At 37.2% G+C, this 282,500-nt stretch overlaps 4 protein-coding genes and 1 long non-coding RNA gene across 29 annotated transcripts in view; 3 read left to right on the forward strand and 2 right to left on the reverse strand.

Annotated features, from left to right (window-relative positions):
* Positions 1-13,472: 13,472 nt before the first annotated feature.
* Positions 13,473-41,022, forward strand: Coprox (oxygen-dependent coproporphyrinogen-III oxidase). The gene is made up of 9 exons (XM_067094900.1): positions 13,473-13,787; positions 19,943-20,088; positions 20,266-20,464; positions 23,620-23,822; positions 26,088-26,235; positions 30,210-30,372; positions 31,846-31,965; positions 35,981-36,150; positions 38,004-41,022. The coding sequence occupies exons 2-9, from the start codon at positions 19,994-19,996 to the stop codon at positions 38,088-38,090; spliced, it is 1,185 nt and encodes a 394-aa protein (XP_066951001.1). The 5' UTR covers positions 13,473-13,787; positions 19,943-19,993; the 3' UTR covers positions 38,091-41,022.
* A 7,434-nt stretch (positions 41,023-48,456) lies between these two features.
* On the reverse strand, positions 48,457-155,216 carry mus101 (mutagen-sensitive 101). Of its 6 annotated transcripts, none has more exons than XM_067094902.1 (21): positions 154,954-155,088; positions 150,988-151,107; positions 148,976-149,121; positions 146,379-146,619; positions 145,957-146,167; positions 140,727-140,948; positions 136,869-136,904; positions 127,295-127,438; positions 126,106-126,300; positions 108,662-109,015; positions 106,658-106,875; positions 102,291-102,442; positions 95,838-96,085; positions 95,535-95,705; positions 86,518-87,486; positions 71,063-71,193; positions 68,267-68,626; positions 66,192-66,427; positions 52,443-52,649; positions 50,346-50,399; positions 48,457-48,934 (listed from the first exon to the last, which is right to left on the reverse strand). In XM_067094902.1, exons 2-20 carry the CDS (start codon positions 151,090-151,092, stop codon positions 50,357-50,359), a joined length of 4,389 nt encoding a protein of 1,462 aa, XP_066951003.1. In that variant the 5' UTR covers positions 151,093-151,107; positions 154,954-155,088; the 3' UTR covers positions 48,457-48,934; positions 50,346-50,356. The 6 variants fall into 6 exon arrangements, 4 of the variants coding, with proteins under 4 accessions (XP_066951003.1, XP_066951002.1, XP_066951005.1 ...); XR_010851374.1 differs by lacking the exon at positions 48,457-48,934 and adding an exon at positions 50,769-50,968 and having other exon boundaries at positions 49,391-50,399; XM_067094901.1 differs by lacking the exon at positions 48,457-48,934 and adding an exon at positions 49,391-49,520.
* A 64,234-nt stretch (positions 155,217-219,450) lies between these two features.
* Positions 219,451-241,452, forward strand: LOC136833176 (uncharacterized). The gene is made up of 3 exons (XR_010851376.1): positions 219,451-219,843; positions 226,819-226,929; positions 241,112-241,452. It is a non-coding gene; the product is annotated as an uncharacterized lncRNA (long non-coding RNA).
* Positions 241,453-257,602: 16,150 nt separating this feature from the next.
* On the forward strand, positions 257,603-272,468 carry LOC136833175 (DDB1- and CUL4-associated factor 10 homolog). Its single transcript, XM_067094931.1, has 2 exons — positions 257,603-257,860; positions 269,355-272,468. The coding sequence occupies exons 1-2, from the start codon at positions 257,618-257,620 to the stop codon at positions 270,573-270,575; spliced, it is 1,464 nt and encodes a 487-aa protein (XP_066951032.1). The 5' UTR covers positions 257,603-257,617; the 3' UTR covers positions 270,576-272,468.
* A 4,907-nt stretch (positions 272,469-277,375) lies between these two features.
* ci (cubitus interruptus) overlaps positions 277,376-282,500 on the reverse strand; it is a 585,789-nt gene continuing 580,664 nt past the window's right edge. For all 20 annotated transcript variants that reach the window (XM_067094922.1, XM_067094920.1, XM_067094918.1 and 17 more), the window contains 4 exons: positions 281,712-281,951; positions 280,770-281,564; positions 280,177-280,554; positions 277,376-279,747 (listed from right to left, as the gene is read on the reverse strand). In XM_067094922.1, the coding sequence (XP_066951023.1) occupies positions 278,224-279,747; positions 280,177-280,554; positions 280,770-281,564; positions 281,712-281,951 (2,937 nt within the window). In that variant the 3' untranslated portion in view covers positions 277,376-278,223. The remainder of the gene's footprint in view (positions 279,748-280,176; positions 280,555-280,769; positions 281,565-281,711; positions 281,952-282,500) is intronic.

Consider the following 282,500-nt stretch of genomic DNA (forward strand, 5'->3'; position numbering starts at 1 on the left):
ATAATCTTGGGTGCTGGTTGTGTTTCCTTCGTAAGGCTTCCTTATCGGTATTGGCTTTACAGAGCATCTTTCACCTCCTCTACTTTCCAATGGTGGCATTTTTAGTAGAATTTACGACTCGTGGGATACTCTGACTTACGGCAGCTTACTTTACATAGTACGAAATCAACTGAGGCGTTCAATCCAATAATATCTCTACTTTAAATTTCTTTTTCAATCCGCGCTGTTATAATCAGAAGTAAAAGAGGCGCGCAATATGTGCAAGGCCTTAACTTGCTCAGGTCCAGTGGAAGTTAGTTATAGAGATAAGTAAATCATAAGCAGGAATTTCTGCGCATGACTTTAACTCCTCCTAAATAATTATCAAGCATCGTTTTCTATTTCACCCAAAATTATGCTTTGCTATAAATTTCCCCTTTTACCTAACGAGCTTTTCTAGTGACTAGGAAAATTTTATTTTTATTCACTTTACTTTCAAAGTTATTCTATTTTCATTGTTAGATTCTTAAAAATGCCTAAAAAGTCTGATACCTGTTACACGAAAACTCGTAACAGGGATCTTCAGTTACATGGGGATTACGTAACGTGAATAACAAGTAACGATCTTTTTTAACCGTACGAAGTTTTCTCGCAGTCTTCATCCCACCTTTAAAGCCGTTTCATATAGCCGCACAGTGCACTTCCCAGTAGCTCGTCGACCCTTTAACGTTTACAGCACCAGTCGCATCTATCTTGCACTCACTCTTTCACTCCTCATTACGGAGGCACATCCTGATAAAGCGTAACAGATATTACAGCACTGTAAACAAATAACATGGACTGCCATTAACACGGATAACACACGCACCATTGACTAAACATAACAAAGGCCACTGTACAAAGCAACATACTAATTCTTGAAGACTATGAGGGAAGCTATAGCTAGGACCAACGATAATACACGGTTTTATTATAGTGTCATGGTAGCCTACTGATCAACAGAGAGACCGACTTCTTAACGGTAGGTTGCTAATCCGCGATAATGAAACCTTCAGATTCGTTGGCGGCGGATATAGTTATTCTCTGCCTTTAGTTGGTCCGCTGGTATAGTGGTTAGCGTCGTGGAATGCGACTCAGATGTCGTGGGTTCGCGTCTCCTCCAGGACGATGAAAAATCACTGGCTCTGTATCATGATCTGTTACTGCTGCAGTGTGGGGTCTGCAGTGGGAGGTTGAAACCAACATTCTTTGGAAGCTTGAATTTCAGGTCATTGGCCCCTGTGTGCTTGTTCCATGTGAACAGGTTTCATCTACTGAAATAATAATAATAATAATAAAGTATTTCCAAAAGCTACCAACACTGATTCATTCATCGACCAGCTTGCTCCATGCAAAGCCTTAACAATCAGATAATAATCATTTGCCATACAAAGGTGATTCTTAAATAGGGTGTTGAATTTCCACAAAAATACAGTGTTGTTTCACGAGGCATTAAGTCGCCAAAAGCCCTTCGACAATGTACCATTGAGGCTTGCAGCTGCACTCCTTTCTGGCGTTTGCTTTGAATCCTTACTGATCAGTCTTCTTGCCTAGCTATCGAAACTGGTTTTACCTTCGTACAAACTTACACGAGTCTGGAATGACATTTGTTTTTGGAGAATATAAAAAAAAATACTATTTTTTGTTTTCTGTAAAAGAAAACTATTGCGCCGGTTTTGTGTGTCCGTCCACATTTTATTCTGTCCGCCCTCGGACCTTAAAAACTACTGAGGCTAGAGGGCTGTAAATTGGTATGTTGATCATCTACCCTCCAGTCATCAAACGTACCAAATCGCAGCCCTCTAGCCTCAGTAGTTTTTATTTTATTTAAGGTCAAAGTTATCATACTCGTGCTTCTGGCAACTATATAGGATATGCCACCACCGGGTAGTGGTTAAAGTCTCACGGGCCGCGGCTCATACCGCATTATACGGAGGCCATCAAAAGATAGATCTATTCTCGGTGGCCTTAATTATACGCTGTAGCGGCTGCACAGAAAACTGATTGCACCAAAGAAACTTCGGCCTATTTTTTACTTGTTTGTTTTTTTGTTTTCGTTCGTTCATCATTACGATAACTCACGATGATGAAGCACTGAACGAATCTTCATGAAGTTCAGAGCATCAATGTCTTGCATTATCTTTAAACTTTCATATCCTGACATATTTTAAAAAAAAAAATAACGACTGGTATTTTCTATCCTACAAGTTTCTTAGTAGGTTTCGATTCAGTGTTTTTTCTTTCCTTCCAAAATACCCACTGATGAGACAAATTGCAACGACAGATGTATCGATAAATCAAACAAGCAATTCGTACGGTAATCGGCAGGAACGAAAGGTATTAAATGGTACGAAGGGAATAAGTTTTTAACCATTCCTATGATAATCAAGATCGGCAAACGCTGGACCGACCAATATGGAAAGTACACCGAGATTAATAGAATCGTATAAATTTTTCCGTAATTACAATCCGTTTAAATTTTTTGTAATGGCTCTTCCGCCCTTATTTATTTGCTAACTAATTTCCCTCGTTTATTTATTCGTTCTCATTTGTACTTATTTATTTGTCTGCCCGACCTTGACCAAGACTCGGTCTAGTATCTAAGCATTCTCTTGTTACCACCACAGAATATTACAAAAAAAAGTATGTACAAGCTACTTTATGTAATCACTACTATATTAATTATCATTCATCATCGTTCCGGTCATTACAACGTTAACACTGCTACTATTACGACTTTCATGTTCGGATTACGTCCAGAAAAAGCAACGCTTTCGCCCTAGTACTAAAAAAAAAAGCTGTACCCAGAAACTTACGGAAACGCGGTTTTGCAGAGAGCGCCATCCGAAAGCCTTGATGATGGATGTTGGTGCCCCTGCAGGTGGCGGTCGAGAGGGCCTCGCCTCTACTCTCAAGGTAAACGACATGAATGTTTTAGTGCGTAGCTGCTGCTGCAGCTGACATACCCTTAACCTGTACTGCAGTTAAAGATTATGCTTTAGCAGTCCCTGAGTCTAGTGGCATTTTCGATGGCTGGTACTTTGAGTATAGGGTTGAAAGGTGGCGTTGCTTTACGATTGATTGTTTCGACTACTTCTTTGTCAGAGTACCATGGACGTCTCTTTACTTAGCAGTTATCCAGTGCCAGGTCAACAGATCAAACTGTTATAAATCAAACCAATGAATCTTTCTTTTTTTTGACAGAGGACATGTTAACGTGTTGCACTGACAGACACATGTATATATATATATATATATATATATATATATATATATATATATATATATATATATATATATATATATATATATATATATATTATATCGCTTATTGCTCAGCCTCCTAGCGAAAAAAAGACAGTGACCAGATTCTTACTGGAATATTACAGACCTCTCTTAGAAAGGGGAGAAATGTTCATGTTGTCACTGGGGTAAGAAATTGACCAACCAAGTGCCATTCCTTTCGATACTTTAACCAGGACGATCTGCACATTCTACGAGTGTTGAAATTACACCAATAGAAATCACTTAAAAATAATACCAGGACAGCTGTTTAATCAAGCGCATAATGCCAAAATATATTTTGAGGTTATCAGTAGGTGTCAATGGGCAAAGACATTATAGTATCATGATCCTTATAGGATGTAAGTACTTTAGATTCAGTAACCTTTACGACCAGCATGGTCTATGAATGCTTAATGCTTTTCAGCAATGTAGTTGATTTACATTCTTTAAAAATTACCCAAGGCAGTCTTTTATCCGATGCAACGGTGACTAAACCTTTATCAGCAGTTAATATCTGCGACCTCATCTTAATAAACCGACGTCTCTTTCTCGGTATTTGCAATGGTGACACAGAATGAGACATCATGAAAATGGAAATAAGAAAAGATAAAAAAGCCAATTCGTTTTCACAACGAACACGAAAATAACAAGAAAATTTAATCTTACAATTTTTGTTTAGATGAAATATAGTTGAATCAACTCTATGATTCTGTCGTTAAAAATAATGTTTTAACTCTGCCCCTTCAGGCACTGATGAAATTCTTGCATTACAACTAAGGAAGACAGTTAACTTGCACCGGGCGGTGGTCCAAGTTTCGGCAAGTAACTAGAGAGAGAGAGAGAGAGAGAGAGAGAGAGAGAGAGAGAGAGAGAGAGAGAGGCCAGTTAAAAAAATCCTAATGGCTCTACCCACCCACCCTTAGGCACTCCATCTCGAAACGACCTGACTACCCGACCGTGACCATGAAAAGCAGCTTACCGACACTTTACTGTTTCGCTTGCTGGTCACCTTAGGTGGTCTTTTTCTTTTTTCCGTAGTCCTAAACCTGATTTTCTCTCCTACTGTTCCGTTCGTATTTCAGTCATGTGCTTCTTTTTCATAGATGTTCTTCGGCTTCAATTGGTTTTATTATCTTCTACGATATTTCATTCTTGATTTTTTCGGCTAATGCGTTGTTTGTGTTTATACATTTTAACTGATGTATCGTAAATAAACAAGATGAGTCATGTACTGTAAAACCTAAAAGATTTTGGTCAATCAACCCACCAACTCTGAACGAGCAAGATGTGCAACTATGTTATGATCAATTTTTGTTGCTGAAAAGCTTCATGGCAGAGATGAAACAATATTTCACTATGACTAGAATGTTTTCAAGGTCTCATTATAATGGTCATAAACATCCAAATATCAAGATCACGATGAATTCAAGTATCACATTTCGTGTTGATGTATCATGCACGGGTCATTTTATTACACTTTGCAGCCTGTGTGATGACAGTGGAGAGGTCTGTAGCCTTTCTCTCTCTCTCTCTCTCTCTCTCTCTCTCTCTCTCTCTCTCTCTCTCTCTCTCTCTCTCTATATATATATATATATATATATATATATATATATATATAGAAAATATAAATACAGAGAAAACCTTAGATCCTCATTTGAGTAGTATTCGCAAGAGTAAACGTAAGTCTATTTATATATCTAAATTAACAAGGGGTTTGAACATTCAAAATTAAGCGTACATATATATATATATATATATATATATATGGTATGGTATATATATATATATATATATATAGAGAGAGAGAGAGAGAGAGAGAGAGAGAGAGAGAGAGAGAGAGAGAAAATTTTGTTCACTGAGAGCATATATCTGCAAATACAACACCGAATTTGGATAGTTAGAAAGGCATATATTAGGTATATGTTATACTAGAATAGTATTAGATGTTAGAGGAAACAAATTTTATAGGCAACACAAGTGGGTCCTTTAAAAACCTTGGAAGGGAGAATTATATTTACCAAAAATTTTAAGCACAAAAAACTGAAATAAGATTTTACAGTGAAAGGCTCAAACAATACATTCAAGAATAATAATAATAATAATAATAATAATAATAATAATAATAATAATAATAATAATAATAATAATAATAATAATAATAATAAACTTACACTAATATTTTTACCGTAAATATTTAGAGGTGTGTGTGTGTGTATGAGTTTAAGAGAACATTTATTATAACAAATAGAAAACTTATGCAATAATCTCAAAACATAGACATACTATTTTCTTTAGCCAGCCCAATCTCAACAAACTACCAACATTCTCAGCTTGATCATCTCTAATAAATTAGACGAAATCTATGTGGATTATTCTTGCATTTAAAAACGATAGTCTACTGGTAGTAAACTTCAAATTTAGACCTGCCTTCGTCTAACACAGGGTAGAACTCTCTCACCACTGGCCCCTAGACAAGTATATAGAATGATATTACAGGGAGGTACGTAAAGTTTCTAGATCCAAGACTAATAACCATTACCAACGAGTTTAATAGGACAACCATGTACAATTTTAAGCCCCTAGGATCTTGGCGAGGGCTGAACTTCTAAACTTCAAGCAACACGAAGTTAAAGAAGTTGGACGCCTGGGTGGGAAGAGACCAAAGGGAAATGCTTGATTTCAAGAGGAAAAAAAAAGTAAAAAATGCGTCGAAGTTTCTTCGGCGCAATTGAGGTTTCTGTACAGCCTCTATAGCGTATAATGAAGGCCACCGAAAATAAATCTATCTTTCGGTGGTCTCGGTATAATGCTGTATGAGTCGCGGCCCATGAAACTTTAACCACGGCCAGGTGGTGGCATATCCTATGTCGTTGCCAGAAGCACGATTATGGATAACTTTAACCCAAAATAAAATAAAATAAAATAAATCTACTAAAGCTAGAGGGCTGAATTTGCTAAGTTTGATGATTGGAGGGCGGATGATCAACATACCGATTTGCAGCCCTCTAGCCACAGTAGTTTCTAAGATCTAAGGGCAGGCAGAAAAAGTGGGGACGGACAGACAAAGCCAACACAATAGTTTTCCTTTTACAGAAAACTAAAAAAACACTAAGACAATTAAGGTTTTAGTCTTTCAGTCAGTCTTCACAAACTTACCTTTTGACAAAAAAAGAGGTCAATATCATCACTTTATTTTCACTGTCCCACTCTCTGTTAGGTCACTGGAATGTCACTGACGCTACCTCCTATTTATAGGGTTTTGGTTTCCATAATCCTTCCGTCTTTTAATCTGATTCTCTGTAAGTTAATTTTTCGTTTCTTATCCTTAGTTTGGACTTTCTCCCTTTCATTTTCATAAATCTTCCAAATTACTATTTTTCTTCATTTCCAGTTATCTCTGTGAACTTAATTTCTTCTGAATAAATCTCCCGATGTGATTTTCACTTTCATTTTTCGTAATGTCACCACACTGAGTTTGGTTCACAGATATGTATTTAGATACTGCTCTCAAAAGTTCCCCGATATCATACTTCTGCTCTCGCAAGGTCTCTGTTCACATACGGTTAGGCAATCTCGAAGTCCTGAACTCTAGAGTAAACTAGTTTTTAAGCTTCCTTTCTATTCATTTACTGAGTAGTATTAACCAATATTTTGACAGCTTTCTTGCTATTCATTTCCTGAGTGGAATCCTCTCGATGCCTCTACGTTTCCGAACCCTTTAATTCGTTTAGACTTAAAAGGAGGATTGCCGGTTTCATTCTCTTTACTACAAATCGTAATACACACTCACTTCTCTGTTCATTCCGAATTCTCAAAAATAATTCGTTAGCTAAGTTAGAATACCAGTTGCCTTGAGACGCTCGTAACTCGAAAGTATACGCTTGAAAATCCCCTCGTACTACAGTGCCATTTGAAGACCTTCTCTTCCCTGGAGAAATGTGAGTCAGATTTATGTGGGAACCATCTCAGAAACGCTGATCTCATCTCTATCTCAGTTCGCATTCGTATCACTTCCACTCTCACTGCATGCGGTTGAATGTAATGAAGACTGAGATTCCCATGCAAGCTCATGCATCAAAGATGACCGGTGGTTTATTATTCCCCCTGAGTGTATCAGAGGTCAGCCTTTCGTCTGGCGCAAGGATGTTTACTTTTTGACGCTTATATTAAGGATTGCTTTTTTTCCCCTTCCTGGGATCTTTGAGCCAATGATACAGGCGTTATTTTCATTTTACCAAAATACTGTCAATGCGCACGTAACTAATATAAATATATATATATATATATATATATATATATATATATATATATATATATATATATATATATATATATATACATATATACATATATAATATATATATATATAATATATATATATACATATATATATATGTGTGCATGTGTATGTATATGTATATATATATATATATATATATATATATATATATATATATATATATATATATATATATATATATATATATATATATTATATATTTATATATACATATATGTATATATATATGTATATATATATATATATATATATATATATAAGAAATTATCTCTGTATTTCTATTTTAATCTTTACGTGTCTAAAACTGAAAGCGCTTTTAAGTAATGAGTGGAGTTTTATACTATAAAAACCTATAAATTTACGATTTCTCGATTGCATTTTAATGTATATTTCTCACGGGAGGTACATATAACCAAACTGGGTATTGAACCTGAGTGGTGCAGCACTACACTCTCGTTTTTAGCTTTCTGCAAAAGAAAACTATTGTGCCGGCTTTGTCCGTCCGTCAGCACTATATTCTGTCCGCCCTCAGATCTTAAAAACTACTGAGGCTAGAGGGCTGCAAATTTGGTATGTTGATCATCCACCCTCCAATCATCAAACATACCAAATTGCAGCCCTCTAGTCTCAGTAGTTTTTTTTATTTTATTTCAGGTTAAAGATAGCTACAATCATGCTTCTGGCAACGATATAGGATAGGCCACCACCGGGCAGTTGTTAAAGTTTCATGGAACGCGGTTCATACATTATTATGCCGAGGCCGCCGAAAGATAGATCTATTTTCGGTGGCCTTGATTATACGCTAGAGCGGCTGTACAGAAAACTCGATTGAGCCGAAGATATTTCGGCGCAATTTTTACTTGAGTCCTCAGATCGCTCCCGCATAGCACCAGCCACTAGATGAAACTCACTACACGACATAATGGCACAGAGCTAAAACGAAACCAATGATGCGAAATTTTCTCGAATCAGCAGTACAAAGAAACATAAGCAAATTGGCAAACAGTAACCGGTTTGGTTCGTGGGGTGGATGTTGACAGAAAGCCGACCTTCACGAAACCGTCGGTGATGGCGCTCATGAAGGAGCTGGAAAGGTCAAATCGGCTATAATGAGGACCCTCCATTTAGGTCACGGGCAGTGGGGTTCATATTTGCCAACTGAAGAGCTTAAATCTTATTAGACCCACATCCCAATTATTTATACGGTTGTATATGAAATACATACGAAAGGTATTTTACAAATGACATGAACCGTATACAAATCAATGGCAAGACAGTAATAACGAGAATTTCATTTTGAAACTATACTAGCAATTTATGATGTCACAGCAATGCTGCACAAGTTTTACAGAAAAAAAAACGATTTAAAAGAACGTATGAAAGAACTCCAATTGTAAAGTAAACACAGAATCATTAAATCAATAATAAGATCGGGTCTGCTGATTGTTTGTGACAATGAATGCCTAAAAGTTTTAATACTTCATTATAAATTTGTGAATTAGTCTAGAATTAACGCCACTATAAGAACTTTTTATTGCCTAAAAAGCAGTATATATATCTACACAAATAAATGCAGAAATGCATAAAACATTGCAATTTACAAAAATATTCCTCGAGTTGAAGGAATTACATGGTCCTGATCTTGCCGAGAGCTTGTTATGACATTGGGCCAACTTGGTCTAACAACGATCTTGGCGTTCTCAAAAAACAATGATTAAGTCTAAATTACTTATAGTTCCTTTAATAAACTGTCTGCATCTTCACACCTTAAAAATCCGTCTTAACCAATAACAAAGTAAAAGATGTACCAAAGTTTCTTCGGGGAAATCGAGTTTTCTGTACAGCCGCTACAGTGTATAATCAAAGCCATCGAAAATAAATCTATCTTTCGGTGGTCTCGGTATAATGCTGAATGGGCCGTGGCCCATGAAACTTTAACCACGACCCGGTGGTGGTATATCCTATATCGTTGCCGGAAGCACGAGTATGGATAACTTTGACCTTAAATAAAATAAAAACTACTGAGGCTAGAGGGCTGCGATTTGGTATGTTTGATGACTGGAGGATGGATGATCAACATACCAATTTGCAGTCCTCTAGCCTGAGTGGTTTTTAAGATCTAAGGGCGGACAGAAAAAGTGCGGACAGAATAAATTGCGGACGGACATCCAAAGCCGTCACAGTAGTTTTCTTTTACAGAAAACTAAAAACGACACTAACTAGACCCAAACTAGATATGCTGCACAAGATGAGCATGCGACGTGTTTTGTATTTAATGGTCTTTCCTTGAATTATTAAGCTTCTATTTCTCGCGGATTTTGTCAAGAGAAAAAATCGCCGGGTATGCAGCTTCCGTGCACACTATATAATGAACCGCGTTCAGTTTTAGCAATGAGTACATGCCGATTCGAAAACAAAATGCTAGTGGGGTAAATAACTAGTAGTGCAATAAGACTTGTTTGCAAAGATTTTATGACATTTGTACTTTAAATTTTAAACGTGATAGATTCACCGGACCCAGTGTGAATCGTATGCTTTTCCACTTTGTCAACCAAACTGATTCCTTTAAAAAAACAAGTAAAAAAGGCGCCGAAGTTTCTGTACAGCCGCTACAACGTATAATCAAGGCCACCGAAAATAGATCTATCTTTCAGTGGTCTCGGTGTATTAGCCGCGGCCCATGAAACTTTAACCACGAGCCGGTGGTGACCTATCCCATATCGTTGCCAGAAGGACGATTATGTCTAACTTTAACCTTAAATGAAATAAAAACTATTAAGACTAGAGGGCTGCAATTTGATATGTTTGATGACTGGAGGGTGGGTGACCAACATACCAATTTGCAGCCGTCTAGCCAAAGTAGTTTTTAAGATCTGAGGGCGGACAGAAAAGTGCGGACAGAATAAAATGCATCCTGAGATAAGGACAGACAAAGCCTGCAGGCGGGTGGCACCTGAACACGTGCCCCCGTGAAAAAATAATGACAAAATAATAATATTTTTTTACAGAGAAATATAAAAATGGGGAAAAAAGTAATCTATAATAATTTAATAAAATTTTTGAGATAAAAAAGTAATAAATAATGAAATACACCCCATCCTGAGATAACGGACAGCTTTGTAGAATTAATATTTTGTTATTTAGTATATATATATATATATAGGACATAAACTATATATATATATATATAATATGTAGCCAGTTTTAGATGTCTGGTTCACGAGAAAACGCTCTATATGACACAATGACGCAAATACGTAATGTTATTCTTCAATAAAACAAAAAAATACTCCAGTTGGTGCTCTTTAGTTCTCCAAAGAGAATCAAATTAATTCATACTTAGGAGAAAAAGTCACTCTCAATTATGAATAAATAGTTTACGTCAGCCATTAATTTAAGTTTTCTATGTTAGTCAAACGGAGTACCAAAGAAAACGGAAAAGTCACTAAACTAAGTACTCACTGTTTCATTAAAACTCATTCCCCAATCGCTTAATTAGTACAAAATGAGTTAAAATGACTATATAACAAATTTCGAGCTTTTTTTTAGTGAAGAATACACTTTTAGGTACAATACAATGGTCTAACATGCATAAACATTTCGACACGAATGTTAATATGGTTTCAGACTCACAGCTGAATGCTTCTTGAACTGGGTACACAGAATTAAACTCTACATTAAACTCATCCAAATGCATTTATGCAAGTTTTCTCAAGTCGCTGTAGGGCTTTTCCATTCCAGTCTTTAATGGGCAACTGATCTTACTAGTTTCTTACTAAATTCTTCTGTCCCCTCTGATGGTTGGAAACTGGTATTTCACTGTCAGCACTGGAAACATTGTCTTTTTTTTATCTGATAGTGCAGGTAACGCAGAATAGCACTTGTGCAATTTATTTTTTTACCATTAAATAACACAGTACTCACATATCACTGCAACCCAATAAAAGCCTTATACTGTACATTTTCATGACTGTACCAAAAAAGTTTTCAGATCACTCCAAGTTTTCACCTCTTGATATTCAGTTTCAGCAATGGATACCGTTTGTGGCCCGTTCCCATGACACGCGAAAATCATTTGCAAATCTGACGACCAAAATCCAGAAGCAACACAATTTTTGTCACACTATCGTGGAATAATAATTCAAGCTGTACAGTGACTGCCCTCCAAAATGCAATGCTTTCAGAGCTCAAGCATATTTCCCAACAAGGGGAAATTCTAGCAAATCACGCATGAGGGATCCGTTCTGGAAAATGCATTAATTCGGCCTGCAAGCCACCAAACTCAACCCGCACTCATAGCTACTATTCTGTTACAAACATAGTAATAGCTATGTTAAGCGCATGCAGTTTAAAGATGGACCCAACTACCCAAGGAAAGCCACCGTCTGCTAGTCAGGATCTGGCAGTCTTGGATTAGGCAGGTCAGGTCAGTAAGCATTATTGTATTTATCTCTACTATTTACAGAACTTGTTCAGACTAAGTTGGGCACACTCTAGCGAGGGCAAAGCTCCCGCTAATGTAGAACATGGTGCCTTGGGTTGGTTTCAGCTAGGTCTGGATGCATCCTTGTTTTTAATTTATTACAAAACTGTACATTTCTTGAATTGATACCAATCACATACATGAAATTACATTTTTTCGGCTACTTACCTTGTCATTTGTGATTTTTTGTCATTCCTGATGACCCAGTTCAGTTGTTTTGTATTATCCTCTACCCAAAATCAACGGTTTATCACTAAGGTGCCCCATAGGCCCAGGTAGTAGCTAAAACAAAAAGGTTTGCTCTACCACTACTGATGAATAAACACAATCACACGCTGCAGTCAGAGACTATAAGGCCCGTGACCGGCCTGGAAATTGGTATATCATACAATTATCTATAATTTTTAACCCTATGAATCAAATGACCTACAAAGAAGGTCTGTAGAACTCTAAGTAAATTTACCTTTAAAAATAAAATTAAGCTTTACAATAAAGGTAATAGGGTACTAGCCTACTCGTTGTGACAGTAATTCATAATGATGAATATACTCACCTGACTGAGCGTCCAATGAAGATCGACATAGGAAAAGCAAATGATGAAACTTGGGTAACTTATGGTTCCTTGTGTGCTCGCTTTCGCTATTAAAGTTTCGGTCAATTCGATTCGGATACGTATTATTTCTTGTTATCATTTTTTAGATGATTCATACGAAAACTACTCGAATCTTGCGCAAATTAATGGTTAGGGATATTTGCCGATGAATATTGTTCCTTATTGTTATCCCATCAAAGTACGGTTGTGACAGTAACCTCCCCGCCTCCATAGCTAACACGGCAAAATTGTAACCAGTCAACACCGAAATAATTTTACCTAAAAATAACACCACGTAACCTAGAGGTGCTGACTGGTTACAATTTTTGCCGTGCGTCCAATTGTCTAACCTTGTAACTCGTACTTTCGAGGGAACAATATTCATCGGGTAAATTAAGCAAGATCGAGATATGAATCATCTCAAAATGAATGATGGGTAAAAAAATACGTATCCGAATTTCGAAACTGTAATAATACCCTCCTTTCATAGCTATGCTGAGCTATTGACTTTGGGTGACTTGACCTTGCTAAGGGGTTGTTTAGAATACTGACATAGACCCTTGATCCCGGACTCGACAAACCAACATGTTCATAGAGCTGGATAAGCAGCGGCGTGACACCGTTATGACACGTTCGCCATAAATAAATCATTGTAGCGTCTTACGCGTGACGTGCATGATTAAACGCACATTGATGCACAATAAGAATAATTACTAAAGTTTTAAAAATGCCTTTTATACACAAGAAAAACCAAAGCAATAACTTTTGAACAATTTACATTGACAGAACACAGATGACTTCACGTCAGTGGTTCACGATTGTAAAACCGGGTTACGTTACGTCGTGGACGATGGTCGACGTTGAGCGTCTCACGTATACCACCACCAATTTTGCAATTGAAAGCTAACTCTCTTTTTCTCTGAGAATTGAGACGGGAAGCTGGACTACATACTACGTCGTCTTCTCCATGCACACTTTAACATTTGGTTGCAAGACTGTGCTACATAACAAAGTGAATCTTTGCTTCTTATCTTTCGGAAGTTTACGTGACTTGACGTACCTCGTCATAACTCATACGGTGCCGGTAACATAGAACATATTTATACCACGTAAGTTAATTTTGAGTTCACCTTATATTATTAGGCTAGGACGAAAAGTTGTTTTTTCGATAAAAGGTTGAAACGAATAGGATAGAATTACGACTTGTATTTTCCGACAGTTCGACCTAGGATATTGTGGTGTTTGTGGGTTCTCCGTCGCATTTTGGGAAAATACTTTTTGGGTTTTTCTGTTGTGTAGGGCGTACCATTATTACATTTTGGACTTAAATAATAAAATAGTTTTGCCATTTTTTATTGTGTGCTTCAAAACATTTCTGACATTCATTCTGTTAGCGGGTAGGCTAGTGAGTAATAGTAAACCTCACCCTTACATCCTACAATTTAGGAGACCACAGGGTGAAAGCCGGGTTTTTGGGTTGGGTAAATTCAAAGCAAGTGAAATACGAGGACCTTAATCCCATTGATGTTGTTAGTCCCATTATGGTAGGTTTAAGGTATGTGTTGAAAATAGGCGGTAATTCTAAGCCGGCTGTCCGCGGTGAGCTAGACTATGGCAATTGACGTTTTCTTATGTTATTTTACTTGCTTTACAAAAATTTAAAGTAATATTTTGTCGGCCGGCTGTAATAAACTGTAACTGACCTTTGAAGACTACACGACTTGTATTACCTATGGGGTGGGTCTAAGCCGGCATTCCAGGCCCCCTCCATAGCTAATCGGCAAAATTGTAACCAGTAAACGCTCCTAAATATACCAACCTAACGTACCTAGAGGTGTTTTTACTGGTTACAACGTATTAGCTATGGAGGGAGGTGGGGGCTTGCGGAATGCCGGCTTAGACCTACCCGTGTTGGGTACTTAAGAAGTCTTCAAAGGTCAATTACAGTATATTTACAGCCAGCCGACAAAATATTACTTTAAATTCTTGTAAAGCAAGTAAAATAACATAGAAAAACGCCTAATTGCCACAGTCTAGCTCACCATGGACTTCGGCTTAGAATTACCAAATAGGCTAATAGTCCTAGGCTATGTACCAGGGTAAGGACCTGGTATCCTAAGTTACAGTAGGTGTGGTTGGGTGGGGTATTACGGTAATGAAAAGAACATCAGAAATGTTCAGAGCACACATGAAAATTTAGGAAAATTGTATTTTCAAGCCCAAAATGCAATCAATGTTTCGAGCAGAGTTTTACAAAAATGAATTATCCTTCAGTACACACAAGGCCCAGCTTAGGTACAGGTAAATCACAGGTGGAATATTGATTAGGTAAGCCAGGATTTTCATCAGACACCTTGTCAAGAAAAGGTCCACAAGACCTACTGGGACCTGTAATAGACCATTGAGCATAGGCTGTAGCCTGTTTCAAGCCTGCTTGTTGGGTCACCCAGGCTAGATAAGAATTAACCTAACACCTTAGGTTAGGTTAGCATAGATTGATTTAAGGAGTAATTTGTGTACAGTATTAGGAAAAGTAAAAGGAACCAAGATCAGCCAAAGCAAGGAGTCTAATGAGCAAACTTGGAAATGATAATGGGTAGAGCTTTCGGCTAGCATGCAGTTGGCCCAGCTTTTGACTCTCCGAGTGGCCAATGAAGAATTAGAGGAATTTATTTCCGGTGATAGAAATTCATTTCTCATCATAATGTGGTTCGGATTCCATAATAAGCTGTGGGTCCCATTGCTAGGTAACCAGTTGGTTCTTAGCCACGTAAAATAAATCTAATCCTTCAGGCCAGCCCCAGGAGAGCTGTTAACCAGCTCAGTGGTCTGGTTAAACTAAGATATACTTAACTTTCTTCTATTGGCTAGAAAGTTGATAAAACTTAGTGACAAATGAGGTCATTGTGTATGAGGAGCAAACATTAGGAACAACAGACTGCGCATACCCTTTATTCACATAAGTTGTCAAGGACATCAAAATCTTGGAGTTGTAGCCTACCTCAAGATGTTGGAAAGATTGAATGAAAATTTAGAAAATATATGAAGTCCTCTTACATTAATTTGTGAATGGCTCACTTGTATGTAAGTTGTGCTTCACTTTTCGTAACAAAAAAAAAAAACTGCAGTTATCGTTATCTGACCATTGGTGCTAGACTGCGTCATTCTTTCCTGGTGTATAGGCCTATCTTCACTTTAGATTTTGTGGTATGGTACATTAACATCACTAGCTCAATGAGTCTTTCTAGTATCCTCGGTTTTTGTAATTACAGTGCTATCTAATTACTTGTCTTGGCAGTTGGAGATTTTCATTAGGCTACATGTAAAATAGGCCTACCTGCCCTGCTTGGTTTCCCACTCAAGTCTGAGGTGTAACCTTAGAACCGATGATTTGAAGTGTTTTTCAGACTTTAGTCTAGCCAGACCTGTTAGATTTTGAAAGACAGTCTAAAGTGGAGTGAATCTAAGATGCACATCATTTCCATTTAAGGGCAAACTAAGCATTTTCAGGTGCTGTCTCTTATAGCCTAAGGTAGTGTTAAAATGCTATTGTACTTGCATTAACCTATACTCATCACAATAGCCTGATTATAGAGCGTGTTGATTTTAAAATTGTTGGATCCTCTCACTCTGCAGTAGACAAACAAGTAGGCTTGTGCTATCCAAATTTAAAGCATAGTCATGCTAATTAACTTGCATTCAGCTCATGTTCAGATATGAGAGTCTCCTTGTACACTGGACAGAATGAAACGAGTGTCTCCTTGTACATTGGACGCATTATTTTTTATATGGCCAGTCGAAGAGATTTTGAGTATTGACCCAACCAGCCCCAGTGTTGCCATACACCAGTACACATCTAACTGATGGTTGAACATAAAGAGAATGAACACAGTTGCACATAGTGTACTAATAGATTTTGCAGAGCATTGCATGCATTCCATTTTTTATCGCAAATTTTTTCATTTTTCATGGTAAGAGTCAGCTATGCAAGAGTCATCTCATTTATTATTACTTCATATGTGTGTAAATAGTTTAATCAGACTATGTAGGCAAATCTGCAGACTCACAAGGATGATAAACTAAGGAGTTTTGATTAAATGTACAAAAGAGTGGACAAGCTACTGAGTATAGTGCTACAGCATTGTATTACTGTTTTAAACCTGATTTTGAAAGTACTTTCCTTTGTGAATGTGCAAATAGCATTGGCTGAGTTGAGTTTTACAAGAAGTCTTGGTAAAAAGAAGGTTTTCTTTGCCCTAGAGTTGAGTTGAGAAAGAAGTAAATTTTTCTCATGCATTGTGTTTATTAAGGAATTACTAAAATTATAATAGGTAGTTAACTGATTTTAAAATTGTGATTAGCTAATGATTGTAGTTACCAACTTGACTTCAAACCTTTAGCCTTACATGTTGAAGATTTGGGGTAAAATTCAGTGTAGGGAAATATGCTCAACCACAGAATTGAGAGATTAAGATGCTTTCTGGAATTATTTGAAAAATGCCATTTTAGAAAATATTTTGTTCCATGTCTTATAGTGTTTTTCTTCACACTGTATGTATGGTAATTAAAAATTCTTTATACTAATTCTAGAACAGAAGCTTGGGTACAGGTGTTTGCTACCAGTTTTTTAAGAAAATGCAGAACACAATTCAAAAATATAAATATATGAAGAAATATAAATAAAAATTTAAACATGAGCTGACTTCATTTAAAAGGAAATATGAAGGTTAAAATGTAGAACTGACCATGAAGGAAGGTGTTACTTTGTACAGAAGAAATTTACTGTAAATGTCATAACAATTGTTTATTGATTTTACTCTGAGTAAAGATGTATAGCCTATAATAAAACCAGAACCAGACACCTATGAACTTTTCAAGAAACTTTTATGGACAGGTGTCAAGGAAGCATATTCCAAGAGGAAGCAGAAATAATTATATCCCGTGTATCACAGACCAAGGTAAAGAGATTTATAAGGATTACACACAAGCATACAATTTAGACCCATTTGCCCAAGACACCATTGAACTAGGAGAGCTGTTGTTGGCCTCTGTAGCCAATGAGAAAAAGGAGAGATGGCAAGAACTGATAACCAGCACAGATGTGACTTGGAACAGTAAGAAAGCATGGAAAACAATTAGTAAACTGAACTCGGATAAGAACACCCAAACAAGAATAGCTGCAGTAACACCTAACGCAGTAGCAAAACAACTCTTACTTAATGGAAAGCCACATGACAAAGAACTAGGATATCTCAAAAGAATGAAGGACGAAATGAAACGTGTCGTGCAAGAAAATAATGAGGATTTTGAACCATTCACTGTTGAAGAACTCCAAGAAAAGCTGCTGGGCTGGATGACATTAGATCTGAAGATCTGAGATAATACTGCACTTTGGTAGCAGGACTAAATCATGGGTAGTGGCACTTCTTAACAACTGTGCAAAAACATTCCAGATCCCAAAACTATGGAGAAGAGCTAAAGTTGTGGCCTTACTACAACCTGGCAGAGACCCAAAGATCCCTAAGAGCTATCGGCCAATATCTCTTCTCTGCATCTTATACAAACTGTATGAACAAATGATAATGGCCCGCATATCTCCCACAGTCGAAGAACAACTGACACCAGACCAGGCAGGCTTCAAGGCAGGAAGATCTTGCTGCTCTCAGGTACTTAGCCTCACTCAGTATAGTGAGGATGGCTTTGGGCTTGGGAAAATCACAGGGGCAGTATTTGTTGACCTAACAGCAGCCTATGACACCGTGAACTACAGGGTGCTTCTTTTGAAACTTGCCAAAGTTATTTGCAACTCATGCATTGTGCATATCATCCAGTCACTGCTGAGTAACAGACTTTTCTTTGTCGAAATGGACGGCAAGAGAAGCAGATGGCAAAAACTGAAAAATGGCCTCCCACAAGGGTCTGTGTTGGCTCCCATGCTTTTCAACATCTATACCAATGATCAGCCACAGTTTAGAGATATCCATAGATTTATATATGCAGATGATCTGTGCTTAGCCATCCAGTCAGATTCATTTACTATCATTGAAAGCAAGTTATCAGATGCTTTGAAAGATCTCAATGAATACTACAAGCAAAACTTTCTAAATGCCAACCCAGACAAAACACAGGTATGTGCTTTCCATCTTAAAAACTACCAGTCAAGAAGGGAGTTGAACATCTCATGGAATGATAAGAAACTGAAGAATGATAGCTTCCCCGTCTATTTAGGCGTTACATTAGACCGAACACTATCTTTTTTGGGAGCATGTAAGGAAAGTAAAGGAGAAGGTAGCTACCAGGAATAACCTCCTTAGCAAAGTTGCCAGTTCAAATTGGGGAACAAATTCTCAAACCCTAAGACAAACAGCTCTGGCACTCAACTACAGTACACCATTGCCGAATACTGCTCACCAGTCTGGGAAAGATTATGTCATTCCCATAAAGTTGACGCCGAACTCAATCAAGCATGTCACATAATTACTGGTGCCTTAAGACCAACACCCCTTCCGGTACTCTATAGATTGGCAGGCATTGCACCACCGAACATCCGTCAAAGAGCCCATTCAAAGACCCAAAAATATAAATGAGAATGATAAAAGGCACCTTCTCTATGATCACCAGGTGGTTAGACAAAGGTTGAAATCCCGCAAGAGCTTCATAACCACCACCAACCTTGACCCCAGGGAGTCAGCAACTTACCGCCTAGAACGCTGGAGAGAAACTGACCACTGCCCACAGGGTGAGGCCATCCAGAGCCCATGTAAGTCTCTTCCCCATGGTACAAACCTCACTCTTAATCGAGCAAGAGCTAGAATTGGAAGGACTGGAGACAATCTTCAGAAGTGGGGTCTCGCCCCCTCTGCTGAGTGCCCGACCACATGGATTACATACTTAGTGGGTGTGAACATGGGCCAATCTGTACACATTTGGACCTCTACGAATGTAATGAGGCCACTATGCAGTGGATACAATGTTGGCACAATAAGATATGATGATGATGATGACTTTTTAATTTTTGAAGATGATTTACTTCTTATAACTTCTCACAAGTGGAGCACCTTTCACACTCACAATCAGGGCTGTATGGAGGAGTATGGGTTTTCTTCTTGTTGCTTACATTTTTAATTGTTTGTCAAAGTTATTGATCTTCAGATGAGAATCTTGAAACAGTCACTTACCTGTAGACTTTGACAGATTAAGTGATGGAAACTTAGTGTTTGGTAACACTGTATATATGTTTTAATATTTTTTCTTCAATTTTCAGGTGTGTTTAAAGTTTTTGAATATCAAAATTTTACAAGTACTTCCTTCTACAATGCGAAGAGTAGCAAGCAAAGCTCTGAGAACTGCTTTTCGAACATTTACATCAGTAAGTGCTGTTGAAGCACCCAGAGTGTCAAGATCTCATAGGTATTGTATGTTGTTTTACTATATAACTGATATAAAAGCATACTTTTTATATTGTATATTATTGCAGATTTTATATTCACAAGATTTTTCTTAGCAGTATTCATAACTTCATATAGATTGTTTAGGATGTTTGTGGTTATTTTGATATTTTAAATCCATGTAGTAATTTTGTTGCAGATTTCTAGGAGCAACTCTCATAGCTTCTGGAGGAGTATTACTGTACACCTCATACTCAGGATGTGTTTCTGCAGCACAGAAAGCTGGAAACATGGATGTCACAAAATTTATGGCTCAGCCTATTACAAATTTGGAGGCTCTGGAGGCTACCCCTGATGACATGAAGACAAAAATGGAATTGCTCATCATGAGGATACAGGTATTGTTAACTAAGTGCCCCCAGTTCTTTGAATGTCATTTAGGAAAAAGCTGACACTTAAAATTTGTCAAATGTTTATGATGTCCTGGAGAAATTTGTGCCAGAACTTGGACTGAACAGATCACCAAAGGATGTAGTGTTGTTTGTTAGTGGTCTACAGTTATCTTCCCACACTTCTTGGTATTTAACACCATGAAGACTACCTAAGAATTGTGTATTTCTGTACTTGGTATTGTTATTATTTTTCAAAATGAAATAAAACATTAATAAGGAGCAAGCATGAAAGGCCACTGACTTTCAGAGCAAGTTTCCACAGGGAGAGGGATTATTAAAAAAAAAGTAACAGGAAAGGAAATAGCTTTAAATAAACTTATCAACAGACAAATAAAAATTACTTTCAGAAATAGCAATTAAAGTCAGAAACCAATGCTGCTTGGCTTTCAAAAGAAATGTTATTGCTTCTCTTGAATTTATGAATATTGGCATGAATAATACTGTAGGGAAGACCATTCCAGAGTTTTCTGATAAATGAATGAAGACATGGTTCTGATAGCATGGCAACATGTCACTGCAAGAGAGCGGGTATGCCATGCTATGTAAAGTGAGCAACATACACTAGTTTTTGAAGCAAAGGCACTATAGTGTCAAGTGGGAGAAGGGGTAACTTCTCATATTTTCATAGTAATTAGTCCATAGGTCAAAAGAAAATACTGATTTTATGGAATGAAATCAAACTTCCCACATATGTTAAAGGCTTAGACAATTGTTACTCTCTGTACTATAAAGTTGTTACATTCAAGAAACAAGTATGTAACTGTTGTTGACAGCCTGCCTCTCTGTGTTTGTAGCATCAAATTTTTTTGGTCAAGAAGACTTCAAGGCCAGTCAACAGACTTAAGAACTCACTCTTCCTTATGTAAGACCCTCTTCAGGAATGATACAGTATTCACAACTCTTCAATCCATTAAGAAGTGAAACTTTTAGTCCTCGGTCAATGTACATGGTGCGTACCACAGTGGTGATGTGTCCTTTGGAAAATTCTTTCAACTTGGGAATTGTCTTCCAGTCTTAATCTCTTGCTCCACAGTCCCTCAAGTCTTCAACCAGATCGCAGCCCAAGTAGTTCTGTGGACATATGTCCTGTGAATTCAGCTTCAAAGGTGATTGATGTGCTTGTCCCTTTATAGAGGTAATACAGTGTGCCATGTGTGTTGCAGGAAAAGCAACATTGAAGTTCTTTTCTGTTTTGTTTTCACCACAACGTGCATTTCACATCTTTCAATTTTCATTTGTTCCCTTTGTTTTTTGCTTTTGCTTTTGTGGATATTTGGTTTCTTAAGATTTTATCTACTGTACTTTAAAATTTTCCCTTGTTGAAGATTTAATTCTATAGGTCAGCCCCCTGAGAGTTTAGAAATTTGATTAATTGACTTGTATAATCTTCCTTATGATGATAATTATTGTTGGGCTGATTTGGCAGGTGCTAGTTATGTTTTACAATGCTACACTGTGCTATCAAGTTTGTGGTATTCCACTTTTAAAAGGTACCAGTCTACATTGGGCAGTCATGCATTCCAAAGAAATTTACAAGATATAAAAGGTGTCTAGATGCTGAAACAGTCATCCACTCAGGGGAAGGGGACAATCTGTGAAGTCTCATAGGTGGTAGGGTAGAAAGTGAGTGGAGTACTTTTCCTTGCCCCAGCCTTTGGTTTGGTGATGTCTCCACATTACATGAAAATTTTCATAGAAAGAGAGAGCAAACCTTTGGCTGAAGCAATTCATGAAGTAAGGGTATGAGATCCATTTCTTTGCCATACTGCCTTGGCTCAGAGAAGTACAGTATTACTCACTCACCAAAGGGCATTTGCATGCTGGGTAAGCAATTTGTTTGGCAGTGGAAGTTCTCTAGTGTTTTGCAGATGGTCAAGAATTTGACTGGAGGATGGAAGACAGTCATCAACCAGAGCTTGCCACTGTTTTATCTCCAAGACATTCTGGAAGACAGAGACAGAGGTATCATGGCATCCATTTACTTTAAGGATGTTTAATTCCAGATATCCATTTGTCTTTTATAAAAAAAAAAAAAAGCTAAAATTGTAATAAAAAGCTTATTCTTATTTAATGATCTTCATTTTGCCTGCTTAATACACCTCATCTTCTGTAACATTTGTATGTCACAGTTCCACTATACAGTAGTTTCGTTCTGAGGATTGATTTTGCTTTGTGGGATATTCAGATTACAGAGGATGTCAGTGTTATCAAGGTCATTGTTCTTGAATTAGTTTTAATATCCCAGTTAGTTAAGTTGTGGATGTTGAGCAGATGATTCATGTAATTTTCCAGCAGTCAAGTTTTCTTGTTTCCAGAGATATCTCCCTTTGAGGACTAAAATCTTTCTCTAAAGTTCCTGGAATAACAGATCAATTGACTTCTCTGTGTTCACTTAATTCTTCTCTTCACAGGGATCTTATGGGATTAACTGATTCTTTTACAGTTTCAGTTTATGAATTAGGCTTTGAAGAACATACCTGACCGTGTCAGTACAGTATCCTGGAATAAGCATCTCTTTAAAGATCTCGCATGGGTTAGATCATAATTCCTATCTTGAGATGGCAGTGCCTATGTAGACATTTTCAAGTGAACACTGCAGTGGTGCTTTATACTGACGTCAATGTAGGATCCACAAATCTGATTTTTTATTGTTTAATCTACTGTAACTTCAGCTTGATGCCAACCATGTGATCCTTAATGAATTAAGAGGTAATGAATTGTAGTATTATTGGAAGTTAGTCATTTGTAAACAACAGATTGTCTTGTGTATGAACACAACACTTTTTAAGAACTTTTGTATGCTTTATGAATACAGCCCTTTGTTTTTCTTAATTTATTGTAGACTCCCCCATGTTTTACAGTATTATAAATAAATTTTAGACCAATGAGAGATGTTGGAAAATATTAGAATGGTTCTGTTTCATTAATTTGATTTTATGTATGTTTATTAAGATGAATTTGTTCTAGAGGGGTGATAAATGAAATATCAATTTTTTTAATTATAATACTCTCAGATTATCATTAAGAAATTTTGAATGACACCGTTTTCCTTTTTTTCTGTAGACATTGTAGTTTTTCATGAGTATATGTTCCTAATACAGAAAGAGTTCTGCCAAGCTCTAGAAAATGAAGACGAAGATAATTCCAAATTTATTGTTGATCGGTGGAGTCGGCATGATCCCAAGGAAGGTGGAGGGATCACGTGTGTTCTTCAGGATTCCAAGACTTTTGAAAAGGCTGGGGTCAATATCACAGTCATGACAGCACCTCTTTCCAAACAGCTGCAGGCTAGCATGAGAGCCAGGTAAGAATTAATTTATTTTTTGGAATTGCTAGTTAAATGATTTCCAGATTATGTTTTCTAATATGTTCCCCTGACTTGTACATACCTACAATAATTAAAGGTGCAACCGACAGTTTTATTGGTCTTCTTGTTTGAACTGTTATTATTTTGTACTTTTGTCATTTATATGGCAAGGCCTTTGACTACGGTATATTTAGTTAAGAGTAGCTAGAAGACCTGCAGAGCTGTCAATGTGACCTTACTACTCCAGTGTTAATTTGCCTCAAATACTTTATCCATATTTGCCTACTTTTATATTTAAGTTTTATTCAGATTTGCTTTTGTAATATCTTTATTCACTTTGTGAAATTTTAATCATAGCTTATAGTAATTCTTAGGTTTGAAATTGTGTGGTGGACCCCTGCCTATTCGTGGTTTGGGATTCGTGGCTTCACCTATTCAGGAAATTTTCTGTGGAATGTATATACACATTATTCACAGAAAATTTGCCTGTTCGCAGTATTTTTCATAGAGAAATATTCACTAATTACTGTATTTTCATATAATTTTTGTGACAAAATGCACTTTTTGTGATAAAAATATTAAAGTACTTGGCTATAAGTATTTATAGAAGGGTTTTTTGGTGTTTGAACTATCAAGATAGGCAGTTATAAGTGTTTTTAGAGGGATGTCAAGTATTCATGGATTTTAGCTATTCGCGGGGGTGTTGTGGTACTCATCCCCACAAATACTGGGGGTCGACTGTATTTAGGGTAATCTTTAGTGGGCAGTATATTTATGACTGACAGACAATATTGTATTATTTCTTGATGTTAATGTCTGTGTTTTTAATTTTTACATTTGTATTGGGTTTTTTGTCTTCTACTCATTACATTTGAGTATTTAATGATACTTTAAGTTCATAGCAGTTGTTCTGGATATCTTAATGAAATATACAGCATGTTCTTTGTCATTATTAATTGCTAGTTTAGCCAGACTGTTGACTTGAAATACCTGAACTCTCATATGGCTGGCATTTTTTTATAAGAAATTTTTGACAGCTTATAAAAAATACTAACTTGAACTTACGGCTGAACGCACAATGGCACAAAAGTCAACACTATGCAGTGTATCTTGATGTTTCCAAATTTTGCAATGTTGTGGGATTTTCTGCAGTATCTACTGATAGGAAAACTCAGTTCAGCTTACCTGTTATTGCCTCTGTTTAAAAAAAATATATTTTTTTGCAGTTGTCTCTGGTATGAAGTTTATTAAAAAGTCACCTTCACAAAGGTTTGTGATATTCAGTGATTTTAAAAGTACCATGATACCATTCAAAAATGGTTAAAAATTTTCTTCTTCGTCAGATCAAATACTCTGAGAAATTTAATGTTTTCCAAAGAAATGAAGTAGATATAAATGCTGAACTGGGCTGGGTTGTTTTTCTTTTGGACTTTAAAGGTAATGAAAAATGTAGTGAAAAAAGCCAAATCTGCAAATATTGATTAGATCAGAGATAAAGAATCTCATAAGGATAATGTGACATTTGAAAGTCCTGTGCAGTTAATAAATAGCAGACTTTATGAAATAATGAAGCTGCTCTAACAAAGTGAAGTAGATTAAACCCAGGTTACGGCGCTAATCACTTAAAATAACCTACACAGTAAGTAATTGTGTTATCTTTCTGAGATTTAAGGTCATCCATTTAACTCATGGTTACCAAATGGCCACCCACATGAAGCATTCCCAGTTTTGTAGGAATTCAGTTAGACATTAATTGTAAAACATGATTTATGAGGCTGCAGTTACTCAAATTAATAGCAAGTGAAAAGTCTTTGGCATAAAAATTAAATCAATTTATTCAGAATCTGATAATTTTGAGTTTAGGTAATTAAGATGTAAATTGTAAGAAGAAACCTACTAACCAGCCTTATGCACGTTAGATATTTTGACTGTCCTCTGTTTAGACTATGGTACTTTAATAATCACTGACTGTTAGGTGTGAAGCTTTATGAACACAGGAAACCATTTACAAATCATCCTAGTCTTGTACACTGTTTAGAATGGGTTTATAGGTTTTTTCAGCTTTGTAAACAGATTTTGTGGTTGTAATTACTTTTTCAAAGAATTTACATTAGAGGATGGGGGGAAACATCATGCAAATAAGTTTACTCATTTGCAAGTTTTATTTACATTTTAAATGAATTACAGTAGTTGCCATGTTTAATTTTATTGTATTGTTTTAAGTGGTTGTGTTATTTTGGAATTATTCTTTTTTCTTTGCAGGGGAAAAGAGTTACCAGAGGATAAAAAGTTTAAATTCTTTGCTGCCGGCATTAGTTCAGTTATTCATCCTCGTAATCCTCATGTTCCAACTATCCACTTCAACTATAGATATTTTGAGATGCAAGATGAAGATGGTAACAACAAACATGTATGTTTTGAAAAACTTTGCTCTCTACAAGAATTATTTCCATATACAGTGCTGTAGTTGTATATATCTGGACAAATTTTTATAATTTTTTAATGCTGCTTTTCTTTTATGGAGGTCTTCTTTTAGTTTAATTTTGTACAATATGTTTGGTGTTCTATCATATTTACTTAGTGTTGTTATACTGTATGAGAATGGAGAGTCGGTTCATTTGATTATGGTATTAATGATTCCCCTTGTATATTATAGTATCTATCATTTTAACAAATTTTAAATCCAGTAATGGTGATATTGACTAAATGCAACCTAAAGTACTGAAAATATTATTAGTGCCAGTCATCGTTTTTCAGATAGGTTACTTGAGGTTCTTTGCAGTATCCCTTCTGTCCCTAGCTGCAATGTCTTTTATTCCTTTATTATATTATACCTCCCTTTTTTTCTCTTTCTTCCATCTTACTTTCCACCCTCTCCTAATGATTGTTTCAACATTATTTTCAGTAATAAATGACTTCATAGGTCCTAGAGCTTAGCCTTTGGCCTAAATTTTATACTTCAGTTTCACTGAAACAGTACCCTGTGCAGACATATAAGGAAGTTTACTACCCACAATGTACCGTGTGCTGTACCTCAGGTTCTTTGCAGTATTCTGTTAGACTCCAGAAATGGATTTCTGCCACAGATCCTTCATCTGCTATATAGTTCTTTCCACCTAGCTGTCCGACTTCTCTAATGACGTGAAGTTGAATTGTTACCAAGTTTAGATTTACCATGCTTTAATCTTGTGCTTGCCTTCATGAAATTTTCTTATTTAGATTTTAGATGGCATTTTAATTCTAAGATAATGGCAGACCACTTTTCATTACATTTTCTTATTTAGAGATGGCATTTAATTCTAAGATAACGAAAAACCACCTTTCATTACATTTTCTTATTTAGATTTTAGATGGTATTTAATTCTAAGGTAATGACAAACCACCTTTCATTACATTTTCTTATTTAGATTTTAGATGGCATTTAATTCTAAGATAATGATAAACCACCTCTTTGGGGATTTGAACAGTGACCTGTAATTTGCCAGTCAAGTGTCTATAGCGTTGGCTTGGCACATCACAGGTCAGCAGTTCACCTCCCCAAAGAGGAGGTTTGTCTTTTTTATCTATTTCCAGGTGAGATTATCTGCTTACAGTGCATTTACTGTAGTCTTAATGTGCCCATTTTTTATATATTTGTTTCCCTTCACTTAAGAATAACCCCTTCTGGCCAGTCTTGTGACAGTACAGTAAGTGTGAATAAGGTTTGGGAAATTACAGAAGAAATAAAAACTTATGTATTTGGTGCATGATCTGGCAAACCTTTAACAAGTCTTTTTCATGGTTAACCCTTAAACGCTGGCGGCGTTCGGGAGCTAGCGCCAAAGCGGAAAAAAATTTTTTTTCAAAAAATCACAGCACGCTTAGTTTTTAAGATTAAGAGTTCATTTTTGGCTCCTTTTTTCTCATTGCCTGAAGTTTAGTATGCAACCATCAGAAATGAAAAAAAATATCATTATCATATATAAATATTGGAATATATGACAACGAAAAAAAAAAACTTGTATATAATTGTATACAAATCGTGCTGTAAGCAAAACGATTAAAGCTAATGAGTTAATTTTTTTTAGTTGTATTGTACACTAAATTGCAATGATTTTGGTATATAACAGATTGTAAAACGATTAAAGCAACACAGAGAAAATATTATCACAAAATGATGCATGAATTAAGTAATCGCATGGACGTAAAAAAAAGTTTTTAAAAAATTCACCATAAATCGAAATATTGTGCTAGAGACTTTCCAATTGTTTCAAAATGAAGGAAATTGATTGAATATTACTAGACTGTAAGTTTTTTAGCTTACAATTGCATTTTTTTACCATTTCGATCAAGTTAGAGTTGACGGTAAAGGTTGATTTTTTTCCATTTATCGTTATTTATATGAAAATATTTCAAAAATAGTAAAAGCTAAAAGCATGATTTATTTTTGTTGTATTCTACATGAAATTGCGCACATTTTGATGTATAACACTTTATGTAACGAATAATATAAAACGTCGAAAAAATGACGACAAGGTGACTCAAGAAATGCTAGGATTTTTAGCGGAGTTCGCGTCATGATGGAAGGAAAAAGTTTTTCAAAAATTCACCATAAATCGAAATATTGTGCCAGAGACTTTCCGTTTGTTGCAAAATGAAGGTAAAGGATTGATTGTTACTAGAATGTAAAATTTTGGCTTACAATTGCGTTTTTCGAGCATTTGATCGAGTTAAAGTTGACCAAGGTTGATTTTTTCTATTTATTGTTATTTATATGAAAATATTTCAAAAATGGTAAAGCTAAAGCATGATTTATTTTTGTTGTATTCTAAATGAAATTGCGCACATTTTTATGTATAACACTTTATGTAACGAATAATATAAAATGGCGAAAAAATTACGACAAGGTGACTCAAGAAATGCTAGGATTTTTTGTGGAGCGAAGGAAAAAGTTTTTTTCAAAAATTCACCATAAATCGAAATATTGTGCTGGAGACTTTCCGTTTGTTGCAGAATAAAGGTAAATGATTGATTGTTACTAAAATGTAAGAATTTTGGCTTACGATTGCGTTTTTCGAGCATTTCGTCGAGTCAAAATTGACCGAATGTTAAAATTTTGTCAGTTATCGTGATTTAAATGAAAATATTTCAAAACTGTTAAAAGCTAAAAAGAATGATTTATTTTTTTGTTGTATTCTACATGAAATTGCACACATTTTGATGTATAACACTTTATGTAACAAATAATATTAAAGCGAAAAAAATTCGACTAAGGTGACTCAAGAAATGCCAGGATTTTCAGCGAAGGAAAAAAGTTTTTTCAAAAATTTATGGATGCCCCTCAGGACACCCGATGCTTCCTAGGGTCGTAAAAGGCACGGGATGTGGTCCTTGGTCGCCTTTGGTCACACGTGGGCTTAACAACGCGCGCTGAGAAGCTGGGTCACTTTGGCTGCTGGGTCCTTCTCCAGCATCCCAGTCTAAAACTCGTCTCACACGCTCACTGCCGACAGGCAGTATGCGCCTTTCACGGTCCTGACGGCTTTGAGACATCTCTGCAAACATCCTGTTGCAGCACAAATACGCAAACACTCGCCAAAGTTCTGCAAAACACGGATGCGTCAAAAATACGGCTGCTCGCCACGCGGTCTGGCGCTGATGCTGTCTGGTATGAGAAGGAGGAATTCGCGCATGCGGCGTCTGGGTGGACGCTTATAAACAAAACAACAGCTTGATCCATGAACTCCCAGCATCCCTCAAGGCGTGATTTGAAACCTTCCGCAAACTAGGCCTATAATTATTTTTCCGCGAATATTTAAAAAAAAGCATTTTTAGTCAACGTATGGTACGTCCACTTGACATCCAACAGACAATTTTCGTCGACGTATGGTACGTCCATTAGGCGTTTAAGGGTTAACTGACAAATGTCACACTTGAAAGGTTTAGCTCTACTATTGTTCTAAAGATTTTTCTAAGTTTTGCAAGTTACTCATTATGGAGAAATGAATATCCATGGAAGGACTGCACATAATAGTTACGTGTGTATTTCTTGTAAAGGATACTGTTCAAAAGTCACATGGTAGAAAATACCACTTATATTTTTTTTTTTCAAAGAAAGTATTGAAGAATGGTGCAAAGATCCATTCTGCCTTGCACTCTGTCCATTCTTCATGATCTCTTCCCCTCTAGCTGTCCAGCTTCATTAGCTCTACCATGCTGAAGTTTTCATCTCTCATTAAGAACAAATACTCCAGAAAAGGCCCTTGAGGGTCTAAAAATGAAATGCTTTGATGTTGCTAAACTAAATTTAGTTTGAATGGTGTTAAACTAGTTTTAAGGCAGGTCATTTTAAAAAGACAGTGAGTAATTTTTTTTTAGTATTTTACATTTACTCCTTTTCAACAGTGGTGGTTTGGTGGCGGCACAGATCTCACACCATACTACTTGGTCGAAGATGATGTAAAACACTTTCATTCAGTGTTGAAAGCTGCTTGTGATACTCATGATCGTCAGTATTATCCAAAGTACAAGAAGTGGTGTGATGACTACTTTTTTGTTACATTTCGAGGTCAGTAGTACTGTAATGTTTATCTCACATTCTTTAATTCTTTTTATATCATTTTATATAGATAAACTGTGTAGAGGGGTTTGCCATCATTTGCATAATGGTTTTGGGATACAAGAATAAGTTTAGTTTGGTGTCATGTTTATTCAGTCATGTCAACTTTCATGGCATTTCAAATTGCAAGGAGCAAGAAGATTTCACAGTAGCAGCTCCCCCCATTACTTAGAAAAACATGGTTCTGAAAGAAACTTCCTTAAGCATAGTCGGAATGCATTAGAATTTATGCATTTTAGTTATGCATGAATTGGCCCACCAGTTCAGATCTCAGAGATTGAGGTGTGAATATGAAGAGAAGGGAAGATAGCCTGTGATCAGAAATAAATGTGGTAGAAGGTCAAGAGGCCCAGAATATCAGGGAGAAAGGGTGTAAATAAAGGCTTCAACCAGATGAGAATTCATGCAAAGTATTCAGGCAGAAAGTGCACATGACAGGAGAGAGTAGAAACTCATTTCACATCTAACTATGTAAAAGGAAAATATGATATAAAATGTTAATGATGATGATAAGTGTCTACTAATAAGTACAGTAGTATATATTAGAGAAGTGAGAGGGTATACTTAATGCTATAAAAAATTAATGGTAGGTGGTATGGGTATAAGACAGGTATATATCATCAAGTCTTTGTTCTTAGTGGACTAAATTAAACATAATTTGCTCATACAATAGTACTACTCCTTTGCTTTTTATGCACCTTTTAACCATTTAAGGTGCTGGACTTGGAGATGGGGCCATAACCCAATTTTGTCTACATTTATGGATTCAAAGATTGTTTTCTTTTATCATCTTCTATCACTCACTGTAAATTTATTTTTCATATAATACTGGTTTGGAGGTTATTTTTAATACAGTAGTCTGTAATTATACATTATTGTAACATCTTTCAATAACCTGAGAATAGTGATTACTTTTCTTAAAATTTAAAAAAAGTTATAGAAATTTAAACATTCTTTTTTCACCAGGAGAATATGGTAAATTTCATTTTCGTTGATATGTTTATTAGTGCTAGGTATGGCTGTTATTGCATACAAAAATTTTTAAGGAAAAATAAGCCAAAAGTTTTATGATAATTGATTTTGAACGGTTCATTGATAACTCTCTTTACCAGATCCTGTTTACAGGGGAATAGAGTTAAACCATCTCCAAATCTCTTTTGATGTCATCTTGATGATTACATAGGTCAGAATATTTGTGCTTGATTTTCTCATTGGAATCTCAGTAAATGTAAATTATCATTATTTACATCACAGTTTGACTTGTGGGGCATATTAAATTGTACAACTATATTTTGTTCATGAGACTTACCTGCCAGATATATATATCTGCCAGGTAAGTATGAACAAACTTTATTTTATCATTAAAATATCATTTTTTATTTATTTCCCATGTCATAATTTTGCTGTTTTAATACTTGCCAGGGGAGAGACGTGGAGTTGGAGGCATATTCTTTGATGATTTAGAAGGTGACAATGCAAATGATGTGTTTGCTTTTGTGAAAGACTGTGCAGATTCAGTTATACCATCTTACATTCCAATTGGTGAGTATTCATTAGAAAAGTGCTAGAATTATTTGGTAGATAGAACTGTTGAAATTGTTTTGATATAAATATTCAGTATACTAAAGCTGGCAGTACACCTCACAGGATGAGGCAGGATGCTTGCAGCATCCCTTCGGCCCCTAGCTGCGTCCACTTTTTTGCTCTGTTCCTGCTTCCTTTCTTCATTCTTGCTGTCTAACATCTTTGTTACTTCATAGTGCAGATCTGGAGTTTTCTCCCTGTTCCATCTTGAGATCCTTGTACTTCACATTCTTTATTTTCTGGATATCAAACCACTCCAACTCCCTTTTTTCACTGCCTTAAGTGCTGAATGGTCAAAAGTGTCCCAGTGCTTGGCTTGGCATAATAAATATCTTGAATCAATTTTCCCCATGGGAAGTAGCGCCATCAGTAACCTCATTTGATACACTGCAGGCATTGTCTAAAGGGTGTTTGCTGTTTCGTTTTGGAACAAGGCGCATCCACTTTTTAGCCTTTTATTTACTTCCATTCCTGCTTCCTTTCTTCAGTCTTGCTGTAAAACACCTATAACTGTTACCTCTTAGTGCAACTGTGGAGTCACCTTTAGATCCTTGTACTTCATCCTTGTACTTCATATCTTGGATTTTCTGGATCTCCTGTCTTGTGTTCAATCACTGCAATCCCTTTTGTCTGTCGTTAGTGCTGAATGGTCAAAAGTGCCCTAGTGCTTGGCTTCACAGCCTAAATTTCTTACATATCATCCAAATCAATAATAATGCTTATTGGCTGTTCAAGACACTTGTAGATTATGAAGGATTACAGATCAGCAGTATGCTACAAAGTATACTTGGTGCGTGTTTGCGTGTCTAATAGATAGTTAAAAAGAGTTGTTGGTTCTCTCATTTTTCTTTTATTGTGTATTTTGTTGCTCTGAATATTGATTTTTTCATTGTTATAGTAATGTCAATTTGTTATTCTGATGAATTGCCACTCTTTGTTTTTGCAGTAAAGTATTTAGTTTTGTGCATAATTATTAAGGTCTGTGCAAAAGATTACCCATTCTATATCTTGTTTCTCATTGAAGTTACGTTGCATCCTAAGTTTTTAGTTGTTTTACCATGTTACTAAGATATTTTACATCAGGAGGCCACTCTCTGAATGGAATGTTTTGTTGTAAACCACGTCTTTCCTGGGGATCTGGTCCATACTCAGGCCATTTTTGATGGGCAGATGGTGATAAGAGGAGGCTTGTAGATTTGTTTTCATGATGTCTTGAATGGTCAAAAAGATATTCCTGGAAAGGTTTTCTCAGGGAAACTTATAAACTTTGCCATCTCATTCTATAACATTCAATTGTGTTAACTTACATTAATATTTGACATCTTCAGTGATAGAGTTAATTTACCCATCAAATATAAGAAACATATATAACAGAATCAGGATACTTTACCCAAGAATACAGATGAAGTAAAAATTGCTTGCCTTCTGCTGATGCAGATGAGTGGACTACTTTCAACACTTCTCTGATAAACTTCAAGATACAAAAACCCACCTGTAACATACTTTACTAGCAACAGTTGAGAGGTCAGTTGTCATAAAACACACACAGCTTATGTCTGATGACAACTTCTATCTTCAGCTGTGTTGCATAAATTTGGTTTAGAAATGAATGAGAAAACGTTAGTTTCCTTTGATAAAAGACTATAGGAGAGTTCCCAGTTGGCAGAGGAAATCTGAGAAGCTGCTGGCATGAATTCCTTAAGACCAAATTATTTATGAACTGGTGTTGATCAAAGGCAGAAGAGTCCATCAAGCTTTGGATTTGAGTTTGTGGTTTAGTCATAGTCAAGTCTACTGCTGCTTTTGAGTTCCTGGAGCCTGTTAGCTTTTTTCCTGGCTAGCATGGGATCATGTAGGTCACTTCTGCCCCCTGTTACTCCCTTGGCTCTGACATCAAGGCAACTCTGGACTAGGTATTAATCTGTCTGAAGAGGAACCTTTCCACTGTAAGGGAGGCTGGAAAGAAACTGTGGAGCTTGGTAGCATGTAAAACTTTTAGAATGTAGCAGAAGGAAGAGTGTGAAGTTATATTGCTCACAAGGGCACTATGCAGCAAAGTTTGCCAAGGCATTGAATACAAATATAGCTGCTAATGCTGTCCTATATAAGACACAGGTGCATCATAACCAAAGCTTAAACCTGTTTAAATCTGTTGATGGTGAACACTGTGCCATGGAGGTGCCTAGAACAAAGGAAACAGATCCAGTGGGAAGTTGACCAACTCAACAGGAAAGACAGACAAAGGAAAAATAAAAAATGCTTGATGACTACCACACAAGTATTGTTATTATGAAGTTACCCAGACCACTAAGTTCAACTATCTGATGATAATAAAGGAGTCCTGTATTCTACATGACCTCTTAAGCCCCATCACAACTTTGCTTTGCACTTCATAAGCTGAACATAGCTAAAAGTGAGAAAGCCAAAATTGTAAGTACAGTATATAGTACAGTACAATATTTGTATGTTTTCCGTAGCAATTAAAATAAAAAGAACTGGTGGTCAACAATGCTACAGGCTTACCAACCAATTGGTGTTAAAGAAGAATTCTGTACATCAGAAGGTAATTCTAAAATTACTGCTTAAAATATAACATATTTTAAACTGAACAAAATATAAATTTAATGGGACACCATAACGCACAGCACAACTTCATTGTGGCATCCCTGTAAAGAATAAAACAGATGAAGTAAAACATAAAAAATACAACATAATTTTTCAACACAAAAGATTGAGACGTTAAAAAAGAAACCTATAATTCTGCAAAAGCTCTGCAATTATTAGTTAAGAATACGGCAGAACCTACCAGAACTTGGTACTGCATGTAAAGAAAGTTATTTGGTGAAAATTTTGACTACATTAATTTCAGTATAGATGTGCAAACGCAACCATTTCGAGAATTTTGGAGAATCAGAAAATGAAAGAACAGAATACACAATACAAATACACAAGGGAAATTTCTTGGCTGTCTATGAACTCGGGTAAAGATCAGGCAAAATATGGAATGTTTTATTGTTAGTCATATAGTGATTTTTTATAATGTAATATGAGCATAGAAATATACAAAACTAACTCTTTAGATGCTGTATATCGTATTCATTTCACTTGTTATTCATTGACATTTACTGGCGTGAATTTGATACCAAAACACTGGAGAACAGGAAAACATTACATTAGCTCTATGGAAGGGGTGTGTTTTCATCTTAAAACAACAGAACAACCAGGAAGAATACTTTCATTACTAGTATTTTGCTTAGCACCATCCAGTATGATGGTGAAGCCCCACTCAGCTGGCAATGAAAAAAGTTCCATGTGGAATATCACAAAAAAAATTTTTCATGCTGTAGTGAAATGAAAGTTTTTAGTTAAGAGGGGAAAAATTTTTACTTGAGAAGAGAATTACAGTAATTAATTCTGGCAAAATAATCAGCCAAAAAGTATAAGAAAACAAAATTAAGCCCCTTGGCTACCTGGAATCCTAGGAACCAGGAGGTTCAGGTGCAGTGCTGCCATTGAGCATACAATGTTCATTTGTAGTGAGAATGTATGTCTACGTTTTGTGTAAATATTCAGTTTTTTTGTAAAACCAAATAATCAGTTCTATTTTCACCTAGAGGATGCTATAGATCATTTGATATAGGAAGGTCCTTTAAGTATTTTTTTTTTTTAGGTTTTGTAACTTATTATCTCTTATTTCAATTAAAATATTTTGAATACAGTAATGTCTTATTAAAGTATATGAATTACAATATTAAAATCAGAACTATTCTTCATTGTTAGTACAATATTGTTCTTCTTTACTATGGAGCAAAGACCTTGCATTAACACCACTGGGCCATACAGCACAAATTTCGTACGTTCCATACAATAACTGTACAGATATCATTGTTGGTATGCTGAGTGTTTTTATAGTTATGTATTTATGTACATATTTACGTCAAATTTTAAAGTGTTTTTTCTTTTTTTTTTACAGTAAAAAAGCATAAGAATGATGCTGTGACTGAGGCAGAAAGACGTTGGCAGCTCTTAAGACGTGGTCGTTATGTGGAATTTAATTTGGTGTATGATCGAGGGACCAAGTTTGGTTTTGCAACGCCTAATGCTCGTATAGAGAGTATACTCATGTCTCTTCCTCTACATGCTGTAAGTAATCAGCATTAAGTGTATAACTTATGGAGTACCAGGAAAAGACTTACCGGTATCACATTTAATGAGATTTTAATCAGAAATTATAATTGATTATTTTGAAGCAAATATTTACTGTATTACTTTTATATTTATATAATTATTAACTTTTTAAAGAAATCAGAAAAAAATAGTGGTTTTTCTTCTGGGGCTTCATAGATTAGAGCATAATAAAGATCCCTGCAGCACCTGCCTCCCAATAGCCTGGATTCTTTAGGGTTTACATATACAGTAATACAGTTCCTTGCTGTTTCATCTCAGCTAATCGCCCAAAACAAAAAGTGAGTAGGTTTTTTGCTGGAGACTTGGGGATCCATATACACATGCTCAGGGTTACTGGCCAATGTCTGTTTTCTTCTGTCTTTCTTTTGGACAGAAACTGAATTGTCTGGGATTTCGACTACCAGATGGTTTAATTATAAGAAATGGATTTGTGTGAAAAAATAAGTGTTATTTTGTATATTCATCATTGATGAACAGTAATGCTTTATTGAAAAGATATGATATACTCAAGAACAAAACTTTGGACCAGACCTGGTACAGTTGAGAATGTTAAGTCAGTGGTCTGGTAAAGATTTTTAATATAATTATAATAATTAGAGACATACCTGTCTCCGGTAGCGGGTTAGTGCCATCAGTGCACCTCATGTGGTGTACTGTAGACATTACTTAAGGTTCTTTGCAGCATCCTTTCGGCCCCTAACTGCAACCCTGTTACTCCTTTTACTGTACCTCTGTTCATATTCTCTTTCTTCCATCTTACTTTCCACCCTCTCCTAACAGTTGATTCATAGTGCAACTGCGAGGTTTTCCTCCTGTTACACCTTTCAAACCTTCTTACTGTCAGTTTCTGTGTCAGCGCTGAATGTTCTAAAAGCCCCAGCACTCGGCCTTTGTCGTAAAGACTATATTCATATTCAGTACAGTATATGTTCGGTACCTGTCAGTACCATATAAATGGTATACATGCAATCAGAAAATTAGGACATTATGCTGATGGCAAACTGAACACAAATTTTGCCTGAGATGTATTTTAGCCACAAAATTATGATAATTTTGCAGATGTGCAATCAGAAATTGTTAATAATCAGGGTCAGGTGCATTGAAAGACTATTGCCAAGGAAGATGTTCAAATGCTGAAATATAGGTAGGAATCTTGGAGTTTGACATGGTTTGGTTATATGAAGAGGATAGAAGAGGAGCAGGTATTTAGAATAGTAGATGAGGAATTAACATGGTAAAGTCTTCTAGGGAGGCCCAGAAAATCATGGAAAAGGGTCTACCTGAGGACCTAGAGCCCCAGACCAGATGGAAATTCACTTAGAAAGTGCTCAAGACAGAAGCATTATTTTAAATCTAACCCAGTAGAGGTGAAAATATGACATACAAAAAAGGGTTATGATGGTGATTATAGCTTTTATAAAAGGCAGGTGAATAAGGTACTTAGGGTTCCTAGACTTTGACAAACCAGAGGTGTTTTGTAGATGAACTTGCACATTCTTAGGTAAAAATGAAAATGAAATGTAATACTGTGCTGCATACTCATGTTGAAATGTTTCGCAATTACTGTCGCTAATGATATAAATTAAGTTAGACCACCAACTCTCGTGTAAGGCTCATCCAGAGGATATGTTCTTAAGTGAGAGGTGAAAAATGGAGCAAAGTAGGTAAATGAGTCAGACAGATAAATAGGAGAAGACCAATGATGACAATGAGGACTAAAAGGAAGAATGTAATGGAGCTGCAGCTGATGTGACGCTGCATGTAGCTTGTTTAGTTAAGGTATCCTAACAACAATATAATTTTTCCAGAGGTGGGAGTACATGCACAAACCAGAACCAGGCAGCCCAGAATACAAACTGACTGAGGTGTTAAAAAATCCCAAAGACTGGCTTTGAAAAAAAAAAATTGAATGATTTGTGAAATGTAAGTGCTTAAGATGTAAAAAAATACTGTAGGTAAGTGATCAACACTATTTTGTGCAGTTTATTTTTATAGAGTGCTATTTATACATTTGAAGTGATATCCACCTGCAACTGTAGAAAAAATATAAATACTGTATCTATTTGGATAGATGTTACGTTAAGTTTGAAGGGAGCAAAGTTGTGGAGTAGGTAGAGTTAAGCATTTTTGTATTTTTTTTATTTTTACATGGTATTTTGTCATTGTTTTTAGTAATGTACTTACAAAATGCTATCTTCTATGCATATCAAAGAACTGATATTATGCTATTGTATTGTTAACTCATGGCAATTTACAATTAATTTAAGGAACACTAACAAGGAAATGTGGGCAGGGATAAAACAAACTTTCTTTTTGCAATAATTGATATGATTTTTTAAGTTAAGTGTTATTTATTTAATTTATAGGATTTTTTTGTCAGGTACACATTTAATACAATAAGCGTATAAAACTTGATAAAGATGAAATTCCAAGGAAGCAAAATACATAATTTTAAAATTAATTCCTTTGCATCAAAAATACAAAACATCTTACTGTAATGACCCTTACTTACTTGTCAGATTTGTTGTATAGGAACTCAGATTGTTTTAGCAGTGGTCTCATAAGTAACTATCACTGCAAGTTTTCATTTTGCTTAAATATCTACTTGAAGTATGTTCCTGTTAGCCAACTTCAGACCAGTTCATGAATCACTGTATACTACGTATTGTGAATTGTGAACTTACAAAATTTATGTGCAAAGGATCTTATAATTCCAATATAGGAAAGTGAATAGGAATGGAAGAATTCTAAAGCTTTTTTTATATATTGATCATTGATTTCTAATTGACAAGTTTATGAACAAACTGCTGCTCATTCTGATAGATAGTAGTTAACTCAGCAGAAAATTCCTTACTTCATGCTTTATTTTTGTTAATTAGCTTTAAAAATGAGATGTGTAAATACATTTTGAATTATAGATATGGTATGATTAGCTATTCTGGGATAAAATGGTTGACATTTTCCTTACCCTATCTATCAGAATCAAGTGAAAGATGATATTTAGTATGAAGGATATGGGTTTTACAATACAGCCAAGATATATTTGTAATATTTGATGGTATAGTTTCTCATAATGATGCAGTACATTTCAACCTTAAATGATAATTTCATAATAGAACAAAATTTTATTTTAAAAAATCTTTAAATTATATTATTTGTAAAATTTAGTGTGTAATTCAGTGTAACTAATAGGTTAGTTCACAAAATATAATTAATGGAGACGCCATAGCTACGGTTTGCAAGTATCTAAAACACAAATGGAGCATAGCCTTATTTTCTGATGGCTTTGTTTTATTTAAAGAAATAGAAAGCTGATGAAGCCTATCCTCAGAATAATTGGATCTAAATACGATTAAAAGCGCTGCACTTGAGGTATTGATAACAATAGGTATTGGTAGCAACAATGATAAACTCACACCATTGTTGATTAATGACTACTGTTTATATATATATGTTGGGCATAACCATACTTTTAGCCCAAAATATCTTTTTACTTTTTCATTTACTGCTCTTAATTGATAAGGTAGTGTCAGTCATCGTATGAAATCTGTTGTAAACCAAATTACAGTATTTACATAAGTGATGATTATAAAACCAAATGAAGGCTGACATTAAGAAAAAAGTACATATAGTGCTGCACAAACAAACTACCATCTGCTAGTGTTAATGAAATTCAGTGATTACTCGTTTCCTTGGAAAGTAACAAATTTAATGGGATGGTGCATAAAATGGTATTTTACCATTTTTCTAGAGTTAGTTTACAGTAATGAGGAATCCCATAAATTGGCAGAGAGATTATGTAATACATAGGCATGATTTTTATTTCTGCAAGGCATTGTGTTGTTGGGGACCTTTATACAACATAGTTTGTATTTGAACTTTAAAAACTTAATAAAAGCCAATATGCTATCTATTGTGATACTTTATACTGCTATATATACTTGCCCTAACCCTTCAGCTCTCTAGGAATAAAATGGAATTTTTTTTAACTCTTAAAATATAAGCTCATGGCTGTTATCATGTTAAAATCATATTTTATTAATAGTACTGTATTTAGCTCTAAGATTTAATAAATTTTCAATAGCACAATCCTAGCAAAGGAATTTCTTGTAGCTATAACAAAAATATTTTAAATAGGAGAGCGTTGGCTAAAAATTTATGGAAATTGAGTGCATTTGTGTCCAGCACAAATTGGAGTTGGGCAAAATGGTAACCTAGTAATTTTCATGACACATTAGTACATTAACCAAAATAGCTGTATTGTAGACCTTGTCTAGGCTGTGTTAGAGCTTGGTAAAGCAATGAAGTTTTAAATTTTTCTTGATTACACAGTAACTAGTTGACAAAATCTTAGAATTTATTGAAGAAAAACTTGTCCATAACATTTTTTGTCATGAAGCCTAGAAAATTAATTGTGTTGACTTCTGAAATTTGGCCAAGGTAGCTTAGAAGTCTTTTTAGAATCAACCATATCTTGGTTGCCTAGTTGGATAGAAAAAAAGTAGTGCCTCCATTTGCTACTCAGTAGTGTATCATATTAGACTGTTGCACAATATACATGGTAATGTTGAAATCCTCTTTTATTGTAAGGTAGTTGTCAGTATATTAGTACTCTAGTTGTGGAAAGTGGTATGCACTTGCTCATTTTCCATTGGTGCTAAGTATTGAAATTGTAATTAAAGTGAAAAATTTACTGTAGTAGTCATTTATATAGTACTTAATGTAGCATTTGTAACAAGTAGCCATGACAGGTTGCAATATATTTTAGTGGTTTGGTAAATCTGTATTTAAATATTTGTAATTTTATAACATAAATTGTTGTCATTATTTTTGTATTTGTCTTACACCTTCACAAACTTCTGGCAACTACATAATTTTGTTGTCGGAAAATTTATTGTTTTCCACTAAAGAAGAGACAGATTGCCCTCAGTTGATTTGGGTATCAGAAATAAATCTGCCCTCCAGACTTAGTGATCTTATATTAGATACAGCATCATTTAGTACATCTTGCTTAGAAGATTATTTCATATTAAAATTTACTCTAAGGGGGTGTTTCTGGAAGATGCGCTGCTTGTGAAAGGGGGTTGGTTTTGGAATCTATAAATCAAATTATCTATGAATTTGAACTTTTTAATTTTCTACACTCTTGATTATTCTCTGAACAGTTCTACTAGATCTGGACCAAGGATTTAGAAAATCTATTCACTTTCTTGAAATCACATGAAGCTCAGCTGTTCATCATGGAAAATATTTAAGGTGTTAAGATTTATCTATGTATATATTTTATCTTTTTTTTATTGAAAAATCCTACTGTTATGAAAATACAGCCCATTCCCTTACCAGGGTCTTTACATCAGTAATCAAAGAAGAGAGCCACTTCAGCTCATGTTAAATTCGGGAGAGAAGTGCCTCTCATGTGATGCATAGTCCCTCCCCCCATTTTTCCTCACTGTCTAGTCATTATAAGTTTCTCTAAGTTATGTATAGATTTGCATCTAGTCAGAGGGGAGAGAAGAGAAACACCTTGGTGAATGTGAATTGTTTGTACAGGTATTTAATTTTTTTTCTTGCTGTATAAAGGTACAACCACTTTCAAACTAGAGCAAATGTGTACTTTGGGATGACTGTCAGGAAGTACTGCTCCTGATTTGGTTGTGTTAGCAACAAAGTCAAGGTTGGTAATTTCATTCAGTTAGAGCTAGAATGGACCTAGAATGATCAGGATACCCATTTAGTAGGCCAGGCAATAGTTACTTCCACAGTTCTGAAACAACATTGTAAAAGTACAGTAAACCCCTGTATTCGCGTTCTCACGATTCGCGGATTTCTATATGGAACATATACTGTATACACATTATTTGTGGAAAATTCGCCCATTCGCGGTATTTTTCACTGAGAAATATTCACCAATTACTGTATTTTCATATGGTTTTCATGATTAAATGCACTTTTTGTTGTAAAACTATTAAAATACTCAGATACCCAAGTAGTGCTAGAGTTACGATAATTCGATTTTGCGATGGGATAAGCAATTAATACCAATACGACAATATTTATAAAATATCTTTAAATTTCACACGGGCACAGGCAGCAGCTCACAATCAGGCAGCGAGAGAGACCAAATTACAATGGACCAACTTCTTTTCCTCCATCTCTTTATCCTATTTTTTAGTTAAAAAAGTAAAAGAGAAAGATAAAATTATTGTTAGTAATGTTATACTCTTGCGTAAATTCATACAGCCATAAACAACTGTTTTGCTTATAACCGAATCGGATAACAACAGCCGTTTTGCTTGTATTTCAACCATCGTACGGTAGTAAACAATAATCGTAGTTATGTTACAAATGATAAGTAGAATAGGACTGATATATTTTTACGTTATACCCTTATTCGTTATGGATAAAAGGTCGGCAAGGAAATAAACTGCTAAATTTAAGCTGTAAGTTGTAGCTGAAGCTGAGAAAACAATGTTCAAGCTGCTAATGACTATAAATTATTGTGCATCGGCAACATGGATGAAACTTGACAGTAATTAAAATTGGAGAGAGTATTTTAATCAAAACTACTGGGCATGAAAGAATGGTAAATATGTAAAGCTCACATTATGATGAAATAAAGTGAAAGTAGCGAACGAAATCTTGATTTTTTTACACAAAACAAACATGCCCCCAAACGGCCAGTGTCATCTATTAATGAAAAAAATAGCTAAATTAATTTCACAACAAGACGTATTTAAGTTATATTTCGACTTAAAAACACTTCGTATAACGAAAAATAATCTTGTCCCATACAAATAAATTATCTAGAGATTCATTTACACTAACTAAAAGCAAGAAAAGCGCTCTGAACAGAGTTAAATACGGTGAAATAAACTTACCATGTAATCAGTTTCCAAACCAAAACATTGATTGCTATGATCACAATTTATAATACAAAAGCAGTATAAGAATATATACAATATTATTGGATACAGTGAAGGAAAGCATAACATTTTAAAAGATCCTTGGAGAAGACACATATTTGTTACGTTGATGTATGCATAATACGATATTAATATGTAAATATAGAGTACAGTATAATGTAGGCTAGGCTACTGTATATGTATACGATATACCATAGTGTAGACTAAGTTGATTCTTGTTTGGGCTAAGTTAATTCTTGTTTGATATTCAATTTCTCTTTGTATTGAATTATTATAAGTCACCCTGCATGAACCTCCAGAATTAGCTAATATTTATTATTACTGTACCATTTACGTACTGTATATAGAGTATACTTTATAGTGTAGGCTACGCTACCATATATGTATACATGGTACTGAATACCCTACTGTAGGGTAGCTTTTGGAACCTAACCCCATTGTAAGTAGGATAATACTGTACCTGTATAAGCATTTTTAGAGGATTTTTTGTGTTTGAACTATCAAAATAGGCAGTTCTAAGTGTTTTTAGAATGGTTTTAAGTATTTGCAGATTTTAGCTATTGTGGGGGGGGGGGGTTGTGGTACACATCCCCGCGAATTTGGTGGGTTTACTGTAAATAATTTCAAATACCTCATGCAAACTAACTTGGTGAGCGCAAAGACCTTTTGTTTTATTTTATCTCTTAATTTTTTTTATTCCATATCTAGATGACTGTCTGTTCAAGGTTAACCAATGAAGTGCTAAAGAAATAACCATCACAAGATTTTTGAAAACTCAGATTTGAGACATTCAGTTCTCTACTTGACCATAGGCATTTTTCCATCTCAAAAATCTTTGTGGGTGTAATGTCATCTGCTTTTTATTTAACATCAAAGAATCTGGTATTTGAGATGTATTTTAAGAAAGAGAAAGGCATATATGTATATTATCAGTCAACTGCTGGTTTGGAACACCTTGGTAAATAACATACATGACATAAGTTTGGGCAAAGATTAATGCAGAGATGTAGGTTAAAGTGGTCAATGTATGTTTCGATGCAGTATGTACTGCATAAGGTTTCACGTAGCTGTGAAGAGCCAGTGTTTCTATTGAGAGCTTTAGCGTAAGTTGGAATCCATTCCCTGACAGATTAGTACTGTAATTATAGTTATGTAATGAGACCATCAAATCAAGAAACTGTAAAATATGTACTGTATAGCCATTCCATATTCAGGTCATATATGCGTGCTCTTCATTCATAACTCTTACAAATCTGGTTTTACTTTGTCTGATTTGTTGTTAAATTGGTCCACCCTTTAGGCCACTGACAAACTATTTGTGGATGGGATCTTCAAGTCATTATGGGGAATAAATTTAGTAGAGGGACATGGATTTATATGGCTGTTTTACCTGTTCTTCACCCTTCTCATTGTGTCCTCAATACCCACAAGAGTTGGCATCCAACAAAAGTTTATTTTCATATATATTTCCTTGCTTGCAGAAAGGCCACCAAGTCCTGTATTCCTTGCAATACGTGATGAGTTGACATTTATGTTGTAAAGATGTAAGTACACTACTTGTATCAGTGTAAATAGTAAAAATTTCTTATTTTTTTAGACCTAAAATTATTTTACTGGTGCAGGTGCTAGGAATCAGTTGTGAACACTAGACAGTATCCAGGTATTATTCCTTCTCTTTCAGTGACTTTGACCCATTTGTGTATGTGGTGTTCCAAAAAGTTGCTGTTCATCACATTTTCTAATGTTGACTTCCGTAATTTGGTGGTTAGCATAAAAAAAAAAAAGGCTGGAAGGTAACTAGATGGATACAGAGAAGGCATTCTGTAATATACCAAGGGAGTTAGTGGTTTAGTATTTAAGAAAGAAAACAGTGCCAGAAAGTTGGTTAGGTTGGTTGAAATGATGTACAGTATATGAGAACAAGAACAGCCTGTGTTGCATCAAGGTTCTTCACTTAGCCCATTTCTGATTGCACTGGTTGTGGATGTATAAGTAAAAAGATTAGGAATGAAAACAGTGGGAATGGTTATGTGCAGATTATTGGGATTGTAGTAGATTGAAGAACAAAAAAGGGAAGAGAGTGGCACGAATCTTGGGAATGGAGTGGTATAGAGCTAAATATGTGTAAAACAGGTTATGGTGTCCAGCAAACAGAAAGGGGCTAGGTTCTATATAAAATGTAGAAAAGGTCTAGATTTAGAACAGGTAGAGAATTTCAATTACTTAAGACTCTACTTTAAGTCAGGAGAAAGGGTGTGAAGCTGATGTTTCAAGTAGGAAAAAAGCAGCATGGGGTGGGAGGTGAAAGAGGTAGGATATGACAAAAAAATTGCAAAATAAACTGAAAATAAAATCTGTTCTACCATAACCAGACCAGTGTTGAAATGTGGTTTTGAAACATGGGCATGAAGATGGAAGGAGGAACAGAAGCTGGGTTGAACAGATATGAGGATGCTGAGGTCGAGTTTTGGGGATTTCACTGCTTGAGAGGCTGGAGAATGGAGAAATCAAGACAGTGCCAAGGTGGTAAAGATTACTGATATGATAAGAGAGTTGGAATTGAGATGGCATGAGCATGTGGTAAGGTTGAAGGAGTGGGAAGGGCATGTGGAGGAACCTTTTAGAAGGTCAAGGGGAAATCAAAAGGATTAAATGGCACGAGAAAGTGGGAGGTGGATTTGGAGAATAAGAGTTTAGCAGAGAAGGAAGCTTTTGATTGAAACAGTCAGAGAAGATGCATCAAGGCAACCAACCCCCTTAGCTTAAGGATAGCCGTGGGGATGAAGATCAGGGTGGCATCTTGGTTGAACAACAGTTGTGGACAGTTGGCTGTTACATTTGAGAATAGTCAGCCATGATGTTTTAATGAAAAAGCATTCCTCTTTTCAGACAAGAGGTCAATGTCAGGTATCAAGATGGAAAGAGCTGAAGATTGATTACAGCTTAATTTCTAGTTGGTGGATTCAGTTGCAGTCATGAGAAGAGTTGGATGTGGTAGGGGATTATATCACCACCCACTTGGATGACTACCATTTCTAATTCCTTTATTTTTGTAAGGTGACTTAACACTACTGTGGGTTTATTCTGCTTAACCCTTAAACGCCAACTGGACGTATCATACGTCGACTAAAATTGTCTGCTGGGTGCTGAGTGGATGTACCATACGTCGACTACAAAAACTTTCAACCTTTGGTCAACTTTGACTTGACCGAAATGGTCGAAAAACGCAATTGTAAGCTAAAAGTCCTACATTCTAGTAATATTCAATCATTTACCTTCATTTTGCAACAAATTGGAAGTCTCTAGCACAATATTTTGATTTACGGTGAATTTTTGAAAAAACTTTTTCCTTACGTCTGCGCGGTAACTCAGCCGAAAATTTCAGAAATTCTTTCTTCATTTTGTCGTAATTTTTGCACTGTTTTATATTAGCCGTTACATAAAGTTTTATTTATGAAAATGTGTGCAATTTCATGTAAAATACAACAAAAAACAACCCATGGTTGTAGCTTTTATCAGTTTGGAAATATTTTCATATAAATCACGATAACTGCAAAAATTTCAACCTTTGGTCAACTTTGACTCGACAGAAATGGTAAAAAAACGCAATTGTAAGCTAAAAATCTTACATTCTAGTAATATTCAATCATTTACCTTCATTTTGCAACAAATTGGAAGTCTCTAGCACAATATTTCGATTTATGGTGAATTTTTGAAAAAAACTTTTTCCTTATGTCCGCGCCAGAAATTCTTTCGTCACGTTGTAGTAATGTTTGCATCTTTTTATATTAGTTGTTACATAAACTTTTATATATGGAAATGTGCGCAATTTCATGTAGAATACAACTGAAAATAACTCATGGTTGTAGCTTTTATCAATTTTGAAATATTTTCATATAAATCACGATAACTGCAAAAATTTCAACCTTCGGTCAACTTTAACTCGACCGAAATGGTCGAAAAACGCAATTATAAGCTAAAATTCTTACATTCTAGTAATATTCAATCATGTACCTTCATTTTGCAACAAACTGGAATTCTCTAGCACAATATTTCGCTTTATGGTGAATTTCTGAAAAAAAACTTTTCCTTAACGTCTGCGCGCGGTAACTCAGCCGAACATCTCGGAAATTCTTTCGTCACGTTGTCGTAATGTTTGCATCGTTTTACATTAGTCGTTACATAAACTTTTATATATGAAAATGTGCGCAATTTCATGTAGAATACAACAGAAAATAACTCATGGTTGTAGCTTTTATCAGTTTTGAAATATTTTCACATAAATCATGATAACTGCCAAAATTTCAACCTTCGGTCAACTTTAACTCGACCGAAATGGTCGAAAAACGCAATTGTAAGCTAAAACTCTTACATTCCAGTAATATTCAATCATTTACCATCATTTTGCAATAAATTGGAAGTCTCTAGCACAATATTTCGATTTATGGTGAATTTTTGAAAAAAACTTTTTCCTTACGTCCGCGCAGTAACTCGGCCGAACATCTCGGAAATTCTTTCGTCATGTTTGCACCGTTTTATATTAGTCGTTACATAAACTTTTATATATGAAAATGTGTGCAATTTCATCTAGAATACAACAAAAAATAACTCATGGTTGTAGCTTTTATCAGTTTTGAAATATTTTCATATAAATCACGATAAATAGAAAAAATTCGACCTTCGGTCAACTTTAACGCGACCGAAATGGTCGAAAACTGCAATTGTAAGCTAAAACACTTGCAGTCTAGTAATATTAAATCCATTAGCTTCATTTTTCAACAAACGGGAAGTCTCTAGCACAATATTTTGATTTATGGTGAATTTTTGAAAAAAACTTTTTTACGTCATGGCGTTATTTAATTCATGCATCATTTTGTGATAATATTTTCTCTGTGTTGCTTTGATCGTTTTACAATTTGTTATATACCAAAATCATCGCAATTTAGTGTACAATACAAAGAAAAAAAAATAACCCGTTAGCTTTAACTGTTTTGCTCACAGCACGATTTGGATACAATTATATATGAAAATTTTTTTCGCGCTGTCATATATTTCAATATGATAATGATATTTTTTTTCATTTCTGATGGTTGCATACTAAACTTCAGGCAATGACAAAAAAAGGAGCCAAAAATGAACTCTTAATCTTAAAAACTAAGCGTGCTGTGATTTTTAAAAAAACTTTTTTCCGCGTCGCTTAACTCCCGAACGCCGCCGGCATACGGGAGACGTTTTTGTAAATAGAGGCTCGGCGTTAGAGGGTTAATTTGTTCATCCTTCCACAAATCCTGCCATTTCATTACATTAAACTTTAGTAATTTCACAATTATTTATAGGATTTTTTTTTTTTGTCATGCTTCTTACTAACTTGGCTGTGGCTGCTTTACCTGTCTCTGTATTGTCTTTTATGTATACATGTACACACGAACAGGGATCTAGCACAGTTCACTGACTACTGGAGACCATTGGTCTTTTTAAACTTAATATTACAAAATTACTTTTAGGCACTATATTTTTACACATTCCAAATAGTCTTTCAAGTGACAAACTAGTAAAACTAGAGGCTTTTAAGTTATAGTCAATCTTGAGGAAACCTTGGACACTTTTCTACAAGTTTACATTTTTTGCGAGCTTTGGCATCTCAAATGTTACCCCAACAAGGTACACTGTATGCTATGTACAGTACTGATTCTTTGAAGAGCCCCTTCAAATACAGCTCATTGCTTTCATTGGTCTAATCTCATTTGGCTGTCCAAGCTCTCTCGACTTTATCTTGTTGTTTTCATCTATTTCAGAACATATTCATTGGGTGAGCCCTATAAGAAAAGAGCAATATTATTATTAATAACTACTACAGAATAATCAACAACCCCGTAGGGGGTAGTGTCATCAGTGCACCTCAACTGGTGTATTGTAGACATTACTAAAATGTTTGCAACATCCCTTTGGCCCCTGGCTGCATCCATTTTTTTAGCATTGTATTTTACCTCCATCCCTGCTTCCTTTTTTCAGTCTTGCTGTCCTACCTCTATAAACTGTTACTTTTTAAGTGCAACTCGGGTTTTCTTTCAGTTCCATCTTTAAATACTTGTACTTCATCTCCTTATCTCTTTACCTCACTGTAAGCACAACTCCCTCTTTTCACTGTCTGAAGCTCTGAATGGCTAAGTGCCCCAGTGCATGGTTTTGACAAACAGAATTTCATAAAATCAAATCAATGACTCACCAGTTACCAATTTTCAAACAAAACAAAGGGAAATTAAATACAAAGATCAAAAATATTTTCAATGTTTTCCATAGTTACAGCACCAGAGATATATTTAACTAAAATATAGGTTCGACAGTATTTTTTAGTTCCAGGATCCTTTCAAGTATGTTATTCCACTTACTGCTTTGTGCCACCTGTCAGTAATTTAATAAATTACGTAGTATTACTACTGAGAAGCTATACAAAGGGAATTTCTTAGACCAATCAGTGGTAGCTTTTAAACCTGCAATATTCACAGTCTCTGTATAACATTTCACTTATGAAAATTTGAGAAGACAAATTATCATCATTACAGCAACAGTAATTGAAATGACTAAAAAGCAACTCTTTCCGAAGGTTTTTTTTTTTTTATAAAACTAATTGTAAAACTTCAAAATAAAAAAAAATTGTAATGTTAAAACTGCTATTAATTCCATCCCAGTCAAGCAAAATTTCAAAAGAATGTTCAAATTATTTACATTTTTACACTTTAAAATTACAGCATTATGGGAAAGACATCAATTATACTACTCATATCTCTGAATTAGTTCATTCAACAACCAAAATATTTATGTTGCTGTTTGGAAGATGTCAACAAAACTGTGACTGGCTAGAAGGTATCAAAATGCTGAACTTTGTAGGTACACAAAGTGAAAATTCAGCAACACATTACTCTTGTACATTTAAAAGCAGAAGTAATGGATATACCTGGCCCTTTTGAAACTTCTAGGCAATATTCACTGTAGCAAATAAAGTGTATCATTTTCTGTTACTAACACCGTGCTAGGACAGTTTACCTTACTTAATACTTGGCAAGTGGAAATATACTACAGTATTTACATTTTTCTGAGGCACAATATCCCTCAGAAGTGTACAAGATTGTTTAAGTATGACAGAGAAATGAAGAGAATAAAAAGAAGGGTTTAATTTCATGAAAATACATTGCAATAAGAATTATCACAAAACATTCTTATTCTTACCAAAATAACACTCATTTTTTCCGTCGTCTTAGAAGGCTTGCATTTGCATTATTACTGAAATAAGATGAAACATAATTAATAATGATTCAAGGCATTACAAGACATCCTGACAGCTAAGCATAAGTAAAATTACAAATTCCCTGTTTCAAATGCATTTTTGTAACAGTTTTTCTATGCAGTTTACACTGATTTGGTTACTTTAAAATATCCTACACACAAGATAAACCAATGGCTGATTGTCACCCTAAGCTAGTTCATGTTCATATTTTTGTTTTGAAAAATTTGTTAAAAATATTTTTTTATTACAGTACTGTACTGGATTAAATTCTTTGACTTATGAATAGACTTAATGGCCTTAGCAATTATTTTAACTATATATAAATGACAAGAAGCATTTCCTACGCACCAGTAATTAGTTCTTACCAATAGCTTACATATATAGTAACAATCCTGAATGTGGCAGCTATTAAATCACTAAATAATTTACAAAACACTTCCAAGTAGTTGTGTGCAATATGAAACTTTTTATTCTTGTGCATGCAAGATTAATTGCAGTAGGTACCCAAAGATGTTTCTTGTTCTGTGAAAGCTTCTTTGAAACTATTTTCAATGTAAATTATTACCTGCAAGACAAAAGTATCTAATTAGAATAAACTTACTGGTCTTGAAACACTGATCTCATCCATACATTTAGAAGGTAAAATAAATATGCCAACAAAACAAACTGGAAGGAAAGGAGACAGTAGAGAACTGCATGCAAGTTTAATTAATAATGGTAAATACAAATTTATATAGCTTGAGTTACACACTTAGTGAGTATTGTAAGTGACTTCCGAGATATTAGGTAAGTAGCTCAACATGCGTCGACTCTCATTATGCTATTCACTTGGTTACTACATGGTTTTTTTTAATATTGAGTATATCTGTTTTATTAAAGTTTCGTATTAATTACTGTATCAGGTTACTTAAAATTATTTTTTGAGTTCAGTCCCGTGTCACTGAAATTCCATTCTGTTTTAGGTATAATGCTAGATATACCAGAGAAAATACCTAGAAATTACTGTAATGGAATTTTCCTTACCTTTCAGAAAAGATTTTTCCTCTGTCAAAATTTTATCATAAAAACAGCAGGTGGTAAGTGTTTACAACTTTTAATCTGATATAATTTTATGCTTTTTCCTCTTGTTTTGACTTGTTCCAGCTTATAATATTGTCTTTAATACAGCTTAATTTGATCTTTCCTTCTACTAATATTAAAAGTTTCATTATTTCCATATTTCCAGTTATAGCTTCTTTTATTGTACATTTATAAGCAGTAGATTTGAAAGCAAAACATTACTGATTTATTCAAAACGTGATTGACAAAACCAGTTCCTCATATGTCTCGCCCAATGAATTTGTTCTAAAATGTGAAAATTGGAGCATGGTAAAGTTACAGACACTGGACAGCTAATTAAGAGAGCAGAGGGAACATAGGAGTAAAGGGCAGAAAGCAATGTAAGAGTCACAAGGGATGCTAAAAAGAACCTTAAGCATTGGGTTATGTGGCCCAAATTTCATGCATTCATTAGGTACCTTCTAGGGTGACATGCGACACACTGGAAGTGGTATCCCTATGGGGAGTAGCAGAATAGAGACCACTGAGGTGGCCTATAACGTAGAAAAAGGGCAAAGCTCAACGTTAGCCAGATGGCAATTGTGGCAGTGCACAAGACAAGAGAATGAATAGAACTCTCTTATCCAAACCACAAAAGGAAAACTAATGTAAAAATGATTAATAAAAAAAATCCTGTTGAATGGATTCATATGAAGGAAAGGTATTCAGACTTAATTTATCATCCATGTAACATACAATAATCTTGAATCTCCATAAAAAACATACTTATTTAAGCATTCAGAATTCAAACTGGGCAAGTATTTCAGTTTTGTAGAGTACACACATCTAACACAAATCCACCTGAATACCATAATACAGTAATTTCTTCCCATTTAAGTCCTTTAAACAGTTTTTAAGTTTCAAATTACAAAATAGGGCACTTGTAACTTGTTTCTAGTTTGAAGCAAATTTTACCTAGAATTTTAATTAATGCTCCTTACCTCATGTCCTTCAAGATTTCCTGGTATTCAGGGATGAAATAGTCTGACACATCTGGTGAAGGGTCTTTTACCAGATACTCATTAAGAAATAAAGGATGCAAACATGGAATTCTTTGTGATGCATAATACGCTAAGTCAATGTGTGCTGGATTCTTGTTTATTTCAATGAAGAAATGAGTAACACCTTCCACACCTTTGTACGGTGGCCTGAAATAGAAAAAAAATCATCAAATATGACAAATTTTAAACAAACTTGTCTTTTTCATAAATGACAAAGCTGCAGTTTTAACATGAGGGAAAAAGTTTTCTAGTGCAGTTGGAGTCCAGTTAAAAAAAGTTCAGGGAAATTGGTGGCATCGGGAGATGAACAAGATGGCGGTAGGTAAAAGGAAGAGCCAACCTCCTACAACCCACCTCCAGAGGATAGCTTCAGTTTTCTCTGACCCAAGTAAAATATGAGGATTTGGCTTGAGGTGGGCAGTATATGTTAAGACCGCAGGTTTGTTAGTTATGAAAAACACAAATTGATTTAAAATTTGACATTTGTTCATACACAGAACAAACCTTTGGTCTTAACATAAGGGAGACTTACTCTTGAAGGGAGGATAGAGAAAGCCTCAGAACTGACTGGAGATTCAACTCACATGGTCTCACTTCCTGGCCAAGGATGGGTAAAGGAAGGAGTTGCAAAGCTCTGAGCTGTAAAGAAAGGGATACTCATCAGCCAGACACCTCGTTAAGAGACAAAATGGAATTCCTGTTACATTGTGTCTCAAATAGAGATAAAGAACTAAACTGTCGGAGACAACAGCGCTATATTAGTCACCAGCCTTGTTGTCATTATTTCCTCTCTCCCCTTGTAAGAGAGAGGAAGGGACTTGCTTCCAAGGTAGTTTGTATTGTGTATGAAGAATCAGTTAAAACTAATGGAAAGGGCTCAACAGTCACCTGTATCTGACCAGTTCCAGTGCATGATGGTTAAATTCTCTCCACTGGCCGCCAGTAGAGAAGAAATTTAGAAAGAGAGAGTAGTAGACCACTCAAACCATTCATTTTCACTTTCAAAACCAAACATTTTAGGTTAGATACAAACTGTCCCGCTAGGGGCACTGGATGAGCTACACAACTTGTTGAGCAGCCACCACCAGACCCAAGAAAAAGCGTTCAAGGACCTGTGGGCAACATCCCGCAGATAGAAGGATGTGAAGATGGTTTGGCGTAACCAAGTACCAGCCTTCAGTATCCTTTGAACCGACAGGTTCTTTTTGAACACAATGGTAGGTCCTAGTCACCTGACATTATGTTCTTGCACACACCAAATGGACTTCTGGATTTGAAGGCGAAGAGTAAGCTTGTCTAATTACTTCTCAAAGCCAAAAGGAGACAGTATTCTTGGACACTTCTTTCTTGATTTGGTCTGCACTAACAAAAATTCTTCAACAACCCAGTCGTACGTGTCAATCCTTTTCAAGTAGTTATGCAGTGCCCTAATGGGATATTAAAGTAACTCATTGGGGTCATTACCAACAAAATCTGTTAGAGAGGGGATGGAGAACGTTTTGAATCTGTTGTCCTGAACTGCAGGATTTTGGGTTTTAGCCACGAATTTCAGGACAAATTTGAAGGCTATTGGCCCCCAACCCATTGTATGTTTAACATTAAAGGATAGTCCATGTAATTCGCTTACTCTTTTGGAAGGTGCCATGGCCAAAAAGAAAAGTTTTGAGAGTTGAACTCCTATCTGAAGAAGCTCTTAAGGGTTCATAGTCAGACTTTTTAGCACCAATGTTAGGTCCCAATTTAGAGGTTTAAGGTCTCTCGGAGAACAGGACTGCTCAAAACTCTTGAGAAGCTCAGAAATATCCCATGAAGAGGATAAATTCACATCTTTGTGATGGAGAACTAAGCCTAGGGAAGGCTGTGTATCCCTTGACTGTAGAGACTGAAAGAAGTTTCTCCCTATGAAGGAAAATGAAGAAGAGAAGTGAGATGATGTCACAGAGACAGCAGACTGGGAAACTGTCATGGCAGGCTAAACTGGAGTGCGGGTGGATAAACACTGGGACACTATGCTGGAAAGGGATGGTACACCTGGTAGGCCTAAGGAGTCCCAAGAGTCCCAACTCTAAGTATCACTGTGGGAAGAAGCAGCGTGAGACGATTTTGGTAAGGAAGAGGAAGAAAGAGAAGGGAAAGACGTGGAAGTCACTATTGAGGAGGGAAAACCTTCCCAAGATGGCACTGCAGACTTCCTTCTATAACTCCTCTTCTTATCAAAACACTTCCATTGTTCAGGAGGCCAATCAGCACATTCAGGGCAAGGGTTACTTATGCTGCAGAAGTTAGCCCTACATCTAGGACAAGTAGAATGAGGGTCTTTCGCAAAGGAAAGCAGGAATTGGGAACAGGGATTGTTGTCAACCCCAGGGCTTTTCCTGTGGAGTTTAAAGGGCTTAGGAGGGTTCTGGTATTGTATACTCACAGTAAGAACACACAAAACACAATATCACACTGAACACACAAAACCAAAAGGAAAAAGTAGAATCCAAAGGTGAATGCAGGCAGGAAGTGCAAAATAACCGGCTTTTAGGAAAGTAAAAGTGTTTCTTTCTCCAAAGGTGGTCAGAGAAAAACTGAGACTATCCTCCGGAGATGGGTTGTAGGAGGTCGGCTCCTCCTCCTACCTACCTACCGCCATCTTGTCGATCTCCCGATGCCACCAATTTCCTTATAACTTTTTTTAACCGGACTCCAGCTGCATTAGAGAACTTTCTCTGTTATGTTAAGACCAAAGGTTTGTTCTGTTTATGAACAAATCTTAATACACCATGAAGTTTCTATTACTTTAATACTTGTTCCAAATTTTATTAATAATCTTTAAATTGTTTGTTTAATTGATTATGTCTTGGGGATTGTCCCAACTTAAGTACTGTATGGTACAAAATACTGTACTGCAACTATATTTATAATTAAAATTCTTTCTGCTGAATCTAGTAAACCCTCCATATTCGCGTTCTCATGGTTCGCGGACTCAAGCATTCGCGGGTTTCTCTGTGGAACATATCTAACCATCATTCGCGGAAAATTCGCCCATTCGCGGTATTTTTCACTGAGAAATATTCACTAATTACTGTATTTCTGGATCGGGGACCCGTGTCAGCCGGTGAAATAATCCATTCAGCACTTATTTCTAGGTAATTCCGTTGCTAGATACCAGAGAAAAGCTAAATGTAAAGTTGGGTTACTACCCCCAGAGCGAGCTCAAGAAATGGAGTCGTATATGGTAAAGGGTGAGATTGTCACAATCACGGGACCCTGCCCTATAATGATTCCCAATGCCAAAAGTCCCAATGAGAGAGGTGCCGATACAAGCCCATGCACTACTAGCGGACTGTACACAAGGCAACACTAGTCGCATTCCATTTTAGCACGCGATTTCGTTCACATGTATTTTCGTTGTGCTCCTTATTTTGTGCTCTATTTTGGCATTTTTTATGGCATCCTCGCAAGGTTCTTCTTCAACAACTTGAGTACCAGTGTTTTATTGTTTTTTAGGCAATTGAGACTCCTTAATTTCCTTTAGTTTAATAATTAAAGGGATTTATAATGCCCGTCTCGATCCCCTCTCACGACGTCTCATGACCTCTCTTGGTCTTGGGTCGGCATGTTTGTTTTGTGTTATTTATTTGTATACTTTTTTGTTTGGGATATATTCCCATTAATGATTCCTAACTTTAGTGGGTTTGATTAATTTTATGTTTGTTCTGTACCCTTTCCTACGAGAAGTGATGTTTAGCGTTTAGGCTCCGAGCTACCCCCTCGGGCCCATTCGCTTATTTTCATGGCTTCATTATGCCTTAATTTTGTCCCTCACTTCTCTAGCTTTTGGGAATCTTATTTTCGTTGGTACTGTTACGGTTTTTTACTTTGTTTTTACAATTTTGTTTATTTTGTGAATTTTGTGTTCCCTTGCTGGTCAAGTGATGTCTTGCTGTTTAGGCTACGTGGTTCCCCCTCGGGCCTATTCACTTATTTTGGCTTTATTTTGCCTTATTTTAGACTCTCACTTCTCTAAGCTTATGGGAACATTTTTTTCATTGGTACATTTAAGTTTTGACCTTGTGCTCGGATGCTTTTGAATTTTGTTGATTATTTTGGGTACTTTCATTTACCTGGAGGTCGGCCATTTCCCTTCACGTTCATGTCGTGTTGGGCCTGCCTATCCTCCTACATGTACCTTATAGAAAATTTTTGTTTTATTATACATTATTTGGATTATTAGTTAGCCTTTATCCCTCTCCTAGGCTTCCTTCCTTTGCATCGCCTCAGTTAGGTTAGCCTAGGGGTTGGCTATAGCACTTTTTCCCTTCGGGGAAAAATCGTTAAGGGAGGGGCGGTCTCGATCTGTACGTATGAGTTTCATGTCTGTGATCTTGTTCTGTAAATATGTGTTTTATGTCTGGTGCTTCCCTTTGTTTGGTTTTGGCTTGGATATATTGCCTACGTCCACCCTCTCCCTGTTTCGGCTTTTCACTTAGGCTAATGTTCCTGATAGGTTAAGCTGGAATAGCGAGGGTTTACCTGCGTAGCCTATCCTAGTTCAATCCTTCTTTGGGTTTTACCAAAGGTGACCGGGAGTGCTCTCCCACTCCTGTTCACACTCCTTTTACCACTACAAGGCAGTCCCGGTTTACGACGGTTATTTTGACGTTCGAGGTTACGACGCTTTTCAAATATATTCATCAGAAATTATTTCCTGGCTTCACGACGCATGTTCCTCATAGACGTCGCGATCCGACGGAAGAAATATGGCTAAAATGGCAGAATAACTAGGTTTTTTTGATGTAAAACTCAATAATTGCAGTTTATCGTTTTCAATGCACCCAGAGCATTAAAAAGTAAGGTTTTCTTATGATTTTTGACGATTTTCGACGATGTTCCGCCACGACGATTTTCCCCTCGTAAACCGGGGACCGCCTGTATATATTTTATTTTGTTGTCGAGAATCCCCCTTCTCCCCCTCTCCCTTTGCTCTCTCTCTCCCTTGGTTTTTTTTTCAAGGTTTGTTAACTTTCCAAGGCTTGAGAGCAATTTATCCTGTTTTGTGCTGTAGCCTACATCCCCTCCCTCTGCATTGATTGGTTGTCCTCGGTGTGTCTGACCTTATCGGTTGGCACCCCTCCTGGACCTGGAGGTGACCAGGAGTGCTCTCCCCACTCCTGTTCACATTCCTTTTACCTTTCTTTGCTCTCCTGGCCGAGAGGTTTTGCCCTTCCTCTCCTTTTCTCTCGCTCTTGTCGTGCAACACAGCTCACATAGCGAAGGGATCTATGAGGATCTCTGGGCGCCCGGGCAGTGCTGTCCCACCCCTGGTCGCTACTTTGGGTTACCAACCTCCTGGCCTATCCTTCCCTCCCCTTCCTTTTACGTCGACTGTTTCCCTTCGTGGTGCTTCCTACATGTTCGCACCTCACTGTTGGGATCTCATACAAGGCCAGTTAGCGTTTTCCACCTAACTGTCTTCTGTTTTATTTACTTTTGGCGTTCCCCCTCCATTTTGCTACTACCTGTTCGGTGTTTCATTATCTTGTTGGGAGCTCTCCTTGCTTACTGCTCCGGCGGTTATAGTGTTTAGTGGTCGGCGTTTATTCCCCCCACCGCTATCACTTCGTTCAGGATATCCTCCTCCAGGGGTTTTCCTCTCTTGGCTCTGAGTGCGCCCACTTCATAACCTTCCCACTATGTTTGCATCCGTCACATATTGTTAAATCATGGTCGCTCGAATGTTCCGTTGACTCTGTTTTTGTGTCTATGAGATTTGTCCTGTTAGCCCGGTTTTCTCTGGGGTTTTCCTGGTCTGACTAGGCTAAGTCGCTGCTACGGTACTCTGCTCCGGCATCCGTTCCAGCATGCCCATTTCTCATACGTTTTCAGCTGGTTTTGTCGAGTGCAGGAATGCTCAGCTATCCTGCAACAAGCCAGCGGTCACGGAGTCTATAGTTCCCATTCTGGTGCGCAGTCTGTGTTGGAGAATTTATAGTTTGGCACAGAAGGTTGTGAAGTATGCTATGCTCTCCCCGAGCAGACTACTTGATGAACCCGTAGGTTTTATATACACCTGTCGGTTTTATCTCCGTCAAACTCCGCCTCTTATGGCTTATTTTTGGCTCGGAAGGTTGTGAAGTACGCTACGCTCTCTCCGAGCAGGCTACTTGATGAATCCGTAGGTTTTATTTACACCTATCGGTTTTATCTCCGCCAAACGCCGCCTCATATGGCTTATTGTTAGTCGTTTGGCACCCGGCAGGCTGCGTTGTACGCTATGCTCTATCCGAGCAGGCTACCTGATGAATCCGTAGGTTTCATATACACCTGTCGGGTTTACCTCCGTCAAACTCCGCCTCATATGGCTTATTAATAGTCGCTCTTTTGGTGTTTGGGCTCTCTCCGGGCGAGATTCTCGGTGAATCGGTAGGTTTCATATACACCTATCGATTTCCCTCCGCCAAACTCCGTCTCCGGGCGAGATTCTCGGCGAATCGGTAGGTTTCATATACACCTATCGGTTTTCCTTCGCCAAACTCCGTCTCATATGACTTATTAATAGTTGCTCCTCCGGTGTTTGGGGTCCTAATTTTCCCCCTCCTGGAGGTCGGCCGCAAGTCTCGTAACTCTTCGCTTCACACCCTCTAGTCCGGGGTCAGCAGCTTCGGGCAGAACGTAGAGTCGGGAAATTCCTATGTCCTTTCGGTGGACATTTGTAATGTTCCTTTCCTTGGCGCCCAGTTCTCAATGTCAGTTGCTGAAGAAGTTGCTGCCCCTTTGTTTACCGGAGTCCAAGAGTTGACCCGGTTCTCTTAAAATAAATTAACTGTTTACGGAGAGTTTTCTGAAGACGTTGCGGCCTTCAGTCTCGTTCTCGAACCTGTGTACATCGTCCCGGAGCGATAAGTAGGTGCGGGAATAAGTGAGGCAAACCTTTTCCGCTTAGCTCAGAATTAAGTGAGGCAAACTTTTCCTTTAGGGGATTCGTTAGCTCCTCATCCCTTTTCGACGGTTCCTGGTCTACCGTCCCTAAGGTGAAATCAGTCAAGAAAGACCCTTTTTAAACCAAGAAGACCCGCTCCGGGGCCCCCTCGAGGATGTCTCAGATCTCTAGTCCGATGCCGTCTACGAGTTAGGCCTCGTCTTCTGGAAAGGGACACGGCCCAAGCAAAGCAAGGCGGTTACCCCCTCCTTCCTTTGTTGCAGACTCTTTTACGGGTCTCCTTATAAGGAGCCCAATATGAGGGTCATTGACAACCTATCAAACTATCTAACTGTCTATCTACCTCATGGTCCGTGCCTTCCCTTTCCCAGGAGCTTATATCCCAAGAGATTAATCTCAGGACTCATTATCAGCAGTTCACCTGTAAAATCCTGCTCCGTTCCGGAATTCTGTCGTTCCGGACACCTCCACCTCTTTTCCCCTTCGGTCTGGGGAACCTTTGGCGCCTAACCCTTTATGCTTCCCAGCATGAAGGCACCCTCCTATCGAGGGTGTGGACACACGGAGGTTGGCGGAATTGCATTTCTTCCCTTCCGGCCGGGTATCCCCTTATCCGGGTTTTACCAGACTGGCAGAAGGAGCATGGTATCTATCTGGCAAGATCCCTAAGGGAGCCCTCATCTTCCCTAGGGGCTGGGCACATCGTCTCCGTTATGAATTCTAACGGAGTGGCAGCCGGAGAATTCCAAGTTCACGCCAGCTATGGGGTCTTACCGTGCTCTCTTTGAGAGGCCTGCTTCCTACCCCTTGTGCTCTGAATGTAGCCCTCTTATCAACAGGCTTGTTTGAAAATAAAACGCTGCCGCATTTCCGGGAGACAGATATCACAGATACGTTCACAATGAATCTTCTAACCCGGACTACGCTTCTAATTTATTCAGCGTACAGCTCCCTAAGCTTCCGGAGTCAATTCCTGGAAGCTGAAGCAGGGTGTAAAGGCAGGCTTGCCAGGCCTTGGAACTCTTTGACTTTAACAGAAACAATGTCTGTGGTACATAATGGCGGTTCGTTGTTTCTGGTCCTGATAAAATCTCTCGTCAGGTTTTCTGCAGGTCCCGCTTTATTTCATCAGTCCGGACGGACAGCTGAAAACACATTTTTCGCCAGCCACGTTCCGCCTTGAGCCGAAAAGTCTTATGAACAGTTTCACCTAGAGAATTAATCTTTTCCCCAGGTGGGCGTTGTTACGGTCTGTCCGGGGCTACTAATGTTAATCAGAGCCTCCGTTCTCGTGGGTGTCTACCTTACGGGCGGAAACAATCTGATCTTGCCGGGCCCTATCCCAAGTCCGGCAAAAAGTTCATGTAGTTCAAGCGCCCCCCTGCTCAGGCGGTGGTGCAGGCTCTTCAGGTTCCTGCCCCTGGACAGCCGTCAGCCTCTCACTCCCAGCCTCCACCTCGCTGTGTGCGGGTTCAGCCAACACATCAGCCCCTTGTAACTCCCCCGTGTGTCTCTGCCTCCCCCATGTGCCTCCGCCGGAGTTTTCTTTGCTTCATACGAAAACCCAAGGAAGGAATTTTCACTAGACATTCTACCAGAGGCACTGAACCTCGGGGTTATCATAGGAGCAGGGAAGCTTCCTGCTCCTCTCCGAGAAATTGGGAAGGCATACGTTTCAGGGGAGGCAATCAAGCCTCCTCCCAGTAGTATTTCTCACATGGGTGGAAGGCTGTACCATTTTCGGGGCCACTGGAACTTCAGTCCCTGGGCCCAGAGTATAGTTATCAAGGCCCGGGGTGGAGCTGGACTGTTTGTCCCCCTCCCCCAATCAGGTTCGGTCAGTTACCGGCCGGGATCTGGAGGACTTTGTGAATGGCCTGTCAGGCTTTTTCAGTCTGCCAAGGAAGTTCCCTTCCACTGGAAAGTTTTTCCGGGCGTGTCCCGTTTATTTTCCTCATTCAATGCGGCAAGTCTCGGTTGCTTACAGTCTTGTAGGTTCGGATCCTACTGCTCCGTGGAGCCGTAACCACCTCTATGGACCTTTCCGACGCTTCCTTTCACATCTTAGTTGCAGGAAGGTTCTATCCCTTCTTGGGATTCAGACTCGGGGAGCAGGAGTACCCCTTCAGGTTCATGCCCTCCTCAATGCAGCCCCCAGAATCTTTGCCAGTTTGAACAATACCGTAGTTCAACAGCTCCGGTATTAGGAGGTTATGCTAGCTGCATATCTGGTTGCCTGGCTCATTTGGGCACCCAGCAGGAATTGCCTGAGGGTGCCAGTCATTATAATCGGTTTTCTAGAGTCTCTGGGCTTCTAAGTACACAGGAAGGAATCCCACCTGATTCCGGAGGGTAGCCTTCAGTAGTTGTGAATCCAGTGGAAGCGGAAAGAGATAGCAAGGGCAACCAAACATTTCATCAACACAAGCATACCTCTCGCCGTGCCCAAGAAAAGGTCTTGGGCTCTCTCCAGTTTGCTTCAGTGACGGTTCTCCTTCTGAAGTCAAAGCTGGAGTTTATAACCGGGGTATGGCGGAGTCAGGGACGTGTCTCCCTGATTCCTCCTATTTGAATAATGGCCTCTGGCCTTGAACAACTGTCAGAGCTTATCGAAGTCAGTTCCTCTCCAGCTTTCCCCTCCGGCCTCAGTATTCCACACCGTCACCTCTCTGGGCGGGTGGGGTGGATATTTTTGGCCCCATGTAGTACATGGAACTTAGTCGGTCACGTTCCGGCAGTTCCATATCAACGCTTTGGAGGGCTGAGGCAGTCTTCCTGTCCTTGGGAAACTTCTTCCTCCCAAGAGGATTCATTTTACGCTGGTTCTGAACAAAGCAGCAATAGTGCGCTGCATAAACAAGTGGGTTGAACTCGAGTTGCATCATTCAGGTTATGGTTCATTCTTCTCCATAACCAACAGACACAAGTGCCTCTGTCTGCCACCCTTCTCGTAGGGGTCCAAAAGGTCACTGCATTTTCCCTATCCAGGGCCTCCCCTGGTGTCGGAATAGTCCTTAGACGGAGCGTTATTCAGGTAGTCTTGTGATCTTTTCCTGGACCTAGAAGTAGGTCTGTTTGCAACCCAATTCAGCCACAAACTATCAAACTGCCACGGCTGGTATAAACTCAGCCTGCGTCAGCCTCCTCAAAGTTCTGGTGCCCTGGCTTTGTGGTCTTTGTGAATTTTACAGTTTAGGAGGAAACTGATGTTGATCCTGTTATTACTGTTTTCCTAAAATCAGTCAAGGGATCCTACTCTACTGCAGTATGGTTCTGCAGTTAAGTAACTAGCACTCTTCACATAGTTTTTGAAGCTACAGTAATGATGCAGCTGCATTGGCCCAAAAGGAAAGTGTTTTGTTGGAACCAGACTCACAGGCCCTTAACTTTCAACCCTAAGGTCTGTGTTCGTCTGACCAGTACTCCGTCCACATTCGGTTTCCTGGTCTTTGAGTAATGTATCGGAGTTAGCTTTGGTAACCAACAATCATCTTGTTCTTACCTTTCCTTGTTGGGAAGACCCAAATTTTTAATCAGCTTAGCTTCTAGTGCTGGTTTTCCTGTACTGTCTGCCCTGTCTAGTGGAACCAACCATTTTGGTTTCCCCACTCAGGGGGTAGTGTTGCGAATTCCTCACCCTAACTTTCTATCTACAGTTGAAGGTCCTCATTTTCGGTGGTCACCTTGGAAAGTACTCCCCTTTCACAAGGTCTGTCTCTGTGCCCAGTTTTCTCCTTACAGGCTTTTTTAGACAGGACCTCGCAATTTTGTCTGGTCCTCTCTTTATTTGAAAAGGGGGGGGTACTGTCATTGTGTCTGCTATTAGGCAGCAAGTATTTTCTTAATACAAGCCTATTCAGGTTCAATTCCAAAGCTCATGCTCTTAGACGGTGGCCACTTACATTATTTTCATTACATGAATTTCGAGGACCTTACTAATGTTCAGGGTGGAATTCTCCCCTAGTTTTCAACGTCTCTATTTAAAGTCTTTAATAGCATAAGAATGATATTTATTTCTCTGTTATTATTTCACCGGCTGACACGGGTCCCCGATCCAGAAAAAGGATTTTGACAAAGGAAAAATCTATTTCTGGGAGGGCCCGTGTCACCCAGTGACCCACCCCTGTTTTTCATTCTCTCCCTCCCATGGTAAACATCATTCTAGTGGGATGGGTGCTAACATGGAATGCGACTAGTGTTGCCTTGTGTACAGTCCATGAGTAGTGCATGGGCTTGTATCGGCACCTCTCGTTGGGACTTTTGACATTGGGAATCTTTATAGGGCAGGGTCCCGTGATTGTGACAATCCCACCCTTTACCATATACGACTCCATTTCTTGGAGCTCGCTCTGGGGTAGTAACCCCAGCTTTACATTTAGCTTTTCTCTGGTATCTAGCAACGGAATTACCTAGAAATAAGTGCTGAATGGATTAAAATCCTTTTGACATATAATTTTCAGAAATAGATTTTCCTTTGTCAAAACCTTTTTCAAATAATTTTCATGAATAAATGCACTTTTTTGATAAGGGTTTTAAAATGGTTTGAAACCTATTAAAAAATGGGCAGTTTTCAGGGTTTTTCTTGGTTTAAGCTATCAAAATGGGCAGTTCTAAGTGTTTTTAGAGGGGTTTTAAGCATTTGCAGATTTGACCTATTCGCGGGGGTGTGTGGGACGCATCCCCCGCGAAAGAGGGGTTTTAAGCATTCACGGATTTGACCTATTCGCGGGGTGTGTGTGTGTGTGTGGGTGGTGTGTGTGTGTGTGCATGTGTGTGTGTGTGTGTGGGGGTTCCCACTGTATGGGGTTCACTGTATACTGACTGAATATGGTACCTATGGAGGTACTACACTTATATTATTGGCTGTGATGAAAATATTCAATACAGTATGTTTACTCTCAACAAGGTGGAAAAATAAACTGATAAAAAGCTTTGCAATCAATAAACTGATTTTCAAAAAGACAGGATTTATACAGGTTGAAGGTTAGCGTTAGGACATATTGTACAGCAGCAGATGAAATTTCAAATCCCTTTTAGATGGCTTTTCTTGATCATGAAAAGGTGTTTGACAGTGTTCACAGAGCAAAATCATGGAAGATCTTGCATTGCTATGGCATTCTGTCAAGTATATACGGTCAATTTAAGTTATCTATGAACGAAGTAGATGCAAAGTTAATGTCAATGGGGTCTTGTCAAGTGAATTAGTAAATGTTGGGAATGTTATTCCATCTTGCTGTCTGTGCTTCTCACAGATTTTATAATGAAAAAATGGTCAGATATGGAAGAGAAAGGTCAGGCTGAGAAATTATAGACTTTTGATAGACAAAATATGCAGATGATGATGTCTTAATCAACAAAACACCACAAGATATACAAGGCTTGCTTAATAGAATGCATCATATATGTAGAGAGATGGGGCTCAAATCTAAAAGCAAGAAATGAGGACCAAATATGCACTAAAAGGGATGAAATAACATTAGATGGAGAAAGGATTAACAAGAATGGCACTTTCAAATATCAGTACAAGTTCTTGTGAGTAGAATTTGGTGAGACTGAAAGACACAAATCAAACAAAGGGGAGGCTGAATAACATTTGGAAGTCAAAGAGAGTGAAACTGAATTCCAAAGTAAGACTGTGCCTAAGTCTAGTATGACCTGTATTAATATATAAGCATGAATCATATAACAATAAAACTACAGACACTCAGGTTTCGATGGTTGTGTTTTATGACACTTTTACTTAAAATGGCAATAATGAGGATACTCCTTCAGCAGAAACCATTGTGATACTCTCATGGTACTTATTCAGCAGAAACCTGTGTGATACTCTCATGAATGCTGGGGATTCAAGCAGCATGTAGTATCAAGTGTATACAATCAGTACATTGCAGTGTTCCATATTGCTACTATTTTTTTTATACCCTCCTGTATCTACAGTTTTATGCATACATCATGTCTACAAAACACCTATCTGTGTTTCCTGCTACTGGTGAGAAGAGGAAGAATGCAATTACTCTTGAGGAGAAACTTGAGAGAATTGCCAAGCATGAAGGCAGCATGCCTGTAACAGCCCTCGCAGAAGAACTTGGACTTTCACAATCAATGATCTCGACCATCACCAGGGCTAAGAAGTGATTTAGTGATGTTGTGAAATTTTCAGCATCAGTAAAATCCACAGGGCTGATCGATGAGATAGAAAAATTGCTTGTTACATGGGTGGAATACCAGATACAGAAAAGTATGGTGCTTAGCCTAATGATGATCCCGACTAAGTTAATGGTAGGTACACAGACAACCCATTTGGCTTTTCACTTCCACTACATTATATACTTCAGTAAAATATATAAGGTGTTCAAAATCTTGTTGAAGATTTTGCCCAACTGTAGGCTAATGTAAGTGTCAAAATCATGTTTAAGATAGGCTATGATGGGCTATAATGTTATATTAGATAAGATAGGCTATGATGGGCTATAATGTTATATTAGATTTGATGTATTAAACGGCATTTCAACCTTGCGATATTTTTGTCCTACAGTATTGAAAGTACTTTGAACATTAGTAAACTGAACAACAAATGAAAACAACATATGAAGACCTTGACTAGATGGGAACTGTGAATGAAAATACACAAAACAGAAGAGAGTAGAGAAAACTCATTTCATGTGCAGCCTTACAAGAAGTCATGAAAATATTCCTAATTGGGAAATATGTAATGAACAAAAACAATACATTCTTAAAATAAGGGTAATGTTTTTACTTACTTTGCTGATAATACTTCTCCACCACCAGTGAGAATTAATCTTGTGAATGCTTCACTGCGTTCACGACTGGTGTGGACTAATGCCTTCATACCATGAAAAGCCCCCCGTTTCCTTTTGTCCTGACTTAACGCCAAACGCCATCTTCGTGCGCACACAGCGAGTTTATATTCTAGAGAGTCTCTATCCATTACAGAAACATATTTTGCTGAAGGGTTACCAAGTTCATATGGCTCCTCCTGAAATAGCATATATATTAAGAATCTTCAGCGATTAAAAATCTTAATAATAATGAGAAGAAACTGTATTACAGTTTACTATTACTATATCAAACAGTTTTTACTAAAATTGCAACTGTCTGACACAGTAATGTATGTTCTAACTGTCTGACACAGTAATGTATGTTCTATCATTAATTTTTTTGTATTTTACAATTCATGATATCTTCCTAGGTTACATACACAAGCATCCTACACTACTTTAGCTTCTAATTTTATGATAAAGTAATTTAACATAACTAAGTCAAATTTTGAAACTTTCCAAGCATGCCAGAAGGATTTGTTTAATGTAAGAACTGACTATTGTATTGAGGTAAAACTGAAAAGGCTGGACATTCAGCTGGGTGGAAAGAAACCAAAGGGAACACAGGAAAAGTAATGGACAGATTTAGCTGTGTTTTTGGGTAACTTTTTCTTGCTCTTTTTCACATATGGGCATTTTGTACAGGTAAAGTATAATTATTTACTGGCCACTTTGGTTTGTTTATTATGAATGTGATTGAGTTATGAAATTTTGGCTATAAGCATTAAGACACTAGGACCATTCAGAGCTTAAGACAGTGAAAAGGGAGTGGGAGTGGCTGGACAACAAGCCTGAAGATAAGAAATGGGAATGGAGGTATGATTAGCAATAATAAAGGCCATCCTTCATGAACTCTTATTTGACAAGAAACTTTTGATGTTGATGTGCCCTTTCATTTGAGCTACCCTACCACTGTTTAACAGTCTTCTTGAAAATGCTTGGATGCTGAGGCTCCCCAAACATTACTTTCAAGTTCCATACCAGTTTGACCACCACTTATCTCAACCGCTATTTATTATGTATTTACTTGAATGCTTGCTGCTTTCTACTTTTAATCATTATTACCTCTTTCACTTAAAAGTCTCTTTTAGCCCTCTAATTTTTCTGTTTACCTTAGCTTCTTCCCAACTACTGTGGCTATCCACTTTCTTTAAATGAGCACTCTAATTCTCATCCTTTATTTATAAACAAATTCTACTCCATGAAAGCTTCCCATGTATAAGCAAGGAGGAGGTTTTGCATCATAACAAACTAAGACCCACAGAAAAACCCTAGCTTGTTAAAAAAAAATCTATAATTTATCCTCTTACTACGGTACTTGGGGTCTAAGTGTGTTGAACTGGGGCCTAATAGCCATCGGAGTGAGTAAGTTTAAGCTCCCTCAGAAAATTATTAGTTTATTGACTTGTTCCTTTTGGATGTGTGCACATTATGAACATTAATAATGTAATTATGTCCAGCAGACATGAGTAATATTTAGAATACTTTGTAAGCATAATCTTTTATTTTTTTCATTTTTAAAGTTAAATTAGTCATTTACACTTCTTAAGTTTACATGTTTTAGACACTTGAGAGTGCATATACTTGAATTACAATATTACAGTATTATCAAGGGGTGATCAGCAAATGTGTTTACTAGGCTGAAGTCTAACGGTAGGGTTTGATGGGGTTCTAATTAAATTCAATATGCAATAAAACAATTTCTCCCAAGAAAAAAAAATGTAAGGAAGTGATTCCTTAATGTTTTTCTAACTGAATCCCAAGGTCACTGCTCCAAACCAAAATAAAATCTTTATCACAGTCTCATCCTGGCCAACACACCTGGCAGATTTTGAAAAATGCCACAGCAATTATTGCAATTCAAAATATACAGGAAACCATGGGATCTGTTCTTGAATAACAAAAAATAAAGTTAAAAAGTTGAGCAGCCAGGTGAGACCTGCAAGACAAAAGCAATTGGGTTAAATCCTGACACAAAAAAGTAATTCTTTCCATACCTCAACAAACCTTCCAGCTTTTCCAGAGTCTTCTAGGAAAGAAACATTCAGCAGCCATTTCCCAGAAGCTATGGCAGCTAAGTGCTTCTCTGAGCGAGTGGGTTTTGTTGTTATGAAATGTGTACACCTGACATCAAAGTGCTGGTCTGCAGTAATAACCCCACCAAGCCCAACAATTATCGCTACATAACGATCCCTTTCTTCATCTGGAATACCAGAAAGAACAAAAAGGAAATTTGGCCCTGGTGACAAAGAATCCCTGCTTGCTTTGTGTGGAGATTCAGAAGGCTCCTCTGTGGATTCTTCCTCAGGTAACATTGGTAAGTTTTCCTTATCTTCTTCACTCTCCTCTGATGGTGCCTAGGGATAAAATTTGATCCTTGAAATAATGCTCCATAATTACTTAGGAACAGGATATACAAGCGAACACCTAATAGCACCTAAAATCTTTTAAAATAAAAAATTAAAATAATACAGGAAAATAATTTAAGGTGCACATTCCACAAGCTACTAACTTTTTCACTGCCTATATCATCAACTACTGACATTGACTGCCACTGTTTTAGCCACTAAGGTCTTGTACAGTAAACTCTAAAGTGATATGCTATGCATCAAAAAAGGAATATAAGACTCAGAAGTTCTATACAGTAGTTCCCATAAGATCCATAAGGAAGACATTTATGTAAATGGCAACCTGCAGAAATCTGAGCACGACTGAAACCGTGAAAAACATCAATTTGTTCTTTTTGCCCACAAGCAAAATACTAATGCCAAAGATTTTTCATTTTCATTGTCTAGTAATAAATATAAATGATAAAATACTAAAAATAAATGAAAATATAAAAATACAGTAGACCAGCTTCTGTACCAAAATTACATACAAATATGATAAAAGGGAAGTATCACTTGGGTTACGTAGCAATACCATGACCATTTTTTAATAAGATTCCTAAAATTTTGGTTAAACTATCATTTTTATCTATACCTTTACCATTCAAGCAAAGACAACCTCTCAGTTCTTTGATGGGATACTTGACCAACAAATACTCAATAGTCGGCTTGCATCTTTAATAATTTTATAAAAAGATGGAAACATTGTTTGTCTTAGAAAAGCAAAATTTAAGAATGTGCATATTCAAACTATCCAAAATATAGTTTGCCGTTGGCGTTTATTTGACTTTATATCTGATTTAATACTGTACCATAAACAATGCATTTTTTGTTTGTACTTGATGGTTAATAAAAGTGATATGGCACCCATGAAAGGAGTTTCAATTTCACAAGAATTATCAGACACAAATATGAAGCAAACTGGTTTCAAATACATGCAGATAATTTTTCACCCCCCTAGGAAAGAGGGGGAACTTGGTTATCTGTGTCTTCACTATCAAGACAACCAGACCCCAGGGACCAAGACCCAAAGCTATGATATACCTGTATATAGATTTCAAAAAATAAGAAAAAACTCTCTCCGATGGTTTTAATGCTGCGCAGCCTCAGGAAAATGTTGGCAACAATTCCTGCACTCATAACAGACTGAGAAAGGGTTTGGGGTAAGTCAGATGGCTGGGTGCCATTGGAGAGGAGGGGCAGTAAGGCTGTGTAGAGAGACTCACTTGGAGAAAGGGTTGTTTTGGAAGGTGGATGGAGCTGGGTAGCTGTTTCCCTGTCTGGGAAGGGGTGGGGATGCAGTGAGAGAGAGAGAGAGAGAGAGAGAGAGAGAGAGAGAGAGAGAGAGAGAGAGAGAGAGAGAGAGAGAGAGAGAGAGAGAGAGAGTATGCTTACATCGAAGCCTAATACAGAAACACACACACTCCTTCATTTATATTTTATTTTATGTTATTTTCACATATATTTTATTTTTATTTTCTCATTTTCTATTCTTATAAACAAAATAATAAATGCAGTCGTGTGCATAGGGTACATAAGTACACACACACACACACAGAAACATTCATTTGCTGGCGTCGGTGAAGTTGCTAGAGCTTGTTTGGTTTTGTGTTTTTATGGTTGATTTTTCCACATTTTATTAAAGGATATGTAAGGTACTGTACTGTAATGAAGCAAATCAATGAAGAAGAGATACTGCATACAGAGAGAGAGAGAGAGAGAGAGAGAGAGAGAGAGAGAGAGAGAGAGAGCAACAACTGAGGTATCAGTTACATTGAAGCCTATAGAGTAAGACACACAGCCCTTAATTTTTTATTTATATTTTACACTATTGTCATTTGCAAATAAGAGGCAACACGTGATACAGTACTGAGCCAAGAAACACACATGAACACACACAGCTGGTGGGAGGAGGTTGAGGAGGACTTTTAAACCTCCTCACAAGTTTTTAAAATGTCCAATCATCATCAGCACGGAGAGCAGCATACTGAGGTGACACAGTAAAATGTATTTTTATAGTGTTATTAGAATTATTTTTGTATAAGATGTATTTTAGGAAAAACTATCTGGATTTTGTCATCATCCAACAGGGCCCTTAGCTCTATTAATCTGGATAATTGAAGGATTACTGTACTGGAAAAATGAGAACAAAGCTTGAAGCTAATTAAGCCTGGACATGACAAGTTACAAGTAGAGTATAACTTCCTCTATGGTCAACCTATTTCTAAAATTTCGTCTAAATCTACAATTTACACATTTTTCTCAACAACCATATACTGTACACTGGTTCAAAAACATTAACTAACAAATAATTTGCTTCAGTTCATAAAAACATACTCTCAGATTAACTTGACTGTAAACAAAGACTTGTACATAATAAACTACTATGGAAGAAATGATTAATACCTGCATTTTTCCACTGATGATATCCTGAGTGTCTCTTGTCAATTGATCTTGAAGTCTTAGTCTTGCTTCCCGCTCCTGTGGATCATCCCACGTAACAGCAGTGTTCTGAGTTTCAGGCAGATCCATTGTCACTGAAAGATTAAAATACAGTCATACCTCAGGTAACTGACTTAATCCATTCCAGAAGGCTGTCCTTTTTCTGAGCCAATTTTTATTAAAAGAAATACAATAAAAGCATTTCAACTCAAATTTAACAACTCTAGCATGCAGAAAGTAAATACTGTAGATAAAAGAGATGAAAATTTGTTCTCACTTTACCTGCATGTACTAAATGGGAAAGTTGATGGTTTATGTGGAGGATGGTGAGGAAGGTAAAGAGGAGGAACGATGTTATTATTTGGAAGAGGAGTCCTCTTCCATAATAAGCAAAAGTGCGTCTGGCATTGTTTTGCTTTTCTGTCTCTTTCTATTGCTTTCTTCATTGGAGCCAAGAAATTCTTTGTATCCAGTAACCTTCCCAGATAAGTATTCTGAGTTGGAATCAAGAGTTATTTTGGAATATTTATGAATTTTCCCAAAAGACTTGCTAACTTTAGTAGACTGCCTTTTACCCTCAAGCTTCTCCCTTGGCTGTCTGCTAAAATCAAAAAATACCTTTTACACTTAGGTCTCTCCCTCGGCTGTCTGCTAAAATCAGTAAGTTGTCTCAAAAAAAAAAGCATCTGATGCCCAACAGTTGCACCCACTTACTCAAGTTGGACAGAGCTCTTGTAAGAACTTGAGGAGCTGAACTCAGCCAACACACATCGCCCAAAATTGAAACATCTACCCCTGAAAAATTAAACAACCATTTCCTTGAACTAGGATGAAAGAATATAAGGAAATAAGCATCCAGTATAGACTGCATCCAATCCTCCCTCTAGACTGCTGCTAAAACCAAACTTCGTCACCTCTGTAGTAATTGGAGTAAAGCAAATAAAAAGGTTTAATCTGGAGACATTCAATGCTGGTCTCTATCCCCTCGAAGCTTTTGGTACCAAAAATAGGTAATTGTAGAAGCCAGGAAATGACTCCACCGCCCCTTTTGTTAAAAGAGAATCTACAACCTGCTGCAGGATCTGGAACTTCTCCTTATTATGAAGGTGAGAGGGGTCATCTATTGATGAAACTGCTAAAGGAGGCTCGGAAAGGAAGGGAATACTGTCACACTCTTTGCAAACCTTCACCACTCAGGGATTGCTTCCAGGTCCTGTCAAAACCACACAATAGGTTCAACCTTCCTCCTACTGTGGCCTGAGGGCAAACTGCATCACTTTTTAACAGTAGCTGAATTTTCTCCATGCACTAAAAGTCGTTTCTGGATACCCAAAGAGGCTTGCTTGAATAAAGGGATAATTAATCTGCTAGCTTAGGCAGACTCTTGGCACTCTGCACCAACATAAAAGGCAGCTGTTGTTGTGGGTGAGGCCAGCTACATACCTGTAAGTGACGTAAAAGCTACCTGGTCTCTGCTTTCTTCATCTCCAGCACAACAGTGACCAGAGTCAAAGCATCAAACAGAGAATGTACGGGGTGCTACCAGGTTATGTCGGTTACTGAGCTGCAGAGACTAAAGAAGTGAGAAAAGAATGTAACTGTTCTCGACACTCAATCCTAACATTTGTAAATGTGTACACATACTCCCACAAGGAATCAGATAACTATCTATCCATGCATTGCAAGGAATTTACCAAATCACTCCTCAACTGCTTTTTCCCTTGACAGAGAGCCAATTATTATTTTTTTATCAAAATAGTTTAATCAGATCACTGAGGTGGCTATCAGCTCTCATAGGGCTGGCCCGAAGGATTTGAATGAAATCCTGTACCAGGTGATGAATGAATGAAAATGAAACTTAAAAGCTGCACAAAGGCATATGCTTTTACACTGAAACATCCACACACAATAAATGCATTTACTCATGTTTCCATAAATGCATACAGTTATCAAAAATATTTAAAACTCAGAATAAGTTAAGTAACATTAAAATTTTTTTATTTCATTAAACACCCTATAGGTTTTCATATTTTATTATTTACTTATTTTTATCTTTTATTAATTAAATTACAGTTCTCTATGAATATTAAAATAGGAATGACTGAAAATGTAGATTCTGATAAAATTTCCTTCACTGATTTATTTCCAAAAGTTGATAATATCCGTTGGTTACATTTTGGACACATACACAATACATGTTTGAGTGTTATTATCACTTTGTACTCTGCATTTGGGAGCCGAGTTATGTGGGCTGCTCATTAAGTGTCCATGTGTCAGACGAGTATTGCCTATTCGGAGATGTGTCAGAATTATTTGGTATGATGAACTCCACTTTCTAACATCAGGTTTTGTTTTTATTAATTTATTATTTTCAGGTTCTTTCTTCCATATATTTTACAATTTATTTATAATACCTACTTTTATGTGTTATATAATCATTAACAGGCATATTTACATTCTATCTTGTCATATGGATTGCTTCTTTGACTGCTTTTTCAGGCTCTTCACTTCCTTTGATCCCTATATGGGCAGGTATCCAACATATTTCTAAATTTTTCCCATTATTATATAACTTATGGAGTAATAACTTAATTTGTTGTACAATATTATTTTTTGGTCTGTAACTTCAAATAGCTTTTATAGCTCTTCTCATGTCACTAAAAATCACAAAATTATTTTGTCTTGGGATACTGCAGCATATCCCATTCCGTATTCTGATTTAGATCTGTCTGTATATATTGTGTAATGTGGACCTTTTCAGCTTATATGCTCTATTGTATGTTGTCTATGGTGTTCTGGGGTATATGAGTAAATATTTCAAGTGTGCAAATTCTCACTTTATTCATAGTCCAAGGAGGAGGTGACTTTACTATTGGAGGTAATTGCACACATACAATCAGCGACTCAAACAACCTTCTAGCTCTAACAGGAAGAGGTGGTGGATTATTGTTATAAATACATCTCTTAATGGATTATTGTTTATAAATACATCTCTTAATTCAAGTAATTTTTTTTTGTTGGAGAATCACTTATCTGAATTCTCAGGGCACTCTTCATTATTACTAACTCTCTATGGAGAGAGTGGTAGTTCACCACGTTCAACTTGTAGAGATGAGGTTGTGATGATCTAAAGGCTCCTGAACTTATTCTAAGGCTGTCTTTGTGAATTGGATCCAATACTTTTAGCGTTGTGTCTAATGCTAAGCCATATAATTTGCTTTCATAATCAATGATAGACAACACTATTACTTTATACAGTACAGTAAGGGTATGTCTATCGGCTCCCCAAGTAGTGTTCGATATTTTTTTAATTAGATTTAATGCTCTTTTATATTTTAATTTCATGTATGTTGCGTGAGCTTTCCAATTTAGGCAAGTATCAAATACTAACCCTAAAAATTCTGCAGTTTGGCCAATTGGTATACTATGATTTCTGATTTTTAAATTAATTTCTTCACGTTTCTTCCATTTTTTATTACTATAAAACTGTAATAAGTATGACTTTGCCAAAGGTGCTTAGTGGCAGATCATCTCAAAACAAATATAGTCACCTCCAGGAACAGATTGATTGCTGTTCAACAGAGCATATTCCAACTCTTCCATATTAAACTTTCTATTAAAATATATACCTTCTTTTGTTTAAAAATTTATGAATTCTATATTTTTCTTGGTGCGGAAGTGTTCATCCAAATTTTTATCACTACAGTAAACCCCCCCGTATTTGCGGGGATGCATACCACACCCCCTGTAAATAGCTAAAATTCACGAATACTTAAAACCCTTCTAAAAACACTTAGAACTGTCTATTTTGATAGTTCAAACACACATACAAAAAAAAAAAAAAAAACTAAAATGCTTATACAGGTATTATCCTACTTACGATGGGGTTAGGTTCCAAAAAACAAAAACCCATCGTTTGTTGGCAAAAACATATCTCAAAAATAGCCTACCCTACACTATTAAGTAAATTACACTCTATACATACACAGTATAGTAATTATTAATATCAGCTAATTCTGGAGGTTTATGCAGAGTGACTTATGATAATTCAATACAAAGAGAAATTGAATAACAAACAAGAATTAGCTTAGCCTACACTATGGTATATCGTATACATATACGGTAGCCTAGCTTACAGTATATTACACTGTACTCTATATTCACATATCGTATTATACAAACATCAACATAACGAATATGCATCTTGTCCATGGATCTTTTAAAATGTTATGCCTTAATTCACTGTACCCAATAATATTGTATATATTCTTATATTGCTTTTGTATTATAAATTGCGATCAAAGCGAAGAATGTTTTAGTTTGGAAATCAATTATGTGGTAAGTTTATTTTGCCACATTTAACTCAGTTCAGAGCGCTTTTCTTGCTTCTGGTTAGCGTAAATGAATCTCTAGATACTTTATTCATAGGTTATTTTTCGTTATATGAAGTGTTTTCAGGTCGAAATATAACTTAAATATGTCTCGTTGTGAAATTAATTTAGCTATTTTTTTCGTTAATACATGATGTTGGCTGTTTGGGGGCATTTGTTTTGTGTAAAAAAATCAAGAGTCTGTTTGCTATTTTCACTTGGTTTCATCATAATACGAGCTTTACGTATTTATCGTTTATCAGCTTAAAAATAGCAGTAATGTGTTCTTTCACGCCAAGTAGTTTTGATTACAATACTTTCTCTCCAATTTTAATTAAGGTCAAGTTTCATCCGTGTTGCTGATGCACAATAATTTATAGTCATTAGCAGCTTGAACATTGTTTTCTTAGCTTCAGCTACAACTTGCAGCTTAAATTTAGCAGTGTATTTCCTTGCCGATCTTTTATCCATACTGAATAAGGGTATAGTGTAAAAATATATTGGTCCTATACTCAGCATCATTTGTACTATAACTTTAGTAATTGTTTACTACCGTACGACGGCTGAAATACAAGCAAAACGGCTGTAGTTACCCAATTCAGTGATAAGCAAAACAATAGTTTCTTGTTCAGTTGTTTATGGCTGTATGCATTTACGCAAGAGTATAACATTACTAACAATACTTTTATCATTCTCTTTTACTGTTTTAACTAGAAGATGAGATAAAGAGATGGAGGAAAAGAAGTTGGTCTATTGTAATTTGGTCTCCCTCGCTGCCTGATTGTGTGCTGTGCCTGCACAAAATTTAAAAATATTTGATAAATATCGTCGTATCGGTGTTAATTGCTTACCCTATTGCAAAATCGAATTATTGTAAGGAGAATTATCATAACTCGAGCACTACCTGGATACCTGAGTATTTTAATAGTTTTACTGTATCACAAAAAGTGCATTTAGTCATAAAAATTAGATGAAAATACAGTAATTAGTGAATATTTCTCAAAGAAAAATACTGTAAATGGGCGAATTTTCAGTGAATAATGAGTATATATGTTCCATAGAGAAATCCATGAATAGGTGAGTCTGCGAACTGTGAGACTGCCAATACAAGGGGTTTACTGTACTTACATTTGCTAAGTTTTCTCTTATTACATTACTTATTTCTTTTGGATTAAGTATTCTTTTTCCATCTTTTAATATAATATGTCTAGGAGGTTTAACATGGGTGCCATTTATTTTCCTGAATTTTTCCCATATTTTTGTATTGGAGTATTATAAGAGAGATCTGATACATATTTCTGCCATGAAATGATTCTTCCTTGAATTACTTTTTTTTTTTTTTAATTTTGCAGATATTTTGTTATATAGAGGTTTTTATGTATCAGTTTCTAGTAATGATATAGTAATTTTTGGTAAAGTTCCTTCTAATATCGGTAATGTTTTATTTTACTGAACTTTCTATTCAAATTATCTAATCGTCTCCCTACTGAGGGTTTTATTTTTATTAATTCTATTAGTTTTTCAGACCGCCATGGAACTTTGTGTTATGTTGGATGAGGTTCTGATTTTGGTGTTCCATTATCAGCAGCATTTTTAATGAAATTAACATGAAATTTATTAGTTTCATTATGATCTTTTATATACTCAAATGGTGGGATATTCCTAGTGTCCAATTCATATCACTGCCAATCTGCTTTATAAATGTTATATTGACAGACATGTTTGGCAGGATTATTTTGTAATAATGAAATTAATATTGGGAAATGATCACTTGCGCAAATCATCAACTGTATTCCAATCTAATCTGTCAACTATACTTGTTGTACAGAGTTAAGTCTACTGAGGAAAATGTTCCATGAGTTTTTGAAAAATGGGTGTTGATTTCATCATCACTTATACATCTCATGTTGTTTGAATCTATGAATTCTTTTATTTTACTTCCTGCTCTATTTGAGTTTGTACAATTACAGTCCCACATCGGGTTGTGAGCATTAAAATCACCTACTATTAATGTAGGTTCCTTGGTAATTGCTAAGTAAATCTTCAAGTTTATCAGTGCCTTGATTTTTATTAGGTTGGTTGTGTAAATTATAAATTACATAATTATCGTTTTTTGTTCGTATTTCAATACTTGATATTTGCAAGTCACCAAAGTTTACAGGTACTTTGTCATAACATACTTTGTTACATACATACTGTACCGTATGTAGCTGTACCTAAATTTCCTTCTTCCTCTCTAGATGTAGATGCTAAGGCATATTTACCTAGTGCTGATACTGTATTGTTTTGCTGATATGTTGTAAACATAGTATCAATGGTTCATATTCTTTTAGTAATTGTTGTATTCTCCTAAATGTAATCTGGTCTGCAGACCATTTATGCTCCATTGTGTAATTACTGAAAACATTAAGTTAGTGTGTTCAAGTGTTATTTTCTTTTGGTGCATTATCAATTTGCATTTTTTTTTTACATTCTATTTACGACATTTATTTGCTTTTCTGTATAACATATTAGTATCCAATGACCCTTTTCGCAAGTGTCTAAACCAGTAGTTTCTTTATTTCTGTAATATATAAAACTTCGTATAGTGTTTGTTAAACTGTCTTATGCTTCTGTTTTTGTTGCACAATTCAATGAAACATTCATTACATCCACATGCGTTTTCATGTGTCGTTCATTTTTCATTTACTTTTGCTGCACCGATTATTGGTGATGGAGTAATCTCTTCTCCCTTCACATAATCATCCTGGTCTATGGTTTGTTCCTCTACTATTTCTTTGATGTTCTGAGTATCTGCTTCCATTGGTTTTATTACTATTTTAAGAGACAAAGTTACGTTCTTATAATTTTTTGCCTTTTCCTTCTTCAGGTCTTTTGTCCTGAGTTTAACTGATGTTTCTCTAATAATAGTTGGTTTTTTGGTCTTGGGTGGAGTTCTTTCTAAAAACCTCTTTTTATCTTTAGCTTCCAGTTCATTACAATTTTCTTCCAATATTTCTGTAGTACTATATGTATTAACTTCTTGTGCTTCCACTTGCCTTAGTATCTCAAATGAATTTGAAAAAATATCATCCATATAAGCATTTGCATTCGTTTCTTGGTTCTTTGCTATTCTGATTTCTTCCAGCAATGTAGTTACTATTCCTTGAGATTTACCTATTACGGGTTTGTTACTCTTATCTATTTCCATTATTGTTTCATTGTTTGATCTTATTATAGTTGAAAAGGTACATTTCCTAGCGGGATCATGCATTCCTCTAACTTTCAATTCCAAGTTGGCCTCTTTTATAGGCATTCCTGTTCTCTCCTGCAGTAATTTTAATTCTGTGCTGTACATACTGTATGATACATGCATTCCTTAGACCTTGCATGGTGATTTTGCCTACAGTTTAAGCATTTTGGTTCACCGCACATCCACTGTGTGGCATGTTCTTCAGATCCATAATACGCACATACATTTGTATTTCAACAATTTTTCCTTGTAAGTCCATACTTACTATAGCTTTGGCACTGTAGTGGTTTTGGAACATATGGTCTAATTTCTCTGTTTTGGACCATGATTTTAAGTTTTAAGGGTAATACTTGGCCTTCAAATTTTATCTTTGCTATTCTCAATGTTTTTCTATTACTCTGTCTACTGGCAATGTTGTATATTCACAATCTTGCACGCTGTTGTACCTCTTTTTAAGGGAATCCAGCAATCTATTCTTTCTACGAGTTCTTCATTATCAAGAAGTACACTGTTCATCATGTCATGTTTTTATATATGTACCTTTGACTTTTTATCACATCACTGTGATTCATATACAATCAGTAAGCTACAAACGTCCTTTAATATCCAATTCGCTCTACCTCGGAAATAATATATTTTTTCATATATGTTACCGAAGGGAATTTTAGTTGATAATAAGTTCGTCGTCCCGTGGGCTCGAACCAGCGAAGGACAAGAACCCAGGACTACAGTGGACGCATTTAACGCACGCGCCAGCGTGGGTTAAATCGTCCACTATAGTCCTGAGTTCTTGTCCTTCGCTGGTCGAGCCCATGGACGACTTTAACTTATTATCAACTAAAAATTCCCTTCGGTAACATATATGAAAATATATTATTTCCGAGGTAGAGCGAATTGGATATTAAAGGACGTTTGTAGCTTACTGATTATATGTACCTTTATACGGTCAATGTTTTTTATAGTCAAGTAATTTTCTGATTGATTTTTTGTCATGGTTTCTATCAACCACATCTGGTCTTTTATTTGTCTGAATGACATTTCAGAAGTTGAATGTTGATTCAATAAGAAATTTTCTAATTTCAGTGCCAATATTTTCTTATTTGTTTCTGAGGTCAGGAACCTTGAACATCTTCCACTCTCAAAGGGGGAGTCAAAATGAGTCAAGGTTGAGTCAAGATGGTATCCCCAGAACCACACCCCCCTGGAATCCGTGGCCCGGCCGCGCAGAATAGTTCCACCCTTGAGCTATCAATCTGATATCTCTCAGGTCCAAACATTATCGGGTGGCTAATGGTCCTACCACAGCTCCCACTATTTAGCTGTAGATATAAACCCAGTCCAAGCTATGATATCTTTTCCTATTTATAAGGTCCAATAAATTTTAGCAAAAGTGGAAAATTCTACCAAAATTAATCCAAAGAAATATATAAAATTATATAGGACTCTTGGACTCAAACCCGGGAACAAATTCCTGGGGTTCAAGACCCCCCTCACCATGTCAAGGTGGTCCCAGTTCAGGGGGGATGCAGAGCCAATAAATCTTCCTGGCTACATCAACAAAAGCTGCAATAGTTATTTCACCCAGATATGTAAGGGATCTGGTAAATTTCTGTCTTGTGAACATAGCTCTACATTCTCCTTAAAATATGAATAAGAGACATAAAGCTCTACAGTAGGTTCTTGGTTTACAGCCTACTCGACCTACGTCATTTCGTGGTTACGTCTCACGATCTCCGATAAATTTATTAAAAAATTCTTGTTATGTCATTCGGATGTAAATTAAAACTTTGCAGGGAACTAGTTTGCGCACGGAATGGATGAATAACATCGTCTCACGGCAGAATGTGGGGAAGGCGGCGTCGGTCACTCACTCACGTTACGCCATCTTGAATTGTTTTACATTCGCTCTCTCTGATTTGCACTGCTTTTTTTGGGAACTTTTTAAATTGCATTATAGCTCCCAAGCATAAGGCAGACTCTTCTGATGGTAGTGCTACGAAGAAAAGAAAAGCCATCTCCATGGAAGTGAAACAATCTGAAAAGGTGAAACACCGTCGAATATCGGCCGCATGCTCGGGTTTAGTGGTGCGACTGTGTCGACAATTATCGAAGATCAAAAGTGCATACTTGAACATGTGAAGGGATCTGCTCCTATGAAATGAACTGTGATTGCAAAGCAGCATAGTGGTCTCATTACTGATATGGAACGTTAATAGTGCTTTGGCTGGAAGGTCAGCATCAACGGCGTATCCCAGTTAGCCTAATGTGGATCCAGGAGAAGGCTAAAAGTTTGTCTGAAACCTTAAAAAGACAAAAGGGAGAAGGGAGTGAGAGTGAAGAGTCTAGGGCTAGCAAAGGTTGGTTCATGTGATTTAAGGCCCATGCAAATTTGCATAACCTTAGGGTGCAAGGAGAAGCTGCAAGTGGTGATGAGAAAGCAGTAAGTGAATTTCCTAGCGCATTGTTGAGGTAATCCGGGAGGGGAGTTACTGTGCTGAACAGGTGTTTAATGTAGATGAGACAGGTTTTTTCTGGAAATGCATGCCTACCAGAACGCACATTGCCAAGGAGGAGACAGCACCAGGCCACAAAGTCAGCAAGGGGAGACCAACTTTGGTTCTTGGGGTTAATGCTGCTGGTGACTTCAAGCTGAAGCCTATGTTGGTGTATCTTAAAGAGAATCCAAGGGCATTGAAGACATTTGGAAGGATCAACTACCTGTCATCTGGAAATCCAACAAGAAAGCATGGGTGACACTTCAGATATTTGTGGACTGGTTCATTTTTGGCCAGAAGTGAAGGAATACTGTGCTAAAAAGGGGCTGCCCCTTAAGGTGTTGCTAGTGTTGGACAATGTCCCAGGTCACCCTGCCCAATCGGACGACTCATCCTAATGTCAAGGTGGTTTCCCTTCCACCCAACACCACTTCCCTTTTACAGCTTATGGAGCAAGGTATCATTGCCTCTTTCAAGGCCTACTACCTCAGAAGGACATTTGCTATGGCTTTCAGGGCAACTGATAAAGACAAGAACTTGGCTCTAAAGGACTTTTGGAAATCTTACAACATTCTTGCTGCTACAAGAAACATTTCTTATTCTTGGGATGAAGTTAAGCAGACGAACTTGAATGGTGTATGGAAAAAATTGTCTCCATTTGTGTATGATCTCCATGACTTTGAGGAGTCAGCTGAGGCTGTCACCATGAATGTTGTTGCACTGAGCAAGTCGCTTGATTTGGAGTTGGAGGCTGATGATGTCACAGCTGCTGGCATCTCATGGAGAAGAATTATCTGCCGAGGACCTCATTCAACTAGAAAAGCAACTGAATGAAGAAGATGAAGAGACACCAACCCCAGAGCCCAAGAGATTTACAAGCAAGGAGTTAGCAAATGGTTTTGCCCTGATAGAGGAGGGATTGGCAAAGTTTGAGGCTCAGGACCCCAACACTGCCAGGTACACTAAGGTTGCCAGAGGGGTCATGGATAACCAGCGGTATTACATGGAGATTTGGAAGGAGAAGAGAAAGCATCCTTCCAGCTTAGCTTGGAACACTTTTTGAAGAAGGTAGAGAGTGACTATATGTTAGTTTTATAAGTTAGTCATTATTTTATTTTTATTTTCTGCGTTAGTGAAATGGTATGGGCGTTACAAAATGTATAAAAAGCACATTTAATTTTATAAGACATTTTTATAGCAAAGCAGTCTTTATGTTTAAAAAGTATCTGTTCTTGTTGTGACGTCATAGGAAGTGACATCATAGGACAGAAATGGTGGGAGGGAGAAAAATTTAAACAAAGGCGGGCGGGAGGGTTGAACAAATGGTGGCAAGGTAGAGAGAGCTCTCTGAAGGTTGGGTAGGTAGAGATGGGTTTTAAGTCTGTTTTGTGGTTTTTGTTGTCGAAAGCTGGATTGCATAGTGAAAGAAGAACAATGTGAACAGGTGGGTGGACCGCATAGTTGAAGCATTTTTGGACGGGTTAGGCTAGGAAAACTTTCAGAGGCCTGCAAAAGATCCAGTACCCTCTACCTCACATGCCTCTCCAGACTCAGCTGCCTCAGTGGTATCTCCAGCACCTTCTGCAGGTTCTGAAGAACTAGACTTACTTTCTCCCAGTACCTCCAGTATCTTCTGCAGGTTCTGCAGAACTAGATGGCCCTGCCCTAATATCTCCAGCACCTTCTGCAGGTTCTGCCTCTTCAGACTCACCTGCCCAAGTATCTCCAGCACCTTCCTCCACCCAGTATAGTCTAGTCAAGCCTGTCTCATCCCCTTTTGCAATGCCCAGTTTGCAAGCCAACCACAGGATAAAGGTAAGGAAATGTAAGGATATTTACCCTTTTGTTGTATGTATGTTCTTAGGAATCGTTTCCTCTTTTATTTATTTTTGTATTTTTACCAATTCATGTCATTGCATTTTCTTAAATTCTGACTTACGGACAAAATCAGCTTACGTCCTTATCTTAGGAACCGATCTCAGATGTAAACCAAGACCCTACTGTACACAGAAAGTAAGTAATTTGCTGCAGCATCAAACCTATCTGCTACATGTTAGTTAATTAGGGAATGGGAGAGGGTTTGCCCTTGATTCAAGTCTGGAGGTCCAGGGAACTTGAGTCCTGGGCTAAAGATTCCTCAAAAAAGTCAGAAAATTTACCAGTAAAGATCTTAATAAGACTTAGAAAAGCTGATGACAGAACCTGTTCCTCTTCCTCATCAGAAGCAAACTCAGGAGCCTGAGGATCCATAGAGGAGAAAACTAGAGATGGAGGCAGCTTTTTGAACGCAGTCCCAAGACTTGCTTCACAGGATACTAATTTCCAAAGCCTTATACCCTGAATAAAACGATACAGGGAGCTTAAGTGATGAAGGAAAACATCTACAAGGGGAAGAATTACTAGGTACACCTGAATAGGAAGAGTTACTCTGACAGATCGTTAAAATTAGAAAAGCTCTTACTTCTATCATTACTACCTATCCTAGCTTCAGAAGAATCCCCTTGCTGTCTTTCTATATTTCTTGTCAGATTCTTGCCTCTATAATTCAAATAATTATTCATAACATCATCTGGCCAATCAACACAACTACCATGGTCATTAACCCTTAAATGCCGAGCCTCTATTTACAAAAACGTCTCCCATATGCCGGAGGCGTTCGGTGAGTTAGCGCCGAAGCGGAAAAAAAGTTTTTTCAAAAATCACAGCACGCTTAGTTTTTAAGATTAAGAGTTCATTTTGGCTCCTTTTTTGTCATTGCCTGAAGTTTAGTATGCAACCATCAGAAATTAAAAAATATCATTATCATATATAAATATTGGAATATATGACAAAAAAAAAAAACTCTTATATAATTGTATACAAATCGCTGTAAGCACAACGGTTAAAGCTAATGAGTTAATTTTTTTAGTTGTATTGTACACTAAATTGCGATGATTTTGGTATATAACAAATTGTAAAACGATCAAAGCAACACAGAGAAAATATTATCACAAAATAATGCATGAATTCGTAACACGCGGACGTAAAAAAAGTTTTTTTCAAAAATTCACCATAAATCGAAATATTGTGCTAGAGACTTCCCATTTGTTGAAAAATGAAGCTAATTTATTGAATATTACTAGACTGTAAGTGTTTTAGCTTACAATTGCAGTTTTCGACCATTTCGGTCGAGTTAAAGTTGACCGAAAGTTGAATTTTTTCTATTTATCGTGATTTATATGAAAATATTTCAAAACTGATAGAAGCTACAACCATGAGTTATTTTCTGTTGTATTCTACATGAAATTGCGCACATTTTCATATATAAAACTTTATGTAACGACTAATATAAAATGGTGCAAATATTACGACAACGTGACAAAAGAATTTCTGAGGTGTTCGGCCGAGTTACCGCGCAGACGTAAGGAAAATGTTTTTTTCAAAAATTCACCATAAATCGAAATATTGTGCTAAAGACTTCCAATTTATTGCAAAATGAAGGTAAACGATTGAATATTACTAGAATGTAAGAGTTTTAGCTTACAATTGCGTTTTTTTACCATTTCGGTCGAGTTAAAGTTGACCGAAGGTTGAAATTTTGGCAGTTATCGTGATTTATGTGAAAATATTTCAAAACTGATAAAAGCTACAACCATGAGCTATCTTCTGTTGTATTCTACATGAAATTGCGCACATTTTCATATATAAAAGTTTATGTAATGACTAATGTAAAACGATGCAAACATTACGACAACATGACGAAAGAATTTCTGAGATGTTCGGCCGAGTTACCGCGCGCAGACGTAAGGAAAAAGCTTTTTTTTTTCAGAAATTCGCCATAAATCAAAATATTGTGCTAGAGACTTCCAGTTTGTTGCAAAATGAAGGTACATGATTGAATATTACTAGAATGTAAGAGTTTTAGCTTATAATTGCATTTTTTTACCATTTCGGTTGAGTTAAAGTTGACCGAAGGTTGAAATTTTGGCAGTTATCGTGATTTATATGAAAATATTTCAAAACTGATAAAAGCTACAACCATGACTTATTTTCTGTTGTATTCTGCATGAAATTGCACACATTTCCACATATAAAACTTTATGTAACGACTAATATAAAACGAAGCAAACATTACGACAACGTGACGAAAGAATTTCTGGCGTGGACGTAAGGAAAAAGTTTTTTTCAAAAATTCACCATAAATCGAAATATTGTGCTAGAGACTTCCAATTGGTTGCAAAATGAAGGTAAATGATTGAATATTACTAGAATGTAAGAGTTTTAGCTTACAATTGCGTTTTTTACCATTTCGGTCGAGTCAAAGTTGACGGAAGGTTGAAATTTTGGCACTTATCGTGATTTATATGAAAATATTTCAAAACTGATAAAAGCTACAACCATGAGTTATTTTCTGTTGTATTGTACATGAAATTGTGCACATTTTCATATATAAAACTTTATGTAACGGCTAATATAGAACAGTGCAAAAATTACGACAAAATGACGAAAGAATTTCTGAAATTTTCGCCGCATTACGCTGTGGGCGTAAGAAAAAAGTTTTTTAAAAATTCACCATAAATCGAAATATTGTGCTAGAGACTTCCAATTTGTTGCAAAATGAAGGTACATAATTGAATATTACTAGAATGTAGGAGTTTTAGCTTACAATTGCATTTTTCGACCATTTCGGTCGAGTCAAAGTTGACCGAAGGTTGAAATTTTTTGTAGTCGACATACGGTATGTCCACTTGGCACCCAACAGACAATTTTAGTCGACGTATGATACGTCCAGTAGGCGTTTAAGAGTTAAGAGCATTGCACATATTGAGACCATCATAGGCTAAATAGTAAAGACAGGTGTGACCCTATTTACCTTACATCCTATGTTTTGTTGTTATTTTTCAGCATATCCATCCTACATAACAAACAAAACCAAATTAATAACATACCAAAGCAAGTTCAGCAACAAAAATGTAAGCATTCCAATACATCTTCTTAGGCTGACAACAGAAAAAAATCTGAATGGAAAACAACAGATGCTCGAACTAACAGTTCAATAAATGGTTCAAATTAAATGTTCCTATTAATTTTTTGGTTTTTGCCCTCCAACATCCTCTCACCTGGCATTGGGAATACAGCTAACTAATAGAGAGGTAAGATTCATTTCAAAAATGCATTTATACAACACAATGAACACTCTAAAATCATCACTCAAGAGTATGCAGGCTGATTATAGTAAATGATAAAAAATTATATTCAATGCAAATTGAGTAGACATTTTTCATACCTGGAAGCTATGGTAATAGAGTGAGGCAAATTTAGTACTGTATACATAAAATTTACCTGGCTGAGTTTCAACGTGAACATCTCTCGTAGGTGTATGCTTCAGTTTTTCAGAAATAGATTTGTTCCTGTTAAGACTTCGTCGTTCAGGTCCACAAGCTGATGCTAATGCTTCAATTTCTTCCAACTGCTTTGATATACTGTCATTCATTTCGCTAGATGCCTTCAAAGAAGTATTATTACTAGCACTCATTGTTTCTTCTTCTTCTTTGGTTTCTTCAGCCTTATCATCACCTGACAAATGCTTCTTTCTAGGACGTCCTCTTCTGTTATTTGTGCTGGTTTTTGTACACAATAAGGAAAGGGCCATTTTTGGATTGTGTGTGTGTGGAAAAAGTTCTTCATCGATTCTCTTACTTTCATCTTGACACATCCAAACCCACTCTGGGGCAACAATTATTTTTCCCTCATCTCGTGCTGTTCTGAACTCTCTAGTCTTATCGTTGGTTTGACCTTGAAAAATAAAATGTGTTACACTATTGTCAAGTGACCATCGATAGTCACCTCCCAATTTGGTAACAGCCTCATACAATGCCCTTTGTTGATCATGATGCTTATATGCTGTACAAACAACAACACCAGCAAGAGGTCCGTGATATTCAGGTGCAACAGTATCTTCTGTTTCCTCGGTCTGCTCTTCCTTGTTTTCCACTGCCATGTCCTCCTCTTTTGAATCCTTTTCAGTGTTTTCATCTTTTTTCTTATACCAAATTGGAGTCTTCACCCTAAAGTTCTTAGTCTTCTCTGACACTTCATCTTGGAATCTTTTGTAATACACTTCAACTGGAGTGCCTTGATCTGCTGGTTTTTTCATAGGAGGCTCATCTGGAAGTGAGTCCAGCAAACGTTTATATGCCTTCCTGACACGTGAGGGTGGATTTGGCTGCCATGTACGACCATAAGGTGTATCAGGCGTAGGCATCTCATCTAGGCTTTGATTCCCCTTGGATACTCTTGGGGTTGGGTACACTGAAAGAGAACAATTAAAGAGATGACATTTTAAAAACACATCAACAAAGATTTAAGAGGTACATTATACCACTCATAAAATAATATGTACTTTATGGGAACACTAAAACTACTCAGTATATCCACAGAGAATGTCTAGGATTTTCAATATGATAATAATTCCCTTTAGCCACTAAGTGTTAAGAAATAGCAATTACAGCACAGATGTAGTGTATGCCAACTGGAAATGACGGGAAGGGGAGTACACTTATAATAAAATTAAGATGCAATTACTTATTGAAATTCTTTTACAGATTTGTGTCCTTACAATTTATTATGCTTCTTATGCTAGACCCTTGTATGGGATACTACTGACAGTGTGCCTTGCAAGACACACTTTAGATGATGCTTGAGGTATTATGCCCCCAGATACCTTGCTTTCTGCACTTTCCTTTCCACTTGCTCCCTATGGTCTCTCCTTAGCTGTCCAAATACAATACGTACAGTACTTTACATTTACTTTTTACAAGTTTTCATCTTTCCTTTAACGTTAACCCTTCCGGAGTGGTACACATTCTATGATGCACAAAAATGGCATAGGAGGTGAAGTGGGCTGTAGCATATGATTATTGTTTTTTACCATATTTGAAAAAGTTTGCAGAAAAACATTCAAATCACCTGTATGGGCCATAAATAACCATGTGATTTACTGAAAAACATTTAGATCCCTTGAATGGGCCATAAATGACTATGTGGCAACACTTACAACTCAGCTCAGGATATGAGGGAAAATAGTCTGACTTGAGATTTCATGAGGGAATGTACTGCACCTCCCATCCCAGCACATTTCATATATATTTGCCCATAAATATACTCAGGGACTGCTGCTAGTTTTAGTTCTTATATGTTACCATAGTATGTCAGCTGTAATTGCAATTTTGCAAGGTAAAGTACAAAAAATATTAGAAAGAACATGTATATGGTTCCACTTATGTTCCTTTATAATGTATTTCTGCACCTTCCCACAGACCTGTTACTGTCATATCCAAAATTTCTCTGACATAACACTCCTCTCACAATCTTGGTACATAACCAAACCATCTCAGTCTTTGAGACCAGTCTATTTTCTAGCATGTATTCACATCTTTCAGTAACATTTAATTTAATTTTACCATTAGTAAAGGAATATTTCTTACCTTCATCTATAACACTGAATTTTTCTTACTACTGCTATACAGGTTTACAATTCAATGTCACAAAATGAGAAAGGTATTCTTTCTTTTCTAAGATCTGTCCCTAAGAGAATCCTTTCCCTCCCTCTTGTCATCATGACCTCTTACTAACCACACACTGAATATTCCTTATTTCATTAATATTTTGTATTTCAAAGTATCTCCTGTGATATATTTTACATTTAATGCACTGTATTGCATTCACACATACATTACTCCTACAATTTTCAAATCACTAGTTTCTAATCTTGATTTTCTCCCGTTCCCTTTTGGTTTCCATGAGCTTGGTTTTCATTTTATTGACTTTCAATCCTAACTACTATTCCCTCTTTTAAACATTCCTGAGTATTCATCCTCTGAGTCTACTGTCAACAGAAAACCAACTGCATACAGCAGCTTCCAAGGGCTATTATTTTCTGTATTCCTGTGTAGCCTCCTTCATTATTATGAAAAATGGTAAGAGCTCAGAAAAAAACTCTATCCAAACAAAATGGTTATCTAACCTTCAGAAACTTGGCCAGAGAAATTAGTTATGGGGGCAAAAATGGGGAAATCACAAATCACCTCTGCACAGGTTCATGAGGAACTACATCCAAAAGCAGTTTGATGAATCTTATCTGTCAAATTCCATGAGCCTCTTTCCTTTCATAAATTTTGTCAGTCACAATATACAGAAGACAATTTATTTTTGTGTTTAATTTTGTTTAGTTAATTTATTTTTGTATTTAATTTTGTTTAGTTAATCTCAACAATAAAACTTGAAGAGGTTTTGATTTTCACATTCTGAAAAAAGTTAAACAATATAATCATTCAACAAATTTTTTGACACAATGTTTATAGTGTACATCTAATAGTTTGTCTTGGTGCTGTGTTGCATGCCTTTTCACAGTCTACAACATATGATACCAATTCTTTCTAGCATGGTACTTCTGGACTTGCCTCATTATGCTCCAGCAATCTTTCATATTCAGTAGTTTCCAATAATCTTGCCAGTTCTTCAGTGACTGGTTCTCCACCTGTTTTTATTTTATTACATGTAATTCCTGATGGTTCCTGGAATATGCCATTTTCATCTTCTTGAATTATGACTTCTCCAAAAGTCATAATTTTTACTGGTTCCACTATCATTATATAGATTATTTCAAACTTCAACCACAATATTCAAGTGTTTACAAACACTCCATTTTCTTATTTCAAATGTCTGAAGATGCTCAATACTTCAATCTTATCACTTTTTTCCTCACCATCAAGCAATACATATCTAATAGTATAGCCTTCTGAAGTAAGCTACCTAAGAAAGTATAAACTTAAAGACAAAATTTAGTATTACTTTAATACCAAAGAATTATGAAACTGCTAATTTCTATTGAGCACCTGCTAGCATAAATGTTGAAAGGAACTTCTGAAAACTTGCTTATGCACTGCCACTACTTTTGGCTTCCTACTTTTTCTGCTGTGTACTTGAAACAATAATTACTACTACAGTGGACCCCGCTAGATCGCGGTTCAGCATTTGTGGATTTGGTCATTTGCAGTTTTTTCTGTGAAAGGTATCTCCAAGTATACTGCGGGAAAATTTACTAATCTGCATATTTTTTGTAAAGTAATATTCACTAATTACAGTATTTTCATTTTATTTTTAACTAAATAAATTTTTATAATAAAAAATTTACTAACTTTCAAATATTAATATTAAGTAAATTCCTGTATTCGCGATCTCACGATTCACGGATTCACCTATTCGTGGATTTCTCCATGGAACATATATATGCATTATTTACTGAAAATTCGCCCATTCACAGTATTTTTCACTGAGAAATATTCACTAATTACTGTATTTTCATCTCATTTTCATGACTAAATGCACTTTTTGTGATAAAACTATTAAAATACTCAGGTAGTGCTCGAGTTACGATAATTCCATTTTGCAATGGGGTAAGCAATTAATATCTGTACGACAATATTTATAAATTATTTTTAAATTTTGCGCGGGCGCAGGCAGCAGCACCCAATCAGGCAATGAGAGAGACCAAATTACAATAGACCAGCTTCTTTTCCTCTATCTATTTATCCCATCTTCTAGTTAAAAAAGTAAAAGAGATGATAAAAGTATTGTTCGTAACGTTATACTCTTGCCTAAATGCTTACAGCCATAAACAACCGAATGAGAAACTGTTGTTTTGCTTATCACCGAATCAGACAACAACAGCGTTTTGCTTGTATTTCAACCATCGTACGGTAATAAAAAATTACCGTAGTTATAGTACAAATGATGTTAAGTAGAATAGGGCTGATGTATTTTTACATTACAGTCCCGAACTTATGCGAGGTTAGGTTCCAAAACCCCTCGCGCAAGGTGAATTTTCGTGTAAGTTTGGCATGGTATCTAAAAATGCTAATAAATGCTTATTTCCAAAGTTTAAACACTAAACATGATCCTAATCATGCTCCCAAATTATTAAGTTAACTTTTAATGAAATAAATTTACTATAATCTCATTTAAAAGCTAGCTTAATAGATTACCCTTAAAATAAGAAATAAATGGTTGACATAAAAATAGAGTTGGAAGAGAATTTCTGTCTCTCTCCCCTTCTGACTGATCTATTTTTAAAAGTCTTTTCAACCTCTTTTTAATAACTTCTTTATTCTACATCTCTTTCTCTTTGTTCTGAAATGCTTTTTCTTGAAGAAAAACTGCTTTTTATTTTGACTAATACAACTCTTAGTTACTATGCCTCTATGTTTTAGAATGTATTTGCCACACTAGCGCATTTACACTTCGTAGATGGTACAGGTAAAATTAGATCAATTTAAACTATCTACTGTGCAGGTAGAGACGTAAGTCGTAAAAATTTGTGAGCACTAACTATGAACGAGAGAGAGAGAGAGAGAGAGAGAGAGAGAGAGAGAGAGAGAGAGAGAGAGAGAGAGAGAGAGAGAGAGAGAGAAATTATTTACGAGTTATTACAGAGACTGAGAGAGAGAGAGAGAGAGAGAGAGAGAGAGAGAGAGAGAGAGAGAGAGAGAGAGAGAGAGATAGATTGTTCTTACGTTAGATATCAAAAGATGGAAATTCAGTTTAAACTAACTTTTAAATGAAATTAAAATTACTGTAATTTCATTTAAAAGTTAGCTTAATTTAAACTATCTCCTGTACAGGTAAAGACATACAGAGAAATAATAAGTTGTAAAAATGTGTGAGCGCTAAGAGAGAGAGAGAGAGAGAGAGAGAGAGAGAGAGAGAGAGAGAGAGAGAGAGAGAGAGAGAGAGAGAGAGAGAGAGAATTACAAGAAACCTTTGACCACTAATCAGCAACACTACCCTTTCTTGTCATGTTAAAGTGACATGTCTGACAGCTTTTGCCTTGGAGCTTATTACAGAAGATGAGGGAAAAATATTTGTTTGTTTAAAATATGTATCACATATGAATTTTGTAATTACAGTTATATTATTATTATTATTATTATCATTATTATTATTATTTAATCTTATTAATAATCTTATTAATATTTGAAAATTAGTACTTATTATTAGGTATAAAATTTATCATACAAAACAAATAAACATATACATGTACCATAAAAATTCTCTCATCTCAGTAAATGAGAGAGAGAGAGAGAGAGAGAGAGAGAGAGAGAGAGAGAGAGAGAGAGAGAGAGAGAGAGAGAGAGAGAGAGAGAGAAATTATTACTTTTATTATTTAATGTTATTTATTTTACACGTTAAAGCTTGAAAACATATACACTGTATCACATAAAAAATTAAACATAAACACTTTTGCAGGGTTTCTCAGTATTCACAAATGTTCGTGTGTCTGAGAGAAACTTGTGTGTGATAATTAGTTAGGTCCCAATGAAAAGTTCGCATGCCTGTGAATTCGCGCAACTCGAATTGTGCAAGTTCCGGGTGTTACTGTATACCCTTATTCGGTATGGGTAAAAGATATGCAAGGAAATATACTGCTAAATTTAAGCTGCAAGTTGTAGCTGAAACGGAGAAAACAATGTTCAAGCTGCTAATGACTATAAATTATTGTGCATCAGCAACATGGATGAAACTCGACAGCAATTAAAATTGGAGAGAAAGTATTTTAATCAAAACTTATGGGCATGACAGAACACATTACTGATATTTTTACGCCGATAAATGATAAATATGTAAAGCTTGTATTATGATGAAATCAAGTGAAAATAGTGAACGGAATCTTGATTTTTTTTTTACACAAAACAAACGCCCCAAATGGCCAACGTCATCTATTAACGAAAAAATAGCTAAATTAATTTCACAAGGAGACGTATTTGTCATATTTCCACTTAAAAACACTTCGTACAACGAGAAATAACCTTGTCCCATATAAGTAAAGTATCGAGATTCATTTACACTAACTAGAAGCATGAAAAGCACTCTGAACTGAGTTAAATACGCTATGATCACAATTTATAATACAAAAGCAATATAAGAATATATACAACATTACTGGATACAGTGACTTAAGGCATAACATTTTAAAAGATCCATGGAAAAGATGCATGCTTGTTATGTTGATGTTTGTATAATACGATATGTGAATATAGAGTACAGTCTAATGTAGGCTAGGCTAACGTGTATGTATACAATATACCATAGTGTAGGCTACGCTAATTCTTGTTTGTTATTCAATTTCTCTTTGTACTGAATTATCATAAGTCACTCTGCATGAACCTCCAGAATTAGCTGATATTAATAATTGCTATACAGTATATGTATAGAGTATACTTTATAGTGCATGCTTGGCTACCATATTTGTATACATGGTACTGAATACCCTAGTGTAGGCTAGGCTATATTCAAGATAAGTTTTTTCCAACAAACGATGGGCTTTTTGGAACCTAACCCCATTGTATGTAGAATAATACCTGTATAAGCATTTTTAGTTTGTTTTTGTGTGTTTGAACTATCAAAATAAGCAGTTCTAAGTGTTTTTAGAAGGGTTCTAAGTGTTCGAGGGTTTTAGCTATTTGCGGGGGGTGTGGTATGCATCCCCTGTGAATACGGGGTTTACTGTAATGTAAACACAGCAAAATATCAATCAAATGTTAAAGTAAAATCCCTCAATATTGGATCTATCATCATCACAATATGCACTGTACAAAAAAATTGTGTTCACTCGCTCTCTTTCTCTCCCCGCCAATGGCAACATGCTATTGGCTGAAGAGGTTGGAAGTAGCCAATAACACAGGTTGTAGCTCAATGCTTTGTATACGTTCTGTCCATAGTGTATGAGTTGTAATTTTGTTCTCTCTCCCTCTCTCTCACTGAGTTGAGAGAGAGAGAGAGAGAGAGAGAGAGAGAGAGAGAGAGAGAGAGAGAGAGAGAGAGAGAGAATTTTTATGCATATGTAACTTGTATCTTCTTTTGTATGATAAATAATTGATTTATTTATTTTCAAATATTAATATTAATGCAAATACAGCAAAATATCAATCAAATGTTGAAAGGAAAATCCCTCAATATTGATCTATTATCGTAGTATATGTACTGTAAAAAAAAAATTGATGTTCACCCCCTCTCTATCTCACTCTCCATGACAACGAGCTATTGGCTGAAGGGGGTTGGAAGTAGCCAATAACACAGCTTGTAGCTCAATGCTTTGGTATGTGCTGTAACTAGTGTGAGTTGTATTTTTGTCTCTCTCTCTCTCTCTCTCTCTCTCTCTCTCTCTCTCTCTCTCTCTCTCTCTCAATGAGATGAGAGAGAGAATATTTATGTATATGCTTTGTATGATAAATAAATGATTTACTAATTTTCAAATATTAGTATTAATGTAAACACAGCAAAATATATATTCATTTAGGAAAATATAGTAAATTAGGCAAGATTTTACCTCAATGCCTATAATTATTTTCCCTGATCTTTTCCTGTCTCTGACTTAGGGGTAGGGATGAAGGCCTAACTGTCAATCATCTTGACATGTTGACATATTGACTGTGAAGGGGGTTAGCACCTGGGCAAAGAGTCTCCCTCTCTCTCTCCCTCTCTTTACGCCAAAGGATACTCGTAGAATGTGAGAAATAGATAGACATATAGATAGATAGATAGATAGATAGAAAGGGAGTTATTGTCTGGAAGGGTTAGAAATAGAGAATCACACAGCAGGGTACGTTACCTCAATGCTGATTGGCTTGTAATTTGAGACGCTATTGGCTGGAGGGGTTAGAAGAGCCAATCACAGAACAAAATACCACCTTTGCTAGTTGCTGATTGGCTTGTAGCTCCGATGCTTTGTGAAGTTTTCTCTCTTTTTTTATGATTAATTTTAGCTTGATGTTTACTGATACTGTATATAACCTAGGTTTGTGAATTAATCCTTTGTTATGTACTGTCACTAGCATATTAAATATTTCTAATGTGCATATGTATTTTTGTTCTCTCTTCCTTTCTCAGTTTCTCTCTCTCTCTCTCTTAGGAGTAACTTTATTAGTTTTCAAATGTAGCTGTAAGCCATATATTCTTAAGGGTAATGTTGTAAGAAGACTTTGGAATTATATTATTTTAAGAGGATACTTTAACGTATATTTTTGTACCAGCTTTCCCTGACGCTCACTGGCATGGAATAGGCAGTTACATATAAGTGTTTTTTAGAGGCGGGGGTTCCAATATATCACAGATTTTCGGTATTCGCGGGTGGTTGCAGTCCCTAACCCCCAAGAATATGGGGGGGTCAACTGTACTATGCTGATAAAAGACTAATGTTACATTATTTTAATGGTAACCAATGCTCTTCTACAATTTTCAATGAATATGTATTTGCAATAATTTTCAAGTTTCTTAACATTCCTAGAGTAAGATTGACTCACTTTTTCTTATAGTTTCCATATCTGGAGTCTTGACTTCATGAGGTGACTGGAATGACCCCTTTTCCCTTAGAGCTTTCACCTTACTGTTGACAGGAGTTGGAGCAACCTCGGCCATCGTGTCCCCCACTAAAGTGTCACCAACTAAAGTTTCATTTCCAAGAACATGCAATCCTATAGAGAAAAATAAAAAGCTAACAAAATTTTTCAGTGCTTCATAGAAATAATTTTCTCACTCTCTAGTAATATCTTTCAAAATATAAATATAATAAAAGTAACTCAGTCAATAAGAATATTTCTACTTACCAAACAGATTGCGGATGATGTTTTTGCAATCGAGAATCACACGATCATCAGAATCAACCCTATACAAGTCTTCATCCTCCTTTTTGCCACTTCTAGCACAAGCAAGTACCCAATCATGGGTTACAGCTGGAACTTTCCAATTGAGGGCTGCCCTATATTTCTCACCAACAGCCGTTGGACAAATAAGATGGGTGGAAGCTTTAATATTCTTGGATGGATTACTTTTCTTTGCAAAGGAAAGCTGAAATCTGGAAATTAAATCTTCAATATAATGACAGGCAAGATAAAATTTAGAGTTCAACAAACTTCAATTGCATGACATAAAAACAATGTCAGCTGCATAATTAGCCAAAAGGTGTGGACTTCTGAGAAATGGAAGTCTTGGCTGATTACTGATTACAAATAGTTCCAAATTTTATAGTACAGAAAGTATTAGCTCTTTCATTAATGCATTACCTTTTACAGTAATCTACAAATTTTTTATTTTTATTCGTATCTTGAAAAATTATTACATAAACATTTGCCAGCCTACAAGGTGCATTCTTTCACAAAAAGAAATTGTAAAAAACTACCCTGCCCCCCAACAGGCCAGTATCAAATGAAGCTTTAAAGGGTAGGGGTGAACTGCAATTAGCTGTACAGTAGTCCACCTAACATAAATAATCAATTTGTTTTAATATTATCACAGTAACCACAGACAACTTATATCATGCAAAATGAGAGGTTACGGTTATTCAAGGCTATAGTTTGAAAAATCTCAGAATTTTTACCAGACTTCCTCCATCAATCAGAATTTTTTACCAGACTTCCTCCATCAATCATAAACCTACACAAGATATGGGTCAATTTTTGTCAATATTCAGTGCAATCCCCATAAATGGTAGAATCTGACTGGCCATGTGCACTATATCCTAAATTTTAAGGTATGTAGTACTGTAGTTTCCCTATCTACTTACCAAGTTACTGTATGATTATGAAAAACATTACTTGCTAACTGCTAACATCTTTTGATATGATCTACATGACTTGCAAGAGAAGTGTTAAGAGCCCTAAAATCTTTTCAATTCAGGGGATGTAAATACTAATGGGCACCAAAATCCTTTCCAATGAACACAATGAGATGACCCTACCTTAAAAGGTTAACTTGAAAAATTCTTGCCAGGGGAGATGCTATCCCACAAATTTGACTTCCTGACCCCTACATTCAATAGAAAGTCCCATTATAAGAAATGAATTTTCTTAGTGACATAGCACACTTTTTTAAAAAACACTGATGCAGTTTTTCTTCCTCTTGAGGCTATATAATGCTCCTCAAATTATCACTACATTAAAAGCAATGCTGACAGATTTTTATGTGTGTATAATGATGTATAAACACACTAACTTATTAATGCAACGCAGGGTCTACAAAACTTGGAATACACTGCTTTATGAAGCATTCTTTTCCACAAAATAAAAATGTCATGTGGTAATCACTTAACCAAAGTTCTCAAACTCTGGACTGTACTATAACCCTGTATTACGGACTTCTGCTATTGAGTTCAAATTCCCTTCTTTAAGGCTACACTAATGTGCACTTCCCTTTTTTCAGCTTGTATATATTTTATTGATCTCACTTTTAAAAGTTTACTATTCTTTGTTACTAGTTACAAATACTAAGATTCCTTATATTTTCATTTGTTCAGCTCTTTCCTTTCATTTATGGACAATGTATACTGCATGGGATTATAGAGAAGCTTACTTGCCTATACTTAGTGTTTTATATTTCTTAAACATCACTATGCATCATAAATATTAAAACAAAGTGCATGAATAATCAGATAAAACAACTACCTTTTCTCCTACCATAATTTATCACAAATAGCAGTTGCCCATTACTGCTGCTTTCTATGAAGCAAATGAAAAACCTGCACAGATGATGATATTCTGAAGTCAGGTCAGCTTAAGCTGTCATTCACAACACACTGTTAATGACCATCCCTGTGAGAGCTAAAAAAATTACCTTAGTGGTCTACTTAACCCTTAAACGCCTACTGGACGTATCATACGTCGACTAAAATTGTCTGTTGGGTGCCAAGTGGACGTACCGTACGTCGACTACAAAAAATTTCAACCTTCGGTCAATTTTGACTCGACTAAAATGGTCGAAAAATGCAATTGTAAGCTAAAACTCTTACATTCTAGTAATATTCAATCATGTAGCTTCATTTTGCAACAAATTGGAAGTCTCTAGCACAATATTTCGATTTATGGTGAATTTTTGAAAAACTTTTTCTTACGTCCGGGTAACTCGCCAAAAATTTCAGAAATTCTTTCGTCATTTTGTCGTAATTTTTGCACTGTTCTATATTAGCCGTTACATAAAGTTTTATATATGAAAATGTGTGCAATTTCATGTAAAATACAGCAAAATACAACCCATGGTTGTAGTTTTTATCAGTTTGGAAATATTTTCATATAAACCACGACAACGGCCAAAATTTCAACCTTCGGTCAACTTTGACTCGACCGAAATGGTCAAAAAACGCAATTGTAAGCTAAAACTCTTACATTCTAGTAATATTCAATCATTTAACTTCATTTTGCAACAAATTGGAAGTCATTAGCACAATATTTCGATTTATGGTGAATTTTTGAAAAAAACTTTTTCCTTACGTCCACGCCAGAAATTCTTTCGTCACGTTGTCGTAATGTTTGCAGGGTTTTATATTAGTCGTTACATAAAGTTTTATATATGGAAATGTGCGCAATTTCATGTAGAATACAACAGAAAATAACTCATGGTTGTAGCTTTAATCAGTTTTGAAATATTTCCATATAAATCACGATAACTGCCAAAATTTCAACCTTCGGTCAACTTTAACTCGAACGAAATGGTAATAAAACGCAATTATAAGCTAAAACTCTTACATTCTAGTAATATTCAATCATGTACCTTCATTTTGCAACAAACTGGAAGTCTCTAGCACAATATTTCGATTTATGGTGAATTTCTGAAAAAAAAAAAAAAAAAAAACTTTTTCTTACGCTCATGCGCGCAGTAACTCGCCTAACATCTCAGAAATTCTTTCGTCATGTTGTTGTAATGTTTGCATCGTTTTACATTAGTCGTTACATAAAGTTTTATATATGAAAATGTGCAATTTCATGTAGAATACAACAGAAAATAGCTCATGGTTGTAGCTTTCATCAGTTTTGAAATATTTTCACATAAATCACGATAACTGCCAAAAATTTCAACCTTTGGTCAACTTTAACTCAACCGAAATGGTCAAAACGCAATTGTAAGCTAAAACTCTTACATTCTAGTAATATTCAATCGTTTACCTTCATTTTGCAATAAATTGGAAGTCTTTAGCACAATATTTCGATTTATGGTGAATTTTTGAAAAACATTTTCCTTACGTCTGCGTGGTAACTCGCCGAACACCTCAGAAATTCTTTTGTCACGTCGTAATATTTTCACCGTTTTATATTAGTCGTTACGTAAAGTTTTATATATGAAAATGTGCGCAATTTCATGTAGAATACAACAAAAAATAACTCATGGTTGTAGCTTTTATCAGTTTTGAAATATTTTCATATAAATCATGATAAATAGAAAAAATTCAACTTTCGGTCAACTTTAACTCGACCGAAATGGTCGAAAACTGCAATTGTAAGCTAAAACACTTACAGTCTAGTAATATTCAATCAATTAGCTTCATTTTTCAACAAACGGGAAGTCTCTAGCACAATATTTCGATTTATGGTGAATTTTTGAAAAACATTTTTTACGCCCACGCGTTAATTCATGCATCATTTTGTGATAATATTTTCTCTGTGTTGCTTTGATCGTTTTACAATTTGTTATATACCAAAATCATTGCAATTTAGTGTACAATACAAAGAAAAACAAAATAACCCGTTAGCTTTAACCGTTTTGCTCACAGCGATTTGTATAAAATTATATATGAAAAATTTTTTTTTGCGGTCATATATTTCAATATTTATATATTATAATGATATTTTTTTCATTTCTGATGGTTGCATACTAAACTTCAGGCAATGACAAAAAAAGGAGCCATAAATGAACTCTTAATCTTAAAAACTAAGCGTGCTGTGATTTTTGAAAAAAACTTTTTTCCGTGGGCGCTAACTCACCTAAACGCGGCATACGGGAGATGTTTTTGTAAATAGAGGCTCGGCGTTTAAGGGTTAAACTACTTAATAATAACACACTTTTTTCTCCATCCAAACTACTTGATAATAACACACTTTCTTCTCTACCCATAAGACATTATTTACATATTTGCAAATAATGTCTTATGTCCCCAGGGAAATCTGGGGAAATTACAATGCACTCTAAAAAACTGACTATAAAGTACAGAACGAACTAACTACAAATAAAACAAAATCTCACTTAGGTTAAAAAAAAGGCATACAGCAAAACTATTCCTATGGTAAATCATTAATAATAAATATAATCACTCTCATAATCTCAACATATCACACTCATAATCTCAACATTAAAGAAAACTCGTCATTAGAGAAAGAGACAATGACACGACAGCTTGTTTATCTTTTAAGTAATTGACAAATCGCTCATTCTCTGTTGGCAATTCTCCTTGAGACCATTGTAGCATTGTGGAAGTTGACATACAGTAAAACCTCGCTTTAACGACCTAGAACCAACGGACATTGGATTTAACAAACAAACCAGCCAAGGGTAGTGGCTGCTGTTGTTTACATTTACTAGCACACTAACCTCACCACTGGTGCAAAGTTGGAACTTAACGTATATTTCTGTGTATAAGGTGACCTTTAGGTAAGACGAGGTAAAAATTCATGGCAAATTTTCATGACCTGATCTCATATCTGTAGTATAAGATGACTGCTAAATTACAAAACCATCTGCGTATAGGCTAGCTTTTGCAACAAAAAGTACCTTATGAAATATTGGTTATGTAAAGATGATGTTATTACAAATGCAGTTACACTTACTGTATCCTTAGAAATTCAAAGTTATACTTACCGTACCATTAGAAATTCAAAATAAACGAAATAAAAAAGCCGATCCTATATCATATTTTTCCCACAAACATTGCCTAAAGGGGAAACATTGTTTCGTTTACATCTCATCACAAATTACAAACAATCCCTAACAATACGATAATGTAAGATAATTAATACGTGTGAGCTGTTCTAAACAGTTATTTACCACCAAAATAATAAATTTTTAATGAAAAATTAATATTGTTATCCTAAATGTTATTAATAACATAATTACACTACCATGAAAATTTCTGACATGTTACCATAAGGTAAAGGTTGCTGTGAGCGCAACCATGACTCGATGTTTACATTTTGTCAGCTGGCCTCGTGACGATAAAAGCTGATTTCATTGATATGGAATTATTCCTTGAATAGGCTATTTGTTATGAAGATATGCCAATAATATATTAGGTAAAAATGGTTTTATTATGTTTATGTTTCATCGCCAATCACAAACAACAATACAATAATGTATGATAATTATCTAAAAACTTATTTACCACCAAAATGATAAAGAATTTTTATTGAAAAATAAATATTATGTTATCCTAAATGTTATTACCACTGCAATTACACCACCATTAAAATTTCTGAAAGGTTCCTGAAAGATAAAGGTTGCTGTATGTGCAACCATAACTCAAGGTTTACATTTCGTCAGCTGGCCTTGCCTAGATAAAAGGTGATTTCACTGATATGGAATTATTCCTTGAATAGGCTATTTTTATTATAAAGATGTTCCAAAAACATATAAGGTAAAAATGGTTTTATTGCCTTTATTATCAGTTTATTTCATAATGTGAATTTTTTCATGTATGTCGGTGGTTATCACACCTACACCGAGGCTAGCCTACCAATAAACATCACTTAGGATACAAAAAAAATAATGCTTGACTTTAACGGACAATCGGCTTCAACGGATGACCATACCCCACTATTAGTCTCTTCAAGCGAGGTTTCACTCTACATGTTGGTTGATCTTTGTTCAATGATTCTTGAAGCAATTCTATGATCTTCCAAATCTGCTCATTTTGCTACTGCTGCTCCTCCTCTCCCTGTGCAGACATCAAAAGACCACAGATCTGCTTGGAGAACACTGAATATCCACCAAGATCAAGACGAACTACCAATATTCCAAACTTCGCCACACTATAACAACAATCTTGGAGAATTTCCAACAGATTAACGAGTGATTCAGCAGACAATCTTGGAGAACTGCCGACAGATTAACAAGTGATTTAGCAGTTAAGCAAGAAAACAAGCTGTCATGTCATTGTTTCCTTCTTCACTCTCTCACAGGAAGTTTCATCTAATGCATCATAAATTCTGTCAAGGCTACCAAGGGCAACTGAACAAGTAAATCAGTCTTCTGTTTCACACAAAGGCCAAGAAGAAACATTTCCAAAGACTAAAGCTACTTACTGAGCACCAAGGCAAGTGGCAAGAGAAACTAAAAATTGCCTCTCAATGCCAGTATAGGCAGATATGGCAAATGTGCAGTCTTTAAGTGGATCTTGGCCCTTAATAAACTTAGATGGTAAGTGATAATACTCTACATCAACAAGCACTGGTTCCTGAAAAACAGAAAAGATTGGTGAATCATTTACAACCTTTACCATCCATACTATAAACACTTTCATATTTCATCAATGCAGCAGCAGACTGACTCCACAACTGATGTCCTTTCATTGCAATTATTTATTCTTAAGTATTGTTCAAATAATACACATTCAGAAACCTCATGGCAACCCCTTTATTATTAGCATACAACTCTAAAATGCCATCTAATGTTATATGAAAAACTTTAAAAAGTTTCAAATATCATATAGTAAATAATTTATGGTTTTACACAGTCTATTACTATCTACTAGTAGTATGATCGCACATCTCGGCTCAAAGTAAAGTTCTCACCGTTTCTTGTATTGTTTTGGCCCCTTCCACAAAGTACACAGAACAAATTATTCAGAGCTTATTAACAACTTCCTGATGTTATTTATAGGACTTAGTATACTAACTGACATCCATTCTTATCAAATAAATTCCCCCAACCAATCGAACCATGTATAAATCAGTGAAGCAGGATACATGAATCAGTGTAAAATCACTGTTTGCAAGTTATGAGACTAAATGTTTAAACTATGCTGATACAATGAGTATATTTCAAACAGCCAAATTAGTACGAAAATCATGACTCCAACTTCTTGCTGTGACACCATACCTTTCACTTTCCTTTTTACTGATGACTCAGAAGGTGGCTCACAAGGAGAGTGAGGTCATGTGCCAATGAAAATCTACCAAGAGTCTGAGTGGGAGATAAGCTCAGGACCAATTTACTACCAAGCTGACAGCAAAACTACCCAGCTATACCTAGTTTTAGGATGGCAAATTACTAGAATTTCATGATGCATAAAATCTTAATACAGTTATTGCTCTTATTTTTGTTCATAGCACAATTATTATATTTTCTTGAGTGCAATACTGTAATTGAAATTTCTAGCACCCTAATATTGCAGTAGTCAAATCTATTTTCTTCTAGATACAGTCATTCTTTATACCATCCCCCACCAAAATCAATATAGGCAGTTCTTGAGTTACGATGTTTTAGTTGCGATATTTTGAAGTTATGATGGCAATACCAGTTACGATATTTTTGATGTTACGATTATGTTACTGATACAACAAATATTCTAAATCTCATGTGATGGGCTCAAGCAGCAGCGTACGGAAAGATACATCACCCTGAGAGGCTGGGATGTGCGAACCTCTCGCCCTGACCTATCCCTCATTCGTGCTCGCTGCCTACAGAGTAAAGTTGGATCAGTGTTAGTGTGATTTTTTCAGTTTTGAATGGTTTAAAACACAAATTTGTGTAAGATCAGCATGTCTTTCAAATGCCCAAATGAATCTCCTGCTGATGGTGTGACAGAGAGGCATTCCATCACTTAAGAGCAGAAAGTGAAAAAGATCAACCAGCTTTCCGAGGGAAAGGCAGTCACAGTTATCGCATGTGATGAGTATCAATTGCAGCCAACATTATCCACCATCATTAAAGACAAGAAACAGATAATGGACACAGTAGAGGCATTTGCTTTAATACATTCGATGATTATCACAAAGAAGTGGTCAGGGCCTTTGGAAGAAATGGAGCAGTTACTGGTCAAATGGAGAGAGGACCAGATACAGAAGCGTAAACCACTGTCTTTTGACCATTCAAACAAAGGCACGCTTACTTTTCTAGGAACTAAAGAAAACTACAATGATACCCACGACAAAGATTTGTACCAAGTCATGGACTGTTTCAGCATTTCAAAACCCACCATAATTTTCATAAGTGTGAAAATCAGCAGTGAAGCAGCAAGCGCTGATGCCCATCGTAACTAGGGCACTATCAGTACCTTGAATCAGTTTTCCTAAGAAAAATTACTTAGCGAATGTCTAAAAAAAAAAGTGATGGCGACACTGGCACTACAAAGTTCCATATTTAATGAATTGGTCAAACAAGCTTGAAATACCAAACATTTACAGCAATTTATACCTTTTGTTCATGTACTGGACCTGGCATGTGTACTAATGAGGGAGATACCCAAAAAGGTGGGGGGAAAGGATATGCCCCATCACCTGACTTCCCCCACTGGACCTCTTAATCATAAATTATGCACCACTGGTAAAAGACAAGGAGAAGCAGAGGAGGGTTTCCTCCAATATGAAAGATTAAAGTTTGTATATTTAGGAAAATGCAAATTAATAAAAAAAAAAATATTTGGTATTTATTCCTATGGGGACATAAACCTATTGCCTTTCATATCAGAAGACACACTAATTAAGAGGGAGGTACTGTCAAAAGAGAGGGCGAATGTCCTACTGCATCTGTAAAGTAACCCGTTCGGGGGTTGAGACACTGTGTCAGTAAATCTCAAAGAACACAGAACTCCTCCTCTAAGGAAGTAGCATCAGTCAGCACATGTCCCCAATAGGTTAAGGTAAATCTCAAAGAACACAGAACTCCTCCTCTAAGGAAGTAACATCAGTCAGCATATGTCCCCAATAGGTTAAGGGATGGGTTTGGAGATAGCTCTACACACCCGAGTTTCCCCGTTTAAAAGGAACGATGGAGGATCCCATTCTAACACTAATTGAACAGACACTCATAGTATACTTATCTGTCTTCACCTTGGTCCAGCTGGTACTCCAGTACAAAAGTTCCCAATGTGATAGGATGAATGCAGAGGTACCATTCTTATCACCACCCCTCACAACACTACCACAGAACACCCCAACCCAAGTAGTACTTATATGAGAGATGGGGACCCCGTGGGGTCCCAGTAATCACTAATTTCTTGAGCTGCCACCTCAGAACCTAACGAGAATGTATCTAAAGATTTGAGGGTGATATCCCTCAGGTTAAATGAGAAGGTACCAGACATCACCCTCATTACCTGTTGGCTGAGGAGTCCGGAATGCTAGTGAAGATTCAATGCCCTGAAGATCATGAGCACGTGGGTGTGGTGGGGGTCCATCTTTGGCATCCAATGACTCAGGAAATTATTCCCCTTAACCAGAAGGAGACAGTGTTCTTTAATACTTTCTTGTGCTCAGAAAAAAAGACATCTGCACTCCAGACAAAGACTCTTCTCCCTTCATAGATAGTTTTTCAGGGTACAAACTGGGCACATAACATCCCTTCCAGTTCCTCGCCAACAAAATTCCAAGGGGAATGGACTGAGAAAGTCAAATCTTGGAACCAGAACTGAAGGGTTTTGAGTTTGAGCCACAAACTCTGCGACAAACAAGGAGGAGACTGATCTCCATTCTTCAGTGGGTTGGATGAGGTAAGATAGTCCATGCAACTCAACTTTCTTGGCTGATGCAAAGGCCACAAGGAAAACCACTTTCAAGCAATGATTACAATACAAGGTGGTTATCTAGATATTATTTACAGGAACGAATAACTGGACCCTCAAACAAATGATTACAAGTAAAGACCGCTAACAAGTGAACTCAATTCATACTACTGTAATATTGATTGCCTCAGCTTGACTACTTGCAGTGAAGAAAGTTCAATAAAAGGATTTTACAAAGTAAGAATTAATATCACCTGCATATCCAAAAATCTATTTACAAGAAGATGTAGCAAGCACAGAAAAAAGAAGCAAAGTATTGGTATACAAAATAAGACCAGAAACAAGTTACAAAGGCGAGGAGATGCATAAAAAATCTCATGAAATATAACAAACACTTAGCAGCAATGTGCAAAGCAAGTACAGTAGCAAATTTGGACTAGTGCAGGGCAGTGGGTTACCTAGTGTACATCTGCCGTACGAACTTCCTTTAATGTTCTCCTGTATTTGTTTCTTTTTTTGTTTACTGAGGCCAATCTTTTATAGATGTGATGTGTTAAGAGCAAGGATAAAGAAAAAAAAATCTTAGTTAATGGTTCTTCATGACAAACTAATGATCTCTTCCTTTTCACCATGTTATCCTGGAACAAGCCTTCAGTCATTTGACTCCATTTTACTCAAACCCTTTCAGAGACCTATGGATTGCCCAGGGGTTGGGGTAATTTATATATAAATCATTACAGATTAAAATACGTGGTAATTGCTAATAATTTACATTATGCCTCATGCTTTTGACCTTCCACTGGTTTTCCCTTCTAAGGCAGAACTGCAGTACCTATCCTGGCACAGAGGAGCAATTTTAGTAAACTTCTCAATCAAATCTGCATTTGAAATTTTGAAAATCAAAACATTATACCATGCATGTATATAATACCGAAAAGAAATACTTACAGCATTTTTTTCTTCATCAAAGCAGTCTTCCAGAAATTGGTGGGTTACAATTTCTTTCGCTTTTCCATGAACTGCACCAGTTCCTTCATGATCTGTGATAGAGTAATCAACCTTCCCTTCATAATCCAAAGAGACTTCCTCTCCACCATGGTCTCTTATGGCAGTAACAAAATCTTCAAGGAATTTCTGACTGTAGCCTGTTATTGTGAAAAGTTTACCTGAAAGAAAAAATTCATCAACTGCACCTTCTTTTTAGTACAATAACTACTAAACAATCCTGACTTTGTTTTTCCTAAAATTATTGCCTGAGCTTCCCAAGTATCTTCAAAGTTACCAATATACCTTAAAAACTCATATTTGTTCACAAGAAAATCTTAGGTTTGTTAAATTATTCTTTTCCATCCTTAGAACAACTTCCTGGTTCTTTGTCCAAAATCTCATCCAGCTAACGTTAAAGAAAAAATAAAATACTGTCAAGAGGCTGGTTTCAATAGCTGCCAGCATAACAACTGTTCAACTAACACAAAATGCACATCCATTTAAACCACTATACCATATAGTTCCAAATTTTGGATGAAGTGGGAAAAACAAGCACAATAAGAGTAATGTTACTAAAGCCACCAAAGTATAAGATTAAAATCTGTATTATTACCAGTATTAAACACAGACGATGTTAATCAAATATGGCAAAACATAAAAAATAGCTAAAATAGTAACTATACATATAGTTGATGCACCTCTTAAACAACTATATTATGAAAATTTTAAGACAACTCTAAAAATGATAAGATTTTGCTTTGGAAACAATACAAACCCAACTAATTTTCAGAATTTGCACTATTCATCTAGATTTGACATTCCTTTGACTGACACCATTATTATCAAGGTAAGATTCTTCTAATTCACAGAAAAATTAATGACTAAAATTTAAGACAGAAACCAAGGGTAATGAAAAATAATTGCTTATTCTTATTATTCAGAACATGAACCCTATTCATATGGAACAAGCCCACAGCAGCCATTGACTTGAAATTCAAGTTTTCAATGAATATGGTGTTCATTTGAAAGAAGTACCAGAAGGTAACAGGAAATATAAAAAGAGATCGGTTATTAGAAAAGAAAAAATAAATAAATTACCATATAAATAGATAAAAATGTAAGTATATTATTAAAATACAAGGAGAATTGTTTTAGGATAATTAAGCATTGCATCTCTGCTTGAACCTTTGAAGCTCCAATTGCACAACATCCTCAAGGAGGTTGTTCCACAGTCCCAATGTGTGAGAAATAAAGGACCTCTGGAACTGAGAAGTTTGGCATTGCTGCCGTTCAGCATATCTGGTTGCTCTCGGCAGGAAAAAAGGATCAGGGAACAATTGTGAATGTGAAAGATCTATTGTCAGAATACAACTTATGAAAAATTGACAAACAAGAGACCATCCATCGATGGTCAAGTCATAACTGCTAATGTTAGGATACAGAAACCTTGTAATTAACTCACATTGTCTTTATACTGTTTTTATAAAATTACAATAGTTTTGATTCAGGTTCTGTCCATTTAGATATTTATTAAACCTGCCACTCAAAAGCACCTAATACTCTCCAGTGGAAATATTTTACATACACAGAGATACAATGAGTCTGCAATGTGTGAATATTTTTCTTATGCTAAGTTGTCCTGAAAGGATATAGTGTACTTCCAAAAAGTATACCTCATTTACATGAATAAAAGTCTGGTAACAAATACACAAAATTAAATATATCTAAAGTCCCAAGAAGTGCTAAAAATACAGTGAAAATCTAAGAATCTATTACCGATCCAAAAATTTGTAATTCTACAGGGAACCATTTCATGCCAGGATAATATCTAGGAATTGTACTTACTTGGGAATCAGAAAAGGGGAACATTTTCTGATGTTCCAAAGGCACTAAAAATGAATACAAAATATAAAAATATATTGCCAATCTACATTTTTAATTCTCCACTGAATAACCAATACATACCGTGAAAAATACCAGGAATTGTACTTTGTTGAGAGTCAGGAAAGGAGGACATATTCAGTGTTTCCTCTGCAGCATTTTCTCCTGGTTGCTTTAGATACTTTTTCATTAAATCCTCATCAACAAAGGTTTCATTATTACTGTCTGGAAGCATTTTCCGATTTTCCGAGAGCGATGACTTCCTAGAAGTAGTTTCGGGTTTCTTCGGTGATGCTTGAGTGCCTTGTGCATATGAAAATGGGCCTTCATCTGCAGGTTTTTGGAGTTTTATGCTCTCAGTGATCCAGTCTCCATATACAACATGGGGTTTTGAGTTCCATGACAAAATAGTGTTCATATGGTCCTCCACAACTTTTCCTATCAAACAAGAGCAACATTAGTCTAACATCAATGCACAGTAAAAAATACTACAAAAAAAGAAAATGTCAAATCCAAACATGAGTACTAGACCAACAAGACAAGTTACATGCTAAGAGTTCTAAAAAAGTATAGAAACAAACATAATAACACAAATTTCATAACTGTGCTTTGTATGTTTCATTATCTACTACTATGGCTTCATGTTATCTTTAAAGCTTAAACTTTAGTAAAATGCAATAGGATTTACAACTCACTACAGATTAGTTAGTTTTTAAAGACCACATTCACGGTCTTCGTGAATCTTGGACGCTTTATTCCCCAATCAAAAGAGGAAGATTCTCCAGAAGTTAGAGAACTGCACATCATGCACCCCATGGACCCTAGGTTTCAGGCAAGTATATGCCTTGTTTCTCATGAAGTCTAGGCTACAGATGTAAGCAATCAAAGGTGTTGGGATGCAACACATCTGAGGTAAATGGTGGGTTTTTAAAATAAAAATTTCATTTGCAAATAAAAAAAATTTCTTTCACAAACCCATCACTCATATAATCTATATTCCAATTAACCCTTAAACGCCTACTGGGCGTATCATAAATCAACTAAAATTGTCTGTTGGGTGCCAACTGGACGTACCATACGTCGACTACAAAAATTTCAACCTTCGGTCAACTTTGACTCGACGAAATTGTCGAAAAAATGCAATTGTAAGCTAAAACTCTTACATTCTAGTAATATTCAATCATGTACCTTCATTTTACAACAAATTGGAAGTCTCTAGCACAATATTTCGATTTATGGTGAATTTTTGAAAAAACTTTTTCTTATTCCAAGCACGGTAACTCGGTCGAAAATTTCAGAAATTTTTCGTCATTTTGTCATAATTTTTGCACTGTTCTATATTAGCCGTTACATAAAGTTTTATATATGAAAATGTGTGCAATTTCATGTAAAATACAGCAAAATACAACCCATGGTTGTAGCTTTTATCAGTTTGGAAATATTTTCATATAAACCACGATAACTGCCAAAATTTCAACCTTCTGTCAACTTTGACTCGATAAGTTGAAATGGTAAAAACGCAATTTTTGTAAGCTAAAACTCTTACATTCTAGTAATATTCAATCATTTACCTTCATTTTGCAACCAATTGGAAGTCTCTAGCACAATATTTCGATTTATGGTGAATTTTTGAAAAAAACTTTTTCCTTACGTCCACGCCAGAAATTCTTTCGTCATGTTGTCGTAATGTTTGCTTCATTTTATATTAGTCGTTACATAAAGTTTTATATATGGAAATGTGCGCAATTTCATGTAGAATACAACAGAACATAACTCATGGTTGTAGCTTTTATCAGTTTTGAAATATTTTCATATAAATCACGATAACTGCCAAAATTTCAACCTTCGTCAACTTTAACTTTCGACCAAATGGTCAAAAACGCAATTATAAGCTAAAAACTCTTACATTCTAGTAATATTCAATCATGTACCTTCATTTTGCAACAAACTGGAAGTCTCTAGCACAATATTTCAATTTATAGTGAATTTCTGAAAAAAAAAAAAAAAAAAAAAAAAAAAAACTTTTCCTTACGCTCTGCGCGTGGTAACTCGGCCGAACATCTCAGAAATTCTTTCGCTCACGTTGTCGTAATGTTTGCATCGTTTTACATTAGTCGTTACATAAACTTTTATATATGAAAATGTGCGCAATTTCATATAGAATACAACAGAAGATAGCTCATGGTTGTAGCTTTATCAGTTTTGAAATATTTTCACATAAATCACGATAACTGCCAAAATTTCAACCTTCGGTCAACTTTAACTCGAACGAAATGGTAAAAAACGCAATTGTAAGCTAAACCTCTTACATTCTAGTAATATTCAATCGTTTTACCTTCATTTTGCGATAAATTGGAAGTCTCTAGCACAATATTTCGATTTATGGTGAATTTTTGAAAAAACATTTTCCTTACGCCTTGCGGGTAACTCGGCCGAACATCTCAGAAATTTTTTCTTCCACGTTGTCGTAATATTTTCACCGTTTTTATATTAGTCGTTACATAAAGTTTTATATATGAAAATGTGTGCAATTTCATGCACAATACAACAGAAAATAACTCATGGTTGTAGCTTTTATCAGTTTTGAAATATTTTCATATAAATCACAATAAATAGAAAAATTCGACTTTCGGTCAACTTTAACTCGACCGAAATGGTCTAAAACTGCAATTGTAAGCTAAAACACTTACAGTCTAGTAATATTCAATCAATTAGCTTCATTTTTCAACAAACGGGAAGTCTCTAGCACAATATTTCAAGTTATGGTGAACTTTTGAAAAAACATTTTTTTAAATCCAGCGTTATTTAATTCATGCATCATTTTGTGATAATATTTTTCTGTGTTGCTTTGATCGTTTTACAATTTGTTATATACCAAAACCATCGCAATTTAGTGTACAATACAAAGAAAAACAAAATAACCCGTTGGCTTTTAACCGTTTTGCTCACAGTGCGATTTGTATAAAATTATATATGAAAAATTTTTTTTTGCGCTGTCATATATTTCAATATTTATATATGATAATGATATTTTTTCATTTCTGATGGTTGCATACTAAACTTCAGGCAATGAAAAAAGGAGCCAAAAATGAACTCTTAATCTTAAAAACTAAGTGTGCTGTGATTTTTTGAAAAAAACTTTTTTTCCGCTTCGGTGCTAATTCACCGAACGCCGCCGGCATACGGGAGACGTTTTTGTAAATAGAGGTTCGGTGTTTAAGGGTTAAAGGAAGGAATGTGCTACTGAGGAAAAACTTTAGAACTAGATTACTGGAATAAACTGTGCAATTCAAAGCTCATGGGACTGATATTAACACAGGCCCCTGAGACTATAAAGTGAAAAGGGAATCATATTGTAAGGTCAAAACCCTGGTACGGATATTAAACAAAGAGGGCAATGATTACAAATCCAAAAAGAACTATAAGAGAAAAATAGCAGATGGCTTACTTACCACATGTAGCAGCAAATACTGTACTTTTGACTATTCATGCCCTGAAGGGCATCATCATACAACAGAAATGACGTTAAAGATGAATAAACATTTTACTTTCACATGACACAGGTACCAAAAAACTTTTAACACTGGAACTGATGAGACAAAACCTGGACTTGAGAATAATGTCTGAGTCCTATCTTTGTGGATGAGTTAGGTCCCATGCAGTTAATACAACTATCAGAAAATTAGTAACCTCAGGTATGCATTAAAGTCCGGAATTCAAAGATGACCTGGGAAACCTAGCATTGACCTTACAGGAACAAAAGGTGCTGATGTTCTGTTAATGATGGTTATTACTAAGAAGTTTCTCAAGACCAATGTGATTATATGTTAGTTTTAGAAGTCTAATCATTATTATTTTATTTCTATTTTCTGCATTAATGAAATGGTATGGTGTTACGAAATGTATAAAAAGCACATTTAATTTTATAAGATTTTTTATAGCAAAATGATATTTTAATGATAAAATAAAGTTTGTTCATACTTACCTGGCAGATATATATATAGCTGTATTCTCTGTTAGTCCGACAGAATTTCAAAACTTACGACACACGCAGTGGGGAGATCAGGTGGTTAGTACCCATTCCCGCCGCTGGGAGGCGGGTATCAGGAACCATTCCCATTTTCTATTCAGATTTTCTAGTGCCACTGTCTCCTGAGGGGAGGTGGCGGGCACTATGAATATATATATCTGCCAGGTAAGTATGAACAAACTTTATTTTATCATTAAAATATCATTTTGTTCATGAAACTTACCTGTCAGATATATATATAGCTGAATACCACCATTGGAGTGGGTACAGACAGAATAGGATTTGGAAAAACACACTACAAGTAGGTGAAAGATATTTTGTTCTTACCTGTTAGCATAGCTGACTTCGTGATTACTGTCACCCAAGTCCGCTTCTGCTTAACTAGAGTCTCCAGCAAGGGTGTGACCTGTATAGCTGGTGAGTTCTAGATGATCTGTCAACGGGACGTGACCACAGTGTGACAAGACCATATTGACCATACAATGAGGGCAAACGAAGCAAAACCAACCACCTGACCAAGCCTAACTAAGTTAGGATAACGCAACTAAAGCTAACGATTGGGAAGTCCGCCACAGGCAGTCGACCCAACAACCGCAAAAAAACACTATCCAACCATTTTCTATAGGATAGGATGAGTGTCATCCCCTGCCCCCAGGAAAGTATCTGCGGAAACGTATGGTCCTAGCGAGAAGCAGTTCTCATATGTCGTCTTCACATCTCTCAGGTAGTGTGGAATTAACACAGAGTTGCTCCACAAAATGTGGCACCCAGAATGTTGCTGAGTGACATATTTTTCTGAAAAGCCACTGAAGTCGCAACCGCCCTCACCTCGTGAGCATTGACTTTCAGAAGTTTCAAATCAGAGTCTTGACAGGATGAATGGGCTTTAATATTCGTATCTCTCAGAAAGAAAGCCAGAGCATTCTTTTTGACATAGGTAAGTCCGGTCTCTTTACGGAACACCATAAACTATCTGAGGGACCTCGACTTTCCTTCGTCTTGTCTAAGTAGACTTTGAGAGCCTAACAGGGCAAAGGACTCTCTGGCTCTTGAATAAGGATTTCAGCCATACCCTTGATTTGAAACTCTTGGGCCAAGGGTTAGACGGGCTTTCATTTTTCGCTAAAAGGAAGGGCTTAAGGAACAAACCGCGTTATGCCCTTTAAAGCCTATATGCCTACTAAAGGCTTGCAGTTCACTAACCCTCTTTGCCGTTGCTAGAGCGGTTAGAAAAATAGTCTTCCTAGTAATGTTCCTCAATGACGCAGAACGAAGAGGCTCAAACGAACTGGACATGAGGAACCGAAGCACAACATCCAAATTCCAAGAAGGAGTCTCAGCCGAGGCACCTTCGAGGTTTCAAAGGATCTGAAGAGATCGTGAAGGTCTCTGTTGTTAGACAGATCCAAGTCTCTATGCCTAAAAACAGATGAAAGCATGCTTCTATACCCCTTTATAGTCGAGACTGCAAGTTTCACATCACTCCTCAGAAATAAGAGGAAGTCTGCTATCTGGCTCACAGAGGTCGTGGTGGAGGAAATGCCCTTCTTTCTACACCATCTCCAAAACGGTCCACCGATTGGTACAAATTGCTGGAAGAGAGTCTTTCTCGCCCTGGCAATAGCTTTCGCCACTGGTCTAGAAAAACCTCTCGCTCTGGCCAGCTTCTCGATAGTCTGAATGCAGTCAGACACAGAGCGGGGAGGTTTTGTGGTACCCTCTCGAAGTGGGGTTGTCTGAGTAGATCGACTCTCATGGGCAGAGATCTCGGAAAGTCTACTAGGAAGGACATGACCTCTGTGAACCATTCCTCGAAAGGCCAAAATGGGGCGATCAACGTCATCCTCGTCCCTTCCGACGACGCGCAAACTTTCTGATGACTTCCCGATGATTTTGTACGGAGGAAAGGCATACACGTCCATCCCGACCAATCCCAAAGAAGAGCGTCCACTGAGAGAGCTCCTGGGTCGAGAACAGGGAGCAGTAAAGAGGAAGTCTCTTCGTCTTGGAGGTTGCGAAGAGATCTACCAAGGGGACGCCCCCAAAGCTTCCACAGTCCTTGACACACCTCTTGGTGTAGGATCCATTGGTCGGGAGCAGTTGTCGCTGCCGACTTAGAAGATCCGCGACGGACGTTCTCACGCCTGCAACAAACCTCGTGAGGATCGTAATATTTCGGGCCTGTGCCCACAGAAGAATGTCCTTGCTAAGGCTTAACAGGGACCGAGTGAGTTCCCCCTGTTTCTTGAGGTATGAAAGGGCCGTGGTGTTGTCCGAAGTTGATCTGGACAACTCGGTTCGAGACTTCGCTCCTCGAAGAAAGAAGGGCCAACTGAATCGCCCCCAATTCTTTGAGGTTTATGTGCCAGGACACCTGTTCCCCTCTCCAGGTGCCCGACACTTCTTCCCTCCCCAGTGTTGCTCCCCACCCCGAAATGGACGCGTCGGAAAACAACACTAGGTCGGGGTTCTGAAGTTGAAGAGAAAGGCCTTCTGCCAACTTCGAAGGATCGAGCCACCACCCAAAGGTGATTCTTTACCTTTGGCGAGATACTCAGAGAAGCTTCCAGATTCTCCTTGTCGTGCCAGTTCTCTGCAAGGAAGAATTGAAGCGGTCTGAGGTGCAGTCTCCCCAGGAAACAAACTTCTCCAGTGATGAAATGGTCCCCAGCAGACTCATCCATTCCCTCACCGAGCATGTTTCTTTCCTCAGGAAGGCTGAAACTTTTTCTAAACACTGAAGTTGTCTTTCTTGAGACGGAAAAAAAAAGCCACTGAATCCATCTGAATCCCCAGATAAAGCGATGGACTGAGTCGGGTCAGATGGGACTTTTGAAATTCACCAGAAGTCCCAGGGACTTCCATAGGTCAAAGTCAGGTGAAGATCCTCCAGACACCTTGTCATTGACGAGGCTCGAATGAGCCAATCGTCCAAATAAAGGGAGATTCTTATTCCTCCAAGGCGAAGCCATCTTGCAACATTCCTCATCAAGATCGTGAAAACCATAGGAGCTGTGCTGAGCCCGAAGCAAAGGGCCCTGAACTGGAATACCTGTCCCCGCAGGACAAATCTCAGGTATTTCCTCGATAGAGGATGTATAGGGACGTGAAAATAGGCGTCCTGGAGATCGAGAGAAACCATCCAGTCGCCTGGTCTTAGGGGCTCCCATGACCGACTGGGACGTCTCCATTACGAACTTTTCCTTCAGAACGAAATGGTTCAACTTGCTGGCGTCCAGAACTGGTCTCCAACCCCTGACTGCTTCGGAACCAGAAACAGCCTGTTGTAAAAGCCAGGGGATTGTAAATCCGAGACTTGCTCCACAAGCCTCTTCTCGAGCATTTGATCGAGCAGGTTGAAGAGAATTTGTTGTTTCTCCTGATGATAGGATGGCGACAGATCTATGGGGAATCGTAGTCAATGGAGGCAACACGAGGAATGGGATCTTGTATCCCTTTTCGATGACTTGGAGGGACCAGCTGTCCGTCCTCTCTCTCCAGGCTTTGCAAAAGAAAGGAGCCTGGCTCCTACCGGTGTCTGAAGGTTTAAGGAGTCATTTCTTGCCCCTGGTCTTAGAAGGGGCTCTACCTCTTGAGGGACCTCTGCCTCGAAAGGCGATCTATCTAGGAAGATCTTCCCACGAAAGGGCTTTGAATCTTGGAAGTCTGTCCAAGGGAAGAAGTCGAAGGGGCTGCAGGACGTCTAGAAGACTGGGCCAGGAGGTCCTGAGTAGCCTCTCTTGCAATGTGGAGGCCATATCCTTGACTAAGGGTTGGGGAAAAAGATGGCTAGAAAGCGGAGCGAACAACAATTCTGCCTTCTGAGTAGGAGAGACCGACTTGCCGTGAAGTTGCAGTAAATGGCTCTCTTCTTTAAAAGGCCCGCACAGAAATGGGCAGCCAGTTCTTCGGAGCCATCCTAACCGCCTTGTCCATACAGGATAGGACACTAAACAAGTCTCCCAGGCTAATGGAGTCAGGGCTCGAGCCTGCAAATCCAAGACTCCCAGGCACCAGTCCAAAAGTTAAAAACTTCTAAGGACCTGAAAAGGCCTTTCAGATGGTGATCAATCTCAGATAAAGACCAGGACACCTTAGCTGAAGAAAGGAGAGACCTTCTGGGAGCGTCCACAAGGCTGGCAAAATCCTTGGGAAGAGGAAGGAACTCTCCAACCAACCTCCTCTCCTGTCTCGTACCAAATTCCTGCTTTTCCACTCAATCTTGATGGAGGTAGGGCGAAAGAAGTCTTGCACTGAGCCTTCCTGGAGTCCATCCACTCTTGAACCTTGCTAAAGGCCCTCTTCGTAGAGAGAAGCGTAGCCATCTTCACAAAACCAGAAGACTTTTGTGACTTAGGACGAGGTAAGCTGCGAGGGGAGGCGAGGAGCAGAGGGTTGAAACTTGTCCCCAAACAAGTCTTTCAGCAGCCTAGTTAAGACTTGGTAGTCTGCAGAAGCTGAAGAAGAAGATGTCTGATCCTCAACTGCAGGATCCGAAGCGCAAGAAAGCTCTCCTTCTTCCACAGGAGCAACGGAAGGGGCAGGAGAAGAACCGGAAGGACGAAGTCCTTGCAGACCAACATGCAAAAGGGACTTCTGCTTGGAAGAAGTCGAGAGGAGTCACGAAAGTCACGAGCAGAAGAATCAAAATGAGAGTCTCGACGGCGGAGTTCCCCCCTTCCTGACGAGAATCCCGGCGAAGCTTCTTGACGGCCGATCCGGCGAGAGTCCTGGTGAGTGCGGCAGCGAGGAGGCGTCAGTGCCTCGCAGCAAGAAGGCAGCGCCGTGCGAGCAGCAAGGAGGCGTCTTGCGAAACTGCTACAGGAGGCGTCCTGACGAGCAGCCAGGGAGGCGTCAGCGACGAGCAGCAAGGGAGGCGTCATGTCGAGCAGCAAGGAGGCGTCCTGTCGAGCAGCATGAGAAGCGTCAGGCCAGCAGCATGAAGCGCCACGCTTAGCAGCATGAAGCGCCACGCTTGGCAGCATGAGAAGCGTCATGACGAGAAACAAGAGGGTCGTGAGCGGCGTCAAGCCTGGCAGCGTGAAGCGTATCAAGCGGAAATTGCGATCCCTGCCAAGACCAGTAAAACGCTGAGCAACAGGACTTCTAGCGGGCGAAGCATGACGAGACGCAGACGAGCGAGAGAAGGAGAAGGGGGAAGGTTTAGACCTCTTGATCGGCAGCGGGGAATCCTTTTCGACGACGACACGAACCCGGTCTCCTTCTGGGCCATTAAAAAGCCAATTGCTCCTGCATGCCAAGGAGCAGCTTACAGTAGGAGAAGATTCTACTTCAGGAGAAGGACTGATCCTATGAGAAGAAGAGGGGCAAGGAGGCGCCTTCTTGCTTCTCACAGGAAGCAACAGCCTTCTTTCTGGAGCGGCGGAGGCGCTCAAAAGCGTCATCGTCCGATGGCGTCCTGGTCCTCTTCTGCGGTGGGATGGCGTCAAAATCCTCCCGGAGAAGAGCCAAGAAGCGTCACGAGAAAAAGGACGTGGCGTCCCCCCTTGAAGCTTCTCTTCAAAGGGCGAGAATCGAGATTTCCATTCCCGGACGCGGGGAGGAGGAATCGGGGAAGAGAAGCAATCCTAGGATTCGTGCCGTGCACGATCCTTGGCAGCCTGGGAAGCGTCATCAGGACATGCGAAGGGGCGCCAGATCGGGGGGGTCCGGCGTAACCCTCTTGCGGCTTTCGACTTGCCCACTCCCTGAGTCCTGGGAGTCCGACAGAGGTCTAGACCTAGAGGCGTTATGCACGGCCCGATCTGACGCCCCCTCCACAACACTAGGGGGACGGACACTATCACTGCACTTCACAGCACTTTGAAGAGCGGCATATTAGCTTCCAAGGGAATGGAAGACATAATAATCGCCAGGGCATCACCATCCGCAGACACAACCCCAGGGTTGGGGCAACACCACAGGGTTAGGGAAGAGCTACGTCTACAGGAGGGTTAACAGGTGAAAGCACACTACCTGACTCCTACCACTTCTGGAGGAAGACCTCCTGAGCCTATCTCGCCTAGCTTTCTCACATAAGAATCATAAGTCCTCCAACTAGCATCAGACAAAGATTCACACTCCTTGCATCGGTCATTCAACAAACAAACATGTCCTCTACAACCCGAGCATACAGTGTGAGGATCTACCGAAATTTTCGGTAGCCTCACCTTACAGTCTTGCACACGGCAAACTCGATAACTAGAAGAACTAGATTCAGACATCTTACTCCCAGGAAAAAACAAAGCCAAATCCAAAACAATCCACAATAGCGTATGCCTAGCCACAAGTCCAAGTCAAAAAACCAAAAATCAAACCAATACTCAAGTGACAATCAAGTTTTATCCGAAATCCAAGACGGAGGTACTGAAAACAAGTGTTGACAGTACCGGCGACAGAGAAAATCTGAATAGAAAATGGGAATGGTTCCTGATACCCGCCTCCCAGAAGCGGGAATGGTACTAACCACCTGATCTCCCCACTGCGTGTGTCGTAAGTTTTGAAATTCTGTCGGACTAACAGAGAATACACAGCTATATATATATCTGACAGGTAAGTTTCATGAACAAAACATTCTTTATGTTTAAAAGTATCTGTTCATTGTGACGTCATAGGACAGCAAATGGCGGGAGGGAGCAAAATGTAAACAAATGCAGGCGGGAGTGTTGAAAAGACTGTGGTGTGGTAGAGAGAGCTCTCTGATGATTAGGTTGTCAATTTTGGGTTGTAAGTCTGTTTTGTGGTTTTTTGTAGTCATAAGCTGGATTATAAAAGAAGAACAACATGAACAGGTGGGTGGACTGCCTACTTGTAGCATTTTTGGACAGGTTAGGCTAGAAAAACTTTCAAGTGGTAGCAGAACATGGTTGGTTAAAAATGAATGGATCTGATGGAAGAGACTGTCCGAGATTTAGCGGGACAGGGCGATTACAAAGGATGGAGAGGACAAGTCGAAGCTTGGCTTGTGGTATGTGGAGAAGTAGTGAAATATCTGGAGATAGAGATAAGAATGAGCTTAAAAGGAAAAGCTTTATAAGTAACAAAAGGAATAGATAGAGATGAACTTACGGATAAAGAGGGTTCAAAGGTAATCCTCTCCAAGCTAGATGAAGTGTATCTAAAAGATACACTAATGGAAAATTACAGTGAAATGAAAAACTATTTCAAAATAAGGAGAGAATCTAGTGAAAAGATGAGAGATTTTATAATTAGGTATGAAAAGGCAGAGTCAGTGTGTAGCAGAGCGATAGGGAAAAGCATGCTTGAAGGGGAACCAAGCAAAAGGTTTTCATGTACTAGAACAAGCGAACCTCACAGAAAACAAAAACAAATGGTATTAGCAGCTTATGGTCAAGGAAAGTTGGAATACAAAACAGTGTCACAGATAACCAAAGGAATATCTGAGGAATTAGGGAATAAAGAGGAGGGGGAATGGTTGGGATCAGAAGGCTATGTGAATTTTGGGAGAAAGAGGGTAAACCAAAGATATCAGGGAAAAGTGAGTCAAGGTAGAGGCGGAAGAAATCCCATAAATAGAGAAGGAAAAGTAACACTGTGTGCAATATGCACAACAGAATGGCATTGGGCTAGAGAATGTCCTCAAAATTTTAAAAATAAGAAATCAGAAACTGGACAAGAAGAAAGTTTATATAGGAGAAGTTAGCAAAATAGAGGAAGACTCTTGGGAAGAGGTTGATGCAATTTTAGACACAGGATGTAAATCAACAGTTTGTGGGGAATTGTGAATAGCATGCACTGTCGTGGGTTTGAATCAGGAAGAGTTGAGAAAAATGAATGATACTAAGAATAAAAGTATTAGGGAAATGAAGGTAAAGTTAAGAGGAGACAAACAGGGCCACTTAAGAATATCAATTTTGAAGAGGAAGGTAGAAGAAAAACTGTTACTGGAGGGATGGAAGGGAAAGAGTCTAAGGGAAATTAAAGGTGCAAAGATGAAGTTACTTCTACAATTTGGTCACGGAAGTGGAGATAAAATATGAAAGCTAACAGAAGAAGCACAGTGGAGTGATAGTTTGTGAGAGAAAGAAAAAGAGGAAATAAAAAAGTTACTAAAAGACTTAATTGCAAGTTGTGAGGTATGTAAAAGATACAAAAAGAAACCCAGCTAAAAACATTTAATGAAGTTGCAGCAATGGATGTGGGAGAGATAGAAGAAAGTTCTTGGTAATGGTAGATATGGCAACGAGGTATCGTCAGACTTTTTGGATAAAAGACATGAAACCAAAAACTATTATAAAGTCAGTTTTTGACGAGTGGTTTGCTATGTTTGGAGTGCCTTCTAAAATATTATCAGACAACGGGGGAGAATTTCAAAATGAAAAAGTAAGGAGGATGGCAAAAAGATGGAATATTAAAGTATTGGCCACAGCATCTGAATCTCCATGAAGCAATGGAATGTGTGAAAAGATGGTATGCATACTCAAAAGAAAGCTTAAGATAGATGAAAGATGATGAAGAAGTGGATTGGTCCATAGCATTAAGATGGCTAGTGAGTGCTAGGAACTGCTTAATAAATAATGGTTGCTTCTCCCCTAACCAATTAGTATTTGGAAAAAGCCCTTCTTTGCCAAATTTAATGGGAGAAGAAAGTTCAAGTCCTGCAAGCAGAGTGAAAGGTACAGAGGAAAGCATAGTAAGGGATACACTGAATGCAACACATAAGACCAGAGAAGTGTTTATCAAAAATGAGTCTTGTAATAAAATAAGAACTGCTTTAAGCAAAAATGTCAGAGAACATAAATTTGAAGAAGCAGTAGTGGGAGATAAGGTATTCTATAAGAGAGAAAATGAAAATGAATCGAGAGGACCTGCTCAGGTAGTGGGAGTATCAGGTAAAACAGGAGTGGTTAAACATGGGGATTCTAAGAGAAGTAACCAGAATACATGTTACTAGGATTCAAACTATCACCAGAAAAAGAAAAGATACCTAAAATAGATAACACACACACACTGTGATGGATGAATCCTGTGCATCGAAGGATGGGAATATAGATGGGCAGGAAGGAAAGATCATAATGGACTGAAGAAGGAATGCAGATATAGAACAGCCTATAGAAAGAGATTTAGCAGAGGAAATATTGGAAGATGAAGGGAAAAGTAAGGTAACAGAAGGTGAGTTAATAGAAGAGATACCCAAATTCAAAAAGGGAAATAAGTTGGAGCTATAAACAAAAATACAGAACAGGTAGAAGAATGGACTATATTAAGTCTTGCATGAAAAAGATCTAGCAAATCTTGGGCTGATTCGTACAATGTAGAAGACTCACAGTCAGGTGACAAGGGATGGATTAACTCAAGAGATTATAGTCATGTAGAAAAAATTGAACATGAAGAAGAGGTTTTGCTAGGATTTGAAAATAGAAGCATAATTAAAGCTAAAAAAAAAAAAGAACTGCAAAGTTGGAGGGAAAACAAGGTATATGAGGAGGTAAATGACGGACAAAAAGCTATATCCACAAGATGGATAGTAACTGAAAAGGTAAAAGGGGGGAAAAAGATATGTAAAGCAAGATTGGTAGCTAGAGGTTTTGAAGAAGAAATGGACTAATGGGAAAAAGACGCTCCTACACGCACTGCCAAAATTGTAAAATTTTTTTTGATTAATAAAATTGAAAGATTGGAATTGTTATACATTAGATGTAAAAACTGTGTATCTACAAGGTGATGAAATACGAGATGTATATTTACAACCACCCAGTGAAGATGGTTGAAGTGGGCTCAAGGATGCAGCAAAGGCATGGTATTGTAAGGTGGTAAAAGTGGTGGAGGAGCTTGAAGGCAAGAGAAGTAGATTAGAACCTAATATATTCTTTTGGAGGAAAGACAATAAATTGAATGGTATTTTATATACACATGTAGATGATTTTTGCTATGGAGGAACTGAAGGATTTTTAAAGGAAACAATTGGGAAATTGAAAGGAAAACTGCAAGTAGGAGAACAAGAAAGTAAAAGTTTTAAGTATGTAAGAGTAATAGTAGAGCATAAGGAAAATGGGATTTGTCTTAATCAGTGGCAGTATATATAAATTCTATAAGAGAGCCAGAAGCTAAATGATTTACAGGTACTGTAATAGAGTATTAGGGCAAAAGGAGTTCACAGAATATAGATCAGTGGTAGGACAGTTGAATTGGGTATCGCTACATACCATGCCAGAAATTAATATCATACGATATTAATGAAGCTTTCAAAGAAGGAACAACTCAAGATATAAAAAGGTGATTAAAATAGTGAGAAAAACTAAGAGCATAATGGGAGAAGTGATAATAAGTGAGTTAGATGAAAAGACTTATTGGGAAGCCTATGCAGATGCTTCATTTGGGAATATTGAAGATGGTCATACACAATTAGGTTATGTGATATCTTTGACAGAGGGCAAGAGGAGAAGTCCCATATGGTAGAAATCCAGAAAATCCAGAAGAGTAGCAAAGTCCACCATTGAAGCAGAAGCTCTGAGTGTGGGGGAGGCCATAGAAGGATTGATATATTTTAAACATTTGTGGGAAGAGATTGCAGGAGAGAGAAAATTAGAAGCACTGGTTAAAACTATAGTAAAACCCAAATGATTGCAATAAAATCAAGTATTGGAGTATAAGTTGTAAGAGATTAAAAATAGATATTGCAGCAATATGAGAAACAATAGAATCTGGAGAAATAAAGGTGAGGTGGATAAAACGAAAGTATCAAATACCTGATGTACTGACTAAAGCTGGAGTTTTAGGGGAAAATATCAGAAATTACATAGAAGGTAAAGAATTGGAGAATAATGGAGATTAGAGGGGATTAGGATAAGAAGAGGTTGGAGGGGAGGGAAAAGGAGATAAGTGTGATCATAATTTAGTTTTAAAAGTTTAATCATTATTATTTTATTTTCTACATTAGTGAAATGATATGGGTGTTACGAATGTATAAAAAGCACATTTAATTTTATAAGATGTTTTTATAGCAAAACATTCTTCACGTTTAAAAGTATCTGTTCATGTTGTGACATCACAGGACGACAAATGGCGGGAGGGAGCAAAATGCAAACAAATGCAGGCGGGAGTGTTGAAAAGACGGTGGTGTGGTAGAGAGAGCTCTCTGATGGTTAGGTTGTCAATTTTGGGTTGTAAGTCTGTTTTGTGGTTTTTTGTAGTTGTAAGCTGGATTGTAAAAGAAGAACAAAGTGAACAGGTGGGTGGATTGCATACTTGTAGTATTTTTGGACGAGTCAGGCTAGAAAAACTTTCACAATGACCTAGTTTACCTAGTTCTTACATAGCTGAAGTGTTACTGGTGGCACCAATCAGAATGTGGGGCCAGGTTGACAAAGATAATGTATATGATGGAAGCCAACCACCTGGACTTCAGAAGTAGGTGTTCTTCCAGTCAATGGGTGCAAGGAAGTATCTCTTCCAAACAGAGCATCTGAATTCTCAACGGGACTTGAGAGAGGCAACATTTTTATGCCACCTTGAGAGTAGCAAGCAAGAGGTAGAAAACCTGAAGAGCTGTCCAAACACATGCCTCCAAAACCTCAACTTAATTCCCATCCAAAAAGATCTCATTTATTTGTGTAACAGCCAACAGATCTTGAATCTACAATGATCTGAACTTATCCTTAAATTCTTTATTACTTGAGGACCTGTTGCCGGTGTAACCATTTGTCCTGGTTCGGAAGTGGAATTTTATCCTTTTCTGTTTCTCTGCAACTTCTATTGTCTGTCTCCACCAGTCAAAGGATCATGTAGTGTTTGCAAACCTGCCAGTCAGTTCCACTTGGCATGCAACCCTATTACCAAACTGTACAAACTTACATCATGCATTGATCATTAGAGCCAATCAAAGAAACCTGGCATGAACCTCAAGTTCTATCAAATACCTTAATCATCCCTGAATTTCCCAACCAAAGACCATGAACATGCCTGCCTCTACTGCCAGTTATTTCTGCTCTGTTATGTCCTCACATTCCATAACTTGTCTTTGCCAGGAACACGATCTTGGGCCCATGGCCACTCCTACAAGCTTTGTCCATTGTCTTCAACGATCACATTCCAAGCCCAAACTATGGGACATGACCACTTCCTTCACCATGTTTGCAGGCACTTTTGGTCATATTTGCTATGCAAGGGATGCTGCCCATTTTCCAGATTTAGGACTCCAGCTCAGCTATTTCCAACCCTTCTGCTGTTTCCATTTGTAAACATGGGTACCCAGCCATGAATCCAAGTCCAGGACCTAGGCCATGTCTACCCTTCTCAAGTTGAGTGTGCAGACCAATATATTATAGGTAAAAATAAATGTTTAACCTATGTTACCACACACAAACAGTAAATCATTCAGCTATTACCTATTTGCCTCCTTGTTATCTAGTTAACAATGGCCACAAGACCAAATGCAACCTAAAACCAAAAAATACAAAAAAAACTCTTAAAAATACCCTGGAGCTAACATCACTGCTACAAAATAAAACACTGATCTAAGAAAAATACAAAATAATTACTGTTCTTCTACCTGTACGGATGAACAATTCACTAAAACCAGTGGAAATGATGAAAACAGAATGGCATTGAAATGAACTAAGTTGAAGGTGAAATGAGTTCATTGATCGACACTTCAGGTATTTGAAAGAATATGTGCAAAAGGCTGACACTCTGTCTAGAAAATGAAAACCATGAATTTGGGCTGTATATGAGAGTTGAGTTTATGGTGAAATCAATGTATATATAGTACAGTATGTTGTTTCAAACAATTGCAAAACTACTGAGAGAGTGAAAACCAAAGAGCTGTAAAATAAATAAATGTCACTGATCCCTCTAAAATTTATGTGTGAACTTTACTTGTTTTTATATTTTCTTGCATAAAGAACTCATCTTCTAATCTATCCGGTAAAGATGGGTGTGAGGGTTAAACATAGCTCATCCATTCTGAAAACACAGTAAAGATGGGTGTGAGGGTTAAACATAGCTCATCCATTCTGAAAACACATACAATAACTTAGGCATGTATATACCCTACATTTAAATTCTACAATAAACTATCATAACTTCTTACCCCAACTTACTAGAGGCTAGGATACATAACCTAATCACCAATACATATTGTAATGATACAATTTGTCTGAAATTTTATTAAAACAAAGCATTTTCTTGGACAAATATATCTTATCCTTTATAAAATAACTAAGTATGTCTGAGCAGCAACCACTCAAGAGCACAAGACAACACACACCAAAACTAAAATTTACAATAGATTTAGTATAATATTAACAAAACTACAAACCTCAAATACTTTCAACAAGTCAGGAGTTTGGTTTGGAAGCCAGCACAGAACGTTCAGGAAATACAGGTACTATTGGAACATAATGATTTTATACAAACAAAAGCAAATCCTCCTCAATGCAAGAAGTGAAATGTCAAGACAGCCAAAGTGTATACGTTTGTATTCCTGTCAGAACAATTTGGTGAGTAAAACTATTTTACAAAACTTAGTGTCTCTCACCTATTATAACATGTGATACCGATTCTGTTAGCTGACTAAATCTTGTGGCTCCTCCAGCATTCAGTACCCGTCTTAGCTTCTCCATGTGGGTACCACTAAACCCTGAGAGAAATATCTTGCAGCCATCCAAAAAGTGGCCTGCCTTCAAAGCCTTTTGTAAATCAAGTTCTTCGACTGCCATCAACCCCCGAGATGCTTAAAAAAATTTTTAATTACAATACTGCAGCTCTTAGATGTTATGTATACTCTACAAGCCAATGAAAGCACTTCTAAATCAATAAATACATTACCTGAAATCCTCCAATTCCTAAAAAAAAAAATTCAATGCATTTAACTTTTTGAAAAATATTTCTACTAATTATTTAAGCTTTTCACAGGCTGCTTAGCATTTTATGCCATATCCTTCATCATCTCTTACAAAAAGTATTATGTTCCATGTCAGGAAAATACTACAAAATTCTACATTTTCCATCAAGTCTTTTAACAATCCTAAAGTATTCTTCTTTTGAATAACCAATCTATTTTGATGACTATAGTGTTCGCATATCCCTCCTCTACCAGGGAAAACAAAATTTGACAACATATCACCACAGGTGAACCTCAACATAGAGCTACCAGCTTCACCTGTAAACAATTCTACAAAAAGCTCTTTTCACCAAATATATTCATAGGAACTCCCAATTTTATGTAATATCAAATATATGTTTGCATAATACAGACATCTTATGGTATACTGCCCACAGTGGTGAAATTATAGCATAAAACAGTCACAATGTCATATAAAGTATTTTCTGACAAATTATTTCAATATGCAATAGATTTTCCCAAAAAAATTTTGATTTTTCTTTTTTTACTTCAAATGTTGGGTTCCTACAGCAAAATGAAGTCCCTAGACAGTAAGTCAGATATATTCAATGGGAAAATCCAAATTTTATTACTTTACAATAAAACTAGATTTGTTTCTGTTTTAGGTGCAAGCTTTCAAGCTTCAAGATGAAAAAGTTTCCAAGAAAATGTCACTTTAAATAATGCTAATCATCTAAAAACTATAAAACTAAACATTCTGAAAAGGATAAAATAAATTAACGAAAAAGTTATTTGATGAAAAAAAATATATATGATTAATATACCTACAGTACTATGTATTTCAAAACAGACAAGAAAATACAATTTGTAAAATAAAACTTACCATATTCATCAGATCCTGAATGCCTCTTCATAACTGATACGTCTGCCAGAGTGCTCTGTTGTAGTGTTTCATTAACATGGGTCACAGCACGGCTCATTCCTGTTTCATTCATGATAGTGCTGCACATGGATACATCTGGAGGAACTGCAGAAAAATTATAACAACAATCAATAGTGATGGTGACAAAAAAAGCTGCATTCAACACAGAAAGTAATACTGTACATGTCTTTGCATATTTGTCAAAATTAAAATAATCTGAAATATACGAAATTCTACAAGCTACCTATTCTGCATTATATAAAACCTCACTTTGAGTGCTTTATCCCATACTGTCAGGTGACATATACACCTTGCCAACTCCAATAGGGTTCAGAATCGACAGAAACAAGGTTTTCCTCTGGCTTATATAAGTCATTTTTAGAGCTTTTATAAGAATTTCCCCAAGGATGCATCTTCACCTAAGCCTTTTTCTGACATCAAAATTTTCATGCAAAATGCATTATGGTACAAGATAATTATCTGATTTTTCATGTGAAAAGACTGTAACAAAACATTCCTTCCCTGAATGACTTGTGATTTATAAATTACATTCACAGTAACAAAATATCTATTTTTCAAAATGGAATCATGACAATGTTATATAAGTATGGAAAATGTATCTTTTTCAAAAATATACTAAAGTGAAAACCACTTTACTATAAATGTTTAAAGTCGAAGAACTTTTTCTTACCATTTTTATCTTACAAAACTTTGCTGTTTATGGAAGGCCTAAAAATTTCCCTGTTTATCAGTTATGACTGTTCTCTATTCAGCTATATATAGTTAGCCTAATCAAATAAACAGCCATCCAAAAAAATTGGTATGTTGACTATCAGTGGCAGCTATTGTGCAAAGGAGAGCTACTACAATAGGGAAGTACCTGCTAACACACAAACCACTTTGATCTTCGCTACCACTGATGAACAGAGTCAACTATGAAATACTAGTAAATGAGGAATCTTTATATAATAAAGGTTTGTACGCTAGTAAATCTTAAATTACTTTCAAAATTTTACAGCAACATCTGCTTATGCTTAGAATCATTATCTCACTAACACTGACAAGTACTAAATGTAGCAGACCTTCATATTGAAGATGACAAGTAAGACAAAGGAAGAATTAAGTAGGGCCTGGTAAAATACTTGTTGTAATAAGTTTAGCTGCTCTTTTAATGCCCTACAAGTTCCATAACTCCTTAGTAACACAGACAGTTACTAACATTCTCAATTCAAGAAAGGTCATCCCTAGAGTAAAAAATTTTATTTTCATGATAAAATGACATTTCTACAGTAAAATATTTTTATATATGCTTACCAAGTAATTAAATAGCAATTAGTTTTATTTATTCACAGTAGCTTAAATTCAAATTTTCGCGGTAGCAACACCGATATTACGTGTAGGTGACTAGTCTCGCCCCCTAACGAGATAGCTAGGAACGACTTAGCAGAGTAATAGCTATGTAATTACTTGGTAAGTTACTTATATAAAAATTAAGTTTCATGTATACTTATCAAGTAATTGCACAGCTATACTTTTCCACTCACACAGAAGCTTAAATTTTTAAAAATCGCTGTTGTGGTTCTATTGTTTTTGTGTAGGTGACCACCCCGCCCACTATTGGGGAACAATAGGAACTCCAAAGCAGAAAATGTCACTTCTTTTGTGCCATTATGTCCATGAGAGGGGAGGAGGGAGGGCCCCAATCTGTAATTACTTATTACTTAGTAAGTACATAGGAAACTTATTTTTATCATGAAAATAACATTTTCATATAAGTAACTTACCAAGTAATTACACAGCTGAATCCCACACTGATGGGAGGTGGGATCCATAGACATATTCTACTCCAAACATTCAGTCATGAAAATTAATTTGAAATAGACAATTTGCTAGCATTGATACAATGCTTGTTGTTTCCTTACTTGGTATGAGAGCTACTGCAGGTAATTGCTGCCTCTGGTTGGTGCTCATCTTGACCTGTAGTGACGTGGCGGAAAAGCCATGAACCACCTCTACTTTTACGTGGGAGCTTTGGAGCGAAGGACAATTCCGATTGCTCGCAAAGTATAAAACATAGATGCCCTTGCCACAGGCGCAGCACCAAAAGAAAACAATAACCAGACAACACTGTTACCTACAATGAAAATTAAAAACCACCACCCATCCACTAACAAACTGGTGGGCACTCCAGGGACAAAGTATTCCCCAGGCTCCCCAATGACTCGACACCCTATTTCAAGGCGAAGAGATCAAGAATGAAAAGGAATGCTTCCTACACTTCTTCCCACAATACCATGCCAGCCACTGACAAAGGGCCTAGGATACTGCAGTTTTCAAACACTGTTTCTATCTCTTTGCAATAGTGTGTCGCAAATATAGACTTGCACTTCCAGTAAGTAGACAGAATTGCAGCAAGTAACATATGTCTGAAAGCAAACGAGGTGGCAACTGCTCTTATGTCATGTGCTTTCACCTTAAAGATAGGCAAGACGTCCTCCTCAGTAATCAGATACCTAAGGAAGAATGACAATGCGTTCTTCGATAGGAGTCAAGAGGGATTCCTAACAGAGCACCAGAGATTGCTGGAAGGGCCTCTGATTTTCTCGGTTCTGTCTACGTAATACCGTAGGCCCCTAATAGGGAAAAGGACCCTTTCCTCCTCTTCTGGCCCGAGGATATCCATAAGGTTCTTAATAGTGAATGAGCGCAGCCAGCGGATGGATGGTGTCTCGTTCTTGGCCAGGAAACCTAAAGTGAAAGTGCAGACTGCATCTCCCTGAGCAAATCCTATCTGCTTGTCTATGGCCTGAAGTTCACTAACTTACTTGGCAGTCGCCAAAGCCACAAGATATAGTCTTGAGTTAGGTTCTTGAGAGATGTGGAACGAAGAGGCTTGAAAGGGGGGCCCATTAACCACTTGAGTACTACATCAAGATTCCAAGATACAGAGTAGACTTTCGTTTGCTTGGAAGTCTCAGAGGATTTAATCAGATCGCTCAGATCTTGGTGAGAGGAAAGATCTAGGTCTCTGTGTTTAAAAACCTAACTCAGCATTGATCTATACCCTTTAATGGCTGAAGAAAAAACCACCTTGATGGTTCTCAGGTAAAGGAGGAAGTCTGCTAACTGAGCTACAGAGGTTTCAGAAGACGAGATGTTATGTCTGCTACACCACCTTCGGAAGACTGCACACTTAATATTGGTAGACTTGGCAAGAAGGCTGATGTCTACATCTTGCAATAGCCTCCGCAGCTGGTCTTCAAAATCCCTTCGCTCTGATGAGTCTCGGGACAGTCTGAAGCCTGTCAGAGCTAGAGCGGATAGTCCTTGATGGAACCTCCAGAAGTGGGTTGTTTGAGTAGATGTGGATTTTGTGGAAGCAGTCTCAGGAAATCCACCAAGTCTCAGGAGGTCTTGGAACCACTCTTTGAGAGGCCAAAATGGAGCTACCAGGGTCATTGTCACACTGTGATGACACAAACTTGTTGAGTACTTCCCTTACCATGCTGAATGGCAGGAATGTGTAAAGATTTAGATCTGACCAATTTAGAAGCATGGCATCTGTTGCCATGCCAGAGGGTCCGGGACGGAGAACAAAAGAGAGGTGATGATTTCTTGATGTGGCCAATAGGTCCCATGTTGGTCTGCCCCACAGTTTCCAAAGGTCGTTGCAGACCATGGAGTCCAGGGTCCACTCTATAGGGAGGACCTGTTAGCGACAACTCAGTTCGTCCGCCAACACATTCATTTTCCCTTGAATGAAACATTGACCAGTTTCACTTGATTCTGGTCCACCCAAATGAACAGTTCTTTCGTTGCTCCGCAGAGGGGGGAGGAGTGAGCCCCGCCTTGTTTCCTGATGTAGGAAAGAGCAGTGGTGTTGTCTGAGTGAACCACTACTGTCTTGTCGGTGATCGTGTCCGAAAAGGCTACAAAACCTAAATGAATAGCTGTCAACTCCTTGACATTGATGTGCATGTTCCATTGTTCCGGAGACCATGTCCTGGAAACTTCCATGTTCCCCAGAAGGGCTCCCCAGCCTAGATCTGAGGCATCTGAGAAGAAGTCTAGGTCGGGGCTCACAGGGAGCAGCAACTTTCCCTCCGAAAGTCTTCCTTCAGACATCCACCATTGCAGGTCCAACTTGATTTCCGTCGTTATGGGGAACACAAATGAGTCTGGTTGAGTTTTCTTGTTCCAACTTGCTTTCAGGAAGAACTGATGGACCCTCATATGCAGTCTGCCTAACCTGACAAACTGTTCAATGGAGGCGAGAGTTCCCAAAGGACTCATCCTCCGATTTGCAGAGCAAGACTGTAGAGAGAAAACTGTGGACGGTCTGTAGACAGGAATCGATTCTCCTGGGGGATGGAAAAGCCTGAAAACTCGGAGAGTTGATCCTCATCCCCAAATAAAGAATCCCCTGAGTCGGGATCAGTTGAGATTTCTGTAGGTTGATCAGTATTCCTAACTCTTGGGCAAGGAGAAGGGTTTTCTGAAGGCAGGCATATGTTGATACCAAGATGATGTAACCACTTCACAAGAGGGGTGAGCACTCGCGTAAAGACTTGAGGAACTGTAAAAGGCCAAAGCACAGTGCCTGAAACTGAAGACTCTGTCCTCAAAGATGAACCTGAGATACTTCCTGGAGTCCAGATGAACAGGGACGTGAAAATGCGCATCTTGCATATCAAGAGTGATCATCCAACTGCCCTGGTGAATGGATGACAGTACTGACTGGTTCATCTCCATTTTGAACTTCATCTTCATCTTCTGGGCAAAGAAGTTCAGAGCACTGACTCTGAGGACAGGTCTCCAACCCACCGATGAGAGGACAAATCTCCAACCCACCGATGAGAGGAAAAATCTCCAACCCACCGATGACTTGGGGACTACGAAAAGATGGTTGTAAAAACATTTTATGGAGCAATCCTCTACCCTCTTTATGGCTCTCTTCCATAGGAGAGATGACACTTCCTCTGAAAGAGCAGCAAACTTCTTGGAGCCATTCGAGTAAGCTGTCAATGCGATTGGTGTGGAGACTCGCTGGGGATACTCCTTGAATGGGATCGAGTAGCCCTCTCTCAGGATCTTGACTGTCCAAGGCTCTGCTCCTCTGGCACTCCACCTCTCCCAGAGAAGGAGGTCTGGCTCCCACTGGTGCACGAAGGACTGTCGTGTCATTTCTTGGAAGAAGGTCTGGTGGAAGCCCTCTTGACAGACCTGGCCGAGAAACGAACTTTGCAGTGGGGATTGGGAGGAAAAGCCTGTCCACCCCTACGAAAGGGCTGTTGATGGAGAGGACAAACTGACTTAGAGCCAAAAGAAGAAGGCTCTTTAGAGCATTTAGAGGACTGGGCCAACAGGTCCTAGGTTGACTTTTTCTGGAGGTCCATAGCTATTTCCTGGACTCTGGACTGAGGGAAAAGATAAAGGTGATCCAAAGGAGAGTATAACAAGGCAGACTTCTGTGTAGAAGTTACTCCTTCAGTGGTGAAGGAGCACCACAACTCTCTTTTTGAGAACCCCCAGGGAAAAAAGTGCTGCCAGCTCTAGGGAGAAATCTCTAATGGCTTTATTTGCGCACAACAGTACGCCATTCCAGTCTGCAGTGAAGTCTCCTGCCAAATCAGTACAGTCCTCTATTTTCTTAGCAATGGCCACAACTGTCCAATCAAGAAAACTGAACACTTCAAGACTTTGAATATATTCTACACAAGACGATCTGGCTCTAGGAAGCGAACATCACTTCCACCAATGAGAAGGCTGAGCAGCATACTGAGTCAATAAGACCCAAGAAGTCTCCCTGGGAGGAAGCAGCGCCTTCCAAGGACGGAGCCTCTCCTGTAGTGTAAGATGGGTATCTCCTAGCTATCAACCTCAAATGTGAAAAAGCAAAGGCAGCCTTACCCTGCTCTCTCTTCACCAAGATCCAATTGCCAACCTCTTTGAGAGCTTTCCTCGGAGAGGAGGAGGGAACCATCTTAGGAAGATGAGCACTGACATCTGCTTGATTTCTCATAATGAAAGTCAAGCCACTGGCTGGAAGTATGACGGAAAAGTCGCTTGGAAATATCTTAGTAGAGATGCATAGGCTGAAGGGGCTGGCTCTTGCACTAAATCCTCATCAACTGATCTTCTGCCACAAGGGCAGAAGAACTACAAGCTGGCAAAGAGGGGGTCGGGCGCTTGGCTGGCACGAGGTGCTTGACAGTTGGCGGCGAACGCTTGAGAGCTGGCAGCGGGCGCTTGGAAGCAGGCAGCGGGCGCTTGGAAGCAAGCAGCAGGCACTTGGGAGCAGGCAATGGGCACTCAGGGACCGGAACTGGTGCTAGGTGCTCCGGAGAAGACGTTGGGTGCCTGGACAAAGACAAAGAGCGTTTCTTGATGATGGGGTGCTTGGGTACCAAATACTGGGGCTCTGACAATGAACAGTTGGGAGAAAGGTACTCAGGACTGCGCCAGGTACCGCAGGATGGTTGCAGAGTGTGAGGAGGATCCTTAAAACGTTTGCAAAGAAGAGGAGGAGAGCTGCCCACGTTGTCCATATGTCTGTCTCTTCAAGGGACGAGACTCACCTGGAAAACGCCAATGGCACTTCTTGTTGGGAATGGAATCCGAGTCTGAAGATAACTGATGAGCACTACCTCAGACTCCTTTCCAATGGCTGTATTTCGAAGCCTGGGCGTGTGCGACAGGTTCAGCTGAGGGGGCGACTACCCGTGGGCAAACCCCATCAGCCTCCTTTGGACCTCCGATATATCTCCTCCCAGGTTCAGGGGAGTATGACAGGGACCTTCGTCTAAGAGAACCGGCAGGACGGGCAGCAACCTCCTCCACTTGCATTAGCACTGCACTATTGACTTTGTCCAGGGGGACTTTTAGGGATGCCCCTAATTCAGCCACTGTATTCACGACTAACCCAAACTTACAGTCAAACCTGCACTTGAGACTGGCAATGGCATCGGACCTAGGCAAGGGCGTACAAGGTACAATGTTAGGGGGGACTGAGGATGGGAGGCAAGGCTGGAACAGGGGAAGAAGGAATGGCAAGATCATCTACAACCCTAGGTCTAGGTGTAGGTTCTAGGCTATGAGCCCTTCTCTTGGCCCTAAAGGCTGCCTTCCTCCTCCTATCCCTATCAAGTTTATCCATGTGATTTTAACACCTTTCCACTGTTTATCGTCCCAATCTTTACACTCATCACAAGTAAGCTCTTTTGAACATATCTGGCCCTACAATTTGAACAAATTGGGTGAGAATCATAAGTGGCTTTTGTTAACCTGGTCTTACAACCCTCCTGACAATACCTAATGCTGGAGGAATTTGAGTCCGACATGGTAAATCGCAAAATTAGGTATAAACACAATCTAAGCTAAGCTAAAGAACTTGAAGGCTACACAATAAGTGAATACTTCACGAATCCTGGAAGGAGAGACCCAAGAACTCGATGAAATAAATCAACAAAACCTGCTGCAAACATTATATGTTACATCAAAGGCCGGCAGAAAAGAAGTGACATTTTCTGCTTTGTTGTTCCTATTGTTCCCTGATAGTGGGTGGAGTAGTCACCTACACAAAACAATACAAGCGCTACTGCGATTTTAAAAATTTTAAGCTGCCATGTGAGTAGAAAAGTATAGCTGTGTAATTACCTGGTAAGTTACTTATATGAAAATTTCAATCAGGTCTTCGAATAATCATTGTTTCTATTTTCTATAATGCTGCAGAGATAAAGAAAAAAGATTACCATAGCATCTCCATCTTTGTGGTGTCAGTATTTGGAGATGGTGCTAAGACAAGTTAAATAAAAGAGATATAACATGACAGCATGATAACTTCAAGATGAACACTTTTGTCTTACCAAGATGAAATATTTTTTTTGCACCTCACCTGTGCAAAAGGGATATCATGGATACGAACTATCCAGCCATAAAGTAGGTGACTTACTGCAATTAAGCTGGCATCCAAACTATTAAGGTCACTGATAAATATGGATTAAATAGAGCTAACATAATTTAAGATGAGTTGTCTCTGATCTTTCTAACCTTATGTCCTTATAACCTTTAAAATAGGTCCTTGCCATGTCAGCTGGGTTCAAATCAGCATTCTAAGGGTTACCCTCATGCAAAATACCATGCAGATCTGAATAAATGTAGCAAAAAAACAATAAATTCAATGAAAACATTCATAAGCAATGCCTCCCAATGCAGTGCAGGAATCAACTATTTGTTGATATCTATGAAGATTTATGATTATTTTCCACTACAAATTTAAACTAATCTTCACTGATATCCTTCAAACCTTCTCGATCTACAGAGGCTCACCCAATAAATGATTTAACCAAATTTAATCAAAATTGGTTTGTTTTTTTCTGAAAATATATTTTTTAATAGACAAAAATGTGTTAAAGCAATTAAGAGCTCATCAAGCTTATATTATTATTATTATTATTATTGTTGGGGTTGCAAACATCACACTGCACCTAGGGATGTTAAAACCTGGACCTGGAACCAAATTAAGTCTTACTAAATATGATTCTTCATAACTTTACATACGAACATTACGATGCTTCTACCCATGTTCAGACATCATACAATTCACCCCTAAAGACAAGGAAAGGAAAGTAATCAATATCCTAAAAATTCACTATCAAATCCAGAGCAAATTGGTGCCTGGACCAGACACTGCCTCCAAAATAGTCCCAGGAGTCTTGAATGTTGGCCAAAAAATCAGTCATAAAGATTCTGATCATTTGGACAAAATTCTACAGCAAAACTCTTCCATTTTCACATCTTGAGACATTAGTTTTATCTCCACCATAGCCAACATCAACACTCATAGGTGAATCAAATGTCCACTACTACACGTTTCTTACATTTGACAAATTGTCCATCTCTCTCTCTCTTTTTCAATGCCCAAGAAAAACTCTCACGACCACCAATTTACTTACTTCAAAACCAGAGCATGTGCAGAATGGGTGAATGAAAGCTAGCAAAACCATAACCACCTTAACTGTCACCATATGGCTAACATCCTTAAAAGTCACAAAATTTTTTGGAACAAAAATTTTTTTTTTGCAAGTTTACTTGAATAGTCCAAAACAAGGATATTGTGCTCTACTGTAAGTTAGCACTTGGCTCTTAAGCTTCCTGGCCCATGTGAAGCTCTCAAATATGGTATCTATACATTCTCTCACTTGCAGGTCAACAATAAAACAATTTACTGTTCATGAAAATATGAGCGTGTAAAACTGCTACCTGCCTTTCCATTAGAAACACAACCATTGAGCTACAGAATTTTTTTCTTACATCAGTACAACTTTCCTCACAAACAAACAAAAAGTCGATGCTAGTTAATTAGGTTCATCCATCTATATGCATTAAAATGTTATCAAACTAGCTTCAGTATATCTTCACAGTATGTACAGAATTATGCATTATGCAGTTAGTAAGTTATTAATTAGTCCCAAACCAAGAGTATGCTAAAGGAGACTTCAGCAAAAAGAATTAAAAGGAACCTTGGTTATATTACCATTCCAATGGTGATCTTCCCCACAATCTACTTTACCTGAAACAGAAAACCTAGTTAGCTCTGCTAATAATAGCCAACGTGTGATATTCAAATAGCAAATAAAACTATAAATGCATGGCATAAATATTTTCCTTATTCTCACACTTTAAAACTATCCTTAGCAATTGAACTGGAGCACCACTAGATGGATGTATCAGATCTCATGAACATAGGCCAGAGATAAATAAAGCAGACCCTCAAACACTCATACTTCAGTTATGCTTAAAAATCCAGGTAAAGCAGAAAACTTTACCAGCTAGCTAGGCTGAATGTCTAGTTACACAATATGTTTCACTAATACCGTTCAAATAAAGCAATTTTCATCAGTAATATAAGTCCCATCGCTAATAATGTTAGAACTAAAGTGTATTCACAATAAAACGTCCAAACATAATTATAAAACACAATCATCCCATCAAACATTCCAAAAAAATATTATAAATGCTGTACACATACAGTAAAACTGTACTGTTATCCAGAGTAATAAAACCTACTAAAGCATTCTGAAGTATAATAAACTTCAACTTACTTCAATTTGACTACTGTACAGTGTCACAAATATGCAAAAGCTGCTTGGAAAGTTCGACTATAGTGGGGAGCAATCAGGAGCTAGACGGCCACGCTACAGGCTCCTAAGGGTCACAGTCAACAACCTCCAAGGTTCTGGTTCATAGCAGCCAATCTCAAAATGCTTCTAGACATCAATCTCCAAGTGCTCTGGGTTATCAACACAAATCTTAAGCTCATGGTCATTCAGCTTTGGGTAGTAACACTCAGCATTAGTACTAGATTGCAAAGGTTGTGACAGAGGAGATTCACAAACCGTTACAGGCAATGGGGAGGCAGCAGCTCTTTTAGCAGTTTTCCTGAACAACTCATAAATGGTGAATGGTTTCACAAACCCTGCCCTGATCTGTCATCTCCAAGACCATTGGTACGTCTTTCTCTTGTTGCACTCAGTCCACATATTCAGCAACACCTTTTGTAAAAGACTTTTAGACAATATTCCAAGACAGAGTAGCCATGAAAAAGGCATCTTTAATGGTAAAGTCTTGCTAAAGTCTGGCACAGAAAGGAGGGAGTGTAGTAACTTTTGTGCAAAGGATGCATGATAGCCATTTTCAGATTTCTGAGTGGTCCTTTAATCCGCGTGTTGGATCGAAGAAAATTATGGCTAACAAGTAAACAACAAAAATATAACTAATGACAAGTTCACTGCCAGGCAGCTGAGAACAACATACAAATATAATACCAAGATGAAGTAACCATGTTGCATTTGCAAACTGGTCACACTCGTTTGATCAATGAATGTTCAACAGTTAACCCACATGATCCAATCCTTGTATGCAGATTGTAGGCTGACATTAACAGTTCAACATATTTCATGTGTATTTAGAGACAATTCATTTTAAAAAAATTTCGGAAACAATTCATTTACGGAAATTTTATCAGAATCCTCATCTTTCACATACAGTGATCCTCGGGTTATGACAGAGAAATGTTCCTAATTATGCGTTGTAACCCAATTTTCGACGTACGTCAAAACACACCTAAATAAACACTGACATCACCCACCCTGCTAAAGCAGTAGTAAAGTCATAATCTAAGACATAAAAACACAATATTTCTATGAAGGACATAAATGTAAAATACAACACAGGCAACATCCTACTTATGAAAATTCATGTTACGAACATTCAGATATGAACAGAAAGGGTTACAAGTTAAATTGTTCCCAATTTAAGTAGTTCTTTAATGAATTCCCATTTTCTATCTTAGGAATTCAAGAGGAATTACCACTCACTAACAATGTCACAAAATCTTTGTTCTTTCTGAAACCTTTAGCAGTCTTTTCCCCTCTGCTGCCAAAGTTCTTTTAGGGCTGCACTAAAAAATATATGAAAATAAAAAGAAGAGGCCCATCTCATCAACATGAATTCAGGCCATATTCAAATATGGTCTATATACAGGTTTCCAATATAACATCCTCCAATGGCAAACATTAGCTCTGTGATCTTATCTCTATAAAACATCTTGGCCTTCTCTATGATGAGTGGGACTGAGATATGGTTCCCTTCTGTACAGCTCGGTCATGACTTTTCACTGAGTCGCTGATCAAATTTCCTAAAGCATATAATTTTCTCTTACCCATTACCAGAAAATGTAGAGGAGTTGATCCTGCACTGCTATCAACACCAGCCCATTTTTTTTAATAATTCCATGTCCTTAGAGACTAGCAATACTTTTATAAAAATGCTCCTTCACTTCCCCAGAATGGTAACAACCTTTGGAAGCCATTCTGAACACAAACACAAAGATGCATTTACACTAATATGGTTTGCCAACAATTCCAATCAACAGCCTGGCACACATGTTAATGGCAATACAGAAAGTCTACCACAGTTTATGCTCGCTTCATATAATGACATCTCTTATTCCTCAAATCACAAAATACAACAGCTAACATCCATGTCTCATAGCACTAGCAGATCTGCTTCACTTATCACTTCATCTCTCTCAGATGCTGGAAACTAGCTGCAGAGCCTTGTGAAAGTGCTAAGACTCCATCTGCAACATCAGTCACCAAAGATGACAAGCTGGTATCTTCATGGAAGCCAAAAAGAACTAAACTGGATAAGGTGACAAGAATTTTTCTTCTAAACAATTTAGATTCTTCTGCAGATGATTTGAACGGCCAGAATAGCACTATTAGATATCTGTCGAATACTCAGGTTTCTGACAAACTTCAAGAATGTTAGCACCACAAAAAATAATACAGTTTCCTCAACTTATCAGATACTTCAGGGGCCAAGGCCTTCTGTTATGTAAAAAGACCTTATAGTATAGCATAAACTTAATATTTTCAAAATATCCTACAGCAAATAGTTCTTCCAAAAAATTCTGGCCTAAACTGTAATTTACACTTACCATTAAATTTACAAAATCTATCCAAGTGTACATCATATCTAAAAGACAGCCTAGCAAAATGCCATCATAATAATTCAGTCTGATAAGCTGAGATCTGCAAGCTGAAGAATTACCCCACAACATTCTCAAAATTCAGAAAAATTACTATTTGACAACGTTGTAAGCTGTGGGAAATACCACAAATAATCACAAACATTTCTGACACAAATAATTCAAGGTACTGGCACTATATTCCAACTATATTTTAATTATCACCAAGTGACTTCACCAATCCATGAAATCAAAAGTCTAGCCTCTCACAGGAATGATTCAAGGTATTTGATCTCAACTGCAAAACGAAAACTGCAGTAGAACAAAATAGAAATTGAAAAAACTGGTTTTCAAAACTTAAAACTATATTTTACTGATTCAGTCTTTGCTGCTTCTATTTTTTTCTTTATTCTCAGGTTCTGATCCTTTTTCATAAATGAGTATTTGCTGCTTAGCTATTACTGTAAGTCGGTTAAGTACTTTTCAATTGGATGAAGCATGTAAGATTTTTGCTTTTCTAATGCCAATAACTCATTACTACTCAAGTCTAAACACTTCTCTCGACTATTTGTAAAGTAAAATATTTGATAGACTGCACTTCAAGGAAGTATTACATATGATCAACAGTATTGATACAAACATCAATAGCACTAATTTCATGCAAGCCAGAAAGTACTACCTTTTGCAATAACAAAGCCCTGTAAAACCATCTCAATTAAATACTAAAAATAAATCTGGTGGAAATTTTCTCATATTCAAGCATCACACAAAGTACATTAAGAACAAAAAAGTGAAAGCAAGTACCTAGGAAAAGTTTTGCAAAGATGTCATAAGTTGAGGTATAAACAAAACAAAACTTACCATTTGTGACATTTTCATCTTTTGGAGTGGAAGCTCCCCTGTGTTTTACTTCATAGGGTTGCATGTTGAGAGCATGGCCAATTTCAACAGAATCATAAATCCAGTCTGGTGTCAAACACTGGATACGCCAGTTACGTGCATGCTCATATTTTTCTCCTTCTGGTGATGGGATGATCAGCACAGATGTGACAGCCATGTCAAGACTCGGAGAATATGTCCCACCTGTCACACACGGTGTAATGATCATTACTGAATAAAAACTCTCATCAAACTTATTCTAAAATACTGTGTAATTAAACATTTTTAAGACTTGTTTCATATTCAGCTAACTCAAATTTTAAATGTAATGCCCTACAAAAATTGTCATCAAATTCAGTAATAAACTATCTTGTATACACAATCGTGTATCCATATAGGTGCTAATTATATGACCAATACAATTCATTTGTATTTACAGCTTTGACAAAAATTTTTAACTACTAATCATAATCACTGATGGCATATTAAGTTAAAAGTTATATACCTTCAGAGTTACTGATGTTCTATTATCACCATTATTTTATGTGAATTCTGTATTCTCTATATCCTGAGATCCCAAGTATTAACAATGAACCCATTTCAAGATAATAATCCAACCATCACGATAGTTCTGAGAGACGGACCTTGTTGGTACCTGTCAGCTTTTTATTAACAAATGCTTCTGACAGATTCCAACCTTGGTTGCTTAACAAATTTACAATAAGTTTGAATATAAGAAGTTAATCATTCCTGTATATCTAAATTTAACTTTGATGAGGAAATGAAGGATTTAATAAATTCTAATTAGCACTTCTCTTACTACTGGTCACTTTATATATTGGTGATGGATAGTAGTCAAGCTGGTTACCCAGATGCTGGAATGTGGTGAAGTGGCTGAGTCTGCATTGATGATCTATTATAATAGCAGTAAATTCATTATATCCAGTATTTCATAATCTATATACTGTACATAAAAATGGATATACAGTCATACCCCGAACTTATGCGAGGTTAGGTCCCAGAACCCCTCACGCAAGATCAATTTTCGCGTAAGTTTGGCACGGTCTCTAAAAATACTAATAAATGCTTATTTCTAAAGTTTAAACACTAAATATGACCCTAATCATGCTCCCAAATAATTAAGTTAACTTTTAAAAAAACAAAAGTTACTGTAATTTCAATTAAAAGTTAGCTTAATACATTACCCTTAAAAAAAAAAATAAATGGTTGACATAAAAATAGAGATGGAAGAGAATTTCTGTCTCTCTCCCCTTCCGACCGATCTATTTTCAGAACTCTTCTCAACCTATTTTTAATAACTTCTTTATTCTACATTTCTTTCTCTTTGTTCTGAAATGCTTTTTCATGAACAGTGTTTTTTATTTTGACTAATACAACTCTTAGTTATTATGTCTCTATGTTTTAGAACGTATTTGCCACACTAGCGCATTTACACTTCGTAGACAGTGCAGGTAAAATTACATTATTTTAAACTATCTACTGTACAGGCCAAGACGTACAGAGAAATAATAAGTTGTAAAAATGTGTGAGCGCTAACTATGAGAGAGAGAGAGAGAGAGAGAGAGAGAGAGAGAGAGAGAGAGAGAGAGAGAGAGAGAGAGAGAGAGAGAGAGAGAGAGAGAGAGAGATATTATTTTTATTATTTAATGTTATTTAATTTACACATTAAAGCTTGAAAATTTATAAATTACATAAAAAATTAAACAAACACTTTTGCAGGGTTTCTGAATATTCAAGTGTCTGTGAAAACTCGTGAATGATAATTAGTTAGGTTCCAATGTAAAGTTCATGTGCCTGTGAATTCATGCAACTTGATCGCGCAAGTTCGGGTATTACTGTACTATATGTATGTAGGTGTGTTCATGTTCCAGCATAACTTTGACATGCATTCTAACATTTTAACCAAAATTGGTATACATATGACTTACTATCTCAAAAAGAATACTGTGGGGGTAAGACATCACCAGCACCAAAGGGCACCAAAGGGGGGAGGGGGTGGGAAGGGCTTCCCTGAAACAGGACTGGTTCTGCCCATAGACCTAGTAGCTAAATAAGCTCTAAGGGTTTATCATAACCCATTTTGGTATACATATAACTTACTATCTGGAAAAGAATATTGTGGGGGGTAAGACATCATTGGCATCAAAGGGGGTGGGGGTGGGAAGAAGGCGACATGTAAAAATAACCAAAAAGACAGAAATTAGTGTTTACTCCAAAGTTTTCGAAGTCGCTGACATGAATAGTCACACATGAATAGTCACGATAGGAAGGGGGGGAAAATAAAACTCAGATATTAATTTCCAATCCATAGTTTTTGAAGTAGCTGAGATGAATATTCACACTTCTGATGCCTTTTATATCCAAGTTTAGCCCCGATAGGAATGATGGGTGAAAAGGGATGAAATACAAATGCTAGTCAAAAATGTTGGGCAGTGTAACTGAAGCAACTATCTTAACAGGAGAGAGAGAGAGAGAGAGAGAGAGAGAGAGAGAGAGAATTTTTATTGGTTGTCATTCAGTTTTTTCCCAGACAGCACCGGGTTGGTCAGCTAGTTTGTATATAATTACTTCCTCTTCTCTCTCTCTCTCTCTCTCTCTCTCTCTCTCTCTCTCTCTCTCTCTCTCTCTCTCTCTCTCTCTATATATATATATATATATATATATATATATATATATATATATATATATATTATATATATAATGTAGCCATCACTGTCCTTCTTTTATTTTTCTCTCCTCTTCAGTTATTCTCAATGTAAAAGCCAACAAGAACTGATATGGAAGGCCAAACTCAATTAACCCATAAACGCCTACTGGACGTATCATACGTCGACTAAAATTGTCTGTTGGGTGCCAAGTGGACGTACCATACGTCGACTACAAAAAATTTCAACCTTCGGTCAAATTTGACTCGACCAAAATGGTCGAAAAATGCAATTGTAAGCTAAAACTCTTACATTCTAGTAATATTCAATCATGTACCTTCATTTTGCAACAAATTAGAAGTCTCTAGCACAATATTTCAATTTATGGTGAATTTTTGAAAAAAAACTTTTTTCTTACGCCCGCACGGTAACTCGGCTGAAAATTTCAGAAATTCTTTCGTCATTTTGTCGTAATTTTTGCACTGTTCTATATTAGCCGTTACATAAAGTTTTATATATGAAAATGTGCGCAATTTCATGTAAAATACAGCAAAATACAACCCATGGTTGTAGCTTTTATCAGTTTGGAAATATTTTCATATAAACCACGATAACTGCCAAAATTTCAACCTTCGGTCAACTTTGACTCTACGAAATGGTAAAAACGCAATTGTAAGCTAAAACTCTTACATTCTAGTAATATTCAATCATTTACCTTCATTTTGCAACAAATTGGAAGTCTCTAGCACAATATTTCGATTTATGGTGAATTTTTGAAAAAAACTTTTTCCTTACGTCCACGCCAGAAATTCTTTCGTCGCCTTGTCGTAATGTTTGCACCATTTTATATTAGTCGTTACATAAAGTTTTATATATAGAAATGTGCACAATTTCATGTAGAAAACAACAGAAAATAACTCATGGTTGTAGCTTTTATCAGTTTTGAAATATTTTCATATAAATCACGATAACTGCCAAAATTTCAACCTTCGGTCAACTTTAACTCGACCGAATTGGTCAAAAAACGCAATTATAAGCTCAAACTCTTACATTCTAGTAATATTCAATCATGTACCTTCATTTTGCAACAAACTGGAAGTCTCTAGCACAATATTTTGATTTATGGTGAATTTCTGAAAAAAAAAAAAAAAAAAAAAAAACTTTTTCCTTACGTCTCCTTGCGCGTAACTCGGCCGAACATCTCAGAAATTCTTTAAATCACGTTGTCGTAATGTTTGTATCGTTTTACATTAGTCGTTACATAAAATTTTATATATGAAAATGCGCAATTTCATGTAGAATACAACAGAAAATAGCTCATGGTTGTAGCTTTTATCAGTTTTGAAATATTTTCACATAAATCACGATAACTGCCAAAATTTCAACCTTCAGTCAACTTTAACTTTCGACCGAAATGGTAAAAACGCAATTGTAAGCTAAAACTCTTACATTCTAGTAATATTCAATCATTTACCTTCATTTTGCAATAAATTGGAAGTCTCTAGCACAATATTTTGATTTATGGTGAATTTTTGAAAAAACATTTTCCTTATGTGCTTGTGGTAACTCGCCGAACATCTCAGAAATTCTTTAAATCACGTTGTCGTAATATTTGCACAGTTTTATATTAGTCGTTACATAAAGTTTTATATATGAAAATGTGCGCAATTTCATGTACAATACAACAGAAAATAACTCATGGTTGTAGCTTTTATCAGTTTTGAAATATTTTCATATAAATCATGATAAATAGAAAAATTCGACTTTCGGTCAACTTTAACTCGAACGAAATGGTCGAAAACTGCAATTGTAAGCTAAAACACTTACAGTCTAGTAATATTCAATCAATCAGCTTCATTTTTCAACAAACGGGAAGTCTCTAGCACAATATTTTGATTTATGGTGAATTTTTGAAAAAAAACATTTTTTTAAATCCGTGCGTTATTTAATTCATGCATCATTTTGTGATAATATTTTCTCTGTGTTGCTTTGATCGTTTTACAATTTGTTATATACCAAAATCATCGCAATTTAGTGTACAATACAAAGAAAAACAAAATAACCCGTTAGCTTTAACCGTTTTGCTCACAGCGATTTGTATAAAATTATATATGAAAATTTTTTTTGCGGTCATATATTTCAATATTTATATATGATGATATTTTTTCCATTTCTGATGGTTGCATACTAAACTTCAGGCAATGACAAAAAAATGAGCCAAAATGAACTCCTAATCTTAAAAACTAAAGCGTGCGTGATTTTTGAAAAAACTTTTCCGCTTCTGCGCTAACTCACCGAACGCCGCCGGCATACGGGAGACGTTTTTGTAAATAGAGGCTCGGTGTTTAAGGGTTAATACTTAACCCACAAAATGATCTAACCTCACTTTCTGTCATGTTCTAAGAACATTCAGAATTATATTTACGTCCATTATGAATTACCAGTTACTGTAGTTATAAAATATTAAGATAATCAAGAAGCAAGAAGCAGTAAACCTTTTATCAATGTAGTAAAGTTTTCCAAATGAAGAACAAAACAGAACTCACCATTTTCTTCAATTATTTTCTTTAAGGCTTCCTTGTTTTTTCTAGGCATCTGAGAGACACAGATAACAAGATTCTTAAATATCGGACAAGTATAGGAGAGGAACTGCTCATCTGTAGCATAAATATCTTCTCTGTATTCACGGCTCACTGCATTCCAAACAGCTTTCACCCATTCACCAGTCATTATGGGAATTTCTTTTTCAATGGCAACCTATGGAATAAAAAGACATCACTAATAAGAAAACAGACAAAGGTCAAGCCTGTAAGCATAAAGGTTTTACATCAACTTTTATCTTTTAACTTCTCCAAGAATATATTTTCATCCAACATACAAATATGGCACACTTCTTAAAGGATGAAGGAGGAAACTCAGTTTTTACACTATTTTCTAAGAAGTACTGATAGAAAAGGATAACCCTTACGATATATTTTTTGCTCCCAACTGTGTTTGCCACAAGATGTGTAACAGCTTCACTAAAATTGTTTGAATATATTCCTGAACTCCTAGTTATTATTGTGCGAAGCTCTTCCTTTTCTTCCTTTTCAAATCCAGTCAACGTGATAATTAGTTTATGCATGGAAATGTTATGCAAGGGGGAAGGCAGCTCTGGAACAACCATCTTTCGATGAAGGCAGGACAAGAGGCAACGAGGACCTAAAACACTGAAACAAAAATTAACGTGAGATCACAAGGTGCAATATTCCATGACCACAAAACTGTTGGAAAGAAAATATTTTTGCTCGAATTGCTTAATGCATATCGACAATGTGTCACCTGTAACATAACCGGCTGAGTGCTTTTCCACACATATATATATATATAAAATTCTAAAAACTGATAAAACAGTCTACAGTAATACCCTGAACTTGCGCGATTCGAGTTGCGCGAATTCACAGACACATGAAGTTTTCATTGGAACCTAACTAATTGTCATAAACGAGTTTTTCACAGACACGGGAACATTAGCGAATACAGTACTGAGAAACCCTGCAAAAGTGTTTATGTTTAATTTTACACGTAACTTAATTTCTTATGTAATTTATAAGTTTTCAAGCTTTAATGTGTAAAAATTGAATAACATTAATTAATAAAAGTAACAATTTCTCTCTCTCTCTTTTACTGAGATAAGAGAATTTTTATGGTACATGTATATGTTTATTTGTTTTGTATGATAAATAAATTTTTTACCTAATAATAAGTACTAATTTTCAAAAGATAATAATAATAATAATAATAATAATAATAATAATAATAATAATAATATAACTGTAATTACAAAATTCGTATGTGATGCGTATTTTAAACAAATTCTTTCCCTCATCTTTTAAGAAGCTCAAATGCAAAGCTGTCAGACATGTCACTTGAACATGACAAGAAAGGGGAGTGTTGATGATTAGCAGGTCAGAGGTTTCTTAGGTAATTTCTCTCTCTCTCTCTGTCTGTAATAATTCATAAAAAATTTCACTCTCTTAAGTAAGGACAACTGTTATCTCTCTCTCTCTTGTTCGTAGTTAGCGAAACCTACGTATTACTGTTTTTCTGTATGTCTTTACCTGTACAATACATAATTTTAAATTGATCTAATTTTATCTGTACTGTTTACAAATTGTAAATGCGCCATTCTAAAACATAGATCATTTCAGAACAAAGAGAAAGAGACAGAATAAAGAAGTTTTTAAAAATGAGGATGAGAAGACTTCTAAAAATAGATTGGTGCAATAGGGGGAGACAGAAATAGTATACTAATCTTCACACTCTCCTATATTCTTACGTCAACCATTTATTTCTTATTTTTAAGGGTAATGTATTAAGCTAACTTTTAAATGAAATTTCATTAACTTTAATTTCATTTAAAAGTTAGTTTAATACTGAATTTCCATCTTTTGATATCTAATGTAAGGATAACTTCTCTCTCTCTCTCTCTCTCATGTTATTCTCTCTGTCTCCGTAATAATTCATAAATAATTTAACTTGATATTTCAGGTAAGGACAGTATCTCAGTATCTGTCTGTTTGTCTCTCTCTCTCTCTCTCATCTCATGTTATTCTCTGTCCGTAATAATTGATAAATAATTTCACTCTCTTAAGTAAGGACAACCCTTATCTCTCTCTCTCATAGCACTCACACATTTTTACAACTTACTATTTCTCTGTACACCTTTACCTGTACAGTAGATAGTTTAAATTGATATACTTTTACCTGTACCGTCTACGAAGCGTAAATGTGCTAGTGTGGCAAATACGTTCTAAAACATAGAGACATAATAACTATGAGTTGTGTTAGTCAAAATAAAAAACACTGTTTGTTCATGGAAAAGCACTTCAGAACAAAGAGAAGGAGACGTAGAATAAAGAAGTTATTAAAAAGAGGTTGAGAAGTTCTAAAAATAGATCGGTTGGAAGGGGAGAGAGACAGAAATTCTCTTCCAACTCTCTATTTTTATGTCAACCATTTATTTTTTTTTTTAAGGATAATGTATTAAGCTAACTTTTAAATGAAATTACAGCAACTTTAATTTCATTTAAAAGTTAGCTTAATAATTTGGAAGCACAATTTGGGTCATATTTAGTGTTTAAACTTTAGAAATAAGCATCTATTTGCATTTTTAGAGACCATGCCAAACTTACGCGAAAATTTGTCTTGCGCGAGGGGTTCTGGAACCTAACTTCGCGTAAGTTCAGGGGTATGACTGTATATCAATAGTATAGTATAAAATATGACATTGTACTTTAATGGTAGGTGAATAAAACCCTTTAATTTAAAAACCTTACCCAAACTTTGGTCACAAAACATGGAATCTTAAACACCCACTTGCATCTTAAATGTAGAACAGCCTGTTGTTTATTTATTTTTATACCAATTTAAACCTTATAATCCCAACTGCATTTACAAATGCCTTTTATTTTTCTTACCTTTATGTTTAACATGAATGACCATAAAAATAATGCAAAGTAAAAAACAACTGAACACAGCCTCTGCACAAAGTACATGCATCATAAATGATCCTACATTACTTACACGCATTTGAAATTGTCACTCTTGAGATAATTAAAAGCATCTCCCTCAAAGGGGTCACATACAAACACATCCTTCTTCCCAGGCTTCAGAGTTAAGCATTCACTTGATGTCTTCCATACTGGATGCAAATCAGTTTCCAAGCATGCCTGCAGATTAAAATTAATGGTAAGAGCAAAAATAAATCTAAAATGCTGTACTTTGAAACAGAAATAACAAATACATACAAGATTTGTGCATGGAAAATTTTCAGGATAGCCCAAAATAATGTTACTGAAATGCATGTCGAGAATTAAATTATTATTGTGCCTTTATACATAAATTGTCACATGAATTCACATTAACTGCATTTATAGTATGAGGTGCTTTAGTATCTTTACCCTTGATATACTCAAGAAATTTTGTTATATAATCTATGACCAGTAAACAAGCATTACTGATAAATAGGTTTCATATACAAAAACAAAATTCTCTACACAATGCAATAGCAAATTGACAGCAAACTCTTATAGCTTGAAATCAAAGCTGGAATTAAAAATATCTTCTCCATGAGCTTAGTAACAAGGTCACTGCCATTCTATTCTAAGACAGGGCTTTTTAGGTTCCCTGATGTGGGCCATTCAGGCAACAAAACACCCTACAATCTAGGATAAAAACTAGTCATCATAAAATTGAAGAGGGTGACCAGCCACCAAGAATCCTTGTGTTGTACCTGTAAGTAAAATTATTACCTACTAGTGTAGCTAACCACATGAAAGACAGTCAGTAAGACATTGTTATAAATGATGAGCTCTTAAACAGCTGTTATAAAAGGGACAGCAGAAGGGCTGAAAATATAAATCCAACCAAAACAGGTCTTTTGTTCTCCTAAAGATACCCTTACGAAAATGGAGAATGCATACCCATTATTACTTTGTGAAAAAATAGTGAACAAACCTTGGATTAAAATATTAACCATAATTAATGAGTCAGTGAACTATACTGATGAACATTTCACTGGACACCCCCTAAAAGTCGAGATAAGTGACTCAGTGCCTACTACTATATATTCAATTCATATTGCTATGTACTACATGGATAGAGCTTAAACCTGTCAAGCCCACCAACCAAAACCAACACACCCGTAAAGCTTTTTTGGGCATATCACAACGAAATCAGATAAAGCAACAATATTTCACTAATGATATATAATAAACAACCTGCCAGATGACTGAGTCTCAAAACCCTATAAAGATTAGGTAGATGCTGCGTGACAACTCTGGGTGCAACAACTCTACCAACTATGCAGGTCTTCACACACAAAAAAAACATACAAACAGTACTTTAATTAAAGGCAACTCCTAAATAACTACAGTAATATTTTTACTACAACTTCAATGCTTCTTGCCACACAAATGAAAACTATGCACATTATTATTAATGGGACTGTAAGAGCAATTAAACACTAATGGAATCATTTTGAAAGTACCAAATATGGTCAGTGAAGTGAGGGAGAGCTATGTAGCTCACAGCAGTCATTACTTCACCATCAAGATAATTCTGAAGAATAAAAGGAAGGACCCCTTGGTTTAAATGGTGTTTCAAGCAATCAAATATCAAAACTGCTTTTGAAATCCTTGACGGGCTGGTATTTAATGGCAAATTAAATTGCAAACTATAGTGGAAACCCATACAAGTGGGTAAATATAGTTACTGTACTTACAAACTGTAATCAACAACAGTGTCTCAGACGTCTATCTAATGCAACAGATTTCAGGTATAACAAATTTCAGGAAATTTTAATAGAATACAGCTTTCAAGCAATACCTGCAGCACAAGATTTTAACACACTATGTAAATGTTGGCTTTGAGTAGTACACTTGTTGGCACCCAAGTCATCCTGAATATGAAATCATAATGGAAGACTGTGTAAAAAGCCATACCTAACAGTATCTTTATGCCTATCTTTATAAAACCATTGTAAAACATTACAATTCCTACAAACACACTATACAGTAAATGGTATTTCTCCTTACCTGATATGCACAAATAAGACTTGGAGCACATGTGTCCTCTGTCAAACCCTCAGGGATGACAAAAACAAGAGAAACTTCTTGTGAACAAACAGAGCTCTCCATCATAGCATCACCCCTTCCCTGCAAGGAAATAAACATAAAGTCATAATACAGCAGTTAGATTTTTCTTTAATACTTAAGCATTCTGTACCAGTGATTGAATTTAGTCAAGTACTGGCACAGAAGATTCAACTGACACTTGCACATGAAATAGCTGAGCACCACAGAATAATTATTGTGACTTTCTGAGATTCAGGGCCAAAGTATGATGGAAGACAATATTACCAAGGAAGAAAGTATTATGGGATATGTTATGATGGGACTGGAAAATAAAACAAGATTCAGATATTGTTGCAGCTGTAGGAGAAGATGGATGAATAATAAAAAAATCAAGAAAAACATTATGGATGAAGGCCTAGACCAGATGAGAATTCAGGCAGAAAGTGCAGAAGATTCAGATCATTACATGTCTAATCACATAATGAAATGTGGATAGTCTAGACTTAACTGTTAAGACTAACTTAATACAGTATCTTGTTTAATGATAAAAAAGTCTCCTTACAAATCAAAATTACAGACTCCAATAGTGAAAAAATCAAAGCTGCAAAACCCTTTAATGTAAAACATCAATTTCTACAAAATTATAAGATTAATATATATACCAACTGTCTAAAAGACCTACAAAATTATAACAGTCTTTAAATAACAACATTTAAAATCAAGTTGATATACAGTGTGGGCTCAAGTTGTATATCTAGTTAAACCAGACCACTGAGCTGATTAACAGCTCTCCTAAGCCGAAGGATTAGATTTAGTCGTGGCTAAGAACCAATTGGTTACTAGCAACGGGACCAGTCTTTTGTGGAATAACACGTTTAGCGAGAAATGAATTTCTATCACCAGAAACAAATTCTTCTTGATCGGAGATTCGAACTCGCGAAGCTGAGAACAGAACCCGCTCACCCAGTGAGGAAGTCTCTGAGGTAGTACATATTACAGTGTGTTACCAAAAAAAGTTTAAAACTTCCTGATCATGCAAGAGCCATTCATTTCATATTAGCTTTAAATCCCTCTAGGAAATAATTCACACCATCCACAACTGATGAAACTATTAGTGATGTAACAGCAGAGTTACTGAAAATTACTCTTCTAGCCTAATTCTGGTAAATTTCCTTACAAAGACCTCCCAATTTTAAAAGTGACTGACAGTCATATGTCAAAGCAAGTTAAGCATAGGCCTAGAAAGTATCTTTCAAATAACAGGGTATAGTATTTGTACTCTGTTGGGTGCAGATGTTAGTAGAAGTTGGTCATATCTGTTTAAGAATAGTGTTTACATACTTAAACTTGCCAAGGGTTTGTGTTTTGATGTTATCAATTCCAACATGTACTCCATGATACTTTTGTAGCAGATATAGCCCTCAGGCCCAAACTTAAAGCATCCTTTCAAACTGAATTTCTTATATTGGATTCTGTTTCATTATACTCTGTATATTTCCATATAACACGTCAGAATTTTCACTGTCATAAAAGCAAAATGTTTACTCTTTAACACACTACCTGACTCTAAGTCCAGGTCTTTCAGTGCTTTGTTCTTTTTTGTGTAGATATGTACCGAATGCAACATGTTTTATTACTTTAATAAATTTAATAGTCATATTCTTGCTCCTTTCCTTCATTCCCTTACATACCATAATGGTTTTTGCCATCTTTCTATGTGCATTTCCTATTTTACTTTCCATGAGGCTCTCCTTAGTTATATACAGGTGATCAAACCCAACATTGTGTCTATAATAGGCTAAACTAGACTTCAATTCCAATACTCTTTTCTTTCCCCTCCTTATTAATTTCCAACATGTTCATAATATCTTAAAATAACTGCAATGGTCTTTGCACCCACTGAGTTTATACATTACATTTACAAAACATTTCATTCAACAAGTATTAAAGATTCTAAAATAACTACAACTCATTGAAAAACATCAATCTGATCATGAAATTTTAAATTTGTTTGTTGACATTAACAACCTTAAGGAACGAAAACTCTAGCAAGAAAGTGTAACAATGACCAAACTGGAAAATAAGCTAATATATATCAAAATTTCTGTCAGTTAAAAATGATGAGCCTACTAGGTTCAGACATCCAAAACAGGAACCAAGCTTGTGCTGCTCTCATTTACCAGTTGCAGCACAACAGAAGAATGTAATAACAAATGGGAATGTAGCCCAGCCTAGAGATCAAGTTTTACTTTAATACCACCCACATAGGAGCCATGTTTGGAACCAACCCCATGTGAACAAATATTAAAACATGAACAAAAGATGGTAAATATCTTGGTAACAGTAAATTTGCAACATATTTTAACAATATACAAATCAAGAATATTGAAGAGACTTACAAGCAGCATAAAAACTCCACTATCGAGGTGTGGTATTAAACTAAAATGATACCTTCATGTAAATCAAAATCTTAGCTGAAATATTGATGAGCACACTCTTACTGGGTCAGGCGTAAGTAGGTCATCTGGGGAAGAAACCAAGCATGAGCTGCCTTGCCAGTGAGTCCCATAAGACAAAATGGAGCGAATGCCCAGTGTGGGGTCAGGCTACTGTGGGCCCAGTAAGCATTTCAGAGGGAATATAACCTAAATTGCTTTACATTAACCTAACCTTACCTTGGACACCATGCCCTGACCTAGCTCAGGAAAGCTTGGCCCCTCCTCCTGGCCACCCACCCCCAAGGAAGTTGTGACTCCACACTGTATACTGCCCCCAAAAAACTGGTAATCCTACAGTATAGGGGTCCAAATTCACTGCTCCACTGTGTGTTTTAAGTTTTCTTTCCTATTTTCAATTTCTTCTTTCGACTGATCTGCATGAATACATATATTTCTAAAAAAAAAAAAATTAGAAGTTTATCTGCTTACAGAAGTAGAGATTGTAAAAAAACAAAGGGAATAAAACTCTGCACCTCACACGAATAGTGTAGTGTGCCCGCAACTGCGTTTGTGGAGTGGGCACTTAGGAACCAGGAACCAGGTAGGAACCTGGCACGGGCTCTTGCTCTTCAGCAGCCACTTTTTGATAAACCTAAAAAAATGAGCATTTATCTGCTTACTGAAGCAGAGATTTATGACATCTCAAAATTCTATGGGTCCGTATCGCAAGACATATTTTTGTTTATGTTTCCCCTTTTATTCCCTTGGTTTTTTTTTGCAATCTCTGCTTCTGTAAGCAGATAATCTGCTAATTTTTTCACTGTTTTTTCCATTATTCAATAAATAGCCTAGGCCTATTTGATAAATGTGTGCTGATTTTGACTTTATGTTAATGCAGTGAATTTGGACCCCTAAACTGTAGGATTACCAAAAATCATAAAAGAACAAAAGGGGATTTAGTCTTGCCTTGAATACTTAACCTAGTTGGTTCCACATTTACCAATGCACAGCCTACCTTGTTTTGATTCTGTCTAGCCTAGGACTATTAGGCTAATAACTTTGCCCCAGCTTAGCATACATGAAAACACTATAATCACTATCATACACCTGTTGGCATTAATTATAGTCTAGATAGCCAGAAATTAACTTAGGATACTGAACCAATCGCTATCAAAATAGATCTACGACTAGCCTAGGCATATTTGTCCATTACTTACAATGACAGGTGGAGCTGGTCTATGCTGGCTAGAAACATGCGACACTGACCTAGAAACAGAATAGCCATTCCTAATTTTTAAAAAAATACGTCCTGGAATAATAAGGACGTAGTCTTAAGCCTAATTCCAAAGGCTTGGGCTAATAAACTCTGACTAGCTTACCCGAGCCAGAATTGGTACGATAATGAGGCCTAACGGATAACTTATAAACACAAAAATCACAGTTCACAAGGTAAAGGGAAATCAAATAACAGGCCAGGAGATTAACTTACGTTACTTCCAATAATTAAGAATATAAGCCAAAAAAGTTCTACGGATTCTTTCGCGAAGTTTTTAAGTCCTGGCGAACCAAGTTCAGGATTCAAGAAACTCGTTCGAGTGACAAGAGGCAATGTCGCCGGAGTTACGGACACAGACAAAGCACAGAAAACTGGAACTGGATTTCGTTATAGGCATCTGAGAATAAGAAATTTGTTGTCCTAGTTTCATCCACAGGGTTTATCCTTATGGAAGTGAATTTGCTGGAAGTATGTTCAAGGTACAGAGATAAGAGTAGATAAGCAGTTCGAGTGATTATTTTTTTCATTTGTTTATCTTTTATTTCTTTGCAAGCTCGAGCCAACATACTGTAGGTACAACTTGGCTGCCAGTCTTATGTTAACATTTACTTTAAATACCAACCATTTATTAGGAAAAAGCAAAGAAAGTTAGGTTAATTTTTCACTCGTTTTTCATAGTTCTTAGAGTCTGCCTGGCTTGCAGTGTAACAGTGAAAATCTGGAGCAATTCTACACAAAACAGTAGATAATTACATTTCGAGAGGATTTTTCCCTCGTCTCTTAATATCTATTAGTTTTGAGCGTTTTTTTTTCAGTTGGTGATAATTACCAGTTTTCTCCAGCTTTTTCTGTATAAAAGTTTGGTAGAAGTGAGCCATATCAATTTTAAGCAAAAATGCAAATGTCATAAAACCTTCAGATACAATTTTACATGTCGATAAAGGAAACAGCACAGACAGCACATAGTTTCAGAAGAGGTAATAATATGAAAAAAAAATTGACAAATGATTTTAATTTTGTTGGCTGAATTGCAAATATATAAAAGGGCGAGAAAACCCAAGTGCCCAAAGTAAGTGAGAGAGAGAGAGAGAGAGAGAGAGAGAGAGAGAGAGAGAGAGAGAGAGAGAGAGAGAGAGAGATTGCTTACTTAGTGAGAATTTTTAGCCTTCTTGTTTCACTGCATCATTGGGCCAATACCTTTATATATGTATGGCAGTGTGTGTGCATTTGTATAAGTGCATGTGTTTACTTCAACCAGTAATACCACATTTTTCCTTTTCTATATTACAAGGGAAGCAGCATTTTCTGTCAACTTCATAAATCTCTCTCTCTCTGTCTTGTAACAACAGTTAATTATTTTCTCATAAGCATGCACGCACTAAACTTACTTGCACACAAATTTGTAATATATAAATATACTGTATATATATATATATATATATATATATATATATATATATATATATATATATATATATATATATATATATATGGCATTCACAGTTGTAGCATCCCAGATCAGCCGACTTTTACATACCACCAACGTCGCATTGCCACACTTGCATGTGCCGCATGAACACTTGTCACTTACTAACTGTCCATATTCACCATGCAGTGATCAGGAAGAAAATAGTTTTGCTATTCAAAACATATGGTTTTAAAGTGTAAACAGTGATTTTATGGGCCTTCTTAGTTACATACATACATAAACAGACACATATATATATATATATATATATGTATGTGTATATATATATATATATATATATATATATATATATATATATATATATATATATATATATATATATATATATATATATATATATATGTTGTATGGATACTTGTTAATGTGGACTGTTTGTCCAAGAAAGCTTGTAACTACTTCTGAATAAAAAAAACTCCATTAGATACCATCCAGTCTGAATGAGGTCCTTTTAGTAATTCTACTAATGCACAGAACAATTGTGTATGTGATAAAGTTTATATATATATATATATTATATATATATATATATATATATATATATATATATATATATATATATATATATATATATATATATATATATATATATATGATGTATTTTGTGAGATCTTTTGTACGGCGGGTGGTTAGTATTCCAGTAGATTCCACTAGGCATTAATGATTCTATAATATTTTTTTAGCGTAAGGTTGTGAATTGCGTGATTCTGTATGAGGAAGAGGACTGGAAAATTATTATAGTTTTCCCTCAAAGTGACAACTGTTAACGCTTTCTTTTCGTTACTTATGTTTCTTAGTTCCAAGGACATTCTATAGATCACGGGAGATAAAAATATTTTGTGTATTCACTATCGTTCCCTATAAACAATTTCTTTAGCTACGCTATTTTTCTTGGTTTTCGCTATATTTATGATACAAATTGATATATTTTTCATGCAATTAATACATAAATAAAAACTTGTTGGTATTTATGGATAAATATAATATATCACTTGATTATTATATGCCATCTAGGAAAGTGTCTAAAAATAAACTATACCTCTCGTAATGTTAAGTTGGCGGGAAAACGGTCATAGGAAAGATAATTCCATCTTAGGTTAGGTACAAGAACGGAAGGCCCACTACATCATTCTACTATTCTAGAGAATCTAGAAAGCGCTGGTGACCAGTAGAGAAATATATGCTAATCAGATTTCCTTTGTATTTCAGCGTACTTGTCCCTTCGTTGACACGAACATTGTATTTTTTTTTCTAGTCCTTGTCTGAAGAAAAAGGGAAAATTATCTACTAATGAAGAAGGTGATAAATTTCCCTTGCCCCGGAAGAATGACAGATAGAAAACTGTACCGCCGTGTTCCACCACTTAGCAGAAAATGGTGGAACTAATAATATTCATCTCCAATTATTAGATTTATTATTGGCCTACGGAATAATGCTTGTTAAGAAATACAATGATAACTTGCAATGGCATTAGAACCTAAAGGAGAGATAAAAATCATTAACAGACGGATATTCTCTGATTCAACTTTGTCAATAAGAAAACTCAAGAGAAGCCCTAAATATGAGAGCTACATTCCAGACAGGGATGCAAATGTTATCATCAACATAATTTCTATAGTAGATTAGGTAATAGGAATTATACGAACCATTCTGAAACGTCGATAAGATAACAGAGTAGAATGGGATGGAAAAGTGCAGTGAGAAATACAAAGTTGTCCCATTAGGATCGATTAGTGGTTCCTTCGTCAGATCTTTTCTACAGATACGAATTGACTGATGAAGGAAGAGTGACTCGAAATTGAGTGAAAACAGCAAAAAGGAATGCTTGGAGGCAGAGAAACAGGGCATTTAGAGGAAAGGAAACGAACTAGACAGTTACATTTAAAAATGGGAAAATGCTACCAGTTACTTTTAATCGAACGTTAAGTGCGTAGACTTGTTTTTGTAGTTTTCGTGTTATTCCTTTTATTATAAATTAGCCAATTAAAATAACTGTCTAGCGCAATTAGGTTATTTTAAGCTTGACTAGTTTTTTTTTTTACAGTGTTTCGGATAAAGGCTACTGGCTGAATGGTAGCAATTGCAGTATGGAACATTGAGGTGAAAGTTCTAAGTGCTGTACCTCAGAAAACTTTAGTTGTCGTGAAGGGGCGAGTTTCAAGCAGTTACAAAAAAGGCAGAGTGGTCAGAACACCTTAATGGGAAAAAATATCTTGCACAGTTGTTTAAATGGGTTAAAAGTGAATAACAGATCAAAATTATGTTCGCATACTTATGTAAAAATTTATTCCATGGTCTGTGCTGAAGACTGACAAATTGTGAATGTCAGCATGAGTGTGAGACTATGTCAGATCATAGGAAGAAGCAAAGTATAAGAAAGGACATGTAATAAAAGCTGGCCAGTATTACCATAAAAGGAAGTATAAACAGTAAAATATGGATAGAAATAAATAAAATGGAATCCTGCAAAAGATTCTAGAATAAAGAGGCTAAGCAAAGTTATGGTATGTCGACGTTGCAATACGGACAAACTTCAAATATGAAGACGTGACTATAGCTTGCAGTGAGGAGAGGGTCGCGGAAAACATAACAGGGTGACTGCTATTCATGAAAGAGGGGGAGGCGGACGGGATATAATGAGATGTAAAAAAAAATAAATTAATAAAAATAAAACCCAGAACATGAGCATAGTAAATAGCAAGAGATGTAGGTTTAATCTGGATAAAATGTCATGAGGTGAACCAGTACTCCTACTGAGTGACTATCATTTCTTACCAAAGCAAACATAGAGAGAGAGAGAGAGAATGTTAAGTTTGCATCCCTGGAAAAATACAACGGAGGAAGTGAACCACGATGTGTTCCACTTGCCAGGTTGGAGCCTACTACTACAATATAACCACAGAAATGTGGCCTTTCGAGAAAGGAGGAAATACTTATGATATGGATTTTTTTAATTCTGCTACAGAAAACTGAGAAAGGATGGTCCCCCAGTGACAAGAAATGTTTCATGCAGCACTGAAGGTTTTGTTCATCAACTTTTTCTCTTGTAAAGAGAGGTTTTCTGAACGATATTTTGTACTGGGATTTATTAGATACACATATGATACAAATGAATTAGACGCCTATGTGTTTGTGGAAAGCCGTATAATAATACAGTTGCAAATATTTTTAGTGCAAATACCTGAGGCAAATGTCCCTTTATCTTTTGCTCAAGCCTGTTTCATTTCTCATACCTAACTTCCGCGGTGATGGGTCATCAGTTTCAATCGAAAGAAGACTAATTCATTTTTATAGTTCCCTCTCTCTGTCATGGAAATTCCACTTTCCTTTCTTCCTGCCACTTTCATTATTTACCATTTTATTCCTCGATGTCTTTTCGTCGCACAATTTCTCCACTGTTGACATCGTTGCCTAGCAACACTATTGTGCTGTCTGAATGGTGATAGTCTGGATCAAAGATCCACTCCCTTAGGGGTTCATTGTCTAAAACCAGCGCAAGAACTTCCGTGTCACTAACTCTGTTGTTTGTTTACAGAACAGTAGTAGTAAGGATAAGCCTTTACAACGACTCCCTGTCCTTTTCTATTTTGCCTACGATTCTGCCTTTAAATTCCATGTAATTCCATGTATTTTTGATATATTCTTTCTTATCTCCAATTTCTTCTCTAAACAGACCTGTGAGTCACGTAGGGGGGTAGGGCTGTCAGTGCATCTCATGCGGTGCACTGTAGGCATTACTTAAGGCTCCTTGAAGCGTCCCTTCGGCCCCTAGCAATAACCCCTTTCATTCCTTTTATTGAACCCGCGTTCATATTCTCTTACATATTTCGTTCCACTCTCTCCTATCAATTGATTCATAGTGCAACTGTGAGGTTTTCCTCCTGTTGCACCTTTCAAACCTCGCTACTCTTAATTTTCTCTTTCAGCGCTGAATGACCTCATAGGTCCCAGAGCTTGGCCTCAGGCCTAAATCCTATATTCTATTCTATTCTCAGATCTGTGAGTAGTAAAATATCATCACTTATTTCGACCGTATCCTTCTAGATAATACTGTACGGTGGGCTATAAAGGAACAAATGGACATTCCATTGGCTGGTTGTAAGGTACCTTTTTTTTTTTTTTTTTGAAAATTTGCGTTAACACCATGAGCATTAGATTACTTTTTTAAATTCAGATGAGAAAAAAAGAATAAAACGATACAAGCAGGCATTTAAGTGACTAAATTTCTTCAGTCTTTATGAATAACATAAGCAGACCCAAAGCCTTAATTACTACAGACTTGGGAACACTTATAAGAGTATAAAGGCATAATCACAGACTGAATTCCTTCACAGCTTGAAAGCACATGTAAACAAAGACTATAGTCCCAAAGAGTTTGAGAACACTTACATGAGAACAAAACTAAATTGCTAACGACTCTAGGGACACTATAAGAACAAGGATGAAATATTATAAAGACCGCATTTCTTACAGACTTTGGGGATATTTATATAAGCGCAAACACTAAGTTTATACATAAGCACAGAGACGAGAGGTCTTCAGACATGGGAACACAAAGACTAAAGTCCCTGAGATTTTGAACAGAATACAATTTTGTTTAGGCCGAAGGCCAAGCACTTGGACCTATGAGGTCATTCAGCGCTGAAATGGAAACTGACAGTAAAAAGGTCTGAGAGGTGTAACAGGAGGAAATCTTAGTTGCACTATGAAATAATCGTTAGAAGAGGGTGGAAAGTAAGTTGGAAGAGAGAGAGAATATGAATGGAGGTACAGTAAAAGGAATGAAAGGGGTTGCAGCTAGGGGCCGAAGGGACGCTGCAAAGAACCTTAAGTAATGCCTACAATACACCGTGCGTGAGGTACACTGACGGCACTAGCCCCCTACGGGGTCTTGCGACTTTGAGAACGTTTAAGTATGAACAAAGACTAAATTCATGCAGACTTTAGGTACACTTATATAACCACAAAGCCTGAATCCATACAAACAATGGAACGCATATAAGAACACAAAGAATAATTTCCAACATTTTGAGACTACCCATGTGAGCACGGACCTGATAATTTAAATTCCTACGGAAACGAAGTAACGAAAAAAAAAGATGAATAAACAAGGCATAACCTCAACTCTATGAAGAATTTCAGTGGTGCAATAAGGTTTAACGTTGATAATTACCCATAACATATATGCCTAATGTGGTCCTTTGTGTAAAGTTGGTGCAAAAAATCTACAAATCACAAAACATTTTTCGAACACTGTGCTCTAGGACATTAACCTATTCGACATGTCACGTGTTACTACGCATGAATCGCCGAACATTAACAGCACAATGGACCATCTGACCTGCTCTTTCTCCATCTAAAGAAGCCAATAAGGTTGCTAAGCAACGGAATCTATACCCCTGAAATTAAGAGACAGAAAAACGAGCAAATAAATGTAAGGAACTGCAAGGGGAATTTAGCAACATCGTCTTGCACCGATGCATCGAGGGATATACAAATATTATCTGGTAACTAATGCTAAATATAGTGAGGTAATTAGTTAAAAGACCTCATCACCAAATGTTAGGTTAGGAAAGGCATTTCAAAGGCAGTTATGTGACCGTACACACAATCATGCACGTACACAGGCAGTATGTGTGTGTATGAATGTTAAACGTAACTTATCGCTAAGATCATGAATAGTTTCCATTTTGACCCGTTCATGACACTTCTTTAATACGAATCAAGTGTAATCTGGGAAGACTTTCTATTTATCTTTCATTTTTGCTATTTGTGGTTTTACGTAAACTCTAGCCTATTCAGTCTAATATAATTTTGATCACGCCACTTTGCCAGTTTCCGATGGAAAAAACCTTCATGAGTAATTTGATATGAGAAACACTTTCTCCAGTGTCCTTCAGAACCTTTAACTCGCCAGTGGACAAAGTACAGATAAATGCTGGAAAACGAAGCATCTAACAAGCTAAAGTTCTTAAAAATATTTTGGAAATATGTCTCCGAGTTCAACCACTGGTTTCTCGCCCTACCGCCCTCAAAACTGACTCACCTTTTGTTTTCTTCACATAATCTCTGACATTACACAGTTCTACATCCTAAAACTGTCATGAATTTTGTTTTATTTACACTTATCCTACACGCTTCGCCTTTCCAGATGATGCAAGTCCCCGTTCTATGAAACGGCTCTTCTGAGTTTGCTCTCATTACTCATTAACGGTGATTCTTACTTTCTTCTCCATCTCAGCCACAGCGTCAGATGTTTTGCTTCTGTTTTCTCAGGTTTCTGAACTCTCTCGGATTAAGAAAATAGTCTGGGCGTTTCGTCCAATTTTAGAGCTTTCAGGCAATTGATTGTTAACTAAACTGATAGGACAGACGTGATTTATTTCGAAATGAAGTGCAAACACAGATTTATTAGCAACAGCAACTGGTTTCCGCAGAAAGAAGGAAGATCAAGTATCTCTTAGGTTTTACCAGGACCCACGAAGTTAAGGGTCCTGGTTTTACTCATTAAATTACGTATCGTTACTCTGAAATGGTAAATGTATATATCACAGAACATCAACCCCAACGGAGCCCTTTAAGATGTATTTAACAGACAAAAAAATAATTGCCCAGTTTTCAGTTGAAGAGCGAGTAAAGTTTCAAGACGTTCGTGTTGTGAACTACTAGCCCTGATGTCAGAAACTCAGTATCGAACTATAATTAATGAATAAAATAAAACCGCAAGGTCGAGGTCACCTCCTCAGAGAGGATAACACTCACTGCGGAAGATGACTATACATTCATTGCCGCTGGAATACGACAGTCTGGCTACAGGCTATTTTCCATCTGATTTTTAAGGTTATGCTTTTTATCTATTTACTTGAAAAACTAAGTATTGATTTTAGTGATGGGATTTTTTTCGCTTCCATAAAACAAGGTGTTTTGCTGTTACTAAATTTCTTCCGTACAAATTTGTATCAAGTTACAAAAACATCTGTCAAACTTAGACGTCTTGGTTAGGAAATTGTTTTACAATTAAATGTGACCAATCTTAACTTTCCGTTTTTACTTTTATGTAACACGGACTTCAGTAATTAAAATGAAAAGAGTCTATACAGCAGTGAGTACAGTTGTGACAGACACCTCACTCACACACACACACACACAGAGAGAGAGAGAGAGAGAGAGAGAGAGAGAGAGAGAGAGAGAGAGAGAGAGAGAGAGAGAATGCGCACTCTCGTAAGGCAGATTTCTTTTCGCGTGTGTACGTAAAATCGAGAACGAACTGTTTTTTTTATTCTTTCCCTTGTATGTCCCTTATTCTTGAAGAAAATATAGAAAACGGGATAAGATAGAAGCAAGAATAAAGCAAAAATATCAATTAAAAAAAAAGGATTCTCAGCAACTTATCGAGACATTCTAATCGATATCCAAACGTTCTCGTCGAGGCTTCATAAGCAAAAGAACCTCTTAACTTTGCTATTCAAAAGATGAAGAGTAAACAAATGGTTATTATGAAAGATAAACATCGTCGTAATGACTAGAAATTGCACAGAGACGGAGTGCAGTTTGTCTGTTTTCTATGGCGTAAAATTTTATTAATTATCTTGTTACCGTACTCTTACACATATTAATACAGGCAAAAGTACCATTTATAAAATACAAAAAAATTTCATTCATTCCTACAGTTATGTAACACAAGACGTGGGAAAAGTTACGCCGTCAATGGTCAGTCCCGAATAAAATCGAAGTAAAGAACGGTTCCAGATAACACAATTTAAACCCTTTCACAAAATCATCTAATCATTCTCTTGGGAGCTTCTTCGCCTTCTCCAGCAACACCACCACCTCCGCTTACCTTCGCCCAATGTCAATTGGCCACTGCTTATTGAGCAACCAATTATCAGAAGTGGTATTGATTTGACATAACATGCTGTTCCATACAGACGGGCACCTCGTTAACAGCAATGAAGGGTTTGCTGCGATGGGAATACAAGTAGCTCATCTTGCTGATTGCTCCCGTCCACATACTCCTCTTCATTTGTGTCTAACGAAAGTTGGGAAAGATTACTTACTTCTCGTTGCTGTTTTTTGCTGTTGTTGTTGTTGTTGCTGCTGCCGCTGTTAATGTTAGTGTTATACTGATATATCTTTATGGAGGTAAAGGGGTCTTTACTTGGTTAAAAAATGACTTCGGGATTCTGGAAATAAAAAATGAGACTAAAAGTTTGTACGGCACCAAATGCAAACTTATGTTTCTTTACGCACTTTGTTCAAAAGCGTAACGAACGAAATGACTTTGCTGAATCTCTCTCTCTCTCTCATAAACTCATACTACTGCCATTCGACTACCCACTTAGTACGACGAAATATTTCCGTGTCTTCTCGGTAACACAAGAGATGAATCATTATCCAGCAGACAGCAAGTACTCTGTTCCATTTTTCTTTCCGCCGAGTTAGTAAGCCAGGGTATACATAATAATTTTATGGCAACCTTGCTTCTTGATGAGGTATGGTAACTGGTGAGGCCCAAAAGGGCCTGTGGAGTTTGTCAATACTACCGTATATTCTTTAATGGCTGCTCCAAGAACAAGACCCAGTCCCGGCACATATACCTGGCTTAACGTAAAACAACAATACTATGTTTTGTTTTGGAGTCAAATGACAAAAACAAGAGACGAGATGAGCAGGATGGGCCAATTCATCATTTTAATAACTTTGGGCGATTTATCAAAAGTCTTACATCCGACGAACAATTAGTGAGCTGTTTCTTCTTCTACGTTTTAATGCCTCTACTGCAAATCGATCAAAACAAATTATGTCATAATTCAGTCTTTTAAGCTCGCTGTTAATTTCAACATTTCATAATGGTCTAGCGCAGTTATAGGGGCAGCTAGTTGTTTCTCGGTTATCACTGAAACACAAAAGTTCAGCCAGATAAGAAATATTCAGGAACCACCGAAATTGTAAGAACGAGCTGATATTAATGGAGATACCTATTTACCCCCAAAAGTTACGAAGAATTTGATATGGAAACTGCCAGACTAATGATCTGATCATTGACCCCTTTGGAAGCAACGGTCTTGGTTATTTGGAAAACTTTTTAGAAACTAACCGTTTCGGATAGGAAGGATAGGAATGTAGAATTTAGGCCAATGGCCAAGCGCTGGGACCTTGAGGTCATTAGCGCTGAAAGGGAAATTGACAGTAAGAAGGTTTGAAAGGTGTAACAGAGGAAAACATCGCAGTTGCACTACGAAACAACTGTTAGAGAGGGTGGAAAGTCACGTGGAAGAAAGACAGTATGAATAGAGTTACAGTAAAAGGAATGAAAGAGGTTGCAGCTAGGGGCAGAAGGGACGCTGCAAAGAACCTTAAGTAATACCTACAGTGTACCACGAGAGATGTCAGTGGTGCACTGACGGCACTATCCCCTGCGGGGGAAAATAACCGTATCAACCGAGAGCAGCGCCTTCAACAGAGGAAGTGATTGATGTACCTTTCGAAATGTTCAGTTCTGACACTCCTGCTGGAGATGAAAATAGTTGACGACCTCGGACGCAGAGTAAGGGGAACTTCCAAGGGAAACAAAAAGGAAGAAGGTTGGATACGGTTTATGTAAAGATTAAGAAGAATTGAAAAGATACTGAAGATCCAGAAGAAAACATTGGAGGATTTGAGTTTTGCAAAAAAAAAAAAAAAAAAAAAAAATTTAGTGTCTCCACAACGAAGGGGAGTAGGACGCTCCGAAACTGTATGTGGAGTTCTTAAATATATTTGTTCTCCAATAACTGGTATTTTTCAAGTTTCAAAGTTCGTTACTGATCTTTTATCATCAGGATTTGGGATGATTTTTAGTCTCAGTCAGAACTGGAAAACGAAAGTAACTTAAAGAATCCAAGATGTCTTGATGGGAATGTAATGAAATATCAAATGGGGATATCACTTTGAGTTTGTAAGGGAAAGGACTTTGATCTGAGGTGCAAAAGGAAAATCCTATTTTTCAATTTAGAATTGTTAGGAAAATTCATTCTTGTTAGGTTATAATGGAAATTATTCATAAGTACTGTACTAACAATGAAATAAACATGAAAAAACTAAGATTTTCAGTGTTACTTAAAACAGAACACACAGGAAGTAACAACTGCATAAATAAAAAAAAAAGAACTTAATGATCAAATTTAAAAATTATAAGTATGTGAAAAATAAGCTTATTTTACAACCTTTCTTAAGTTTGCAACAGTAAAATCCGTAAATGTTACGAGGTTCAGAATTCTTCTGCCAGTGGTTTAAAAGGTAATTGCCATTATTAGGAAACCAAACCGATGCTCCGATTGATTTTATTTTGGAAAGCAAAGGTCGCAGAAGGCTGCTGGCATCCAGATTTGTAAGCAATGTCCCAGCAGTGGTAAAACAAGAGCTGGACCTAAGACCCACGGACTGAATGCACTTTGGATCTTGGATAGAAAAAAAAAAACATTTTGAAGCAAAAGCCAATATCGTCCTCAATGTCTATTGAGGTATTGGTTGATGTAATAACATTTACGGTGCTATCAAAACCTAGGCGTGACGTGAGATTTTTGTTAAGTGTTCAGAATCATCTATTATACTTTTCCCGTACACACTGAAATATGGAACTGATACTTAGTACAAAATCATTCATTCCGTGCTTTGAGCGTCATAGCTACTTCAATGACAATATTTATCGACTCTTGCTCTGCTCTCCATTATGGGTGGCAACTTGTTTCTTTTGCACCAGTGGTGAAATAACTGCACAGAACTCAAACTAAAAATGTATAGGTCGCAGAGCGATACCCTGTGGGACTCCATTAACAGCGGCTTTCCCGTCTGTTACTGAAACACACCGCAGAACTCAATTGCGTTTCTCAATCAAATTTAAATTGCTAATCACTGAAAATAAGAGCCCTATAGTTTTCCCTTTCAAAGACAGCAATAAATAACCCTGAGGAGCCGAGAGGGGCATGATTTTGTAAACCTAACTCTGTCAGAATGAAATATGATGTTCAAAATCTCACGCAATGACAGTCATTCTTAAACATAAGAATGTCATAAGATTCTATGAGCAGAGGAATAAATAATATGATAGGCTAAAAAGCAAAGTACTGGGGCTTTAGCCATTCAACCTTTAAGACGATGAACGAATAGTTGGAGCGGTTGGACAGAAAGACAAAAGAGATACAGATACAAATGAAATGAAGTACAAGAATTTAAAGGTGATGCTGGGAGAAAAATCCACAACAGCACCAAGGGACTAACAGTAAGAAATAATGTAGAGAAAGATGGAAGAATGGAAGCGGAAATGGATGTAAAGTAAACAGCTACAGAATACCATGTTCCTGAGTAGCTATAGGTAAGACAATTAACGTACTTTCTCATATATATATATATATATATATATATATATATATATATATATATATATATATATATATATATATATATTATATATATATATATATATATATATATATATATATATATATATATATATATATATATATATATATATGTATATATATGAGCAACATATTTCATTCCATTACATTGGTAAATATGTAACACGCCTCATTTGCATATATGCATATATTATTGATACTGTAGCTATCCACAGTATCGTCGTAAAGAGCCCTGATGATTGGAATAGTTTAGTAACCTGCCTATCAAGATAATGGAGGCAGAATATAGAATGTGGCTTAAGCAATTTCTTTTGTACATAACGCTATAAAAGCCATTAATTACTTTTGGTGAGAAGTTGCGCAGGGGAAGAAGAAAAAAAGGAAAAGAATTGATTTGTGTGATGAGAGGTATGATTATTCCTGAAACTTTTTGACTTATATCCAAAACTTATCCTCAGGTTGTCAAAATCTGCCTAGTCTTGCCATTCATTATTTGATTTGCTCTAAAGCTAAGCATTGGGGCACTTTCAGACATTCAGTGTTAAGACAGAAGGAGTTGGAGTGGTTGGACAGCGAGATGGAACAAAGCATGCGAGAAGGTAAAGTAAAAGGATAAAAATAATAGGTGCAACTAGTGTCCCAGAGGAACCCCTCTAGTGATGCCTAGATTGCGCCACGTGAGGTGCACTGACGTCACTATCCCCCCGAGGTTGATTCCCTTATTATCATCCTTCAATGACCAATGAAATAATCACAACAGTAAAAATGCGCTCTGGGAAAAATCAACAAAAATTATACGAAACTAATTTCCTGAGAACATTTTTACTTTTCTTTTCTTTTCCCTTCAGAATTACAGAATTGTATGACGTCATCAATGTAAGTAAACATCTTATACAATTTGTGAAATAATACTGCTTAACATTCTGCTCTCAAAAATTCTATGTAAAGGTTATTCAGTAGTGGTGATATAAGCAAAATTCATTAATTAAGATAAAAGTCCGAGGAAATTTCCATAGGAACTCTGGTAAATAAATTACTGAGCATGACAACAAACAGACCTGGAGTGATTTACAATCTTTACACTATTTAATCTATTTTTTAAGCACATTATTCTTTATAAAAGAATCTGAAATGGCACAAATCAAGGAACTGACAATAATTCCAATACAATTTGATAAACTGCACGAAGCAGAACCGGCAGAGCTGATTACTGGCTGGCTGGAAAATTTTAGTTTTGCGAGTCCGTTGGCGGAATAACGAAAATCCTTTTGCTCACATTTTCATTTTCCTTTTAGTCATTCTTTCACTCTTGTCAAAACTATCATTAAAAATGTCTGTGGTATTTTTGTGTAGCTCTTTGTACGTAAAGTGATAATTCTAATGAAGGTGTAAAATTAACCAAAGGAATCTTCTGACCCCCACAAAAATAATCAAAATTACCCCAAAAAAATTAACTGTAGCCATAACTGAATTAAAAAGATAATAAAAGCATGCCCATGACAAAAGCTTGCAAGTACAAAGCACTGGTAATCTTAATAAGAGAGATTAAGCAGAAAATACCAGCAACCTTTTGAATGGTAAAATACAGAAAAATTCTAAGCATATTGTGAATAATAATCAGTGATAGTGAAGGTCACGGTCTCTTTCTTAGACCATGGTGAAGGATGAATCAGAGTGTCGTAAGATAGTCCGGTCATGTGGAAAGAAAGGAGTACGAGAGGTTTGCAGAAAGAGCATACGACACAGAAGTGTTGGGAAGGAAGAGGACAGGAAGACCTGAAAAGGGTTGGATAGATGGAATGAAAGAGGTACTGTAAAGGAGGAGTGAGAGCATGCGCAGATAGACGGAAATTTTGCAGGAGCGAAGGCGGAATTAAGGTAGAGGTAGCACTACTGATGAGGCCGCTAATATATATATATATATATATATATATATATATATATATATATATATATATATATATATATATATATATATATATATATATATATACAGTATATATATATATATATATGTATACATACACACACACATATATATATAATGTGTGTGTGTGTACATCTAAACAATGTATGCTACCATGATCACAGCCCATCGACAAAACCTTCATACCAACCGCTTTAGATTGTTCGACGTTTCAGTCTCCATGCACAATGTCAACGGAGTTGTTAATCTTCCCCTAGCTACCTGTTGAGTGACTTACAGTAGTATTCATGAACTCGTTAAAGAAAAGTCTCTTATCTGATTCGGATAAAACAAAATTTGACGACTCATATTAGAGATAAGCGTTTTCAACAATTTTTAGTAGTACCCAATTCATCTTGGCAATGAAAGAAAACATATTAAATCGGACAGTGTTATATTGGCGAACTGACGGCTGACATTATACCAGCGATCTTATAAAGCATGTATAGTATATGTTTGCGCTTCTTCTTCTTCTTCTTCTTCTTCTTCTTCTTCTTCTTCTTCTTCTTCTTCTTCTTTTAACGTACTTTTTTCCCATTTTTTGTATGGTATCAGGTTTAACGTAGTTTTTTTTCTTGATATTTTGCTCTTAAGGAAATTGCTTTCATTTTATATTAATAAAGTTTAAATTAAGTTACTAGTTTCCTTAAATTAGGTTTAGTTTTAAGGTTAAATTTAAGTTTTTTGTGAAGGGTTTGTTTTAGCCTTCAGCTGTTTTTGGAAGTGCTGTTCTCCTCCTCCCGCCAGGTGTTTAAGTGATAGTGCTATTTTTGACGCTCTTTATATTTTATTTTTGGGCGTGTGACGTGGACCCAAAGTGTCGTCAGAGGAGGGTGTGTATCTTGGGAGTTCAGGTTAGTGGAGCGAGCCACAATATTGTTGCAGACTGCTTGGTTGAGACGTTGTGACCGTATTCTTGAGTGTTAAAACTGGCACTCCTTCGGCTTCTGTTTGGATTTCTCCAAGGACCAACATAGCCTTTGTATATCAGAGGTGTCCTCGGATTAGTGGATCTTCACTATTTTGTTCCGCTTCCTGACATGGCTCAGGGAGTCTCCTGGACCTACACATTTGTCTCCAGCAGCTGCTCTGTGGGTTTCGCAAACCCGTGAGGTGGCCAGTAGGGTGGATATCACCAGGTAATGTGCCGTTTATTGTTTGTCCTGGATATTTTGTGGACAATTGCTACAACACTAGTGCGTGTGTTCATGAGGATTACAGCAGGACACCTTTTGATTGGCCCCTCATCTTCGGAGTGAGAGCTTAGATACAGCTCCGTGTTTTCCTCGTGCGTCGTAACTGCTTTCTTCTGGGCGTGACAGCTCTGAAATGTTATTACAACTATTTCAGGTGTAATTTATATTATTTTGTATTGTTTTTTTTTTAAGTGTTCATATCCGTTGCGTTTGTTTGTCTTTTGTAAGTTTGTTTGGAGGCATTGCTTTCCCAACTTATTATAACTATCTTTGTGTTTAGCTTTATAAAGTTAGGTAGGAGATTTAAGGTTTTTTTTTCTTGTTTTTATGATCTTCTCCTTCCTTCTTCCTTTAGTATAATTTTAGGTAGAGGTTAATGATTAATAGCGGCTTTTCTTTTCAATATAAATTTTGATCACCTACGTAATAGTCTATGTTAGGAATTAGTATTTAGCTTTAGGAGTATTACGTGAACAGTAGTCATTTATTAAGTGCTAAAAATTGTTTGTACTTTTGTTGGAAGTAATTTCCTTAAGGAAAATTTGTTGTGTTCAATTTCAGTTCTTTGTGTAATAAATATTGTTAAGTTTTTCTTTCGTTTTTTTTTTTTTTTTTTCATTGTTGCCTGGTTGATATTTCTGTCTGTGTCTGAAAACGTCTACACCAGAGCCCATGTCTTTCTGTATTGAGCCTGGAAGTTATGGTCTCAGCAAAGAGGCGTAACATATGGCGACCTCGCCAGGATTCTATTAAAGACACAGTCAGTATATTGACCGGTAATTTTGGCAGCGGGAGACTAATTTGGCAATATTTATTTCTGTAGTAAGATACCTGACCCCGTAGTAAATATGGATGATTTTGAGTTTTCACCTGCTGAATTTTTGGGATCGGCAGATTGCCTGAGGTATTTGTCGGTGTTAAACAAAGCCCATTTGGTTAGTTTGTGCGAGGTACTTGAATATTACGTTCAGGAGTACAGATACTCGTAAACAAATTTTTGAGTTTAGTTAGGCAAAGGTAGATCAGGAGTTTGGTGAGGCTATGAATTTGGTAAATGTAAATGAGAGTGAGAATGAAAGTGAATTTGAGAACACATCAGTTTCAGGTGAGGAAGTGAGCATTGCTGCAGGTTTGACTTTGTTCGAAGATCCTCCTCGTACAGGGATTTTGTACGAAGGACCTGTTAACCCTACTTATGATCGTTCTAATAATCCTTTTTGTTTCTGATGAAGCTGTGGAAGAAAATGTACCTCTTGTGGCGGAGTCTAAAGAGGCTTTTGAGTTCAAACTGATAAGTAAGAGAATCGAATTAAGAAAAGTAGAGTTTGAAGAGGCTGAGAGGGGAAGGGAGCATGAATTAAAATGGCTCAGATAAAGTTGGAAATGGCAAGGTTGACAGGAAGTGATAACTTGTTAGCTCTAATCCCATGTTTAGCGAGAGGTTTAACATGAGTGCGGCACTCAAATTGGTGCCGGTTTTGACGAGGCAAATGTCCCAGAATTCTTTAGGGGGCATTCTGAGAGGTAAGCGTCTCGTTTGTCTTGGCCGGCTGACATGTGGACCTTGCTTATCCAGTGTAGGTTGTGGGCAAAGCTATAAAAGGTATACAATGCTTTGGACGATTCGGTGGCTAGGGGACTATCATAGGGTTAAGTCCATAGTTTTGAAAGCGTATGATTTGTGCCCGAGGCCTACCGGCTTAAATTTAGAATTTCAGTTAAAACTCCAACTATATCTTTTGTGGAGTTTGCTCGAAATGAAGAGGGAACAGTTTACGAGTGGTTGAAGAGTAGGCAGGTAATTTCGGTAGGTGCTCTGAAAGAATTGATCCTCCTGGAAGAGTTTAAGAAAGCCTGCATGGGAGAGAATTGAGGTGCATTTAGAAGAGGTTAAGGCTGACACTTTGATCGTGCAGCCCAAATTGCAGACGAGTTAAAGCTAACCCATAAATCAGAGTCTAGGGATTTCCAAGCACGAAGTCATAATAATCCCGATCCCAGGTCACCTGATAACAGTAATAATAATCGACTTTCTTCCAGGAATTCTAATAATCCATCATTTAGGAATAATAATAGCAATTTATCTTTTTTAACAGGAACCAAAACAATGTTGGATTTTTTCAATCAAAATAAGGGTTCAAGAAATTTGGTGTCTCAGGGTTCCAGGGTGATTAGTAATTCCCAAAATAATAATAATGGTAATAGGGGTAATTTTTAAATTTTAATAACAGGAATTTCAATGATAATAGGAATTTACGTGATGTAACTTGTTACTGGTGCAATAAGGTTGGTCACGTTCAGGCTCAATGTAACGTCAAGGAAATACCTTCAGCAGAATAACAATTCGTATAGTCCTGTGTCTCTGGTTGCAGATGGCCCTGTAAAGTCTCCTGTTTTGTTTCGGAACCGAATGATGCCTGTAAGAATAGGATTGTAATAATAATAGTGGTAAGGACGGTGTTGTGAAACCCGATGATGGAAATTTGTGACTCAAGTATAATAAGTATATTTGGCCTGGTAAAATTGTAAATGATGATAAGGTTTGCTCGGTAAGATTTTTAAGAGATACTGGGTCCGCTCGTTCTCTTATTTTGAAGCAGTCGTTTAGGATTTGATTAAACCTACTGGTAATTTTGTGATATTAAGTGGTTTCCCAAACACTGTATTATCAGCTCCATTGTGAAGGCCAGGTTAGTTTTTCCTGGATACGACAGGGTAACTGAATTAGCGGTTGTGGATATACTTCCTGTACCAAATATTGATGGTATACTGGGCAATGATATGTTGGATGAAAAGGTAATGAATTATTCCCAATTCTCTCGATACATGCCTACCCTGTAGCTGTGACTACCCGTGCTGCGTGGCAAGGGCTGGTGATTTAATTAGCAATGACACTGAAGGTGATTTAAGGTTATGTAATTTGGATGAAGAAGTAGAGAGACCCGGGTCCGTAGAAGATAGTTGTAATGTTAGTAGTAGTTGTGATATTCCATTTATGAAACCTGATTGGGATAGACATGTTTTGTAAAAGCCCAGAAGGAAGAGTTCAACTTTGAATTGGGTGATGAGTCTGATCTAACAAGACCTAAGTTTGTTTTAATTAGGGTTTATTATATAGGGTGAGTCGTCCTTCTGTGGATGATTTGGATCAAACCTCAAGACTTGAGCAAATTGTAAGTACCTTCCAGATTTCATGAATTTATTTTAAATATGTCTCATTTGATTCCTTGCAGGTCATTTTGGAGTGGGGAAAACTTTTAAGAAATTGGCAGAGAATTATTGGTGGTAAAAGAAATTTGTGAAAAGCTGTGAAAATATGTCAAGTGATGGGTAAACCCAACCAACCGATTCCTAAAGCTCCTTTAAATCCAATACCAGCTATTGGGGAACCATTTTCGGAGCTGGTCATTGACGTGGTTGGGCCTTTGCCCAAAACAAAAACTGGGTTTATGTATGTTTAACTATTATGGATCGAGCTTCAGGTTCCCAGAGGCCTTCCATTGAGGAGTATAACGTCTAAAATTGTGTTTGATAAACTGGTTGAATATTTTTCTAGGTATGGTCTCCTCGTGTTATTCAGACCGATTGTGGTACGAATTTCACGAGTAAGGTATTAGGGGTAAATGTGCTGAAACTGGCCATTCAGCACATTACCAGCGTACCTTATCATCCGGAGAGTCAGGGGTGGTGGAGAGGTTTCACCAGACCCTTAAAACAATTATAAAGAAGTATTGTTATGGAAAAGGAACGAGTGGGATAAGGCTCTCATTCGCCCTTTTTGCTATTCGTAATCACCCAAATGCGTCTACAGGTGTAGCCCCTTTTGAGTTAATTTTTGGGCATAAGATACGGGGTCCGTTGAGGTTCTGGGTGAAATTCTTGAGTCCGAAAGCAAAAGGAAAATGAAAATTGGTGAATTTATGGATGGTTTGAGAAATAGGTTGAATATGGCTTGGGAGTTTGCCAAGGAAAACTTAAGTTCTTCCCAGGTTAGAATGAAGCAAAATTTTGATAGGAAGACTAAAACCCGTTCTTTTGACCTGGGTGAATTGGTATTGGTTCTCAGCATGGACCTGATAATTTTTAGAGCCTAGGTATAAGGGTCCATGGAAGGTTTTACGTAAATTATCTGATGTTAATTATGAGATTGAAGCTCCAGGAACTCGGCGTAAGTGTAAGGTGTTCCATATTAATAGATTAAAATCTTATCACTGTAAAAATGTAGACCCCCTGGCTATTGTATATGAAGAACCTGTAGTTGTAGATACATCTGTGTCAGTAGATGATTTTGATGATTTATTAGGTCAGGTACCTTCAGATGCTTTGTTGGATAATCTGCAAAGTTTTGATGGTCTTAAAGAAGGGTTAAAGCATTTGAAGGGTACTCAGAAAAAGGATATGTTAAATCTAATTCATTCGTTTTCAGATGTGTTTAGGGGATTCACCGGTCAAACTAATTTGTTGGTTCATGATGTGGATGTGGGAAATGCCACTCCTGTAAAGCAAAGTCCTTACAGGTTGAACCCCACCAAGCAGGATATTGTAGAAAAAGAAATAAAGTATATGGTAGATCACGACCTCATTCAGCCTTCGGTCAGTCCATATGAGTTCACCCATTGTGTTGGTTAAGAAGTCGATGGAAACTTCGGATGTGCGTGGACTACCGTAAGGTGAATGTTCACACCAAAAGTGATTCTTTCCCACTTCCTAGGATTGATGACTGCCTTGATCGAATTGGGTCTGCCAAATTTATTTCCAAGTTAGATTTGTTAAAGGGTTATTGGCAGGTCCCTTTGTCTGATCAGGCCCGAGAAATTTCTGCATTTGTAACACCTTTTTGGTTATATGAGTGCAAAGTAATGCCATTTGGTATGAAAATGCGGCATGCACTTTTCAAAGGTTAATGAATAGAGTGATTTGTGGTCTAGATGGTACTGCTATTTATATAGATGATTTAGTAGTTTATAGTGATGACTGGGATACACATTTGGTACGGTTAAGGAAAGTTTTGAATGCATTGAGAAATGCAGGTCTAAGTAGTAAATCTTGAAATGTGAATTTGGGAAAGCAAAGGTAATTTATCTGGGACATGAAGTCGGTTTGGGTCAAGTAGCCCCAAAGCAAGCTGAACCTTGAGGCTATTATGAACCTTAGAGTCCTGTTAATATGCAGGAGGTCAGAAGAATTTTAGGTATGACTGGGTATTACAGAAGGTTCATTAGAAATTTCATGACCTTGCTCAACTTTTGACCCAGCTTTTAGAAAAGGGTCGTAAGTTTCTTTAAAATCTATACTATGACTAACCTTCATTCTATCCTCCCCAAATTTTTCAGAAACCGTTCATTGTGGCTGTTGACGCCAGTGATGGGGAATTGGAGGGTGTTATTTCAGCGTGGAGAAGATGGAAGTTCATCCCACGTCTTACTTCAGTCGGAAGTTGATGGCAGCCGAAAGAGATATTCGACCATTGAGAAAGAAGCCCTGGCTTTGGTCCGAACACTGATTCATTTTAAGCCTTATATAACTAATTTTGCTTTTCCCATACAGGTATGGACGGACCTGTAATCCTTTGGTTTTCATCGGCGTATGAAGGGGCTAGCAAAGAATCCTTCATGGGCCTTGCAATTACAAGAGTTTAATTTTTGGACATCAGGCGTAGAAAGGTTCCGAAAATAAGATACCTGATGCCCTTTCTCGGAGGTTGAGTTGATCTGGGTTGTGGGGTGTGCAAGTCACTAATTGTCGTCCGGTCCAGCCATCATTATTTTTACGCTATGAAGACTGGAGGTTGCGAGACTAGCCCACAGCTCGTAGCCATATTGGATGACACCCCCTCTGTATATTTTGGTTTGTATGTCTACATGAGCATTAAGTTTTTCTCAGCTTTTATTATTTTTATGCTATAAATGCTGAGTGTTGCGAGTCTAGCACAGAGCTTGTAACTGATATAACTTGCTCGAGGGTTGGTTTGAATTTTTCTGAGCTCATGTCTCCTGCCCCAACTCAACTCTCTTCAAACGCATATGTTGGACAATACATTACTTAAACTTGTACCTTTAATGTTTTTTTTGGTCTGATACTTAATTTTTCTTTTTCAGCTTTAGAAGTTGTCATTTTGGTATCTAGTTTGATTGTAGCCTAATAATATTTCTTGCAGGTTTTGTATGAAAGTGTGTTGACTGGAATGGCTTGTATGAGTTTAGCTTAGTTTTATGAAATGGTCGATTTAATGCAGGTGATGGTTAGGATTTATGGTAAAATGTTATTAGCAGTGTTGATGTTGGTCATTTTCCTTTTTAGGAACACATTTTTTGATTTAAGTTGTTTGTGGAATTATATAATTAAAAATTTCTTTTTTTTAAATAAATTTTTTTCAGGGGAGGAAGGTATCAGGTTTAACGTAGTTTTTTCTTGATATTTTGCTCTTAAGGAAATTGCTTTCATTTTATATTAATAAAGTTTAAATTAAGTTACTAGTTTCCTTAAATTAAGTTTAGTTTTAAGGTTAAATTTAAGTTTTTTGTGAAGGGTTTGTTTTAGCCTTCAGCTGTTTTTGAAGTGCTGTTTCTCCTCCCCCGCCAGGTGTTTAAGTGATAGTGCTATTTTTGACGCTCTTTATATTTTTATTTTTGGGCGTGTGACGTGGACCCAAAGTGTCGTCAGAGGAGGGGTGTGTATCTTGGGAGTTCGGGTTAGTGGAGCGAGCCACAATATTGTTGCAGACTGCTTGGTTGGAGACGTTGTGACCGTATTCTTGAGTGTTAAACTGGCACTCCTTCGGCTTCTGTTTGGATTTCTCCAAGGACCAACATAGCCTTTGTATATCAGAGGTGTCCTCGGATTAGTGGATCTTCACTATTTTGTTCCGGCTTCCTGACATGGCTCAGGAGTCTCCTGACCTACACATTTGTCTCCAGCAGCTGCTCTGTGGGTTTCTGCAAACCCGGTGAGGTGGCCAGTAGGGTGGATATCACCAGGTAATGTGCCGTTTATTGTTTGTCCTGGATATTTTGTGGACAATTGCTACAACACTAGTGCGTGTGTTCATGAGGATTACAGCAGGACACCTTTTGATTGGCCCTCATCTTCGGAGTGGAGAGCTTAGATACAGCTCCGTGTTTTCCTCGTGCGTCGTAACTGCTTTCTTCGGGGCGTGACAGCTCTGAAATGTTATTACAACTATTTCAGGTGTAATTTATATTATTTTGTATTGTTTTTTTAAGTGTTCATATCCGTTGCGTTTGTTTGTCTTTTGTAAGTTTGTTTTGGAGGCATTGCTTTCCCAACTTATTATAACTATCTTTTGTGTTTAGCTTTATAAAGTTAGGTAGGAGATTTAAGGTTTTTTTTTGTTTTATGATCTTCTCCTTCCTTCTTCCTTTAGTATAATTTTAGGTAGAGGTTAATGATTAATAGCCATTTTTCTTTTCAATATAAATTTTGATCACCTACGTAATAGTCTATGTTAGGGAATTAGTATTTAGCTTTAGAGTATTACGTGAACAGTAGTCATTTATTAAGTGCTAAAAATTGTTTGTACTTTTGTTGGAAGTAATTTCCTTAAGGAAAATTTGTTGTGTTCAATTTCAGTTCTTTGTGTAATAAATATTGTTAAGTTTTTCTTTCGTTTTTTTCATTGTTGCCTGGTTGATATTTCTGTCTGTGTCTGAAAACGTCTACACCAGAGCCCATGTCTTTTCTGTATTGAGCCTGGAAGTTATGGTCTCAGCAAAAGAGGCGTAACATATGGGGTAAGCCGAGTTTGAAGGACTTTGATTTGGCGTTGGGGTAGACCGTAGTCTCGATCGGCTGCCCTGCCTGACATCGCTTAGACCCCGATAGCGCATGTACAATGTATCGTACCAGATCACCAGCTCCCTTTCTCCCAGCAGCGAAGAGAGTTAGAAAATGAAATTATGATCTCTCATATAAAACAAAAATCTTTTAATTTTATTGTCAGTGGCTAAACTCGATTGTCACAGTGAATGCGTTGTTTTAAAGTCTTCTGAATATCAAGTGGGCCAGTAAATTATTGGCTGCAATGTTGACAAATACAGTGACTTTGCAACAGAGTGGAATTATTTCATACATTAAAATCGTGAGGATGAAATGAAATGTTTGGCGTAAATGCTGCAAAGAATGCGTAACTCATGCTAGTGATTAAGCGGGAAAATTGAACAAATATCAGTACGAAGAAAAAGTGAAGCAGTGACAAAATTAACGGGAGTGTTAGGAATATCCCCAGTTCAGAAAAAAAATTTCCAACCGACAGTGATGGAATGACATTAAAGAACGCATCTTATGTAACTCATCACACTTGCTAAATGAAGTTACATGATTAAAACGTCTTGGAAACCACATGGAATATATCATTACTATTTCCTTGCATGTCATCAGTTTAATTATCAACAAACGCAAAATATATAGGAGTGCAATGAGCCAGGGAACGGAAAAAACATAATTTTAAATTTAATAGGAAAGAGTCTATGATGATTCTTTTTCTCTTCGCTTTCCAGAGGATTTTATATTTTTTGCCTGAAAGCTGATGACCAAATGGTTGGATTGAAAGGGCACAAATCAGAGCGATACGAAAGGGCCATGGACGACTGAAAATGATCACGAGTCCCAGTACAGAGGAAATGCAGTGAGCGATCTATACTGCCACCGGTCCTGGTCGTTTCGGCCGTAAGTCACTTAGGCCGTAACATCCAAAACAATGTAAGACGTTATGTTTATGGTATTTAGCGTTATTATTTTATGTTTTACGTACATCCCCAAGGGGCTGGTACTAAACACAGCCCCCATTTTGCACGTAAACGTGCTTACGGCCTAAATGACTTACGGCCGAAACGACCCGAATGCACTGCCAGTACCTCAATAATATTTTTTTTTTTACATAGTGCTCAAACATTTTTAACGCTGGTCGAAAATTTGCACATCCATCGCTCAATACGAAGTATTTTATTTGCCCCTAATGTCCGTGGTCAATAGCCCTAGATGCTGTGACGCCAGTTTTAATAGCCACAAATCAATCAATCAGTCCCTCGTGCCGTGGAAATTCCCGGAATCGAGAGAAAAGACACACTATAGTCAAGTAGATTTCAAGAGCTTTTGATCGCAGCAGACTTATACGAGTGGAAATAGATGGAGGGAGAATTGCTTGTAATGGGAAAAATAATCTTAAAATCGTCTTATTTACTCATTGACCTTTTTACTTTGTAAAATGTTATCGTCTTCGCCCTGTCTCCTCTATTGTTACATGTGGGAGTTTATTTTGATAATTTTCTTAAAAACTGTTTCTAATTAATTGACAATTTAGTGTATTATTGTAATTGTGTGCTCGTGTTGACTAATAATAATAATAATAATAATAATAATAATAATAATAATAATAATAATAATAATAATAATAATGAAAAAAGGTGCATCAGTTGAATTGGTTCTAAAATGGCCTTTCAGTTCTCCATACTACTTCTTGCTTGAAGGCAAATAATAATAATAATAATAATAAGGCCATAATAATAATAATAATAATAATAATAATAATAATAATAATTTAGGTTCTGTTGAAAAAAATGGCTGCATCAGTTGAATTTGATTTCCAGTTCTGCTTACTACTTTTTCTTGAAGGATAATAATAATAATAATAATAATAATAATAATAATAATAATAATAATAATAATAATAATAGGTTCTGTTGAAAAAATGGCAGCATCAGTTGAATTGATTTCAGTTCTGCTTACTACTTTTTCTTGAAGGATAATGGACAGATAAATCAATAAATAAACAAAATAATAATAATAATAATAATAATAAATAATAATAATAATAATAATAATAATTAGTCCTCCCTGTTAAGTTGAAGAAAATTATTTTGGGACGTTTCCAAAACACGTTATGCAGCCAGTGAAGACTACATGTCTGTAGATAATTAATGACCATATGGATTAATGTAGGTGGACAGATAAATCAATAAATAAACAAAATAAATAATATAGGCACAAGACTCTTTAAAGACTTCACTTACAAAAAATTGGAGGAAAGTTATTTCCACACACACACACACACACACACACACATATATATATATATATATATATATATATATATATATATATATATATATATATATATATGTATGTATATATATATATATATTTATATACATATATATATATATATATAAAGTATATATATGTACATAGTAATGTATATATATGTACATGTATATATACACACATTGCTTTTGTAACGATCTGATCTACAAGTACTTTCGTATCACTAAAGAAAGTTAAAATTGTTAGTACATTCCCAAACTACAGTTGGCTGGGGTACATTATGCCATCACGTCGTGTTGTAAATAAAACTGAAAGCTAAACAGACTATTGCCCATTATAGAACTTAATGTTGGCGATAATGGACACAATTTCTTTTGGGTAATCAGGTCTACATTACGCTAATCAACAGAAGACGCTTAATTTTCCTGTTTGTTTCACTGGCCAGTGTTCATGAATATTCTAATACTTCTCAAGTCAGTGTAACAACTTATTTTACATCTTAATATTAGTAGGAGGAAGAGATATTCTCTAATTCCTAATGGCAGAATAAAAGTGACCCAAATTGACAATTGCTGCAGTCCGAGGCCGATCATGTTCCTTCGTACGCGAAAGTAACGAAACCAGAAAAAAGACAAAAATATATAGTGTAAACAAGTAAAAAATGAGCAGAAGTTTCTTCGGCGCAACCGAGTTTTCTGTACAGCAGCCACAGCATATAATCAAGGCCACCGAAAATAGATCTATCTTTCGGTGGTCTCGGTATAGCCTAATGCTGTATGAGCCGCGGCCCAACTTTAACCATGGCCCTGTGGTGGCCTGGCCTATATAGTTGCCAGAAGCACGATTATGGCTAACTTTAACCTTGAGTAAAATAAAAAAAAAAAAACTCCTGAGGCTAGAGGGCTGCAATTTGGTATGTTTGGTGATTGGAGGGTGGATGATTAACATACCAATTTGCAGTCCTCTAGTCTCAGTAGTTTTTAAGATCTAAGGGAAGACAGAAAAAGTGCGGACAGAAAAAAGTGCGGACCGAAAAAAAGTGCGGACGGACAGACAAAGCCGGCATAATCGTTTTCTTTTACAGAAACCTAAAAAGGCGAGTAACTAATGTTAATTAATGAGAGACTGCAATATCATGAAAAAGACATGCATCATAACACTCTAAACCTTGGATGTTCATGAAGTTGTCTACTGTCCTAACGGAAGGATTCGAATAAGAGCGATAAACCGAAACACAAAAAGGAAATGGCTACTTCTTCGGACGAAAGGAAACTAGACCTAACCATCGCAACTCATCCGGGAACAAAGATTCTTCTGGAAATGAAGGTTGCCATGTTTCTTCTCCAAATTCTTACGTATTAGAACAACATAAATGCTGTCACAACCAGACGACAGAACAGTATGCTGGCCCATATACTTTGGGATATTTCGATCATGAGCCCTCTACAAATCTACAAAGAGACAACAGTTCTTAATGATAAGGGGAAAGAAGACGAAGAAAGAAAAAGAGTCTACATGTCCCCTAAAAATCTACAAAGAAACAACGGTTCCAGATGATTAGGATAAAGAAGTAGTAGGAAAAAAAAAACAGATGAGGAGAAATGCTATCTAACAAAAGCCTACTTGAAACACAACACACTCTTGAGGAAATTATCTTCTTCTTCCAAAGAGCTGTTGACAAGAAAAGAAACCAAGAGGCTTTTGATGACGCGGGACGTAATGAAGGCCAGTGGGCGTTCCTCCATACAGAGCCCAGTTCATTTGCAGGCGGACGGGCGAGGAGTTCGCATCTGTTTGCAAGAGGTCGTGCTTTTGACCCAAAGAAACTTGCGAGTGACCTTGGTTGATGCATTTAGTGTTGCAGTTGGTTTATAGAACCCGGGCCGTCTTTGACAAAATTTTTAATTTATTCACTTGAAAACTGTCAAAACTTGTGTTTTTTTTTTAGCAGGAATGTAACTAACAGTGACTTAAACACCTGTGGACATTATGTAATACGAGCAAGAATTTCTTAACCGGTTCTATGAATGAGGTCATAATCGGTAAGTAGATCGTGAATTGTTAAAGTAAATTGTGCAAAGTAATTTGTCAATTTGCCTATAACAACGCATTCCTTCACGAAAGCCCTTCATCATAAATTGCATGACCCGACAATAACCAAGTTTACCTTTCATTTTCATAATGGCTTATAATGCCACAAGTATTTGGAATTTCAAAAACATCCATTAAAGTCTCATTATAACATTAGAAGTTGGAAAAAAAAATCTCATCACTGAAATGTGAGCTGACTCGGTTGGAGACTAAAATTCCACTTAAGCGCATTCATTCCTTTTTTAACGGGAGGAACCAACCTTTTTCAGTCGTCAAGTCGCTGTGTTGTCAGTTAAACGGTTGAGATGGACACCCAAGGTTGAATGCAAGATAAGTCTACCTAATCCGCGGTCTACTCTTGAGATACCATTCACAGTCAATGTCAGAGGTCCTTAGGAAATACAGTAGTTTGAATCATATCCCAAAATTATTCAGCAACTTGCTGAATGTACTAAAACGATACGAGAAAATGAGTTAGTCAAGAAGAAATTAAAGACATGTAAACATAGGAAATTATACTGCAGAATAGCTAAATTGGGAATTCAAGAAAATAATAATAATAATAATAATAATAATAATAATAATAATAATAATAATAATAATAATAATAATAATAATAATATTCTGCATCTACCTTTCTCATGTCTTCATAAAAATGTCCAGACTGTTTTCGTAAATTATCTGCAGGATTTGTATTTATTTATTAATTTCCTGCCATTTTGAATGCTTTCATAGGGAACGGTTAGAGCCATAATTGCTCTGCAGTGGGGTAGATTAAACGTATTCACGAACATTATTTACTTCACCTGACAAACGAAAGGCGACCGCCTGTTCCACCGAATGGGGAGGGGCACAAGGGCTTTCGAATTCAAGAAAGTTGATGATAATGATACAGATACTTTTAGCTCTGAAAGCAGATTATTTATGGCTCTTCAGTTACAACGTTCTACCGTTCAGGAATTCAATTTGCTTTCCTCCCTGGGAGCAATTTTGTCCTTTCCACGAATCGTGGGTTTACTGTTTGACATATAATAGCATTCGCTCTGACAACAATCAAATAAGCAACAAAAATGACGCTCCAGAGAATTGAAAGAATAAAGTTCTGTTCATTTTTTTTTTTGTGCTGCTTTCGTAATGTTGTTTCCTGCATAAAAACTGGCTTGCGTGTGTATCTATAATATAGGAGTATATGTACTGATAAAGCAGAAGTGGTTTGTGCAATATGCAACACCGTCATGAACAATCACGTGTATAGTTCTGGAAATGAAATGAGTGTTGTTATGCGCGTTTGCTAGCAAGACTAACAAAAATTTGTGATAACACTTCAGTTATAATATTTGCATACTATATCACACTGAGCGCAATTTCAACACGAAAAGGAAACGAAGCTGCAGAATTTTTTAATCTACTACTCGACACCCATTTGGATTTGATACCTCACTCTTATGGGATTTGTTGCTAGTTAGCAAGTAGAAATACCTTCCTCCGTCATCGGGGATATAGCAGGCTTTATTTTGTTGTTTTTGCCCCGAAATGCTGTCCTCTGTTGAAAAGAATAAACTAAGCCTAATGGTAAACCATTGCAACTTGCACCATAATGCAGAAGTCTGTTACAAAATCTACTCAACCTAGTCTCATATCCGGGAGCACAGTTAATACACTTCCGTCCTAGGTCTTAACTTTGGGCATTGCTTTTATCAGTCCTGACAGACATCAAAGAATTATTTCATTTTACGCGAAGCATTAATTTTCGATTCGTAGGAATAAACACCTCAATTTTTCACATTTTCTCAATTATATTTCACTGCTTTTTCTAGCAGGTTCTAGACCTGACTTCCTTCAGAACGAACAAACGTTAGAAAAGAGAAGTTTAAACTCGACAGAAAAAAAATGGACCCAAACAAAGAAACAATTGTTGCTCCAGTATGGATCGGTTTATACAATACAGCATAAGTTCTCCGAATACTTTCCGCTAACATATAATGACCCAGCATTGATAAGTTAATCGGTTAACCGTAAAGTTACTCAATAATGACTCCTCCTACTTCAAAGGAATAAGTTGATATTATTTTTATTATTGTTTTCGTTGTTGTTTTTATTGCTGTTGCTGCTGTTGTTCAAGATGTTTCTACCTCATGCGATTATCATTCATGACGACGGTCGTAAAAAGGCTAATTAATGTGCCTAACGGCATTGCAGAAAACAAATTTTCCAATATAAGAAAAGAGCAAATATGAAAAAAACAAGACGGGGTATAAATAAAAAAATAAAAATACTTATAGAAAAACAACCAAGATAAATCAAACTGAAGACTGTAGAAAGTATGAGAACACAACCAAAATATATTTAGGCATATTTAATTATCTTCAGGAATATCCTGAAGATAATTCTTGCAATTATCCAATCACAAAGTGCTATTTAACCTTCAAGTAAGAGGTTACTTTTACCTACACTGTAAAATGTTAGCGTCACAGCAGCACCTACAGCTCTGACCCGAATAATTGTGTACAGTGTTTGTCAATATTATGAGTTATAACTTACTTAAAGTAACCATTAATCCATCTACCAAACTCACAGCCCACAAGGTTCACATATACTTGTGTGAACTCTTCCTTATATATATACATATATATATATGTGTGTGTGTGTGTATATATATATATATATATATATATATATATATATATATATATATATATATATATATATATATATATATATCTGTGTGTATGTATATGTGTGAGTGTGGAAGTGTATATGTACTGTATGTATATTCATGTATACGAAAGGAGATGCAGAGGTTATACAAGAGACATGCGGACATTACAAGGAAACTGCCAGTACGCCTAAAAACAATATTCCTGGTATTAATCCTACATAAACGAATTCCTAACATTTATCAAAATCGTATTGTGTTGTAATGTAATGGTCACAATGGTCTCCCAACTCCAGTTTTTTGGACCAGTTTTTCTGGAAAGTCTCAAAATCCCAAAAGAAATGAATGATGAAATTCTCCCGGTGTTAGATCACTTGCCACGAATGACCTAAACAAAATGGGTTCGAATCCTATCTGGGAATTAGAATTTCTTCATTTATTTCCCCGTGATTCCAGCGCTTTCAGTGGAAAGTGTATCCAGAAATTTTAGGAAATATAGAAATTAAGAGGTTATTGTGGCCATTTTAACACATACCAGTATCAGATGTGACCAGCATGGCTACACACACATGCACACACACATATACAGTATATATATATATATATATATATATATATATATATATATATATATATATATATATATATATATATATATATATATATATATATATATATATATATATGCACGCACGTGTGTAGTATTTTGAAAGCAAATACTTCTGCATGCATGTAAACAAAGTAAAACCCATCTTCAGAGAGAGAACATCACGTGCATCTGCTAATCAAAAATGCCTTTTGGTAATTAAGGATAAACAAACCATTCCACTCATTGAAATAATGGGACCTTGAGTAAATACCTCTGATGATTTCCCGGAGTAATAACTTCCTTTCAAATTACTTTAATTTCTATTGCCAATAGTCGCAACGTAACTTCAAAGCACGGGGCGCCATTACCCCTGCTTTCTTGACTTAGATTGCTGTTTATGTAAGTCTATCGCTGCCTGTTTGTTGGTTTGTCTATATTTACCCGTTTATCCATTCACGTCTGTTCTTCACTTTTTGCATTCACTGCTATTCAGTTCAGTAGAAGCTTCCGCTACTGTTAATATTGGCGCTTCAAGCAGACGATTTATTATGAGTTTCACATTTGAAATAATAATAATAATAATAATAATAATAATAATAATATAAAAAATTATATCTTCATATTCTGAATATCAATAATTGTATAACTAGTAATAATACATAAGTAAACAATACGCAAAGTTTCTCGGCGCAATCGAGTTTTCTGTACAGCCGCTACAGCGTATAATCAAGGCCACCGAAAAAGATCTATCTTTCGGTGGTCTAGTATAATGCTGTATGAACCGCAGCCCATGAAACTTTGACCACGGCCTGGTGGTGGCCTATCCTATATCGTTGTCAGAAGCACGATTACGGCTAACTGTAACCTTAAATAAAATAAAAACCGCTGAGGCTAGAGGGCTGCAATTTGGTATGTTTGATGATTGGAGAGTGGATGATCAACATACCAATTTTGCAGCCCTAGTCTCAGTAATTTTAAGATCTGAGGGCGAACATGAAAAGTACAGACAGAAAAAAGTGCGGACAGACTAAAGTGCGTACGAACAGACAAAGCCGGCACAATAGTTTTCTTTTACAGAAAAATAAAAAAGAGGCATGTTTCCACGCGATGTGTACAGAACATAGGCGTACGTTGCTTCCTCATAATGAGCGTTTAACATTTTAAATAATAATAATAATAATAATAATAATAATATTTTCATATAATGTGAATAATAATAGTAAAACATATTAACAACATTACAGAAAAAAGATGCATGTTTGCACGCGATGCGCACGGAAGAAATTTGGCTTCCGTCGGTAGTTGATAACTGCCTTTAAGGCAGACCTGTTCATTAGGCGTGTTCCACATTTTGAATAATAATAATGAAACTTATAATAATACATGACAATATTTTCTTCATATTCTGAATAATAACAACATGAAAAAGAGGCATGTGTCCCGCAATGCGAGACAAAGAGATGTCGTTTGTACAGCTGTTCTGGCTGTCAATATTAAGAACGTAAGAGGTCCTGACATTAGGGCAGGTCGGCACAACTTGTGGCTACTTTAATTCAGTGAGAACAGGGCCATGACGTTGCGATACCTGAGGGCTGTTTCCATTATACGCACCACTGAATAAAGTGTATACACATTTTGTAGCTATATATACATATATACATAGTACTGGTAATTTTCTTAGACACGAAGATATGTTATTGTTTATTAATATACATATTATTTATATATATATATTTTATATAACATATATATATATATATATATATATATATATATATATATATATATATATATATATTAACTTATCACATACACATTAGTAGAATTAGGACTCATTCAAACTGGGTGGTATCTAATGGAGTTTTATTTTCTTGGACAAACAGTCCACATTATCAAGCATCCGTACAATGAGCAAAGAGTCCGGCTGTATTTATATCTGTGTGTTACTTTTAATCTATAATCGCCTAGCTCTTCCTGTGTGACTTCCACCTCTCTTGACCTTGGTCTTTCTCTGATCCCTGGTTCCAGATGTCCGTTTTCCGTGCGTTCTTCTTGTTTTTTCTTTTTTCCTTGCTACTGTGGAGTATACGATTTTTCTAGATATGCTGTCTTCAAAGCCGTTTCCGGTGTTCCCTGCCATATGAAGTTATGAAGGCGTTCTCTACAACCAGTCTAGATGTTTTGTTGGATTAGAGGGGGCTTATATGGCAGCGTGTCTAGACTGTGAAGAAGGGTACTATGGCGAAACTGGCAATCATGTAAAGAGCGAAGCAAACAACATCTGCAGAACATAAGGCATTATAATCAGACGTCGGCAGTTGCCAAACACTGTTGGGAAAATGATCACAGAATAGACTGGGAAAATATGAGTTTTCTGTACAGGAACACCAACAAAACATCTAGACTGGTTGTAGAGAACGCCTTCATAACTTGCGCCAACAACACGATGGCAGGGAACACCGGAAACGGCTTTGAAGACAGCATATCTAGAAAAATCGTATACCCACATAGCAAGTGAAACGAAGAAAACGCAAGAGAACGCACGGAAAACGGACATCTGGAACCAGGGATCAGAGAAAGACCAAGGTCAAGAGAGGGTGGAGGTCACACAGGAAGAGCTAGGCGATTATAGGATTAAAAGTACCCAGCACACAGATATAAAGACAGCCGGACTATGAGTTTGCTCATTGTGTTGGATACTTGATAATGTGGACTGTTTGTCCAAGAAAGCTTGTAACTTTTTGAATAAAAACTCCATTAGATACCACCCAGTTTGAATGAGGTCCTTTAGTAATATATATATATATATATATATATATATATATATATATATATATATATATATATATATATATATATATATATATATATATATATATATATATATAAATCCATGAAGAGGTCCATTGAGGACGAAACTGTTGGCCACACACACACACACAATACAGACACACACACACATTATATATATATATATATATATATATATTAATTTATACCAAGAGCTTTTTTATTAATATATATATATATATATATATATATATATATATATATATATATATATATATATATATACATATACTGTATATATATATAGTATATATACAGTATATATATATATATGTGTGTGTGTGTTCAAGTAAAAGAAACAAAACGAGGGAAGAATAATATACTATTCTGCGATAATGAAATGAAATATTATATAACGTCTGATTGTAAGCATGCACTAAAGGGATCTATATAACAACACAATAAGCACAATCATCACGACGCCCGACTGGTGCTCAGAATGTTTGCAGTCTAGCCAATACGTCTGATAAAAGTAATTGCCTCTCTGTTATAAGGAACGCCTTGTGACAATATCAGTTATAAGGTGAATGAGGTGACGAAGCTAAGAAATGGGGTTTTGTTTTGTTGGGAGGAATGTAGGAATATAAATTTTTGGCCAAATGTCAAGCGCTGGGACCTATGAGGTCATTCAGCGCTGAAAGGAAAATTGAAGGCAGAAAGGTATAAAAGGTGTAGCAGGAGGAAAACCTCGCAGTTGCACCATAATGCAATTGGGAGAGGGTGGAAAGTAAGACGAAAGAAAGCGAATATGAACGGAGGTACAATTAAAGGAATAAAAGGGGTTGCAGCTAGGGCCCCAAGGGACGCTGCAAAGAACCTTAAGTAATGCCTACAGTGCACTGCAAGAGGTGCACTGACGGCACTACTTTCCTACGGGGTTTTGTTTTGTTGGGTTGCGTCGCACAGGAACAACTGCAATGTCTTCAAAATTTAATACTTTTTCACTGAACAGAACAGAAGAGCTACCTGAGGTTTCATTTTTGCACGGGTATGAAAAAACAACGGAATCTCTCTCTCTCTCTCTCTCTCTCTCTCTCTCTCTCTCTCTCTCTCTCTCTCTCTCTCTCTCTCTCTCTCTCTCTCTCTCTCTCTCTCCTAAAAATCAAATTTCTATAATGTTAGCCAAAGTTCGTTAAAGCTTTACTTCAAAATAATTAAGTTGAATTTTTAAAACGCAGGAACAGATTGACAACAATAAGCTGAAGGAGGTATTGCTTAAAAAACTGAATTACGAGAAATGATGGATATTTTAACTACACTCCATTAGACCTAAAAGAAAGGCCGAACAAAATTTATTTGTGACTTGTCATCACGAGAAGACAAGAGACCTGAATACTTTGAAAGACTGATTAAAGCATATTTAATTTAACGAGGCTGACAGACTCAAGTGTAGGAAATCAACAGAAAAAAAAAACACACACACAAAACAAAGAGAGGGAAGACCATATAGACTAGCCATACTTAAAGAGCGAACAACCGCTAGAAGCGTTCACTCCGTGAAACAAGAAGGTTCAGAAGGGTTGGAAAGAACAATATATGATTTCCTCTGAAGGAAATACAGGCAAATGATTAAAAAAATTAATTGTTTAAAGTAAGATTGAGGAGCTTACTCATCAGGAAACTCAATGACTCATATATAAAGAGCGAACAACTGCTAGAAGAGATCACTCCGTGAAACAAGAAGTTTCAGAAGGGTTGGAAAGAAAAAGTATATGATTCCTCTGAAGGAAATACGGGCAAATGATTAAAAAAATTAATTGTTTAAAGCAAGATTGAGGGAGCTTACTTATCAGGGAAACTTAATGACTCATATGTAAAAAGCGAACTTGAAAAAAGTTCACTCCGTGAAATAAGAAGGGTAAGAAGAGTTAGAAAGAAAAATATATGATTTCTTCTGAAGAAAATGTATAAATAAACTGATAAAAAAAAAATTAACTTTTAAAAACACGACTGGGCTTTACTTATCAGGAAACTCAATGGCTTTCAAATAAGGCAACCTTATTATACGTTCTGCAGCAAGTTTAAGATCCTTATTTTAATTTTTTATAAGGCAAGATTTTACCGCAGCGTTCAACCAAGCTCAACCACGGCCACCTCTTTAGGTGGCCGTGGCTCAACCCTCCTCCTTCACCTGGATTGGTGGATACTCTTACCTAATCCGCGTAGTTCTTCATTAGTGGGGTGGGTAGAGCTAGCAAGCTGTGGGCCCAGCGTTCGACTCTCCGACCGGCCAATGAAGAATTAGCGGAATTTATTTCTGGTGATAGAAATTCATTTTTCGTCATAATGTGGTTCGGATTCCACAATAAGCTGTAGGTCCCGTTACTAGGTAACCAGGTGGTTCTTAGCCACGTAAAATAAACCTAATCCTTCAGGCCAGCCCTAGGGAGAGCTGTTAATCAGCTCAGTGGTCTGGTTAAACTAAGATATACTTAACTTCACCTAATCCGCGGATGCCAGGCCTGGTGACTTTGATGATAAAGATATTTGTTTACTTTTCGAACCAAATTATTTTAGTCCATAATATATCGACAGGGCCAAAATCATATTAGGTGCCTAAATAATCTTCAACTAACTTATGAAACTGAAGAAACTGTGTATACGGGAGAGAAGGGACATAAACGTTCTTGCATATCATTGTTATAAACATTATCAAGAGAATATATTTATGTTAAACCTGGAAGACGTGGAGAAGTTTGGATCAGTAATTCGCCTTCGCCCCTAAGAAGTGAAACGGAACTTGGCAATGAAAGAGAGGAAGGTTATTTTTAGGAGATATTTATTGTAAAAGGTGCCTTAAGTATTTTCCTTTTTTAGCATTACTGAGATGAAACAAGTTTTTTTCGGTGCAATCGAGTTTTCTGTACAGCCTTTACAGCGTATAATCAAGGCCACCAAAAATAGATCTATCTTTCGGTGGTCTCGGTATAATGTCGTAGGAGCCGAGGCCCATGAAACTTAACCATGGCCCCAGTGGTGGCCTATCCTATATCGCTGCCAGAAGCACGATTATGGCTAACTTTAACCTTAAATAAAATAAAAGCTGAGGCCAGAAGGCTGCAATTTGGTATGTTTGATGACTGGAGGGTGGATGATCAACATACCAATTTGCAAGCCCTCTAGCCTCAGTGGTTTTTAAGATCTGAGGGCGGACAGAAAAGTGCGGACAGAAAAAGTGCAGACAGGAAACGTGCAGACAGAAAAAGTACGGACAGAAAAAAAGTGTGGACAGAAAAAGTGCAGACAGAAAAAGCACGGACAGAAAAAAAGTGCGGACAGACAAAGGACGGACAGAAAAAGTGCGGACAGGCAAAAGTGCGGACGGACATACAAAGCCGGCACAATAGTTTTCTTTAACACAAAACTAAGAAGTGAATAGATTAGACACTCTTTTGTGGAATGGGCTGACGACTAAAATGTCAAGATTCATTAAGCTAGCACCGCAAGGAAAGCGGTAAGAAACTGGGAGAAAGCAGCATTACTGCGATTTGGAATTTGGTAAACAAGGCAAAATGCGCGTTTTTACTGTGGATGAGACAAATAAGCCTTATAAGAAGTTAAAGTCGATATGAATCTGGCTGGACAACTACAAAGAGAGAGAGAGAGAGAGAGAGAGAGAGAGAGAGAGAGAGAGAGAGAGAGAGAGTGTGCGTGGTGTTGATATAGGAAACATATGCCACCAAAATGTAGTACTCAAAGAAATGATGAGATATATTGTATGAGGAAAGGGCTTTAACGTACCTAACCTAGGCGTTTCGAACACAAAGAGCTATTTATCAAGAGGCCAAATGACCAGTTACCTTCAGTGTCACTTTGCTCTGTGTTTGCTCTTTTTAGGGAACTGCTAATATTGTGTCAGCTGCTGATATTGTATCAACTGCTAATATTGTGTCAGCTGCTGATATTGTGTCAGCTACTGATATTGTATCAACTGCTAATATTGTGTCAGCTGCTGATATTGTGTCAGCTACCGATATTGTATCAACTGCTTATTGTGTCGTTACTTTGATATTATCAACTGCTAATATTGTGTTATATTGTGTCAGCTACTGATATTGTATCAACTGCTAATATTTGTGTCAGCTTGCCGATATTGTGTCAGCTACTGATATTGTATCATAAACCTTTGACCTTTGCGTTGTTTTTCTCAGGGATCCAAGGCCTGTAAGAGAAGCTGCTAAATATTAAAACACATCCATGCATATATATATATATATATATATATATATATATATATAGATAGATAGATAGATAGATAGATAGATAGATAGATAGATACACAAAAACAACATATGCTGTATACTTATATGTATATCATGTGTATATGTACATATATGTATGTGTATATATATATATATATATATATATATATATATATATATGATGCATGCATGCATGTGGGTTTCCAACATAGCTTACGGGCCTTGGACCTGAGAAAACATTAAAAGGTCGAGACAATATTAGCAGCTGATATATATCAGTAGCTGACACAAATTAGCAGTTGAGACAATATCAACAGCTGACACAATATTAGCAGCTGATACACTATCAATAGCTGACACAATATTAGCAGCTGATACAATATCAGTAGCTAACACAACATTAGCAGTTGGGACAATATCAGCAGCTGACACAATAATAGCAGCTGTTACAATATCAGCAGCTGATACAATATCAACAGCTGACACAATATTAGCAGCTGATACAATATCAGTAGCTGACACAATATAAGCAGCTGATACAACATCAGCAGCTGACACAACATCAGCAGCTGACACAATATTAGCAGCTGATACAATATTAGCAGCTGACACAACATCAGCAGCTGACACAATATCAGCAGCTATCAGCAGCTCACACAATATTAGCAGCTGAGACAATATCAGTAGCAGACACAACATTAGCAGCTGACACAATATTAGCAGCTTCCTAAAAAGACGGCCTACTGTACGAGTGTAGCAGCGTAAAAACATCAAACACACAATGCCCTATCAAGTCTCCTTAAGCCACACACTGCAGACAGACAGACATACAGACATTAATAAAGAAATACTGTTCTTTCTTTTCACAGAAGGACGCGATCGCCACAGCTAAACACGACCCAAAAATGGCTGTTATGACATCATGCTGTTTCTGCTTCTCAACGCGCACGGGCACCATTGCTCTGGGGCTCTTGTCTCTGGTAAGACTCTCTTCCTGTTGCTCATTTATCTTTTGCAAGAAGATCTGGAAGGTATTTTGACTATAGGTAGGGTGTAATTAGAGGCACATTTGATATTTTTAGTGCAGCAAAGATGCAGTAATTGTACTGAAGCTCTGTTCTTATAAGTCAAAATCTCTCTCTCTCTCTCTCTCTCTCTCTCTCTCTCTCTCTCTCTCTCTCTCTCTCTCTCTCTCTCTCTATATATATATATATATATATATATATATATATATATATATAGATATATATATATATAGATATATATATATGTATACATATATATGTATATATATATGTATGTACATATATATATATGTATGTATGTATATATATACATGTATATATATATATATATATATATATATATATATATATATATATATATATATATATATATATATATATATATAATCACAACCCACCAGCATGTTCATTCACATCCATCGAACACACAGAGGTTGTGAACAAAGATTGTGCAATATAACCATAATTGAACTCTAAATATATAATACTTAAATTACAACGAATGCAAGGGAATATTTACATGCTAAAGTACAGTCAGAATCAATACTGATGAAACTTATAATTATGATTAGAATAAAAAGGATGAGTGTATAACCGTGAACATGGATTCTGGATAGTAACAGGACCTTGTATACACTCATATATGACTGTTTTACCTTTGTTTGGGTAATGAGCGTGAAAGTAATTCATCTTTCCCATAAATTACGTAGACAAATAAATAGATAAAACAGCTCTTTGTATATATATATATATATATATATATATATATATATATATATATATATATATATATATATATATATATATATATATATATATATATATATATATATATATAATATATATATTATTTATATATTTGTACAGTATATGTTTTTTATAATATTTACATATGTATATATATATGTATATATAATATATATATATATATATATATATATATATATATATATATATATATATATATATATATATATATATATATATATATATATAGAGCTATTTTTTACCTATTTATCTGTCTACGTTATTTATGAGAAAGATGAAATCTTTCACGCCCATTTATCCAAACAAAGGTAAAACAGTCATATATGAGTGTATGTTGAAAGCTACAGCCCTGTTACTATTAGAATCCATGTTCATTCATGATTATACGAGTACACTCATCCTTTTTATTCTAATCATAATGATAAGTTTCACTGGTGATTCCAGACTAATCTTTAGCATGTAAATATATCCTTGCATTCGTTGTAATTTAAGTATTACATATTTAGGTTCAATTATATTATACATACCAATCTTTGTTCATAACTCTGTGTGTTCGATGATGCATGAATGAAAGACAACATGCTGGTGAGTTGTGATAACAACCTGATGTTATTTTGTCAAATAAGGAGGGACGAAAGAGTGAGAAAAAGAAATAAGAGGAAGTTTGTAGTAAAACTATTAACAAAGGGAGAAAGGTGAATCAAAGTGAACAAAGAGGCCTCGGGACAATTGATTAGTCAAAAATGCGTATCATTTGAAATTCGTTCCGGGGGAGGCGAGGAGCACTGGATTGTGCTGGGTGGACACAGCGGCAAAATTTATAGAAAGAGATGGACTTGATATACAGGGAAAGAGTGATTGTGAGATTTATATTATTATGATCGACAAGCTACTAATGAGTTGTGTGTCACTGTATGAAGCAAGTTTTGAGGCCAGGGGTGACTTTTCCTCAGTTCACAAATGAAACATGAATACAGTGACTACTGCATGTTCTTTTCAAAGTCCCACCCTATTACAGGAATGCGCTCAATCGCAGATAAAAACTATATCTGTCGTATTGTAGAGAAAGATAATCAGCTTCACCAAAGTTATGATACTCCTGAGCATTTAAACTTCCGTAACCAAGAACCCAGTGAAAAGAGTTCGTCTGTGACTCATGGCTTACGAACGAAAAAAATAAAATTAATGATTTGGTTTCTTTGTAGAAATAAACTTGCACTGTACTTCTGAAGAAGGTATTTCAGTCAAATAAAGGACTCACCGATGGTAAAAAAATGTCCAGCTGTGGACTCATTAGAAGGACAGAAGAGGATTCCATATCTGCCTTTGGATTATCTTGGCGCTAAAGTAAGTGGTTCTACTTGAAGTTATGGAACGGATAAATCATGAAACTACTTGGTCTCAACAGGTCTTGCTTAGCGCGCATGCCAAAGGCCCCAGCAGTGTGATAAACTTGCTTTAACACATTTGGTAACCTTAAAGAAGAGCGAAGTATATAACTTTTTTTCACCAAAAGATTTACTTGAAAATAACTCTAGAAATGCCTGTTGAATTGAGGACCTTGGCTTATCCATTCAGTTTCATAGCCGTCACGATATCATTGGTCAAGTATCATAATTCTTCAATAACCCTCTTCAGATTTATACTCCTTTCTTTGGCGACAGAGTACCATTAATATGTGCCCACATCGTTATCTCTCTCACTCAGTGTAGTTAAATAACCGTCCGTTTGGTCAGGCTTGATATGTCATCTCCAATGAATGCTAGACTCAGAGTCTGGTGGGAGTGATTTAAGAACCACAATAAAGCCTGAAATTAACGAAGTGTATGAGGGCGTAACTGGTCCCAGAGGACTATCTGTATCCACAAGTTTCCCTGAGTAACTCTGGTGACTTTTGATATTTTCTGCATTCATTCATCTAAGTCGTTTTGCCTCTCCTCCAGATGACATCCTTTGTACGTGCGTCGGTCTTTGCTTCGCTCATCAATGTTGACATCCCTCGCTCACGACCTGAAACAGGCACACGACGACTACGAAATCTCCCTCAACAGGAATATGAGAGCCCAGATACAAGATCATCGACGACCTTATAGGAGTCAAGACCATATACGAACGTAGGTCTAAAATTTTTAGTTGTAACTTGGCTCTAAATGATCGTAAGATTTGGAAACATCGCTGATCATGCGCTGAAAATGACTTCTCAAATCACTCTTCTCGTTTTTCTTCTAGATTTAAAGCAATCATCATCGCACTTATCGTCTTTTATGCTTTTACACCTTCAGCCTTTCTTCATGACCTACGGCTCATGCACATTAAGTAATGTCAATGACTGTGTAATGGAAAGTTTATTTTTGCAATCCTAAACAAACATCTAGCATGAATGGTCGACTTCGACGATGTTGAAAACAATAGTCTAGAGATTCACGAACAACTGTTTTCATAAAAAGTTTAATTTTCTTTCATTTTTCACTACATTATTCCACAGGCCTGGAGGAAGTTACTTCCCTCCCTTGGATCGTCTTAGAATTCGTGTCTTTACGTGCAAGTTGCAATCATCATCATCTCTTTGTGTACGGAAAGAACGACCCCACTCTCCCAAGGGGGTGCTTATCATAGCCAGTATCCTCCAACATCATCAGGTTTCGGTGAGCATGTTTCTGATTTATTTTCAATCATTAGTCTACTACTCGACAGTCTATCATTCCAGCAACTTGTGTTGATGCTGTTCCGGCATCTTCTGTCCGAAGATACTATTGCCATCTGCTATGATAATCTTCCATTGTTATTGGCCATATGGCCGTGATTCTTCTCAGTCGTTATGAGTAGAATTTTTGCATCTTGTAATGAGCTTAATTTTTTATAGTTTATTTATTTTTTATAGAATCACAAAAAGCTTATGGATGGGGTATATAAGTTTATTTGTTTGTTTGCGTTTTAGAATCTCAAAAAACCCATGCATGGGGTATATACGGGATGTTTAGATGCAATTATTGTAGGCCTGTGACTTTTTTGTTTTTGTTTTTTTTTTATCGCGATTCGTTCTTGCATAGGGATTAAATTTCATAGAAAACACGAATTTTCGGGAAAAATCTGGAAGCCAGTCCAGATACATAAGAATTATTGATCCGGTTAATTATACTGCTTTTTAAAAAATGATGAATATTCAGAATATCTAATTAAGCAGAAATAAAATTCTTTTAATGTTAAAACTATGCCTGGCTGTACATACAGAAGAACTAGACCTCAGTAGTTGATGCCAGCATGAGAAATAAAATGGGAAAGATGCTAATAAAACAAGAGGCCTGATAGAAATCTTCCCTCAAGGACCACCCCTGATAAAAGTATCCTTTTAATCATCACCTCTAGATGAAAAGCCCTCTCAATCGTCACCTGTTAAAAAAAATTCCCTTAATCATCATCTCTGATAAAAAGCTTCCTTAATCATCATCTGTTAAAAGATATCCCTTAAACATCACCTCTGGTAAAAAGCTCACGAAATCATCATCCGTTATAAAAAAAAAAACTCTCTTAGTCATCACCTCTGATAAAAAGCTTCCTTAATCATCATCTGTTAAAAACATAATCATCACCTCTGATGAAGAACTCCCTTTATCATCACCTGCTAAAAACATCCCTTAAACATCACCTCATCATCACCTCTCTCATAAAGCTCCTTAAATCACCGCTAAAATCCCTTTAAACATCACCTCTGCTAAAAACCTCACTTAATCATCACCTGTTAAAAAACGTCCCTTAAACATCACCTCTGCTAAAAATAGCTCCCTTAATCATCACGTTAAAAAAACTCCTTTAATCATCACCTCTGATAAAAAAGCTCACTTAATCAACACCTGTTAAAAAACTTCCTTTAATCATCACCGCTGATAACAGGCCCCCTTTAATCATCACCCCTGATAAAAATCCCTCTTTAATCATCACTGCTGATAAAGAGGCCCACTTTAATCAACACCCCTGATAAAAAATCTCTTTAATCACCACTGTTGATAAAAGGCCCCTTAATCATCATCCTGATAAAAAGGTCCATTAGTATTACCTCTGAGTAAAAAAATTCCTTAATCATCACCCAGATAAAGCGATCCCCTATAATCATCACCACTGACAAAAAGCCCCCTTAACCATCACCCCTTATAAAAGCTGCCTTAATCATCACCCATGATAAAATTAATCATTACCCTGATAAAGCTTCCCTCAAGGTTTTATAAAACCCCATTAATCATCACCACTGACAGAAAGCCCCCTTAATCATCACCACTGAAAAAGCCTCTAATCTTCACTCCTGATAAAAAGCCCTTTTAACAATTACCACTTAAAAGCTCCCTTCATCATCACCCTTCAATAGAAACCATTAACAACCCCTTGTCATTACACATGATAAAATCACCTATTAATCATCACCCCTGAAAAAAAAACCTTTTATCATCACCCCTGGTAAAAAAAACCTTTATCATAACCCCTGATAAAAATCACCCTTTAATCATCACCATGATAAAGTTCCTTTATCACCACCCTTGTAAAAACGCCCTTAGTCGCCATCCCGATATAAAAGCCCTTTAATCCTCATCCCCAAAGCTTCTCTCAAAAGATCACCCCTTATAAAAACGCCCTTTAACCATCCCCACCCCCTTTATCCTCACCTCTGACTAAGAAAAGATAACTTCCCTATGTGATCACTATTCGTATACCATCACGTCCACATCACGTCACGTCACTGTCCCACCAGCCATGCCTTGTATTCCACACCATCCCTCACAATCCCGTTCAGTTCGTGTCCGACCTCAGCAACTCACCGATTTGGCGGTAAGAAACTTGCATAAAAGCACCGTCACGTCACGTCACGTCAAAATGTTCTTTCCAAGAAAACGTGTCGTGACGTGACGTAGATGCCGCGTGCTTGATGTGACGTGACGATGGTGGAACAAACCATTTGATCACATGTAAGAAGTTCTCAGATACTTTGACGTGACGTGATGTGTTGGTGCACGTGATGTTATAATGTGAATCAGCCTAATTACTTCGCTCTCCCGTTGCAGTGATCCCGTGTACTGGTGGATGTGCCCCGTCGCCCACTACCAAACCCTGAGCGAGGAGACCATGATCGAGGCCCTGGTGCCCTGAACCACCCCATGTACCCCGAGGCCTTCATGAAGTACTGATGACACCGAATCCAGCAAAGACGCCCTCTGCAGGAAGGAAGGGCAGCTGGATTCCGGAGTGAAGGATTTTCGATATTTTGAAAAGATGGGGCTTGGGACCTCGCGAGCTTCTTAGGATCTTGAGTAAGGTATAATCGGGGCGTATTTGTTAGTTATATATATATATATATATATATATATATATATATATATATATATATATATATATATATATATATATATATATATATATATATGTATAGTTGAGGCAGGTGGGTATGGTCACAATTCCATTTATCTATGGCTGAGGACTTTACTTCTACTAAAGTGCCTTTTCACGTTTCCTTGATAACAGTAGCAATACAGCAAATTTTAATGAGTACATCAAAACTAATTATGGCTGTATCGTAAGTACAATTATAAGCTGATCTTAACTTTTCTCTTTGCTGACCAAGAATGAAAACCGAGATAAAAATATGAGACCATAATAAATTTTGCTATGGGTATGCTTTCAATATTACAGTATTTTTAATATATCTACTGATATCATCAAGCTTTCATGATAGCTGTAGCTTTATATTAGTATCAAGAGCGCTCGGAGACCACAATCCGCCGCCAAAGCTGATTAATCTCCCCACCCAACCATCAAAAGATACCCTTTCCACTAACCTTTCCAGTTAATGCTGCAGACAAATAACTGTAAACATACAAACAAACGAACTGAACTAAAAAATCCTCCTAATTTGAGGTAATAATAATAATATTATTAATATTATTAATAATAATAATAATAATTACAATATAATTATTATTATACATATTATTATTATTATTATTATTATTATTATTGTGTATATATTATTCAAGATGGAACACATTCCTATACGGAACATGACTGAAAGACCATTCCTTACTAAAGCAGGTAATCTTCACGGAAATGAATACGTTACATATTATATGTGAAGAGTAACAAGAAGAAATAACAAACGAACACAGAGAATTACAGTAGTAAAGATAAGACAACAAAGAAATGAAGGCAAACATACATAATCGGCAAACTAAAAATCATGGGATTACAGCCTCTCTGAAACTTAATGAAGAACGGATCTGTAATGAAGAAGATGACCAGTCCACAGTTTAAAGAGTCACTTGTTTAGATACATAGGTCTATGAAAGCATGACGAACTCGAACCTGTGCAGCCAGACAAGATGGAATGGAAGGACTGATCCGCGACGAAAAAGGAATGGAATGGAATGTAAAGTAGAGTTTAGGCCAAAAGGCCAAGCATTGGGACCTGTGAAGTCATTCAGCGCTGGAAATAAAATTGAGGGTAGGTAGGTTTGAAACGTGTAACAGGACGAAAACCTGCAGTTGCACTACGAAATAATTGTTAGGAGAGGGTTGAAAGCAAGCTGGAAGAAAGATAATATGGAGGTACAGTAAAGGAATGAAAGGGGTTGCAGCTTAGGGGACCGAAGGGACGCTGCAAAGAACCTTACACGCCTACAGTGCACCCCATGAGGTTCACAAGGGCACTAACAACTTTTTACGGAGACGAAAAGGAGACACCTAATCAAAAAGAAACGAGGAAATGGGGGTAAAATTGCGTCCCCAGCTGATTTTATCTTTCCCCCCATTCCTTTTAAAATTTAGTGCAGGCTACATTACTCTTGTCCTGCATTTTCTGAGTCTCGATTCCCAGTGGTTAGATATCCATGACTGCATTTTATGAGGCATTCTATAAAAATGTTTGATTGTAGTAATGTTGAATAATCATTGTAGCAAGGGTTCTTTGTCCATTTTCCTTCGAAACGATGGCTTTCATGATGAAGTTTATTATTAACATAATCATCATAATCTCTCTCTCTCTCACCTCTATAATCTCCTGTGGGTTCTTGAACACCTGGTAAAATTTCAAGTATTTAAATGTTGTCCTTTGAAATTTAATCATTGATGTCAAGGTCATTCATCCACAGTTTCGTTGTTTCTTGTTGCCATTTAGTATTACTAATAAATGCTTAGGATGAGAAACTATAGTCTTCAGTGGAACAAATGGCTCTCGACCCCATATGGAGCGTAGGATAGTTTCTCCATCCCAACGTGGGAGATGAAATCGTACCTGACGTTAAAAGCTGTCTTTCAAAAGGAAAAGAGACGAATCACTGACGTGCCTTGTTATCGATGTAGCCCTAGTCCTATGTTTCCGTGCTGATAACCACTTGAGATGTTACTGAATTCAGTGCAATTTAACTGGAATGTTTACAATTTAGTATTAAAACCAATTTTTTCAGATTCTTTCCATGCTATTAATGTTTGTTAGAACTTTTGTTTATTTTTTCATGAATAATTAATTGTATACGTTTTACTGAGAATCATATGTCTCTGTACGAATATTGATGTTCTTATTGATAGTTTATTAATCTATGTAACGTTAAGGGGTCCAATTCTCATAGTCCTCGATGTTGTCCTTTAGAATTAAGCTGTTTTTAGAAATGAAAGTTTAAAAGGAAATAGAGGAAATAGAAAGAATGGAGGAAAGAAAGAATAGAGGAACAAGAAGAAAAAGAACGCACAGTACAAATGAGCCAAGGAGAGTATAATTGTTGTTCTCTCTTCTCTCTCTCTCTCTCTCTCTCTCTCTCTCTCTCTCTCTCTCTCTCTCTCTCTCTCTCTCTCTCATTAAAAGTTTTTCCTGAAGATTAATTTGAAATTGATAAGTATCTTTTTCCCGAAGATTGAAGATAAGTATCTTTTGATTTATTTAAAATTGATAAGTATCTTTTCGAATTGATTTAAAATTGGATAAGAAGTGTTTTTCTAGCCAGAGAATGAGTGTCGATATTGTGATCTTGATTATATGCCAAATATATATGTGTAAGGATGTTGTGTTCACGTTATCTTAATAAACTACTGTAGAAGATGACTGAAGTTTACTTTTATTTGGTCAAAACATTTTTACATTTATTTCTCATATAGTATATATATATATATATATATATATATATATATATATATATATATATATATATATATATATATATATTGTACACACACACATATATTGTATATATGTGTGTGAGTAACCCTCGGGAAATTGCTTATTTGGGAGTTTTATATATATACATATATACTTATATATGTATATATTTATATAAAATGACATGAGTGACGGAATTCTTTGCAGATGCTTCCTGTCTTGCAGGGTTGAGGCATGTATATACAGTATATATATATATATATATATATATATATATATATATATATATATATATATATATATATATATATATATATATATTACAATTCTCAAGCCCAACTTCTGCAAGACAGAGCATCTTCGTGTCACTATGTATGTATGTATATATATATATATATATATATATATATATATATATATATATATATATATATATATATATATATATATAATTATATGTGTGTATGTATATAGTGTATATATATAAATATATATTACTATATAAGTATATTATGTACATATATAAAATATGTATATATAAAACTCCACATAGATGGGAAAACAAACCAATATTGACTACTGTATACCTGTTAATTCACATATTGTCTCCATAAAGTTCTCCTTTTTGTCAGCCTCCATATGACAACGACCGCTCGCTCTACGTTGCTCGCTTAGATTTGCATTCATGACACCAAAAGCAATCGACCTCTCTTCCTAAAAATAGCTGTCTGTCTATGCACGTGGTTTTTAGCCTTCATTCTTTGACGCCCATTCTATTTCATAAGTATATACGAACGGATTTGATCTCCTGATGTGTCCTCTTCTTACGTCTAAATATTATGGACTCAAATACCGCTAAGTTCTTACACACGTTTCCAGTGTCTTCCAGGCGTCATTATAGCTATCCATCCCGTTTTTTTATTTGACACTCATAACAAATGCAATCCTGTTTTTTCTTTGTTCTCAATTTTATTTACCCAAGTTCATGGCATCTACTTACAAAGTCCAAACAATCCCTAAGTGTGTATTTTTTCAATACTGATTTAATTTTACTTTTTATCTCACTCATAATTATAGCAGGACAGAGACATTCAGTTGGTGGTCGGGCCACTATCATTTGGCGATGGTGTTTTCCGTTGTCTTTCATTTTGGTATTTGTCCTTCTGTAAGTCGCTGCTGACATGTTAACCCCTTTTTTTTTTTTTTTTTTTATTTTTTTTTCTTATTTTTTTAGATTTGGCACACAAAACTAGAACAATGGGGAAAAACTATCATTTTTCTAATAACCATAAATAATTTTTCTTGTTTGCAATTATAGGTACAATTGGCAATTTCAATTTACTTCGAATTCTCTCCTATATATTGATTTTTTCTTTTTATAATAACGATAATACAACAATTCAACGCAAAATTCTTTCACACAGAAAATGAGTTTGCCTAATTGAGCTTTATCCCATAAAGCCACCCACTGCTAACTAGAATGTTTGACAAACTGTGGCTTTCACATCATTGATTTTCTCGTTCATCAGCAGTCAGGTCATTAAAAACTTCAAGACAAAGTGTCTGTTCTTCTGTTTACCCGCAAAATAGCAAACGCTGGTAGTGAGCTACATTTGCCCTTGTTCTTGGGACGCAGTTGGGAGACTGGACTGCAACGTAAGTCCATGTACTTCAGATTTTCAAAAAGGAAACATTTAACAAAAATGAAATGTAAATGAAATATTCCTTTAGCATATGATAGGTTACAGAATCTGAAAATCAGTTGCCTGTTAAGTACCACAGTTTCATTAAAAAAAAAAAAGGGGGTGGGGGCGGTGTATAAAACTGCTCAAAATTGCCTTCGTGCCCTGATGAAGAACCAAAATGAAACATGCAGCGAAAATCAATAGCCTATACCGGGATGGTAGCAAGAAAATAGCTTGTCGTTTCGCTTTTAGTTACCCAAATACCGCCGGTTCAGAGATCACTTATGCTCATGGTAAAATTGAAACACCAAAGATATTACTGTATATACGGTACACTGCAAAGGGCGGAATAAACCTTTAAAGTACAAAATGAAAGTTCAGTGTTAATGACTGGTAAGAGGTACACATCAAAATTCTGCTATTTTTAAATATGCCAGTAGTGTCATCTTTGGTCAAAACTGGGATGCACTAAAGATTTTTCAAATGAAAGTACATGTCAATTGAAAGGCAAGATACTTTAAGTTGTTCTGTTTAAGAAACTCGTAACACGATTCTCTCCCAAAGATCATAAAAACCTGATGATTGGCTATATCTCTTCCCCGATCCTGTTTTAAAGATAAATACTCTTCACCCTAGAGCTTAACATGAACCTAATTGACCTCATCTCCTCAACTGCCTACGATTTATATAAATAAATAAATAAATATATTTACTTTATATAAATGTATATAAATGTGTATATATGTAGTATATATATATATATATATATATATATATATATATATATATATATATATATATATATATATATATACATATAATTACATACTATACATATATATATATATAGTACATATATATATATATAATATATATGTATATATATATATATATATATATATATATATATACATACATATAAAGGAGAGTGTGCAAACGTCTACGGAGAGAAAAAACGAACTTGCACAGACCAGTGATTCACAGAATCCAGTTTTATTTCAAATTCACCACACATAGGTATAAAAATTATAATTACCTTTTCATGTGTGAATATCGAAACTACTATCTGAGCTAGAGAAAGTAATTATAGAAATAAACATTTTCTCAGTCTTATTTTATCTCAGAAACTATTTTTCTGCTTCTGGTACTGATACAAGCATAGGATGAAATCGTTTTACAGACATATTTTTAGTTTTGCGTATGAATTTCATCTGTTTTCGAGTCCATTCATTAAGCAAATACATATCACTGGAAAAGGGACTTAAAACAGAAACACAATTCAAACAGTTAAATGTTTTCTTAATCAAGACTTTAACTGGGACGTTTTATAGTGAGAGATGTTCAGAGATAAACAATATCTCCGAACTAAAATGTTAAGAATTCACAAATGACGAGGAACCGACTAAACAATTTAGGAAAACAAATAATTTGTCATCTATAGAATGTTTTTAATACCCCAAGTCCCTCAAGGTCCTTCGAATAGACTGAATGCCCTGTCGTTAATCAGTACTTTCTTCACAAAAGATCATCAACCTGTCAATAAGTAATGCGGCGGAGAAATGTAATGGCGATGGAAAATAATAATTTATAACGAAGATAAACCACAGCAGTAAGTCTAAGAGATGGAAGAATTTACCTACATATTTGTAATTCGACAGAAATTAGATATATTTTTATATATAAATCTTTCATCGATTGTTTCCCGGTAATTCCCAGCTTTGATTTCCATGGCGATGACACCAATGTCCGTCATTGCTTCCCAAACCTTCAAGTTCTCGCTGGCTTTTGGCTTATAGTCAAACTTGGTCTCTATGTTCCTTTAGCTAAGCCCAGATGAGACCCATGCTGTAGAACAGCCTCTGGGTCTCTCTTCCTGCTTAGCTGAATCCGGCAAGAGACCTATTCTGTTGACCAGTGATCTCAGGGGCTCTTTCTGGGCTTTAGTGAACCGGAAAGAGAACTATTCTGTTGAACAGTGGAAGAGACCTATTCTGTTGAACAGTGGTCTTAGGACTCTTTCTGGGCTTAGCTGAACCCGGAAGAGACCTATTCTGTTGACCAGTGGTCTCAGGGGCTCTTTCTGGGCTTAGCTGAACCCCGGAAGAGACCTATTCTGTTGAACAGTGGTCTTAGGGGGGGCTCTTTCTGGGCTTAGGTGAACCCAGAAGAGACCTATTCTGTTGAATAGTGGTCTCAGGGGCTCTTTCTGTTGACCAGTGGTCTCAGGCCCTTTCTGGGCTTAGCTGAACCCGGGAAGAGACCTATTCTGTTGACCAGTGGTCTCAGGGCCCTTTCTGAAGGAACCCGGAAGAGACCTGCTGTTGACCAACCCAGAGCTGGAGACCTATTCTGACCAGTGAATAGTGGAAGAGATCTATTCTTTTGACCAGTGGTCTCAGGGCTCTTTCACAGGCTTAGTGAACCCGGAAAGATCTTTGCTGACCAGTGTCTCTTTTGTTGAATAGTGGAAGAGACCTATTCTGTTGAACAGTGGTCTTAGGGACTCTTTCTGGGCTTAGCTGAACCCGGGAAAGAGACCTATTCTGTTGACCAGTGGTCTCAGGGGCTCTTTCTGGCTTAGCTGAACCTGAAAAGACCTATTTTGTTGAACAGTGGAAGAGACCTATTCTGTTGAACAGTGGTCTTAGGGCTCTTTCTGGGCTTAGCTCAGCCCGGAAGAGACCCATTCTGTAGAACAGTGACCTTTGGGTCTCTTCCTGGGGTTAGCTGCTAAGCCAGGAAGCGACCCATTCTGTAGAACAATGACCTCCGGGTCTCTTTCTTGGCTTAGCAGGTGAACCAAGGTACCCTTCGTTGGGCGAGTCGGTAGGAGCTGCAGACTGTCACTCGATGGGCCGGAGTTCAGTTCCCCCACTGGCTGATGAAGAGTTAGAGGAATTTATTTCTGGTGATAGAAACCAATTTCTTGCTATAATGTGGTTCGGATTCCACAATAAGCACAAGTCCCGTTGCTAAGTAACCACCTGGTTTTTAGCCACGTAAATAAGTCTAATCCTTCCAGGCCAGCTCTAGAGAGCTGTTAATCAGCTCAGTGGTCTGTAAAACGGGTATACTTAACTTTTAACTTTTGAACGATGGGCTCTCCCCTAGCACTTCCACCAGCAGCCAGAGGGATCTTCACGGGTTGGGACACTGGCAACGTAATATGTCATTAAAATCTAACGGATTGTAATTTTGTCTGACGAACTCTAAGAAAGAAGTTTTTTCTTTGTTTGTTTTCGAAAATACAGAGTAACAGAAAGATAACCTCATCTCGTCTCTATATTTTTTTCTTATCAGCAATATAGATGTATGGCTAAATTACCATTATATAGCTACACAAAATGAAGCTATAAGATATCTTTACTCATTATGAACGAGCAATTAGTAAGGGAAATAATAAAAGATCTGGTTTCCAAGCTTTTATGTGTCGTGTCGCATATCAGTTGGGAAGACAGGAAGAGGGTAGTTATATGGACAGATAATGCGCCTATACGATCTGCTAATAGTCGTGTAATTCCTCGTGAGTTCGTGAAACGGTTCTGCTTTAATTAAATATCAGGAAGAGCTACATAGTGGGTTGTGTTATTTTGTTGCATTTGAATATAATGTCTAAGGCTAGTAGTCATAAGACATGATCAGATGACGCCTTTAAAAGAATGAACACGTGAACTGACATTAATTACTAAAAATCAGGCAAAAATATATGCCAAATATGTTTATAGTTTTTTCTGTGATGCGTTGTTTAGATTTGTACTTTTTCATCTCGTTGGCAGTCAGTACAATAGACAGTATTCCTTGAAAGAAAAATGAGGAAAACATAGCAGATGCAAAACAAACAATAAGCAACGAGCAATTAAAATTTTCTCCATCAACGACGACACTGGCAAAACGATCGTAATAACGCAAAAGCGCCGGATAGGCGTTGATAAATATTAAAGTCCTTTACGTGTTTGAGCATAATCATAAATTCAATCGATTCATTTCACGCCTCAGGCGTTAAAAAGGGATGGAACGGTCTTGTGGTCTCCGCGTGTTTACACCTTGTTTATGAGTCACTGGTAACCTCATGACGTAATCTCGATACTGCCCTCCGCGAGCCGTTGCGCGTGCCGTGACTATCCAGGTATCCCAGCTTTCTTTACTTTTTAACATTTTTGCCTCAGCTGATGTGGTTGGAAGGAGTTATACAGTCATCTGTGTCTGTTTTTTACTGTTTGCCAGCTTGTCTGTCTGTCTGACACCTTAAAGAGTTCTCAATGGATTTCAATAAAATCTTGGGAATGGAAAGGCCATGGATTGGTTAGTTTTTTAGACGAATCCAAATCCGGAAGTAGATCCCAAAAACTATTTCGTGCCTTGCAAAAAGAACGCGCACTCTGGAGTGTTTTCCAAATTCTCTTTAATCTTGTTGCTTTCTTAGCCATAAAACAGAAAATTACCTCGTTATAACATAATGTTTATTTGAATGATTTTTCTTTACAATTTTAATAAGGTAGAAAAATGTGTATGATCGCTGAAAACAATTGACAGCGCTATTACAAAGTTTGACCAATCGATGGCCTCTTGTTTAGTCTACCAACAGCTCTCCTGTTTTATTTGGGAACTTGAGCGAGATGGAAATGGAATATAACATTGAACCTCAAGGACTTTTAGAAGATAGGAATAATATACACTTTCTCTCTCTCTCTCTCTCTCTCTCTATTCTTTCTTTGGGTAGACAATTGTTGTTGTCGTTCATGATTAAGCTGGCTTTATATCAGCACGGGCTCTGCGCATAGAGCAGCTCCGGAACGACAGACAGACATTTTTGATATCATACAGCCTACTTCTTTTTTTCGAAAAAGGTTAAAACGAAGCGGATTCATGTTGCTGATTTTGAATATGATTCCAAAAACAGAAATATATTGCAATTTGCTTTGGCTACGAGGTATAATGAGAACACTAAGCACAAAAAAGAGTATAGCGTAACAAGGTAAACGATATTCTTTCATTAGAAGAAGAAGAAATACGGTTGCTGTACCTGATAACCCATCAAGGTTATTAAATCATCCACGACCAGAGTGAGAAGAACGCTGTTATATAAGATCGTTTGGAAGAACGTTCGTCATATCAGCGAATGGCGCTGAAGACGTTTTGACCAATGGATACAAATAAATGTTCCGCTGATCGATGCTTCGCTCAAATGCCTCGATACTATTTTATCTTGGACAAAAGGAGAAATATGACTGATATTTGAATTGGTATGTATGTATGTATTATGTGTGTATGTGTATGTAGGTATGTATGTATCTATATACAGTATATATGCACTCTATGTGTATGTATATGCATATATATTATATATATATATATGTATATATAATATATATGTATGTATGTATGTATACACACATATATATATATACAAAAAATTTTGTCACATGCAACGTGACATTTTTATATTCACAAACATTAGCTACAAATGTCGTTTGATATCAATTCGAAATAACACATTACAAAACCGAAAGGGAATCTATAAGTGATAAGCGATCCGTCACCTATTGACAAATCACTTATCGCTTCTAAAGTCCCTTCCTGGCGCTTATTCCGAGGTTGAATGAATTTGCCATTGAACGACATTTGTATCTTAATATATTATGTGATATATATATATATATATATATATATATATATATATATATATATATATATATATATATATATACTTACTTCCTAAAATGGAAGACTGCAATATCTGCAAAAATACAAAACTGAGAAAAAATGGTAGACACTCGCAGTTTTCCCTGGCCTTACTACTGATTTTGCAGATACTACAAAAGGACCTCCTAATTACTCGTGGAAAGCATTGAAGAATCATTCTGAAACTGCAGTAACTTGTATTAGTGTTTCACGAGCCCATCTGGTGGCATATCCTTGTTTGAAAATTCTGCAGATACCTGCAGTTTTCCATTTTAGGGTTAGAGTATATATATATATATATATATATATATATATATATATATATATATATATATATATATATATATATATATATATATAGTGTATATATACTGTATATATATGTATGTGTGTGTGTCTGTGTGTGTGTATAAGACCATGAACTACAAACCTCCACCACGGCCAGAGAATCCACTCCTGAAAAGTGATTTTCTATCTCTCCCCAAAATCTATTAACTTGTTGCCGATCTCGACGCCCACGTTTTCGTGAAAACCAAATAACTTTTCAGCAACCTTGCTAACATGTAGACAAACAAACAAACAAACAAAACCAAACAAAAACGTAACTTATTGCTGTGCTCTTTGATACTTTCTGATTTGAATTCAATAGGCTATGTGATTACCATTAACCACGATGATAATAAAGGAGATCATCAAGTCTCCGGTGGTGTTCGAATATGTAAATGGTGTTGTATCTTTCGGCTCAGCTATTATATTATGTTTTTCCTGTAATTTCAAGTTATAAACAAACACACACGCACATTCTTGATTTACCAACCACAATGAGAAAGTCTTTGGGTCAAATTCTCAAATGCAAACATATATACAATATAGAAGTAGGATAATATTCCGTAGTATAGGTAGGCCATCTTAAAAGATGGATGACTGGCGAATCTAAAGAAACACTGCATGGAGAAAAGTTGAAAGATCTTTTGTCATACTTCTCAGACATTGCCAAGTATGATAAAGAACAATGCAAGACAAAGGACAGGGCTAATGTGCCCAATTTCTCTATTGGGCTGCTCAAGGATTAAGAGTCATCTTAATCTAAGACAAGTTCCCAGGACGACTCTTTACTGACAAGAGGTGAAGAGGAGGAGGAGAGGCCTGTTAAGAAGAGGCCAGCGCGCATCTTGTGCAGTAACGTTCGACGAAGCTATAGCCGTATGGGGGTACCAGCGACGACAGTATTCTCCTTCACTAACATTTCTATACACCAAAGATAAATATGTTTCAGAAATAATTTCACAATGCGTGCGATAGCTCCTTTGCGAAGAGTTTCAATACCGGCGATTCTGGCATCAAACAAGTAAAATATGCGCAGAAGTTTTTTTCGGCGCGCGAGTTTTCTGTACAGCCGCTACAGCTTATAATCAAGGCCACCGTGAAAATAGTTCATCTTTCGGTGGTCTCGTATATGCCGTACGAGCCGCGGCCTATGAAACTTCAACCACTGCCAAGTAGTGGCCGATCTATATCGTGGCCAGAAGCACGATTACGGCTAACTTAACCTTAAATAAAAAAAAAAATACTCAGGCTAGAGGCTGCAATTTGGTATGTTTGATGATTGAGGTGGATGATCAATATACTATTTTAAGCCCTCTAGCCGCAGTAGTTTTCAATATCTGAGGGAGGACAGGAAAAAGTGGACAGATAAAAGTGCGGACGGACAGACAAAGCCTGGCTTTAACAGCTTTCTTTTACAGAAAACTAAAAATGATATCGAGAACAAATGGAAATAATAAAACTTCTTTGAGAACAGCAAAAGAAAAATACAAGTGAAGAAGCAAAGAAGAAAACATCACATTATCAACGTTAAACTTGAAAATGAGTTCTCTCTCCATTTTTTTATTTAGTGATTTTTCATTTATTGAAAGAGTAAATGTTTGAAATACACTACAAGGAAAAATAAGAGAGAAGAGTGAGAAACTTCAAATGCAACATCGTGTACTGAACGCAAAAAACTTCGTTTAAAGAAGAGCCTATAGAAAAACGGTGCACAGGCATTTCAATGTATATAATTATATATATATATATATATATATATATATATATATATATATATATATATAATATATATATATATATATATTATATATATATATATATATATATATAATATTATAATATATATATATATATATATATATATATATATATATATATATATATATATATATATATATTATTATATGCACACATATATAAATATATATATATATGTGTGTGTGTGTGTGTGTGTGTATAAATACTATAATGGCAGACAAGTTAAATCTATTTCTCACCCTTTTTATTTTCGAATTTTCTACGGTGCGCTTGAAAATGCAGATAAACGCGGCAAACTTCATACCGGTATTATCCAACGGTCAAAGACGTCATTTTAAGAATTTACACAAAGAATAAATTATGGCTGAGGCGATTTAATATTACCGAGAACTTTAACAAAAGCCAGAAGCAAAAAAAAAAAACTTACTATTTGATGATCCTTTTCTCATCTCCAAATAACAAGAACTCATGATTCGTATTTTGTAGAAATTTTAATTAGATTAAACTAGCCACGTGCAAGAACAAGCTCTTGGTTCTAGAGCAGCTCAATAGAGATATGTATAGTTCAGCTGATTGGGTACTAAAAGCTTTGGGATACTCTGAGCGTCTAAAAGATGTTATTGATTACAGGGTACAATAAATGACAGTCTGTACGTACTGGTTGCCTGTCATTACTACCAGCAAAAAAAAAAAAAAAAAAGAATTTTCGGCTTTTCCTGCCCTTTACTATCGTTCCTCAATAATGTTCGACGATTATCAGTATATATCGTTACACTTTTTCATCCGCATATCATTTGGCTTAAGCGATATTTTATGGAGACAACGGGGAAAAATATTGCTGTATAAGTCTAACAGCTGGATACGTATTCAGTTTACAGAACTGTGTGCGTTTAAAAAAATAAATTATCAGTTAAGACCACTTACACAACTGCAATATCAGGCTATTGTGAGTAAGCTGAGGAGCTAAATAAATCGCGATTGTTTCAAAGTATATTTCATCACGATGATTAAGAAAAGATGAAACACGTTGAGAATAAAAACTGAAGGGTTTTATCAACTCCTACTTAAACAATAAATTACGATTTACTGAACTTTTACTATTGGCGATTTAAATCTTCCTTTAAAAAAAATTTTGCTCACCGTCCTCTGAAGAGGGAACTAGCTTCCCAGCTACCTCCAATTGGCACCATGCAGTGAGTCTGTGACCGATAAACCAATTCTCCGTTTAGTCATTCTGCACCGGTTTCCCGTGGGAATGTACATTTTACTGCAGTTCCATGACTACACAGTTATAATTAGTAGGAATGTTTAATATAACTCCCTCCCTATATTCCTCACAAACAATGAAATTGTACTTTTTGACAACATTTTATTCGTCTAATGATGTGACAATCCTTCATCTAGGGAATGGTATCAGCAACAGCTACACTTTATTATCGCCAAATTTTTTCAGGGCTGCAATGTCCCCTTGTTTTCCTCAACGATTTCAGCCTATACGGGCTTTTTGTGGCTGACCTATGATTACAATACCCACAGCTTCTTTAAGTTGTGGTTGATTTGCTGGATCCCTAACGGACCTTTGGCCGCAGTAGCCTAACCAAATTTTGTTTTTACTGATCCAGTTATGTGCTTCATGGTTGCATTCTGCTCGATTACAGGATGCTTTATTAATAATCTCTCCCCAGGTTACATATGACCATATATTTATAATGTGACGAACACTTGAACTCCCATGGTTGTGATACAGAACTTCCCACGGTTGAGTTTTAAACTGTCCTAGGTTTCAATATTTCTAACCTATTGTCGGCAATATCCCCTAGTCTCCCTAACTTGAGTTACTGTATGTCCTAGTGTGTCCCTAATATGCTGCATACATAAGAATATAATATAAATACTGTATATATATATATATATATAGTATATATACATATATACACACGCACACGTGTAAGCAATATAAATAACAAGCAATAACATGACAATATGGAAATGGATTCACTAGAACTCTTCATTGTTATAAAGGTCTTACTAGCTCTAAGGGCAATAACTTGGCCAATAGTAAACCTACTTGTCACATTGTTATTGATTGTATCCCTGTCACACTAGGTATAGGAGAACTATTTTGAAAGACAGCATGATCATTATGTCACAGATAAAATCCATAAATTTTTCTTCTGGATTAAAGAAATAATTCAGCAAACATAAGTACAAGAAACATAAATACAAAGAAAACAGACAAAATTTCATTTGTGAATTACCTTGGTTGATGCATCTCTTGAGAACGTAAAAACGATTGTTTGAATGTGTTGGTTGGGTAGCACAAAACCTAGCCTTATTTCATGATTTTCCAACCACGATGATCTCTGTTTATGTTAGGCTAGTTTGGATGAGTGGTAAAAATGATTGTAGCAGTCCCTACATTCTTCCTGCTTTTGACCATCACAAATGTCCCAGCTTCTAAGAAATTAATTTAATCCACACTGCACCTTTCTCCGTAATATCTTACTTGAAAGCAGAATCAGCGTTGCAAGGATTTGGATCCTAAGTACAATTCCATGAAGTCATTCTTGCTGTAAGTTTAAGATAGCAAATGCTAGTAATTGTAAATAATTGCCATTCAATGTTCGAATAATAAAGGGGGTTTATATTTCTCACTGACAGTTGTTTTGTACTAAAATTCCTGTAAACAACCACTTGGCATACCCAAAATAAATACGAAGAGGATTGTTCAATCTCAACTTAACTTGACAGACCTTTACATAAACAAAAGTGTCTGAATATCCTAAATATCGAAAAGAAGAAAGTTATCTTTTTCCTGAATGAAATATTCAATTTTATTGAAGATGTCCAGTAATTTATTTGAACAAAATTTGTAAATTATTGCCTATAAAACTCTTAGTTACTTCATAATTAAATTTTTTCGAAAATTCACAGATAGTAAAGTTTAAGCCAATGCCGCACAGAACAACAACATGGGATTTCTCAGTTCAAATAATTTAGCTTCTTTACTTTGGAAGCCTTTTCCGATATCAAACCAGTGACATCTATGAATCTGATTAAACTCTGATTATTAATTTATTATACAGCTGTTTTCATTCCAATTTACTATTTGTTTTGTATCCTTCCCAAATTTTACTTTTTATGCAATCCAGATATGTGCAATCCAGATCACAAGGTTACGGTGTTGAGACTATAAAACGGGCTAAAGTTCATATCCATGTCAGTATGCGGCGCTAACATTATCAAGATTAAAACATTATTTTAAATAGTAACTTAAATGCATTTCCACCAGACTATCTAACGGTAACTGTTAATGAAGAGAGACATGAAATTTTGAAAGCTATGCTACTGAATCCGACTTAGACCGACGCTCCCTTTTTGACAGTGAAATCTTCCTGAACAATTTAATCCTTCATGCCTAGCAAGTTTCATCTGGATTAAAAGACATATTCATAAAGCCTCTTGACAGTACGTGTGTTGCGATTTACAGAGCAAAATTCAAATCTGAAACAAGTGATTTGGCTGTATCTCGACCCTTCCGCCATTAGAAAGGATGTAAACGGAAGCCAAGATTATTATAAAAAGAGAGTTAATGTTATCCATTTCACTTTTTCCCCTTTCACAATCGTTGGCAAATGGAAAGTTTATTTTTTGTCAGGGCAGCTTTTGTCTAGTGATTGAAAGAACATTTCTTTTCACACTAAACATCTGGTTTCTCGTCGCATACTTGAAGGCTGCTGAATCCAAAAAATATCAAAATAAGCTCAAATGTTGATATTTCATAATCAGAAATGCAACCAAAAGTCCTGTAGTTTTAGTTTTCTGAAATTTTAGGTGATTTGTTGACCCTAAAAATGCTGGTAGTCTCAACTTTGGCTGTAACGATATGTGATGCCAGATAACCCACAATTAACGATAATAATTAATAATAATATTGTAACGATAACAATAGGACATCATAATCATATACCTTCTCTCTCTCTCTCTCTCTCTCTCTCTCTCTCTCTCTCTTATTTTTTCTTACTAGTTCTTTTTATTTTTTTCTGACTAGTTCAGTGACTTTTGTCAAATTGGAGATTATTAGTAAAAATATACATGGCTGCTTCTTCCCCTTCTCCCTTACATTTCTCATCCTTTGTTCGTTAATTGTTACCATTATTTGCCTTTGTATTTCGTCCGCTGCATTTTCTAATAAATGCTAGAGTTACTGCTGTGCTGACTCTTATTCTTATTGGGGCAAATCAGTGTTGGAGAGGTGGGCCATCGAGAAATGCCAGATGGAGTCTGCGCTAAGACTTTTTAAGCGCATTTGTTGGGAAGAACATGGACTAGCAAACCGGAAGGTAGCAAGGAGACACTCTTCAAATGAAAAGGTTTACACACACACACACACATATATATATATGTAATATATATATATATATATATATATATATATATATATATATATATATATATATATATATATATATGTATGTATACTCTCTTTGAAAACGATTGTATAACAAAAACAAATGGAAAACAGAATAGCATTATATATTACGTTTATGCATGTTTGTCAGTTGTAAGTGATGATAAGAATGAATGTTAATGAAAATAATAGAAGCTGAGGGTGTTGAGATGTAGCAAATGAGAACTAAAACAGAGAAATGTGAAGATTCTGTGGAACAAGATAAAGCTTAGCATGGGTGAAAGAGGGGATAAGAGTGTTCTGAGATGGTTCTGGACAAGTGGAAGAGAATGGGGAGCTAATGGGTGGTGAAAAGTGGGTGCATACTTAGGGGTAAAATGGGATAAAGCAAAGTGCTTGAAAGGGAGCATGAGAGTGTGTGAGAAGGTAAAGGTGAAAGGTGCAGTGTGAACTTGTAGGGGGTTTGATGAGGTGCTGATGAATGTTCTGTGTTGATGTGAGACCCTGCACGGGGTCCATCTATGATTTAAGTTTAAAGTATGAATAAAGTATAGATTTAATAGCGGCTGTTGTGTTGTTTTATTTTCGTGTTCATAGAACCGTGGTTTTATATTTTAACGAGACCTTAATCACACAAGTATACACGTGAAGACAGCATGACTAAAGATTCTCCTGAAAGGTGAGGTGCAGCAGAAATATCGAAAAACTGTGCAGGAAACAAATAAAGATGCCTCAGCTGTTGTCACTGCTTATGAGTTTCAGTTGCTTCCATAGCAGCCAAGTATCTTTGAAGTGTCACTCCTGAAGTGTCATACCCAGACCCCCTTTGTTCACTTTATTTGGTTTTATGTACAGCCCTCCACAGGGATAATTCTCTCTGGCGGGTCCTTTACGTTTTCGAAATAAGGTGCTTCTTATATTTTTTAGTTTTCTCACGTCAGTATCGTAGCTCCTGCAGAATAGGAGAGTGCTTTAGTTCCTTTTTGATTTGCATTCTTCTTGTATGCTTCACTTGCAGCAGTATTTTGTTGTATAGTCTTGGTGCGCAGTGTTCAAATGCTCTCTCCCACCTGACTTTACAATTTGTTCTAGGTTCAAGTAGCCTATAAGCTCACTCTGCATGTCCGATTACAATATTCATTTCGGGTCTAAAAGAAGCTTAAGCAATTTCTCAGATATGTTGGTTCATCATATTTTAGTGCTTTAAAACTGTAAGTAGTATTTTATACTCTATTCTAGCTTTACAGCCAATGTAGCTCAATTAGTGCTGGGGTTATTCTGTCACGGAAACGTAGTCCTTTTATTAACCTGGCGGCTCTATTTGTACTCCTTGCAATTTTCTTTGTAGTTAGGAGACCGTATATAACGTTGCAGTAGTCAAGCCTCGAAAGTATTTGTTGTAAATTGCATTTTTCAAGTATCTTCATTTAGGTATTTTCTAATAAATGCAATGTTTTAATATGATAGTTACAGGTTTTTGTAATACGCAATGTGGTTCTTCATCGACAGTTTTAGGGAATACTAAGGGAATGCAAGAGAAGTTACTGAATATTCTGATATTAAATTGGCGAGGACGAGGACAATTTCGTAAGGCTAATATAGTGCTGAATTTTGACGCGCAATTTGTATTTTATTCATCCCCACAGCATAGACCCCACTACGATCCTTCAATTATGTTCGCTGAGCTATCTTGTCATTTTCTACTAGCTTCTTGTTCAAGCTCGGTCCTGAGCATGGTGTTGGTTTTTAGCTTTAGTTTATTTCCAACCGTACCTAAGCTGGTACAAAAAAAAAAATTGAATTTGGCAGCTTCTGCCTATTTGATATTAGGATTACGTATCTCGTCACAACGAGTTAGTGCTTTAATTCTGTCCATATTACGATGTTACCATTTTTACCTTTTATTCTTAGAGTTAAAATGTATTAATCTTACGGAAATTTCATGTGAGAATCAGGTAAGCTGGGCAGTTATCCATACTCTTGTATATACAGTTGTAGGCCACTTCCTCCAGCTTGACCGAAATGTTTCATGGGGGCACAGAAAACTCTTCATCTGCGCATTTATATGAATGTTTCCTTTTATCAAATATTGATTTTAGGCTTAGTAAACGTTTGGATGATAAAGTTTTATTCCAGTTCTGTGATTACGTATTTTATAACATCCAATAAACAGGAAAATACCAGCTAATCTCCAGTTCGATTAGGATGATTGACAAGAAACCGAGAAGCTAATTTTGAAATGCGCATGGTTCTTATCATTAAGCAATGATACATTCTTGTTGCATCTTGTACCTGTTAAAGAAGTTTATTTATAGATTATCGGAATATATATTATTATTATTTTTCTCAGGCCCAGTTGAAAAATGGTGTTACATTTCTAACAAAGGACACAACATTTTCAGTTATTACTAAGAAATGTTTGTTTGCCAGCCTGAAGAAAGTTTTTGGGTTGCCAGTGCAAAGTTGTTTTCGTGTGAATGGTTGCTTGATGCGTTTTCGGCCAAATTTCTATAAATCTTACCCATCGTAGGTGGGCATGCGTAGTTTAAGTAATATATTGTAGTTTAATAGCCCAAGTGTGGCGAAGTGTAGCCAGAATGCCCAAGGTGAAATGCGGCGATGGTATGGGAGTGTGTTCCCAGACTACGAAATACGACGAAGGAAACTGGATTAAAGGCCATCTTAGGCTATGAGTCCGGCCTCCTGAAGAAGTCCTCCTGTATTCGTCTATGATGCCTGCACTCTTGGACCCCGAGAGAGACGATCCCAAGATTGGCTGCATCGGTTGGGGGCATCTTCAATCTCGAGTTCTCTCCAGATGGGTAAGTCTTGCTAGGCTCCTGGTAGGGTCTTGGCGCAGGTATGCCCAAGGCTGTAACGGACCTGGTCTGTTGCTTCTGGCTGCTGACTAGTTCCTAGGCCCAAGTCAGTTTGAGATATATATACTAATTTAAAACTTAAAACTAGCCTACCTTAGATGGGCCCTTTGTAGGCTATTGGCTGTTTGCAGTCTGGCCCCTGGCCAGTGGTTTCAAAATTTTTGGCATCGTTAGCCTACGCCCGACAGTGGTGTGATAGATCATTTACCATTACCCATTCCTCTTCATGCGTAATTCTTTTCAGTTATGTGTTTGTTTGATGTGTTATTTGTACCATGTGAAAGAAAACATTGAGGTGGTTGTGTTTTCTAGTAAAGGTTTTTGCATTTTATATGTAAGGAATTAATCTACCTTTTGGAAAGGTTATGTGAAGTTATAATATAAAAGAAAAAAATATTAGATCTATTTCTAGTAATGCATTTTATACCCATTTATATAGAAAATTAATCTAGCTATGTCAAAGCCTAGAGATCTTTTGAATCAGAGTCAGGGGCTATGGCATAATCTAGATCAGTGGTTTTTTTTCAAGCCATAGGCAGTTCTGAGGGGCGGCCATACATGGACATCTTCAAAAAATATTTAAAAATGGAAAACCATTTTACAGTAAATGCAGGCTTATTGCTTCCTTTCACCTTTGAAAATGTATAACCAGTAAAAGTGTTCTGAAAATAATTCCATGAATGAAAACAAACTAATAAAAGTGTTCTGAAAATGCTTCCCCAATAATTCATATTATCATCAACACACAATTCTGCAGGGCAGTGGGCATAGTATTTAGATGAAGCAAAATACGGCACATAAAATTTAAAACCACTGGTCTGAACCTATTTTCCCTATCACGGCATGTGCTCTCTTCTAGACCTAACCTAGATCTGGTAATTTTGAGATTATTGCAAAATAGCCTGGACCCGAGCCAGTATTTTCATAAATGATTTACAATATACTATGCATTTTGACCAACCCAGTAGATAGGAGGAGTCAAGGTGGTCTGGCCCAGGTTATCGCTAGCTGGTGAAAGTTAAAGGAGAATTCTGCACAGGTATCCTTATTAATATAATTTTTGGCTAAACAATGAGGTGGGTGTAGGCTATATAGCCTAATGCAGTTGAGCTAATCTGGTAAAACTACCAAGATAAGTAGAAATTTGCCATCTTTTTGTTGATGTTTCATATTTCATCCCCAAGGGTTTTAGTACTAAACAGTGGAAGCAACAGGATGCCTTGTTTAGTACCAACCCTTGGGGATTAATGTAAAAAATAATGCAAAAAGTAAATTTCTTATTGTCTGGTCAATTTTCTCAGATTATCTCACTTGTACTGCATATATGTAGGCCTAAGCACTTTCTATATTGGTTAGCCAAAAATTATATTAATAAAGGATATCTTTCCAACAACCCTCTCCTTTCCATTTACCCTTAAATGTAGGTTAATAGGCATTCCAGAGGAATATAACTTCTAATCAGACCTGTCTTTACACTAACCTAGGATACAGTGCCTTACTGACTGGTGGGGGCTGGCCTTAAGTCATGACCCTGCTGTCTGCATAGCCTACTACTCTCAGCATGTTATTTGCATTATTATAATAATTTTTTGTTTTCTTCATTAGCTTGTGGAGTCCTATGGGAAAATACTAAAGGGGCCTGGTGCAAGATAAAAAAAAAGGTCTATTAGGGTTATAGGTTATAGGGGAAGCAGCATATATAGGCAGACTTTTAACGGTTTTATTTTTTTTTTTTACATTTATGTCTAGTCTGTACAGGCAAATTGGTTTCAGAAATCAGTGCATAAAACATTGTCTGTGTATGCTTCCCTTCTACAGTTTTTCCATATGATTAGTATGTATGGTTGATGAAGTGAATTGGCCAAGACTGGAAGTTTCCAGCACAGATAAAAGCTAATGCTCCTTGTGCCACTCCCATTCGTTCTAGGAGCATGATAGCAATTACTACAATGTGGAGGAGTCTGGTCAGATCAGCAACAGGGGATTGTAGCTAATCAATATTACCAAGAATGGGCAACACAATGAAATACCCAAGTTATGGTAATGGCATACATGATCATAGGCTGTGGACAACCTAACAGATTTGTGGTCTAGGTTAGGGCACTGAACTAAACTGAAAGTCCAGGCCAAGTTAACCAAGATAGCCTAGGAATAGGCTTATGCTTAACTTACAACACTTACTGTTATGATGGGTCTGTCAAATTAAATTGCCAAATCATAAAATCACGACAACTTTATTACCAAATCTTAAACACTAAACAGTAACAACTAACTACACAGCAAAGTGAGGAGAGCCTACCACCAAAATTGACAAAGGAATTGATCAAAGAAGTTAACAGTGATAAACTAATGCTCTGTACTTGAGTGAATGTAATATCAATCACATATTGGGTAAGTTTGAATGTTGCACCAATTAGCTTGAAAATCAACTTGACCAAGAGGATTTTAGCCTTGCCTCACTCCAATTAGCCTGCCATTGCCCCCTTGTTTTTCTCCCCCACCAAACCTGTTGATACTGAAACAGGACAGCCAAGATGCACAAGACAAACAAACATTGCATTTACAACATTGAATTTTTAGTACTGATAGAGGTAAAGCTGCTGCATTTGCATGATTTTTATAAACATCAGTAAAGAAAATGTAACCAGGCAATTTATTGACAAAAAAGTTTGATTAGATTTAAGATGTGTGCAAGAAGAATGAAAGTACAGTGTAACAATAGGCAATAAAATGTTTAGAAAATACTAAATTTTAAATTGACAAAAATGGTCGGTGATCATACTTTCTCAAGCACAAAAATAGTATACAAAACAATTACAAATAGAAATAACACTTGCATATTAATTGTAATAACTTAAAGTATTTTTCACAAGAGGATAAGTTCTGAAGTCATGTAATGTTAAGCTAATGGAAAGAGATTTTTGAAGATGAGGCAAAGTTCAGTTTAAAGTTATTGTATGTAACAGAATGTTTATATTTATTAGAACTAGGCATTATCATAAAAAACTATCCTGCAAGCAGCATGCATACAATTATTTGATCTGTAGATGCTTGACTACTGTAGTATACCAATTTTCAAGTAATCAGGAAAAATTATACTGTCAAAGTCAGCCTCACGTTTGCTTTATTGTACTGTATGGTATGGGTTTTTCTGTACTTCATACCAGCATGACAGTCTCCAAAACAATTGAGTTGTACTGATTTAGGTTAGTTTCAAATACAAAAACCACATTGTGGCAGCCAGAAAAATACATGGTTCATAGTGTAACCAGGATCGATCACTTATAAAGAACAAGGACGTTACTTGGGTACAGGTATTCTATGACTTAACTTTCTGAACCTAACCTGATCACTGGTGTTGGTGCATACCTAACGGGGCCAACTTGCCATGTAATCTGACTTAGAGAGTGCTTAGCTTAAGGTACAGTATGAATCTAACCATGCCTTCCCCTAACCTTAACCAAGGGTGTTGGGTCCCCTACATTCTGATCTGACTTTATAAATTCCAGCAACCTAACTTTTACATCAGAACTTGTAATTGAATTCAGTTAACCAAAAAGTCTGTTTTATGAAGGAGAGACATTTAGTATTAGAAATTATTACACTACATCCAGGAGTATTATTAGAAACGTGATTACATTACACCAGAGGATTATTATTAGAAAAGGTTATGTCCAAAATTAGGAAGAATTGCTTTAGATCTTGATTTTGAATTCAAGATTAATAAAGTTCTTATACTTGCCATTGGCAGTTCATACACTTGAGGCAGCTCTTTTTAAATTAAATATATTGGGTGGTGAAAATTGAGGGATTCAGGAAATATAGAGAACTTTTGCTAGAGGGACTGTGAAGATTATCTTGGTTAAAGGTTACCTAACTGCTGTGTAACATTAAAAAAAATATCGCACTAGGAGAGCAGTGGATAGTGTGTGCTCTACAAGCAGCTAACACTGAACAATGTCAAAGAATTAATGGAACATTTTCTAAAACAGTAATAGACATAAATAGGATGCAATTTTTCATATTTGTATTGATAAATATGTAACTCATTATTCTCTCGAACTTTGTATTCCTGTGGAATATAGTGTACCACAGTGACTAACATTTGACAATTTAAGATATTTAATTTTTTTTTATATGAGGAATTACATTATCACATTACTGTATTACAGTATCCTATGCCTAGTATAGCAAGGTTAGCCTAGCTTTGTTATTCCAGCCATACTGTACACACTACAGGTAGTCCTGGTTACGCTATCTTGACCTATATGCCCGTGCATTTACGCCGCTATTTAAAAATTATTGATACAAAAATATCTGTTCCTGGTTACGACCTTGATGTTCCAAAGTTATGGCTCCATAAGCACCAGATTACGGTGCCCCATATGCCATAACTCACCAGCACTATGACGAGGTGAGAAAACGGTTTGGGGGCTATAGCCACCAGGGTTCACTATAAGGAGGGAGAAAACCGGTCAGGGCAAAGCTACTTCCCTTCCTTCCCCAGGTCTCTCTCTCTCTCTCTCTCTCTCTCTCTCTCAGTTTGTTACTTAGTCCACACTTCCCTCTTGCATCAAATTGTTCATTGACCCTGATGGTATGCATAGGAAAAATAAACTTGCAAAATTGTGATGAAGGTAACATAGGAGATGCGATAAATGGATGCAGCTTACTGTACCATGGAATTTGGCTACCAGCCTGATCTGGTGATTGTCAACTGTACATGGGCCACTTTATGCATTTTGGCACATTTTCATAAAGGTAATTAAGAGTAGGTAGGCTAGTGTAGATTAACATCTTGAATACAGTCTTTAGCTACTCGTAGTTTCAAATATAGTAATGCCAGATTTTGCTTTTGGCCAACGAGTTGGTTCGTGGGGACCAAACCATGTTGGTGATTGAGGAGTGGATGAGGCTAAGACTTTTTCCACATACTGTATTTTTGACAGCTGGCATTAGAGCCATGTTACGTTAAGACTGAATTAGTCCTCAAAAAGAAGCTAGTTGTTGGCTATGCTGTCAGCTCTTCAAATTAACAGTGTCTCATGAGTCTTTTGATGAATACTGCTGCTAACTTATATGTAAATAATTGTAGTTTTTCAGTATGCTTTGGGTTAAAAGGAAGTGCAGTACTCATTAAGATCCCAGGCCATATAAGAAGAGCTTTTGTTTTATGGTTCTCTAATCTTATTAAGCCAGGTACCCTTTTTTTTTTCTAGAGGAAATGCCACATTTTAGGGAGCTGATGTTGTTGATGTTATGTTTGACCTTTCTCAAAACCCTTGTGCGAAGATGAGAGGAGTCCAGTAACTTCATATTCACTATTATTTCTTTGAGTGATTTGAAGAGGGCAGCAATTAAGCATGAAGAGTTTATTTTTATATTGTGAAGTATTTTAATCCTTAAGGGACCAGCTAAAACATATATCAAGCACACCCCAGACCAGGCACACTTTAAGGTTGGCTAATTTGAGAAGAAACACGTCAGTGGAAAGAGGAAGATATGCAAATGCACATGGGTGTAAGAAAAAATTTATAAAAATTTTTCCTACTTCCCATAGGAAGATGAAAGTGACTGCTGTATTCACAACCCTGTGTGGGGCTTCTACAAAAACACTCAAAAATATGTTGACTTTACCAAGTTATGCATGTTTTTTGTAATAATTTTTTTTTTGTAAAATTATAATTACAACTTACACAATATCATAACAGATAAGAATTAAAATCAGTAACAAAATCTGAGTATATTTGTCATAAAATATTTATAAGATTTACTGAGATGGGGAGATGCAGTAACTTTTTGTGAGGTATACATATTTTTTCTAATATTTCTTTGCATTTTTCTTTGCAAAATTACAATTATATCTGACATACTGTCATAAAAGATAAAACTAAACAACAACAATCCCTGGGTATATTTTATGAGCAAACAGATAAAAAAGACGTCATGGAGCTTCAAAGAGGCACATCCTCTCCTCTGAAATCTCAAGCATACTGGTGATGTCTCTCCCTGTGCCGAGGTAATAGGTTGCCATAATTCATTTATGGACCATTGACGTGCTATGAACCTCTTTCCTGCTAAATTCATTCAAACAGTATGGCATGTTATATTAATACAGTACTCATATGAGGATTCCGTCCATCACCCAAAACCAGTTATAGATACTCATATGAGGATTCCAGTCCATTAAGGGTTCAGATTATTCTGAGGACAGATTTTCACTACCAGAAAGTTGTCTCATGTATCTGGTTTTAATTAGACTTGAGTGTTCTTGAGCTTGCAGAAGTTTCATTTTTAAAAATTTTCCTTTATTTTTAGACAAGAGTTTAGTGTTGAAAATAGGGAGTTGTATTTTTACAGTATATATTTGACTCTGTATGGGGAGCAGTTTTTCTCTGCAGACACATCATGGTTATTTAGTTTTTATACTTAAAAACAGTAATATTCAGGTACTCTTTTGCAATGATTAGGTTATGGAAAACCTTTCTTTTTTTATGTGCACATAACGGTATTAAAACATTAAAACATTTCGGACTCAACTAACATTTGCCATCTCTGACCTCCTCTTCCAGTGATTCCCAATGTTTGTTACAGAAGTACTGTAAGTGTATGGTAAATTCTTATGTAAATAGAGTTTTTTATCTCAGAAATACCAGTCGTGATGTTTTAAACTATTAACAATTATAGAGAAATGCACAAGTACAGTACTGTAAGGACTGAATTTTGGACTGCTAACGAAGTGCTTCTGACATATTTTTTGTCACCCTTATATTTTAGATAAACCAATATTGACAGTTCCATTAATTTTGTTTTTAAATAATTCCCTTTAGTTGTGGTATTAGAACAGGATTTTGTAAATCAGTACATAAATCTTGATTCATCTTCAGGATTTTTACTTGACTCCAATTTATTTTGCAGGAGTCATCTAGTAGCAGCCTGTGAGCAGAAGCTGTTATGGTATTTGACCCTTGTCAAGAAGACAAAGTACATCATATACCATGCACATGAAAACTGTGTTAACTGTATCAAGTAAGTAATACCTAGTCTATTTTTGGCCTTGTGGCTTGGTGGCATTTTGTCTGCCTCACAACTGGATGACCTGTGTACGGATCCCTTGCAAAGGTTCAAGAGAAGTTTATGATAAATCCTGAAGTACTGTATTTAACCTTTTGGGATTCTGATGATATCCTACTTACATCTTGTGAGATTTCAATGACATCCGAATATTTTCTTTGAAGTTCACTGTGTTATTGTAACTTATTTTTTGAAATGAATCTTACCTCTCCATTATGATAGCTGTATGAGGACGATAGAGTGAAAAGTTAAAAAATAATAGGATTTTTAGTTTGAACCGTCTATTCACCCATCCTTTTCAGGTGGTTTGAGCATCTGTAGTTTTCCATTCAGCTTTTTCTGTCATCAGCCTGTGATGGTGCATTGGAGCGTGTTTACGTGATTTCTTTACAGGCAGTCCCCGGTTATCGACGGGGGTTCCATTCCTGACTGCGTAACGATAACCGAAAATCGCCAATAATAGCGCTGATCCCTGGTTATCGGTGATGAAATCCGGTTATTGGTGCCGATAACCGGGGATTGGCGCATATTGGTGCCGAAAACCCAGTTATCGTCGTCACTAGGCAAGTGCCGTAAAACTTGAGTGCCGATGACTGGGGACTGCTTGTAATTAGATTGTTATTTGAATTTGGTTTGGGTTTTCTTGTGTTTTATATTTGTCATTATATAGGATATCTCCTCTGGAGAAAAAACAAAAAATCGTTTCCAGTGTGTAACATAAGAGGGTGCATACCCGGCTTTATAGTACTCTTCAGTTTACGACGGTCACAACCAGTGTGTTAAATGTAGGAACAATGATCGCTAGATGAGTGTATTGGTTGGTCAGATGAAATAATGAATATTTATTAAAAGTATAAGCAGATATGAGAAGCAGATAAGAATAGGAAAAGACAGAAAAGATTTCTCTAACTCTATGACTGGAAGTGAGTTTAGGAGTAAGTTTCTCATTTTTCACAACCTTTCAAATAACAGCTCTTGCTGCTCTCATTGTTTTCTTAGTAATGCTTCTCCCTTAAAATATTCTCCTCAAGGCTCCCCATATTGTTCAGGATACGAAGGTTTGGTATTTAGAAGCGATGTAGCTATAATTATAGTCTTAGGAAGGTAGATATGCTAGGTAAGGTTACACACAGTCCGGATCCGATTTTGTATCCCGATTTTGCAGGAGGCCCGTACTCCTAGCAATCGCTATCTGGGTAGTCTTCCTTTGTAAGATGATTTGGTATTTATTTGGCTGACATTGTACACTCGCTTGACAGCAGGCGCTCGCCTGGAAGTAGGCTCTTGCTGGACAGCAGGTGCTAGCCTTGCATTGGGAGCTCTCTTGCCAGTAGGCGCTTGCCTGCCATCAGACACAAGCTTGACAGCAGGCGCTTGCCTGACACCGAACGCTTCCCTACCGTTAGACTTGCCTGGCACCAGGCAAGTCTAACAGTGGTCCTTGTTCATCTTCTCTCTCCCAGCCAGTCTGGCTATGCCAGTTCTTCTTCACATTTTTTATCCAACGTGAGGGATTTTCATGTGAGTAACTGCGATCTGGTGTGTGAATGCACTTGTTCTCCACATTCTCCTTCTTTTCTCAGGCATTCTCGTCAACTTTTGACGCCTGCCTCGTAAGACAGTGCTAGTTTCTCCTGCTTGTTGGAGAAGTAGGAGCTTCTATTGTAGTTCCCTCTCTTCTCAGATATCATGGTTCCAGTCTCGGTCCCCTTCTTTGTTGACTTGGGTTACTCCTGAGCATTGTAGGCGTTTTCTTCAACCATGTTATACATCGCGGATGCCATGGACTGTTGGCCAGTCTCTGGGGCAGGATTCGAAGTATTGTCGAGGCTCTTTTAGGCATTCTCGAGTCTTTCAGGCGTTTGCCGTATTCACCTGTTAGTTAAGCAGATCAGTTGCTTCTGTCTCAGTAGCAGAGCAGACTGAGTATCTTCTATCTTCTCAGCCAAGTTTTTTGAGGTTGGCACCTTTGGGATTTTTGGTTTTGCCTCTTGCTACTTTGATGTCAGTGCAGGGTGGTGTGAATAGTCATGAAGGGTTTGTTTCCTGTGCAGATGATTCTTTGGTGCTAGGCGCCATGGCACAAAATGGAGCCAACCATTCCTCTGGTATGAAACAGGTTATTTGCTTCCATTTAATTCCCTTTTAGAGGAGTTGAAGCTCCTTTAATCTCAGGCAGCCGGGGGTTCAGCTGCTGCCACCCCTGCTTCCCAAGGATTTCCATCTAGGAGCCTGTGGCTTGCGAATTTGACTGATGCTGATGAAGAGCAGGTATTATCATCACCTGTTCAGAGACTGATTAAGGTTTGTGGTAGCAAATTTCCTGATATCTTTGAGGAACCAGTAGTTCAGGATTTGAGGTCCCTTAGGATTGCTTGGCAGGAACTTAAGGCATACCTCCTTCCATTTCCAAAACGGGCTAAGTTGGCACTGAACAGATTTGACTTAGTCGGCTAAATTGCTCCATCAGAAAGTTTCCTCTAAAATTTCTTCTCCTCTTTATGAGAAAGAGGAGAGCGATGTCTTATGATACTAGGCAGTTACTTTTTGTTGGAAATGGCTATAGCAGCAATAGATGAATAGCAAGTGAGATTGTTTCTGCTCTTCTGCAAATTTTTTGGCTGCTTAGGTAGAGCAGTTTCAGACTTCTGCATGCATTTTTACTACAAGTATGAGTTGTTTAGGGAACAATTGTGTTGTTTTTGGCTTCCTCTGTCTTTTCGACAAAGAAGGTTGACGTTATTGCACATCACCCCTTATATTCTTTACTGGATGCCTCAGCATTAGGTACAATAGTGTAAGAGGATGAGAATTGGGAACCAGATCTTTGTTACATTGATCTCTTAATATTAGGCATACATAACCAAGGCAACAGTCACTTCTGCAGTTAATGCAAGTTTTAAGGTCCCCCCCAGGCAATTGGGCAAGTCATTGGAGCCCTTGAGCCAACCCTTTCCGGCTTTCAGGAAGGACAAAAGTGTCCTAGAAATCCAGCTTATGATAGTATGATGCATCAAGCCCCCAGTCCCCAGTAGGAGGGAGCTTGAGACTCTCCTAGTCAGTTTGGCAGGCTTTGGAGGCACATCTTTGGGTGGTGAAGGGACTGTAGGAGGGATAAAGCATCCCCTTTTTTCCCAGCCTCCTCTAGCCAGTTCTCCAGATCTTTTGAGAGGAAGTAGACTCTCTTGGGCTAAAAGGAGCTGTGGAAATAGTCTTGGATTGAACGGTTTCAGTGGACATGGTGGGTGCTTGCTTCCATGTACCAATTCACCCAATTTTAAGGAAATATTTGCAGTTTGTTTTTCAGGGCAGGGTGTACCAGGTTTAGGTGATGTACTTTCGTCTGAGCCTAGCTCTTCTTATCGCAGTTGGGTAAGTGGACTCGCATGTTAGGCATTTGGATGCGTCTCTCCCTGGAAGATTGGCCGATTGTAGTGTCCAGTTTAGAGGGAAGCCTGAGGGCAAGAGATACTCTTTTAAAGTTGACAAGTATGTTGGGAATACTGGTAAATGTTTCAAATTCCAATCTAATACCATCTCAGAACCCTGGTTATCTGGGAATGCTTTTAGACACCAAGAATTTCTTGCTTTCTCCGGAGGAGAAATGCATAGACAACTTTCTTTTAATTCTAGAAGAATTTCTATCTTTCACAACCTTGCCTGCCAAGAAATAGTTGTCCCCTTTTTGGGGCAGTTGGCTTTACTAGAGAAGTTGGTTTTGGGTGCCAGGCTGAGAATGAGGTCAATTCTTTTCTCTCTCAAGAGGCACTGGAACTGAGAAGTTCAACTGGAATCCATTCAAATTCAGGTCTCAAGGGAGTTAGAGGACCCTCTGAGATGGTGGAACCATCGACCTCGACTTTTGCTAGGAATGTCTCTCCAGTTGAAGAGCCCAGATCTCGCATTATATTCTGATGCATCATCAGAAAGTTGAGGAGTGGTTGCAGCAGACAGGCATTTAGTCAGGGTTTGGTCCACAGAGGAATGAGAGCGCCATCTCATTCGGTTAGAGATGTTGGCAGTGTGGAAGGCCCTGCTAGCATTAGAGGATCTAGTACTGGGCAAAAGGTAGCACTCTTTTCAAACAATTCAACAGCACTGGCATAACTGAGCAATCAACGAGACATAGAGTCAGAAGCTTTGTTCTGCCTTTCAAGTTGCATTCTCACTTGGTCAGAGGAAAGGAAGATCCTGTTACCTGAGTTTGTGTGATGAAAAATGAACATTCTGAATGGACCTTATATCCACAAGTCTGCAAGGACCTGTGGAAGCTATATTCACTCCTCAAATGGACCTGTTCACCACCAGGTCCAACAATCACCCACCAGTGTACTGCTCTCCAGTTCAGGATCCTCAGGTATGGGCAGTTGACACAGTGCTTTTAGACTGGTCTTATCTAGACCTCGGTGCTTTTCTCTCCTTTGCTATGATACAAAGAGTACTAGCAAAAGTCCGTATAGCTGTGAATTCACGCAAGACTTAGTGACCCCTTGGTGGCCAACCAGAGAATGGTTCCCAGACCCCCTGCCTCTGTTAGTAGATAGCCCACGGCTTTGTACACCAAAGAAAGGTCTTCTCAAACAGCCAGGAAGTGTGAGGTTTCACTTATACAACTTACCCGGTAGTTACTATAGCTGTCGTCTTTGCGTCCACGGCCAGTATTCAAATTCGAAGGCTAGCGCTATCGTTACTGGGTGATCCCTCTACCCCCGCCTATCGTGGGGTATCGAACCGTCCCAAGAACAAATCATTAGTTTTTGCCGTGCTTCAACCAGTGTCTGGTTCTGCTGCTGGTATTATTTCTCAACAATTTGAACTTCTAATTCCTTTTTTGGTGAAGTACTCGGTTTGTTGTTTTTGCTGGCGCTAGTTATTGCTTGAGGTTATTGCCAGTTAGACTATTATGTCTGATTCTGGTTCTAGTGGTATCGGTTTGCAGCAAAGGCTGCAAACCAGGCTTGTTAAGCTTAGTTTAGATCCGCACACTCGTACTTTTCATGCAGGGGCAAAAGTGATTTGACTTGTAACGAGTGTGAACTTCTAACTTTGTCTGACTGGAGTGCTTTGGGGAAGTACATGAAGAAGCTAGAAAGAGATAGGATTAGGAAGGCCTCTTCTAGGTCTTCGAGGTCAGGAGAGGAGTAGTCAAGAGGTTTTAGTAAACCCTATTATCCCTGCTCCCCCTGTAGTTCCTGTAGTTTTACCTACCCGGACAATCGTTTCTCCCAATCCTGATACCGTGTCAGTCCTTAATGCGTTTATGTCTTCCATGCAGAAAATGGGGACAATTTGCAGTTAGTGAGACCGAGTGATAATGCAAGTGTTGTGCCTTGTGTAAGTGTTGTGGAGGAGGTAGCTTCTGCGGCCCATTCACGCTCCCAGGTCTAGGCCCTGTCAGGCTCCCAGGTTCCAGGGGGGAGAAGGCATGCCAAAGCCGAAAGGAGGTGAGTGGGACCTGCTCGGTAGTTGCCCTATCAAGCAGTCCTGTTGCGCTTCCCGGGCTGCAGCCCTCACCACCAGGTGAGGAGCGGAAAGTGTCCAGTGGATCCACCAGTTGGAGTTCCTCCGCCTAGAGGTTGGCGTTTCGCGGCGCTTCTAGACCTTTGAAGAGGTCTCGTCTGCTTTCACCATTGAAGATTCCTAAGAAGAAGGCTCTTCTGGAGGATCCTACCTCTTCCTGTAGCTTTTGGGCAGAACCGGAGAGGCTTTCTTCGTCGGACTCGTCTCATTGTTTGGCTGATCCTCCCTATAAGACGATTACATCTGAGAGGTCTGCTCCTTTGGCTTTAGCGACTCCTGTGACTCCTGTTCTGTAGCGCCTGCTCAGCATTCGATGGACCTCAACAGCTTGTGATTGGCTTGAATTAACGCCCGTTTGGATTCGATTTACAACTTTTGTCTAAAGTAAGTCTTCTTTGGCTCCTCTTACGTGCCAGCGGCCACCTCAACTCACCGTTCTGTCGCGGTAGCGCCTTGCCTGCGCCCGTTGGCGCCACCTTTGGCTGCTGTGCGGTGCGCGCCTCCTTTGGCGCCTCCTGGGATACCAGCGCGCCGCCTCGGCTACTCTGTCTGCGCTCCGGTAAGCGCGCCGCTGCGCCTTCTATTGGCGCCTCCTGTCGTTGTGGTACCGGCTTGGCTCCCGCTGGCGCCACCAACCGATTTGCTGTATCAACTGCGCCTCCTTTGGCGCCTCGATAACTCCTCAACAGGCTCAAACTCTTTGGTGACACAGCAGAATATGTCACGAGCCTTCCAGCCCAGCCTCGTGTAACTCAAGTTTCAGTTCAAGGAGACTTGGATGAAGATGTTGTCCAGCTGGACTTATCCCCAATTTCTGACCTAACTCCTCTCGGGCCCAGAGGAGCAGTGTAAGGAGGAGAAGTCTCCGCAGCTCTCTTCTTACAAGAAGCTCTTGAAGTTCTTTATTGAGAACTTCCTGATTCGTTCTCGCCTGCCGGCTCCTCCGTCTCCTGGGTCCCAGTACAAGAGGGACAAGGCTTCTGTTTCTTCTTAGGACTTTACCAAACTTGTCCTGTCCGTCTCGTGAGAAGAAAGGCCTTAAGAAGATGGATGTGGCTGGCCGAGAAGGAAATTGGAAAGAACGTCTTCTGTCTTCCCCCTCCTCGTCGTTCCTTCCGTGAACTGGGTTGGTGTGAGACTGAAATGTTTTCCCTGGGTGTGGCTGCCTCACAGGGGGACTTCTCCAGTCTCATGGATGCCAGTAGAGGACCGCGACTTAATTCTGCAAAGGTCTTCTTTACGTCCTCCGAACTGGATCAAGTTTTCAAGAGTGTATTTCGGACTCTTGAAATAGTGAGCTTCTGGACTGGGCGATTGTGGCGTGCCAGGAAGATTAATGATTGCAATCTTCCTTCCGAGCTCTTGGATGATGTGGTAGGGTAATTGGATTGCATGGATAGGGGCATTCACATTTGCAGTAGAACTGGCCTCTTTATTTTACGACAGGGGTTCTCAAAAAGAGGCAACTTTGGTGCTCCTTCCTAGCAAAAGGTGTTTCTTCAAACCAGAAGTCGGCTCTCTTGTTTCTCCTTTAAACAAGGCTCATCTGTTTCGCAGCAGTTGGTTGCTGCAATTTCCCAGGCGTTGCCCAGAAGTCAACAGGATCTTTTGTCGCAGTCTGCCAAGAAAGCGAAGAGACCTGTGCTTTCTAACGCTTCTGTGCGCGGTGTTTCGTCCCCAGCTTTCTCGTATGGACAGTATAAAGGGAAGACCCTCTAGGCGTGTTTTGGCAGGGCCAGAGGAAAAAGGCAAAGCCACGCCCTAGAACCTCGGCTGACTGAGAAAAATGAACCTTTTGTCCTCCATTCAGCTGTAGGAGCCAGACTGCAAGGTTCTGGCAAAGTGGCAACAGATCTCGGCAGACCCCGATCCAAGTTTTAAAGGAAGGATATGCCATCCCCCTTCCTTTCCGAACCTCCCAGTGGAGGCTCCAGTTTCTTTACAGGCGTACTCGCACAACTCCGCGAAACTAGGCGCCCTTCGCTGTGAAGTCCGAGCCATGCTGGAGAAGGGAGGCGATAGAACTGCTTCATGCCCCTCTATCTCCAGGTTCTGCAATCGTCTGTTCCTGGTTACGAAAGCATCAGGGGATGGAGACCGTCCTGGGCGTGAGTGTGTTGAATGTCTTGCGTTCAGAAGACAAAATTCTCCATGGAGACAACTCAGTCGGTCTTGGCGTCTTTACATCAGGGGATTGGATGGTTTGATAGACCTCCAAGGCGGCTTATTTCACGATCGATACACCCAGATTCAAGGAAGTTCCTGAGGTTAGTCTTGAGGGACAGGGTTTATCAGTTCCGTTCCTCTGCTTCTGGTCTGTCGACAGCCCTGCAAGTTTTCACAAGGGTCCTGTTGTCGTAGCCAGACATCTTCACCTGGAAGGAATTCCGAGTTTCCATGTACCTCGACGATTGGCTGCTCAAAGCTGCCGAGGAGAGCTGTTTGGAGGACCTATCAAAGACTCTTCAATTAACGAAGTCTCTAGGCCTCATTATCAGAAGAAGTCTTTGCCTTACTTCCAGTCAGCAGATTGTCTGTTGGGAGGTGAGTCTGGACTCTCAGACTTTTCAGGCTTTTCTGTCCAACCAACGGATAGCCTCATGCCTGCAGAAGATCGACGACTTTCTGCAGAGGAAGATTTGTTCCGCGAAGAAAGTGGATGAGCCTGCGTGAACCTTAGCTCAGTGGAGAAGTTTGTAAAACTAGGGGCGCTTGAACCTGAGACCACTGCAGTTTTACCTGCAAGAAAGTGGCCCAGGAAACAGTTCCCGGACTCCTTCACATTCGCCATTTCGGAAAAGATAAAGAGTGCCTCCGTTGGTGGAGGTCAGAAGGAAGGCTGTCACAAGGACTTCCTCTTCAGCTTCCGAACCCAGACCTAACTCTGTTTTCAGCGCCTCGGACAAGGGCTGGGGAGCGACTATGGGGACAAAAAGAAGTTTCGGGCCAGTGGCAAAGAGAAGAGAGAAACTGGCATATCAATCGAAAGGAACTAAAGCGGTTCACTTAGCCCAGTTAGCCTTTCAAAAGAAGTGGAAGGCAAAATGCGTCTTGGTCAGGCGGACAACACGACCGCTCTGGCATACATTGGAAACGGGGCACTCACTCGTGGTCCTCACGAGACCTCGAGGAGCTACTAATTTGGGCGGAGGAGTCGGGACCAGACTAGTGAGAGATTCATTCAAGGGAGAGAAATGTAGCAGCGGACCTTCTCAGCAGAAAGCCAGGTCCTATCCAACGAGTGGACTTTACATCCCCTAGTTTGCGAGGAGCTTTTGGAAGATGGGGCGTCCGCTCATAGATCTCTTTTGCAACCGACAAAACGACTCAGTGCCCCTTTACTGCTCTCCAGTTCCAGACAACAAAAGCGGTTTTCGTGGATGCAATGTTCATGGACTGGTCGGACCTGGACCTGTATGCCTTTCCCCCGTTCAAGATCCTGCGGCAAGTCATCTCGAAGTTCTCAAGCCCTTCGAAGCGTAAGGATGACTCTGGTGCCCATTCTGGCCGTCAGGGAGTGGTTCCCGGACCTTCTAAACCTACTGTCAGACTTTCCGAGACTTCTGCCAGAGAGACCAGATTTACTCAGACAGCGCACTTTCAGAGGTTCCACCAAAACTTGTCCGCTCTTCATCTTGTACGCCTGCAGACTGTCAGGAGACTCATCAGAAAGAGAGGCTTTCAAGAGGCCCCGGAAGCTATCGCGAAGCCAGAAGAGAATCCTCTGACAATGTTTACTTTTGAAGTGGACACAGTTTAGGTCCTGGTGTCGAAGAAAGCGTGTCTTCTTCTTCGACGTCTATAACAGATGGCCGATTTTCTCTTGTTCCTCCACAGAGAGAAAAAGCTTGCTGTACCTACCATTAAAGGGTATAGAGCCATGTTAGCTTTGGTCTTTCGACATAGGGGTCTTGAAGTGTCTTTGAGTCAAGACCTTTCAGATCTGATTAGATCATTTGTCGTCAAAGAGAGACCAGAAGAGACCAGTGGCGTGGAATCTTGACGTAGTGCTGAGATGGTTACGGTCTCCAGTCCTTTGAACCGATGGCGAAACATCTCCTTGAAGGATCTCACGAAAAAGACTCTTTTTTGCAGCTCTAAGCTCTGACCAGGAGAGTAAAGTGAGCTACATGCGATTGACAAAAGAGTAGGCTTTGCTAAGGGAAGGCAGTATGTATGTACTCTTGGTTTCTAGCCAAGAATGAAGACCCGTCTAGACCTTGGCCAAGAGAGTTCAAAGTGGGACCTTTCCCAATTGGTCGGTCCCGAAAGAACCCGAGAGGTACCTCTGCCCTGTGAGCTCTCAGTTCTCGTTCAGAGAACGAAGAAGCTCAGAGGTCCCAATGACCACCTCTGGTGCTCGGTTAGAGATCCCCTTCTAGGCCTCTCTCTAAGAATGCCCTTTCTTTCTTTTTGAGAAGCCTGATAAAAAGAAGCTCATGAGCAGTGTGCTGACTCGGAGATGAGTATTCTTAAGGTAAAAGCGCCACGAGATTAGAGCGGTTTGACTTCTGTAGCCTTTAGCAGAAACTTATCTGTGAAGGACTTGGTTAAGTCCACCTTTTGGAGATGCAAGTCAGTGTTTGCATCGCATTATTTATGGACGTGCAAACTGTTTTGAAGAGTGCAGTACGCTGGGGCCCTTTATTGCGACTGACACGGTGTTGGGGGAGGGTGAAAAGAGTCCGCCTCCTTAACTAACATTTTCACCTTGGTGTTAGTTGTTGTTTTTAAGGTTGCCTGAGATACATGTGTTAGTATCTTCCAGTTTTTAATCTTGGTATTGGTTTATGGTAATGTTAGGTGATCCCTCGTTTGTTGTTCGTTGTACTGCGCCTGATCAGGGCATCAGACTTGTCCGTGCACGCACCATGTTCTCTACAGGCAGGTACTGTTTTTTTTATTGTGTCTGACACACGGATCCTTATATCCTCTCGGCACAATATAAAGGCCAGCAGACTACAGAGGCAGTAACCACTGAGTCAGCTACCTTTAAAGGTAAGGAACCTATGTCTAACTTGTTGCAAGTAGATAATTCCAAGAATTTTATTAGCTGCCAGTGCCCACCTCCTCAAGGTGCCAATCAGCTATATGTAACTACTGGTAGTTGTATAAGTGAAAATGAAATTTTTATGATAAAATAACGTTTTCACTTATACTTACCCGGTAGTTACATAATCATAACCCTCCCTCCTCCCTCACCTGGGCAGTTGGGCAAAAACTTGAGCGTGTTCTTGGGGCGGTTCGATACCCGATAGAGGGTGGGGTAGAGGATCACCTTTTAGAACGATAGCGTAGCGAAATTTGAATACTGCCGTGGCGCCAAAGGCGACAGCTATATGTAACTACCGGGTAAGTATAAGGGAAACGTTATTTTATCATAAAAATTTCATTTTCACCAAAACCTCCCCATGCTTCAGCTGATCTCATAAAGAGACTCTGCTGTCTCATACCAGAAAGAGGTTTTCAAAGGAATGCAGAAAGTCTATCCTCAACTCCAGGAGGGCATCGACTAGTGCTCTGTATCAAAGCCAGTGGGCAGCATATAGAGCTTGGTGCTCTGCTAGAAGGCTTTCCTGCACCACTTACGATACGACAGACATTTGTCAGTCCCAGACATTAAAGGGTATCAATCCATATTATGTGCTTTATGGAGGCATACTGGCCTAGATATTTCGTCTAACATGGATATGCAGGAGGGCCTCTGCTCCTTCCAGTTGGTATTCCTAAGTCTCCAAATTAACCCCTGGGCTGGAATTTGGATGCGGTGCTTAAGTATTTATGGATACCCCATTTGAGCCCATGAGCACAACCTAACTTAAGGATTTGACAGTGAAGACTCTGTTTTTGTTAGCCTTGGTATAGGGGATGAAGAAATTTAAAAAAAGAAAAAAAAAAAAGAAGAGACACATGAACCATTAATGTGGTCCCAAAAACAGACGAACTCCCTGTTTTTTCAAGGTTGGACCTCAACTGCCCAAGCCTTCCCCAAAACTGAAAAACTCCCGACAGACAGACAGACAGCGGTAAACTTAACTCCAACAACCGAACCACTCACAACGACAATTATTCTCTCTCTCTCTCTCTCTCTCTCTCTCTCTCTCTCTCTCTCTCTCTCTCTCTCTCTCTCTCTCTCTCTCTCTCTCTCTCTCACAAACGTTGGGAAATACTAAATAAAACAAATTTCTTCATCCCTCTGTTTCTCCCCCTTTTTAGCATTTCCCAACCAACACCTTTCACACCTCTTTCTTCATCCCTCTATATTGGCTTTACTACCGAAGGAGCAGTCCTTTCTTTTCTATTAGCCTTGGCTTTACCCAAGGAGCAGTCCTTTCTTTTCTACCCCTTTTCAGGGCCAAGAATGATTTCAAGTCTCATCCTCTGCCTTGCTTTTGCATGATCCCCATTCTGTCCTCTTTGATACCGGTCAGACCTCCTCTATATATTTGTAAAGGACTAGGGAAATCAGGCAGATTGTCAACAACCTTTTTTGCAGCCCTGGGAAACCTGACTTACCCTTGTCAAAAAATGGTGGTTTATGTCTCGTCTGTTCAAGGCTCTGGTCAGAGAAGCACATGCAAATCTAGACTCTACTTTTACCATCAGTTCAAAGTAAGATTCCATGATGTGCGAGTAGTAGTGACCACTTTTTTTCTCTGGAGAAAGTTGTCAGTGTGGTGCAGTGGAGGCGAGGTGTAACTTCGTATTTGCCTTGCACTATCTGCAAGATGTGTTAATCCAGTATGAATTGTGCAGAGCTCTTTTGCCCCTCATTATGGCAGGGGAACTCATATCCTGAACAATTAGGGAAGCTGTACTGTAACCTTGCCTATTTAGTTAGGAAATTTTCGAATTTTGGGGAGTGTGAAGGTACCTGTTTTGTGTTAGGTGAGAACCTTCATTCTTTTACTGTCGATGCTCTGCTGGCCTAGGCACAAGGCCTTGTGTCCCACTTGCATCAGAGTGTGAGTGGTATCCCTAACCAGGGACCTCCAGTATTCAGAGGTCTTGCTACCTAATGAATTAGTCTTTTCTTGGTGACAGTACCAGCAGATGGATGCTAATCATTAGGTAAGTAGCATCTTATTCCTGGTGGAATTGTATGGTTTTCTTGGGGGTTATTAAATTTGTCCTCACACTTTCCCCACCTCTTTTGCTCAATGCAGGAATTAGCTATCATAATAGAGAGGTAAGATTCATTTCAAAAATAGAAATTTTTACAATAAAATTGATTTTTTCCCCCCACCTACCCACTCATGTGGACAGAAGAAAAACAATGGAAAACTATAGAAGCTCAAACCACCCGAAAGGGATGGGTGAATAGATGGTTCAAACTAAACTATCCTATTATTTTTTGTTTACTTTTCACTCTGTCGTCCTCCCACTTGAGGCAGGAATACAGCTTTCATAATAGAGAGGTAAGTATTTAAAAATAAATTTAATTATAAAAATTTCTATTTTATTCTTCATTGTTGAACGTACTACAATAAAGTACATCTATTTAGCTTCAAAGTAGTACCAAAATCAGTTTTTTTTTTTAACGAAAAAATAAGTTCACAGCAAGCAGTAAAAGAACATCATTGCTATGTCCACAGTTGGTTATAATATGCTGTGCCACAAACAAATTTGCCAACCTTCCCCAATCTCAGTGGTTAATGCATCTTGTGAAAAGAGCAGATAGCGTGGTAGTAATTTTCAAATTTTTATATATTGCAAAAAGCTATGTAGCAAGTAGAGTCAGATACTTTGCTTCCTCTGTTTTGTAATGCTGTGCTTCATAGTTTTGAGTTTATAAATTGACAATACTTTTTGCTCCATTCAAATCTGAGCTTGCTTTTTCACAGCCTTAAAGTACATACTGTATTGAAGTTTGCCACTTGGTTCAGGTCATTTTGTTTTGTGGCTGCTTGAGTGTTATTTCTGTGGTGTGGATGTTGGCAGTAATATGAGAACTTTATCTTGTTCATAAAAGCTGTGATTATTATAGTTACTATAGTTTAAGATCATATTTGTAAGATGTGAGAATTAAACCTACTTGGAAAGACTAATGGTGCAGCATATGCATCATCTTTAAAGCAAAGATGTAAACCCAAATAGTAACTGGAGTGTGCCTAAGGAGAACTGTTGATATTTAGAGCACTGTATTGGAAGTGATTGGAAGATCAACTTTATGAAGCAGAACACCTTTTCAATTAATGCAAGGCCAGTCAAATGGTATTTACATAATTCAAATGTGCTGACAGTGGCATATATCTACAGTAGTATGTTGTCTGCTTATATAAGAGTATCTTTTGAATGCTGAGAGCTTATTCAAGGAAAATTATTAGATTCTCACAAATTACCTTTAGTCAAGCAAGGCGAACACATGAAGAGAGAACAACAAATGTTAGTGTAGTGATATACCTTTGCTAATTAGTTAAATATTGTAGGAGTTTTTACCTGTACTGTACTGTATATCAAGGATGTAATCCTTATGTAGATTCAAGATCTGATGTTTTATGGTACTGTACTATACTTTTGACTGACAACGTTATTCTTTAGTGTCGTGGCTCAAAATGGTTTATGAAGGCTGTCAAAGCACGCATCCCAGAATTAAGGGAGATTTTTGTATAAACAGGTTCCTAGATGCTCTGTAAATGCCGCTATTATGACCACACTGTGGTACTCTGGGATTTCGTCAACCATTTATTGTATTCCTTTTTAAGGGTAATAGCTAAATTTTAAAAAAATTACACTAACTTTAGTTCTTAAAACTTTAAGCTTTGATGGAAATATTCTTGGCTGGGATGATTAATGGGTCATATTTGAACTTAAACTCTGAAATAAACATTTATTAGCATTTTTAAAGACCATGCCAAACTTATAAAATTCACCTATACAGATGGGCAGTGCATTTTGACCTTACATTTCAGATGTATGACTGTACACAGCTTGACTTGTGTACAGTTGGAGAATAAAGTGCACAGTCATGCACTTCGGAGCACATATTTCTGTTGTGTAATAGTGAACACTCGGACTGACCACAGTGAAATGGCGATAGTGGAGACTTCATCACATCTGTGTGCATGAAATAAAAATACCATGTAATCGTTGTAGGACAGTTGATAGAGCCCTCCTGCCTGAGTTTCTATATTCTATTTTTCACTGTGCCAACAAGCATTTATTCTGGCTGAGACCAACTACAAGAGAATTCTTTTGTAATTGGTTGGTCTGTCTTATGGAAATATGTACTGTTATTGAGTGCAGCTCCTTCGATGTCCATTTAAGAAGCTCCATGGATTATCAGAAAAATATTAACTTGCCTTTGGGTTTTATATATAAAACTTATTTTTACTAATCTTAAAATTTCATTGGAAACAATAACAGGTTTTTAAACAAACTAAAATTTAATAATAAGTATTTATATAAACTCATGCAAGGGTCTTTTTATGACACCCAGTTATTTTATAATCTTCCTGTTATATACTGTAACCTGAGAGTTTTAATGATGTAACAAGACCCAGCTGAAAAGTTTGACTTGGTCTCTTGTCCCATTGAAGATTTGCACAGAACTCCCAACAAAAACGCTGCCAGGTACAATAGAAATTGGGAACAACCAGCAAAGGGCCTAGGTAAGTGAATCACAGAAGCCTCATCTAGGATTTCTGTTAAGATATTTAAATGCCAGGGTTTTTAATTTTCATCTTCCAGCCCACCAAATACCAAATTATATTTAATACATTCAATACACTATATTACCTCCAATTTATAATACCTGTATTCTTGCTGATTTAGAAAGATAACTCTGGAAGAATATGAATGACATCAACCGGTTGGACTGTTGTCACAACAGGCTGGGGTCTCATGGTTCCCATTTAACTGGGGAGGGTTTCCAGGTCTGAGAAGGAGGGGCTGCAGGTGTCCAGATCGACATCCTCAGGATTTACTATTCTTCGCTTTCTTTGGCGACAATTGGCTGAGGGTCATCATCTCGCTTACCTGATACTCATAGGTGTACAGGATCCCTGAGTTTTTTTTCTTTCTCTGACCTGAAAGGGTTTTTGAAGTTCTATACTTTGTAACAGATTTATGACAATTTCATAGAAATATAGGCATTACTGACCTAAACAATTATTTTAGCTTTTGATTTTTCTGAATAAGAACTTAGATAATGTAGTTGCTACCATTAAACTGACATTATCATAATAAAATAAAGTTTTATATATATTTACCAAGTAATTACATAGCTAACAATTTCTAATAACTGGCAGCTGTAATTTCAGAATTTACTGTAGCTGGTGATTCTTTTGAATTTATTTGATGTAAGTAGCCAGCCCTGTTAAAATAGTAAAGAAGAGGAACAATTAGCAAGAAGGTTCAATTTATTCATGTCTGCAATGTTCCATTTGGGTTTCATGGGCTGTGGTCTTTTTACAAATTGTAAATGCATATAAAACTTTATTTCTATTATAAAATGTCATTTTTATGTTGTGGTACCAAGTAATTATAGCTGATTCCACATTGATGGGAGGTGGGATTAAGTGGACTTATTCTACCTCAAGTATTAAAAGTAATAATTTGAGAATAGACTAAGCACAGGAGTCCTTTATATCAATGTTTATGTTATACCTGGTAAGAGAGCTGCTGCAGGAAGAACTTATGGTGGCACTATTAAACTCATTCAAGGTGAAGTGCCAAGTGTCACCTAACAAGTGGGGACCTTGCAAAAGAACTTAACTCTGAACGTAGCAAAGTATAGAAAGTTTGCCCTGCCCTGGGTGCAGTACCAACACACAACACCAGAGAAAAATGTTGATAATGCACCAAAATAAAACACACCATCAACTCAACCGTTAAAAGCCCTTATTTTGTCTCAGTACAGAGTACCCCAAGCTCCTAAACTCAACACCAGGTACCAAGGCGAAGAGAAAGGAACAATATGAGGCTTCTAATAAACAGTAATATTTCTTTTTGACGATTGATCATTGATGTGAATTCACAAACACACAAACTTTTCACTGGAGTATAAATTAATGGGCATACGCGATTTTTTCACAGACACATGAAAATATTAGAATACCCTGCAGAAGTGGGTGTTTAATTTTTTGTTAATTTACAAGTTTTCATGCTTTTAATGTAAAATTGTTTGAAAAATGTCATTCTTTATATGATTAAATCTGCTAGCTAAAAAAATGCATTTTCATGATTTTATGTGTAAAATCTGTTGAAAAATGTATTTCATGTTTTAATGTGCAAAATTCTAGATGAAAAATGCATTTATTGCTTTAATGTGTTTCTTTCTATAAAGAAAATGCATTTGCTATCTGCTTTAAGTGTTAATACAATCTGTATCAAAATGTATTATTTTATTTTTGTACATGCATAAAATGATGCAAAGCTTTAATTTCAGCACATTCACTTAGGATTATGTATTTTACAAGATGTGATACCCATTTAGTTATACTTTTCAAAGATGATGAACCCCTGACAGAAAAATGCTTGTTTAATGTTTGAATTTACATTTTATAATTTTTCATGCTTTTAACTGTAAAATCGATATGGAAAATTTATATTTATATTTCTGTACATAAATATCATAAATATTATGTTTTGCAAAGTCTTTGTCACAAGAATTACATGACCTTGAGATGAGGTTGTTCAGTCGCAGCTTCATTTGATAAAATGAATTGGTTAATGTAATATCAGATGTATAGTGCAGAGTTGTATAAGTGTCATTCTTTGAAAATTACTCTGTTTATCTCGGAGGGTTCTGTAATCTGTTGTGCATGATAATTACAGCACGTTCAGTTGGTGCGATTTTTTACAAGATGTGATGACCCTTAGTTACTGCATTTTTCAAAGATGATACCCCTGTACAAAGTGTGTATAATTTTTAAGTTTTGTGTTTTTAGGTGTAAAATCAGAATGAAAAATTTGTATTTATATATTGTACATTAATAGGGACTACAAAAGCAGTACAGTTACTTTATCACAGTATCTCTCAACCTCATTCTCTCTCTCTCTCTCATTTGAGTTAACACTCAAAATACTTTTCAACTTATTATTTCTCTTTTACATCATTACCTGTACAGTATATGATTTTAAATTGATTGAATTTTACCTTTCAGGTCTATTTTGTTTGTTTTTAAGATTCTGATTCAAGTTTTTAATATTTCAACATTGGAATTGTACTTTGTTGATTATTTAACATATCTTTTGCCTAGTGTAATATAAAGAAGAACACCTTTTACTCTAAGTGACAAAGAAAATTGGCATCCCATGAATTTGGGGTAACATTGAAATACTTATCTACAAGTGTCAATTAATGTTTGTTATTATGAAACATGTCTGTACTCATGTTTTTATGTCAACCATTTACTGTATTCCTTTTTTAAGGGTAATAAGCTAGCTTTTTAAATAAAATTACACTAACTTTAGTTCATTTGTTTGCTTACGTCAACATTTCTGGGAGCATGATTAGGGTCAAATTTAGTACTTAAACTCTGAAATGAACATTTATTAGCATATGTCTTTTTAAAGACCATGCCAAACTATATTGGTAAAAAATTCACTTTCTTGCATGAGGGTAAAAAACTTAAATACAGGCAGTCCCCAGTTAATGACTGTACTTCCTTCGGTTAACAGCGATCAGTTCAATATAGGACTCAAGGTCCTGCAGTCATTAAAAACTATTTCAACATCGCACAGATAATGTGCCAAAAATCGACTTATATCTCCAATAAGCGGACTGGAGAATGGGGTAAGAGAAAGATTATGTCTGAATGATAAAAACTCAGCCTTTTGCTCTAATCTCATGAAAATACCTTAGAAAGGGAAAAGCTCTTCCCACTTGTGAATGGTTGACTCATGAATGAGATCTCTTAGAAAAAAGAGGGATAATTATTTCGAGATTGCCTGTATTGAAGGGTCCTTCACTGAACACCAAAGGTGATCGGAAAACCTCTTATTTTGTCAGTCTTATGGAATCAATTTTTCAGCCATTACCAGACAAAGGAATCTTTCTTCATCTAAGTCTCAAATACCACCTGAGACAGGTTCTTAATGCTAAAAGAACAAGACCAAGGTCTGGTTCTAAATTTTGTTTAGCGAGAAAGTTAACTTTAAAGGAGCAAATCAATTTTCATCTCCATTACTAAAAAGATTCTCCTATACCAACTTGGATCTCACTCAATCTTGGCTGCTAGCTCAAGGCTAAGTCTTTTTAAGTTCCTCAGCAAAGCAGAATAAATAGACTCAAAAGGGTGGACCTGAAAGCCATTTCAAGTACATATGTCAGTAAGTTCCACGAAACTTGCTGTAAATTTTTATGACACTTTCCTTCGAATGATTTAATAAGTTCAGATAAACACGATCCAAAGAAATTCTGGCTTCTATGCCTGGAATACACAGCCTAACATTGCCCTATAACCTTTGATAGTGGATGAGGACAAGCCTCCAGAAGTTCTCAGGAACAAAAGAAAATCAGCGATCTCTGATAAAGATGTCTTAGAGGAAGAGACATGATTTGCTTGGCACCAAGTGCGGAAAACAGTCCACTTGCTTTGGTAGACATTGACTGAAGACTCTCTCCTGCATCTAGAGATAGCTTGTGTAGCTGCTCTCGAAAATTCCTTAGATCTGAGGAGTTTCTTGATAGTTTGAGTCCTGTCAGAGCTAGCATGGATAACCCCTCATGGAATCACCTGAGATGGGGTTGTCTGAGGAAGTAGTCTTGGGAAATCGGACAGGAGACTTATCAGGTCTGGGAACCATTCCCTTAGAGCCCAAAAGGGAACTATGAGAATCATCAAAGCATTCTTGTGAGACCTGATATCACTTCCCTTACCATCCCGAAGGGAGGGAATGTATACAGGCTCTTGTTGGACTAGTCCAACAGCATGGCAAGCCTGTTGTCTGGGATGAAAAATTGACAGACAACTGCTGGAAAGGTCTTAGGTGGTGATTTTTGGAGGTGGCGAACAGGCCCCTCAGATCTTGTCGGCCAGTCCCCACAGCTTGCACTAATTTTAACCATACTGAAGTGGGTCCAACGTCCATTTTGGGAATCACCTGGTTGTATTCCGACTCAGCTGGTCCACTGTACATTCATCTTGCCATTGGCACAAATTGCCCACTGAAAATCCTTGTTCTGATTTTGATGAGCCCAGGGACAAAGGCCCCACACTAATATCGAGTCCATAGGGAAAAGTCTGAGTGTTCTCTTTGCTTGCTTATCTAGGCCACCTGGCGGTCGCATTTTCTGAGTGCACTGCAATTCTTGTCTCAAAACTGTCAAGCAAAGGCTTGCAATCCTAGGCTGATTAGCAGTACAACCCGCTTTTAAGCGTTATGCCTCTCTTCCTGTTCTGTTTCCACTTCACCTGAGACTTTCTTGACAAATCACACTACAGTAAACCCAGGTCAGATGATGTCTCACAGAAGCTCAGGTTGGGGTTCACATTTTTGAGAGAGTTTTGTGTTCTAGTAGCCTGTTTTTCTGGATTTCCACCAAAGCAGACATTTCAGGGAGTTGGATGTTTCTGGGTGATTGGGAAGCAAAAAATCTAGATGCTTTTCTCTTTGGTCCCAATTGTCTCTTTGATGGTAAAACTGGAGTACCTGCTTGTGAAGTCTCCCAAGGAGACAAACTGCTCGATAAAGCCAATATTCCTAGGAGGCTCAGGAGCACTGATGAACCAAACACATTTGAAGAGCAAGAGGCCCGTCTTAAGTCTTTAGATAGGATTCTTCTCCTCTTGGTTGCACAAAAAAGCCTGAAAAAGACAAGAATTCAGACTCATTCCCAAATACAATATCTGTTGAGATGGAATTATTTGAGACTTTTGAAGGTTGACCAAAAGTCCCAACTCCTTCACTAGAGTAAGTCTTTTGATTGTACCGACTGCAATCTTCCTTTGGGACATTAGAATGGAGTCAGTCATCCAGATAGAGCTCAATGTTGATGCCTACTAAATGAAGCCAACCTCAGGTGCAAACCTGAGGAGCCGCAAGAAGTCCAAAGCATAGTGTCGAACTGAAAAAAATCTAAAAATTTTTGAAGATTTCTCTAAGGTACTTGTCATAGTCTGGATTTGGGGACATGGAAGTAAGTTTTCCTGCATGTTTATGGAGACCATCCAGTCGGGTTTTCGAATGGAAGCAAGAATGAGCAGTTCATCTCCATTCTGAATTTTGTCTTCCGTACAAAGACATTCTATTGTCTGACGTCCAGCACTGGTCACCATCCCTGAAGACTTCAGAACTACAGTAAAAATTTTGTAAACCCCTGATTCTACATCTGTGACTTCCTCATAACGCTCTTTTTTTTGAAGAATCAGAAACATCCTCGAGCCTTTCCAATATGCAGTCAATCGATGGGTTTTTGACTAAGGGTGGATAATCTACGAAGGAATAGAGTATCTTGCTTCTTTAAAACCTATATTACCAGTCTGTTCTGTTATACTTCCTCTCTTTCTCCATTCTTCCCAAAGAAGGAGATTCTGATGCCCACTGCATGGGGACAACTTTTCTCACTTCTCTGGAAGAAGGTTTGGATGAAGACTTTTGATGGTCTTGGAGGAGAAGCGGAAATTGGCAACAGTGTTAAAACTGAAATCTTTGCCTGGCATTTATTAGTAAGGGCTGGTGCTGCACAGGAGAGAAGACTTGGCACTGAAGGAAAAATTTTCTCTGGAGCACATTTCTTCAGACTGAGTCAGGAGATCCAAAGCATTGTGAGACTTCTTTGCAAGTCAGAAGCAATACCATTAAACTACCTGTTTGAGTGGAAAGGAAGCAACACACTAGGGAGAGAACAGAAGAGGCCAATATTATCTGGTTTTTATTTGGAATTGTAAAAGGGCAAACCTCTCTCTTCTTTAAAATACCCAGAGGCACTTTCGAGATTGTTGCTCCCTCTGGTTATCTATACAGGAGAGAAACTTGCCCAGAAGATCTGAAGATAAATCAATGAACAGAAGGAAAGTCCTGGATTTTTCTTGGCCAGGGCTCTCTTTACTAATCCAGGAACAACAGGTGATCAAGTTCAATGGAAGAGAATTTTTTCTATTGCAAATTGAAAAGGCAGATTTAATGGGAGGATTCAATGATGACCAGAGAAGTCCCCTTTCAGTGTGGCAGACACAACCAGGAGGAAACTTGGTAAGCATATGAAAATATCTTTTTTTGTAATAAGCACAAAGGAGGATAATGGAAAACAGCCTTAAGTAATTGTACATGATCTTGGCCTTCTTAGCTGATGGACAATTTGGCATCAGCAGAATGAGGTTGACTGAAGATTACTCATCCTGGTATTCCCGGCTGTAGAAGAAGGACCAGCTGGATAGAAAAGTTGGGAAACGTGTTAAGCAGGAATTTCTTAAGGGCTGAATATACCGTGGTAGGAGAGTCATCTTCCTGATCTTGAGCTTCCTCCTTGGCTGACAAGATTTTATCATAAAAATGCAATTTGGTGGAATTTGTTCTTTCAAATGGTGTATTTTTTCAAAGTGTTATGTTTCTTTATGCGTGGGAGCCAGAGATGGGTCTTCTTCCACTGGTTTCAAAATGAAAAGACCTAATGTCAAACGATGAAGAAGCAAGACCAGTGTCATTGTCTAATGTGGTTTTGGCACTGGTGGTTACTGGTTCTTGTGAATAATCTAAGTTTTGGAAGCCAATGGGAGCCCAGGCTTTATCTGGCATCATTGGAAGCTCTGTTTGCCAAGGAGGATCTGGAGCCAATTCAATGTGGTTTAAATGGCCTTCCAGTGTCAACTCTGTCCATTTTTACTGTCGAAACTGTTACATCGTGAGAAGATATTTGTAGTTCTTATGCAAACCATATTATTTTTCTTTACTTACAATTATCTACTTAAAACAGAAGAGCGATGGAACAGAGGATTCATGTCAGGCGCTAATGGCGCTCTGATGAAATAGTTTACATTTGGAATGATCAGGATACACCGTCATGCTTTACATTTTGAAAACTTTTGCGAAAAACTCTCCAAACTGTCCCAAAAATTACAAGATGGAACAGCCTTTTCTCTTTCTTACAAGGCACCTTAGGGTTCATTGAAAGTCTAGATTCATCCTTGAATTGCCATAAAACTTAAAATAATAATGGGACTTGTACATTGAACTGCAGTAAAGATGGTACATCCGAGAAAATTTTGATTCCAACGATTTTGAAGATGTAGAAACCTGAGAATCTGCAACAGGTATGATTGAGGGGTTTTAAGTACTGTATCCCAGTCCCCAACAACCATTTATTGGGATCCATTGGTTGCTTCTCCCAAGGTTCGGGTTAGATTAAATATCAGAGATCCTTCTTAGAGAGTCAACAGGACTTGGACAGCCAGCTCCTCTACTAACTTTGTTTATATTTAATGGAACGGTTACAGTTTTTTTAACTGAATCACTGATTTGAAACTTAGAATGTATTTTTAATTCAAACTTCCAATCAAAATGGTCTGGTGGCAATGGCATTAAAATATACTGATTTGAGAGTTGGGAATGGTTATTTTTGTAATGCTGTACACATGGGATTGGAAGACATGACAGAAATTACAGGAACATCAATAAGCTTTGTTTCCATTGGTGTGGTGAATGATGGACTAGCTAAAGGTTTGTCACTACTAGCATTAGGAATATAAAATTCTGTTTTTTCCAATGTGGAAAGGTGAAAAGTTAAAATCTTCCAGGAAGTCTAGTGAAGTAGTATGACATTCAAAAGGTAAGATCTAGAGAGCACACTTGCCCCTGCAACTAACACACACACAATGTAAATTGTAGTTTTTTGCAGAAGTCAATGAGAACCTTGCAGCCTTTGCTGCAATAAGGAAAAGAAGAGGTACACATCGGAAAGTACATGACAACTAAGTGGGAAGAGTAAAAAATTCAGTAAACTGTCCAAATAAAGTCAACCTGTTCAGGATAAATCAAAAGAATCCAAAATATAGAAGATTTAGGGAAAATAAAAAGTAAAATTACAAAAATCCAAATTACTAATGCTGCCTACTGAATAAAGTTGAAAGCCAGCAGAAATAAATGAACCCTTTCTACTGATGCTCTAATTTCATTCTTCCCCAAGTGTCAGTAGAAAATTGAATCAGTTTACACTAAAATAAATGCAAAGCCACTAGTCAATAAATTTTCAGTTTTGTACATGCAACTTACCCGTCAGATATATACTTAGCTATAGTCTCCGGCGTTCCCGACAGAATTTCAAATTTCGCGGCACACGCGACAGGTAGGTCAGGTGATCTACCATACCCGCCGCTGGGTGGCGGGAATAGGAACCATTCCCGTTTTCTAATCAGATTTTCTCTGTCGCTGGTTCCGGCAACATCTGTTGTTGGTTCCTTCTGCTTAGATTTTCATTTTTCGCTTGCTGAGGATTATTTTGGACTGATTTTGGTGACGTATTGGATCTTTGGGTTTGGCATACGCTTTTTGTGGATTGTTTTTGATTTGCTTTTGTATTTTCTTTAAGAATGTCTGATCAGAGTGTTGCACCTGTGTTTCTAAAATGTGTGTTAGGTCTGATTGTAAGGTGAGACTAAACAAAAGCCGGTAGATCCTCATACTGTATGTATGAGGTGTATGGGGAATGATTGTTCTATTGAGAACAACGGATGTTGAATGTGAGAATCTCACTGATCTGGAATGGAAGGCTTTGAACTCTTATCTGAAGAAGCTTGAAAAGGATAGATTAGAAAGGCTTCCTCCAGAACGAGTAGGTCTCTTCCAGATTTTGCCAGTAGACTCTCCAGTTGTTTCAGCCCTTCACCCTTCATCGAACCTGTGGATTCGTCACTCTGAGATGGCTGCAATGAAGGGAACGATCCGCAAGATGCAGTTGCAGATGCGTGCTTTGGATGAAAGAAAGTAAGAGTGACAGTGATGTGTGTAGTGTCCCCAGTGTAGTGGAGGGGCGTCTGATCGGCTCCGCATTGCTCCTAGGCCTAGACCTCTTCCAAACTCCCAGACCAGTGGAGAAGGAATGTCCAAGCTCAAAGGGGGATGAAGAGCATCCCCAACGGTCAGGGCGTCCCTTCGGCAGATCCTGTTGACGCGTCCCAGGCTGCCTTAGATCGCCATAGAAAGGCATCTTGAAGAAGTGTTTCTCGTCTTCTGCTTCTTCTTCTCCTAAGCGTGGTTGGAGTTCGGCTGAGGAGTCGCGCCCTTTGAAGAGGACTTGGAAGGCTCCTAGAGGAGACGCAATTGGACTCTAGCCCTGAGCGCTTCCCTGAAGGTTCTCCTGTTGCAAAGAAGAGAACTTCGAAGATCTCCCTCCTCTTCTTCTGGTGGTCAGGAGTCCACTAAGCAGATCCTGGTGGGCCTCCAGGCTCAGCCTGCTCTTGCTGGCTCTTTATCAAAGAGCTCCTCTTCGTAGGAAGGATGCCTCTCTTCCGTCAAGAGTTCCAAGAGACACTCTTCTCCCAGCAAGTCGTCTTCCAAGGCGTTCTTCTCCTGTTAGCGCCCCTCCAGCAGCAGTTTTCTTCAGGCTCTCCTCTCCTGGTAGGCGCTCCTCTCCTGAACAGGCGCCCTCTCCAGTAGGCGCTCCTTCTTTAGGCGCTCCTCTCCTGGTAGGCGCCTCTCCTTCCAGGCGCTTCTCTCTAGGCGCTCTTCCGGCGGATAGCTTATTCTCCCTGAGGCGCAGGCGCTCGCGCCCTTCCTGGTGAGTCTTCTCCTGTTGGAGATGCTTTCTCCACAGTCAAACGCTCGAATTTCTTCCAGGGCCGTTCTTCGCCTTGGAAGTTCCTCTCAGCCTCCCTCTCTTCTGTTAGGCGCCCCTCTCCCAGCAAGGGCTCCTCTTCGTTTCAAGCCTCTTCTCCTGTCAGGCGCCAGTCATCTTGCAGGCGCCATTCTCCCGGATCGGCGTTCTCCAGTGGACAAAGGCTCCTCTCCTTCTAGGCTCTTCTCTTCTGGCATAGTGCCCTTCTACTTCCAAGCGTTCTCCTCCTCCTTCTGGCCTGGAAGTTTCGAAGAGGGATTCTCCCTAAGGATATCTGGCGTTTCTGATTACAAGAGGTTGACAGTTTTACTGGTTCAGGAGTTTGGAGATTCCCTTTGCCTGCCTCTCCTCCTTCTCCTGGTTCCATGCTGGGAGCACCAAGGCCTCAGACCCTTCCTCTTTAGTTAAAATGCGCCCTACGATCTCCATGAAGAAGGCCTTTAAAGGCTTAGAGAGTGGCTCTCTTCTAAGAAGGATGCTGGCAAGAGTCTTCTCCTTGCCTCCTTCCAAACTTCTGGGAAGATCAGGAATGTGGTATGAGACCAAGGAACCGATGGGGTTAGCTCTCCCCCCATCGGCTGGCTCAGACTTCTCTTCTTGTTGATTCTTCCAGAAGACTCTCCTTAATGGGCCAAGGCTTCTTGGGGAATTTGTGAAATTGGATCATTTCCTCAAGGGCCTTTTAGAGTTGCTGGAAGTTTTTAACTTTATGGACTGGTCTCTTGGGGCCTTAGCTTCCAGGAGTCTTGAAGAGGACTCTGTCAGTATGGAGGACCTCAGCAGTGTTTTGTCTTGCTTGGACAAGGCAGTGAGGACGGCTCTGTGGAGATCGCTGCCCTGTTCGGCACTGGCCTTCTGAAGAAGAGGTCAGTCTTCAGTCTTTCCTCTCCAAATCTGTGTCTCCTCTCTCAGAGGTCTCTCTTCTGTTTGCTCCTCTGTCTAGCCATCTTTTCCCTCAGAGACTGTGAAGGAGGTTTCTGTTCTCTTTGTCTGAGAAAGCTTCACAAGATCTGCTGGCCCAGTCTTGAAAGAGGATGAGACCTGCTCCACTTGCTAAGAAGGAGAAGACCCCTTTCAGGAGCCCTTTCGAGGTCCAGGTCCTTCAGGAGGCAAAAGACCTGAAGAAGATCTAGGTCTTCAGGACTCCCTTCCAGGAGGACCAAGTGAGAAGCAAGTCCTCCAGACTCCAGTAGGTGCCAGACTTCTGACAGTTCGCCGAGGCCTGGGCACAGAAGGGGCGGACGAATGGTCCCTCTCTATCTTGAGGAAGAGGGTACCTCATCCCCTTCAGGGAAAGTCCTCCCTTGACCTCAACTCCCAGGAGTTATCGGCGAGATACAAGGATCCTGTCAAGAAGGCAAGCCCTTCTGCTAGCCGTTGAACAAATGCTAGAAAAGGCTGCAATAGAACCGGTACAAGATCTTCCACTCCCGGGGTTTTACAACCGCTTTTTCTAGTGCCAAAATCCTGGGAGTTGGAGACCGGTCTCTGGACGTGAGCTCCCTGAATTTCTTCGTCATCAAGAAAAAGTTCTCTATGGAGACTACGTCTTCGGTTCTGCAGCTCTTCGTCGTCAGGAGATTGGATGGTGTCCCTGGACCTTCAGGATGCTTACTTCCACATTCCCATCCATCCTCCTCCAGGAAGTTCCTAAGGTTCATGGAGGCGGCAGAAGTTTTTCAGTTCAGGGCTCTGTGCTTCGGACTTTCCACAGCCCCCAAGTGTTCACGACCATTCTCAGGAATGTAGCTCACTGGTTGCATTTGGAGGGGGTGAGGATTTCCTTGTATCTCGACGATTGGCTGATTCGAAAGCCAATCAAAGAACAGTTGTCTGGAGGACCTTTCTCATCACTTTAAACCTGGTCCAGTCCCTAGGACTTTTGTGAACCTCGAGAAGTCTCAGATGATTCCTCAGCAGGAAATTGTCTACCTGGGGATTGGATGGATTCTCGGGTTTTCTAGCCTTTTCCTCCCTGGAAAGAAGGGATCGCTGCCTAGAAAAGGTGACAGTTTTCTAAGAGAAAGACATTGTTCAGCGAGGGAATGGATGAGTCTGCTGGGGACCATTTCCTCGCTGGAACAGTTAGTTTCTCTAGGAAGGCTTCACCTAAGACCTCTTCAGTTCTTCCTAAAAGAATCTTGGGATCAGAAGTCCCAAGACTTAGCAGACTTTGTTCCAGATTTCGGACAAGATAAAGGAACATCTCAACTGGTGGTTAGACCCCCAGAAGCTGGGTCTAGGACTTCCTCTTCAGTTGCTTGAACCCTCGCCTAGTGTTGTTCTCAGACGCGTCGGAGTCGGGATGGGGAGCAACACTAGGCTCGAAGAAGTGTCAGGCACCTGGGAGGAGATCAGTGTCCTGGCACATCAACATGAAGGAGCTATCAGCCAGTTCATCTGGCTCTCATCAAGTTCGAACTTCTGGTCAAGGGGTCAAGTAGTTCTTGTCAACTCAGACAACACCACAGCCCTGGCTTATATCAGGAAGCAGGGAGGGACTCATTCCTTCTCCTTTACGTGCAGCAAGGAGCCTTCTGTTATGGGCGGGGAGAGAAACATCATTCTCCTCACCAGATTTGTTCAGGAGAAAGGAATGTGAGGCGGATCTGCTCAGCAGGAAGGACCAGGTTCTTCCCACGGAATGGACTCTTCATTCAAGAGGTTTGCGAAAGACTGTGGTTCCTGTGGGGAGACCTCATATCGACCTCTTTGCCACCCATTGGAATGCAAGAGGTTGAGAACTACTGCTCCCAATCTCGGACCCCCAGAGCAGTAGCCAGACAGCCTTCTCCTAGATTGGGAGGGTCTAGACGGATATGCCTTTTCCCCATTCAAGATCCTAGGGGAGGTGATAAGAAAGTTTGCATCTTCAGAGGGCACCAAGCTCACCCTGATAGCTCCCTTTTGGCCATCTCAAGACTGGTTCACAGAGGTACTGGAATGGATGATGAGATTTCCCAAGGTCGCTCCCCACTCAGGAGCGATCTTCTCAAACAGCCCCACTTCAACAGATTCACAAGAATCTTCCCGCTCTAAACCTAACTGCCTTCAGACTATCGAAGGACTGGTTAGAGCGAAGGGTTTTCACACAAGGCTGCGAGGGCTATTGCAAGAGCCAGAAGATCTTCTACCCTGCGCCTCTACCAGTCCGAAGTGGGAAGTCTTTAGAAGATGGTGCAGGACCAAAAGATATCCTCTTCCAGTACCTCTGTAATGGAGATTGCTGATTTCTTTATTTATCCTGAGGGAACATTGTAACCTCGCTGTTTCCACCATCAAGGGATACAGGAGCATGTTGTCTCAGTTTTTAGACACAGAGATCTGAATATCTCGGAAAACAAAGACCTTCATGACCTTATAAGGTCTTTTGAAACTTCAAAAACAGGTCCCCTGAGACCTCCCAGCTGGAATTTGGACGTGGTTTTAAAATTCTTAATGTCTAATAAGTTTGAGCCTCCTCGATCTGCCTCTTTCAGGGAGTTTAACCAGGAAGTCACTTTTCCTTTTGCTCTTGCTTCTGCCAAAAGATTGAGTGAAATACAGGCTTTGGAAGGTTCTGTTGGTTTTAGAAGGACTCTGCGATCTGCTCCTTTAAGCCTCTCTTCTTAGCTAGAAGAATGAGAACCCTTCAAAACCTTGGCCAAGGAGTTTTGAGGTCAAAGGACTTTCTTTGGACAGGACAAGAGTTGGAGACACACTCTCTGTCCAGTAAGAAGCCTTAAATATTATCTGGAAAAGAAAGAAACAGCTGGGAGGTAACACTGAAAGTCTTTGGTGCTCTGTCAGGAATCCTTCAAGAGCAATTTCAAAGAATGCGCTGGCTTTCTTCATTAAGGATGTCATCAAGGAGGCTCATCTTTCATGCAAAGATGAACATTTACAGCTCCTAAGAGTGAATGCTCATGAGGTGAGAGCCATAGCTACTTCTCTGGCTTTTCCACAAGTCTTGGTCTCTCCAGTCTATTTTAGTGGACTCTATTTACTGGAGATGTAATTCAGTGTTTGCATCTCATTATTTGAGAGATGTTAGAGTTACATATGAGAAGTGCTTCTCTCTAGGAGCTATACGTATCCTCCGGATTCGGTGCTGGGTCAGGAGCTGAGGAGCTAATCCTTTTTAGTCTAGTTTTTAGTTGTTACTTTTAATGATTTGTGTGTGTTTTTATGGTTGGTTGAAAGAGAGTGTTGGAACTCTCTCTTTCATCTTCTTATCACTAACAAGGTTAGGCTTGGTCAGGTGGTCGGGTTTGGTTGTCATGTTCCTTGTAGTTTTTTATTACCTAGCTCTGTCATGTAAGAGGGATAGCCCCATTGATATGATTCAGGTGAGGGCTCTGTCATGTAAGTGGGTTAAGCCCCATTGACACGATCCATAACAGGCTCTGTCATGTTAGTGGGTTTTCCCCATTGATATGATCCAGAAGGGCTGTCAGTCACAGGTCACATCCTGAAGCTGAAGCTCTTGAGGCATGCAGACTCATAGACAGTATCCATGAAGTCTTCTGCCCAATCAGGTAAGAACCATGGTTTTTGTTTTTCCTACAACATATGTTGTTTCCTGTTTTTAGTTATTTTCTGTCTCTTGCCCTCCTCCAAGGGTGCCAATCAGCTAAGTATATATCTGACGGGTAAGTTGCATGTACAAAAATGATATTTTTATGATAAAATAAAGTTTTGTACATACTTACCCGGCAGATATACGATTAATGGCCCTCCCAGCCTCCTCAGGAGACAGGTGGAAGAGAAAATCTGATTAGAAAACGGGAATGGTTCCTATTCCCGCCACCCAGCGGCGGGTATGGTTGATCACCTGACCTACCTGTGCGTGTGCCGCAGTTTTGAAATTCTGTCGGGAACGCCGGAGACTATAGCTAAGTATATATCTGCGGTAAGTATGTACAAAACTTTATTTTATCATAAAAATATCATTTTTATTAGTGGTATTATTATTTTAAAGTAATTTAATGGGACTACAAATCACAGTTACAGACTTTGATGTCTAGTTTGTAATAAGAGGTGAAGTAATAACAAAAAGAATTATCTGATTAAAGAAATTGGATAATTTAGTCGAAAGAAAAAAAAGAGCAGTTGAAAAGTAATAGAAAACAGTTTAGGTTGGGTTAAAGGAACACAGTGAAAAACCTTTTAATACCATGAAGTGACCATTTTGTTTGATATGCTATTTTTGTGCTATAGCTATTTCATGACATTCATTGCATGTAAGACTACTCTTTATTTCCTATGTGGAAGGCAGTGAAGGGCCGAAGGCATGTCTTCTAATGGCCGTGGCAAGATTTTTATAGTGTACTGTATGGTCTTCCGTTGACTGATGGTGAAGAGAACTTTAGTCATTTTATATTCTGTATATGTAGATGTAGGTGAAAAATTTTGTTTGAAAGATTTATGAAATTTATTTTTTTTTTCTTTTCTTTACAGCCAAATATGTATCGCCTGATGCAGTTGTCCAACACTCCACTGCCCCAGGCAGCCATGTTTACAAAGCTCTTTTATGCTCAGCGAAACCGAGTGGAATTTATCTCTGATTTCCCACATAATAATGATGCTGAAGTGATCCATTCTTTGCAAGTTCATCCTCAGGGCTGGTGTGTGCTGTCTAGAAATACATCTATGGATGATTCCTCAGAGGTAAGATAACATGTGCTTTGTTTATCACACAATTTTTCTTTCTCAGTTTGGTTGATTTTGGTGTGGATGTGTCGGTCAGCACATGTCCAGTCCAACCTCTTTCAACCAGCACCCTTGGGACCAGGCCACTGCCAGACCACAGAAAATCCCAGATGACAGAAATCACTCCTAAAAATCCCCCTATGTAACCAAAGTCTTGTCAGCTAATTCCACATTAGGTTTAGCTTCTTATGAAAATTCTGACCTGTTCCATAAGCATCCCTGGAAATGCTTACACCTTCGCTACATCGGAGCTTAACCCACTTTATAAGTGCACTGTTGAATTCTGATCTGGTACCTTTCAGTGTTTTCTGGCACTTCAAACTTTTCTAGCAAAAGCCTAAAAATCTGCAGCTTTTTTTTCTTTAAACTTGCATGTGAGTATGTGTGTGTGTGTGTGAGTTAGGTTGTTACACCGACAGATATCCATTTGAAAAAGTGAATAATACAGTTATATTAAGAATAAGGATAATTTTATTAAAACTGTTGTTTGACGTACTGTATGCAGTTATATTTCATGCATTTGTCATATTATCGCATTATATTTTTTAAAAGCAATCAGGCTCCATTTGCATTCTGGCAATGTTTACATTTTTAAAATTATCAGCTGATTGTGTTTTATGGACATCATCACAGCAGTTAGTTGCCAAATGAAATGCATTTTGGAGATTAATTTTTTCATAAATTATCAAAGCTGGGTTTGGAAATGAAACTTTATTTATAAATGCAATAAATCAAATGAAGTAAAAGTGTGATTTTGCCAGTATCGGATGTTTTATTGAATATTGAAAAACATTTTATAAAAACGAATGATTTCAATTAAGGTTTTAATCAAAATTATATTTAAAATGAACAATATATTCTGCTATTATCACTCATAATTCATAATAAGACAAATACAATCTTCACTTAAAGTATCAATGGTTGGTTCTGGATATGCAGATGGGCAGTACGCAGTTCTCCAGGTTCACTGATAGGTTCACTAACAACACGAACACCTAAAGCTGTAATAGCCAGAGAAAATACCACATTACACACCTAACATTCCATGACCTAACTTTCAAAATTGCACTCAAAATTAAACATGAAAACCACACTACAGCTGCAAGTACTAATAAAAAATACTAAATCCTTTAACAACTGTAAATTAATAATTAGCGTGGTGAACACGAAACAAATCTGAAATGAGCACCAAGTGCGTAATGAGCAAGAATATATAAATTTTCCAGTAACAATTGAGGACAGAGAGTGCAGCTAATTATTTACCTAGATAAACAATTGCTAAGCTCACTACAGAATTCACCTCGTAATTAAACTGATAATGAAGGAACCCACCGGCAGTTGAAGCTCTCTGCTGTACTGAACAGATCATGGCTGAGGTTTAGAGGCGATGATGATGATTCGCCGAGCTATAACAGGAGCACTCCAAGGAGGAGAAGTTAAATTTCCATTCTCCGCTGCTACGAAATTAACACAATTTAAAAATCCTCTTGAAGGTGAAGATGTGGAGTTGTAGTGTTGGCGTGGCGGTAGCAGTAAAGAAGAATATGCCTTTTTCCAAGGCGTTGCTGTTTACCTTGGCTCGTATTGGAATATTTCTGTAACGGCAATTGTTTGGCAGTTACGTCCTTTTATACAAACAACCAGACAACCTCTTAGGAGCTGGGATATCAATTATCAGTTTAAATTTTAACGTGAACTCCAGCTGCTAAGATTGTTTATCCATGTAAATAATTAACAATAAGGAATTACTCTAAACAAAATAATATAAGAAAATAAGCCCCATATTGAAATTTCATACAGATGTTGCTTCTGCCTCTTCCAAAATGTTTTGTGGCCTGCACATTATTCGTTTCTTCAGCCACAGCTACACCATCAATTTAGTGGCATCCTCTCATAGCACTTTCCTCTCCGTTACAAAGGATGAATAAAGATTTATTTTATTTTTATTTATTGAAGTCACTATTGAAAATTAGAAAATTTTTAACAAGGCGAATACTGTAACTCAGTCTGCAATAAACTTGTATTAGTTACTGTAACTGACATTGGCGAACTGCTGTTTTTCTATTCGATTGTTCATGTGAATACTTGCTGTTGTGTATGCCAGCATCTTGCCAGAAGTAGTAAGTGGTTGTTGATTATAAGAAAAAGTAATGAATTTGTAGACAAGTCACAAGGTTGATAAGCCTGATTTAATGTACGAGTATGAACATTTGTATTTAACCAAATGAACTTTTGTTTGTGGGCCTTTTATTAGCTAAAAGTGGTACCAATCAAAACCGAGACGTGCATAGAAAGCCTGGCCTAGCGTAATCTACTGAAAATACATGTCGCACTATACAGTACATGATGTATGATGAAATCATGTTTTGGGACAGAATTTTAATGATCACATGATAACACGAAATTGGATGATACATAAGTATATATGAAAATTATGGTTCTTTTGTATGCTGTATGTTTTTTAGTTTTATAGAATGCTTTTGTTGGAAATAAACTTTGCTGGTGTATTTAAAGAGCAAGCTTCAGTTCCAAAATCTGAAAAAATAAAAGTTGAAATATGGCGCTGCCCTTGTAGCCGCTCAAACTAATGGCAGCTGATTCAAAAAAGTTTTGGATCATGGAAGTTGCTGGAGCACAGATTTCTGGATTTAAGAGGTTGGACTGTACACTGAAATCTGATAGCTGTATTCCAGACAGTGTAGATTGCAGGGTTAGGACTAATGAATGGATGAGACATACCTTTTCTGACCTATTTCTCCAGCTCATGTGATAGCCCCAGTTATTAGTATATAAATTTTTTCATATACTGTTTTCATCATTCCTGATTTATGCATGAGACTGCTTTTTGTTCTTGTAATATTACCATGGAGTAGAAAATATCTGTCAAAAAGTGTCTTATGTGTTTACAGAAACCTTTTTATGGGTTTGAAGTATTTTTAAGGGTTTATGAGTCTTGTGTTAGCAGAGATTACTTTGCCAAAAACATATTCCACCTAAATTTGTCGTCATGTTTATGATATTTAGTGTTTACTTAGCCTTTGTTGTCAAATTTGCATTTACTGTAATGAGTTATTGTTTGTTAACCCTTAGTGGACAGATTGAGCTTCAGTGTGAAGTAAAACAGGTTTGGGGAGGTGGACGGATTGCACTTCAATGTGAAGCAGAATTACGCACCAATGTTATGGTAATAATGATTCGAAACAAAGGTGCCAATACTTCTATATGCTATAAATTCACTAATGGCAACTTTTATACAGACATGAGAGTTAGGCCAGTATCAGTAATGCTTGTGACTTCAAGGGGGAAGGTAGTGCATCTCTCTCTCTCTCACATGGGTCTTTTTGTAAATTTGCTTGTAAATATACGAAGGGATTGCTTTTTTTTTTTGTCTTTATGATAGTAAGTCGGTTGTAAATGTAATTTTACAAAGAAAATTGCAAGGAAATATTAGAAAAAGCATGTGAAAGTAAAAAAAAGTTACCGAATCTTCCTTCTCATAAATTTACGTGATTATTTTACAACAAATATGCAAAAAATTTGTTACTGCTTTTATTTCTTATCTGTTTTGATATTGTGTGAGCAGTAATAATAATTCTAGAAAATCCAAAAACTTATTTATTAGAAAAAACTTATATAAGTTGGTAAAATTTATGATTGTCTTGTAAATGAGGCCCCACAGCGGGTTGTAAATACTCGTTTTCAACTTCTCGTGGAAGGTAGGGAAAATTTTTTAGATTTTTTTATTTATACAAGGTGAATGTACGTGTCACTCTCTTTCCGTTGATGTGATTTTTTTTTTTTATTTTGCCGACCTCAAAGTTTCCCCGGTCTGAGGTGCTGCACATTGATAAATTATGCCGTCCCTTAAGGGTTAAGATGGCTGAAGGCACCATCACATTAGATTTGTTTGGTTATATTTGTATCTTTGTTCTTCTGTTCTGTTTAACATTCAGTAGAAGTAGCCTTCTTGTATGTCATACTTGTATATCCTTTTTGCAGCAGTTGAAAGGAACTAAACTTAAACACTTTGTTAGCCTCTTAAAGAAACCTTATAGGAAACCTTAACCCTCAAAGGATAGTATGCTTGATTGACTTTTGTGAAGCATAAATAATGAGGGCAACTCCATGGTCTTCAGCAGAGGTAAACACAACAGGAATTAGATATTATTTGGCTGTGAATGTCTGTTTGTTTTTTATATATATGAAGAATGATAGTATTTATTTATCCTAGTTTGAGACCTGGATGTGCACCTCAAGACAACAAAATTGACAAAACCAGTAATTTTTATCGAACCATTTATTAAAATATGATTACTATATAGCAAAATCCACCTAGCTTTGCAGCTAAGCCCCGCCCACTGCATGCCAGTGATTGGCTGGCTCTCGAAGGGGGAATGACGTAACACTAGTTAACAGTCCAAATGATTACCAGTATGGATTTGACTTTGGTATAGTTGAGTTTTGTCCATGAATCATGACACCACAGATTTGAGTTCCTGGAGTTGTGAAGTATGTAATTGATATCTCCAATAAAAGATATATTAAATTATATATCATTATGAAGATCTTTGATCTTTTTGCATGTGCATCTTTTTTTTTTTATCATGCACAGCCTAAATACACAAGCATCTTGCTCTTTTTTTTCTTTTGAATTGGTGTTGGCCTACATAAGTGATCCCACATAGACCACATTAATTGAAATGAAGCATAGACTAATGCAGCCATAATCTGCACATAGACCTTCATGTCAATTTCTTATATTTTGAGGCAATGACAGGGTATAGGCCTACACAGCAATTTCTTATATTTTGATGTAATGACAGGGCATAGGCCTACACGTCAATTTGTTATATTTTGAGGTAAAGATGGGTCTTAGACCTACATGTCAGTTTCTTATCGCAAATAGTTTTCTACTTGTATATGTTGGAAATAGAGTAGCTTTTAATTAATATAGTAGTTTCAACTCCACAGTATATAATGCACATCCGTAAAGTGGAATGTACACGTATAAGCAAGTGCACATGTACATATAAGTGTGGATGGCCCTAGTAATTGTAACGCCACTTATACCACAGAGAATAAAGTAAAACTTGTGGACACGTAGCCGATGGCACACACAGATCAATCATAGGACTGCCTTAGCCTTACAGTTACACACAACTATCAAACTGCTTTCAATGAACTATATTGAAAATATATTTACAAAAGGGATAACAAATTATATTACTGTGATGAGTACAGTAAATATAAGGCTGCTGTAGCATTTCTATGAAAATGAAGGCTATTGTAGGAAGGCATCATAAGATACTTAATGAAATAAGAAAAAAAATAGATGATAGCTGAAAAAATTACGTATGAGATGATCCAAACCAGTCTGTGAGTAGCCCATGATTCTTGGGCTACTCACAGGCTTTGCAATCACTGCACGCCAGTGATTGGCTGGCTTTCGAAGGGGGAATGAAGTCACACTAGTTAACAGTCCAGATGATTACCAGTATGGATTTGACTCCGTTCGGTCATGTTGAGTTTCGTACATGAATCATGACACCACAGATTTGAGTTCCCGGAGTTGTGAAGTCTGCAACTGATATCTCCGATAAAGGATATATTAAGTTACATATCATTATGGAGATCTTGGATAATTTTGTCTGTGCATTTTTTTTTTTATCATGTACAGCCTAAATACACAAGCATATTGGTTTTTTTTTTTTTCTTTTAAATTGGTATTGGCCTAAATAAGCGATCCCACTTAGACCACATTAATTGAAATGAGGCATAGACTTCTGCAGCCATGTTAAATGTTAATATCATTGAGAGATTAGGCCTACACATCAAATTCTTATATTTTGAGACAATGACAGGGCATGGGCCTACATGTCATTGCCTATATTTTGAGGCAATGACAGGGCATGGACCTATATGTCAGTTTCTTATATTCTGAGGGAATGACAGGGCACAATTTCTTATATTCTGAGGCAATGAAAGGGCATGAACCTACACGTCAATTTTTTATATTCTGAGGCAATAACGGCATAGGCGTACGCATCAAATTCTTATATTTTGAGACATTGACAGGAGATGGGCCTACACGTCAATTTCTTATCGCAAATAGTTTTCTACTCGTATCTGTTGGAAATATAGTAGCTTTTAATTAACCCTTAAATGCCGAGCCTCTATTTACAAAAGTGTCTGTTGTATGCCGGCAGCGTTCGGGAGTTAGCGCCGAAGCGGAAAAAAAGTATTTTAAAAAAAATCACAGCATGCTTAGTTTTTAAGATTGAGAGTTCATTTTTGGCTAATTTTGTTTTGTCATTGCCTGAAGTTTAGTATGCAACCATCAGAAATGAAAAAATATCATCATATATAAATATTGAAATATATGACAGCGCAAAAATAAAATTTCTTATATAATTGTACACAAATAACGAGTTATTTTTTTTCTTTGTATTGTACACTAAATTGCGATGATTTTGGTATATAACAAATTGTAAAACGATCAAAGCAACACAGGGAAAATATTATCACAGAATGATGCATGAATTAATTTACGCTGGATCAAAAAAAGGTTTTTTCAAAAATTCACCATAAATCGAAATATTGTGCTAGAGGCTTCCCGTTTGTTGCAAAATGAAGTTAATTGATTGAATATTATTAGACTGTAAGTGTTTTAGCTTACAATTGCAGTTTTCGACCATTTTGGTAGAGTTAAAGTTGACCAAAGGGAGAATTTTTTCTATTTATCTTGATTTATATGAAAATATTTCAAAACTGATAAAAGCTACAACCATGAGTTATTTTTTTTTGTATTCTACATGAAATTGCGCACATTTTCATTTATAAAACTTAATGTAATGACTAATATAAAACGGTGCAAACATTACGACAAAGTGACGAAAGAATTTCTGAGATGTTCGGCCAAGTTACTGCGCAGACGTAAGGAAAAAGTTTTTTAAAAAATTCACCATAAATTAAAATATTGTGCTAGAGGCTTCCAATTTATTGCAAAATGAAGGTAAATGATTGAATATTACTGGAATGTAAGAGTTTTAGCTTACAATTGCGTTTTTCAACCATTTCAGTCGAGTTAAAGTTGACCAAAGGTTGAAATTTTGGCACTTATCATGATTTATATGAAAATATTACAAAACTGATAAAAGCTACAACCATGAGTTATTATTTGTTGTATTCTGCATGAAATTGCGCACATTTTCATATATAAAACTTTATGTAACAACTAATATAAAACGGTGCAGTTATTACGACAAAGTGACGAAAGAATTTCTGAGATGTTCTGGCCGAAGTTACCACGCCATTTTAGCGTAAGGAAAAAGTTTTTTTTTTTTTCAAAAATTCACCATAAATTGAAATATTGTGCTAGAGACTTCCAATTTGTTGCAAAATGAAGGTACATGATTGAATATTACTAGAATGTAAGAGTTTTAGCTTACAATTGCGTTTTTCGACCATTTCGGTCGAGTTAAAGTTGACCAAAGGTTGAAATTTTGTCACTTATCGTGATTTATATGAGAATATTTCAAACTGATAAAAGCTACAACCATGAGTTATTTTCTGTTGTATTCTACATGAAATTGCACACATTTTCATATATAAAACTTTATTTAATATAAAACGGTGCTAATATAAAATTTCTGAGATGTTGCAAAAATTACGACAAAAGATGTAAGGGAAAAGTTTTTTAAAAATTTCTGAAATTCGAAATATTGTCTAGAGACTTCCAGTTTGTTGCAAAAATGGGTACATGATTGAATATTACTAGAATGGTTTTAGCAAAATTCACCATTTTTCAAAATATTGTGCTAGAGACTGACCCAATTTTTTGCAAAATGAAGGTAAATGATTGGATATTACTAGATTTTCATATATAAAACTTTTATGTAAGAGTTTTAGCTTACGCAAAGAATTTCGTTTTTTGACCATGTCGGGCATAAAAATTCAATAAATCAAAATATTGTTGACCAATTTGTTGCAAAATGAAGGAAGGTTTGATTGGATATTACTAGAATTAAGAGTTTTGCTTATTGCGTTTTTTCGACCATGTCGGTCAGTCAAAGTTGACCGAAGGTTGAAATTTTTAGTCCACGTGTCGTCACCCGACAGACAATTTTAGTCAACTTACGGTACGTCCAGTCGGCGTTTTAGGGTTAATATAGAAGTTTCAACTCCACAATATATAATGTATATGCATAAAGTGGAATGTACACATATAAGCAAGTGCACATACACATACATGCGTCGATGGCCATTGTAATTGTAATGTCACTTATACCACAGAGAATAAAACTTGTGGGCATGTAGCCGATGGCACACACAGATTATTCATAGGACTGTCTCATCCTTACACACAACTGTCAAACTGCTCTCAGTGAACTATATTGAATATATATTTACAAAAGAGATAACAAATTATATTACTGTTTTGAGTAAATATAAGGCTGCTGTAGCATTTCTGTGAAAATGAAGGCTATGGTAAGAAGGCATCATAAGATACTTCACGAAATAAAAAAAAAATAACTGATAGCTGAAAAAGTTATGTATGAGATTCATTTGATTTTGGGGGCATTCTTGTAGATTACCCTTGTGGACAAAAGGATACATAAGAGTCAGTAATTCTCTCTCTCTCTCTCTCTCTCTCTCTCTCTCTCTCTCTCTCTCTCTCTCTCTCTCTCTCTCTCTCTCTCTCTCTCTCTCTCTCTCTCTGTGTGTGTGTGTGTGTTGTTAGAAGAATATTCTAGCATAAACTATATTCATAAAGATCTCTCAATTACTTTTAATTAAAACAAATTACTAAATTTCAATTCACAAGAGTAGGCAAATAATTCTTTACACCAGTATTTTATGAATAGGTCTATATTTATTTTGCATGTTAGGTTACCATATGAAAATTATTTGAAGACACTACAGGCACCATAACAGCAGCAACAAAAACAAGAATAACCACAACAAGAACCACAATAAAACGGCTGAATATAAGATAGGCCTATAATCCAAACGTCATAAAGACATCAGACATACAGTATAGGTCTATGTCATTTTTTATGGTCCTGTTATTTCGGAAGGAGATAATGTCCTTAAGAAAATTCTCAGCAAATTATATCCATTATGACTCATATAGCCTATCATACTGTAACTTCAAGTTAAACATTGGCATATTCTGGTTTTATAGAGTGCAGTCACTGCTTTTCATCCCTCCGAGTGTGTAAATGATTGCAATGAAATAGCTTTTATGACTATTAAAATGAAGTAAAATTTTTTTAAATCAATATCAAATAGCAGTCTGCATAGCTCTGAGAAAATCGTTGAGTTAAATTTATAATGGTGAACATGCTTGACAATATCAGACGGTAATTGTCATTGTCCAGTGATTCAAGTGCACCGATTCGAACGCAGACATTCCCTGTGTCACCTCCATATTCAGGTGAACCTTGTTTATGAAACAACATTGCAGCAATGCAGAACACTCCTGACTTCATTTATATTTTCCTGTTTTTTTACCACTTTTAGGGAGATGTGTATTATGATTTTATTTCAGGGATAATATAACGTTTCCTTTTGATAATCAGCAGAACTTTAGTTGGGTAAAACAACCATTGCAAAATAAATGAAGATGAAAATAGCTACAGATTGACCAACAGTTAATATTAACTCAGTGGTCTGGTTAAACTAACGTTAAAAAAAAAAAAAAAAAATAATTGCCAACCAATCAGCTTCAAGGAATGGTCGTGACGTAATCAGTGGGCGGGGCTTAGCTGCAAAGCACGGTGGACTTTGCTATAGTTTGGATCATCTCGTTTAACTTTTTCAGCCATCATTTATTTTTTTTCTTATTTCATTAAGTATCTTATGATCCCTTCCTACCATAGCCTTCATTTTCATAGAAATGCTACAGCAGCCTTATATTTACTGTACTCATCACAGTAATATAATTTGTTATCCCTTTTGTAAATATATTTTCAGTATAGTTCATTGAAAGCAGTTTGATGGTTGTGTGTAACTGTAAGGCTAAGGCAGTCCTATGATTGATCTGTGAGTGCCATCTGCTATGTGCCCCCAAGTTTTACTTTTATTCTCTGTGGTATAAGTGGCATTACAATTACTAAGGCCATCCACCCTTAAATGTATATGTGCACTTGCTTATGTTGTACGTGTACATTCCACTTTACGCTTGTGCAATATATATTGTGGAGTTGAAACTATTATATTAATTAAAAGCTACTCTCATTTCCAACATATACGAGTAGAAAACTATTTGCGATAAGAAACTGACTTGTAGGTCTAAGACCTGTCTTTACATGAAAATATAACAAATAAATGATAGCTGAAAAAGTTACGTATGAGATGATCCAAACCAGTCTGTGAGTAGCCCATGAATCACTTGATTTTGGGAGCATTCTTGTAGATTGCCCTATTTGACAAAAGGATACATTCAGTAAATTCTCTCTCTCTCTCTCTCTCTCTCTCTCTCTCTCTCTCTCTCTCTCTCTCTCTCTCTCTCTCTCTCTCTCTCTCTCTCTCTCTCTCTCTCTCTCTCTCTCTCTGTTAGGTCACCATTTGAAAAATTTATGGTAGACCTGTTCCATGACCTGTCTTCATAATAAGTGGTTAGGTATGTTTTGGAATAATAGTATGCATATACTTTTTTCCCACTAGTGCCATTTCTTTTTAGTGCTGGCAGCAAGGATAATTTAAATTTGATAAGGGCCAGTTCATGGAAAATTGTAAATGAAAAACTCATTGTGCAACAATTATTTGTTTCTCTTGAAACCTGGAAATTGTGAAAAAACAATTTACTTTAGTTCATGATTTTTTTATCTATCTGGTGATCCAAAATAAATTTCAAATGTATGGTAAGTGTGTATAATATATATAGTGTTTATTGGGTTTTAGTTGCAAAAGAAGCAGTATTGAAGGATGGCATTTATTCTGAATAAAGAAATTGAGAGTTCTTCTATTCTAGTATTTTATTGTAAATGTGCACCCAGTTCTGTGTGTACTCATGACAGTTTTACTTCTTTCTGTCTCCACCTAATTATATATGGTTCCTTCTATTTTTGTCTCTTTTTGTTCTGTAATAAGAAAAATTACTTTTATTTTTACTTAGCCTCTCTTTTTCTTTTCCCATCATATTTTCTTTTCTTGTATCATTTCACATATATATATCTTGCATTTGAATATTAAAGAAGTATGTAAGTCAGTTGAATTTATTTCAAGATTTAGGCAAGGCTCTCTCCGAAAAACTGCTGTAGGCTTCTTATATTTAAATAACATATCTTGGATATTTTCATTGGATAGTCTGTGTCTGCAACAGTAAAAAAAAAAATATGGTGTAAATAACCTGTATGTTGTGACGCCAGTTTTAATAGCCACAAATCAATCAATCAAAAGAAAATTTATTTGTATCTTTAATGTATACTGTTGTTTTATTCTTTTTCAGTGGAGTTGTGTCCATGATATACAAGAATTAGGAGTTACAGCTTGTAAAGATGATGATGAAGAATATGAAGATAAGCATGAAGACCTAGATTCTTATGATGACATTCCCTCAACTAGTGAATCTGAAGTACAGAGCTCTTTCACACAAACTCAGTCAATGAATGCGTCAAATAGCAATAGTAATATGAATAGTAATAATGAAATTGGAAGTGTTAATGGAAACTTGCACCTTTCACTAACATTTGGTCCAAGAGTAGCTATTCGATTAAGACAGAGTTCAAGAGATGATCCAGATGAAAGTGGAGGAATGGATAGTGGTGGAGAAGGAGAAAACAGTGGGGCAGGCAGTAGTAGTGGAAGTGGTAGTAGCAGTAGTGGAAGTACCAGTAGTGCTAGTGGGTCAAGAAGCAGTGGAAATGGAAATGCTAATGTTGGTTTAGTTGATGGGACAGGTATAGTTGTTGGAGAAGCTAGAGGTAGTGGTGGTGGTATAGATATTCAGTTCAGGTTTACATCAATGGATGTATTTGAGGCCTTGGAACATATTCGCGAGCGTCGTGCACAACAACGACGACAGTCACGACAGCGACGGCCAACCCAACAACACAGTGCCCAAGAAGAGAATGAAAATTCTCAAGGTAATAATAGTGGTGAAGGCTCATCATCATCATCATCTAATGTGCAAAATTTGAGCCGTAATATGACATTCAGTGTGCGTAATAGGAGGGAGAGGGACTCCCCAAGAGAAAATGCTGTTTCTGGAAGGACTAGTGGTAATGTCATTGACTCTAGAAATGCATTTTATATAAGGCCTGGTTCTGGTAATCATCGAGCCATATTGTTACTTCGATCAGGACAGAATTATCCTAGATATCTGCGAACTGTTGACCCAAATCATAAAATAGCTAAGAATATTCCACGTTTAACACATTACATTCAGGAGCCAAATGTTGGTCCAGGTTTCATCAAGGAGTTATGCTTCAACTCAGATGGTAGATTAATTTGTTCTCCGTTTGCTCATGGTGTCAGACTCATGATGTTTGACCAGAACTGTTCAGAACTCTCAACTTGTGTGCAGGACAACCCACAAATTTTATATGATGTGTCAACAAGTAAATGTCATGCCAATTGTGTTCTTAGCACAAAGTTTTCTCCCACGCATTGCCTTCTAGTCTCTGGCTGTCGCAACGGTAAGATAGTTTGGCACCAGCCAGTTCTCTAATACATATTATAACAGCGTTAGTTGATAACATATTGCAGTGCTGTCTCGTTTTATGTGTTTGTTTTTTATTCCTGCTGCTGCATCTTTGTAATTCGTTGCAGGGCAATTTATCAAAAATTTTACTACCAAGTGTTTTAAATGTAAATTTTCTAAGAAGATTATATAAAGAAAGAAAAAAAATATAAATGGAGAAGTTCACTGTGGCTCTCTCTAATGTTTTTTCAACATGCCTCATTGACAGAGCAGCTGTATAGATTTGAGTTGCATGTTGCACCAGATGTTGCACTTCTTAACAGTTTATCTTCAGAAGAAAGATGGTCTTCCTTTTCTCCTTAAAAGTTGCTGTGTGAATAGTTGGGAAAACAGTGGATGTAGAAAATAAAAGAACCCTACCATGTTGTTAAGAATAAATTCAAGACTAGTAGATTTAGTTTTGTACAGTTGATTTTGTTGTATTATGTCCTCATCTCTACTTGCTGATAATAGATATGTGAGAGTATTCACTAGGTGTGTCTGGTTTAGGACCAGGTATAAAATATTTTTTATGCATTTTCTAAATTGTGATAGTGTTTCATTTATTGTTTGTTTTTTGTTACACAACCTTTCCAACTCCAGCATTTCCCATGGATATAACTATTGTGTGTATTTCTTATGCGTATTGTTCTCATTAAAAAATTTTATTGTTGGTGGTCTTCACAGTCCATGTTAAGATGTCATTAAATAAAAATTCTGTACAGGTGATTTTTCTGGACTTAGATTTGTTACTTTTGTTAATGTATTTTTAAATATTAAGAGAATAACATTTTGTAATATTAAAGTTTTGACATAAGTTTTCATATGTTTTAGGGTTATTTGTACTTTAAGCAAATTGCCTTATGATAGACAATCTCTTTACACCCCCAGCCAACATTTCTAATAAGATATTGGTATCATCCTTCTGTCATTGACTTTTGGTGAAAGCCACTCGTGTCTTTGTGATTGAAACTTGTGTAGCCTTTGCTTTTTGCAGCTTCATGAGTCAGGCTCTGTAGTTTTGCATGACTACTTTTATGTAGTTTAATAGATCAGATGTAAAAATAACTGTTTTTGGTATTGGAAATTTGGCATTTGAGGCTACTCATTTTTAGTTTTTAATGCTGTAATATTTGAATTTTGTGACTTGTATTTTGCACTTTGATATAATCTATCATATTTACACCAACTTTTAACACTTCATTTTTGTCATATTTTTATTATAAAAAATGAATTTATGGTTATTCAGACATTTTGCTCTAATATTTTTACGGATATTGTGAACTGACTGTGCTGAGAACAGTTTCCTTGAATGGCAGTATTAACAAATGTGATGCTGTTAGGTAATGCATTGTTTTGATTTATTTGTTAAACACGGAGTAATTAACACTTCACTTTTTGGCAAAGGTCATTATATGTGAGAACCAGACACACATACTGTAATTTTTGGAGAATAAAGAACAGTATTTTTTGATTAATTATTACTGAAAAATAGATTCTCCATTAGTGTCAATGTTTTAAGTTTATTTCTTCATTTCTATTCTTTTCAATGTTAAGTTTTGTGGTCGTTATTTGAGGTTTCAATTTTATCTATAGGTCATATGAAGACATTTGGGAAAATGTTAGCAATATGACAGTTTTCCCACCAAATTCCATGGGAAGTAACTGAAATCACCATACAAGTTAAATTATGTGAAACTGGGTTAAGTTGTCATTGGAATCATTTTTACTCTATATCTTCAGATTGTAAATTAGATTCAGACTGCTGAACTTTCATGTGTGAATGAGTTATTGTCATACAAGCCAAATTAGAATTTTTGTAGTGTAATAAGCACTTTGTATTAAAAGGATGTAATATATAGTTAATAAAAATACTTTTTATCTAATTTTTGGTACCTTATTTAAGAGTCTGTGTAACTATTAGGATATATCTTCACACAGATGTCAGATTAGAGAAGTTGTTCATTAAGTAGTCCAAGAGTAAATGCAGTGAGTGAGAATTTGAATGAATTTTTCCTTGTATGATGACTTCTTTAAATATTTTCAGTCTTGTCAAAATTATTGAGTTAGATTAACATATAGTATTTGAAAGATTAAACCATTAGAAATTCCATGATGCTGATCGTATTGTATGATTATTTTTGGCTCACTGTATAAGACTTCAAGGGTAGGTTTCTTTTGGATGCTTCATGTAAAGATATACTGAATATCTAGTTACCCATGAAAGTCATATTTAGAAAGGCACCTGTAATTTATTTGTTTTCTAACATAGTTTCACCAAACTGATGATTCAATTTCCAGATTTGTGAAGCTTGATGATTCACATTTCCAGATTTGTGAAGCTTGGTTTGAGAATTTTTTTTCTTAAATGAGAAGAAAATTAGAGATGGGTTGTTCAAGATTTTTGTATTGAAGAGTAGTATAATGAGAACACTTAGTCATTCCTAGACTGTTGTAAGGCTTGGCTTAAGGATGTGTTTTCAAGTGTGTTGTGAAAGTTGGCTCGAAAAAATAAAGGTGTTAGACAGCCATGTGGAAAGAAATGGATGAAAAGTAGCTTGACAGAAAGCAATGCAGATAGGTCTGAAATAATGCTATGAAGAATCTGGTACAGTACTGCTTATCATACTTCAAAAGTACCAGTAAGTAATTTGCCTGTTTTTCGTCCAGAATAATACTATACCGAGTTAAAATACTGTTAAGATTGGATTGTTTACCCTCTCTATGTAAAAAAAAAAATTTCACAGCATCAATCGCATCTGAACATTAAAGCAACTGTTGAAATTACAGTCACAATACTATATAAATTTTAGGGAACAGTCACCATAGGGAATTTTGTTTCAGTCATCATCCTCAATTTATTAAATTATTAATTGTTCAAGAACTGCATTTTACTAGTTGGTTCTAGGGGACCTTAGTTCTTTTAGCAGGCTGAACAAGTTCAAAATTATAACTCAGTTAAGACTAGACCTACTCTTGTGTAGGTACGTGTAACACCTGATAAGAGATTTCTATCAGTTCATTGTCAGGAATTTATAAACTGTGTTAAGGCAGTCAACTTGTTTTATGTGAAACACTTTATTCATAATTAGTCGTATTCCTTGTAATCCCAGTAATGCTGACTTGAGGAGTTGCTTGAAGAAAGGTTCCACCATGCATGCCCAGCCCTCAGTCCACTCTTAGCCACAAGCCCTATTACTCATTTTTTCTGTATAACTTCTGAGTGTTTTTATGTAATTTTTTTTTTGCTTAAGCTTTTGTGCTTTTCCTACATAGTAACAATAAGCATGCACTGCTTTCTTTTTATTCATACCTTATATCACCTACTTGTATTTGCTCATTTTAATGGTTTTTTACTTTGTCTTGTTCTTGCTGGTTCAAACTTACTTTGCAATTTTATTTCTTATTCTTATCATTCCTATTTCTGACTTCTTTTGCAAGATAGTTCTGGAGTAACTTTCATCATTTTTGCAATCTTTCCTGTTCGTTGCATTTCCTAAAACCCTGATTATCAGGTGTACTTGAGGAGAGTGGCTTTCCTCAGTAAGGACAGCTGCTGCTGTGTGGAGGACTGGTCCAAGTCCAATTCTCCCTCTACTCCTTACTTCCTCTCAGGGTTTTGTCAGGTTCTTGTCTGCCCATCTTTGTTTCCTGTAATGCTGTGTTCTTCTGTGTCAAGGTTGTTGGCTTTTGCTCATCACTTTGACCTGATCAACCTCTTGTCTTCTCTTGGGCTTCTGTAGAAGAATGTATTCCTAAGCAACAAACCTTTCTGTGCTTGCTCACACTATGGGTCCTGTTGTTCCAGACTTCAATGGCCTTTGATTCACTTTTATGATGGCTTCCATGGCCTCCCCTGTTGCTTTTTGAGATACTGTGGAACTGTCTTGGTGCTGCAGTAGGCTTCATATTCCATCCAACAAAGCCTCTTATCCTAGCTGTTGGAATTCATGGCAACATTCAGCTGGCATAGTTTATTACAGAATCATCTAATGTCTCATTCTTACACTGGTTTTGGGTGCCTTGCTGTGATTTTTTTCTGAAGTTCTTGTCTGCCTATTGTGCAGGCATTCGAGTTAGGCTTCCAGCAGTTTGGGGCTCTTTATCCCTCATACCGTTGTTGAACCTCTTGAGTTGCTGAAATCAACCTCAGGACTTCCTCTTCTGTGTTTGCTTCCACAGCTCCATGGTTGTACTGTACATGGGTGGATTATTCTCAGGAGGCCCTTGCTCAACATACAGTAGGATTGAAGACTTCTACTCTTCTCTGCAATTTTACTTAATCAGGACCTGATAAAGTAAAATGCGCATATACCACTTGGTGAAGTCCATTTGCATGCCACGCTCATGAAAGCTCTGTCCAGTATTTACAAGAACTGAACTTATCACTTTGGGCCTTCTATTCTCCTCAGGTGCTTCTCTGCTTTGTTTTATTGTCTTGATTGTAATTCAGGATGATTGTGAATAGTGGGTTTTGTAGAACAGTTTTAAAATAAAACATTTGTTTATACAACAACCCATTAATCATAACTTCCAGTTCCCATCTCAGTTCGCTTTGCTTTTCTGGTTGGTGTTGGGCATGCTAGTGCAGTGGAACCTTTTTTGCAACTCTTCAAGTTGGTGTAAATGGTAATAAGGGTAATAATAATTAATTGATATGTATAGAAACTTTTTGTATTAAAAATGTTGTATGTGCAGGATTTCATTAGCACACTAAAGGCAGTCCCCGGTTTACGACGGGTCCGGCTTACGACGTTCCGAGGTTACGGCGCTTTTCAGATATATTCATCAGAAATTATTTCCCGGTTTGCAACGCATGTTCCAGGGTTACAATGCGTTGTACACCAACAGAAGAAATATGGCTCCAAAACGGCAGAATAATAAAAAATTGGAGTTTTTTTTGGTGAAAAACTCAATAAAAATGCAGTTTACATCGTTTTCAATACACCCAGAGCATTAAAAGTAATGTTTTCTTAGGATTTTTGACGGTTTTCGACGATCTTTCGGTTTACGACAATTTTTGGCTTACAACGCGACGTAAGTACGGAACTTCCTTTGCAGACCAGGGACTGCCTGTATTGATAAAGTTCAGGATGTTCATTAGCACATTATTGATAACGTTTGCTGCTCTTATCATTGTAAAGTATTGTGATAAAGCAGTGTCCCATATCTACACTTATAGGACTCTACTGGATTTTTTTATTATTGTAAGGCAAGTGTTCAGCTGTCTGTATTACCTACCGTGCCTAATGTTAACTTTCAGTACATTTCGGCAAATTAAAGCCAATAAGTTTAGTGACATTGCTCATTGCTGGAGAATAAAGATCTGAATAATTTGTCCCATATAACCTGTGTGGGGTATATACTTACCTCTAACTCTGGAATGGGTACTGAAAACAGAGCCTTTGATCCTGCCTCAAGAAGATCGAGAATTGACGTTGTGGCGTTTTGAACTGCCATACTTTATTTTAACAACTGACATTAGAAGACAACTCCAGAAAATTTTTGTCTATAGAAGGAACTTCTGTCTGTATATTTATTGTAACTTTATGACCAGTGAAGAATGTAAAATGTTCTTGTAGAATTGAGAAATAACATAAAATCTATTATTTATTACTATATTTTCCAACTGTGAAGGGAAAAAGCAGATTGTAGGGACTTAAAACTCATAATAGCACAAACTTGTCTGCTTGCAGAAGGCTGGGTATAACTGACCAGGCCTGTTATTATTAATGAATGGAATAATTTTATACTAATATGCATATGCATTGAAAGGAAGTGCTTATTTTCACAGAAAATTAAATGCAGTACATACTGCTTTTTAGAGGTATTAATTTTGGTTAAGCCGTGGATGTGTATTGTTCCTTGTAAACTGGCCAGCCCTAGGAAGTTAACCTTGGTAAATTATATATCAGTTTCCTGTAAACTACACTGTCAACATGTACTATATTGCAGTCAGAAGGCACACATCCTTTTTTTTTTTTTCAGTTGCAAGAGATACAAGAGATCTCTATCAATATTTTAATGCCAGATACAATATTCTGGCTTAGCTCTTCAACTCTTGGGTTAGGGTACAGATTAATCTTTTACATTCACATATCATCTCATGGGCCCGGGCAAGTTGTTACCTCTTGACAATAACCTGACTAGATGGTAAAGACCTCTGGCTTACCCTTGCCTTGGTATTTATAGTGAAAATTTACTGTAATTTAAGCACAGTGTTTTTAGCAGTTCCTATTTAGTGGGATAAAGACTCCCATTCTGTTAGGTATTACTTTGTGTATCACTTTTCTTGTATGGTGTTCTGTGTTTATGACAGTGATATACCTGGTTAGAAAGTCTATACTTCTCCGTGGCCCTTGATAGGACATAAATTTCTTTGCTCACCCGAAATTGGTGGTGGTTACGTAGGCATTTGTTTTAAGCCAAAATTTGCACTCTGGAGGTTTATAAGTGGTCCATTGTGCTGTGGGTAATAAAGGCACATATAAATCAAGTTCTTCCAAAAACTATTTCATGCATCACAAAATTTGTTAGTAGGAGTGAAAGAAAAATCTTTAATTTTCATTTAATAATTTTTTTTTGTGTGTAACAAGAAAGGGTTTTATGCAAGATTTAACAATCAGATGTACAGCATTGTCAGGACTATTTAGGTATTTGGATTATATTCTGTAATACTTGTATAATGGTAAATTGTGTTTCCTGGTGGGCTGTTAAAGCACATCAGTAGTACAGTATTCCTTTTTGGGTGTTTAGCTAGATCACCGATATAAAGGACATAAAATAGATTTTGTGGAAAAACGTCTTTATTTCAAGATGTTATGTATTATGTAAAAAAGTATTGTAAGTACAATCAGAAAATGGAAAGACTTGATGACGAAACCAATGTTATTCTTACAAAACTTAAATAATTAATCAATATACACATTTTTACAGTGTCGATCATAAAACAGCCCCTTCATTTGGCCAAATCTTCTATGGCACCTTTGAGGACGGGTTTATTCTTGTTTGGCACTATGATGGTGCATTGCATGGCACACAACAATCACCTACTGATCAATGTTCACATGGTTTGTTCATGTTTTAGAAACATGACTAACACTGGCAAGCAAAATTGCTGAGGTAATGTGGACTTTCATGTAAGCTTTTCAAAAGATTGTTCACACAGCTTTTAAGTCAGTGTTATTGTTTTCATGTGGTAAATAAGACTTTCTGGTTCACCATCAAATAGTTTCACGCTCACCGCCAAACATACTAACACCTTGCTTCCTTTTATATGGTCCTTTAGTCAGTTTTAAAACTACTAGGCCTTGCGCTTCCACTAACTGTTGATTAACCCCATGTTTCAGAAAGGCTTATGAGGTTGTAATGTCATAGGCATTTGTGAATACCACTGGTATAAATGTTTTATTAAAACTATCTCATTGGGAAGACCAATACCACTGGGATTTGAGAGTTCACGACACTTCAGTACATGGCATTTGTACAAATATATTTGTTAAATCATACAGTATTTACAACTAATTCATCACAGTCAACCGTATCAATACAACGTCTATTACTCTGCAGTCAGGTAACATTAACTTGACTGGAGATCAGTACAGAACACTTGTTCTATTTACACCAAGGAAAGGTGTCACTGCATCATTTGGAGGTATTTATTTTCTTCTTGTAATGAAGTGAGGGAGGATGTCATGTCATTTATAACCATGTTTGAAGTCTCTGCAAGAGCAACAGGAAGTGGAGTGGCAAATCTTGAGGTACCTTGTGGAGGGAGCTGAGGAGTAGGTTGCTGGGTAACAGAAGCATTAAGGGTACCTTGTGACCCAGGGCCAGTATAGCCAGCCACTGTTCCATTGGGATTCAGTTTTGGTTTTTGGTCTGTGGTACTGGTAACTTCTTCTTTCACCACTGTAGAACTCCAACTCTGACACTGTTGAACGTATTCCAATGTCCTTTGATATGTGTCTGGTTTCATGAAATTCTTACAATTACTTTTAGTGTCGACGGATTTTGTTTCTCCTGCTTTTGTTTCTGATGGTTTTGTATCAACTACTGTGTTTGATACAGATACTGCTGTCCCTGTATCAACTGCAGTGGGTTGTTGCTGAACATTATTAACTGCACCACCATCGTTACTGGTAACACCTCCAGCTACATTAGCAGCAGAGACTGAAGTATTGTTGCTATTTGTCTTTCCTCCAGATTTTGATTTACCACACTTTGTTTGAGATGATTGACTAACATCACGGCACTGAACGTCATTTCCCATAGATCCTGGATAAGACATTGGCATCATGCCTCCAGATGGGGTCATTGGACTCTGATAGGGGCCACCCATTCCCATGTAACCCATTGGTCCACCCTGCCCCATCATATTGATCTGCTGTTGAGAACCATATTGTTGTCCAGGATACTGGTTGACACTCATTTGGGAACCTTGCCAGTTACCCATTGATGCCTGTTGGCCCTGATAATTAGTCATGTCTCCCATTGTATTTCCACCACGATTTTGACATCCTCCACATGGAGCTTGGTAGGCTTGTGGAGGGAGATTAGGTGGTGCAAGATGACCACAAGCATGGACAGGGCCATAGTTACCTTGTCCCATCCCATAACCCCCTCCTCCCTGGGGCCCAATCATGCCATTATATCTTGCTTGCTGCTGCATCATTGGTCCATACATATGCTGACCCATCATTTGTCCTTGCTGCTGGTACTGTTGTTGAGCATACTGTGGCCCTTGTTGCTGATGGGTCATTTGGTAGTTAGCTGTCATGGCTTGTTGTGGATATGCTGGAGACATCTGATTATAAGCCTGAGCAGGAGCTGCAGGTGCGGGAGATGGCATAGGATTGTTAAACTGTTGCTGGGGTCCACCACCCGGCATGGACTGATTACCATATCCATGGGGGTGTGCAGGAGATGGAACTGAATACCCAGGTGATGGCTGTGGGTACTGGTAATTGCTGGCAGGGGAAGGCATGGGTTGGTTAGAGTAAGCAGGACTTAGCATAGGTTGATTTGAATATGCTGGACTGGGCATAGGGTTTCCACTATATGCAGGGGAAGCCATCTGCTGATTATGAAGGTGGTTTGGTGTATTCCCTTGACGACGACTATCTTTGGTGTCAGATTTCATCTTCTCGCCATTGCCCTTCTGCAAACAAATTAAATAATGAATATAAGGAAAAGTATAACAATTCAATTTACAATATATGTATTAAAAAAAAATAACTTCGCACTAATGCAAAGTTTTACAAAAATTAAATGAGACTACTCTTCTTAAATACAGTACACTACAGAACTTTACCATTATAATTCTAATGGCAGTAAATGAGAGCGAAATAATGTTGAATAACTTTAAATTAAAATATATATTACAATTATGTTAACTGCTGTGTGAGAAGTCATAATTGAAAAAAGCACACCTGATCTCAATCACAATAAAATTTTCAAGTAAATGAAAGCTCTTAAGGCACTTGATTACAATGATGGAGGTGGTTCTTCAAAACATGTTAAAGCATAACTAAGTGCATTAATTATATAAAGATAAAAGTTTTAGCCCTGGTGTATGTAAACAACTAACCTGGTTGAGGTAGTCGACCATATCATCTGGCAGCACCAACTTATTTTCAATAGGCTCATCCTCTGCCACCTGATCTAACTGTAAACCATGATTTGGATGCCTAGGTGTAATTGGTGGTAGTGGTGTCCGGGGATTAAAAGTAGAGTAGCTATGATGGCGCTGTAATCTCTGTCCATCTTCTGCCATACCCATTCCTCTTTCTAGTGGTCTTACAGGGTCAGAAGCTCTCCTTGGACCATCTGAACGATTCTGGTGATCTAGGCGACCCATTGGCCCTGCAGGGCCAAAATGGCCACCACCCATTGATGCACCCATACCCATCATGTTAGCTCCCCATCCTCCTTGCAGATTATCTTGACTCAAAGACATATTTTGAGTCTGAAAAAAAAAAAAAAAAAAAAAGGACAACAATTAAACACGAGTCTGAAAAGAATGATACACAAGACAATGTAATTTTAAGAATAAAGCATACATATCATATGCACTACATAATAACTTAAGTACAAGAGAAAAGAAATACCTGACGTGGTTTTTAAAATCTTGTATGCAAAAATATTTCTACACCATTCAAATAAAAATACAATTTTATTTACCTGGACAACAAGATTAGATGTGTTATATAGTTCATTTGTGGCCATTGCTCTTCTTTGAAGTTTGGCTAAGTGAGAGCTCATAGACTGAGCAATGCCAGCCATATTATAGTTTGAATTTTCAGAGGAGCGCCTTGATGAACCTAAGGATATTGGGTCATATGGGGAGGGAACCATATTCTGACGTCCCATTGAAGCAGCAGACACTTGGGATATCTCACTGCATCGCCTGCTATTTGGATGTAAAGAATCACTTCTCATACTGCCATAATATGTACTAACAGTTGAATTAGAGTCACGTCTGTTGTTCTGGAGTAACGTTTGACCTGGACGGAAATGTAAATCTATCAAGTTTTTACGTGCTTGCTGTGGAGTAGTCATACTTCCACTCATTTTAAGGTCTGTGATTCGCTGCGACAACTCTCCCACGCCATTTCCTGATGAGTGTCTTGGACCTCCAGGAAGATTAGGCAAAATATTTGCCAAGCCTTTGGCTTGTAAGCGATTTTTCAGTCTATTTCTGAGATTGCGTTCTTGTAGGTTTATTTGCCCCGACATGGAACCATCCAAACCATTTAAGGCTGCTACACCAACTGGCAAATCAACACTTGCATCGAGATCATCCTCAACTGCATCCCAAACTTCCTCTTGATCCAGGGACGCTTCATAACCAGCAGTAGTAGTGACATTGTTGTCACTTATGGGACCATCCAACAAACGGCTCTGATCCATTGGTGTTGTGCCCCCCACGACAGTATCCATATTAGGGCTATGTTGCTCTCCAGGTGACGTTGGTTCCTGAAAGGTGGAATTGTTAGAACAGTGAAGACAAACAGAATATCAGTGATAAATCGGTGATAAAAATTAAACAGAAATTTACATACAGCACATCCATGTAACTGTCATCCCTAGATAATGTGTGATTTGAAAGAATGAGTGACTTACTGATGGGCTGGAGAGAGATCCTGCTTTTCCACCATCTGAATGAGGTGAGCCTTCAGGATGAGCTGTGCCACCATCCTTCCCTCCTCCACCACTTCCTGGATTGGCACTGGGATGGTCATTCCCTTTGTGCTTCTTGGAGGCATAAAAGTCGGCCCCATGCACTGTCTTGACATGTTTCCGCAGAGAGGACGGATCTGTGTAACGCTTGGTACACCCAGGAGCCTTGCACACATATGGTTTCTGTAGAAAAAAACCCGTAAAATTAATTGTAATTATTAAAGTTATATTTAAATATCAAAATAAAACACATTTATCATTTATTTTTAGTTGAATTTCATATTTTGTATTTTTCGGCAATTATTAATAGCCTGAAAAAACCAATTTATTTTATTGTAAAAAAAAAAAATCTTAAAAAATGTGCAAAACCACAAAACAACAAAGGAACGCTACTCTTGGTTATACACTATTCTAATCAAGACAATTTAAACATGACATGACACTATAAAACGGGATAAAAAGAAAAAACTAATGTAAAACAACGTCACAACTAAACAAATGCTGTGACATGGTAGCTCAACAGGCTTTTAGTACCAATCACAAATAAAATCAGCACGGAAGCAACTTTCAATAAAAAAAAACGGTGTTTCTGATGCTTTTGCTGAATTATAAACACCACAAGAAAAGTAATTTAACATAAATGAATCCTCATGCTCATTCATTGGAGAATGCAGCTGACTATCTCATTGGCGTAGTGGTAATATATACTACTTATAATTAAAAAACTAGACA

The sequence above is a fragment of the Macrobrachium rosenbergii genome, chromosome 51, assembly GCF_040412425.1.
Source record: "Macrobrachium rosenbergii isolate ZJJX-2024 chromosome 51, ASM4041242v1, whole genome shotgun sequence".
NCBI classification, from domain to species: domain Eukaryota; kingdom Metazoa; phylum Arthropoda; class Malacostraca; order Decapoda; family Palaemonidae; genus Macrobrachium; species Macrobrachium rosenbergii.

Excerpts from the sequence above, each read along its gene's own strand:
- Coprox (XM_067094900.1), top strand. The coding sequence starts at position 19,994 with ATGCGAAGAGTAGCAAGCAAAGCTCTGAGAACTGCTTTTCGAACATTT. Across the intron at positions 30,373-31,845 it reads CTTTTTTGTTACATTTCGAG|GGGAGAGACGTGGAGTTGGA; the intron begins GTCAGTAGTACT and ends AATACTTGCCAG. Across the intron at positions 36,151-38,003 it reads TGTCTCTTCCTCTACATGCT|AGGTGGGAGTACATGCACAA; the intron begins GTAAGTAATCAG and ends TAATTTTTCCAG.
- mus101 (XM_067094902.1), bottom strand. The coding sequence starts at position 151,092 with ATGATGGAGAGCTCTGTTTGTTCACAAGAAGTTTCTCTTGTTTTTGTC. Across the intron at positions 146,620-148,975 it reads AGTGACAATTTCAAATGCGT|TGTTTTAGGTCCTCGTTGCC; the intron begins GTAAGTAATGTA and ends TTTTTGTTTCAG. Across the intron at positions 127,439-136,868 it reads GGAAGATCACCATTGGAATG|TTCCTCCAGATGTATCCATG; the intron begins GTAATATAACCA and ends ATTTTTCTGCAG.
- LOC136833175 (XM_067094931.1), top strand. The coding sequence starts at position 257,618 with ATGAAATTTATTTTTTTTTTCTTTTCTTTACAGCCAAATATGTATCGC. Across the intron at positions 257,861-269,354 it reads CTATGGATGATTCCTCAGAG|TGGAGTTGTGTCCATGATAT; the intron begins GTAAGATAACAT and ends ATTCTTTTTCAG.